The sequence below is a fragment of the Schistocerca piceifrons genome, chromosome X (assembly GCF_021461385.2).
Source record: "Schistocerca piceifrons isolate TAMUIC-IGC-003096 chromosome X, iqSchPice1.1, whole genome shotgun sequence".
NCBI lineage: Eukaryota > Metazoa > Arthropoda > Insecta > Orthoptera > Acrididae > Schistocerca > Schistocerca piceifrons.
Genome location: NC_060149.1, coordinates 204,991,516 through 205,279,873, shown reverse-complemented (window position 1 = coordinate 205,279,873; position 288,358 = coordinate 204,991,516). Strand labels below are relative to the sequence as shown.

The 288,358-nt window shown below is 42.3% G+C and overlaps 1 protein-coding gene across 1 annotated transcript; it reads right to left on the bottom strand.

The window, feature by feature from the left end:
• Positions 1 to 48,539: 48,539 nt before the first annotated feature.
• Positions 48,540 to 272,279, bottom strand: LOC124721863 (mothers against decapentaplegic homolog 3-like). The gene is made up of 7 exons (XM_047246999.1): positions 271,728 to 272,279; positions 135,412 to 135,605; positions 109,079 to 109,339; positions 102,742 to 102,900; positions 93,102 to 93,326; positions 86,554 to 86,698; positions 48,540 to 51,557 (listed from the first exon to the last, which is right to left on the bottom strand). The coding sequence occupies exons 1-7, from the start codon at positions 271,922 to 271,924 to the stop codon at positions 51,434 to 51,436; spliced, it is 1,305 nt and encodes a 434-aa protein (XP_047102955.1). The 5' UTR covers positions 271,925 to 272,279; the 3' UTR covers positions 48,540 to 51,433.
• Between the last annotated feature and the right edge of the window lie 16,079 nt (positions 272,280 to 288,358).

Sequence of the window (288,358 nt, the reverse complement as noted above, 5' to 3'; positions counted from 1 at the left end):
CAGTGACATATTTAAAGACGAACTAGGTTGTGCTGCGAACTTTGCCGCTCATATTACGTTAAAAGATAATGCTCAGCCTCGATTTTGTCGTGCTCGTCCAGTGCCTCACGCCCTCCGGGCACCTGTAGAAGATGAACTTCGTCGTTGGCAAAACAACGGTGTTATTCAACCCGTTTCAGCGAGCCAGTGGGCTTCTCCCTTAGTTATTATAAAGAAACCGTCTGGCAAGTTACGTTTGTGTGCTGATTTTAAGTCGACAGTTAATCCTCAGACTGTCATTGATTCTTTTCCTTTGCCTAGACCGGACGAGCTGATGGATAAGTTAGGGGAAGCTCGTTTCTTTTCCAAAATTGATCTCCGTGAAGCATATTTGCAATTGCCCCTCGACGAGCAATCACAACAGTATTTTGTCATAAACACGTCGTTGGGGTTGTTCCGTTTTCTGCGTTTGCCTTTTGGTTGTGCGTCAGCTTCAGCTGTTTTTCAGCGTTTTTTGTCACAACTTCTGACTAATGTGCCATCGTGTTGCAACTATTTAGACGATATTGTTGTGTCCGGTCGGACGCCTGCTGAACATTTCCGTAATTTGGAGTGTTTGTTTCAAGTGTTGTCTCAGGCAGGCCTACGTTGCAACATCGATAAATGTTCATTCTTCCTTACGGAGTTGGAGTATCTGGGACATGTTATTAATGGTCAAGGCATTCATCCCTCCCAGTCACATTTAGCAGCTATTCGTGATTTGCCCGCCCCTCGCAATCTGCAGGAATTGCAAGCAGTTCTTGGCAAATTGACATATTATATTAGGTTTATACCTAATGCATCACAGATTGCTGCACCGTTGCATCCTCTCCGCCGTAAGAATGTTCCGTTTGTGTGGTCAGCTGATTGCCAATCAGCCTTTCAGCAGCTTAAAGAGGCTTTATTGAATGATCGTTGTCTGGTCCATTACGACCCTAACAAGCCTCTGGTGTTAGCTTGTGATGCCTCTTCTTTCGGCCTCGGTGCTGTGTTGTCTCACCGAGTCGGTAACACCAAACGTCCTATTGCGTTCGCATCTAAATTGCTAAACAAAGCTCAGTGTAATTGTGGTGTCACCGCCAGACACCACACTTGCTAGGTGGTAGTTTAAATCGGCCGCGGTCCATGTAGTACATGTCGGACCCGCGTGTCGCCACTGTGATCGCAGACCTAGCGCCACCACCAAGGCAGGTCTCGTGATACGAGAGTGGACTCGACCCCCAGTTGTACGAGAACCTAGCTATCGCCCAGTTGTACGCGAACCTAGCTATCGCCCAGTTGTACGAGAACCAAGCTACCGCCCAGTTGTACGCGAACCTAGCTATCGCCCAGTTGTACGAAGCCTTTCTCTCTCATTAGCCGAGAGACAGAATAGCCATCAGAAGTTAATGGCTACGAACTAACAAGGAGCCATTTGTATCAGTGCCTATAGCGTACGAGTATTCAAGAGAGATGTATTCCAAGGAATCAATAAAAGTTAAGTAAAAAGCATCTACATACTTTTCTTCTTATTCATTCATAAGTTCTCATGTTCCAGACTTCACGCCCGTCTGCGTTATGCCGAGCGTGCACTATCGGCCACAGCGTTAGTTTAGCATTCCTTTTCAGCAATCCACATCACGGTGTCGGTCCAGCTACCGACACTACAATTATTGGCGACGAGGGAAAAGGACCTTTTTCTGATTGCTTACATTTATTTCTGATTGCTTACATTTCATTGTGTCATGGCTTCGCCACATTCTCCAGATGTACTGTCCGAATTTTATCGCTTGCAGAATCAGCAGACGCAGGCGTTACTGGATGCCCTTGGACAGCTCGTCCAGGGTCAACGTGCGCTGCACACCGATGCGGCCGCAGCCGCTTCACCGCTACCGCAGCCACAACCTGCCGTTGCACCGCCTTTTAGGCACTACGACCCGAACCACGAGACCTGGCAAGAGTGGTCTCGTCAGTTCGCCTTCCACCTTGCTGCCTACAGAATTCAAGGTAATGAGCGGCAGCCGTTTTTGCTTTCTTGTGTCGGTGTGTCCACATACCGTGTGATAGTGAAATTGTTTCCCCGACGCGACGTAGCAACTCTGTCCTACGAGGAAATTTTGTCTGCATTAGATGCCTATTTCAAAGAAACAGTTAATGTGGTTGCAAAACGGTATACGTTTTTTCGTACAAAACGTACGGCCGGTCAAACTAATAGGGAGTGGGTAGCAACATTGCAAGGACTTACTAGGGACTGTGCCTTTGAATGTGACTGTGGTCTTTCTTATTCAGATACAATGGTGCGTGATGCAATTGCCCAGAACGTTTCTGATGTTCGCATACGGGAGCAAATTTTGAAACTAGTTAATCCCTCCCTTCAACAGGTGATAGACATATTGGATAGACAGGACACACTGGACTGTGCTCAGGAATCTTTTGAATCTTCGTCAGCCGTGTGTAACATTAACCGGCCCGCTGGACGCGCTGCGCGGCCCGGTAACCGGGCCTCGCGCACGGCGACACAGCGACCGCCGCGTGCTAACCCAGGTGTGCCGCGCCAGCACACAAATGCAGTGAAATCATGCCCGCGGTGTGCTACTAGACATTCGCGTGAACATTGCCCGTCACGCCAAGCTATTTGCTTTTTCTGCAATAAGAAAGGACATGTTCAAAGTGTTTGCCAGAAAAAGCTCAGATCAGACAATCACAATCATTCCAGGCCCTTTGCTTCGCGCCGGAATCGAACCAAGGACACTCAGGCTCGTGGACCTTCGCCTATGGACATTCATGTCGTTAATTCCACTTCGTCCAGTGACACTTTCTCTAACAGTGACAGTGATCGTCCCACAAAAACTGTGCGTCGACGTCGCCGGAAATCACGTCAAGTAGCAAGTGATTCTGTACCAGTGTCTGTTCCAATTGCACAAAACAGTCGCTCTTGTCGTCAGCAGGACAATAAACTTTTTGTGGACTTAGACTTTGAAGGCCAAGTGCTACCATTCCAGCTCGATACCGGAGCTGCAGTTTCATTGCTCAATCACGACACATACAAACAACTGGGCGCACCTCCGTTGCGTGCCGCAAATGTTAAGCTAACTACATATTCCGGACAGAAAATTCCTGTGTTAGGACAGTGCAGCCTTCTTGCAACATTCAAGGGACAAACAAAACTTGTGTCATTTTACGTTCTTCGTTCTTCTTCTGCAGTGAACTTATTTGGTCTAGATTTATTTAAGTTGTTTAACATGTCTATTGTAAATCAGGTCCTATCAGTGAATCAGACTGTGCCTACAGACAGTGTTTCTCGGCTGTGTGACGAATTTGCAGACATTTTTGCACCGGGCTTAGGTTGCGCTAAAAACTATGAAGCACATTTAGAACTGAAGGCAAACGCGCAACCGAAATTTTTCAGGGCGCGCAATGTTCCCCACGCATTGCGTGATGAGGTCGCAAGAACGTTACACGATCTCGGATCACAGGGTGTAATTGAACGTGTGCAAGCTTCTCTCTGGGCCTCACCCTTAGTAATTTTGCCAAAACCTTCCGGAAAATTGAGACTTTGCGTGGACTTCAAGGCCACAGTGAATCCACAGCTAGTGACTGCTACTTTTCCTTTGCCCCGCCCGGAAGATCTTTTTGCTAAACTGTGCCCGGGAAAATATTTTTCAAAGTTGGACCTAGCCGATGCGTACTTGCAAATACCGGTGGACGACGAATCCCAGCGCGTATTGGTGGTTAACACGCATCTTGGATTGTACCGCTTCAAAAGACTGCCATTCGGGTGTGCATCCGCCCCTGCCTTGTTTCAGCAATATTTACAAACTATTTGTGCGTCGGTCCCTACTGCAGCAAACTATCTGGACGATATAGTGATCTCCGGACAGACAGAAGAAGATCATCTTGCGAATTTACGAACATTATTTCAGGTCTTGCGGCAAAATGGTCTTCGCTTGAGGAAGGACAAATGTGTGTTTTTTGCTCGTGACTTACCATACCTGGGACATGTCATTAATGCCCAAGGCATACATCCGAGTCCAGAGCACCTCCGTGCCATACAAGACTTGCCGTCCCCTAAAAATCTGAAACAGCTACAGAGTGTGTTGGGTAAAATTAATTATTACCATAAATATGTGCGCAATGCCTCTTCCATTTCAGCTCCGCTTCATCGCTTACGCCGTAAAGGTGTTCCGTTCGTCTGGACGCCGGAATGTGAACGCGCCTTTCGCCAGTTGAAATCGGCGTTGCTTTCTAATACTTGCCTTACGCCATTCGATCCCCAGAAACCCCTTTTGTTGATGGTAGATGCATCGGATTTCGGGATCGGTGCTGTGCTTGCGCACAAAGTTGGCTCCCATGATCGCCCTATTGCCTTTGCGTCCAAATTGCTCTCGTCTGCGCAAAGAAATTATTCACAGATAGAGAAAGAAGCTTTGGCTCTCGTGTTTGGTGTTACTAAGTTCCATGATTTCTTGTATGGTCGTCACTTTACCATCATCACAGACCACAAACCTTTGACATCGCTTTTTCATCCGACCAAGCCTGTACCTCCACGTACAGCGCAGAAATTCATTCGCTGGTCTATTTTCCTCTCGCAGTACCGCTACGATATCTTGTATCGGTCCACTGCTAAGCACGGAAACGCCGATGCGTTGTCCCGTTTGCCTGTTGCTGAGGATAAAGCATTCGATTCTTCCGAACTTGCTTGCATGTTCATTGATTCGGAAACCGATGAAGTGGTCGAATCGTTTCCGATTGATTTTCGTCGTGTCGCTACAGCCACAGCTGCTGACCCCGTCCTTGCTACTGTTTTACGTTTTGTTGCTACGCAATGGCCTTTGTCAAAGTCTCGGATCGAGGATCCGTTGGTTCGCCGATTTTTTGCTCACAAGGACAGACTTTTTGTTCGACGTGGTGTTTTGTTGTTGCGTTCTGATAATGATCAGTCCAGAGTCGTGGTCCCACGTTCGTTACAGTCCTCTGTTTTACGGCTTCTTCATCAAGGACATTGGGGTATAGTGCGAACGAAACAACTTGCTCGTCAGCACTGTACTTGGTTCGGAATCGATGCTGCGATTACGAATATGTGTTCTTCGTGCCCGGCGTGTGCCGAACAACAGTCCGCACCGCCGCGGAAAGTCTTTGCGTGGCCAAAAGCCACTTCCCCTTGGCAACGCTTGCACATTGATTTTGCTGGTCCATTCTGGAATGCTCGATGGTTGGTTCTGGTCGACGCCTTCAGTAATTTTCCTTTTGTTGTCCGGATGTCTTCCACGACGTCCTCCGCCACCATCCAAGCGTTGTCTGCTATTTTTTGCATTGAAGGTCTTCCGCAGACTATTGTTTCCGACAATGGCCCACAATTCATGTCCGCAGAATTTCAGTCATTCTGCCAGGCCAATGGTATTCAACATCTGACATCCGCGCCGTTTTCGCCTCAGTCCAACGGTGCCGCTGAACGATTGGTCCGGACTTTCAAGTCACAGATGTTGAAATTGAAAGAGTCGCATTCTCGGGAGGACGCATTGTTGCTCTTTTTGTCTTCGTATCGTTCTCAGCCCCGAGATGGTCGCTCGCCGGCTGAGTTGCTCCACGGTCGTCCTCATCGCACCTTGATGTCTTTGCTGCATCCGCCGCATCAGGTTCCTGTGCAGCGGCAGACTCCTGCTTTTGCTCCAGGCGACGTTGTATTTTATCGCAACTATCGAGGTTCACGGCGTTGGCTCGCTGGGCGCATTCTTCGCTGCCTCGGCCGCGCGATGTATTTGGTTTTGGGGGCCTCTGGTGAGGTGCGTCGGCATCTCAATCAGCTGCGCCTCTGTCGTCGCTCGGGTTCTGCCGCTCCCCGTCTGCTTTCAGCGACGGTGCCGTCCGGTCAGCGCCCTGGGGACCCATCTACTGGCTCGCCTCATCCCCAGGTGTTACCGACGATGCCTTCCATTTTGCCCCATGGCGACGCGCCGCCGCCGCCGCAGCAGCAGCAGCAGCAGCAGCAGCAGCCGCCGCCGCCGCCGACCGCATTCGACGCTTCGTTGCAGCCGCCAGGCGCCTCCCAGGGTCACGCGCCGCCGATCGCTTCCCGTGACCAGCTGTCCTCCGCCATGGAACGCCCGCCCGCTCCGGACCACATGACGTCATCGCGCGTCGGCTACCCCGACGCAATGGAGGTCGACCCTTCAGTCCCTCCTGTCTCTTTACGGGCGCATACACCGCATGTTGACGTGCACCCTGGACTAGTTTTGCAGGCGTTTCCTAGCTCCCCTCGGACCGGATGGCCGGGTGCGGGTGGCACAGCCTCGCCTGTTGTTAGGCTCCCCACCTCATCGCATACGTCAACATGTGGTCCTCCCCACGGCGGGCGGAAGCCTTATCTCACGACCGTTCGCCGATTTGCGGGGGAGGAATGTGGTGTCACCGCCAGACACCACACTTGCTAGGTGGTAGTTTAAATCGGCCGCGGTCCATGTAGTACATGTCGGACCCGCGTGTCGCCACTGTGATCGCAGACCTAGCGCCACCACCAAGGCAGGTCTCGTGATACGAGAGTGGACTCGACCCCCAGTTGTACGAGAACCTAGCTATCGCCCAGTTGTACGCGAACCTAGCTATCGCCCAGTTGTACGAGAACCAAGCTACCGCCCAGTTGTACGCGAACCTAGCTATCGCCCAGTTGTACGAAGCCTTTCTCTCTCATTAGCCGAGAGACAGAATAGCCATCAGAAGTTAATGGCTACGAACTAACAAGGAGCCATTTGTATCAGTGCCTATAGCGTACGAGTATTCAAGAGAGATGTATTCCAAGGAATCAATAAAAGTTAAGTAAAAAGCATCTACATACTTTTCTTCTTATTCATTCATAAGTTCTCATGTTCCAGACTTCACGCCCGTCTGCGTTATGCCGAGCGTGCACTATCGGCCACAGCGTTAGTTTAGCATTCCTTTTCAGCAATCCACATCACGGTGTCGGTCCAGCTACCGACACTACAGTAATTATAGCCAATTGGACAAGGAAGCGTTGGCTATTGTGTTCGGTATCACAAACTTCCATCACTACCTCTATGGTAGACCATTCTATTTAGTAACAGGTCACAAGCCCCTGACGTCACTGTTTCATCCGTCTAAACCAGTTCCTCAGCGGACAGCTCAGAGACTACAACGTTGGGCTCTTTTGTTATCACAATACCAGTATGAGATACTGTATCGCCCTACAGCTCAGCATGCAAACGCTGACGCGCTTTCTAGATTGCCGATTGCTGCGGATGATGTCTTCGATTCCTCTGACGACTCTTGCCATCAGATTGACGCCGATGAGCATCAATCCCTCCGGGATTTTCCGATTGATTATCGTCAGGTGGCACGTGAGACAGCTACGGATCCTCATCTGAGTTTACTATTACGTTTTGTTCAACGTGGTTGGCCGTCCAAGGCAAAGGACATATCGGATCCTGTGGTTCGTCGCTATTATCCGCAACGTCATCTGTTGTCTGTTTCGCACGGAGTTTTGCTGTTACGCACCGAGAATGACCAGCTTCGTGTAGTGGTTCCCCAAGTGCTCCAATTCAAGGTCCTCGACTTGTTGCATCAAGGTCATTGGGGAGTGGTCCGCACCAAGCAGCTTGCCCGCCATCATTGTACATGGATCGGCATTGATAAGCAGATTACGCAGATGTCTACAGATTGTTCGACGTGTGCCGAACACCAAGCTGCTCCGCCTCAACGCTATTTTGAGTGGGCACGCCCTGCCGGTCCCTGACAGCGAGTACATATTGATTTCGCTGGTCCATATTGGAATTCTCGTTGGTTCATCGTGATAGATGCATTTAGTAATTTTCCGTTTGTTGTGCCCATGTAGTCTACAACGTCTGCACAAACTATACAGGCGTTGACTTCAATTTTTTGTATTGAGGGTCTTCCAGAAGTTTTAGTGTCTGACAATGGTCCACAATTTACCTCTGCTGAATTTGAAAGTTTTTGTTCTGCCAATGGCATTCGCCATGTTCTTACTCCGCCGTTCCACCCTCAATCGAATGGTGCAGCGGAACGTTTTGTACGCACATTCAAGGATCATATGGACCGCCTTCGTGCTACGCACTCTCGTCAGCAGGCCCTCATCACGTTGCTGTCGTCGTACCGGACCACGCCACGCGACGGCCCTTCGCCTGCGGAGCTTCTCCACGGCCGTCGTCATCGCACCCTACTGCGGTTGTTGCACCCCCCGGATCGACCCGCCGCTTCTGAGCATCGCACGCGTTTTCAGCGTAACGACGCCGTTTTTTTTCAGAGTTTATCACGGTCGCCGTCGTTGGGAACGTGGTACCGTGATAAGTGTCCAGGGTCGCGGTTTTTATACTGTTCAAGGTGCTACTGGGGTGCACAGGAGGCATCAGAACCATTTGCGCCACGCTGGCCGCCCGGCTTCTGCCGCTCGTTCTTTGTCCACAGATTTGGTCCGCGGCGGGTTCCAGCCGCGCCTTCCGACTTCGCTGCCGCCCCCAGGGCAGCAGCAGCAGCCGTCGCCGCTACCATGCCGACAGACCGTCCCGTTGATGCCTCCTGCGCAGCTTCATCCGGGAGCGCCCCAGGTGGTCGCTCCGGCGCCTGCGGTCCCTCTTCAGTCGCCACCGCCTTCGGAGCTGATGGACGTCGACCCCTCAGCCGGGCCGCCTTCCCAAGCGGTGGCTGTGCAGCCTGTCCTGCAGCCGCTTTCCTTGGGCACCCCCAAGGAGTCTGACACCGCAGCGCCTTGTCCGGCGCCCACTCAGCAGCTATCGACGCAGCGTCAGGAGACGCTGCCTCTCTTCGTGGGTCCCGACGCCCCGTCGCGTCCAGTACCAGAAGCTGCGCCCGTGGTCACAGGCGTGCACCCTGACCTCGGTTTTCAGTCGGTGTTTCCCGAGCCCCGCGCAGCCAATGCTGGGGTTCGGACCGGGGACTGCCACCGACAACAGTCTCCGCCCCGGTCTCTTCTGCTACGCCTGCGGCCAGACCCCTCCCCCGCCGTCGACGCTCGCCACGTCATTACTCAACGACGGTGCGGCGATTTGGGGGGAGGAGTGTTATATCCTAGCCAGTAATGCCACCCGAGCCCGCTGCCAAAAGGTTGGCAGCATCAAAGTCCGGACGCCGTCCGCATAAGCAGCGCCAGCGAGACAGGAAATCGCCGCAAGCCTGCGCGCGCCACCGCTGGCTTCTGGTTTCTTAAGCGCTGGAGTCGCGAGCGCTAGGACAGTTCTGTATTCGCCGCTCAGTTGTATACTCGCCACCGAATTGTGTACTTGCTAGTCAGTTGTGTGTTCATCGCAGCAGAGTAGTTGTTTGTCGTCAGCCGACGCTGACCTAGCCGCTCCGACTCGAACTAGACATCTCTGTAGACACGGAGTTCACTACTGTGTTTCTGTATCTTCGTTAATAAAGATAAGTACCGACTTTTATTTAATCAGAGTGTTTGGGTTTTCATCTTTCTGTTCACTGTTCCAGCGGACCGGTCGGCCCGCTATTAAAAGTGTGGCGGTGACTTCGTAAGCCGTTTCTACAGCGAATTGTTTGTCGCTACGAACGCCGCCACAAAACGATCCACCTCCAGCGTAGGCAAACGGAATTCACAGTACTCCCCCCGAATAACTCAGAGTGTGACCATCCAAGAATTCCTAACAGCTCACCAAATCCGACACCTCAAACTACAGATGCCTTTATGAACAAGATCATATTATATATACACACGCTGCAGAGACCGCTTTAAAGTTTGATCACCCATACTCTAAGCGAATGAGAAGCTGCCTCTGGCCCTTGTTCAAACAGTGTTTTCTAACACGCTATTGCACACTGCCGAGCATTTCCTCTTTCTGCCACGACTTCGAAGTCAGTGTCTGATTCTAAACAGACATTAACACGAACTGATGCACGGCCTCTCACAGGAAACTATAACTTGCACCTTGTAAATCATATTCTTACAGTCGATAGCATAACATTGAATGATTTTTAATAAAGGACAGCCACAACACAGGAAACTAGAAGAGCCTGGTGGCGTTGTAGCGACTTCCCTCGAAAGTGATTGACCACCTCTACATTTAAACTCATATGTCGCAGTGACCGAATAGTTTATAACTCTGCGTTCCATTTCTAGCGATTGGTCATTTTTGTACACAAGTACGAGATCACCGTTTTCTGTGCTAGCAACCCCGGAAGTTGCGTTCCATCAACCAAAAGTTGTCCCCCCACTCAAGCAAGCATTGTCAGTCAATCATTATGTCGTACCCAATGCACAGATGCGATGGATAAGACACCACCGATCTACTGTAATATTACCCATCACAGCTGATATCGCGAAAAATTTTACGGTAAGTCCAACACTAGCCAATCATGTGACAGCTTGTTTTCTTAATTTCAGTATCATAGCTAAACCATAGATCCTTTACTTTGCAAGTATCATTGCGAACATTCATAGATGACTGCTCAGCACGTCCATTCACACTTAATTCTCGTCCGCAGCTCGTGGTCGTGCGGTAGCGTTCTCGCTTCCCACGCCCGGGTTCCCGGGTTCGATTCCCGGCGGGGTCAGGGAATTTCTCTGCCTCGTGATGACTGGGTGTTGTGTGCTGTTCTTAGGTTAGTTAGGTTTATGTAGTTCTAAGTTCTAGGGAAGTGATGACCATAGATGTTAAGTCCCATAGTGCTCAGAGCCATTTGAACCATTTGAACTTAATTCTCGAACACATAAAGACGATCAAATTATACCAGGCAACGCTATACATATTTCTAAGACCTCGCGCATAGTACTCGATCAATCTCTCTGCGTATGGTGGTCACAGAGCTATCTCGCCCTCTTACATTAAAAGCCCATCCTCACCTTCGCATTGACCAACCTATCCCGCAACATCCCTACCCAATTATTCCTCAACCGAGCAGACGAATACAGCTACACTCCACCTTTCTTGACTGAATAGAGCTTTCCTAGTCCAAACCCCTCCAACTGCACCACATTCCTCTAAATGTAACCAAGTCTTGGAGCTTAGCACACCATATCGATCTATAGTAACAGATCTCAAAGTGCCTTAATTTAATAGCATACACTTAAGAAGAACAAGAACGGAGCGATATTTATCCACAACGTAGTTCGACACATTTTTAAGTAAATCATCCAATCTATCATGTGTAAAGTATTGTTCTAGAGTCCATGATCGGTGCATCGAAGGTTCCGGTAGGAGAGAAAGAGAGAGAGAGAGAGAGAGAGAACATAAACACACACACACACACACACACACCTAAGACTAGAACGTTCAGCACTTAAAAACGGGTGATAACCTTAGATAGCTTACTTTTCCGTCCTGTCAGATATATATCCTTCTCCCCGGTCACCCTACGCTGAGCTATCTCTACCCCAATCGTAAAACTTTTCCTTTCTATGATACGAGCCCAATATAGCCAGATCGCGAGTAAGAAATAATACTATTACTCCATCAGGTCTATATAAAAATGATGGTTACTAGGAGCTGGTACATCCTACAAGCAAACAGATACGTATAACAGCAGCGTCCAACATGTGAAAATTACAAGTCATCCCATCACCAACTCTGTAAACACCCGTCTGTCGGGAAGTGTGTACACAATGATTACAGTCCCTCACAAATACCCACAGCTAACTTAGTTATGACGCTGAAGTCTCGATTTTACACCAAGCATGCGACAGGGTGGGGATCGCGTAAATCAGAGTGCGTTTAGAGGAATGTGTCAACTTTGATCACACATGAGATGGAAGTCCTCTGATGACCGACAGGTTCACCGTTAACGATCGCAAGTAGACAGTGCTTTAAACCACATACGGAACACGTAGCCGCATAAGACTAGAACGCAGGCTATATCTCGTGACTAAGGCATCCAAATAGAACACTGGAACCAAAAAATCTACCTTCAGCAACTTGTCCTTCTCTAGAATAAATGAGTCAACGTTTGAATCGTACCTAGTTGCAGCTCTGTCTCAATCGATCATCCCGTACACTGTTATCATTTAACACAGATGTGATTAAGTTTAGACGTGAATGATTCTCTTTCCTCCTGTAAAGCATCAAATACAGTATTCAACTCGCGTGTATCGCTGCTACCTCAGTAGACATACACTATAATACGAACTCAACGAGAAAAAATTGACTACCTTCCTTACTCCGCTCGGTTCGATGTCATCGTTTTCCTGCATTCCTCTTGTTGCCGCATACTTGACTCCATGTACAAATTCCCCCCTGTGAGCCAGAAGATAAGGAAGTACATTCTCATTTTCACCGCATTTCGGTGTATATTAGGCTAGTTTATACCTATGCGCTAATCAGTTTTCGCATTTCTTGCGATTTTATGTCAGATCCATCCATGCGACCATGACATAAGCTATCGTTCTGTGTTCTAAAATTGCCTGTAAATGTAACCAAGGCGTATCCAGTCACCTCCACATTCGGAGAGCGCTTGCTCTGTTTTCTGTATCTCTATGTACACTCTTTGACATAAAACTCCACCGGCAGCCGGCCGCTGCAGAGGCTATGTCAGCGACGATCGCGACATGGGACAAATAAACTGACCAACTCGCTAATTCTCCAAGTCCGGCTATCTGCACAATCTGGCAACACTGTAGACTGCGGCACTGCCTGGAGGAACTCTTGTCTATGGCCTCTGTAACAAAAAACTGAGTGGAAGGATCAACTTCCGAATTTGAACAGGATGTCTCGCGACGTCCGCAACGACCAAACCCAACGATCAATAACGAACAAAATGAATAAAAAAGCGGTAGCGTGCATTGTGTCTGTCTACAATGTTTGTGGATCGAGACCAGCTGGCGCAAAAAAATTTTACAGCCTCTTCTCTCTGAGTGCTGAAGACGTGAATGTAATTGCAGCACAGATTCAGTCAATTTCACCTTCTGACACACCGATAACAAATTTTATCCAGTAACCATTTTGCGGCATATTTCTTGCAGACTGTCCTCTGGGCGCCGTATGCGGCAAAACTCCGGGATCCACTTGCTGGCTACCGGCAGCGGCCGTGGCGACAGGACCGGCGCTGCGCTCCCCCGTTCTATATCGAAGGCGCCTGCTACCATTCATCGCTTTTGATAATTTAAAACGCTTTATTATTATTAAATGTTGCCCCACAGAAAATTTCTACGATTTCCATTCTCGCTCGAAGGCAACGGAGACACGCTCTGGTTAGTAGATGGGTTCTGTATTGCATTAATCGGCAAGAGCTGAGTATGGCCCGAAATTAATTTTATAGACTGGGACGAAATCAAACCACCTCACTACATTCGATGAATTTATAAATGCTTCGTACTTCGCTTCTTTTCCTTTCAAAGTCAATTATTTGTGCAAAATTTGGCCAATATTCGAATGCTTTCGTCAAGCCAGAGTGAGCGTCGGTGGTGTGAAGTGTATTACAAAATGGCTCTGAGCGCTATGGGACTTCACTTCTGAGGTCATCAGTCCCCAAAGTGTATTACAGTTTTTGTTTCATTCCTTATGGTAAGTCTATGCGATAAACTGTGTAAATACCTTGCAATGCATTCTCTGTAGCAATGCAGAAACACTGAACATTTGGAGTTCCATGTATGGATCCAAAAGATATTTAACGTTGATCGGAAGTGATAGTTAAGGTCATCACATTTAAACCAGAAAATTTTTTCGTTTTTGACGTTTCATAGAACAGAAAGGAATTGCTAACGCCGGTGTCATAAAACGTCTACAGTTAAATGCTATTGCAAAAATTTAGAAGAGAGGAACTATATTCATCAACATGTTCACTTCATAAACAACCTCCTGACATGTTAGACGTATATGACGAACAAAGCTCAAATTCGTATCGTTGACAGTCGGTTTGAATCTTTCCAGAAACTATTTTACGGTGAAGCACCTTAGCATTTGCAAAGCAGACATCCATGATATTAACATAATTCGAAATTGTACGAAGATTTATGTGTAAAGGCATTCTTCAGATTACATATAAGGAATTTTTACTAGCAGTTTGCAACTCCATTAATTAAAATGTAAAATATAAGGTTGCGTTCAGCGAGGTTGGAACTGCCATCTCATAAAGCACTAGCACCGCAACACGTAAGGGAACCACTGAGCTAACGACACACTTCCGGCAATAGGCGGACTATAGTCATTGCGATATTGCCTGAGCCTCAAAACGCAACATTAAACACACAAACAGGTGTCACGTATGTGAAGAATGCCGTTCTTAGTGTCCAGAAATTAAATATACTCTCTCAGTGTCTCATCTTACAGTGGATTATATCGTATGAGTCTTCGATTTGAAAAACGAATGCCAAATGAATTTAGCGAGGCAATGCCGGGTTACACCCGGAAGTAAATGCACTATCACTGTGTTGACAAATACTTGCTACGACGCTGCCAATTCTCGGCTGTCTTACGAGGCAGCTCTTTAGCGAAATGCTTGTCGTGATTGTCAGATACGGTTCTTCAGTGGGGAGAAGCGCTCGCACGTTTCTTTGCGGAGTTCTCCCGTGATAGTTTCTGACGTCGCCTTGTGGGCTATGATACATCTGAGGCATTCAATTATCATTAATCCAGAATGATACAAGTTTCAGCTTCTGGCGTGGAAGAAGGCTGTGGCGCCGACACTATATCATTTCAACGTAGGGAAAGCAAAACGGATGATTCAGTGTTTCTCATTCAGCATAAAGCACGTGAGATAGTTTTCCGTAACCTCCATAATCATCTCAAAATACAAACGAAGTAAGAATACATCGAAAGCTTATTTGAATTGAATACAATGTAAGATATCAAACGCTTTGCACATCGATGTCGAATGTGTCCACGGGCAATCTTTTGAAGCCTACATATAGACTGTCATGATTACCACGAGAATGAAGAAATATGTTGGTAGGGATGGAAGCAAGAAGAGATGCAATCAACAAATATTCGATTCCTTATAGCATTCATTTCATTTGAGATTTAAGAAGAGGTAAAGTGGAACATTACTTTCGTTAACACGAAAGATGTTCCGCACATATGGATAATGAGGACGTCTGCGACTTCATACGTTTCTTCCTTGAAATCTGTATGCTCTATTATATACTAAGTAGCCTGATCATTGTTCCCGTAATGTTACCCTCTTGTTTGGCCCCTTAAACGATGAACAGATTCCAAATGCATGTCTCTGCATGAAAGTAGTTGTTCAAACCTTTCCTGCGTTGTTTTTTGTGTTTTTTTGTTTGGAATTCATGAAGCAGACCGCTGGTCTCTCTCCCCCCCCCCCCCCCCCCTCCTCCTCCTCGAGGGTTAGGTCTCAAAACTAAACCGTTTTATTATCCACTGGCATAATTTTTTCAGTCAGCATCAGCACAAGACTATCAAACAAAGCCTTCCATTTACAGTTGCAACACTCTAACCAGCAGCTGACCCAAGGGTAATCCACGGTCATGGTCCGAAATTAGCAGCTCTCTGCTACTGTGGCAAAGCCCGTACTACATTTTCGATTCCGGAGCACCAGTTTATCTGGTAACACTGTGTTAAATCAACAGGAGTAGTTGCAGAGTTGTGCCACCATATCTGTCCTCCTACTATCAACTTTATGTATCTCACTTCTTCTGTAGCGCTGATCACGAGGTGCCGAAGTAAATGAGTGTATTCTGCATGACGTAACATTCAGTATTCCCTTCTTTCATAGACACTCTTCATGTGCATCGATAACAAATAGGGATGTGAAACTCTTGCGAGTGAGAGAATGACAATAATAATGGTAACGAGAATAAGCATATAATGAATGAAGTTTATTGCAATGCAGAACGAGAATGGCTATGAAAATAAAAACCTATAAAAATAGGTTGATCGTTGAGTTGGAACAATTCAAATATCTTCTTAGCATTTTACTACAGAATTTAGTTCTGGAAGTTTGCAGAGAAAAAGGAAAATTCGGTACTTCTCGCTAGTGTAATATAATGTGAACCAGCAACTGCCCTTTCCTTAGATCACGACTGAAGGAGATCCCCAAGTAGCTACCAAGGCACTGCTGCATTCTGTTCCCTGACATTGTTCTGATGACGGTTAATGCAGATAGTTCCGATTATGAAACACAAAACGTATTGCAGGGTAGTTCCTAAGACCGTAATATTAAATTTTCGATGTAGATGGCACATGAACGTGACGACTATCCAGATTACTCGTCAATGTAAAAAGATAATTTTATGGGAATTGAGCATGGTCCCTCGGCACCAATACTGAAAGAGAGTGAATGGCCACAGGTGTGCCAAACACTTTCAAAACGTTTACCAAGTACCAAAAACAGTAGCAATATGAAGAAAGCATTGGACAGACCAGAAAGGCCTCACTGCTATCCACAGCCTGTTTGTGTCAACCCTAGTGGAGCTGCGCTGCCAGACGCCAACCCGATAGCACATTACACCACTGAAGTCTACGAATGAAATGTGTACTTATACTGATCAACTTCAGTGAAATTTGTTATACATGACTAGAATATCAAGTGTTATTATGGATAATAGTCCAACAAATCGGATTCATATGGTGGATTTACAAAGAAAAATGTAATGTGAGACTACTGAAGAAGAAAGGAAACAATGGGAAAATGCGCTGATGTGTCTTTTCATAGGTTTTTATCTTAATAGCTGCCATAGTTAATACATCAATAATAACCTCGTTTATTGCTTCAGTAACTGTTCCGTCTTGTTTGACACCTAGATGATGTAAACAACACAAATTCGTGTCGCTGACAGTTAATTCTAGTCTCTTCAGGGACTTAGTCTTGTTTTGTTGTTGATGTAAATTGGCATTAGCGAAGAATACTACTGCCGAAAATCCTGAGAGGTTTCCAGGACACATATGATACGGAGGGTTATGAACCGTCTCTTAGTTGTGACGTTTAGAGTAGCAGTTGCCGCGTGGTCTAGGGAGACGTGTCACAGATTTCGCGGCCGCTTATGACGGAGGTTCTAATCCTCCCCCGGGCGTGGATGTGTGTGTTTTCCTTAGAATAAGTTAGTTTAACTTAGCGTAAGTAGTTTCTACGTTTAGGAACTGATGACCCTAGAACTTAAAAAAAGCATTAGAACTTAAAAAAAGAGCAGTAGCGGAAGGAATTGATAAGATAAAGCTTTTGCAGAAAAACTGGAACTAATGAAAAAAGATCTATAGTTATATAAATTGAGCACTCTACTGCAGCAGTGCCTTGTTTGCACAACAGTAAATACTGCCCTTACCATTATCGTAGCAGCCGACCGTTGTGACCGAGCGGTTCTAGGCGCTTCAGTCGGGAACCGCGTTGCTGCTACGGTCGAAGGTTCGAATCGTGCCTCGGGCATGGATGAGTGCACTGTCTTTAGCTTAGTTAGGCTTAAGTAGTTCTAAGTCTAGGGGACTGATGATCTCAGATGTTAAGTCCCGTAGTGCTCAGAGCCATAATCGTAGCTGACGTATACAGCTCGCAACGTGAAACACGAGAGTGTGGCCACCTTTCGCATGAAGCGACCATTTTGAACTGAAATACGTTTCCTAACTCAAAACACTCCTCCCGTGATGATTACTCTCAATATGTGATCGAGATGACAAGAAAACATTAAATGGATGTAGGTCTGATCACCTAATCCAAGGTCGCTCGGGCTCGTTTCTGCCAGCCAATTTGACATGGGAAGTGCGTGATGACGGGGCTAGGAATCAGAGAATGAACGTAATTGGTGACGTAGTTTGAGGTTCCTGGTGTCTCAACCTAAAGCCGTTCACCCTGGTGTGCTTTCTGTCAGGAAATATCGTCCTCGAAAAGTGGACAGGATGGTTTTCTTATCCTTTGAAATTGTGAGATAGCCGCATCAGCACGTTTCCGGGATAGTACACAGTTGTTCATGGGTTCGAGATTTGTTTCTCGTATATCTTTTTCCTTATTCCTCCTTTACATTCTATTTTGATATCAGCTGGCCGACCGACGTGGCCGAGCGGTTCTAGGCGCTACAGTCAGGAACCGCGCGACTGCTACGGTCGCAGGTTCGAATCCTGCCTCGGGCATGGATGTGTGTGATGTTCTTAGGTTAGTTAGCTTTAAGTAGTTCTAAGTTCTAGGGGACTGATGACCTCAGCAGTTAAGTCCCATAGTGCTCAGAGCCATTATGGATATCAGCTGGCAACTGCCCGCATTGCCTTGATTAAAAATTATATGACAAAGAAACAAATTGTTTTCATATTTAATATTCCGTAGGCGCATGCAAATATGTGAACTGGGTTACGATTTAAAGATTTTATGATGTTAGTCATAACAGCAATGTTGCATTCACGAATTGTTCCTGAGCAATGAACATTACATGAATATACGTTCTCGTAGTGGTATTTAGTTCTCACTGATATGAAGGGAAGACTTATTTCATTAACATTCCTGAAATCAGCTATTTATCTCAACTGTAGGCGTTTACTCCGAGCGCGGGGCCGCGTAGACACGAGGTGTGAACAGGCGACGTTAGCGGCCACGGTCGCCTTCGGTAAATGCAACACATTGAGCGAACGAGCACGTGTAAAGTCCATAGAGAATATCTCGCTATAAAACAGATTTGTTTCCTCTATATATCCTTGTCAGTGGAAAGATAGAAAAAATAATTGTATAGTGAAGGCTAGCAATCGTTTTCAATAAGCGAAGCAGATTAGCTTTACAACCATGCAGCAGAGTCTAACAGTTCAACACACTGCTGCACTGTATTGATCAACTTGCGCTCCACCTCATCATTACCAGAGTATAGGAGGACGGTATATTCTGAAAAAAGGCCTACCTGCGTGTTATAACTGGCGCCTTAAACTATATTACCATTCAGTCTGTATTCTGATCTCCGTCCCAACACCCTCCCCTTGTCAATGTAGGTTTTTGTCAATAGATATCATAAAAGTATTTTGGAATGTGGAATCCTCCGAATAATTTATAAACCTGTAGCTTAGACTACACAGTCATCGCAGTTGTCGAATTTTTTCACAGTAATGAAATTAAGTATCCATAGTATTAGTCAGAAGTATTTAATTTCTGTGTTAATGGATGATCATTTCTTTACAGAACCATAGACCGACTCATAATAACAGAGCCATCCAGAACTGGTTCCAAGGTCAGCAGAGAATAAAACTTCTTCCTTTCGTGCCAAAATCACCAGATCTCAACCCCATTGAAAATATGTGGGCGGAGGTTACGAGATCGTTACCACCTGGGTCGCCGGCCGCGGTGGTCTCGCGGTTAAGGCGCTCAGTCCGGAACCGCGCGACTGCTACGGTCGCAGGTTCGAATCCTGCCTCGGGCATGGATGTGTGTGATGTCCTTAGGTTGGTTAGGTTTAAGTAGTTCTAAGTTCTAGGGGACTGATGACCACAGATGTTAAGTCCCATAGTGCTCAGAGCCATTTGAACCATTTGAACCACCTGGGTCAAGGAATTCAGAAACTCTGTGGGAAAATATAGAGAATACATGGTGGGAGATAAACGATCATCACAATCTCTCGAGGAATTTAGTCTTATCACTTCCCCGACGCCTTCCAACAATTATAGAAAACGAGGGAGGATGGGTAGGGTACCGAAAGAAAAATAAAAGCCAAACCAGTTGCGAGGTGCTAAAGTGTTCCAGAAACCTACTAAAGCTAAATAGTCCCTGTGTATTCTCATTAAATGTGTCACTGCGTGGTTGTTACACATAGTAACTACTAATTAAATTCTTTACTCAAAGAAATAAATAAACAAATATATGTGCAACGGATAAATGTTTGATTTTGAAAAGTTTACCCCAAATTTGGTACACTGTTAATCATCCGACTGTGTTTAAAGAAAATGCGTAAGTAGCCGGAATTGTAACTGGGCCTGCGTAATAACTCCTCCTCCGTTCTGTAAGCTATTTCCTTTCATTCTGTCTTACTTTTATCTCTCAAAACATAATAACGGTATTGCCAGTAATATACAGGATAAAATTGCCTAACAATTGATCTTGTAACAGCACATATAAGGATACTTCTACTTCCTATGGTCTCTTACGAAGATAACCTTTTTCTCACCCACGGGAAGGAAAGAAGAATAGCCCACAATGCTTGATTCATAACATCACAGCAACACACTATCACTCTTATTACCACTGGGCAAAGCAATGATGGTATCTCCACGCGGACCAGTACTAGAAAAATTCTATAACTTCTTCAATCACTGTCTGATCCCAAAAACACCTCTCATTTATTGACGTGCCTTGACGTTAACAAACTCTCGCGTGGTTGGAAATTTCGCGCGGTCGCGATTCCGAAACTTACGTTCTCTTCATATTCATGCGCGCCACGTTATTGCAACTGAAAAAAAACCTCCACAAGTTACCTAGACTGATTTGCTAATTATAAAAATGGCTCTGAGCACTACGCGACTTAACTTCTGAGGTCATCAGTCGCCTAGAACTTAGAACTAATTAAATCTAACTAACCTAAGGACATCACACATATCCATGCCCGAGGCAGGATTCGAACCTGCGACCGTAGCGGTAGCTCGGTTCCAGACTGTACCGCCTAGAACTGCACGGCCACTCCGGCCGGCTGCTAATTATACCTCGGCACCATTAAATAATATACCATCCAAGACGTCCTCTCCAAAAGGTACTTAAATACACACACAGAACTTTTCACAATACTTACAGTTCGTGTATAGCGTGCATAGCATGGCTATACGAATTACTATTATGCTGTTTCCCCTTTATTTAATTCAGGAAAACGATCTCACTGATTCCTATGTATCTTTCAGATACCGTTGTTCTAAGAATCAGCTTCACACGTAAGTTTCTCCTGACTCATTTCACAAAAGGTGACTTCTTATTTTTTCATACTAAATTAGCAACCTTGCCTTTATCCATGAATTCCAGAAACTCGTCAAATTACAAATTGAAACATGCGCAACGTACAAATGGCTTCTTTGAAAATTAACAGCATTACTTTCTACCATGAATTTCTGTTAGCAGCTCGATTAGTTAAAGCCACGAGATAATATTTTCCTACACTTCCACATCAGATTCTGAAACAAACTAACCAAAATAATGAATTTAAATTGACCATTACTAAAAAGAATTATGGTAAATCAACACTTTCCTACTTATAAACTAATGGTTCTTAGCACTCAGTCATCCACTCTTCATAATTTTCTTCATCAGCCCCGTGTGGCGAGTGCCTGGTCTTTAGGCTATAGTAGTTCGTCACGTGAATCCTATTTGTGTCGCACCTGCTTTACAATTGAATTCTAACACTTTACTATTCACCGAATTACTCAAACGGAATATCAAATTCCGTTAACTTTCTAGTTACTTTTCGCGGTCGTGACATAGTATTCTCACATTCGCCTATCATCTAATGTAGTGAGGTGGTTGAATTCGGGCCGGCCGTTGTGGCCGAGCGGTTCTAGGCGCTTCAGTCTGGGACCGCGCGACCGCTACGGTCGCAGGTTCGAATCGTGCCTCGGGACATGGATGTGTGTGTCGTCCTTAGGTTAGTTAGGTTTAAGTAGTTCTAAGTTCTAGGGGACTGATGACCTCAGATGTTGAGTCCCATAGTGCTCAGAGCCATTTGAACCATTTTGGTTGATTTCGGCCCAGTCTATAAAACTACTTTCGGGTCATACAGATTTCAAAGAGGAAACGTATGAAGACCCAGACTTCCTCATTATCCATAGGTGCGGCATATCTAGCCGATTAATGTAATACAGTACCAATCTACTAATCAGGGCGTCTGTCTCCGTTGCCTTCGAGCGAGAATGGAAATCGCAGAAATTTTCTGTGGAGCAACATTTAATAATAATAAAGCGTTTTAAGTTATCAAAAGCGATGAGTGGTAGCAGGCGCCTTCGATGAAGAACGGAGGAGCGCAGCGCCGCTGCTCTCGCCACGGCCGCTGCCGGTAGCCAGCAAGTGGATCCCGGAGCTTTGCCGCATACGGCGTCCAGAGGAGTCTGCAAGAAATATGCCGCAAAATGGTTACTGGATAAAATTTGTTATCGGTGTGTCAGAAAGTGAAATAGATTGAATCTGTGCTACCATTACATTCACGTCTTCAGCATTCAGAGAGAAGAGGGTATAAAATTTTTTTGCACCAGCTGGTCTCGATCCACAGACATTGTAGACAGAGACAATGCACGCTACCGCTACACCACGGGCGTATATAGTCTACCTTTTGTCCAACATCGGACAAGACGTCCTCCAGGCAGTGCCGCAGTCTACAGTGTTGCCAGATTGTGCAGAAAACCCGACGGAATTAGCGAGTTGGTCAGTTTATTTGTCCCATGTCGCGATCGGCGCGGACTTAGCCTCTGCAGCGGCCGGCCGCCGGTCGAGTTTTATGTCAAAGAGTGTACATGCACACCTCGTGGAAGGCTCCCGGAACCGGCGGTAGAGTAGGGTTAACGTTCGAATGTGGTTCCGCCGCGAGTTTTATCGGGAGCGGTATTCAGATGCGGATCCACAATACGCCGCGCACGGGGCTATGTTTGAAGGTGGATCCGCCTCGCGCAAGATAGGAAGCTGTATTCGAATGCAGATCCACAGTATACAATACCCGAGTTAGCGTTCGAGTGTGGATCTGCTGCGTACTATATATCGGGAGCTGTGTCCGGGAGGCGGATCCAACACACGACGCATCTGTGATAGGGTTCGCGGGTGGACCAAGCACGCGTTACGTCCGGACAAGTATTCTATGCTCGAAGTTTGGTCCACCAGCCAATGGGACCAGGTCCTGGGAGCCATTCGCGAGGTGTGCATGTACATAGGGATACAGAAAACAGAGCAAGCGCTCTCCGAATGTGGAGGTGACTGGATACGCCTTGGTTACATTTACAGGCAATTTTAGAACACAGAACGATAGCTTATGTCATGGTCGCATTGATGGATCTGACATAAAATCGAAAGAAATGCGAAAACTGATTAGCGCATCGGTATAAACTAGCCTAATATACACCTAAATGCGGTGAAAATGAGAACGTACTTGCTTATCTTCTGGTTCACAGGGGGGAATTTATACATGGAGTCAAGTATGCGGCAACAAGAGGAATGTAGGAAAACGATGACATCGAAGCGAGCGGAATAAGGAAGGTAGTCAATTTTTTCTCTTTGAGTTCGTGTTATTGCGTATGTCTACTGAGGTAGCAGCGATACACGCGAGTTGAATACTGTATTTGATGCTTTTCAGGAGGAAAGAGAATCATTCACGTCTAAACTTAATCACATCTGTGTTAAATGATAACAGTGTACGGGATGATCGATTGAGACAGAGCTGCAACTAGGTACGATTCAAACGTTGACTCATTTATTCTAGAGAAGGACAAGTTGCTGAAGGTAGATTTTTTGGTTCCAGTGTTCTATTTGGATGCCTTAGTCACGTGATACAGCCTGCGTTCTAGTCGTATGCGGCTACGTGTTCCGTATGTGGTTTAAAGCACTGTCTACTTGCGATCGTTAACGGTGAACCCGTCGGTCATCAGAGGACTTCCATCTCATGTGTGATCAAAGTTGACACATTCCTCTAAACGCACTTTGATTTACGCGATCCCCACCCTGTCGCATGCTTGGTGTAAAATCGAGACTTCAGCGTCATAACTAAGTTAGCTGTGGGTATTTGTGAGGGTCTGTAATCATTGTGTACACACTTACCCGACAGATGGGTGTTTACAGGGTTGGTGATGGGATGACTTGTAATTTTCACATGTTGGGCGCTGCTGTTATGCGTATCTGTTTGCTTGTAGGATGTACCAGCTCCTAGTAACCATCATTTTTATATAGACCTGATGGAGTAATAGTACAATTTCTGATTCGTGATCGGATGTGATCATTGGACACTAGACGTGTCCGCAGGGCTATATTGGGCTCGTATCATAGAAAGGAAAAGTTTTACGATTGGGGCAGAGATAGCTCAGCGTAGGGGAACCGGGAAGAAGGATGTGTTTCTGACAGGACGGAAAAGTAAGCTATCTAAGGTTATCACCCGATTTTAAGCGCTGAACGTTCTAGTCTTAGGAGTGTGTGTGTGTTTATGTTCTCTCTCTAAAAAATGGTTCAAATAGCTCTGAGAACTATGGGACTTAACATGTGAGGTCATCAGTCCCCTAGAACTCAGAACTACTTAAACCTAACTAACCTAAGGACGTCACACACATCCATGCCCGAGGCAGGATTCATACCTGCGACCGTAGTGGTCGCGCGGTTCCAGACTGAAGCGCCTAGAACCGCTCGGCCACACTGGCTGGCGTTCTCTCTCTCTCTCTCTCTCTCTCTCTCTCTCTCTCTCTCTCTCTTACCGGAACATTCGATGCACCGATCCTGGACTCTAGAACAATACTTTACACATGATAGATTGGAAGATTTGCTCAAAAATGTGTCGAACTACGTTGTGTGTAAATATCACTCCGTTCTCGTTCTTCTTAATTGTATGCTATTAAATTAAGGCACTTTGAGATCTGTTACTATGGACTTGGTTACTTTTCAAGAAATGTGGTGCACTTGGAGGGAAGGGTTAGGACTAGGAAAGCTCTATTCAGTCAAGAGAGGTGGAGTGTAGCTGTATTCGTCTGCTCGGTTGAGGAATAATTAGGTAGGGATGTTGCAGGGTAGGTTGGTCAATGCCAAGGTGAGGATGGTCTTTTAACGTAAGAGGGCGAAATAGCTCTGTGGCCACCATACCTAGAGAGACTGGTATACTTTGATCGTTTTTATGTGTTCGAGAATTGAGTGTGAATGGACGTGCTGAGCAGTCATCTATGAACGTTCACAATGATACTTGCAAAGTAGAGGATGTATGGTTTATCTATGATACTGAAATTAGGAAAACAAGCTGTCACATGATTGGCCAGTGTTGGACTACCTGTAAAATTTTTCACGATATCAGCTATGATGGATAATATTACAGTCGTTCGGTGGTGTCTTATCCATCGCATCTGTGCATTGGGTACGACATAATGATTGACTGACGATGCTTGCTTGAGTTGGGGACAAATTTTGGTTCATCGACCGCAAATTCTAGGGTCGCTAGCACTGAAAACGGTGATCCCGTACTTGTGTGCAAAAATGGCTAATCACTAGAAATGGAATGCAGAGTTATTAACTATTTGGCCACTGCAACATAGAGTTCAAATGTAGAGGTGGTCAATCACTTTCGAGGGAAGTCACCACAACGCCACCAGGCTCTTCTAGTTTCCTTGTGTTGTGGCTGTCCTTTATTTAAAATCATTCAATGTTATGCTATCGACTATAAGAATATGAGTCCAAGGTTCAAGGTATAGTTTCCTGTGAGAGGCCGTGCATCAGTCCGTGTTAATGTCTGTTTAGAATCACACACTGACTTCGAAGTCGCGACAGAAAGACGAAATGTTCGTCAGTGTGCAAAAGCGTGTTAGAAAATACTGTTTGAACAAGGGTCAGAGGTAGCTTCTCATTCGCTTAGAGTATGGGTGATCAAACTTTAAAGCGGTCTCTGCAGCGTCTGTATATTTAATATGATCTTGTTTATATAGGCAGCTGGAGTTTGAGGTGTCTGATGTGGTGAGCTGTTAGGAATTCTTGAATGGTCGCACTCTGAGTTATTCGGGGAGAGTATTGTGAATTCGGTTTGTCCTCGCTGGAGGTGGATCGCATTGGTGCCTTCATGACTTGTAAATATGATGAGCTTTTATAGCTGGTAACTGTTTTTCACTGTTTGATGGTAGAGGATAAAGATGATTGGGTGTTGATGGTCTGTTGTACTTGTATCTAGTTTGGGACGTACTACATTGCGCTCATTTCCGTCGAATGGTCAAAACAAGGTCCTGTTGCAGTAACTGAGGTCGTCCTGTTTCTATACAGGCTGCAGAGAGTAATAGATATGTCTTTCTCCGACTTAAATTGCAGAGATCAGATGGTGAAGATAAATGCATACTCATCTATGCTTAGAAAGGGAGAATGCTTTTTTATTATTAAGTGAGTTGTGGCAGGAGTGAATATGGTTTTATATATGTGAGTGTTAAAGATTTGTGAGTGGAAATTGTCAGCGAAGGATGAATGATGTCGGGTTTGCTGGCTGGGGGAGACAATGTTTACATATCCTGCTGGAGATGCAAGGGGGAGATGGAGATCAGCGCTATTCAGGAGTCCATTTGTGCACTGTATGTCTTTAGACAATGGCTGGAGAACAGGTATAGAGAGAGCCCACTTCAGCATGCTGGTCCTGGGGCTGAGTGGACGGCTGTTTAAATGGACAGATATGTCGCTTTGACATTCCACTGGCGCCGCTCGGACACTCGCCTTGTATGGTGCTATGGGATTAGTTTAAGCATTTAGTACCTGTTTTGGTGGTTATTGGATTAAGAACTGTAATATTGAAGGTCATGTCCTCAGCGCAATTGAGTAAGAGTGTTTACGTATTCGAAGATATGTTTCGCGATTGGTGATGTTAAGTTGATGGCATAATTTAGCTACCACTGTAAAAAATAGCTGTCTGCTGCTGAAAGAAAGAAAGAAAGGAAGGGATGACCTTGCCCCCAGACCTGATGGATGAGTTATTAGATAAGAGCAAGTGATAGTTGTTGAATGATGCTATGTGTTCGGATATAGGAGTCTCTTAACGGCTGGGCGAGATTTTTTTTATGTGGAAATTTATGCAATCTATAGATAGTGATATTCGACCGCTAGTGACAACAGTTAAGAGCAGAAAAATAGGTACAAATCGAGCGCTGGTAGAATGTTGCAGCAATGGTAATAATATTTGATTCAAAGTGGAGGTGGTAAATATGGACTAGGCATTGAATATTGGTGTGAGTGTCGTATGTGCTTGATACTCTGTATAAAAGTTTGACTCTTTAATTGCGTTTGGTATTTCTGGGTGTGTGTAAAATTAATTTTACTGTTGAAAGTGCGAGAAAGATGAGTTGATTGGTGTTTAGATAGAGGCTACGTTTTTAATTCGAAAAGAGGGGATGAGAATGGTAAATTGATTGATGGACATGGTTTGTGGGGTGATATATGAGCATCAAGACAGGGTTGAGGACGTTTGTGTATGTTGATAGTGGGACGGGTGTGAGATTAGGTGTGGTGGGAGGAGTAAATTATATCTTTTTTTTTAAAAAAAAATGTTGTAAAGTAAGAATAATATTGAGAAGGTTTTAGATGGCTGGTCACACGACGAGGCGAGGGCAGGGATGTATAGTTACGTTCAGTTAAAGGGCCGTGTAATTTCGTGTCAGGAGCAATGTGCAGTGTGTCATAGGAGGTAAAGACATGTGCTACTGCTATGATGTGTCTAACGTATGGAGGCTGCCCTTTGGAATTATGCCACGTTGATATAAAGTTGACTTTCACCCGCGTTCAGTGGTTGCGGCTCGGGGTAGTGATGGATTGCGGTCCTGGATGTATGTATGTGTGTACTTTGACAGCTGACGAGTGCGTTGACCGCGCCAACTCACGTTTGCGAAAGCCGAGCAGGGGCTGTGCGAGATCTGAAGTCAGACAGATGGGTGACTTCACGATCCTGTGGGCAGGGTGCGGAGGGGGGGTACCTGCGCATGTCTGCTGAGTTATTTTGCGAGCGGATCTGCAGGCCCTGCTATGCATTATTAGGATAGTTTACAAGTACTGAGCGTATCTACACATCTGTGTGAAGAATTATTTAGTAGCAGTTTGCTATAGTATGTACTGAAACTATGATTGGGTGCGTGTCTGTGGTCTGTGCAACATGGCCCAGTGCACTTCTGGGTGGGTGTTTTGTGGTAGCATGATAGATATACTGTATGGTTAAATAAGTTGTACCAAAAAATAAATAGTGTGTTCTCAATGATTACACGCGCCTGCAGCGCAGATCAGAGTGATTGGTTTTCTGTCACCATCTCGGTTGCATGCGAGTAGTAAATCGTTTCCCGGCCACGTTAATCGTGTGTGTCAGCGAGCTATGGGCTATTCAGACAATAGACGTGAAGGCAGGTCCAGACCTGAGACGCCGGCGGTATACATGAGAAGAACAATGCAGCTTTCACACGTGTCAGAGGAGAGTGCTCTTTCTGGTCGGCTGTCACGACCACTTGGAAGCTAAACTTGGCGGGAGGCTCTAGAACCCACTCCCCCGCCGACCGCCCGCGCGCGCAGCCTGCCTTGGGGTGTAATCTAAGGCGCATAGGCGATATCAATTTCTCCGATGTTAGGCGCGAATGCGACTGTGTTTAGGTCATGTTTGGGGGAGGCCGAGCAAAGACTTTTGGTCGGTTTGGCAGCTGGGGGTGTTTGGGCGCGTCTGTTGCACTATTTTGCGAGTATGTCTGAGCACTGTGCGGTGCTTTATTTGGAGAGTTTAAGAGTACAGAGCTCGTCGGCTGATATTGTGTACTGCATTATTTAAGAGCTGTTTGCTATTGTGTGGTGAAATTAGGAATTGTTTACGTGTTTGTGGCCTGTGTCACATGACCACAGTCGGATCAGTGCGGTGTTTTGTGACAAATATACTCCACGACTAAATAAAGGGGCTCCAAATAAATAGAGTGCAGTCCTTCCTTACTTCCCCGAGCAGCAGACTGCAGTCTGAGCGGTTTTTGCGCAAAATCTGCAGTCTGGTCAGACTGTGAGTGAGTCAACAAATAACTGGACAAATTTATCTGTAGAGGAGTTACAGGTCTGGATTGGAATGAATATCTTGATGGATGTGGTTGTTTTGCCACGTGTAGTGCACTACTGGAGTTCAGAACCTGCCTTACGTCAGCCTTACATATCGAAAACTCTGAGATGCAAAAGTTTCAATAAGATATTTCCCAAATAAATAAAGTACACTCCCTCCTCCTTCCATCAGCCTATGCACTGAAATTATTTCCGAAAATTAGGAGTAGTTTGGCTATTTGGACGTAAATGTTTTGCATTATTTACGAGTGGTTCACATGTCTGTAGGCTGTGCTATGAGTTATTTTTAACTGTTTACAGTTAGCAAGTGTGTGTCTAGAGCAGTATAAATGAGTTATGTAGGAGTGTTTTGCAGGCCTGTATGGTGTGGAACAAGTCGGTGTGATACATATACTCCATTCCTAAATAAATAAATTGGTTCCTCCATCCATGGGCCTAGTGCAGGGTGAGTCCTTTTACCTGAAACGTGTAGGAAGAGGTTGAGTGCTGGTGGCTTAGTTTAGTGGGTGATGAGCTTCGTTTGCAACAATTTTCTTAGGTTGGTGGCGGGAGCACAAGTGAGCTTTGTTTACTGGCAGATTTCAAACTCGGCGCTGGTTCCTAGGAAGAGGTGGCTGTCTGGTCCTCGAAAAGTAGTTGAAATTAGGTAGTTGAACACCTTTGCATATGTATATGAAATTGTAAATTGAATTATTTAATATGATTAAAACTGAAATGGAATTAAGTACTTAGGTAATTGATAGGTTATATGAGCGATGTGGGAGTTAGCATTTTTACAGAAGACTATGTCGGTCGCGTGTATGGAGGGTGTGTGACGTAAATGGAGCGGCAATGCAGCAATTGTGCAGTTGCAGTGCGCGAGAGAGAGAGAGAGAGAGAGAGAGAGAGAGAAAGTCAATTAGTGAGCGTTCTAGTGCCAAACAAATGTGCTGTTATACAGTCATGGCGGATTCCACTGTCGAGCAAACTTTGCCGCCAAAAGCATAGCACTGCGTTCTCGCTCGCACAAGGACACGTGATGGATGGTGAGCGGTCGACATCGACAGGTTTGAACATGCCCAGGAAAACAACTTTGGCGCCAAAAGTGTGGCAGGGAACGGCCGACCATTGTGTGATTCAGCTCTTAGGCAAACAATTTTGGTGGGAAATATGTGGAGGCGACAAATACACGTGGTGAGCGGACAAGGAACTGCTGTGACCTCAAACTCGGCAAGTTCCTGCGTGTCCAGCAAAAACATGTTTACGATGTGGGAGCGATCGCTGGGCTCGCCCCCAGCGTACCGGCAGTCCAGCGCGAGTGGCCGCCACACATGACAGGCGTCGGCAGTGGCTCTGCACACTGGTCGGGAGGGCCAGGGGGTGGCGAGGATTTGAACTAATTCAGTTGGAGCGCGGACGTTGTGGTGACTGCACTGCGATATCAAAGATGTGTGCCGATTGTGTTGGAGAACAAGTGATGACTGTACTGCTTGAAATAAAGTCTTCAGTCCCTTCCCCCCTGCAAAATCAAAGGACGTGACTTAGGTTACTATAAGCGCAGTTTATTATTTGACGCGATTCTGATAGGGTACCAGTGAAAAAAGATAAGTGACGGAGAAGATTTTTGTTATGGATTTAATGGAAATGGTTTTCTCACCGAGAAAATGTGACATCTTGAATAAATAATAAATGATAATAATAAATAGAAGTACAGTTTTCGAGACATTATCATGTTGGAATTTGAATTTGGCGCAATTTTCTAGTGGAGGTAGACCTATAATAATAATAATAATAATAATAATAATAATAATAATAACAATAATAATAATAAACTACAATCAATCTTATAAAATGATAATGAATAATAAGAATAACGACAAGGATGGTTTTGCATGCATTATCCTGTAGGAATTTGAATTTTTTGCGCCTGTTTTTTCTGGAGGCGTAGGTTAGTGGACGTAGCGCAATTGGTCTATTTTCCGCCAAAATTCAAAATTATCACCATTTTTTCTGAAGGTTAGGTTAGTGGACGTAGAACAATTGACCTATTTTCCCACCAAAAGCCGCCATCTTGGTTGACGTCATGCACTGTTGCCAAGTGAACATGCCGCCATCTTGGATGACGTCATCGCCGCCATCTTGAATAAATTTGGCAACAATGCAGCCTGTTGTCGTACATAGGTTGCCCCACTACTGTCAAGCTACCACGAAACAGCAATAAACATCGAAATGGTTCAAATGGCTCTGAGCACTATGGGACTTAACATCTGTGGTCATCAGTCCCCTAGAACTTAGAACTACTTAAACCTAACTAACCTAAGGACATCACTTACATCCATGCCCGAGGCAGGATTCGAACCTGCGACCGTAGCAGTCCCGCGGTTCCGGACTGAGCGCCTAGGACAAACATCAAGAGCGCTACGGGAGACTTATAAGCAGTGACAACAATACACAATATTACATTGGTCAACAGAGATTCAAACACTGATACGGAAACATATGAGCATGAAAAGATCAGTATCACCAGACATTGATACATATATGACATAGAAGCAGTTCACATGACTTCTACAATACTACAGGTGATACACACACAGAGCCTAGAAATAATTTAGCAATAAGAAATAAAACAATGAATTTTCCTATTTGTATAAAGTAAAACAAGTAATTCGTTAGTTCTTTGGTTCATTATTTTCTTACATGTAATAGAGTAATATGTCACCTGTGTGAGATGGAAACTGTTAAACATGTGAACATTATCATATTGTACATAAAAATACAGATGCAACATAATACGATTCAACTACAGAAACAAAAACGCACAACATTGTCTTTAAAGCCCTTCAGCGAGACAAGGCTCGGTGTCACCCTTCAAAGCTGTTCTTCCGCTTATGGCACGAGCAAATGGAGGAAGTAATTGTAGTAACAAATAGTACTGTCATATCTCATAAACAAAACACATAGGGTTAATCTCATGTCATACATACACACAGTAGTAATCGTAGAAGAACAGAATATGCTAATTCAGGTGAGACAGACTTAAAGTGTTTACCGAAGCCCTCCCACTTGAAATAGCAGGGTAAAGGGACCTCTTTTATCATCTAAATCTTTCTTTTCGTTTATTACTTTCTTCTTAGGAATACGGTAAAATTTTTCCTTGCTCAGAATATGCTTTCTATATCAAATGTTTTTAATCGATACTGTAGGTATGTAAAAGACAAAAAATAACAACAACACAGAGAGAAGCTGTAGAAAAAGACGAAGAGTCTGTCTCTGCAGATTGTTACCAGCGTTTAGTAGCAAACGATCCACCATAGTTACCCAGGCAGTGGGTCAATCTATAATGTTAAAAATAAATAAATAAAATAAATATTGAACTACAGAAGGAGTGGAATATTGCGATAGCGGGTATTTATTGAGTTACTGACATCCGAAGTTAACTGCCAAAGGCGTCAAGCGAGCATTTTCTGCTATATTCAGCTGCCCACATCTCCTAATCGAGACGTTGATATGGCCGCATGTATTGTTATTGAAGTAAAGAAAGCACGTACTACACGAACTACAAGTGTCATATTGGGATGGCGGATATTTATCTAGTTAGTGACCTCCGAATTTAGCAGTCGAGACCGCCTAGCGCGTATTTTCTTCCATATTCAGATGCCCACATTTCCTAATCGAACCATTAATCTGGCTTCAGAAGAAGCGTAATATGCTTGTTGCAGCTGGCATCTTACGACGGCAGATATTTACACTCCTGGAAATTAAAATAAGAACACCGTGAATTCATTGTCCCAGGAAGGGGAAACTTTATTGACACATTCCTGGGGTCAGATACATCACATGATCACACTGACAGAACCACAGGCACATAGACACAGGCAACAGAGCATGCACAATGTCGGCACTAGTACAGTGTATATCCACCTTTCGCAGCAATGCAGGCTGCTATTCTCCCATGGAGACGATCGTAGAGATGCTGGATGTAGTCTGTGGAACGGCTTGCCATGCCATTTCCACCTGGCGCCTCAGTTGGACCAGCGTTCGTGCTGGACGTGCAGACCGCGTGAGACGACGCTTCATCCAATCCCAAACATGCTCAATGGGGGACAGATCCGGAGATCTTGCTGGCCAGGGTAGTTGACTTACACCTTCTAGAGCACGTTGGGTGGCACGGGATACATGCGGACGTGCATTGTCCTGTTGGAACAGCAAGTTCCCTTGCCGGTCTAGGAATGGTAGAACGATGGGTTCGATGACGGTTTGGATGTACCGTGCACTATTCAGTGTCCCCTCGACGATCACCAGTGGTGTACGGCCAGTGTAGGAGATCGCTCCCCACACCATGATGCCGGGTGTTGGCCCTGTGTGCCTCGGTCGTATGCAGTCCTGATTGTGGCGCTCACCTGCACGGCGCCAAACACGCATACGACCATCATTGGCACCAAGGCAGAAGCGACTCTCATCGCTGAAGGCGACACGTCTCCATTCGTCCCTCCATTCACGCCTGTCGCGACACCACTGGAGGCGGGCTGCACGATGTTGGGGCGTGAGCGGAAGACGGCCTAACGGTGTGCGGGACCGTAGCCCAGCTTCATGGAGACGGTTGCGAATGGTCCTCGCCGATACCCCAGGAGCAACAGTGTCCCTAATTTGCTGGGAAGTGGCGGTGCGGTCCCCTACGGCACTGCGTAGGATCCTACGGTCTTGGCGTGCATCCGTGCATCGCTGCGGTCCGGTCCCAGGTCGACGGGCACGTGCACCTTCCGCCGACCACTGGCGACAACATCGATGTACTGTGGAGACCTCACGCCCCACGTGTTGAGCAATTCGGCGGTACGTCCACCCGGCCTCCCGCATGCCCACTATACGCCCTCGCTCAAAGTCCGTCAACTGCACATACGGTTCACGTCCACGCTGTCGCGGCATGCTACCAGTGTTAAAGACTGCGATGGAGCTCCGTATGCCACGGCAAACTGGCTGACACTGACGGCGGCGGTGCACAAATGCTGCGCAGCTAGCGCCATTGAACGGCCAACACCGCGGTTCCTGGTGTGTCCGCTGTGCCGTGCGTGTGATCATTGCTTGTACAGCCCTCTCGCAGTGTCCGGAGCAAGTATGGTGGGTCTGACACACCGGTGTCAATGTGTTCTTTTTTCCATTTCCAGGAGTGTATTTATGATATTGCAGTACTTGTGTTGTTCCAAAGTACGAGGGTAATCCCAAAAGTAAGGTGTCCTTTTTTTTTATAAGTATAGAACTCTGTTTGTGTGGCAGTTGGTCACACTGTTATGAAGAGTGCTTCACGCGCTGTGTGTATACATGCGCACACCGCGCTGAGGCGCTCAGTCTTGGCTTGGCAGCCATTGAGAATGGAGCTCTCATTGGATGTTACCGCCGACTGCGTATTGCGAGCAGTTATTCGGTTTTTGAACGCAAAAGGAACTGCGCCAATTGAAATCCATCGCCAGTTGACGGAAGTGTATGGTGAGTCGTGCATGGATGTCAAAAATGTTCGTAAGTGGTGTAGAGAGTTTGCAGCTGGTCGGACCGAAATTCACGACGAACAAAGGAGCGGGAGACCGTCAATTTTTGAGGAGATAGCGTTGAAGGTTGAGCGAAGCATGCGTGAAGATGGGCGGATCACCCGGGATGATCTCTGCACGTTTTCTGAGGTTTCCCGAAGCACCACTCACAGAATTTTAACGGTAACATTGAGCTACCGGAAGGTGTGCACAAGATGGGTGTCATGCATGCTGACTGAGGACCACATGCGGCAACGAGTTGATGCTTCCAGCGCATTTCTTCACCGCCTTGCAGCCGAACAGAACAACTTTCTGGACTCCATTGTCACGGGTGACGAAACCTGGGCATACCACTTTACACCTGTGACCAAGCAACAATCACGCCAGTGACGGCATCCTTCTTCGCCAAAGCCGCGGATATTCAAACAAACACAGTCTGCTGGTAAAGTCATGAAATCCGTTTTTTGGGATCAGAAAGGGGTATTGTTGGTCGACTTTATGCCCACTGGAACCACATTTAACGCTGACAGGTACTGTGAGACTCTGAAAAAACTCAAATGGGCAATTCAGAGCTGGAGAAGAGGAATGTTGAGCAAGGGCGTACACGTTCTCCATGACAACGCTTGCCCACACGTGGCTTGGCAAACCGTTACTCTCCTGCAACAGTTTCAGTGGAACATAATCACCCACCCACCATATAGTCCTGACTTGGCGCCCAGTCACTATCACCTGTTTTCTAGGTTAAAAGAACATTTGGCCGGAAAGCGATTCAGCTCCGACGACGAGGTGAAAGAAGAGGTTCATAACTTTCTGAACAGCATGTCAGCGAGCTGGTATGACATGGGCACACAAAAACTGCCACAGCGCCTACAAAAATTCATTGACAGAAACGGTGATTATGTCGAAAAATACACTACTGACCATTAAAATTGGTACACCACTAAGATGACGTGCCACAGCGCCTACAAAAATTCATCGACAGAAATGGTGATTATGTCGAAAAATACACTACTGGCCATTAAAATTGCTACACCACTAAGATGACGTGCTACAGACGCGAAATTTAACCGACAGGAAGAAGATACTATGATATGCAAATGATTAGCTTTTCAGAGCATTCACACAAGGTTGGCGCCTGTGGCGACACCGACAATGTGCTGACATGAGGAAAGTTTTCAATCGATTTCTCTTACACAAACAGCAGTTGACCGGCGTTGTCTGGTGAAACATAGTTGTGATGCTTCGTGTAAGGAGGAGGAATGCGTATCATAATGTTTCCGACTTTAATAAAGGTCGGACTGTAGCCTATCGCGATTGTGGTTTATCATATCGCGACATTGCTGCTCGCGTTGGTCGAGATCCAATGACTGTTAGCAGAATATGGAATCGGTGGGTTCAGGAGGGTAATACGAAACGCTGAGCTGGATCAAAATGTCTTCATATCACTAGCAGTCGAGATGACAGGCATCTTATCCGCATGGATGTAATGGATCGTGCAGCCATGTCTCGATCCCCGAGTCAACAGATGGGGACGTTTGCAAGACAACAACCATCTGCACGAACAGTTCGATGTCATTTGCAGCAGCATGGACTATCAGCTTGGAGACTATGGCTGCGGTTACCCTTGACGCTGCATCACAGACAGGAGTGCCTGCGATGGTGTACTCAACGACGAACCTGGGTGCACGAATGGCAAAACGTCATTTTTTTGGATGAATCCAGGTTCTGTTTACAGCATCATGACGGTCACATCCATGTTTGGTGACATCCCGTTGAACGCACATTGGAAGCATGTATTCGTCATACTGGCTTATCACCCAGCGTGATGGTATGGGGTGCCATTGGTTACACGTCTCTGTCAACTCTTGTTTGCACTGACGGCACTTTGAACAATGGACGTTACATTTCAGATGTGTTACAACCCGTGGCTCTACCCTTCATTTGATCCCTGCGAAACCCTACATTTCAGGAGGATAAGGCACGACCGCATGTTGCAGGTCCTGTACCGGCCTTTCTGGATACAGAAAATGTTCGACTGCTGCCCTAGCCAGCACATTCTCCAGATCTCTCACCAATTGAAAACGTCTGGTCAATGGTGGCCGAGCAACTGGCTCATCACAATACGCCAGTCACTACTCTTGATGAACTGTGGTATCGTGTTGAAGCTGCATGGTCAGCTTTACCTGTACACGCCATCCAAGCTCTGTTTGACTCAATGGCCAGGTGTATCAAGGCCATTATTACGGCCAGAGGTGGTTGTTCTGGGTGCTGATTCCTCAGGATCTATGCACCCAAATTGCATGAAAATGTAATCACAAGTCAGTTCTAGTATAATATATTTGTCCAATGAATACCCGTTTATCATCTGCATTTCTTCTTGGTGTAGCAATTTTAATGGCCAGTAGTGTAGCTAAATGTCCAAGCTGTAAATTGATGTTAACCATTGTAGAAATAAACAGGTCTATGTACTTATAAAAAAATAGGAGACCTTACTTTTGGGAATACCTTCGTACGATGGAACATTCTTTCGGACAGGCATGTCCAAAGAACAGGCACTGTGGCGACTACAGCCATTAAGAAATACCTGAGGTGTATTTGCAGTTGTGAATATGGACAACCATCAGCTCTGAACGAAATGAAGACTATGAGAGTATGTGCCAGACTGGGCAATCCCAGACTGCCCGCTTGTCATGAGTGATCACTTTAGGCAGTCATGTAAGTTTTTGTTGTTAAGTGTAGTAAAGTGACCAATACCAATGCCGTAAGCTTGGTGGCAGCTACTGTTAGTGAGGCATTTGTAGAAATGATTGTCCTAACCCATGACGTGAGTAGTTTGACGCCTAGTCAGATACTTAGATTATAGGCACGATTTGATCTTTATCAGGATAGAATGAATGACTTGATCAGTGTAGAGAAGCAACAGATTCAAGAGTTATTGGCTTACAGTAAAACTCTTTGAGAGTGGTTTTGGAACAACGATAAACACGGTAACTGATTTGCACCAATAAAGTAATTTGTGGATACATAGTTACGACAGGTGCGAACACTCCTGGATACAATGTTTGCTAAGTTACCGTATCCGCTGCAGGACATGTTGAATCAGTGTGCCAATATGGCGGTAGATTCAGTGGATCATGTAGTCGAATTCCTGTATTTCATGATAGAATTTCAACATAGAGCTCGCACACTGGAGTTAAATGATTTAGATGCCTCGAATTTAATGTTGATGTGGAAACAGTATTACAGAACCGCCTGGACGGCAGCATGGTAGTATTCGCCTTCGAGTGCAGAATGTACCATTATGCCAGCTTTTGGCAATGGTGTAGCGCCCACGGGCGCAGAAGAGATAAAGCAAAAGCCAGTGTGAGCAGCACCTCCGTGGCATGTGGAAGTTTAGCTGCGAACTACGTGGGTACAGTCCAACGCACGCTTGCCCACCGAAGCATTTGTGAGTTTGAACAGACGCCTATCATTTGCTCTGTCCGGCTGCGTCTGCAAATTAAACAGCACCCGGCGAGACGAGAGGTAATTTGCACGTTCGGTGAGACATGCGTCCTTTCTCTGTCCACTATTACGTGATCATACTATGCACTCAATCACTGAGGTGTGAGCATCATCCAGGATCAATAGTCAAGATGTTTGACAAAGTCATGCGACCGCAGTGTGTGAACATTCAGACAATACTTTGCAAGTTTGTTAGTGTGCCAATCTTTGCCAATAAATGAATTATTACCTAATCACATGTTCAACCAACTATAGTCGCCTGAGGCTACACCCTGAACTTAGCGTGTGGGCGCAGTAGTAAAAGCTGGCTCACCACACGATGGACTTGAAAGTGATGAAAGTAACCTCTCTTCCCGCTTCACTGGTGATCCTAATGTCATCTGTAGGCAAACACACGGTTACAGACTCGATTGGTGGATGTGACACGGAACTGTGAGTGGACTCGCAGACAAATGTTTCTGATTTGGCCATATCCATGTGGTTAGAACTTCGACGTTTATTCTTTTTGTGTGTATGTTTTCTTCAATGTGTGTTTTCCCCCGTGTGTGAGAACTTAGGTATTGCATTACGATAGCTATGGAGGAATTCCAAAAGGCAACAGAAGAACTGTTGACATGCGATCGGCTCCTGGAGAGCGAGCTTCAGATAAGGTCCACGTGCATAGACCTGGCCCACCTGGAACCCGTTTGTGACAATTTGCATGCACAAAACACCACCACACTGATGCCACCTGCCAGCACCGGGGCAACAGCTAGCACAGGATGCATGTTGGTTAGGCTGCACCCTTTTTGGTCCTGTGACCTTTTCGTGTACTACAGCCAAGATGGTTTTCTTAAGTAACAACATCACTTGCAAGCTCGCCAAATTCACTTTACACATGTCTATGCAGACATCGTGTGTCCACTTCTTCAGTCCCAAGACAAGCAGTATCTACTGACAATGGTGGACCATTTCACGCCCTGGCCATAGGCAATGCCAATAATGGACACCACCACCAGACCATTGCCACTGCCTTGATTGACACCTGGGTATGCTTTGACTGCCTCAGTCACGTAACAACAGACCACAGGCCCAGTTCGACAGCACGCTGTTTATGCATGTCGTCTGACTGTGTGGCATCTGGCTACATCGAACAAGCAACTACCACCCGCCATCTAACAACATGATCGAAAGGCTCCATCAGATGCTGAAAGCATCACTGACATACCACGCTGTTGCTTGGATGGAGGCATTTTTGCTCATACTTGGCCTGTGAGTAACGTCGAACGACGAGATTGGCGTTTCACCTTCAGACATCATCTATGGTCCATCACTCACCATTCCTGGTAGATTCATAGAGGTGGTGTCACTGCCACATGACACCTTGTCCCCACCACTGATACAGTATTTGTTCGTGTCAACTTTCACTACAGCACGTATGTTATGTTATGCATAGACGTGGTACAGTCACAACTTAGGCCACCCTACTCAGGACTACTCTGCGTGATCACCACTGATGAAAAGACTCTGCAGATCAAATGTAACGGCAAGCTAATTAAAGTCTCCGTTGACCGAGTCAAGCTGGATTACGACTTGACTGCTCCAGCTGCCATTCATTTCTTTGACCTGGCAGAGGACCTGTCACTGAGCGATGCTCCTCGTGCAACTGGTCAGGCAGAGACCACTCCCGTAGCTGCCAATGATGCACAGACGGCACCAGCTGTCACCACAGCACCAAGTGTGCCTCAGCCTACCCCATACTGCCCAGGTGGCCACCTGGACTCTGCCACACGCAGGCATGCTGTCCACCCATACCATAGCACACAGCACACTATGTCATGAGAACTGTGTCTGCTTCAAACGCCTGTGCTATCTCATAATGATATCACACAGTATGATGCAGCCAGCATGCACCCAACCTGCTGTTGAGACACTGACTCTGGTGGGCTGCCTCACCAGCTGCGATCTCACCTCCAGTCGAGTTCCGGCATCATCTCCCATCTCACCAGATGTTTGTCCTTCGCAGCTCCTGCACCCGCTGTCACACCTTTCTGTCTGCTGCATCAGGCATTGAGGCTGCATTGACACCTGCACCAGTCACCGCATTGCCTTCCCATTGAGTTCCAGACACCACACCCCACACCACCGGGCTTGTCCGTTGCAGTTCCCAGAGCTGTGTTTGAGAGATGATCACTCTGCATTCATGAGAGCCTAGACACTCTGTAGTCTCCAAGCCTCCACTGCTGCATGCACTGAGGCCACATCAAGCGCATCATCATTGTTTCGTAATTTTTATTCACATTTAACCAGACTTTGTTCATGTGCCGGTGTCCTCCGGGACGACATCTCTGAATTGCACATTCCCAGCCACACACCACCTAGGACAGCTCCTGGACAGCCCTGCCTGCCGCTGCTGTCGCTAGCAGGCCGTGCGAGAACACATCCACCACGCATCTGGCCTGCTGTGCATGATATCATACACCACCATCCAATCACTGCTGGGTGTCTGCTCTACGGGGGGGGGGGGGGGGGGAGGGGAGACCTGTGTGGCAGCTGTACCACAGATTCCCATGGATGGCAGCATGGCAGTATTCGCCAGTGAGCCCAGATTTTACTGTTAGACCAACTTCTGGTAATGGTGCAGCACCTATGGGCGTGTAAGAGACAAAGTGAAAGCAAGAGCAAGCTGGATCTCCATGCCATGTGGATGTTTACACTGATTGTGGATTCTGCCTGGATCATGTGGAATGAGTACAATGCACGCTCCCCCACTGACATTTTTATGAGTCTGAACAGGTGCTAATCGTTCACTCCGTTCCTTTGCATCTGCAAATTAAACAGCACCCCATGAGATGAGAGGTGATTTGTGCGTTCAGCCGGATACACATCCTTTGCCTCACTGTTATCGTGAGCTGATACTATGCGCTCGGTCACTGAGGAGTGTGCACCCTTCGGGATCAGTGGTTGAGCTATTTACCACAGCCACACGACTATGGCATGTTAACATTCAGACAATACTTTTCAAGTTTGTTAGGGTACCAACCTTTGCCTCTAAATGTATTATTACACAATCACATGTTTAATCAATTAATTTGGCCTGAACATATACCTCAAACTTAGTGTAAGGGCATGGCAGTAAGAGATAGCTCACTGCACGATGGACTTGAAAGCGGTGAAAATAACCCATTTACCATTTCAGTGATAATGGCAAAAAGAGAAGCTCTGCGAAGTAAGGAACCAGAAAAAGAAATGTCGGGTACGGCCTTTCTGCCATACATTCCCAGAGTGACGGACAGAATCGGCCGTATATTGCGCAAACATGGCGTAAAGACGATTTTCAAACCAACAAGGAAGATCAAAGAGTGTCTTAGATCGGCGAAGGAGAAAAGAGACCCACTTGCAATGTCAGGAATATACCGTATACCATGCACATGCGGAAAAGTTTATGTTGGAATGACTGGACGATCCATCAACACCAGGATCAAAGAGCATAAGCGACATTGCAGGTTGGGGCAGGTGGAGAAATCGGCCGTGGCAGAGCACGCACTGAATGAGACAGTGCCAGCCACTCGTGCAGGCGAAACGTCAGAAAAATCATTAGATGAACGTCGGCCGAAGAACCCGAGACAGAAGCCAATAGGCAGTTTGTCAATATTCCATTTATGGATTGTAAGCCCGTATGGTGTTATTTGGAATGGAAAAATCTAAATATTATTTGGAATGCCATAATTTTGCATTAGAAATGCATAACCAAGTCCTCAGCTGTGTGTTGTCTAGGTCACACATAACTGGGTGCATTGCTAGATGCGTGACCAGAATCATGGTTTTCAAGTTTGATGTATGTAATATAAGGGGTTCTCAAAATATTTTGGTGGATGGGTTAAGCCACATGTTTGAACAGAATAAGGATATTGAAACAAAGGACCCAGATAAATAGGAACAGGAGCACACTGCCTGTATTGCTTCGATCCTTACACAGATTCCTAGTTCGTCTCGGGATATCAGTGTTCCAGACCCATGAACCATGCATTTCAGATCTGAAGCAATGGCTACACAAGGGTGATGTGATACAGTGATAGATATCATGAGATAGGGTGGTTTGTTGCAAATTGCAGCGTCATTGCTCCTGATGAGCTGATCCCATTACAATTCAAGTATTTCAATGAATCACCAATGGGAGGCCTCCTGGGGGTGTATAAGACTCAAGAGAAAATTCAACATCAGTTCGTGTGGCCTAGAATGGATAATGAAATTCGGAAAACCGTGATGAACTCTGAAGCTTGCGTCATTAGCAACCCCATGCAGACCAGTAATATAGGCAATTTAGCATCTCAACTGGTAGATATATCATTCCAATGCATGTTCATTGACATAGTAGGCCATTGCAAAGGTCAAAGGCAATAAGGGTCTTGTAAAATAAGGAGACCCCGGTCATGGTGTTGTTAGGCTACTAACAAATCAGTGAAGAATTTAGAGCTCATCTCACCCAGATCAAGCTGGGTGCTAAAAGCTAAATGAGTTGCTTCAGCCTAGTGCTGAAATAATGCGGAGGGGAAGTATGTTCCAGGGTTGGCACTGTGCACAGAGGCTGGCATTACCTTCGCCTCCCTGACTCGTGATATCACTGGTGAGGCAAGTTGTTTATCAGAGATGGCAAAGATGAAGGAGGGATCAGTTATGGAGTGGTTACCGGGAAGCGCTGGTTGTTGATGCTCTAGCATTGGAAGCACGGTCGGCAGCTTGTCAGATGGGTGATACTGGCGCTGTGAGTTACCTGAGTGTATTGCGGCAGTCAATAGTTCAGCAGGTCATAAGAAGGAAGAGCGCGACTGTAGACGATGTGGAATTAGCTGTGCTCTTCCTACTCTCTGTGTTAAAGGTACTGATATTTGTAGCATTCTGAGGAACAATAGTGAGCTATAGCCAGTTCACTGAAGAGTGTTTTGGATGTGTGAAGTTCTGTCAGCATTGCTTTAGGAGTTATTACTTGTTAACTAGTTTTGGAAGTCAAGCTAACTCATGAAACTTCCTGGCAGATTAAAACTGTGTGCCGGACTGAGACTCGAACTTGGGACCTTTGCCTTTCACGGTCAAGTGCTCTACCACTGAGCTATCCAAGCATGACTCATGACCTGTCCTCACAGCTTCAATTCTGCCAGTACCTTGTCTCCTACCTAATTCTGGTCAAGTTAACTCATGTTATCCTAATGCTCAGTATTGCATGTGAAGCTGTATACTGATTGTTATTATTGTAACTAGAAGAACTGAACTTCCTTGATAATACATTTGTCATATCTGCATATTAATAATAGACTGTTACAGCTTACTGGTAATAATGCGTTTGAGTTTGAAGTTGCCATGTACTAAAGATCTAACTCATCTGGGAAGCAGTCTAGCACAGCACAGTTCACAGTTAACCAGGGAAGCTATATCTGGCATGTGCTTCACTACTTTTATGGCTGGTGTAGACCTGTATACAAAAAAAAAAAAAATTAATGTACATCATATGATCATGATATTTTCCAAAGTTGGAATTTCATATGTTGCCGAGGAAAGGTTTTGAACTCTGCCTTAATCTGGTTTTCAACTTATGTGTTTTAAGTTATTGTTGTAACAATGTACAATTATCAGCAATTTGTTTTCTTAGTAAGCTGCCATTACAGATTACTGGCCAGTTTCCTACTTGGAATATAAGGATAATCATGTTCTCCGTTTGTACCAAGTTTGTTGGTGTAACTGAATGAACATTTTGGGGAAGCCATGTTAATGTGAAGTTATTTCCAGATTGATGCCATTGTAACTAGTGATTATAATCTTTAGCTCCTGTTCTCACATAACATTATGTTTCAGAAATCAATTACAACCTGTGTGATGCCATATTACATATGGAATCATAGAGAAATTTGTCACTGGTGGTCGTACTCTGACACTGAGTTGGTAAAACTGAATGTCTCACTAAAGTATTCCTGCTTAATATATCCATACGAGAGATTGTATTTAAGCATGTTTATTTATTTCTGGTACAGCCAGATGCTCTAGCATAGTAATGATTTATTGTGCATCTTATTAATCAAGTTAAATTTAATTGCTCTTAAGATACATGAAAGCTAAAAATTTCTTTTAACTTGTAAATCACGTTTTCCCTTGGTGGGATTGAATCCACAAAACTAATTGTGATACAGAAATTTATGTCAATGCTAAATTTGGGAAGTATTGTAATAAATGATTTGTTAAAGGTGTAACAACCCCAAGCTCAGTCAATCACTCCACCCACTAACCTAATGGTCTAGTTACACTGCTACACAGCTTCTCACATCTTCTAATCAGACAGTTAATATATTTTCACGTTTTCTTACTGAACTAAGGAGAGAGTGTTCCCTTGATGCTACCAGGGGACCACTGCGATGGCGGATTATTTATCGAGTTACTGACCACCAGATTTAGCAGCCAAGGGTGAGAAGAGTGAATTTTTCTACAACATTCAGCTGCCCACTACTCCTAATTGGAAAATTATTCTGGATTTATGCCACCTTATTGAAGTAAGGAGGGAGCCTTCTCTGGGTGCTGCAAGTAGCATAGTGCAACAGCAAATATTTATTTAGTTATTGACCTCCGGGGTTAGCAACCGAAGGTGGTAAGTGCATATATTTGACATATTCAGCTGCAAATCATGCTAATCCTCCAATAACTAATATAAGTATTCAGAACACAGTAGATGGTTAGGAGAAGAAATGTACTGTTTACATTTTATTTTGTTAGAGATGTGGTTTTCTTCAGATGACGACATCAGAAGAGAAGGATCACACAATCTTGTAATGCATACTGTATACATTATTTACTGCACTGCAGTGGAACAAGTGATACAAAGCAAGGCATCATATGTATCTGAATAACAAGGCATTTTAGAACACTAGGACATTGTTATTAAAATTCTGCATAAATGAACTAGTTGCTTTATAAAATTCAAATAGTGATCCAATAAAGAAGTTGGGTTCATATGAAGATGCTGCAAGTTCCTAGTACAATTATACGATACCAAACTGAGATGTAAAGCAGTAGAAAACCTGAACACCTAAACATAGCAAGAACAATTAAAACAAAGCAATTTTAACAATTCCTTTCAAGACAACATGGAAAGAATGTATAAGCATAAAAATTAAACAAAAAAAAAATTGATAATCTTAAATGCAAAGATACAAACTTCAACAGAAAAGGAAAAACTATGCTTAGGTGGTACCTGCTACAAATAACCAATACATTATATTTAACACAGTGTTGCATTTCAAGATAATGAGCCATAGGACATAAAATTTCAAATTGTTATGAGGCATATAAAAGAGTACTTGGAAACCTTACAGTATTCAGACCCAGACGAAATTGTGAATGAATATTTCAAGTCTTTTGCACATAACAAAATCACTGAGTTGAAGCCAGCTCTGTATTATGGAACCGTAATGCCAGAGAGGAATAAGAGGCCATAAAATACAAGGTTCGATCTAAAATGAGAGACTAAGAAAAATCTCAATACCTTATCAACCACTGAAATGAAGAGCACAAAGGCAAATGTGTTGACTGGGACCTACAACCAAAGACTGAATGTTTACAAAAGCAATCCTGTAATAGTAACCTAGAAATGTAAGATGTTCGGAAGTAAAGCACAGAGTGGAATGATACTTCTGAACAAGCCTGGAGGCTTTATTAAGGAGCCTCTCACTATAGGTTCCATGTTTATATGCCTTTGCCCTGTTGCATATATGCTCCAAATGGTATCTGCACCATTAGATTCTTTGTCAGCTGGTATAAATTTGTGCGCATAATTTAACAGAAATTGTTAAACATCACCTGATTTCAAACAGAGTAATATTAACATACTTTAATTTCCTCCCTAACTTATCACTGCTTCCCACCAGCAAACTTGCACCACATTGGTACTTTAAATGGAACATTTGTGTAATCTTTATGTTTTACGATTGTTAACTAATTCATTAGTAAAATGTGTATTTTAAGCAGAGTTGGGGAACTGCTCATTATTGACTAAATAAGTTAGAAAAAAACTGACTGAAAAGCACACCTATTACACAGACAGTCAGATCGAAAGTAGGCCAAGAGTGCACCCAGTCAGTCTCAGTTAGCTACAGCACTTACACTCTTTTTAATAAATATATAAACCGGTTCTAAGTGACGGTATGGCACCATTATGAAAAGTTCAATATTTACACAACTCTGAGAAAATCACTAGATTTAAAAATTCTGAAAGTAACTCTATACAACACCCTGCAAACTGAAGTATATGCTCCTATTTTTCAGAAAAGTATGTTTCTCAAATTCATCCACTGTTTCATTTGCACAATGCTAGTGGAAGAGGGTAATTTACTATTAAGGACCAAACAGAACTGATCCATTTATTTTCAATGGCCCATAAATATCTGAACAAAATTTAGATAATATTCTTCAATGAATTTTTCTAGTTTGATTTCAGTATTTAATGTGACGATGAGCAACTATTTATATGTTTATAAATATGATAAACATCTATAAGAACTCAGTTAGCAGAGACGATTTCATAACATTATACCATGACCATCTACATAATATACGTGATTCTGAAATGAATATCACTATTGTCTAACAATATCTGGTACATAAACGGTCCAGTCATGTTTGATATCAATGTGCATTAACCACTCACAGATGCCAGAGATGCCAGGTGGCAGTACTGACGGTGCGGAGAGGGGAAGGGAATGGGGTACAGAAAACAGTGTAGCTGTTGTCATAATGCAGGAAAGGTCCGATTTATCTGAAGTCTGAAAGGGCATGACCATTTGCTTACAGGTCAAGAGTGAAAGCATTTCTGAAACAGCTACGTTTGTTAAATATTTGTGTGCCACCATGGTTAAAGTTCAAGGCAAAATGGCCCTACCCAAAACTGGCACCGAAGCAACTGTGGTGCACCACGGGCCGTAGATGACGGGGTGAATGATGGCTATGGAGATGTGTTTGGACAAGTAGATGTGCAACTTTGGAGTACCTGACCACTCAGAGGAACCAAGGGGCTACCCACTGTGCCTCCTCAACGATTGTTCAGCAAATGTTGCAACGGGCCTCCGCAGCAGGCGTATGGTTTACGCACCTGTACTGACTGCTGTCCACTGATGACCGAGGCTGGAATTTGCGTGCCAATGCTACAACTGGACATCCAATGACTGGCAACAGATGGCCTTTTCAGATGAATTTTGTTTTATGCTCCACCGGACAGAAGGCCATAAGATCATCAGAAGGGGCCGGAGGAGGGAGCATTATGGTCTGGGGAATGTTCTCATGACATTCCCTGCGTGATCTCATCATTCTCGAAGGCACAATGGGTTGATACAAGTACACATCTATTCTTAAGGACCATGTCCACCCCCTGTGCAATTTTTTTCCCTCAGCATTATGGCATCTACCAGCAAGACAATGCAATGTCACACACAGCTCTCAGTGTACGTATGTGGCTCAGAGAGCACCAGCTGACTTTGCTGTACTCCCCTGGCCACCAAACTCTCTGGATTTAAAGCAAATTGAGAATTTGTGGGACTACCTCAATCAGGCTGTATGTGCCAGAGATCCTCAACTGAGAAACCTTGCACAGCTGAGCACAGTACTGGAGTTGGCATGGCTCCATCCTTGTTGGTACCTTCCAGAATCTCACTGACACTCTTCCTGCATGCCTCACAGTGGTCCACTTTGCAAAAGATGATTATTCAGGCTTTTGACAGGTGGGCACATTAATGTCATTAGACAGTGTAGTTTCATGACTAGGGAAAAGTTATACTGAATTTCATGTCTTATCTTGTACTGACGGATTATAATGAAATAAAAAATTTAGCAAAACTACACAGACATTAGATATCTGCCTTTCTTCTTCCAAAACCCCCTCACACACACACACACACACACACACACACACACACACACACACACACAATACTCACGTGCCTCCACGAGGGCAGAATTTCTTGTAAGTTTGTTTTTGTTAAAAATGGTATGTACTTTTAGTTATAAAAGCACAAGCTGTATTACTTAAGCTTGACTCAAGCCATGATGGAAGTCACTTTTTAAAATTCAATAATAATTTTCCAATGATGAATTAATGTAACGAGAAGTACCCTACAAGGTACATAAAATCATAGTCACTCCACGCACACAGGAATCTTAAGCATTCTTCTGTCAGAAGCCATAAGAATATTTTTTAGCTTGTCTGCCATGTACATCCACAGAAAACCAAAACTCAAGTTCTATCATACTTTCATTTAACCGCAACTATGAAACAACAGAAACAAACACCAGGTATGCACTTTAAAAACTGCAACTGAAATTGGTTTCACCATGAATGGTGCATCACTAATATAACTGACAAGGTTCTGAATTCTGGAAGAAATAAAAATACGTCTCAAATCAGTGCACATACTTTTCACTCCAGAACATACCAGAACACTACGTTAACATGTTTTTCAACTGAGAATCTGCTGGAGCAAAAAGCAAAGATACTTAAGAAATTTGCAAACACCACAATTTTTGGGTCCACTTTTTGAGTGTAATATCACTTATTGATCTTTTCAGTTCTGATATCCTTCTCTGCTGGTTACAGAACTTTTCTTTAATGTGTACCACATGTGGAAAGATCTCTAGGAAATTGAATTAGTTGCTAGGGGGTACTCAAGAAACTCTTCAAATGCCACAGACGAAAATTGTTAACAAAGTAAATGCCTTATAGGTGCAAGAGCATGACCCTTTCCATAATGTATGTAGATTGCATAAACTTAAATTTTTGTTAAATTTCATATAAAAATGATTATGAAGACTACACATAAAAAATAAATGAAAACTGACACTGGGATAGTTACAAGATGTGTCAAATATGTTGATCTACAATATAGAATTTCTGAAATGAGAGCTAACAAAGTGGATACATGAAACTTAGTCAATGCAAAATAGTTGTTTATTTTGCATACCTTATACAACAATTTTAGCCAAATATGGTATACACTTGACAGTCTTATTTGATCAATGCAACTTATGCTTCGTACAAGGACTACACTCAAGATTCAAATTATACACGCAGAATGCAATGAATGAACTGCTACATGTACCTTAAGGGATTTTTAAATATAGTCATGGAAAAAAGGGGTCATATAACAACACAGTATTGAGTCCAGTTCTCTGAGCAGAATACATTCAACTGCAAAATACTTTTTTGTAATATTTCATAATTAGATTCTTTCCCCTACGCTTCAGCTACCATGTCATATTTTAATACCCATTCCAGTGAGAAAGCATTCCAAGGATGGAGGCAGAAATCAGCAAATGGGTACAACATAGCAATGCATTTTACTAGTGTATGTGGGGCTTGGTCTGGGGAAGAGAGGTGCCCATGAAGCGTAAGGAAGTGCTGTACAAGACATAATTTACACCCACACTGACATATGCACTGAAGTCGTGGACAAGGACAAGAAGAGAAGAAATTTTAAGTTGAATCCACGCCACAGGAATGAAATTCCTAGCAATTATGTTAGGGAAAAATGAAGGGGCAGAGAGATTGAGAACTGCAGATGTTAGGAATGAAATGGAGTGCACAAGCCGAATATTAGAATAGAGAAGAGTAGGTTAAAATGGTTCAGACAGGTAAAGGGAATGGGAGTTGGAAGAATATAAAAAATGAATGCTGGAGGCCAGGAGCAAGAGGAATCGACTCAATCGAGACCCAGTTTAAGAAGAAGGAACCTGGATTGGAACAACATTTATACAAGAAAAATGGTGGAAAACCAAGTGAAGTGGAGAAGTACCATAAATGTGTCAACTCAACTTGATGCTGGATACAAGGGAAATGAAGATAAGAGTCTAGTGTAAAAGTGATGCAATCTTCTCAGCACATGTCCAATAGAACTGTTTAGGGCATATGCCATTTCTCCAATCAATTAATAATACTGACTTGAGAAATTATAGATGATGACCGTAAATGACCCTGAAAATATTGGTTTTGGCAAACTGAGAACTCAAACGTAATTTAAGTGGCAGAAAGGGACTTGTATGTACATCTTACCTCAATGCAGAATAGTGTGACTGTTGTTGGTACTTGATAGTGTACTAAAAGGGCCACACTTAAACAGTAATGGAAGACAGAGTATACGACAGACCAGCCACATTTCAGTGAGTTTTGTTCAACTCACAGCAGACTGAAGTTACTTTCAAAATAAGAATTCTACCTGAATCAACAAAAATGGGAGGATAGAAAGGAAATTAAAGTGCTCCACTATTATGTGAATTAAACAGTTGAAATTTAGTGAACAATAAAAAGAAGAAAAAATTGGAGATGGTGAGTAATGAAGAACATGAAACTAAATTTCAGAGCAGAGCACTCAAAAATAATTATGTCCATTTTGTCATTTTTCTTAATGGTAAAGGATGTTGAGAAGTACTGGTTCATCTGTAAGAAGAATAAGAAAAGAAGAAGAAGAAGAAGAAGAAGAAGAAGAAAGTTTTCAATTAAATTGAGAAGGAAAACAGAAAAATAAACATAAAGAAATACAATAAAGTACACACACATGCATCATAAAACTTACAGGATTAACTCCATTTGCCATGAGTAATATTCGCTGGCCCTATTAGAAACACATAAAAGTAGGGATGAGATCATCATCTTTGAGTCTTTGAGAACATAACTAGCTTCTGCTGACTACCTGTCCAACATCTTTCCAAAACTTGTCACACAGTGAGGAAATATCAGCAGAGACGATGTATAAACAACTCTGTAGGAAGCTGCATACTTTTTGTTTACATTTAATTACAGAATACCATTCCATATGACATGCTTCACAACATTTCACAGCAGAAAAACATACTCTTCTTCAAAAATACAGCACCAGTTAGATGTTGAGTACATTCAGAAAAAGCTTATCTGTATTAAAAGTTACACACTTCTTTAAGTATACACTGTACTTGTTTTTCCATTAGGCAGAAGCATACTTGAAATTATTCATACAGTCTCTCAAATTATTCCTAATATACTTATGTCAAATAAATAGCAAAAATGCAGTAAATAAAATTGTGCAATACAGCACAGAACACTTGCCGAGAACAGTGTGTTCAAGGTATGCAATAAACACATGAAGCAATACATTCAGTACTTATCCCTCCAAGAGTTCTATCAAATACTGATAACAAAGTTAGTTACCTTTAATGTCCATATGTATTAAGCTACTTTTACAGCTTCCTGGACAGCTAATGAGTACTTGTAGTATTTGGTATAAATAGGAAGAAGTAGTACAGTCAACCAACATGAGACACTCAAATATAAAAAATAATTGTAACAAAACACAGTGATCTCAAACTCTTAACTCTAAACAAGTAATAATTCCTGAAACAAGCTACATTAAGACACAGCAAAACTTTGCCACTATGAAAAATCAGTCTATCTTTCTATTCTGTTCCATTAACAGTTACACAAGAGTAATGTTTACTATACATGTGCACGAAAGGATAGTATATCTTTGCAGGCTTTAATATAAAATGCCGCACACAAAGATATGAAACAGAGAAATATATATTTACATATTTGCAAAAGCTACGCACAAAACAGTAAAAACAAAAACAAATTGTTATATGCATATTTCCTGAAGCAATCATCACTGACAGATAAATTTGACAACAAAATTGGTTTAGCACCTGATGAGAAACAAAACACTTGAGCCTCAAGTACTAAGGAACACAGACAAGTGAAAAGCACAAACAACTACACAGCTCATATGGTAGGATGCAGCACAGATGCTTAAATCTCAGGCTGTCAATGGGCAGACGGTAGCATCTGTTCCTTTTCAGGACATTGAACTGCACGGTAATCGTGGTGACCCCATCTGTGTCAGCACCCTGTCAAGCCACTGCAGTGGTCCATTCAAATGGAGTTCAATCCAGCACGGTGTTGACGTCACTGTTTGGCGTCTGTCAAAACAGTAATTTTATTCTTAGTAAGTGATACTACTTAAATATGATGTGTGACGATATTGTTAGCATTTCTATGTTTTAAATGTTCTATATATTCTTTACAATGACTCACAATAAATAGTTGCAACAAATGCAAATAGATGCTGAAAAATGTGATGTTCAGCAAGTTTAAGAACAATATTACTGTTTGTGAACAACTGTGACAAAACACACTAATAAAACACTGAAACTTCAATCATAATTAAACTTAAAAGAAATACAGGGAAAAAAGTCATTGCTTTTTCATTGACAACTCATGTGCAATAGATCCTATCATGAAATATAATCTTCTAAAATGGTTAAAATGCCTCAGATTCAAAACGGTATAAAGATTGACAAATTTCATCACTGGGTAATATATCAGTACTGTTCAAAATCAAAATTTTTATTATGGTCTATCATTTGATTAAAAACACAATTATGTATCAGTTTTTAGTTTCCATTACAATAATTTTGAAAATAATTAATGTAGTGCATATTATTTTCAGTATCTTCCATTTTTATAACCACCTCAACATCTACGTCTACACCTTACGATGTGTGGCAGGGGTACTTTTTTACCACAGGCATTTCCTCCACATTCTGTTCCAGTCATCAACAATGTGCAGGAAGAAAGATTGTTGATAAACCTGTGTGTGGTCTTGAATCTCTTTAATTTTGGCTTCTTTCTAAGAGATATACATAGGAGGAGCAATATAATGAATGACTCTTATTGGAACACGCATTCTTGGAATTTTAACAGTCAACTACAGCATGAGGCACAGTGCCCCTCTTGTAGCCTCTGCCACTGCAGTTGCATGAGCATCACTGTGGTGTTTTTGCATTTATTAAATGAACCTATGATGAAACATGCTATCTTATTTGGATCTTCTCTATTTCCTCTATCAATCCCAATTGATAAGAGTCTCAGACAGATAAGTAAAGCTCAAGTATTGGTCAAACAAGGGTCTTGTAAGTCATCTTTGTGCGTGGACAACTTTTCCTGAGGATCCTTCAAAAGAATCACAATTTGTCACCCCCTTTCCTGCAATTTGTTTTACGCTGTTGTTCCACTTTCAATTGCTCCATAAACATGCTCCCAGATATTTAATGCATGTGACTGCTTCCAATGATTGTTCAACAATTTTGTAATGATATTATAATGGATCTTTCCACTATTTATGGACAACTTTATTTTACTCAACTTGTTTTTTATTCAACACAATCACTGTAATATTGTCCCATACCCACGTACTGCATCATTGCATCAATTGTTCAACAATACCAATAATAATAATAATAACACATACATACATACAGCAACTGTGAAGATATGGGCTGGCAAGAAACTCCCAAACTCCAAGATGGCTGGTCCTATCTGTTACCCCCAAGTCACAAAAAAGGTAACAAAACAGACCTGGGTAACTACAGGGAATATCACTCCTGATTTTGTGGACAGAACCGCTCTCGTTGGAATATTAATAGAATTAAGACTCAACTAAAAACTCAGTAGGTTGGTGCAGGGCACCGAGTACAACACCAAATCCAACATAAAAGTCTAGAGAACAATACTCAGATAGCCTGAAACGTGGCAATAAGCTACAATTTGTTTTATGCTGCTGTTCCACTTCCAATTGCTCCATAAACATATTCCCAGATATTTAATGAAAGTTACTGCTGCCCGTAATTGTTCAGCAATTTTTTAATCATATTATAATGGATCTTTCCACTATTTATTAACAATTTTATTTTATTCATCTAGTTTTTTATTCAACAGAATCACTGTAATATTGTCACACACCAACATACTGAGTCATTACATCAAGTGTTCAACAAAACCAATAATAATAATAATAACACATACATACATACATACATACATACATATAGCAACTGTGGAGATATGGTCTGGCAACAAACTCCCAGATGGCTGGTCTTCCCCCAAGTCACAAAAAAGGAAGCAAAACAGACCCAGGTAACTACAGGGAATATTGCTCTTGGTTTTGTGGATAGAACCACTCTCGTTGGAATATTAAGAGAACTACGACTCAACTAAAAACTCAATAGGTTGGTGCAGGGCACCCAGTACAACACCAAATCCAAGATAAAAGTTTAGAGAACAATTCTCAGAGAGCTTGAAACGTGGCAATGTGCTGTGCACGAATTACCACGCTTCAGATAAGCAATAGTTTTAAGAACTTAATTCAATAGCTAAGAATGAGGTGGCTTCAGAAAGAAAACTGGTTGTTGTACGGGCAATGAAGCTAAAGTTCTAGCCTTTTTTAACTAAGTGAGTGCCAATTAGAAGGCAGTGGAATGGAACACAAATGGATGGCCACAGCAGAGGTAGTGTGCCGAATGGTTATGATAAGTGCCAAGTCAGGCGCTGTAGGCCAACACAGTGACTTGCAAGAATGTGAAGGAGGAATGACACAAAAAAGCTATGGGTCACTTAGAAATATGACACAGCATTCACAGGTGGACACCCCTTGGCGATGGAGAAGGTGGACTGTTCCAGCCAGAGGCTGCTGAACGGTAAAAAAAAAAAAAAAAAAGTTCATTTGAAAAAACTTTAAATTAGTGCAGAGGGTCAGAGTAAAATTTTCAGAAGAATGTAAGTCAAAAGTGTGTATGCGCAGAAAGCAACAGGTAAAGTATATGGTAAAATGTGTCTGTTTTCAGGGAAGAGATGGTGGCTGATGTCACAAGCAGTTTAGTGGGGGAGAAGGGCACACAACACTCCACTGTTGAGGCCTAGCTGTTCGACCAGGGAGCAGTACGGATGGCTGGCAGTTGTGCTCCTGCAAGATTACCAACTAAGCTTTGCTTTTTGGCTAAATCTGAATAAGACCATGACAAAGTAACACTCGCATAGGTGGTGAAGTTATTTTGACTGTGAATGAATGTTTATCTTAATATGTGACAATTACTGAGGCATAGGTGCAAATAGTTAATAGAGCAAAGCTTACTGCATGCAACAACACAACAGTCATTGAACACAATAAGTCAGCTGCTGTGCACACTCCTGCTGTTGCAATTCTATTTTTGTTTTCTGCCGATGACCATTAGGACCAATTGGTTATGATTATGCTTATTTTTATGTGAGGTATCAAGTGTAAGTAAAGACTGAATTTTGTGCCATCCAGTAACACAAGATCCTGGCCTTGTGCATTAAAAGACCCGTGTGGCAGTTGAGTAAATTATATTAACACAACCACAATTAGGATTAGACTGATTGAGACGACAACCAAATGCAATTGGTATCCACAGTGGTCTTAAACCCACTTAGAGAGGCACATCCACCTGACTGCTATCTGGCTGGATTCTGGTGTGCAAACTATGAATTTGCAATTGGTTTGTAATAAATTGTATCAAAGGACTTTGAGGTCAACTTGTTTCTAGAATATAACTGCTTTTATCAGAGCTGCATTGCATTATTTAGTATCACCAGAATTCCTCCCCAAAACCTTAATTCTACGTATTTGCTAAGTCCAGAATCTGCAGGGTGCCGAATAATGTACGAGTGGCTGAAATGCAGATAAGGGCAGGTGAAATTACAAGTCGAGAAAGTGCGGAGGTTGACTGCTGCCACCGGACAGGTAAGTCACAGAGAGAACCTGCCACGCAACCCTGTAAACCTACTGCTCACCATACCAGACAGTGCAAGGGTTCCAGTGCATTATAAGTTAGTGTTTATCATTCTGCACAGGGGATGTTACAAAGTGGTACATCAGCCTAGGGAATGTTACAAGCTTCCCAATCAACAGAGACGTGAGGCAAGGAAACGGTATTTCATTTAACTGTCGCCTGGAAAAAATTGTGACAGAAGATTATGGTTGGAATCAAAGCAGACTACCTAAGGATTCAGTGGCCGACTTTTGCTGATGGACTGGTCTTACTGCCAAACAACATGCAAGAGCCTTTTATGCAAATCCAAGCACTGCATTTAATAGCAGGGAAAACCAGTATCTTGATCAACACTGGAGAGAATGAATTCATTACCAGTATTAAAGACACTCCTAGAAATATCACAGTCAGTGCTGCCAAGCATGGTGAAGGAGATTAAACCATAAAGTACCTTGGACACTGGATTTCAGTGATACGGTAGCTCTTGAACACACGAAAATAAAGCTTCATAAGGCATGCTATGCTTGCAGAAAAATGTATGACTCACAACATCTTATGGTGACCGGATTCTGACAAGACTGGGAACAACTCAAGAACCAGTGAAAACTGACTGACTGGCCGAGGGCATCAACAGAGATTTGTCGAGTGTACACAAGACGGCACAACAAAAGAAAGGCACACAATGGAGATGGTACAGTGGAATATCACGTCCAATGAGTACACCAAGATTGAAAACCCAAGATGTAGCGAATTCAGAACCAAGAATGATGTGCAGCGAGATCAATACAAGAGCGTGGTGAAATAATGACACCAACTTGACTGCTGTGCTGCTGGCTTTAGAGAGCAGCCACAAGTGGTGACACACCGGCAAGACAGGCATGGCTCTGTAGCCAGTGCTGCAATGGGTGCACCAGCATTCTCAGGTTGTAACAGTGCAGTCTCGTGGCTGTCATCGAGGTCTGTGCTTTCTGGCAGGCTCTCGGACTATCTGGGCTGGTATACCAAACATCTACTGAAGAATATAAAAATAAGACACTAAAACATAACAGTCACACCATCAGTGCTATGCAGTACAGTGTCTATCTGTAAGCAAGAAGACCTCCAATAAGAATCCTTGAATTACAGGAAAGGAAATTTCTGTGAAAGATAGTGGAACCAAGGATATTGCAAGATGGGAAATGATGATGCAAACCAATCATGAACTCTACTAACACCAAGAAAACATCACTGTTGCCATCAGAAGAAGATGACTAGCTTTCTATGGCCACCTATACAGAATGGACCCCCACTGACTGTCTTGACAGATCTTCACAGTAAACAACAAGGGTAAAGCCACTGGATCCCTGTGGATCAAGCAAATAGAGAAAAATGTTGCAGAACTTCATATCAGGCAAGGCACAGTAACTAACTGAGGTGACTATCATGTAGCTGTTGAGAACCTTCATAACATCCCTTAGACAAGTTAATTGGAATGGAACCAGGACATGGTACAAGGAATGCAAGACAGAACTCAGTATGAAAATGAAGGAATACAGGAGCAACAGAAAAACTGAAGGTACTGACCAGGAAACAGCTGCTAAACTTAACCAAGAACACCTGCCAAGTAGCAGATGACAACAGGACAGCAAAAACACAATCACCATAGTCCACAGGTGGACCAAACAAGTTAAAAAAAAAACATGACTGCACAAGACAAATTACAAGCATCTGATGATGATGATGATGATGATGATGATGATTATGTCAACAGCCCACAAGCTTGGATGATTTTTGATTATGTCATTTATATACCTCTCTTATGATTTTACAACAAATTTATAACTATTTATTCATGACATGGACACTTGCACTTAAAAAGACTTACCATATACAAGATGTTTCTGGAAGGTACACATCCAAAAAACTAATATACAATCTAAGACAAATAAACAAAAATGATGCACCATGAAGAAGTTATGCAAATTGGTCAGAGATTGATACTCATACAGGTATCAATGTATCCATTGGCCACCAGAGTTTACAATTTTACATTGATACCTGTATGAATATCAATCTCTGACCGATTTGCATAACTTCTTCAAGGTGCATAATTTTCATTTATTTGTCTTAGAGTGTATATTAGTTTTTTCAATGTGTACCTTCCAGAAACATCTTGTATATGGTAAGTCTTTTTAAGTGCAAGTGTCCATGTCATGAATAAATAGTTATAAATTTGTTGTAAAATCATAAGAGTGGTATATAAATGATGCAGCATCATACAGAGTTTACTGTATGATGCTGCAGCCCAATTTCACCATGAAGCTGCCAAGGATAGTAAACAGGGGACATGTTGATGTCAGGGTGTAAAGTCTTTGAGAATTTTATTCCCTGTACTCAGATGGACAGTAATTATGCCTCACAGACAGGCACATGAAGAATATGTGCAGGTGTCAGCATTTGAGAGAGGATTTGTGGTTGGGCTCAAAGAAGCCGGTTGGAGGAGTTGGAGAATCGCTCAACATTTGAATAGGAGCAATGCCATTATTCGCCGATGTTGGTGGGAATGGGTGAACTGTGGCCAAACACAGTGCCAAGAAGGAAGCTGTTGACCTAGAGAGACGGCAGACCGTGAGGAATGAGGAATCATCAGAGAGGCACCTGGAGCCCTAAATTCACCATTGTCATCAATCTGACATGCAAAAGGTGCTTCAGTGACTACAGTGAATATTATTAGGCCACTCACAGAAAGGGGACCAAGCTCACAGCGTCCCTTGCACCAACTACCACTGACCTCTGTACACAAACAAACTTGTCTGCAGTGGTGTCTGACACATCAGGACTAGACCCTCACTGACCGAATTAAAATTTTCTTCAGTGATGTATCCTGCCTAGAACTGAACCCCAATGACCAGCGAAGACATGTCTGGAGATGCCCCAGATAGCAGTCACTTGCCATACAGCCTGAAAACCAGGAGTTATGGCCTGGAGAGCCATTTCATTTCATAGTAGGACCCTTCTGGTTGTCGTCTGCAGCCCTTACGGCACAGTGGTATGTTGACGATATTCTAGGCCCATTTTGTTAACCTTCAAGGCAAGCCATCCTGTGCTTACATTTCAGCAAGATAATGCCTGCTCACCCAAAGCGAGAGTTTCTACTGCTTGCCCTCATGCTTGCCAAACCCTACCTTGGCCAACAACTTTGTTGGATCTCTCCCCAACAGAGAGATTTTGGAACATTATGGGCAGGGCCCTCCAACCAGCTCAGTATTCTAATGATCCAATGTGACAATTGAACAGAATTTGGAATTCGGCACGATATCCCTCAGGAGAACATCCAACAACTCTATCAGTCAATGCCAATCTTAATAACTGTTTGCAAAAGGTCCACAGATGGACCAATGCATTATGGACTTGCTCAATTTGTGAAGCTCTTTCTCTTGAATAAATCATCCAATTTTTCTGAAATTGTAATCATTTGTTTGTCTGCACTTGTACATCACGTCTACTAATTTCTGTCCAATTCAGGTAACTCCTCCTCAGCACATTTTTTTTTTTTTTTTTTTGTCTTTGACTGTATTTATAAAACAGACTTTTTTTTCCTGTCTTTCACGTGGAAATTGATACATTAGATAGATGAGTGGAAGGATGATAATAATAACTAGTTGTAAATCAGCATCTTAGCAGCAGATGATGTTAGTGCATGCTTACTGTACATTTTCAGCATTCTTTATCATAAAAACACACAGAAATAATGTTAAATATAGTTAATTTGCTTAATAATCATTTGAATTTTGTGGACTTTTATAGCACTAGCAATATGGTGTTTTGATTTTTCCCCATTCTACTGACATGGTGAAATGTTGACAACATCCCTGGATGCAGTATTAACTTCACTGAGCTAAGGTGGAGCAGGGAATCAACTACGTTCGTGATTGAGGAGACCATCCTAAAGTGTTTTAACAGTAGAATTGAAAATATGTTGCTTCCAAACACGTCCAGCACTTGATCGCTATGCAACTTTCCTCAGCATGAAAGGCATTAGTTCCCCAAGTTTCTATAGTGAGTATAGCTATCAGATGAAGCCCAGCACTCTCAATTTGGGACCATACTATCATCTCAGCTGACTACTGAATGAGGTGGCACTAAGGTTAACAAACTGGACTTGAATTAAGATGATGCAAAGTTTACAGAGATGTGGCAGCAGCATCTGATTCTGCAACAAGAACAGCATATTCAGAGAGAGTTTGAGACACTACAGAAACAGCAGATGGGTCAGCTGAAGTGTGTAGCAGAACAGAACAATGTTCCACCTACAGCACTAACACTGTTCATACTTATGTTGTCAGCATCAGTGTTTCCAGAGTTTGATGATTCAAAAATAACTTAGAACACATGGCTCCACTAATTTATGGTGTACTGCAAGGATAATAGCATTTCTGATACTCATGTACAATCTGCTTTGTTACTGTCTTCTAGTAGTTCCATTTCTGAGTTGGTTCACGAATTATGCGCACTAGTAGAACTTATTAGCTTGTCATTTGACATCTTGTTAGATTGTTTGTTCACTCATTTCGAGATGCAAATTCATGTAGTTGCTATTACACTACATTTCAACCAGTGTCGTAAGAATGTGGACTGGTTGTATAAATTCCGTTTGGCCAACCAACAGGATATTAGCTGACAGTGGAAATTTCTGCAATCTTTAATTTGCAATACAGTTGTGCATCTAGTTCCTGAGCAGAAGGTTTGGAGCTAATGCTTTTGGCAAGCTGAAACAGAACAAGCTAGAACTATCCCACCTACAATTGTTGCACTCTTATTAATAATTAATGTTTTACCTCATTTTTCATTTTGAGTCTAGTTATACATCTACAGCTAAGTACAGACTCCATAAGCCACAGCATGGTGCATGGCAGAGGGTATCGTCTACTACTAGTACTACGTCACTTCCATTCCTGTTCCATTCACAAACAAAGCAGGAAAAACAACTGTTTACATGCCTCCATATGACTCTAATTTATATTATCTGATCTTTGTGGTCCTATATACATTGGCGGCAGTAGAATCATTCTGCAGCCAGTTTCAAATGTTGGTTCTCTAAATTTTTGCAGTTGTTTACTACAAAAAGAACGTCATATTTCCTCCTATTTGAGTTCACATGTATTAATTGAACCAACGCATCATACATATGTAGTGTATCATGCAAATTCATTATTCAGATGATAACTTAATAGAAAGATTATAGTGGTGTATTTATTTTTTATGGAAACAGCATTAACAGTAATGAATAACTGAAATTCTCATGTTGTTGTTGTTGTTGTTGTGGTCATCAGTCCTGAGACTGGTTTGATGCAGCTCTCCATGCTACTTTATCCTGTGCAAGCTTCTTCATCTCCCAGTACCTACTGCAACCTACATCCTTCTGAATCTGCTTAGTGTATTCATCTCTTGGTCTCCCTCTACGATTTTTACCCTCCATGCTGCCCTCCAATACTAAACTGGTGATCCCTTGATGCCTCAGAACATGTCCTACCAACCAATCCCTTCTTCTAGTCAAGTTGTGCCACAAACTTCTCTTCTCCCCAATGCTATTCAATACTTCCTCATTAGTTATGTGATCTACCCATCTAATCTTCAGCATTCTTCTGTAGCACCACATTTCGAAAACTTCTATTCTCTTCTTGTCCAAACTATTTATCGTCCATGTTTCACTTCCATACATGGCTACATTCCATACAAATACTTTCAGAAACGACTTCCTGACGCTTAAACCTATACTCGATGTTAACAAATTTCTCTTCTTCAGAAATGTTTTCCTTGCCATTGCCAGTCTACATTTTATATCCTCTCTACTTCGACCATCATCAGTTATTTTGCTCCCCAAATAGCAAAACTCCTTTACTACTTTAAGTGTCTCATTTCCTAATCTAATTCCCTCAGCATCACCCGGCATAATTCGACTACATTCCATTATACTTGTTTTGCTTTTGTTGATGTTCATCTTATATCCTCCTTTCAAGACACTGTCCATTCCGTTCAACTGCTCTTCCAAATCCTTTGCGGTCTCCGACAGAATTACAATGTCATCAGTGAACCACAAAGTTTTTATTTCTTCTCCCTGGATTTTAATACCTACTCCAAATTTTTCTTTTGTTTCCTTTACTGCTTGCTCAATATACAGATTGAATAACATCGTGGAGAGCCTACAACCCTGTCTCACTCCCTTCCCAACCACTGCTTCCCTTTCATGTCCCTTGACTCTTATAGCCGCCATCTGGTTTCTGTACAAATTGTAAATAGCTTTTCGCTCCCTGTATTTTACCCCTGCCACCTTCAGAATTTGAAGGAGAGTATTCCAGTCAACATTGTCAAAAGCTTTCTCTAAGTCTACAAATTCTAGAAAAGTAGGTTTGCCTTTCCTTAATCTAGCTTCCAAGATAAGTCGTAGGGTCAGTATTGCCTCACATGTTCCCATATCTCTACGGAATCCAAACTGATCTTCACTGAGATCGGCTTCTACTCGTTTTTCCATTCGTCTGTAAAGAATTCGCGTTAGTATTTTGCAGCTATGACTTATTATACTGATAGTTCGGTAATTTTCACATCTGTCAACACCTGCTTTCTTTGGGATTGGAATTATTATATTCTTCTTGAAGTCTGAGGGTATTTCGCCTGTCTCATACATCTTGCTCACCAGATGGTAGAGTTTTGTCAGGACTGGCTCTCCCAAGGCTGTCAGTAGTTCTAATGGAATGTTGTCTACTCCCGGGGCCTTGTTTCGGCTTACGTCTTTCAGTGCTCTGTCAAACTCTTCACGCAGTATCATATCTCCCATTTCATCTTCATCTACATCCTCTTCCATTTCTATAATATTGTCCTCAAGTACATCACCCTTGTATAGACCCTCTATATACTCCTTCCACTTTTCTGCTTTCCCTTCTTTGGTTAGAACTGGGTTTCCATCTGAGCTCTTGATATTATACAAGTGGTTCTCTTTCCTCCAAAGGTCTCTTATTTTCCTGTAGGCAGTATCTTTAATGGTGTTTAATGGTAGATTTTCACTGAGCTAATTAGCATTTTTGAGATTATTGGCACTTATCATTTATCATTAGGCAGCCAGGAATCCAGACTTCACAGTGATACATTTTAATTTTCAGGAAACTAACTAGTTTAAAAGATTATTAGAATTAAAGTTTAGCCAGGAATCCAGACTTCACAGTGATACATTTTAATTTTCAGGAAACTAACTAGTTTAAAAGATTATTAGAATTAAAGTTTAGACACTCCTAAAATTACTGTTGTCTTTTGTGCCATTATATCCATTTAATTCCCAAGTTTATCATTATACTTTTGTTGCCTTTGTTAATAAATTAAGCCACTAATTAAAAATTTGCATAATTTATCATAATTTCAAATATGGAAACCAAACTTGTAAACAGGTAATTTCTAGTATAGACATACAAAATATTTCCATAACCTTTTGTATTTTTCTAACTACTCATTACGAGAATCAAATTATTGTAGTAAAGTTCATGCTAGAATATGACCATACTAACATCATTGGGTTGGTATCCACAATTGTGTAGTAAAGTTGGTGCCTAGAAAGTGCTCATTTAACCTTTCAATGCATCTTTGTGCTCTATCAGATCAAGGTAAGTAGTGAAAGATATAAAAGTCCATCTGCCATCATATATGGAACAATTAACATTTGTGTGTTGTTTAGCTTGTTAATGAAGTGGCTGTGTGAAACTACTGCACCTACAATTTGGTTGTTGTGAGTACGATCAGACTCCAATTCGTAAGTGTTTTGATTTGTGTCACACAGGATATACACTGAAGCGCCAAAGAAACTGGTATAGGCATGCTTATTCGATGAGACAAGCATTTCCGAGGTAGCGATGAAGTGCGGATTTTCCTGTATGACCATTTCACAAGTGTACCGTGAATATCAGGAATCTGGTAAAACATCAAATCTCTGACATTGCTGTTGCTGGAAAAAGATCCTGCAAGAATGAGACCAATGACGACTGAAAAGAATTGTTCAGCATGACAGAAGTGCAACCCTTCCACAAATTGCTGCAGATTTCAATGCTGGACCATCAACAACTGTCGGGTGTGAATCTGTCAATGAAACATCATCGATATGGGCTTTTGAAGCCGAAGGCCCAGTCATGTGCCCTTGATGACTGCACGAAACAAAGCTTTACGCCTCGTCTGGGCCCGTCAACATCGACACATGACTGTTGATGACTGGAAGCATGTTGCGTGATCGGACAAGTCTCGTTTCAAATTGTATCAAGTGGATGGACGTGTACGGGTATTTAAGCAACCTCACGAATCCATGGACCCTACATGTCAGCTGGAGTCTGTTCAAGCTGGTGGAGGTTCTGTAGTGGTATGGGGCATGTGCAGCTGAAATGATATGGGACACTTGATATATCTAGATACGACTGACAGGTGACACCTGTCTGATCACCTGCATACATTCATGTCCATTGTGCATTCCGGGGGATTTTGGCAATTCCAGCAGGACAATGCAACACGACACACGTCCAGAATTGCTACAGGGTGGGTCCAGGAACACTTTTTCGAGTTTAGACACTTCTGCTGGAATCCAAACTCCCCAGACATGAACATAAACAAGCATATCTGGGATGCCTTGAACGTCCTGTTCACAAGAGATCTTACGGATTTATGGACAGCCCTGCAGCATTCATGGTGTCAATTCCCTCCAGCACTACCTCGGACATTAGGAGAGTCCATGCTACGTTGTGTTGCGGCACTTCTGCATGCTCGCTCGTGGGGGCCCTACACTATATTAGGCAGATGTACCAGTTTCTTTGGCTCTTCAGTATAACTACTGACTAAAACTGAATGGTGCTGAACTGTCTGTCCTTCTGTAAACTGTGATTTTATGAAAGGAGGAAGTTCATGACAAGAGTCACTGAATGTGTGGGGTAGCCTGATTTTTGTGCTATGTTAACACCAAAATTAGGAAGCAGGTCACTGTGCAACTGATGAGTTTAAAGTTAACACATGCATGACCATGTGAAACTAAAAACAGTGATGTTGCATCTGTTATATTTTAAAAAACACATACAAAGTTTTCATCGTGAAGATGACAAATTAGAGGCAATACCAAGACGATGAGGCTCAACGATATTAATACTAATCACAAAGTCCGATCTTAATTTAAGCTAGGTTCTTCACATAGATAAGTCATTTGAAATTGCTTTTGTGACACATGAATTCAACACTGACTCATCAGTAGCTCAATGTGCACCCAACAGACTTATATATGGCAAATGTGTGTCCTACACACTGTTAAATGACCCTTAGGTAGGCATCCGTGGAGTGTGCGATGAGATGTCAAGATGACAGTAGATCTGTTCAATCAATTTCTTTATTCCAGACCTCAGCCGTAGGACATCAGGAACAGCTTGGTGGAGGTGTCCAGTTGCCTCTCATGCAAAACAGGCGACATGTGGCACTGCTGACAGCGCAAAAACCATTGCTGAGCATGGCATCATTAGAATGCTGCTGTCAGTGACATCTGCGACTGTCATGACACCGTGGTGGTGCAGCTGACGATGGCTGTGAATTCCTCCAACATGCAGGCGGCTCCCTTGTGACTCAGGGGAGGCTTCCCTGTCTCGTGGTCAAATAGTGGACCCCGTGCTGCATCCTGGGATGTCATTCCAGTGCCACATGGTGTATAGGCCATGATACTAAGACAAGACATGAATTATCTAGTAAATGAATGGCTGGGTACATATACTCTCCAGACTACGTTTGTTTAGGGCTTAATGCACATACTCTTGAACACTTCCATAGCGGTGGCACGTGAGGAAAGGCTTTCTGTCCTTCCACTAGCATACTGCAGCACTGACTGTTGCTATACTGCGCCAAGTTGGCTCTGCTTTGCAATGCCAATCAGCCATGTTTTGCTTTGCAACACAAGACACTCTCACCTGCCTGTGACTGTCTCCATTGCAACTCACTTCCACTCTGATGTCATGGTGTAATGTTTTGGATTATAAACGAAATGTGAAACTTTTGTTTTTCTGTGTATAGAATTAGCTGCAAGCCATCCAATGAACTTTCAGATGACGTGATGTACACTGAGGAAAACGGCAACAGAAAAGGCACAGAAAATATGCTGCAAAGAATGACAACAATGCTAAAAAACATGCCATAACATTTAAAGAACCCACTGATGATGACGGTATTTGTCACTGAAACTAGTTTGGCGATAAATAAGTAAACAAATAAAAAAGTGTTTTGCATCAAGGCCAACTCACAATTCCCATATTATTGTTTTTCTATGCAAACACAGACCAAATGGAAGATTTCCAACAATAAAGTTATTGAATCCGTTAATGATGCATCAACTTCATGTTAGTCTCTAAGTTCATGACAGCTCCCTCCTTTGGTGTCCCTTGAGGTTAGTTAAAGCTAAATGGAAGATAACTGAGGGCAGCCAACCCAAGTGAAGTAACTTATATGATTGGTAGCAGAAAGTCTATTAATTTCCTGTAGGTTTTTCCCCATACTTTATTTGTGAGGTGTAAACCATGTTGGAAATAATGTTCTCTTGGGGAAGTTAACGATGTTGCATAGGTTATTAGGGTATCCCCCTTCTTTAGTTGATTAGGTTAAAGGTTTGAACAAGTTATTCAAGTTAATATTGATGTATCTCTTTTGTTTACATCTGTTATCATTCTATAAGCCTAGAAATCCTTATGCGATATGAACTAGAGCCCCTATGTCTGTTTATTGTGAAAGGTTATATGGGTATTGCTTCCGTAATTGTGGTTACGCTATTGCTGCATCTGCCCCTTCAAGTGCTAATACCACTACAGTTCCCACAAGAACTGGCAGAGATTGCCTGTACATAAACTTCCATCCAACCAGTGAACATGTATGTTAATATTACCTTGTGAACTACGTGTGAAAAGTGAGATGGTACCTTGCTCTTTTGTCCATTATAATTATCCGGGCTGTTATGCCGTGGTCGGTTGATGAATTCTGTGTCGATTCCCAACGTTTCATCTCCAACTGCGGGAGACATCTTCAAGGGGGTCCGTAGCTCAATGGAAGGTCCAACACACCCACTGGCTCGCTACTGACAGTCAGTCAGTAGCGAGCCAGTGGGTGTGTTGGACCTTCCATTGAGCTACGGACCCCCTTGAAGATGTCTCCCGCAGTCGGAGATGAAACGTTGGGAATCGACACAGAATTCATCAACCGACCACGGCATAACAGCCCGGATAATTATAATGGACGTGATATTTCCGGTTACATTTTAGTACCTTGCTCTTTTGCATTTGAAAGATTATTATATTTGTTCCATAGAGAAAATACCACCCTAGCTCTTTAACCTGATAACCGGCCAGCTAGTGAGTGTTGAGAAGTTTGTTCTTGCCCGTGGTAAACCAAGAGATACAGGAACAGTTTTGCAATGACACGCTACTGATGAGGCACAATGTACATTCACCTGGTCTGAGAGTGCAACCATGGTGGGCGTTTGTAATTACATGCCACCACAGTCAATTTTTAAGGCCTCCCCTTTTATTCCTTAGCCTACCACTGTATCTTTTGCTTCTATTCTATTTTTCCTTTTCTGTAACAGAGCAAAAAATTGACAACATCATTCCGACAGTACCAGTTCTATCTCTCTATCCTAGTCTACACAATGAGGTATCACTTCTCCCTTGCCACAGCATTCACCTAACTATTCTCCGAGGACCTATGAGATCAGTAGGTATGATCATCATCTTAAACAACTAGCTAGATAGGTGGTCAGTGTTACATTGCATAACATTAGAGAGAAAACCTCTACCTTCCAGTCCACACTAAGGTTTGCCATGAACTAATCTAAACATCACGACTCAGAGCTGTTTCTATCGGTCACTGTCACTGACCGCCCTCCCAGTCAAGTATGTGAAGGTCACTCTGATATGTTACTCCTTGAAAACTGTGACCACATACCATTTTCACTTTTACCATTAACTCTCCTCCAGAGTGTGCACCTAGCACAATGTGAATAGCGACCACAGAGACCCCTCAGTTGTTTGGGGCATTTATTTGATTTTCATCTTCGTCCCCTGAGCTGTCGCGGTACCTTTCCTCTATATACAGGTACACACACATCTCACATGAATTATGAGTGCACTACTGCCTCAATCGGATGCCATGGCTCCATACACAACAATGCAAACACCTATGTTAACAACGCAGTAAATGTTCTCTTGGTTCTGCACCTTTTTCTGCCCAAATAACAAGTGCTCGTTGTTCTATCTACACCTACATTTATACCCCACAAGCCACACAACAGTGTGTGGCGGAGGGCACTTTACGTGCCACTGTCATTACCTCTCTTTCCTGTTCCACTTGCGTATGGTTCGTGGGAAGAACGACTGCTGGAAAGCCTCCGTGCGCACTCGGATCTCTCTAATTTTACATTCGTGATCTCTTCGGGAGGAGTAAGTAGGGGGAAGCAATATATTCGATACCTCATCCAGAAACGCACCCTCTCGAAACCTGGACAGCAAGCTACACCGCGATGCAGAGCGCCTCTCTTGCAGAGTCTGCCACTTGAGTTTGCTAAACATCTCCGTAATGCTATCACGCTTACCAAATAACCCTGTGACAAAATGCGCCGCTCTTCTTCGGATCTTCTCTATCTCCTCCGTCAACCCGAGCTGGTACGGATCCCACACTGATGAGCAATACTCAAGTGTAGGTCGAACGAGTGTTTTGTAAGCCACCTCTTTTGTTGATGGACTACATTTTCCAAGGACTCTCCCAATGAATCTCAACCTGGTACCCGCCTTACCAACAATTAATTTTATATGATCATTCCACTTCAAATCGTTCCGCACGCCTACTCCTAGGTCATTACTGTCAAAGCTATACTGGTTATTAGTGTGGAAACCCCTCCCTACTGTTTATCAATCACACTTCCTCCACCAACATATTCTCTCACCATATACTTATTTGTCCTATGCCCTACTGAGTACTCGACTGTTTCATGTTATCCTGCACAACAGGATGAACATCATTGTTTCCACATCTTCCGTAATATAAAGCCACAGTGCTTGGCTGAGTTAATATCCACTTGTACCCAACACTGGGTCAAAACTCCAGTCTCTTTGATAACACAACTTTTCCAGTCACTTTGATAACTGCCACTTTTCCAGTCACTGCCTTCCTCTTCCTGTAAGCTCATTATTTTACTGCTGCCTAGCACATGCAATAATGCTCTGCCTGTCTCTGCTCCTATGCCCCGGGAAACACTCACTTAATTGTTGGCTATAACCACTATTACTCTACATTATACAATCTATGTATCGCATGTTGTGAACGCAATCATTTTTACACCAGTGTCACACTACACCTGTTACAAGTCTACATCAGGCACTGTCCTTTATTGTCAGTTTGCACTGTGTTCTTCACCTCGTGCAAGGGTCGACCCCTACCCCTCGACACGTGACTCTAGAACTTCTTCAGCTTGATTGCTACTTGGGCTGTCGGCAAGACTGACGTGATCATGTCACTTTATACAAGTTACACAAGGCTAACCACTTGCATATGACTTAACAAATACCAACGTAATGTTTCCTGCCATCACTACGTACAGTTTTACCCATCTTGCAAATCGTGAAAATTATCTACAATACCGCCTTTGTGTCCCTGGATTTGTTACATTACATTAAAACCATCAAGCCTAGGTAGATACTCCCTGGAATGCCTGGTGCTCTACCTCACACGTTAGTGGACACAACGATAAATGCAGGAAAGTAATATGGGACGGACCTTCTACAATGGCCCACGATCTACTTCATGGTCTAAATGCACTACTGTCACTATCTGAAGTGCCCTTCCACAAATTCTCTGTTCAGGACAGTTTCACTGTCGCCATCTCCATACAATTATGTGAGAAATTGCTTATTTTTTAGAATTTTCAGGCACTTACAAACCATATTTTCGTAAGTTACCAGTTCAAGTATTTTGGAGACATAACTTATTCCACAGGAAATCAGTGTTTGTGGTTCACTGGTCTGCCAAAGAATACATCACTCCTGAATTTCATCGTATATCAACACAAATAAATGTGCATTTTTGAGAATTATCAGAAGCTACCATTGACCTTTTCATAATCTACGAGCAATTAGTAGGCAATTGGAGCTTGTGATTTGGTTACTGTAGCAGATATTCAAACTAACATATTGTGTTACATCTAGTTTTCCCTTAAAGAGGAGTAGCCCTCTATATAATCTGAATTTATTGTAAATTAACCAAGTTTTCGAGTTCACTAACAACTATAATTAACCTCAAAACGTTTTAGGCAACTAGTAATTTTTACCACAGGTTTTTATGTTGCTTTAATAGATATCTCGTTTTGTGTATTTGCTTCAATTCTTACAGGAAATTAGCAATTTTTTTTTCTCAACAGATGATCAGCAGGCTTAATTTAAAGGTATTTGTTCACTGCCTTGTAATAGATTGCACCAGCCAAAATGCAGCCCCACTGTGAATGGCGTTCTTGAACAAAGGACGAGTTGGTTGATGTTCGTAAGCAGCTGGAAATCGCCCTAGCTACTGTCAAAGAATAGGCAACTACTGTGAATCGGTGTGTTGCACGAGCTTCCGAGAGTCATGTACCTGTGATACTGGTACCACAGGTACCTCAAGTACTATTCTCTCCTGTGGATCCTGTCTCCACTGCAGGGAGTACAGGATCTGTCATCATTCGTCCACTTCACCGTAAGTGGTGTTTCAATGGTAGATCTGGGCATCCTGTACAGGGTGGACGGGGACCAGGAAGGACTCAGGGTGATCTACCTATCCCCTTAACCAATAAGAGTGAGGTGCTGTCTTTCACTGAAACTGAAACTGAGCCAGTGGGACTTACTTCATCTGTTTTGCGGGAACTTGTTTTGTCCAGGAGGCAAACGCAAAATGGTTGGGGTCTAATAACTGTCGGCAGTTCAAACATATGCCGAATGAATGTACCCCTTAGGGAAGTTGTGGCAAGGAAGAGGAAAGGACATCAGCTGCACTCAAATGTGTATGTCTGGGGACCTCATTCAACATAACAGAGAGGCTATTCCAGCAACCCTTAGGAACCAACTGCAGATTTTGCTGCATGTTGGCACAAATGATGCCTGTTATCTGGATTCTGAGGTCATACTTGGGTCATTCCAGAGACTGGCAGAGAAGGTTGGGAAGACCAGCCTGCAGTTTCAACAAAGCTCACAATTTGTTTCATTGTCCCCAGAACTGATTGTGGCCCTTTGATTCTGAGTCGAGTAGAAAGACTGAACCAGAGACCTTGAAGGTTCTGTGACAACCTAGGCTGCAACTTCCTAGAACTGCGCCCTAGGGTTGAGAACTGTAGGGCCTCTCTAAATGAATCGGGTGTGCACTACACATTAGAGTACACATAGGGCTTTTAGATTAGGTGACTCTCCATCCAATCCAGATTATGATAGCTGTAGGAAACCCAAAAGTATCAGTGTAAGATTGAAAGAAATGCCTCCCACATGTGAGAGTATTAAAATCCTATTGCTAAAATGCTGAAGCATTTGCAACAAAGTGCCAGAGTTTGAAGTGTTCATGAAAAACAGTGAAGCTCACATAATACTAGGTACAAAAGGCTGGTCGATACCTGAAATTGACAGCAGTGAGATTTTTGGAAGAATTTAAGCACACATCATGAGGACAGGCAAATGGGAAATGGAGGTGGTGCATCTGTATCAGTAGACAAGAAACTCAAATCCCCTGAGATAGAAATTGAAGCTGCATGTGAGATTGTTTGGGTAAGACTCAGTGTGAAGTGCGGGCATAAAATGGTAACCGAATCGTATCGCCCACCAGACTCATCTCCTGATGTAATTGAAAACCTTAGAGAAAACCTAAAATTGCTTGTACATAAGTTCCCCAATCATACCGTAATCATCATTGGACACTCTAAACATCCAACAATTAATTGAGAAAATTAGTTTTGTTAATGGTGGGAGTGACAAGACATCCCGTTTAACATTACTAACTGCCTTCTCAGGAAAGTACCTAGAACAAATTGTTAGGAACCTCACTCCTGATGGAAATATATTGGATTTAATGGGAACAAATAGACCTGACCTCTCTGAGGATGTCAACATTGAAATTAGAATCAGTGACCTAGATCTGACTGAGGCAACAATGATTATCAAAGTACAAAGGACAAATAAAACAAGCAGAAAGATATATATGTTTAGTAAACTAGATAACAAATCAGTGGTGTCATATCTCAATGAGAAACTCTAAACATTCAGCACAGGGCAGGAGAACATAGAGTAACTATGGCTCAAGTTCAAAAGAATAGTTGACCGTGCACTGGACAGATATGTACCCAGTAGAACAGTTGATAATGAGAGGTAACATCCATGATATAGTCGCTGTTACAAAATTTCTAAAGAAACAGATTACGGCATAATAAGTGTAAAAGGAAGTGTAGGGCCATTCTCGTTGTAGGCACCAAAGTCAGTGTCCAGCCCTAGTGAACGAGACAAAAACTGAAATGCTTAACTCCATTTCTCAAATATTCCTTTACAAAGGAAAACCCAAGAGAACTGCCCCAATTTAATCCAGTTGTACCACTGAAAACATGAACAAAGTAATTATTAGTGTCAGTGGTCTTGAGCAACAACTGAAAACATTGAAATTGAACAAAGCTCCAGAACATGATGGAATACCCATCAGATTCCATACTGAATTTGCGGCTGAGTTAACCCCTCTTCTAACTACAATCTATCATAGATCCCTCGAACAAAAAACTGTGCCCAGTTCTTGGAAAAAAGCACAGGTTAGACCTATCTACAAGAAGGGCAGTAGAAGTGATCCACAAAACTACCATCCAATATCCCCGACATCGATTTATTGTAGAATCTTAGAACATATTCTGAGCTCAAACATAATGACTTATCTTGAACAGAATGACCTCCTCAATGCCAACCAGTGTGGATTCCGAAAACATTAGTCATGTGAAACCCAATTCACACTTTTCTCAATTTATATACTGAAAGCTCTGAATGAAGGCAGTCAGGCAGATGCAGTATTTCTTGATTTCTGAACAGCATTTGACTCAGTACCACAACCACACAACTGTCAACAATATGATCATATGGTATACCAAGTGAAATTTGTGGCTTGACTGAAGACATTTTGGTAGGGAGGACGCAGTGTGTTACCTCGGATGAAGAGTCATCGTCAGATATGGAAGTAATTTCAGGTGTGCCCCAGAAAGTGTGTTGGGACCCTTGCTATTCATGGTGTATGGGGTGGGGCAAATAAAAGTGGCCTGGACAACAGGGTTCCAGGGTACAAAGAAACACAGCCATCGGGCTCATTTGCTAGGACTCAGAAGCATTTACTGGTGAACTACAGCTACATTTTCTGGTGCGTGGGGATGTTTCAGAATGTTTTCCAACTTCTTCAAAATAGAGCTTGTGTGACACCATTTTTGAACTAAGCATTGCATGGTTCTCTTTGCTGCCGCTTTCAAACCATTAAATTTCTCAGCAAACATCTTACCACACCATTTCCACTACTTTGCTGTCACATAACTTTCCACAATGAGCACCTGTTGCTCTACTGTGAGTATCATCATCCCCTTTGCATTGCTCCAATACTGACACAGCCCGTAGTATGGATCACTTGGTTGGCATACATGTGGTGTGCATGTCACTGGGGTGTGGTTATATGCATGCATACATTCATGTCCAATTTTATCCACTCATCTGGGTCACTTGTATTTGTCTCACCCTGTACATTAATGACCTCACAGACAATATTAATAGTAACCTCAGACTTTTTGCAGATGATGTAGTTGTCTATAATGAAGAACTATCTGAAAGAAGGTGCATAAATATTCAGTCATATCTTGATAAGGTTTCAAAGTGGTGCAAAGATTGGCAACTTGCTTTAAATGTTCAGAAATGTAAAACTGTGCACTTCACAAAATCAAAAAACGCAGCATCCTATGACGATAATATCAATGAGTCACTGGTGGTATAGGTCAACTCATACAAATACCTGTATGTAACACTTTGTAGGGGTATGAAATGGAATGATCACAGAGACTAAGTCATGGGTAAAGCATGGGGTAGACCTCCTTCCTACTAAGGAGATTTTTTACAAATCACTCATGCGACTGGTTCTAGAATACTGCTCAAGTGTGTGCAACCTGTACCAAATAGGACTAACAGGGGATATTCAACGTATACAGAGAAGGGAAGCACAAATAGTCACAGGTTTGTTTGATCTGTGGGAGAGGGTCACAGAGATACAGAAGGAATTGAACTGCAAGACTCTTGAAGACAGGTGTAAACTATCCCGAGAAAGTCGATTAACAAAGTTTCAAGAACTGGTTTTAAATGATGACTCTCAGAATATATTACAATCCCCTATGTATTGCTCATATAGGGCTCGTGAGGACATGATTAGAACAATTACTGCATGCATAGAGGCATTCAAACAATATTCTTCCCATGTTCCATATGTGAATGAAACTGGAAAAAACCCTAATAACTGGTACAATAGAATGTACCCTCTGTCCTACAGCTCAAGGTGGTTTGCAGAGTATAGATGTAGATGTAGATATTATGCTACAGTTCTCATGTCACCTCACAGTGCCAGAGTAGAGTCAAGCTTAACAGGATCTTCTTTCTCCACTAATTTTTCCAAGCCCACATTCCTGGCAATGTTGTGCCACAACAGTGAATAGGAACTGCATGAATCTTGTTAATTCATTCATGTGTGTCACTCAATAGATGATAATATACTGCCGCTACAGGCCCCCACGCTTTGGCCCCTTCTGGTGCCAGAATATTAACCTTATTGATTTCTGTGGTGACCTCTTTACAGAAACATTACTTTTTACACGTACAGCACACTACACACTCTTCTCCAGTGAATTAAAAGCACACTGGAAGCCAAACTACTTCTGCTCTTCTCCTGCCACATCATAATCTCCCTGTAAATTCTATTTTTTTATATTTCTGTGCCTATCATTGTACTAATACCTTTTCAATACGGTGTTCTCTCAGAGGTTCTCTTCATCCGATTTAGACAGTGCTCAAGAGATCAGCTTCCACATCATTTTCTGTTGTGAATATCTGTTTCCAGTTTGTCATGTGATGGATAACATGATGGGGTGAGCAATACGTGGGCTAACTCAGCTGAGGTGAGGTAAGCTCAAGCAGGTTATCAAGACTGTTACCTTAGTGTGCCTTCAGATACTCATAATTTCAACTTTCAATTTGTTCGTCATGTTCATAAAGTCTTATACTCAATTATGTCCCCTTACACCAACATTAACACACACATTTTCGTCAATGTATGTGAATTACAAATGATAGAGCTCAGCAATCAGTCATCTTTTTTGCAGGTTTTATTTGGCAAATGTAGATTTTGGCTAGTGCCTAGCCATTATCGATGCTTACAAATACAAGTAGTACATGGTCAGGCATTACTAAAAAAGTTACAACTTGTGGTATAACCTATACAGCCTCGTAAAAAAATTCAAATTTGCATGGGAATGGGAATAACATAAAATAAACAAAAGTAAAATCATTTACGTTGCTGTCCGCCTTATTTCCAATTTTAACAGTAAACATACAAAATACAAAAAAATTCCAGATTCACTCCTTGTGAGTCAATTGTTTTGTTATTCTTTAAATCACATATGTAAATGTCAGATTGCTTAAACTTTTTAAAAAAATACTTACAAGGCACAAGAAGGCACATACTATATGCTGCAACAATTATAATTGATTTAATTTAAATATTTATATCTTTTGTACTATTTTTCTCTTTATTTAATCATCATGACAGGTATTTTGTTTCTCTTATTTACTGAATAGTTCACAGATGGCACCAAATGTCAGCAAGACAGATAGTTGGTGTGATCTGGCACTCTGTTACAGATGTAGAGTGTACATGTCTCTTTGTCACTTCAAACAGATTTTAATTATAGATACAATAAAACCAATGTACTGAATTGCTGTTATTAACAATGTACATGCATCTAAACTAACGTACCATGGAAAAAGTTATGTAAGTTCAATGTTATAACCATTGTACTTGTACGGTATTATGTTAATGGCTGCTACATATTTACAAGATGGCAGAGCTAATTCATCCACCCTGGGTCAAACCCTTCACTCTTTTCCAGTAACAAGGTTTCAAACAGTTCCAAGAACTGCATGTTTTTCATAATGACCTGATCATTAATCAGGTTGCAGTTGACATTTTTGTGATGACGAAAGAACTCCAGCTCTTCGAGGAGCTTCTTTCTCTTCTAATGATGAGGTCATTGTGAAAACTACACAGTTCTCAGAATCGTTTGAAAACTTGTTGCTGGGAATCAGGGGGAATGAATTAGCTCCTGCCGTCCTGACAATAGGTAGCAGACATTAACATAATACTATACAAGAACGATGGTTATAACATTGAACATACATAACTTTCTCCATGGTACGTTAGTTTAGACGCATGTACATTGTTAATAACAGCAATTCAGAACATTGGTTTTATTGTATCTATAATTAAAATCTGTCTGAAGTGACTCTCTACATCTGTAACAGAATGCCAAATCACACCAACTATCCATCTTGCTGACATTTGGAGCCATCTATGAACTATTCAGTAAATAAGAGGAACAACATACCCGTCACAATCATTAAATAAAGAGAAAAATAGTACAAAAGATACAAACATTTAAATCAAATCAATAGCATTTGCCTCCTTGTGCCTTGTAAATATTTTTTAAAAAAGTTTTACCAATCTGACATCACATGCATGTTTTAAAGCATAACAAAACAAGTGACTGGAATTTTTTTTATATTTTCTATGTTTACTGTTAAAATTGGAAATAAGTCTGGCAGCAAATGTAAATAATTTTACTTGTACTTTATTTTATGTTATTCCCATGCAAATTTGAATTTTTGCTAGAGACCATAACTGCTTCCCTTTGAGTGCTATATATTACATAGTTCATATCGAGGGCACCATACAGCGAATCAATGTATTCTCCACAAAGTCTACCTTCATTATACAGTAGTCTTGAAAGAACTGTGACAGATGCCTGAACAACAGGGAACTGACGTGCACTGACACTATGAAATAGTGGTATGTAATGTAATGTAATGTAATGTATATGCCGTACAGTTTACACCACGAGTTGTAACTTTTATAGTATCACCTGACCATGTACTTTTTGTATTTTTTAACACTGAGAGGCATTAGCCGGAATCTAGATTTGCCAAACAAAACCTGCAAAAAAGGATGACTGATTGCTATGGTCTATCATTTGTAAATCATATAACAGTCACTGAGTGCACCTGTGTTCCTAATGGAAGGTAACCTAATTTATGTGTACTTTGAACAAGTTCCATGAACCCACATGAACCACCTTCTATGTGCATAATTTTGACACTCCTCCACAATACCAGTAATTCTGGTGGTCTGTTTCCAAAGTCAAGACTTAACTGGATCACAGTATCCTGTTGCAATACCACTGCGCAAGTGCTGACTCTTACAGACCAAATGCCTATCCGGTGTGACAATGCTCCCTCTGCTATGCTGACTTGTTTCTTCTCCTATAAAGTCTTTGTGATGTTGTGCCAATCTGCTGTGTTGTGTGTGTTCTGTTTACAACTGGAGGACCATTATTAAAGAATACTTGGTACCCCAGATCAGGCAGATGCCAATTGGTGGAATGAGGCCTCACATTGCGCTACCTCATCTACTATCGAAAACTGTGACACCCTCATCTGTCAATGTGAGGGACTTACACACAGGGGACAACTTCCTCGCTACCACTAAGAAGGTCTGCAGTGTAGCCTCTGAGTTTGCACAACAATAAGAGAAGGCTAGGAACCCTCTGAGCTAGCACAATAAAGGAAGATTAGGAACCTAGTTCAGCATGATTTACTGGTCAATCGTAAACAAAGAACTAACTTGACTGCTACTTTAGAAATAATAATGACATTGCAAATTTTATCATATAGCATCTATGCAACGCAATTACACATCAGTATGCTACACGCCATAGTACAACCGGGGTACCAGCAGTCCAAATCTGCCACCAGCTGAGTCCTCCTTGAGTGTCCTAATAAATATTTCCATTTTACCTACCCACACCCACACAAATAGTTTACCCTATGAGAGAGGCCAGTTTACTACACTATTACGCTACCCCTAAGGTACAATTATCTCGTCTCTCTGACGCTACAAATGCACAAATTTGTTTAACTGTTAGCTACGCAAATTGTGAATTTGAGTGCTATCGCCTCCACCGATTTCATGTAGCCTGGACTGCAGTGCGCAAACATGTCAGGTGGCAACCAAGCGATTTTAGTTGTCAGTAAAGATTGTCAGTCTTACATGGCCACGCAATTCAGTGAGTTACAATAATGTACACACGCGAATGTTTACTCATACCCATCTCTAATATCACGCAGTAGCATCCCCTGAGTGTGAAATGCCTCTATTCCTACTGGCTACACCACCTCCTGCACTCACACAATCCAGGGTTTCTGCCTGTCGGCAACAGCCTCTTGTACACTGTGGCACACCCAACTACAATAGCTCTCCTCTGCTATGATCCTACACAACAGTTCTGACTGTGAGTTAATGACACCTAGTGTCAAATTACAAGCTCATTTATCATATGTGCAAAATGCCAGTACTAAATCCTTCTTACTGTATCTACCAGAATTACCCACTGTGCTACCACGACCTGACAGCTGGCCTTCACTGCCCAGTCAATTGAATACCCACCTAATTTGATCAATCAATAAGCTAATGGCTTGTAAGAAGGGTCACGTCACTATTGATTGTGCTGCCTCCCATATGGCTAGTGGCATATGAAAGAATATGTAAATGACATGGTTATACTGAGTACCTTCTCTGTTCCCTTTGCCTTGTTCCTATAGGGAATAGCCACATGGTTTGGGTATAAAAAAAGGATACTGCAAACGACTAAAGTCGCCCACACCTGTCATCACCAAGTGGCAACCACCCGGCGAATATTGCACCTAACCTGTGCCGTGATAGCACAAAGAATATGTCACTGTATATGCGTGGCTCTCCCCTACTTTTAAGTCTTAAAAATACAGCATTCATGGCTGCTCTCTCAATTGTAACTTAATATATTGTGATTTGAGACACCACTTTTCCTAAAATCAATTTGTAATAAAAATAGGGTAGCTCAATACGCCACTTACACTGCTGGCATTGTTCACGATAATGTGTAATTTAGATGAAGAATGATTCATCTGTGATATCTGTTCAGGTAATAGTAATTACATTAAAATTCACTAATATTTTTACATCTCATTATGATCCTATTTTATTGTTAGGCAGCCAATGAAATTAGTTACTAGTACGTATAGTGACCCCATAGAAATATTATTGAAATAATTCCATCCCAATTCCACTGCTAAAATATACCCCTGAGCCTCAACTAATGTGCTCCTTCGACAGAGTGTTACAGTTTTACCTGTCACGGAACTGTGAGGCTTGGCTGCCATGCCTGCCTCCCACACCTGCCAGCTTCACTGTCACTGGCTAAGCCAGTACTCCGTCACTGCACAGGGCATCCTTGCCATGCCCCTACACTGCTGCATCACCACAGCCGCATGAGCTACAGGGCTGCCATTGTAAACCTCAACCTGAACTACAGTCGCAACCATCCTCTACATGATTACTGTCATTCTTACTAACGTTTTACACTCCATTTGAATTACTTCTGTTACGAACCATGAAATTTCCACTTTTAACTTTCTTACCAAATTAGGTTCCATTAGATATTATCCATCTTAAAGGGGCCACTTTAAAAATGTTTAGGACCAGATACTCTGCTCCTGTGGTAGAGGGTGGAACGTACAAGGTGGACAAGCATAATAGGCATAAAACCGATTTATTTCTTTAAATTTTTGTTCATGGATACATTGTAAAGTTTTTTCTAAGCTACACCAACACTTGGGCTTGCTGATACCAGATATTAGCTGGATGCCAGCCATTTCAAGCTCTGTTCACATGATGGAAGTGCTGACACTGTGAGACAACAAACTGCACTGGGAGAAGCCAATCGCAGGAATGGAATTTGTCTCGTGGGGGCTGGGAGTGGGCTGAGGAATGTGAGCAATTGAAGCTCAATCACCCTCTTATCAGCCAGCTTTTGGACTGTTATGACTTACCTTCTGCTCCTTGCTGCCCATGAGACCTCCATTTTGTACAAGAGATTTCAGACTTCATTTCTGTATCCCTTAGAGACAGGCAATAAATTCTGCCATGATTCAGTTTCAGTAGTGAGTTCTGGCATTTCTAATTCCACACCCTGCAACCATCTCCTAAATGCTGGCTGCCCATCAGACATTTAGGGCTATTCCTTTCGAAATAATAAAGTTTATTTACTTTTCTCCCATCTGTCTCATTTTCACTTGACTGCCTCTTATTTATTTAAAATACTTCCCATAAATGATAAATATGAGATTATAAACAATTGCTGGTGGTTGGATCTGAGCTGATGACCACAGCATGCAAGCCAGCAATGTTAACCACCAAGCAGACTGCATGTACTATGGCTTGTGACCATCCCCCATCCCCTAGTGCATAGTTTCACCTTCAGCATCATGTGTGGATGGTTGTTAACCCTCTACACACACAAAATAAGCAGATCATTGGCCACATTGGAAGTTTGAATCTCTTTGAATCTTCTTCCTGAAGTTTCTGTATGATGATTCTGGAATACAATTAGTATCTCGCTTTCTGAAATTGGGCTTTGATTCAGAAGTATATGTGATTGTGTGTTGCTGTTTCAGACTTTCTGGCTTTCTGCATATATATAGATTTGAGCTCACGTTACTTGCAGTCAATATGTTCCTTTCTACTTTGGTTTTGGCCACTTACGCAGTGTAAATTTCTGTTTCCACATGGTATGAGGCTTACGGCTGAGATCTGTCTAATGTGTGCCAGGCTACAACACAAAATATAATTTGATTTGAGATGCAGCAGGTTTCCTTTCATATTTTTAAATAACATGTTTCACTTAATGTACGGCATGGATTGCGTGATTCTTTCATGTTTTGCTCAAGTGAAGGCAAAAATATTACATGTTGCTTGACTACAGAAGTAAATAGAGGCTGCCACAAACATTCTTGCTAAAATTGGAATCCCTCAAAGGAAATTGGAAGAATGAATGCAAATTTGGAAGATATGTCCTATAATGTATCAGCAGTAAGTGATTCAGATTGCAGAGAGATGGTGTACATGTAGGCCCAACAGTGTCCTCACTTGGGTTAGCGGCAGATTAGCTTCACACAAATCTCATTCAGTGAAGAGCCATTAAATGAAGTGGAAATATAAACACACAAACCAATGACTCATTTAGATCACAACCTTATCGCCTACTGCTTCGCACGCATAGACTGTACGGCTTACAAACATTTTTTTTGTTTTATTTAATGGAATTTTTATGTTGTTTGCAAATTGCCTCACCTTCTAAACCTTTCACACTAATTAAGGCCATAGAAGCATGATCTTTTCCCAATGTACTTCTGGCCGAAACGTGATTCTGGTAGCTGCAGTCCAAGGTTTACTTTAATCGTGTCTTTTGTATTCTTGCAGTGATTTTTCCATGCCAACTTTCATTCCCTAACACATATTTCTTTATATGTAGCCAAGAAACGAAATGTAAATTTTCACAGATTTAGCTCTGAAAATGCTTAATAGGGAAATAATTTCATAAAAGTTTTCATTCCCTATTTCTCTCCCTTAGGGTGCTGAATTTCCAAAAACACTGACACACACATCTATTTTTATTTCTAAGTGAGGTGTCAAACACCAACTTTATAGTGGTATCTTTAAAAATGTTTTAGTAGTTCTTTCAAAAACACTTTTACCTACTATTTCACCCTATTAGTGGTTGAATTTTGTTTTGTTTTGTGATAACTACCAACTGGCAACACTCAGGTGAATTCTGACCACTCAGTTGTTTTCTCCATGTTTTGTTTGTGAGGGATCCGCAATCAAAATGGGTCTAAATGTTTCCAATCACGAGTTACCATGGAATGAAACTAACCACTCTGCCACAGAAATTATCAGGGAAAACTTTGCCTGAGAAGTAACAAAACAAATAGGAAGTTTTTTCACACATTTCATAAGTATTTGTACGATTTCTATGCCGTAATAAAACAACAGTAAAAATTTCATTGCTGTAACAGTAGCAAATGTTGAGAAAGGGAACACTTTGTTGAGAAAGGGAACATTTTAGTCAGAAAAACAGAACCTTTTAGTTCTGAAACTCTTTGCCTTTACAAATGTCTGCTTGTGTCTGTATATGTGCGGATGGATGTGTGTGTGTGTGTGTGTGTGTGTGTGTGTGTGTGTGTGTGTGTGTGTATACCTGTCCTTTTTTCCCCCTAAGGTAAGTCTTTCCACTCCCGGGATTGTAATGACTCCTTACCCTCTCCCTTAAAACCCACATCCTTTCGTCTTTCCCTCTCTTTCCCTCTTTCCTGATGAAGCAGCCGTGGGTTGCGAAAGCTTGAATTTTGTGTGTGTGTTTTGTGTTTATTTGTGTGTCTATCAACATACCAATGCTTTCGTTTGGTAAGTTACATCATCTTTGTTTTTAGATATATTTTTCCCACATGGAATGTTTCCCTCTATTATATTCGAACCTTTTAGTTCGGTTTACAAAACGGTAAAACATTCCATCTCCCATGATATTAGAGCTGCAACAGTGAAATTTCAACTGAAAACCCGTAATTAGGATGTCTAATAACATCATGTAAAACACTGACCGAAATGCTGTTACTTTAGGGGCACATGCATATTCAACGAAATTTAGGCCTGTCCTTAAATTTTCTGCAACTGCCCCAAATGCAAAGAAGCGGAAACTACTTGCAGATGAAAGTAGTATACTTAAAATCAACAAATTGACTTATTGTTTTTCATGTTCAACTGTATCAAGGAAAACCTAGTGGTCACACAAAACCTATTTATTTGGTTTCGTTAAGATATTTGATCCTGTTCCAAGCACTCTTTCTCTTCCTCTTCTATTTCTCTGACATGTGTCCTTAATGGTTCAAATGGCTCTGAGCACTATGGGACTTAACATCTGTGGTCATCAGTCCCCTAGAACTTAGAACTACTTAAACCTAACTAACCTAAGGACATCACACACATCCATGCCCGAGGCAGGATTCGAACCTGCGACCGTAGATGTGTCCTTAATGTTTTTTTTAAATGTTTTTCAAAATATCACTTAAAATGCCATGCAATATAAGTTTGTTAAAAAAGTATACTATCTAATTATATTTTTTCAGGTTTTTACCAACAGGAGAATCTTACCCACCCATAGTATTTTCCTTCTGAATCTCTACACAATACGTCAGATGATCTGCAGAAGTACTGTCTGCATTTGTCTACAAACTGTCTTCTATTTATTTCCCAGTTACTTGAACAGAAAAACTTTTGGATGAAGCAAAGGAATTTTCAGCCAAATGGTAGTTTTCCAACTGTGACAGTGCTAGAAGAGAACACCCTTGTACTTGTGATGCTTCAAATCTAAAGACATTGATGTTGAGAGATTAACTCAGAGAATATTACTTTGTGTGTGTCTCATTGCAGTTTTCTTTGGCTAGACATCATGCAGCACACTAGGTAGAGCACCTCAGTCACATGGCTTTCGTCGCAGCACTGGTGAGCAGGCAGCTCATTTTGCTGGGGGGGGGGTATCTCTCACTGCTATAAGCCACTTTCACACCCTGGATGACGCACCTTTAGGGGTTGAATGTCCAACAACACAAACACGTATTCCTTCATTTACAACAAAGAAGTCGGAAACCAATTTTCATAGATGTAGCTTCCAAAAATTTTTGTAGTTTTTTTAACAATGATTTATATTAAAAAAAACTTGTTACCCACTATTTCATCCTCATAGGGGTTAAATTGCCAAAAACACTTGTTTCTTTAGTGTTCAGCCAGTGCTCACATTCAATTCAACATAAACTTTCTCTTTTTATGTCAGTTTGTTGAGGGTATTGAACCTGGATAGCTTTAGTTATTTTTCAAATTTGTTTAGAAAGTAAGTATTTCTACATTCAGTTCACATTTATCTCATATTTAAACAATGACAGGAGAGAACAGACACTCTGTCACCTACAAGATCTAAACTACACACTTTGCTGATTAAGTGACAATTTAAAATATCACTTCTGTGACCTGAACTGCAGCACTGACCTACATTTTAGTCATGTACCAAAAATTTGAAACAAGTAACTCCTGCAATTGATGGTTTTAACAGCTTTTCCAATGTAAAAATTAGCCCTTGAAAACTATGAGTGGTGATAACTTAGAAACTATTACATGACAGAAATCTATTAAATGTATCTTTAATAACGTCTTGGCCTTTCAAAGTGAAACATGTTTGGTTTAAAACAAAATAAAAATTCCGTTGTAAAAGATGGATAACATTTGTTTTTATCTACTTGCCAAACATAAATGAAGAAGTAGCTGAACAAGAATGGCTGCAAATATCACCAATATCAAAACTATAGTATTAATATGGCACACTTTGATTGAGTTTTTTTTTGTATATATAATGCAAATACCTACATAATAAACTGAATGATGCCATGTTGTCAGTAAGACATGTGGTTGGCTTTCATTCCTTAGAAAGGCACTGGAAACAGATTGGCTATTTTCTCTTTTCCTTGGTGTCTCAAACATGAAATACAATAAAAAACAACTGTGATTCCGGACATCAGGTTAAAAGTATATTCATAAAGCCAGTACTGAAACAATACTCTTACAAGAAATGTAAACATTCATATGAACTGTTTCCCTTCAGCCTGAAGACAGGCTTACATTTTCTCCTGATATATGGATACACTCAAAGGAATAGCTCATTTCTATCCTGTGCAAACAGATTTTCTATGTCTCCAAAAAGGTAATCAAATGGGTTTGGATCTTGGTGTCTAATAACACTCATCTAACTATGTCAGAACAAGTATTAACATGGGAGACATGAACCACATTTTCATCCAAATATAAAAAAATCATCTAATGATTCTGGTAACTTCTGCTGCAGGAATATTACATGATTTGCATGGCCATGCAGGACAAGTTCCATGTAAATTGTTAGCAATAATTGCACACCAAATAGCTGTTAGAAGTTGTATGTGATGGTTCTGTTGTTCTGTGAAATCAAGATTTCCTATTAATCAAGTACAAAGCTATACATTTAGAAAAAAAAATTGTGTGAAAAAATAGTTTTTTGTCAAAGAAAAGGATGAATTTCCAGGAATAAATTATCATCTAACAGTGAAAGTTGGAACCATCCACTTGTCCTTACCATTCTTGACAGTAATATATATTTTGTTAATTTGATTTAGTTGTATGAATATCTCATGCATTGCACAACTGTTACACAAATTAGCTACTTCCTCATTGAAGCAAGAGACTCTTAATGTTTTATTATTCTCAGTGTAATTTACCAATAATTACTGATGCTTATAGCCTAACTGATTTACCTAGAAATGATTTTTATGAGTAAATCTCCATAATTTGAGTACTTTTACAAACATGTGGAAATGGAATTTGCAGTGAATTAACAGGCTGTTTAGACTAAAATAATATGTCTCATCTGAAAGCCGTTCATATTTTCCACATGCTATTCAAGAGTGAAACAACTGAGAAATAGTCTTAATGTGGTTCGATGGACACTCCGCCAAACACTTTGAGTGTGAATTGTACAGTAGTCATGTAATTGTAGATGTAGATGTACAACAGTGTTGTCCCTTTACGCAAAAGTTTCAAAGCCATATTTTACTTTTACAGTTTATACAATGACAAGCCATTACAGTAAATACTTAAGATGGTAAAAAATTGTTAAAAATAGTTTAATTGCAGATTAACTACTGGAAAGCACAGTACAAAATAAAAAGAAAAGGAAAAATAGTCATTCCTCTGGAATCGTGTCACAGAAATGATAAGATTACCCATATATTGCGAAATATATAAACCGCGATGAAATGTTAAATTTCCACCATCCTGAATCCTGAATGCCAATAGCAGACTTGCACACACTACCCAAGAGAAATTTTGGATATACTGATTTATTTTTAATGTCTCTGGATTGTTAACTGGTCCAGTCATCTTGATTTAGTTTTTTTCCAAATCTCTCTAACATAATGATAAGTGATTTCTGGCAACAGCCCAAGGCCATCATCTGCCCCATTCCATGCCCATTGTTTGTCATTTGAAATTCAGAAGTTACTGTTGTTGTCAATGTTGCTATTGCCGGAATCTTCCTCAGTCCAAAGACTGGTTTGATGCAGTTCTCCACACTTCCAGGTACCATATTCACAATTCCTTGATGGCTAAGCTCCCTTCTTCTCGACAAGCTGTGATGCAAATTTCTTTTTTTTCCTATCTGATCCAGTAGCTTCTCATTAGTTATTCAATCTACCCCTGTATTCACATCTTACTTACTTTCCTTGTGTTGATTTACTCAATTTAAATATATTTCATTAATGTAATTTCATGCTTCACAATTGCGTGATTAATTTACAGCACTCCTATGGAACAACAATGTAAAATAAACTTTAAAAAAGAAACTATTTATGCAGCAAAGTAGCTCAACCGTGCGTAGACATTGAGGCTGAATCCAGGATTTTAGACGCTGGTATCCCACTAAAATTTCGAAAGCAGAAGTTAACCAGAAATGCACCTACCGACAGATTCAGTTTACGCTAATACACAAGTCAGGAATAAAAAGCTCCCATTTCCCAGAGTAACAATGCCTTCCAACTACAAAATGTGAGCTCGAGGGATGAGGGCATAATTCTTGCTGACATATCCCATAACACCAGCAAAGTCTCAACACATATGACAGAGTTCACAAATAAACAACATATAACACTGGCATTTCTACTGCGTGACTAGGCAAGATATTCACAATATATATATAACACTTAAAGGTTTTACTTTACAAACATTATTAGCAAATTATCTTCCTTGCTGGGGCTTTCTCAGTCTTACATGACTTCACAACTTGCAATATTAACTATCAAAATCTAAGAGAATAATGGAGTTGCACTTCCTACAGTGGGGGGTCTGCAAATTAAATGTGACAGATTTAAGGATTTGCTAATCATTTCTTTTATCAATGAGTGATGCAATATATTATCAAAATAAAGTTGCCTCATCACTGACTTCTGCAAGCAACTGTCACAGCTATTATATCACCACCATTTCTACACATTTACCAGAATTACGAACAACTTAATGTGGATCTGTGAAAAGAACAAACCTGTATTCTGCTCCCCATCCTTTGACAAAACTCATGCGTATAGTGCACATTCGAGTCAGTTGGTAAACTGCCTCAAAGCCCTGGCTCACTGACTGGGAAAGAAGTGCCGCAAATTCTTGATTATTGAAGATCTTCAAGTTGCAACCTAAAAAACACACACATCATTTGTAACTTATTTAATATTGAGAAATAGCAATAGTTCAAGTTCAACCATACAAACTGCTCTCTCTATTCACAATCGCCAAATAAGAGCCATGTCACTTATGGGGATAGTCAAAGTTTCAATTATCACCTCAAAAATATAAAGGCAGACAGTCAATTTTTTATTTGCTTGCAGAGACATATCAAAATGCCTGTGTCACAGCAGCGTAGAATGCTGACAGCGGATAAGGTGGAGACTGACAGCACCCTTTTGTTTAGCTACAGTACTGTGGCATACGGATTTCAATGCAGATATGTACCAGCAAACTAATCAGTAGCATTACTTTCTTGACAAACAATAAACAAAAATCTCTAAATAGCATCTTTCATTAGGAAATTACTCTATACAATAAATTTCCCAAAAAGAGAACTAAAACAAACTCATTTAAACAGTCAGTTAAAGCATAGCTCTTTAATAATACATACTATGCATTGAGGCATTTTGTAGATTACAAGATGTAGGGATCAGTCCATACAGAACGTTTCACGTACGACACAAACACATGCCTGCAGTTCATATACCTCAGCTCTCATGCTATCGCCATCAGATGAGGTGGCTCTCACATTGGCAGCAGCCCGAGTCTATGTATTGCTCCTAGTTCTGTTTATACGTAAGCACAATCTAATCTTGCATCCAATTCCTCTACTTCTTTATGTCCTCAAAAGAAATGAGTTCATCTATGGAAAACCTCGATCTGGCACCAAATGTTCATCTGGTGGTGACTAGTAGGACATATGCAGACCTGGAGCTGTTTTGCAAGGCTAATGGCTGCACGGCTAACCTTGTACTTGTAACAAATAAGCACAATGTAATGTTTCCTGCTGATAACTAGACAGAGCCTGTGATGTCGCCTCTCCTGCTTGTCCAGTGGTTGCCTCTGTCACAATCAGGGTACATACGGAAGGGACAGAAGGTGGTGTCAGTAGTAGGCAGTTTGAATCCTAGGTGGTTTGTGGCCTTCTTAGGGAAATAATGTCAGAAGAGGAAACAAATCGAATATACACCCACTGGGTATCCTGGGAGAAACTGAAAATACAACTGCCTCAAACGACAAGTCCAATAATCCATATGCGAAAGCAATAGTCTAGGCCGTCTAGTTAAAAACAGCCTATCTTTTTGAGAGAGCCACCAGTGGGAGGATTACTGGAACAATGGTCACCAAAGGCATAATGTCTTCGTTGATCCATTAAGGGTTAGTTTAGAACTGGAAAATGTTGAAAAATTGTGATTAAAGTTGAAAGACGTTATAAACTGCAGTCTGGATGGGTGTGTCAAAGTAAAGTAATAGAAGACAGCAAAGACCCATCTGGGCTAAATGGTATCATACACAGACTGTTGCTAAAACAGAAATTACTAGACTACCGCCCCAAGGGAGATTGCAGGATTGCTGGCAGAGAAAAATTAATAGCAACTCAGGCACCTGCAAGAAGGGTTATACCTGAAGCATACAAAATTTTCAGTCAGATCCCGGCAAAAAATTTATCAGAAAACACTAGGATGTTCTGGGCATTTCCATTCAGTCTTTTATGGTTCCATCTGATGTCGGAAATTGAAAACAGCAGACAGGAACTACGAATTTTAAATTGTATGTTTATAAATGTATTCACTCAAGAGGATACCACTGTACCCATGTCTGATCACCACCAAACCCTCACATGAGCAATATTGATATCAGCACCACAGGTACTGAAAAACAATTTAAACTATTCAAGCACACAAAGCAACAGGCGCTGAAAGAATTTCAGCTACGTTTTACATTGAAGACACCATGGAATTAGCTCATTTCCTAGCTCATATTTATCAAGGATCACTCGCACGGCGAATAGGTCCATGTGATTTGAAACCTACATAGGTTATTCTTGTTTGCAGAAGGGGTAATAAATCAAATACACAGAAATATACACCAAAACTTCTAACATCTATCTGTTACAGGATCCTGGAGCATATTCTAAGCTCACACATTATGATGTTCTTGGAGGAAAATAAGCTTCTTTCAAACACTCAGCACAAATTCAGAAAAAACGTCACTAATGTGAAAAAATCTTGCTTTATTCACACGCATCTTGCAAACAAGAGACGCAGAACAACAGGTAGACTGCATCTTCCCAGATTTCTGCTGTTCATCAACAATGAGCTACATCATCAACTACTAATTGAGATACGAGTGTACAGAATATCTTCACAAATATGTGATCACCTGGAGGAACTCAGTTTATTATACTGGACAGTGAATGTTCACCAGAAACAGAAGTAATATAGGGTGTGCCCAGAGAAAGCATAATAGGACCTGTATTATTCTCAATACACATACATAATACACTCCTGGAAATGGAAAAAAGAACACATTGACACCGGTGTGTCAGACCCACCATACTTGCTCCGGACACTGCGAGAGGGCTGTACAAGCAATGATCACACGCACGGCACAGCGGACACACCAGGAACCGCGGTGTTGGCCGTCGAATGGCGCTAGCTGCGCAGCATTTGTGCACCGCCGCCGTCAGTCTCAGCCAGTTTGCTGTGGCATACGGAGCTCCATCGCAATCTTTAACACTAGTAGCATGCCGCAACAGCGTGGAGATGAACCGTATGTGCAGTTGACGGACTTTGAGCGAGGGCGTATAGTGGGCATGCGGGAGGCCGTGTGGACGTACCGCCGAATTGCTCAACACGTGGGGCGTGAGGTCTCCACAGTACATCGATGTTGTCGCCAGTGGTCGGTGGGAGGTGCACGTGCCCGTCGACCTGGGACCGGACCGCAGCGACGCATGGATGCACGCCAAGACCGTAGGATCCTACGCAGTGCCGTAGGGGACCGCACCGCCACTTCCCAGCAAATTAGGGACACTGTTGCTCCTGGGGTATCGGCGAGGAGCATTCGCAACCGTCTCCATGAAGCTGGGCTACGGTCCTGCACACCGTTAGGCCGTCTTCCGCTCACGCCCCAACATCGTGCAGCCCGCCTCCAGTGGTGTCGCGACAGGCGTGAATGGAGGGACGAATGGAGACGTGTCGTCTTCAGCGATGAGAGTCGCTTCTGCCTTGGTGCCAATGATGGTCGTATGCGTGTTTGGCGCCGTGCAGGTGAGCGCCACAATCAGGACTGCATACGACCGAGGCACACAGGGCCAACACACGGCATCATGGTGTGGGGAGCGATCTCCTACACTGGCCGTACACCACTGGTGATCGTCGAGGGGACACTGAATAGTGCACGGTACATCCAAACCGTCATCGAACCCATCGTTCTACCATTCCTAGACCGGCAAGGGAACTTGCTGTTCCAACAGGACAATGCACATCCGCATGTATCCCGTGCCACCCAACGTGCTCTAGAAGGTGTAAGTCAACTACCCTGGCCAGCAAGATCTCCGGATCTGTCCCCCATTGAGCATGTTTGGGACTGGATGAAGCGTCGTCTCACGCGGTCTGCACGTCCAGCACGAACGCTGGTCCAACTGAGGCGCCAGGTGGAAATGGCTTGGCAAGCTGTTCCACAGGACTACATCCAGCATCTCTACGATCGTCTCCATGGGAGAATAGCAGCCTGCATTGCTGCGAAAGGTGGATATACACTGTACTAGTGCCGACATTGTGCATGCACTGTTGCCTGTGTCTATGTGCCTGTGGTTCTGTCAGTGTGATCATGTGATGTATCTGACCCCAGGAATGTGTCAATAAAGTTTCCCCTTCCTGGGACAATGAATTAACGGTGTTCTTATTTCAATTTCCTGGAGTGTATATAACATAGCATTATGATTGGTGTAAGAGCCTTCACTGACAATGCTCTTGATTACAGGACAGTACCATCATTGGATGACTGCAAAGAATTGTAAAAAGACATTGGTCAAAATTTTTGCTTGGTGTAATGAATGGCAGCTGTTCCAACTAATGCCTGTAACAAAGTGAATGAACAGTACAGTATCTGAATACAAGATTAATGGTGACAGCCTTGAGCACGTCACATTGTATGAATATTTATGGCAATACTAAAAAGCAATATAAAATGGGACAATCATGTAAAATCAATATTAGGGCATCCGAATGGAAGACTTAGATTTGTTGGAAGGGTTCTGGGCAAGTGCGGTGCATCTGTAATGGAAATCATATAGAAGATGACAGTGTGACTAATTTTAGAATATCATTCCAGTATTTGGGGTCCTTACCAGATAGGCACAACATCCAATACTGAATGAACTCTGGGACTTGTTGCTACAAACATAACAGCTCAGAATACCCCATACAAATGTGTAACAGAAATGGTCAGAGAAAAGTGGGGATGCTTTGAAGTAAGACTATGTAGTTCTAACAGAATGTTGTTTGGTAAATTTAGAGAACTCGTATTCAAATATGACTGGGACTCATTTACTGCCACCAACATACATCTCACCTAGGGATCATGAGAAATAGATAATAGAGACTATGGTGTGTACAGAGGCATTTAGACATTCATTTTTTCCTCATTCAATATGTGAAAGGAATAGGAAATAAAACTGATAATATGGGTATGATGTACCCACTGCCATGCTCTGTTCAGTGGCTTGCAGAGCATTTATGTTGATGTAAATGTGCAAAAATGTTTTGTTACTGTAGTCTGGTATGCTGTATTAAAAACTGAAATATTATGCAACACTGTATGAAAATTTACCGAGTTCAAATAACAATACACAATATGCATTTTGATATTATTCATGCAGACAAAATAACTTCTTACACAAGAAATAAGTCTTTAAAACATTATAATGCCTTTCTGTCTTGTTTACTTAAGATGTACTTCATTCAAGTGTTGTTTATAAGGATGATGACATTACTCTAACATCTTATCAAGGAAACAGTGAGAAAAATTTGCTTATTCTTAGTTTGATGCACTCCAGTGTAACGATGAAGCTACAGACATGAATACTCCATAAACAGATGATTTTTTTAACACCACCAAATTTGGCATACGTGAATTATATCAAATGCCATAAAATATGGTGCTAGAGCCATGATGAGGCACTGGTCAGTACTTACTCCTATAACATTCTGCATCTGGCTACAATCAATGCTCACCCACTGTACAAATTTATAACTGATCTATCAGCAGTACTAAATATTTCACCTCCTGTAACACAGTACTTTGACTTCTAAGAGGTGTAAATCCAACTTGGTATCTGCTGTGGTCTGCCCGTGACATAGTAACTACTGTATTAGTCCAAGCTTGACTTACGTTAAGAAAATCTCATATACTAGATCCTGCTCTTCACACTTCAATGCTCGGCACTATTAAAACCTGTGTATGACATCACAAAAATAATTACGCTCCATGTTCACAATCACATTTCCGACTCATAGGATAACGGTTTAACTAGCAATCTTCGGCACATGATTCTTCCTGTGTGTGTTTCTTTGAAGTTCTTAGTGAACAAATAATATTCTTGGATGGCTTCAACTAAGTTTCTATCTGAGCAGAGAGACCATGATACTATTTCAAATAACAATTTTATTATGTCGGCAAGAACCCCTCCAACCAATCCCACTTCTTTACATAACACACAATTCTATGTGGCTGGTTTTGCATTCGTGCTCAGTTGTTCTGCTTCCCATGATTGACTTTATCACTGATGATGTTATGGCATGAAATTCCATCTTCAAATCCTTAAAGAGAAATTTAGATGGATTTATCATATCAAATGTTGAGGAAAATACAAAATTTTTTAACTCTCAAATACACAAAATTATATATAACACTAAAAATAGATATTACTAGCCTCTTACATTCCCTGGTTACAAAGAGGCAAGATAATTTTAGTGCAAACAAAGACCACTTTAGTATGATAGAAAGATAGTGAAAATAATACTGCCAATGTAAATCACCACCACCACCACCACCACCACCACAATCACAATATTGCTACATTAATATCAAATTTACATATTTGCTACCAACAAAACTTACAGATATATACTGGTACTATACACACAACATAGTTTGCTATGGAGTAGAGATATTGGTAGAAGCTGACCAGTATCAACTAGTTTCTTCTCAGTGCCAGACTTACCAACAATACTGTTTGCAACAACACTTTAAAACAAGATTTCACTTTCACCTATACAGAATCATTTCAATGACATTTACCTCTATGTGTCACCTCTGTTTTCATAGAAATGATGATGCACTTTGTTTCATATGCTACTGCCCTGTGAGAAGCAGACATCATTTACACCCACCTCTGGTGTCTAATGTGTCATGTGCCACATTACACTGTGTGTACAGTAACACATACAAAGACAATAATAATAATTTTAACATTTCTGTGAATACAGATATAATTACTTTAGTATAAATATGCTTTACAATTCATACCTGGTGGGATTTTGCATACAGTAGCTGGGTGCCAACCATAGCGCTGATTGCAATTTGGCGACTGCACGAAGATTGAAGAATCACTCAGACATTCAGCAAATACCTCTCCTCCAATGTAATAAAGTCGCACACCCTTGCCAATGTGGCGACGTGTCTGCTCCACCACAGTGTTCCGATTCACATTTGAAAGCAAACCAAGGCAAAATCGCTCCGAATTGCTGGGATCTGCGGAAAGGAAAAAACCCAGAATGTACAACACATACAGCAAAAACCAAATTTTGACACATAAAATTAAATGAATTTAACTTCCATTAGGAATGTGGAATGCACTCAATGACTGTGATATGACTTTAAAAATGATGGAGAGCAGAAATCAGTCGTCCTTTCCTTTTAAGCTTTATTAAAGCACATCTAGATTTCAACTAGTAACTAGCCATTATCAATACAATCTTTCAAAGTTTTAACATGTGCACTAGTACATCAATCCCCTGTTGATTGACATACTAGGGCATGTATTAAAACTTTGAAAGACTGCACTGCTAATGGCTAGTTACTAGCCAAAATCTAGATGTGCTTTAATAAAGCCTGAAAGGAAAGGATGACTGATTGCTGTACTCCATCATTTTGAAATAAAATTAAAGCTAAAAAGAAATTATTTAGTTTACATTTTCATATAATTTGGGGTTAAACTTTCTGGTCTAAAACAGATTCTATGCAACTTTTTCCTGCCATAACTGGTTTTTAAATTTGTTCACAAATTGATCAAAAATTAAAATAAGTTTGTTAGTTTTTCCATAGCCACATAAAAGCTCAAGCATCTATATCTGTAATGAGTGAGTCACTATAAAGGCGAATTTCACAAGGTGTAACCCTTGTCTGTGACAACAATGGGCCAATCTGACACGTGCCATCTGTCTGCGAGTACACAGTTTGAGTTTGGACTGTAACACAGTTGATGCAGCTCCTGTCACAGCAGCATACCAACAAGCAGTGCCACAATGGTGCAATTGAGATTCTGAATGTAGTGTTGCCATGAGAAGTGTAGCCACAGAAATAAGAAGGAGTGACAATGAGTCACTTGTCGCATGTAACGCTTTGTGAGTTACTCTTGCATCAACAGTGCCTTTATTATGACTTAAGTTATCCAAATTTAGCTTTAATGCAGTTCAGGAAAATTGGAATTGCGACGTTGCCAACAACTGACCATGGCAAATCAGCAGTCAACCACTGAAGAGATGTTGCATGCCCAAGCAGCATCTTTGGGTGTCAATCACGAAGAAGCAATAAGCCACGTCTCCCATAATTAAGAGGTGCCACTGCTTCTACATCACACTCTTCAAATACCACTGCATGGGACATGGGTGGCCAGTTGTGTTTTGTCTACAACTTGTGCCTACAGTTTGGTCCTGAGGGCAGTCACGTGTCAACATTCTACTTCCGCCTCTAGAGGACAGTGTCATCATACTTTTATTCAGTCGAGTCTAGTTCAGCATTAAAATGTATGATGTATTGAGTGCTATCAATGGACACATATTCATTGTAGCAATAGTAAACATTGCAGACTTTTAGTTTAACACAGCTGTCTCTTGTGTACCTGAATAGCAAGTCATTTAATAGGATAAATAATTCCACTAGTTTTCACACAGCCAAAGCAGTGCAGAGCTAAAGGTAGGTGTATTCTTTGAGTCAATAAAGTGTTATGTGATTTGACTGTTCATTACCTAACTGTTTCATTTGTTCACTTATATCTGTATTCAAAGCAGAACACAACAGGAATGAGTTATACTGGCAAAAAATACAGTAAACTTAAAGAAAGATAACACACACATCCTATTTTTGAGCTGGTGAGCCTCAAGCAGTTGCAGGTGTAGACAGGGTACAACAAACTTTCAGCAGCAAATTGAAAAGTAAGAATGTAGGGAAATCAGTAAAGAGAAAGAAAGTGTTGTTGTTAGGTAGTTCACATGGAAGAGGTGTTGGCTAACTTTTGCACGATGAATTAGGATCAGAATACCATGTCACCAATTTTTTTTTAAACCTAGTGCTGGTCTGGAGCAGGTGACAGAGGATTTAGGATCACTTTGCAAAGATTTCAGTAAGGAAGACACCGTGGTTATAGTGAGTGGGCCAGATAATAGTATTGACAGAGATCCTGGGTACAGTATAGAGTGTGACCTGGCAAAGATTGCATCAGTATCAAAGCATACTAGTGTTGAGTTTGTATCTGTTCTTGGGCACCATGACTGACCTCATTTGAACTCTTCTGTCAAGAGAGTTAATTTGGAGTTGGAACAGCTGCTTATGTCAGGTGCAGGGTGATGTGGTTCCTGTTGATTCTCTCAATAGGTGGGATTATACTAGGCATGGCCTTCACCTCAACAGAAAATGGAAGGTTAAACTGGCTGGGAAAATAGAAGGAAAGTTAAAGGCGGGAGGCACTGTCATGAATGATAAAATACCAGTGGTTATAGGGTTCAGAAAAGACCCTTTTTTAGGGTAAGGAGGACAGAAATAAACCAAATTTTAAGAGAGGTTAGGACTGAGACAAACATTCAGTTTGAGAAAGAAACCAAAAAACATAATTCTAGCTTATTACATCAGCATAAACAGCTATTGGTTAATAATTTTCAAGTCAGCAGGTATTTCCACTCTACCCAATTTTAACTCAGTCAATGTGAAATGTCAGCTATCTTTACTGTATCAAAATATGCGAGGAGTGAGAAATAAAATTAATCAATTAATTATCTGCATAGATGAATTAGAGTCTTCAAACCTAGCTGACATAATCTGCCTCTCTGAACATCATGTGACCACTGGTATAGAACGTTTAAGTATTACAGGGTTTAGGTTAACATCTCACTTTTGTCGAGCAGAAATGGAGAAAGGAGGAGTTGCCACATTCACCAAGAACTGTCGTAAATTTAAGAACACAGACATTCATAAATTTTGCTTAGAACAGCATATGGAAGCATGTGCAACAGAAGTAGAATTTCACAAAAAATCCTTCATAATATTAAGTGTATATCGAGCACCTGCAGGCAACTTTAATCTGTCTGTAAACCACCTTGAAGCTGTACTGGCCCATTTAACAACCAAAAACAAAGAAATAGTGGTTGCTGGTGATTTCAATGTAGATTTCCTTAAAGACTCTCCCAATAAGAACTTATTTGAGTTAGTAACACTATCATTCAACTTAATTCCCAGTGTAAGGTTCCCCACTAGGGTAGCCAATTGCTCACAAACAGCCATTGATAATATTTTTATAGAAAAGTCCAATGAACAAAATTATATTACAAAAGCAATAGTCAGTGGCCTCTCAGACCACGACATGTCGTTCCTTCTGTTAAATGTTAATACTGAACAGGATATAAAATGTGTTAAATCTGAGCTCAAGAGGGTAATTAATAAGCCAAAAATTGATTATTTTAGGACACTCCTCAGAGACATTCACTGGACTGATGTTTACAGAGCTCATGGCATGAATGAAAAATATAATACTTTTTGTAATAAAGTGCTTACCTTATTTGAACACTCTTTTCCCCCAAAACTAACCAAGGTTAGAGCAAAGTCTACAAAGAAGCCATGGATCACTCAAGGAATAGAGATATCTTGTAAAACAAAAAGAATACTGCATCTGTCAATCCGAAACAGTTCTGATGTTGATGCTATAGCACATTACAAGAAATACTGCAAAATATTAAAGACTGTAATACGAACATCAAAGCAAATATATTACAAGGAAAAGATAGTCATATCAGATAACAAAATAAAGAAATACGGGATATAGTGAAGGAGGAGACCGATAGAACCAGCCATGAAGAGGGACAAATAGCATTGAGAGTAAATGATACATTGGTGACATAAGTGTATAATGTTGCAGAACTTTTCAACAAACATTTTATAACTGTTACTGAAAAGATGGGGTTGTCAGGTGCTGTAGATGCTGCTACAGAATACCTCAGACCAGACATTTCAAGTAACTTCCATAATATGAATTTGACCCTCACTATCCCAGCAGAAATAATGTCCATCATAAAATCTTTAAAATCAAAAACTTCTAGTGGGTATGATGAAATATCAACAAAGTTAATTAAAGAATGTGGTTCTGAGTTGAGTAACATATTAAGCTATCTGTGTAACCAGTCATTTATCAGTGGAATATTTCCTGAATGGTTGAAATATGCTGAAGTTAAGCCACTGTTTCAGAAGGGAGATAAAGAAATAGCATCAAATTTCCGTCCAATTTCACTTTTGCCAGCACTCTCAAAAATTTTAGAAAAAGTAATGTACAATCGGCTTTATAACGACCTTATCTGAAATAACATACTGTCACAGTTGCAGTTCAGATTTGTAAAGGGTTCTGATATTGAGAAGGCTATCTACACTTACAGTGAAAATGTGCTTAATTCATTAGAGAAAAAATTGCAGGCAACTGGTATATTTTGTGATCTGTCAAAGGCATTTGACTGTGTAAATCACAATATCCTTTAAAGTAAATTAGAATATTATAGTGCAACAGGAAATACTGCAGAATGGTTCAAATCTTGTATCTCTGGCAGGAAACAAAGGGTGTTATTAGGAAACAGACATGTATTAAGCTATCAGGCATCATCCAACTGGGAACTAATTACATGTGGGGTCTCACAAGGTTCCATTTTAGGGCCCTTACTTTTTCTTGTGTATATCAATGACCTTTCATCAGTAACATTATCAGATGCCAAGTTCGTTTTGTTTGCCGATGATACAAACATTGCAATAAATAGCAAATCAAGTGTAGTCCTAGAAAGATCAGCTAGTAAAACATTTGTGGACATTAATCACTGGTTCCTAGCCAATTCTGTCACTAAACTTTGAAAAAACACACTACATGCAGTTCAGAACTTGTAAGGGGTGTCCCATGAGTATATGCCTAACATACAATGACAAGCAGATAGAAGAAGTGGACAGTGTTAAATTCTTCGGATTACAGCTTGATAATAAATTCAACTGGGAGGAGCACACCACAGAACTGCTGAAGTGTCTTAACAAATCCCTATTTGTAATGCGAATTGTGTCAGACAAAGGGGATATAAAAATGAAAAAGCTGGCATCCTATGCTTACTTTCATTCCATAATGTCATGTGGGATTATTTTTTGGGGTAATTCATCAAGCCAAGCTAAAGTTTTCCGGGCACAAAAACGTGCAGTAAGAGTTATATGTGGTGTGAACTCAAGAACATCCTGCAGAAGCCTGCTTAGGGAACTAGGGATATTAACTACTGCTTCCCAATATATTTCTCCTTAATGAAATTTGTCATTAAATATATATCACTTTTTCAAACCAACAGCTCAATTCACGGAATCAATACTAGAAATAAGAATAATCTTCACAAGGATTTCAAGTCACTTAATCTTGTACAAAAAGGTGTGCATCATTCAGGAACACACATTTTCATTAACTTGCCAGCAGTCATAAAAAGCTTAACAACCAATGAAATTCAGTTTAAGAGAAGCCTAAAGGATTTATCGGTGGCCAACTCCTCCTACTCAATTGACGAATTTCTCAGTAGGACCAACTGATTTGTGTGTGTGTGTGTGTGTAAGTACAATATAACTTCTGCACCATTTCAGTGCAGTAATGTGTTCATTGTAAGTAAGTATTGTAGCAGTTCTATTACATGTTTATTACCTCATAAATTAAAAAAAAAACTTTTTTTATTTTAAATTCAGTGCATCAGTGTTTGTAAAATGATTCTTTCATGTAGTATTCATATAAAAAAATGATGATCATTCCACTTGGACCTGTGGAAGGTACATTAGCTTATTTGTTTCAGTTGTAAATATTTGTCATGTATTATTGTTTTTCTGACATGTTCCACATCCTGGAGGGCCTCCTCACTATGGGTGAATTGGAATGAAAGTAAATCTAATCTAATCTAGTCTATTTCACAGTATTGTTTTGTTTGTGACAGTATAAAATGGAAAAGACAAGTATTTTATGAAATTAACTTGCTAAGTAAAACAAGATAGTTAAACTTTCAAATTTGAATAACTGTTTTCAATTATCATAGATAGTACTTGTTTATATTTAAACTACTTCAAGGTTCCTATGTCTATTACTGTGAAGCTGTCAATGGTGTCAGGGTTAATGGGTTACAGGATTCCCTCGAAATTGCAGCAGAAGTGTCAACTTCTTGTCCTCAGACTTCTTACCTTTTCTGTTTTCTACACAGAAGAAGCAGAGGCGAATTTTGAGTAACACCTACATTGCTCTTTTGATTATTTTACCAAAATATAACACAGTTTGTGCAACTTTACCTTACTGACATGCTATTACAGTCGCAATTTCACTGGGATACTGAAAAAGAGTGTTTATTAAAACAGCTCATTGTTGGTATGAAATTCCACATGAAATTTATTCATTTATGTTGTTGCATACCAACACAAATTCTCTTTTCACCAGCTGTTGATTGCCCTTAACATTACATTACTCAAGTGAAAAAACTACAGTTACTTCTGTATTTCTGTAGATTACAAAGGTTTGCACATTAACCATAATGCAAAATACGTGCCACTTTGTATGTTGTTATTTGCCAAAAACTCGCTTCGATATCTTGAACTACCCTTTGAAATACAATGGATGTTGTGGATAGTTCATTCCTGCTATATTGTGGTGAGTGTACATGGGACTGGGTGCATTATTTGCAATGCATTTTCTCAAAACTGGAGATATATATCTGTCTCCTATCAAGATAATAACAATATGTTGGATATGTTTCATACATAGCAATGTATGACAAGCATGCACCAAACATAAACTCATGGTGATTCCTATTTACCATTGTAAACTATTTCAATTTTGCACTGTGTGTTTCTGTCATGTGGGGCTATAAAATGCAAAAGAATAAATTAAAACAAACGGGAAAAAAACATTGTTTGAGGAAATTTGCAAAGCAGGTACCATGTGCACGCTGCCATTCTCCCTATGTAGTAATATGGACACAGTGTAGTAATTCGGAGACATTGGTGCTGCCTTGGTAGTGGGGCTCACGTCACAGTACAGCTGAGGGACAGCTGCCAGGCAGATATCACCACAGTTGCAGGTCACAGCCACACCTTGGGAAATGCACATTGAAGTGCATGGTAGAGTCCTTTTTATTGCACCATACAATGTTTCTTCACAGTAAGAGTAACTGCTTATATGGCTCTACGAAAAATATTTTTCAACTAAATTCATCTTCATCACTTCTACAGAAACAATACCTGAAGGACCTGAAGGACATTCATATATATTCATGAGATATTAGGAGTCATTCTTGAAATTTCTGCCAGATAAGATTTTTCAGCTTTTCTCTTACATACTCTCACCAGTCAAATAAGCCTGCCAACACTCTTACAGTCCTCCTCTGTGTAAGCTTGATGTCTACTGTTCGTTTGCACTCATATGCATCCTAGATACTTGGAGTATTACAATAGTCAGGCATTTTCAATCATGGTACACTAATAATGTAATCTGTCCTATGTGTGATGACGTTGCAATTGCCAACTCAGCTATTTATTATAGCACGTTATATATTTGTTTACACTTCACAGTCTTTCAAACATACTTAAAGACACGTCAAACTTGTAATTGTGTGTCATCATCAATGAATTACAAATAATTCACTTCCGACGCACAATGCACATCTGCAAATGACTTCCGGTGCACAAAACATATGCCTACTATGTTTATGAATACTTACACAAAAGAAATCATTGTCATAACGGACCCTAATTGGCAATTCTGAGTAGTGTAGTTGTTCCTTGACAACAATATCAGAAAGTTGTACTTAGTAAATCAACCAATGTCATTTGGAGACATTATTCTGACTAGGGAGAAATCACATATGGGGGTTCCCGAAGTTTCAGTCTTAGGTCCACTATTGTTCCTCATATATGTAAACAATCTTCTGTCTAACGTACAACAAGCACAATTAATTCTTTTTGCAGATGAAATTAGAATTGTAATCAGTCCAAGCATATATACAGAAACACAAGAAACAGTAAACAATGTTCTCAAAAATATCATTGCCTGGTTTTCTGAAAATGGTCTCACACTCCATTTTAAAAAGAGATAACATATTCAGTTCCGCACATCTAGAGGTACTACATCAACGATAAGTGTAACACACGGTGAGGAAATAATAAATAGGCTGTAAACTTCAAAATTCGTAAGTGTTCCTATTGATGAGGATTTAAACTGGAGAAGGCACATTTTGGAACTCCTAAAACAACTTAGTTCAGCCAAATTTGCACTAAGAACCACTGCAAATCTTGGCAAAAGATAAATCAGTAAGTTGACATGTTTTACATATTTCCAGTTAATAATGTCATATGGAATAATGTTCTGGCATAACACATCTTTAAGAAAGAGAGTTTTCATTGCTCAAAAATGTGCTGTTAAGAGTAATATGTGGTGCACACCCATGATTATTTTGTAGACATCTGTTTAAGCAGTTGGGAATTCTAACTACTACTTCCTTCACAGTATATTTATTCCCTCATGAAGTTTGATGCAAATAATCCACTGCAAAAAAAAGATGTGCATAATTACAATACCAGAAGGAAAAATCACATTTATTACGCCACATTAAGGCTGCTTTTAGCATAAAAAGGGTTGCACAATGCTGCAACAAAAATTTTTGATACCTTACCCAGTGATATAAAATGTCTGACAGATACCAAAGTAAAATTTTAAAAAAGCTAAAAATGTTTCACCTTGCAACTCCTCCTATTCTGTAGAAGAATTTCTATTGCTGTAATGTGTAAAAGGTGGTGGGAGAGGGAGGGAGAGAGAGAGAGAGAGAGAGAGAGAGAGGGAGAGAGAGAGAGAGAGAGAGAGAGAGAGAGTTAATAATTCCTACCCCTCTATAAATGTTCAGCATGTAGTCATATTTAAAAATGATATGTTTGTAAAATGATTCATTCCAAATCATTACAACTCATCATGCAACTGATCGATGGAATATAAAATTAACTATCCAAAGGATAGGCTTGATCTTGTGCATTGGTCATGTTGCACTGACAATAGGCACTCGTTTTACATGACAACATTTCTGACAGAACCTTCTTCTGTAGGTAGGCATATGACAAACTACAGTCCTTCACACTATTTAATATTTTCTACTACTTGTTTATTGTCATTAAATATTACATTGCCTGATACATGCAACTCAGAGCAGAAAAGTAACGTTTTTATAGACCACAAATCATAAATAATTCTCAGAACTTAACATAATTACACATTTTGCCAAAAGTAAAAGAAGCAATAAATGGAAGAAAAAAATTGCAGAAGAAACTGAAGATTTAAACCTAAAGCTTTGGATTTGTAGTCTTGATACTTGGACACACTTAGTCATGGAGTTATTGTTGAAGTGAAAATCTGAGTCACAATAAATTATCTCTGCGATAAGCAGGGGTTAAAATTATATTTCTGTCATGATTACTAAATTTGAACTTCTGCAAAATATAAACACACACAGCTGAAAAACTGAGTCTGTAAAATTAATATACTGTTCATTCAAAACATATCCCTTAACAAATTTCCATGTAGGCAGCCACAAGCAAAGTGTACGGCTATAGACTCACACATTTTCATCTGAGAAAAAGTGTTCACACTCACCTGTGAAACCATCAACTGTAATGGATGGCTGAGATGCATGGAAAGTCTCACCAACACGAGTGTTCAATTCATAGTAACTTATGGAGCACCAGAATGCTGGCTCGCAATACATCACAGGCTGTGCATCAACAGGAGGGGTGGGCGAGAGACGTGGTAAACCTAAAAACATTAATTTCCATAGGGGCTATTAAGCTTAAAAATTAAATGTCTCTAACAAAGTAATGAGAGTGAACACAAAAGATACAGCAGTCACAAAAGAACATACTTCACATGAACTAAAGGAAGCCACTCAACAAAAGGTACTGAGATGTCAATAGGTGCACATAAAAGAAAGAAAACATGCTAGCTTTGCAGCTATCCTTTGATGAGCTAGAGTAAAACAAATAATCAACAAACACAAAAACAAAAACACACACACACACACACACACACACACACACACACACACACACACACACACACACACCCTACTGGTGTGACCAACAGTGGCAATGCTGTTTTTTTGGCAGGTGAACTGCTTGCGGCAGTAGTAGTGTTGGATGGGGTTTGTAGAGGGACAGGGAGGTAGGAGGTAAATGGACAGGGGGTAAGTAGCTAGAGGCTTATCACGGCATTTTCCTACCCCTCTTAAAGAGGTGTTCCATTGCCCACCCAATCTACAGAACATCCTAATCCATCCCTAAGCCACTTCCATTCCCATCCCCTTGCCACAGGAATCATATCTCTACAGCAGATCAAGTTGCAAGACCCGCTCTATCCAGCCACCAGGCACCTTCTACTCCAGTCCTGTCAGACGCTTATTCTACCCCACCAGGGGCCGGGCCACCTGTGAAAGCAGCCATGTCATGCTTGCACGCAGACAGCTGCCACCACCCTTCACAGAGGAATGGGGTACTTAAAACTCTAGTACATAGGGCGCGCACTATCTCTGACGCAGAGAGTCTACCCCAGGAATTGGACCATCTGAGAACTGTATTTCGAAAAAATGGGTACTCAGAATGGCAGATTCAATGTGCTCTCCACCCAACCACTACAGCACAACCTGTTGAGATGGATGAAATCACGAGGGAGGAGGTAGGCACTGCGTTTATTCCATACACAGACGCACTCTTTGGGAAAATCGCCCACATTCTGAAGAAACACCAGGTCGGAACTGTGTTTTGTCCTCCGAATAAAACTCGTGCACTGGTGGGGAGCGCCAAAGATGACCTCGGTTTGAGGAAGGCCGGTGTGTACCAGATTCCGTGTCAATGTGGCAAGCCGTACATTGGTCAGACGATGCGTACCGTCGAGGATCGATGCCGTGAACACCAGAGGCACACTCGACTGATGTATCCGAGCAAGTCGGCAGTCGCTGAACATTGTTTGTCGGAAAATCACGCTATGGAGTATGACCGCACGAGGATTCTGGTACAGACGTTGAGATACTGGGACAGCGTTGTTAGAGAGGCCATCGAAATTTGCACCAATGACGACCTCATAAACCGTGACTGTGGCTATAATCTTAGCAAGGCTTGGGAACCAGCAACTGGGTTAATCAAGAGTAAATCGAGCAAACGTATAGTTGTGACGACCACGGCGGACGGAGCCATCACTCCGACGTCATCTCAGACGCCGTCGCAATCTGTTGCACCACGCGACCGTGGCGCGGGGCGCGGACGGTGGAGGGAGCACGCCGCGGGCGGAGGGTATTTAAATCGGCCGCCGCCGCGACCGAACCCAGTTCCCCTTGAGCAGCCATAGCGTACGGATCTCCGTGCCGGCACATTCACAGGAGCTCAGTCCGTCAGTTCACCTGATGATGGTGACATGTATGATCACCGAAATATTGTGCCCGTTGGACACTATAGACTGGCAGTACACCCGTGGATATTTTGATTATCAGAAATATAGATGTGACCTCTTTTGATCATAACAGTCAGTTGTTGTGCTTCTACAACTAACAATTATGAGACTATACTGAATAATGTTGAAGAATAATTGTAATATACGAATGTGCCTTTTTTTTAATAATGAAAATAGTTCTAGCAGAACTAATGTGGGTTTGCAAATCTAGAATCCCAATATTTTATGGAAGGAATGGTTAGTATTACGCTTTTAATGTAGCTTTGAATTTCGGAAAATTAACATTTTTTATCCTATGGAAATGTATTGTTTTTACACTAACACAATAAACTCCATCTACTACCACAGACAAGAGCTATAGAGTCCATATGAGCACCATTCAATAGTAAATGTAAAGATTATACACACATCAAAAAAAGTTTTCCATCACCCTGATATGACATGCAGGTACTGATCATAAGGTCACCACTGACATTGTTTGTTGGCGTATACATACTTACCACGAGCACTATCTATGGGAGAAACAATACATGCTAATTGATTGCAGCATTTCAGTTGAAAGAAAGGCAACAGTGGGAATGCATTAGAGACGTCTGCAGAATAATAGCATGAGCATCAATTGTGCAGCAAAGGACAATCGTGACCAACAATTGGGCCCATATCGTCACATTACACACAGAAGGCTTGTCAACCAGGGAAGTTGCTGGACATGTATGCAGGAGTCAAAGTAATGAGGTGCAGATGTGGAACTGGTTCCAATTGACAGGTAGTGTCGAGGACTTACACCGCACAGGCTGTCCACATTTGACAGGTGCACAGGATGACGTACTGCTTACTTTTGAGTCAAAGGAACCCTGTGCTGAATGTTCCAGACCTGAATTCTGGCATTTGAAAAGCCTACAAGACATCTCATATTGGGTCAAATTGTTAGGAGATGATTGTGTCACAGGAATCTCCACCACCGACAACAGTGGCAACCGCCACACCATACACTACAACAACATGGGCTCTGTTACAGATAGGCAAGAAATCGTGCATAATGGACACCCTAGGACTGGCATCAGGCATTGTTACGGATGAACCTCCAATATGTCTGTACTGCGATAATTACAGATGACATACTGGAAACAACTCGGTAATATCAACCACCTCCGACAATGCATCTCACATGTGAAGATGGTGGTGGTGGACTGATGTTCTGGCACGGCATATGTGGGGCCACCATACACCTCTTGTGTTGCTGACGGCAATCTAGCTGCTCTATGATACAAGGATGGGATCTTGCAACCAATAGTGAGACCATATAGCCAACATTTTGGAGACCGTTTGGTCTTTATGGACTCAGGTGCTCATTGTGTTGGTCTCGTGAACATGTTCCTTCAGCATGCTACGATCACTAGACTGGAATGGCTTGTCTGGTCCATAGATATGAACCAAATTGAACATGTATGGGATTGACTGAAACAAGCTGTTTTGGGACTACTGAAGAGCGGGACAATTCGGATCAGGGCTGAGAGCTGGGGAAGGAAATAAGCCGTGTCCTTTCAAAGGAACAATCCCAGTATTTGCCAGAAGCGATTTAGGGAAATCACAGAAAACCTGAATCAAGACGACCAGATGCAGGTTTGAACTGTTCTCCTCCTGAATGCGAATCCAGTGTGCTAACCACTGCACCACCTCAATTGGCTACCAATGTAGGCAAGAAACAGGAGCAGGCCCAGCACTAAACCTTGGATGATGCTGTGTTTGATTTTCCTGCCTTAGGAGCTCAGTTTTGTTCGTGTGGAGTAATCTATAAATGTGACCCTATGTTTTCTGTTACGGATATGTTATTATAGTCAGGTAAATGCCATAATGCACTACACGTCAACTGACCCTAATTAAATGTCACACATAAAAAAGGTAAAGAGCTGCCATAAAGAAAAATGTGCAATCTGAGGCTTCTTGCATATTTTATTCCAAGCTGTGCTCCGAGAACCCTTGAAACACAGAGGCTACATATGATACCTAATGCAGTACATATAGCTGAGGATAAAATTAAAATTAATTAGACATAGGAAGTTGTGACACTAATACAGATGTGCCACCCCTTTTTTTGCCAGTAGTGTGTATGGTAAATATAATTTGATTATTTTTTCTGTAGATCTTACACTGTCATACATAAATTGAAAATGGAATATGTTTATTAATCAAAGCAAATAATGTGATGCCTATGTAAATAATTTTTGTAATATAATATAATTTGTACTGGGTCAATACCAATAAAAGTCTTTGGTGAAATGTCGTATCATAAAAACGAACATTAACAGTCGCAACTGCAAGAAACTTCTTTTTTATGAGGTTACCATTTTCAGTCCGTTAAGACCATCTTCAGACTTACAACCACGATGGTAGATGGTGGCCACCATCAGGGTCTGTAGATGGTCTAAAACAGACCAAAACCGGTGACTTCATAAAAAAGGAAGTTTCTTGCAGTTGTGACTCTCCATGTTCATTTTTATGTAATAAGAAAACCACCGTACTCCAAGCAAAATGTTGTAAAAAATTATTAAATGTCGTATCATTTGTGAAAGAGTGAAGTTATAACAGCTAGCACCGTCTCTCAACACAGTGTGTTACGTCAGAGCGAGTGTGCAGCACAACTACTGCAGAGTGAGACACGAGGGTGAGTGGACATGTGAGCAGTACATATTGTGGAAAATTAGGCCTATGCAAGGCCACGTTGTTAATTGTGAGGCACAAAGGCATAATAAGTGTGGGCAGATTCATGAGGGTCTATGAACATAAAGATCCTGCCCCATAATTGGTCGTAGTTGATCAAAGCGTGCCCGTGTTATATGGAGCAACACGAGTACTGTCAATGACAGTCAAGACAGTGCCTCAATGGAATTATAAGTTCATATTAGTTTCATTCACATTTTAAACATTGTGAGGCATTACACAGTGACTATGAGTGAACTTTTAGTTCAATAATGTGTGATAATTGTCAAAACTTTAGATTCTCAATCTACTTATTATCCCATGACATTGTCACCTTAATAGGGTCCAAATCCTTTCCTATTATCAATTATTCTAGAGTAATTGTTTAAAGCTAAAGGGACATTTGTAAGAAACAACAATAACACCAGTTTTGTTTCTTGTTGAAAGTATTACGGAGATTAATTATTACAGATGCTGAGCAATTATTAAATATGCCTTAATAAGTTAATTCTTCTGTTCAATAATAATTAGAGGCAAAGTTAATTCTTGCAATCCACATTAGGAGTGAAATAAATTCAATTAACTTCAATTAAAGTAGTCCAGAGCAATTAAAGATTCAAGTAAATGGGTATATTCATTTTGCACACTTCATTTTGTATTGACTGTCAAACCATTATTTTGTGTTGATTTGATTTGTATTTCACTGTTGCAATTGTGTTGAAGCTTAACTGTGGTTTATACATGAAAGTGAATTCTAAATCAGGTGAGATAGGAAACCCAAAATGAAATTCTTGTGCAAATTACACGAGTTCTGTGTATGTGAGTAGTTGCTATTGTCAGTTTACATAATTATTACTAAAACAAAAATGGCATTCACTACTCAGTACTTTTCAGTACTGAGTGTTCATTACTTATGCCAATTTATCACTTGAGATTTTACTGGCAATTGAAAACCACTGTTTGCATTTCCCATTATTACTTTGCACCATTTTGTGCTGTTGGAACTGTGTGTGTATCTTCTGTTGACACATGCTTGGCTAAATAGATACTGTTGTTCTAATTGTCATTTAGGTGGTGAACAGATTGTCCAGTAGAACTGGCAGTTGTTTAATTACTTCTAAATTATTTCATTTAAGTTTTGTTGTGTAATATTCAAATTTCATGATACTCCTTTTTGTTTTGTACTTTAGTGTATGTGACTTGCATTTTTTAAGTATTTTAATCACATTTCAGGTAAGCAGGAAGGAAGTGAAGTAACTTGCTTGTAAGGGTAGCTTGTTGTCCACTTCTCCCCTAACTGCTAACTGTCTTTGGAAATAATTGCTTTATAAGAATTTCTTACACTGTTGATAAATTTGCATTAACTGATTAGTAAGAGGGAGATTAAAAGTATCTTACATCAGAACTTTGTATCCACCCGAAAGCCAACAGAACTCTATTAGAGAGAGAGAAAGAGAGAGAGAGAGAGAGAGAGAGAGAGAGAGAGAGAGAGTGTGTGTGTGTGTGTGTGTGTGTGTGTGTGTGTAGGGGAGATGGATGGGGGGGTGGTGCACGTGTGTGTGTGTGTGTGTGTGTGTGTGTGTAGGGGAGGTGGATGGGGGGTGGCGCTTTGTGCACTGTGAAAAAGTATGCAAGTTCATAAGCTGTGTTACCAAATTTATGTTCTTTTTTATGTGTATTAACAGCTCAATGCTCTCACTGTACTGTGAGATGTTAAGTTTGCTCATTTAATTGTTTGTGAGCAATATAACAGATAAGACATATGAAAAAACACTTATTTGTAAATACTCACTCATATTATCACTTCGGTCAATATTGTCACCATCCTCGGACATGTAGCCAGGTGGTGGTGTTTCAGTTGCTGGTAGAGTTGGTGTAGCGGGCAGACCAGGATGTGACGGTGGAGGTGATGGTGTGAACGATGTATTCTCGGGTACTGATGAACACATCTCACCATGGTCATTTTCTGGACTAGTTACCGACAGTGGTGTAGAAACTGAAAATAATTCATCTGGTGGTGTCGGATGACGTGGTACCAAGATAGCTGGTAGTGCTAAAAAGAGATAATTAGTTATGATTTACTCACAATGCTACTTTAAAAAGAATATTATTGCTATGTGATGATTCCACAATGAATTGTGTAGTGCTACAAGAAAATTAGTCTTAAACAACTGTTATTCATGTCTTACTTATTGTGTCATTTTGTTCTTAGAAAAAAGATTATAACATCATCAAACTATCTACATTTCATATTGACAGTACCATGTCCAATGAATATAGCAAGAAGTCCAGAAGCTGTAATTTCTGCAAATAGTGACACTGGACATGCATCAATCAGTTCAATAAAAATTAGTGTGCAACACATTATTCTCAGGAATCAAATTTTATCACACTCAAACTGAAAGCATTTCTGAATACAAACACCTTATTAATACATGATCAATAAGTTCTGATCAGAAGCATAACAAAATAATAATTTACATCATAATGTGTTTTATTTCAACCAAAACTATGGTAATATTCATAGAGTATGTGTTACAACTGAACTGTACTTGTTTTCAGCATGGTAACTGACTTTCTACATAGTGTCATAAGTTTTTTTTCATGTGTAACGACCAGTCACAGTGATGAACAATACACTGTTACCTCAAGAGAGAAAGGGTTTGAGTGCCTGTATAAAGTAAACTCATATGCACACAATAAATTGCAGTTATTCCACTCCCTTCCAAAGAAATCTTAGCTGTCATAGGAAGACTGAAGAAATGTAGCAAGGCAAATTTTAATCATGAATGGCCAATTCTATTGTTTATCTCTTTTTCTAAGCCACTGGAGACCTAAGAATCTCTTAACAGAGGCAAGGTGACTGGATCAAATGGAATACCTGTACAATTCTACATTCTACATACATATTCTGCAAGTCACTATATGGCACATGGCAGAGGGTACCTTATACCATTAATGGTCATTACCTTTCCTGTTCCACTCGCAAATGGAGCAACGGAAAAATAACTTTCTATATGCTTCCATATGAACCCTAATTCCTTTCATCTTCCCTACGTGGTCCCTACACAAGATGTATATTGGTGGCAGTAGAAACGTTTTGCCATCACTTCTAAATGCTGGTTCTTAAACTTTTCTAAACATCAATGACAGAAAACAGTCCTTTGATTTGTATTTTTATCAGAATATAGTCATAATGTAATTCTTAGATAGGACTTCTTGTACGCATAACAAGTAGTCATAGACAGTGAAAGACCAGACTGACTAAGCTATTTCAACAAGCACATATAATACAGATTGCTCTGGGTGGTTGCTTGTTGTTGAAGACATTGTTACCCTGCCATCATCAGTGAGGCGAGTTCCTGTCATCAATCCGGGTGCTCAGTTTAACTATGATGCATTTGTCAATGCCCAAAAGCTACTTAGGCTCAAAAAAGATTGGGGTGATCAAGGAAAACTTTGGATCATTATTTGTCATGAACAGACAACTCTACCCTAAAGGTATGAGTGTAGGACCAGCTGAACCAGTCTAGGACAGTCAGCTAAATGCCATCGATATATAATCATGTTCTGGTACCACTATACACAATGCAGTGAAGGAAGCTACTATCGAACTGCCAATAGCATCTGGCCTGACTGAGGAAGAACTGAAGCAAGTGTTAGCCATTCTGCGCCCATTTTCGAATGCTTTCAAATCCAGAGTGGAGAAAACACACACCAAGTGACCCAGGGTAAGCAACCATATCAGTAATGGAGATCATCTGCTGATTAGCCAGTGTTCACACAGAATGTTGCCAGCTGAACTACAGGTAATCTTTCATAAAGCAGAGAAGATGCTGCAAGATGACATTATTGAACCTTCAAAGAGTCCTCGGTCCTCTGCTGGGATCCTCGTGAAGGATAAGAATGGCACATGACATTTCTGTTTCAACTGCTGACGACTGAACAAAATCATGAAAAAGGTATCTACTGCTGGCCGTACAGCAATGGCATCCTAGACTGCTCGAAAGGAGTAAAGTATTTCTCAGCTACGGACTTATGTTTGCAGTTATGCTATTTAGACTACGGACAACCTGCTGAGACACCTTAAATGGATGATGTCTTTGCTCTGGATGATACAGTCACTTTTTTTCCAGACATTTCAAGAAGATCTAAGCTGCTAGACAACCGTGTCGATGTGCATTCAAGACTGCAGGTCTCGAGTTCAATCCAAAGTTTTATGCCGCTATATGCTAGCAAGCAGTTAGGATCGGTAGCAATCCCCGTGCCATAAATTACAGATAGTCACTTAGCACATGAATGTAGGTGCAAGCAGGAGCCATACTGTACCAGACGAGACACAGAATACGGTGATTCACGTTGTGAAGCTCGGTGGAAAACGCACAACTTCGTTTATTAATATTAACTGTTTAAATGTTAGTGTACGACTCCAACTAGACAGTCGACATTATCCACACTGACAGCTTCTTAATCACGATTTCAATAACTTTGAGATAAAACTCACTTTTTTTATTAGAATTTTATTTCATAGAATCGCTGTGAAGGTGGTACAAAACACTAAAGCTAGCTTAGTAGGCAATTTAGAATGAACTTCCAAGATGTTTACATAGACAGTCTTTGACTAGTATTCGGGCTGCCAAAATGTAGCATCTCTGTGAGGTAATATTATATTTTTTTCAAATCGAGTCAGCATTAGGAAACGTTTAACTGGCAGCCTTTGTGTAGTTTTTGGGGCTGGAGGGGACACGGACCTAGACGACAGCCGCCAGGTGAGTGGTCGGCAACTAGCAGACAGTGGTCCAGAAAATTGGACAGCCAACAATATTTTTAAAGTGTATTCAAGAAAATTATTTAAAAAATTAATTTTTTGTAGATAACAATACATTTGCGTGCCACCCTTACCACTTTTAATAGTATTTTACAAGTAACTGAGTGACTCATTTGGTTTGAGTTGTTAATGGTTAGCAGGTATATTAAATACACAGTCGCTATGCTGTGTAGCACAGGAGGGTGCCCTGGAGAGCACGCTGGCCGGCTGTAACAGTCTGTTGCGTTGATTCACACAAAAGTTCTGCACACCTGATGGCAATACAAGAATTTTATTTATTGAAATATGAAATTTTATAAATCGATTTATGACTCTGGTAACCTCAAAGGCCTCTTTTAATTGGAGCAGGCATATTCATTTTAACGCTACTTGAACGAAAGCTCAACGCTGCTTTATGAAACTTCGATGTGAAATGATAAATCTTTCGGGTAGGTGTACAGGGCCGCAGCGACCTGTGACACGGAAGGGGCTTCTTTCTGGTGCACTGGTAAGTGCTTTGTGCCGGGTGTCTGTATCTTTATGAAGAACAAATATAAATAAAATAGAAAAATGTTGTCGCTACTCCATCAAGAATCATTGCAACCATGTATGGAGCTGTCATTAATTTGTCTTGTAATAACAAGAAGCTTATAATTTTTCTTTGCATCGATTTCTTTTTTCTTTCCTTTTCTTTTTACATTACATTACATGATAGGCCTGGAGTTGTTCCAAGTTTGCCTCATACGCAATGAAACTGCTGCCTGTGTTAGACGCGTCAATTTAAAGCAACATTAGCCAACATACCATCAACAATTCCATAAAATTTTCCTCTGAGTAGCGAAGCTCATCAAAAAAATCTCTAGGCACATATTCCTTCTCATAAAAAGAGCATGACCTTACAAAATCGATCTATGAGCGGGCAAGCAAAAATCTGCCGAAAAAGTGTTGCATGTGTGTTAGGCGCTTAATAAGCAGCAGAAGCCATTTTATGACACTGCAATAGAAAAATAAATAAATAAATAAATAAATAAATAAATAAATGTTGGAAATGGCTCTGGCACTTTTTGAAGACAAAAAAGGATGTTGTTGACACAAGAATCCAAACTGCATGTATATAAAAGTCTACTCTCCATCAGCTTTGCAAGAATTTTCCTTACTATGCTGGCGTGTGCTGGCACCAGCACACCATGCGGCACAGAGATTACGAGAGTATCAATAGAGGCCAACAACAAGTCTCGCTGGAAATGTGCTGCCAAGGCCCTCTCAGCCACCAGTATTTAGGATCGTTGCCATGGCCCAGAGGGTCAGTTAGTATAGCCAGTTAGTTAGAGCCTGTTACGCCAGTTAGTTCGAGTCAGTACACTGTGGAGTTCCGGCATGTCACTGAGATGGAGCTGCAGACTTAGCCTCTAGCACAGAGACAGGCAGCACATAGCGACCTTATAGTGAACATAGTGGACTTCTACTTAAACAGCATTAAGGCTACGTGGACTATGCAGAAGAGAGCTTGTACCACAGCACATGGAAACCTAAGTAGCTCTTTCTTTATGAATATAGAACCAGTTATTAATTGTGTGCAGTTTGTGTTATAGAACGAGGATACCAGCCACCAACTAACATCCTCTCCTTGCTTCCCATGGTCCAGCTCTACAGAAACAACAAGGTGACATAAAAGTGGCTAAAGAGAATACAACACATACAGTTAACACATGAAAGTTAGGAAGAAGTCTATACAGAAATAGAAGTGAATAGGAAATTCTCCATTTCATGTCTGAGTTTAAACTAAAATTTGAAGAAACATTCCCCAAAGCATTAATTCCTATTGGAACACCCACCAAAAAAATGGTTCAAATGGCTCTGAGCACTATGGGACTTAACATCTGAGGTCATCAGTCGCCTAGAACTTAGAACTACTTAAACCTAACTAACCTAAGGACATCACACACATCCATGACCGAGGCAGGATTCGAACCTGCGACTGTAGCAGTCAGGCGGTTCCAGACTGAAGCGCTTACAGCCGCTCGGCCACACTGGCTGGCTACACCCACCAAAAATAAATGGATTAGTAAAGGAATTAAAAAACTGCTCAAACTTGTAAATACCTAAACTCCATTAAAAAGGACAATAGCGATCCAGATTTTTTGCACTACTACAAAAACTACAAACGAATCTACAGGAAGGTACTCAATACTGCAAAAAAAAAAAAAAAAAAAAAAAAAAAAAAAAAAAAAAAAAAAAAAAAAAACCAGCCAATAATTGGTTGATAAATTTCCCCAATAATGAAAGTAAAGCTACATGGGCTGTAGTGAAACAAGAAACAGGAACTGTGAAGCAGAGGTGTACAAACACACAAATCAAGAACAAGGAAACCAAGCAAGTAACCCGAAAGAACTAGCAAATGATGTGAATACCTACTTTAGCAGCATTGCAACAAAGTTAGAGAAAAATTTTGCAAAAGTGTTAATCAACCAACACAGTAGCATTTAGCTAACTTGATGGTATTGCTTCCAGCTACTGACAAGGAAGAATGGAATGTTGTAAGGCAATTAAAGAACCAAACCTCTGCAGGTTTACATGAAATTCCAGTGCATGTGCTGAAAAAAATGCATAAAAGGTACAAACCTCCACTAACAGAAATCATAAATGAATCCTTAAAAACTGGTTCCTTCCCTGACTATCTGAGGCATGCAAAAATTTTTACAGTTCACAAGAAAGGTGGTGTAGAAAACACTGAGAACTACAGACCAACAGCCCTACTGTCATCCTTTTCCAAAGTGATAGAGACAATAATGAAAAACAGGTTTATGAGCTACTTAAGCAAATTCAAATTCCTTTGTAACGACCAGTATGGTTTCAGGCCTCGCAGAGGCACAGAATCCACAATAGCACAATTCACAAATACAGTTTTAGAAGCACTAGATGAGAACAGTTATGTAACTGGCCTTTTCCAAGACCTGTCTAAAGCATTTGATACAGTTGATGATCAGAAAATGTTGCACAAGTTAGAGGTAGTGTTACTCAAACATCGATAGTTGACACATCCTATTATCAACAGTATTTTTAAAAGTTATTGATGTATTGATTAACTATCGATTGTTTTGGGCAGGTATTTCAAATGAAAAATAGCTTTCTAACAATTTTATTGCTTAAAATACAATACTACTAGATATGCATATTTTGTTGTATAAAAAGTACGGTATTTAAATTCTTGTCCTTTAGTCTGTTGTTTAAAATACAACTATGTAAGATATATGTAAGGTGTTTAAATTCTTCTCCTTTAGTCTATTGCGTTTTTAAGTAATTGTTTATCTTGCCTTGGAGAAAACCCTCTATGCAGGAACTGAAGTCGCTGGACACCACAAAAATTTACAGGCCATTACACGGAACATAATGTTAGATTTTGCACAATATTCTAATACACAAGCATACTTGTCTATTACAGGTTTTTCAAAATATTGATGTAGGTCCATTATGGAATCACTGACTGGTGTAACGATATCGACGTTATGCTGTTGCTAATTTGGGGGAAAAAAAAAATTATGAACATCCGATTTTAAACTGTTGGACTGTCAGTAGACATATTAGCATTGCTCATGGATGTTTCTGTTTCACGTATTGTTCTTGGTGTTGATCCACAAGGCTTCCTCCTTCATTAGCTGTCAAGGTGCTCGTGTAAGAGGTATAATGACCCCCCTGAGATTGTTGTTGCTACGTCAAAAGGTTCCCGAAGATCTATTATCTGTGAGGGTAGGCAGTGCATTTGAACTTTCATTGATCGTAATCTTAACTCTTCTTTTGAATGTGCGGCATGAGCTGTTCCATCGAGTCGGCGCCTCTTGTATCAGTCTCAGTTATTGATTGATTGCTGTTTTTCGAATACTGCGCAGTTTGTCACTGGCTAGTGTAAAGTTATGAAAGAAAGTCACAGTAGCTTTTGTTCTCAATAAAAGTTTGGAAAATGTTTCTGCTTTGAAACAGTCTTGTACTGTTAAGTTGATGCAGTGGGCAAAACAAGGTGAATGTTGAATCCTTAAAATTTAGGCAGCGTTGTCTGCAACCACTACCACTGTCTTATCATGGATATTATATTCTAGAAAGATTTGATTGATGACCTGAAAAAAATGTAATGTTAAAGTAACCTGCCAGTATGTCTGAAATTTTGCATAATATTATCAAAAAAAAAAATTTTTTTTTTTCCTTCAGTGTCTTGTTATACGACAAATTACTTTTCTACATAAAAATGTAATTCTCATAGAAATTGCGTCAATATATTACTTGTCGATGTTATGTTGAGCTTCAGTGTCTTAGAATCAAGGGGAATGCGGGAAGAGGAAGCAGAAGAAGAGGGTCATCATAAGGAATAGGGATGCGAGAGGGGAATTGTTTACTGGTCTGCCACACAATGCTGTTACCTTAGATGTGCATACTTGCTGACGAACTGCAGTAGATATGGTATAAACTGCACATGGGAATAACAAGATTGAAACTGTGTTGAAGAGATAAAGGGTGGCTTCTTCACTCATTATGTTTTTTCTCAGTTGAGTTGACACTAAGTACAAAACGAAAGGGCCATCACTCTACTGCAGTGCTACAGCTGCTACATCGCTGAGATCGGCAGCACTTGTGATTTTACTGCACTCAACATAAAGTGTGTAGCTTGTAGAAGTACTGTTGGGTGTTTTGCCTTTCACTGGGGGAAGTGCACGGAGCGGTATAAAGAGCACAATACGGTATTAACGAAGGATAAGGAAAGGTGCGGCAAGAGACAGCAGTGCTGGCACCTTCGCCCATCATACCGATTCCTATAATATACCAGCGCTGCTCAAAGTTTGCACTTGACACAACCTGATAGTGTTTCGTCGGCTTCACTGTAGCAGTGATACAAAAGCTTCCATTACACAATAACTGAGAATTTTCCATTACCACTGGAAAGTTCTGATTCAGTTAGTAAGGCCTATATTTACAACTTGCTGTAGTTAGTCCTTTTTGGCAAATATATGCATTAATACCGACGCTGTTTTATAAGTACCGAAAGTTTTAATTCTGTTCTGATTTGCTAACACAATTGAAGAAGTCCATATAAATCACCACAAAAGCAAGTTGTTTATATACTCGGAAGACAACTGTAACGCCAATGCCAGCTGATTTTGCTATGATGCATTAAGTTTGGTTCAAGTGCTGTTGGGATTTGTGTTAGTTTCTCACATATTAGTATGCTATCGCACAAACTATCAAGTGAAAACTTCAGGCGCGGAAGTAACAATGTTTTGAGAAAGCACATTATAGAGACATCTATGTTCAAATGTGTTGCTTATTTGTAGTAATGAATAAGAAAATATATTAAGCCTGTTGTAATGCAATTATTCACTGATTTGTTAAGGTTGGCAGTGTCCATAAACAGAACACAAATGGCATGACGGCTTCAGATTTCTATCGACAAGAGGGGTGAGGGGGAATGGGGGTGGGGAGGGGAGTGGTGAAACTGCCAAGAATTGACTAACACCGACATGTACCGATCACAAGAATGAAACGAAACTCAGCATGGCATTGACGAGCTAAAAAAGAACCATATTTAAAATGTTAGTTACATGTGCATAGGTTCTGTGTTGTGATGACCTGCAGTTTTTGATACTTTTAATATGGGTGAAACTAATTTTTCACCTTTAATCAAGTGGCAAGTCTATGTCAGCATGCTTTCATTCATGTTGCTTTTCCACATGTCCATTGTAAAAGTAAAAAAATTACATTTTCTGAGGGCTTTCTCTAATTTATTTTTTATCTCTTCCTATAGTTTTGAGACCAGTAAATATTTAAATGTGGTTTTATCTGGCAACTCATATCTGCTATCTAAGGCATAAACAATTTTTTTCAAACTTTGATGGTCGGAAGTTACATACGGTAGCATACCGATAGCAATCATTTTTTAATAAAGACATTCTTTTTTTACTTTTGAACTGGCATCATACAACTGTGTTCTGTTAAAATAGTTTTTTATGGAGCTTCTCGATTCTTTTGGTTGCACCTTTTGCACTTGATCTAGCTCACAAGTTGATCCCTCACCTTTCAATTCTATTACTAATTCGTGGTTCCTAGTTTTTCACCACACTTTCTTTTTAGTGGTCTCTTAAATTATTGCTATTACCTGATAATGTTCATAATCTTTAACGCAGAAATAATGCTTTACAACCTGACTATTATCCCCCACTTTCTTGAAAAAATTCCACACAGATGTTTGATTTTTATGGTTCATTTTCAAAACAACAACAAAAACTTATTTATGTGTGTCTTACACGAACAAAATAATCTTGGAAGGACGGAATTCCTCAGCCAATAGATACTATCGGTGGTGTGCAAAAAAGTACTGATCGCTTTATGTCAGCACCATACTGAAAACTTCTTCGCTATTGTGCTGTTTGTCTCACGGCTGCTAGTGCCAGCAATACAACAGTTGTGGCACTAGTGTTGTGTGATGAATAATCCTGTTGTTGTGTGGCGCTTAAATAATGAAATAAAGTGACAAAGAAGCCATTGTTGGTACACTGAGGTCACATCCTATGATACCTGTGGAGCCAGAAGCTTTAGAGGTAGAATTACTCCCCGTGAGGCTCAAAAATTTACTAACCAGGTTGCAGAATGATGTAAACTCGAAGAAATGAAAAAGAAAATAATAATGGTGAGCTTATTCACCTGCTGCACAAGTTTCAAGCAAGGGGTTACAACATTAACGGGCAAGAGCTTAAGAAATATCTACAGGAGTTGAAGTTTTGCAAAAACATTCCTGGACACTCACAGTCAACTCTTGGCAAGAAGAGATTAGGTTTGTCTCACATCCACCGAAACATTCACATTTCTCCTGAATTACTTATGAATATACACTCCAATGCTGTGAAAGCAGACAGCATGTAAATACAACTGTATATTTTAATGATTATGTCCAGCAACCATACAAGTAAAATACTTGACACTCAACAGGTTGTGCTTTTACTTTATTCAGTTTTGCGGGAGCTGGTATATTCTTGAAGGAACATGCACCGCTAATCGACCACAACATGTGCAACCAACATATGAATGATATTTGTGCTTCTGCAAAAGCAGAAGTGACGGAAGGGCATTAGGACTGTGTCAGTGTTTGGTGTTTTCGAATCACTTTACACATGAACAATGTACAACTGAAAACACTTGTAAGCACAATGAGGACACAGAAACAGAAAGTGTGATTAATTAATAACGACAATAAATGTATTTATTTTAAAATGCGTTATACAGTACAATCAGAAACACTTAACAAATCTTTAAAATGTCATTTTTTTCGCTAATAACTGCACTGTATTACAAATAAGCAAGTTCACACATTTGAAGATTAAAATCAGTATAATGTACATTCACAAATCTATGTTATTTAAGTGTGTAATTTTTACCATAATCATCTGATTGGTATGAGATACGCACAACCATGAGTTGTCACCACTGAAAGACACATAAGAAAATTCCTTCTTTCACCACCCCTCCCCCACAGTGACTAATCTATTAACCACTTAGTTTATAAACAACTTAGACTGGCTAAGGTGCCAGCATATTTGTTGTTGGTTAAATACCTCCACACAATCCACTTTCAGTCAGCACTCCATGGAGGTAATAGCAACCAACAATTTTTCAGGCGTCAGTTCAAAAAGAATTACATTGTAAATGATATGAATACCGAAAGTTAAACCAGATTACTGATAGAAACGATAGTGCAGATACTATCGATTGATCAATAGTTTATCAATGATTAAGTAACACTAGTTAGAGGCACTAAGAGTAAGAGGAGTGGTTAGCAAATAGTTTCGTTTATATCTAGAAAACAGAGTACAGTCAGTAGAGATCACACGTCTCCAGTGGATCAAAGTACACTCAGAAACATATATTGGATCCACAACATATCAGTATTGGGGTCCCTCAAGGATGTCCACTGGGCCCAGTATTGTTTCTGGTATATATAAATGATTTCCCACAAAACATCAGCCATGGAGAGAAGATATTGTTTGCTGATGACAGCAACATATTAATCACCAGGAAGACACCAGCACAAATGCTGGAAAATTCTACTGACGTGCTGAGGAATGTCTACAAATGGTTGCAGGAAAACCAAGTAACCCTCAAGATAAAGAAAACAAATACAATATGCTTTAGAATTAATATGAAACAGATTCCCTTAAATTTAAAACTAGATAACTTCTCCATAGATGATGCTCCTACAACAAAATTCTTCGGGTTGCACACTGACAACCAAATGAAGTGGAATGAGCGTGCTATGAAACTCTCGAAAAAGATATCCACAACATGTTATCCACTTATAGTCCTTGCATCCGCGTGCACTGATGACTGTCTGAGAACTGTATACTTTAGTTATGTTCATTCAGTAATCAGTGATGGTATAATTTTCTGGAGAAATAGTGCTCAGAATTTACAAACAGAATTTAAAATGCAAAAGGGAGCAGTAAGAATTTATTGAGAAAAGCAGTAAGTGGGCCCACTGCAGAGAATTTTTCAAAATGTTAGAAATTCTAACTGTACCTTGTGAATTTATATTCCAAACCATAGTGTATATTAAGAAAAATATGGTAAATTATAGTACAAATAGCAGTTTTCATAACTACAGTACAATAACAAGTCACTGTCTTCACCTAGACAGAAAAAATCCACATAAGACTCAAAATAGTTTCTTGTATGAAGGTATAAAACAGTATAATAAACTACTGCAGAAAATGAAAGAAACAGATAACACGTACTGCTTTAGGAAAAATCTTAAAATTGTATTTGCAGGAACACTGTTTTTACACTATAAGTGAATTCCTTAGTAAAAATGATTGCAAATAACTTTTGTCTCATAATGTTTAACAACATGTAACGAAAAACTGTTTAAATATGTGACTGTACACAAACTGACAATGTCCATACATTTTAAAATGTCTATGTTGTTGTTGTGGTCTTCAGTCCTGAGACTGGTTTGATGCAGCTCTCCATGCTACCCTATCCTGTGCAAGCTGCTTCATCTCCCAGTACTTACTGCAACCTACATCCTTCTGAATCTGCTTAGTGTATTCATCTCTTGGTCTCACTAACCAAAACGGCCTTGCTGTGATGGTACTGTGAATGGCTGAAAGCAAGGGGAAACTACGGCCGTAATTTTTCCCCGAGGGCATGCAGCTTTACTGTATGGTTAAATGATGATGGCGTCCTAAAATGTCTAAGGATGGGTAAATAAATAAATTGAATGCAAGATTCTAACTGTGGCTTTCCTGAAAGACATTCTGAAATGTTGAAATTCATTGAAGTACCAAGCTACACAGAAATGGGAAATTAATATGTGATCTGATACAAAGCATGTCTTCTTCCTGTCACAAGCTGAATATCTTTGGTTCAAATGGCTCTGAGCACTATGGGACTCAACTGCTGCGGTCATAAGTCCCCTAGAACTTAGAACTACTTAAACCTAACTAACCTAAGGACATCACACACATCCATGCCCGAGGCAGGATTCGAACCTGCGACCGTAGCGGTCATGCGGTTCCAGACTGTAGCGCCTTTAACCGTTCGGCCACTCCGGGCGGCGAATATCTTTGAAAAAGAAATGTAATTCAAAAGTATTTTCACTTTCCAACAATTCTTGAGTATAAAAATTTTTCTGAAACAGACATTGCAGCATTTTCAAATTTTACGTCTGATCTTAGGAAGGAATTTACAGCAAGATTCCAAGACTTCGCTGAGATAGAGACGTTAATGCGATTCTTAAAATCGCCTTTTGAAGTTTGTCCAACGGCAGAATGGACTGATGTGGCTGTGAAATTGTTCTGCCAATCAAAGCCTTTCCTCCAAATGGACATAATGGACTTGAAGGAAGACATCTCCTTCAAACAATTAAAACTGTGTCCATCGAAGAATTTTGGAGGAAACATTTTCCAGAAAAATAAGGAAATTGCAAAAAATTTACCTGCTATTGTGTTTGTCTCCACATATGCCTGTGAACTTCGTGTTCTCCAGTGTCTGTTGTACATGGTCTACTTACTGTTGAACCAGCCATAGTGCTGCCTTGATCACCAACCTGCTCCCCATGTGAACCTAACTTGAAAAAAGTGCCACAAGACTGCAAATGAATTTTCTCCCATTGATTTCTGAATACAGTTATGCCTACGTATAGTTATTCTCTGAGTGAAAATTAAAATAATACTAGTAAGGAACATGAGTTGCCTTTTTTCTTTTTCTTTTTTTTTGTTTTTTTTGACCTCGATACAAATTTTCAAAAGTACCCGGACCCCATACACAACAGCACAGGGGCCTGAACCTCAGTCGTGTCCCAACCGCTCACTTTGCAATATTGCTACATCTAGGCGCTCTATTTGGTTCAATCTCCAGGCTTGTCATTCTGTCGTGTCATCTTCGTCACTCATTCATCACTTTTGTTGCCTTTCTCTAATTTTCGGTGACTCACTATCAACACCCTTGGTCAGTTGGCCAGTGTATCCCAGTCATATCCAGTTACTATAATTTTTGCTGCCTTTTTAAACTCTTCCACACTCGGTTGATGCAAGTGGGTACGGAACAGCAGCAGAATTGCTTTGAATGGCAACAGAATGAGATGAAGAGGCACATAAAACGATAGTGTTTGTGAGTCATTTGCTACAACCTGCAGACTGTAATTATGGTATTTCAGAATTAGAGGCTTTAGCCATAGTACTCGGTGTGCAGAAGCTCGAACCTTACTTGCTAGGTCACAAAGTGATAATATAAAGTGACAGTCTTAAAAACTTGCAAATTAAGGCACGCGAGACTCACAAGGTGCAGAGAAGTGTTGAACTGTGCAAAGAATCGGGAATTCCTTTAATGGAGAAGGATGAAGTACATACTTTCAACATCGCAGCGCATCAGCAATCGTTGGTTAATATATTAAAAAACTAGAAACCTGCCTCGATTGCGAAAAAAAGCACCTAGTGTTAACATAGGTTTCGGCGTAGATAACTGCACCTTCTTCAGAACAATAAAACCCACAAGTGCCTAAGAAGACCTTTGTCAATGATGAAAAGAACACCATAGCCATATAATTATAAATGAAAAAAAAAAGAAAACACAAACAGTACATATGTAAAAAGTCAAAACCACTACTTAACTTAATGGTGTACGCTCCACCTCACACCGGCCTATGTTCGATGGGCCATGACCCACCATAAACTGCCAAAATTTATGGCGGGTCATGGCCCATCGAACATAGGCCAGTGTGAGGTGGAGCTTACACCATTAAGTAGTGGTTTTGACTTTGTACATATGTACTGTTTGTGTTTTCCTTTCTTTCGTTTATAAATGTATAGCTATGGTGTTCTTTTATTCATTGACGAAGGTCTTCTTAGGCACTTGTGGGTTTTATTGTTCTGAAAAAGGTGTAGTTATCTACGCCGAAACCTAGGTTAACACTAGGTGCTTTTTTCGCAAACGAGGTAGGTTTCTAGTTTTTTAATGTGAAGTACATACCTTTGCTATGCGTAAAGTCGAACAGGAAACTGCCTCGAAGAAAGTCTTTGAGAACTTAAGGAGAGAGCAAAATGATGACGATATACTGAAGCTAATGAAAACTCATTTAGGGGATCCCAGTTATCCTAAGGCAGCCCAGTACTATTGCCTGCACAATGGAATTTTTTTTTCTACAGACAAAAGTTAAATTCAGCAGAACGGATGCTATGTCTCCCTCACATAGCACGTTTCCTATTGCTGTGCCAATGAACTGAACGATGTCACGTAGCACGATTCAGGTGTTGTCATCGATTTTTTGCCTAGAAGGTTTAAATGAAGTAATAGTGTCAGACAACGGCCGTCAGTTCACATCCCATGAGTTTGAAACATTTTGTGAATACAATGGCACACTGCATCTAACTAGTGCACCATTCCATCCACAGTCAAACAGTGAAGCAGAATGTTTTGTCAGAACATTCAAGCAGCAGATGGCCAAACTTCGCTCTGACAACACCAGGAATCAAGCCTTGCAACTGTTTCTTGCCTTGTATCACTCGCACCCACGAGATGGAACATTGCCAGCGGAATTGCTTCACAGCCACCACCATCACACATTGCTCCACCCCCCTCAGCATCCAGCATGACATGAAGGCCACAAGTATCATGTCGTGCTGCACGATATTGTCGTCTACAGGGTTTTTAGTGGCAGCAGACAATGGGCGTGAGGAGAGCTCATCCATCGACTTGGTGCTTGCATATATCTTATTTCAGATTCCAATGGTTTGCAGTGCCACCATCAAAATCAACTTCGCCTGTGTCATGTACACGATGGTCTTTCAGTCTCTTTTCCCCCCCCCAGATTCACGGGTCCAGAGGACACTGTGGCCACAGCAGCCGCCAGACGGTGTTATCACAACATCACAGGACAACCCCATGGAGATGGGGCCTCTGCCTCCACTCGCCCTACCGATGGAGCTGGACCCGCCCACACCGCAGCAGTCGCCACCCTCTTCATCTGGTTCATGGCAGCAAGAGGTGGATGTGTGCCCCCCTGCTCATTTTCTGGGGGGCGTTTTCGCCAGAGTGCAGGCTGGATGGCGGGGTACGGCTGGAAGCTTAGATGGCGGGGTACGGCCAGAAGCTGGACGTCCTCTGCAACCAAAACTTCTGGTCCATCAGAGTGTCCATGATCCTGCATGCCCCGCCACAGTCGCACTCCATACGTGATCATGCTCCATCGCTTTGGGGGGGGGGGGGGGGAGGGGGGGAGTAATGTTCTGGCGTAACCACAAGCGCCGGAATGAAGATGCAGAATGCAAGAGCAGAGAAGGCAGTGAGGAAACGGCAGCCGATGGTGCACGGAATTGGACTGCACCGCGCCAAGAGTGACACCTGGAAGAAGGGAATATAAACGACACTACTGCTAGCCTCAGCTGCTCGGATCAGCACTGGATTGTGGACATTAGTCATCAGTGACGTGTGTCAACTTGCCTGAACATTTCACATATCAAGGACTGTAAATTATATTGTATGTCGCCCCTCGTTTGCGATTACTACTTGTAAATCTTCAAAGTTAAGTATTGTCAATTTCTTTATAGACATAAAACTACTAATGTTATTTTTTTGAATTGTTGTATAGCATTCCAAGACTGTAACACCCCGTAGGCACCCTATTATGGATGAGTGGGCAACACCCCACGTATAAAGTTTGCCTGAAATCGGTCCTGTGGTTTCGAGGAGATGTGGATTATACATATGCACATCAGTTTTTAGAATATCTGTGGATATCTTGATGTTCTTTACGTAGGAGATTTTGCACTGTTATTTGCAACAGGCAGAAGATGTGTTTTGTTGGTGTTGCACATTTACTCGATTTTGACCTAGATAAACTCATGCTGCAGTGTTCATCTTCGGCAAGCAAGTGTAGAAGTTGGCACGGAAACAGTCAAGTAAAAAATCCATGAAACTAACAAGTTTATTTAAAGCAGACTTTGGAATTTGCCATTGCACGTGACGAGGTATGCAAGATTCATAAACTGATTCAAAATTCTAGATTCACATTTTTTACTGTTTGCATCTCTTCCGCATAATCTTTCACAGACTGTATTGTGATATATAGTGAAATTTAAAAAAATTGTGAGTGATGCAATAAACCCTTACTGTTTGTTATCATCAACTGTAGAATTAATCTTCTTTGTGTTCCTTTAAAATTTTTGAGAACAGTGTGTTTATCCTCATTCAAAACAATCATTCTCTAATTTCATAACATAATTACATGAGAAATAGGTTTATTTTTTAGAATTTTCAGATGTTTACAAAACTACTTTTTCATAAGTTATCCGTACAAGTGTTTTGGATAACTCATATCGTAGCACGTCAGCATTTGTAGTTCACAATTACTGCCAAAGAATAGATCTCAAATTTCACTGTATATTAACACAAATAAATGTGCATTTTTGAGAATTTTCAGAAGTTACTGTTGGCCTGTGCAAATCCTAATTTTTAGTAAATCAGCATTTGTGATTTAGTCACTGTAGCAGATATTGTAACAAACATATTGTGTTACATCTAGTTTTCTCTTAAAGAGGAGAACATATTATCTACATTTATTGCAAATTAACTCTATTTTTTACTTTGCTAACAATTAAAGTAAACCTCAGAAGATTTTACGAAACTAGTAACTTTTACCAAAGGTTTTTCTGTTGCCTCAATAGAAATCTGATTTTGTGTATTTGCTTCAAGCCTTATGGTGAATTATTAATTTTTAATCAGCAAGCTTAGTTTAAAGTTATTTTTTCACTGTTATGTATACATCGCACCTGCCAAAATCCAGCCCCACTGTGTACATTGTTCTAGGACTTGGTGCGAGTTGGTTGACGTTTGTAAGTAACTGGAAATCACAATGACTACTGTCAAAACATTGTTGGCTGCTGAGAATTGATGTGTTCGAAGAGTTCACGAGAATCATATATCTGTGGTATGGTACCAAAGGTACCTCGAGTACTATCCTCTGCTGTGGATTCTGCTCCTCTGCAGGAACTACGGAATCTGTCATTACTTGCCCACTTGACTGCGAGTGGTGTTTCAATGGTAGATCTAAGTGTCCTGTACAGTGTGGACAGAGACCATGGAGGACTCAGTGTTATTATGATCCCCCCAATGAACACCAATGACCAAGTTGGAGGTGCTGTCTTTCACTGAAACTGAGCCAGTGGGACTCACTTCCAACTGTTTTGGGAAACCTGATTTGTCCAGCGTCAAGAGGTGGCAAACGCAAAAGGGTAGGGATCTATTAATCATCAGCAGTTCAAATGTATGGCAAATGATGGCACCCTTTAGGGAAATGGCAGCAAGAGACAGGAAAAGGCACCACTTGCATTCAGTGTGGATGCCTGGGAGCCTCATTCAACATGTTGAAGAGGCTATTCCAGCAACAATTGAGGAAATATGGTGCAACCAACTGCAGATTGTTGTGCACATCAGAACAAATTATGCCTGTCGTGTGGGCTACAAGGTCATACTTGGGTCATTCCAGTGACTGACAGGGAAGGTTGAGAAGGCCAGCCTCACGCTTGGAGTTTCAATGAGGCTCACAATTTGCAGCACTGTCCCCAGAACTGATTGTGGCCCCTTGGTTCAGAGTTAACTGGAAGGACAATCAGAGACTTTGAAGGTTCTGTGACAAGTTAAGCTGTGACTGCCTGGACTTGCACCATAGGGTTGAGAATTGTAGGGTCCCCACAAATAGATCAAATGTGCACTACGGACCAGAGGCTGCTACTCAGGTTGCTGACTTCATGCGGGGTACACACAGGGCTTTTATATTAGGTGACTCTCCATCCAATCCAGATTATGATAGCTGTAGGAAACCTAGAAGTATCAGTGTAAGATCGAAAGAAATGCCTCCCACAGCTTAGAGTATTAAGATCCTAGTGGTCAACTATTGAAGTATTCACAACAAAGTCCCAAAGTTCAAAGTGCTCCTGAAAAGCAGTGAAGCTCACATTATACTTGGTACAGAAAGCTGGTTGAAACCTAAAACTGATAGCAGTGAGAATTTTGGGGAAAATTTAAGTGTATATTGAAGGAATATGCTAATGGGAAATGGAGATGGTGTATTTGTCACAGCAGACAAGAAACTCAAATCCAACATGATAGAAATTGAAGTTACATGTGAGACTGTTTGGATAAGACTCAGTATGAAGTGTGGGCATAAAATGGTTACTGAATACTTCTACTGTCTACCAGAATCATCTTCTGACATAACCGGAAACTTTAGAGAAAACTTCAGTTCACTTGTAGGTAAGTTCCCCAGTCATACTGTAATCATCATTGGAGACTTTAATCATCCATCAATCATATGGAGAAATTACAGTTTTGTTAGTGCTGGATGTGATAAGACATCTGTGAAACATTACTAAATGCCCTCTCTGAAAGCAACCTAGAACAGATAGTTCAAAACCCCACTCATGATGGAAATATATTAAATCTAATGACAACAAACAGACCTGACCTCTTTGAGGGTGGGCATATTGAAGCTGACCATGAACAGTCGTAGCACAAAGGGCAACTAAAATGAGGATAAAGATTTATATGTTTGGTAAACTAGATAAAGAAGCAGTAATATCATATCTCAATGAGAAATTTGAAACTTTTAGCTCAGAACAGAAGCAAGTAGCGGAATTATACATAAAATTTAAAAGAACAGTTGACCATTCACTTGATAGTTATGGACCCTACATGGTATAGAGTCACTTACAGAAACTCCCAAAGAAATAGACTACTCAATAATAGATGCAAGGTAAGGTAAAAAGCAGTATACAGAGACATGGTGAATGAAAAGCATTTGTTTATCAAGAGAGCAATGCATGAGGTTTTCAGTGATGACCACAGCTGAATATTGTCTAATGATCTTTCACAAAACCCAAAGAAATTCTGGTTGTATGCAAAGGCAGTTAGTGGCAACAAAATTAACATTGAGTCACTAAACAGGTGAGACAGGAACTAAAATTGAGGGCAGCAAAGCAAAAGCGGAAATGAAGTACTCATCATCATCATCATCATCATCATCATTTATTGCCTTATCGGGCCTTTAAGGCCTACAGCAAGAAGAACAAAAGGAAAAGTAAAGACAAAAAGACTTACAAAAGTACTCTATACAGTAGTAAAAGTTACATATGTACATTACAGCTTAAAGAAAAAACGAAAAAATAAACAGGGCATTCAATCAAAGGTTTAAAAGGCAAGAGGGATACATTACAGAAACAAAAAAAACAAAAAAAACACACACGCAGTGTCTGTCAATTACACGAGAGGAGGGAGCTGTTGCAGATGGCAGTCCATCTCATCCGGTCGTTGGCGTCCTCCTCCACGGCTGCTGGTTCCACTTCTTTCAGGATCGTTGTTATCCTATCCTTCCATCGAGTTCTTGGGCGTCCTCTAGGGCGTTTTCCTGTGGGTTGAGAGTGGAGGACTCTGTTTGGAAGGGATCCGTCTGCCCGTAGGATGTGGCCAAACCATTGGAGTCTCTTCTGCGCCAATATTCGTCCAATGTGTGGCTTTCCATACCGCTGGTATAAATCTTCTTTTTTTCTTCGTTCCCATTTACCTTCCATGGCATTGTAGATGGGTCCATATATCTTCCGAAGTACCTTCCTTTCAAATGCACATATTGCTTCTTCTGCTGTTGCTGATGTTGCCCAAGTTTCACAGCCGTATAAAAGTACTGGTCTCACCAGTGTCGTGTATAGGTGGATCTTGTTCTTCTGCGATATCAGCCGAGATCTGAAAAGATTGTTCAGGCTAAAGAACATGCGATTAGCATTTGTTATACGTTGCTGTACTTCTTTCGTTACTTCACTTCTATTTGTTAGTATGGAGCCCAGGTACTTGAACTCTTCAACTCGTTCGAAGGTATGCCTGTCGACATCAATGGAAGGAGGGAGATCTCGGCGGCGTGATACAACAAGATATTTAGTTTTTTCCTCGTTCACCACCAGCCCAATTTTCTCTGCATTGTGGAGGAATCGGGAAGTATCCCTGCGTACTTGCTCTAGAGTGTCGCCAAGGATCACAACATCATCAGCAAATGCCAAGATTGTGTCTGCTCCCACCATCTCCATCTCTCTGGTTCGACAAGTGTCACGGCTTACTTTTTCCAGGGCCAAATTGAATAATATTGGCGCCAATGGATCTCCTTGTCTCAATCCATTTTGTATACTGAATGATGGTGATAGTTGATTACCAAACCGCACTTGGGCCGTAGACTGAGAGTAGCAAGCAGCAATTAAGCGGATGTATTTTGATGGGATGCCAAGTTCCTCTAACGTTTCCCATAACGTGGCGCGGTCAATGCTGTCATAAGCTTGTCGAAAATCGATGAAGATGAGGTGTAGATCCTTATTGAATTCGTAGAATTTTTCTATCAACTGCCTCAGAGTAAATATGTGATCAATTGTCGATCGTCCAGCAACGAACCCACATTGATAGGTCCCTACAATTCCTTCAGCCAGTGGTTTCATGCGGTTTAGTATCAGTGTTGTAAAAACTTTGTAGCCAATTTCAAGTAACGAAATCCCTCGGTAGTTGGATACATGAGTAGCATCTCCCTTCTTGAATATGGGACATATGATTGTTCCCTTCCATTCCTCAGGAATAACTTCTGCTTCCCAGATGGTAGAAATTAATCGTTTCAAAGCACCCACCAGTGTTTCCCCTCCCAAGCGAAGCATCTCAGCTGTGATACCACTACCTCCTGGAGCCTTGTTGTTCTTGAGTGCTTTTAGGGCAACACTGATTTCTTCCTCAGATGGTTCAGGGACTTCAACTCTGTCAAAACGGGCATCCGTCTGTGTTGTCCCTACTGGTGGGTTGTCGGGATTCAATAGGTTTTCAAAATGTTTTTTAAATAGGGTTGCTTGCTCTTCTGGCGGTACAACTTCACCCGTCTCATTCGTTAGGACCAATGTACGTTGTCTGTATGCGCCTCTGGCGAATCTTGAGGCCTGGAAAAACGAGCGTGACGACTTTGCTTCTTCGACTGCAATCAACAGACTTTTGTGGTGGTCCCGTTTCTTCTTTCTCATGAGTTGGTCCGTGTTACGCCTCGCTTCGTAGTAAGCTACCCTTGCTTCTTCCGAGAGTTGCTGTAGCCATTTTATCCTCTTCGCTGATCTAATCTCAACAGATTCTCGACATTGTTCATCGAACCAAGGTTTACTTCTTCGTTTTGCATCGCAAACTAGTTCTTCATTTGCACTTTCTAACACTGCATTCCTCAGCAGCATCCATGCGTTCTCCACACTGGTAGGGTTCTCTGTTATTGTGAGATGTTCTGCAATTTTTTCTTGATAGCGCTGTCTCACTTCTACATCTTTCAACTTATTCTTGTCGAAGCGGACCATCATTTCAGAATTTCTTCTCCACATGGTTGAAAGTTTCAGACGTAGTTTGACTACCACTAAGAAATGGTCTGAATTCATATCTGCCCCGCGAAAGGATCTTACATGCTCGACACTACAATGATGTCTTCGGTCAACAAGAACGTGATCGATCTGGTTCATCGTACTTCCATCTGGGGATATCCAGGTTACTTTATGCACTGCTTTGCGGGGGAAGTATGTGCTTCTAACGATCATTCTCCTTGTATCGGCAAGGTTAATTAATTTGATACCATTCTCGTTGCTTGTTTCATGGATACTATCAGGCCCTATCGTTGGACGATACTGCACTTCTCTTCCCACTTGGGCATTGAAGTCTCCCATTATCAACTGAATTGAGTGTCTTGGGAGTTTGTCTACTACATTCTCTAGTTCTAGATAGAAGTTATTCTTTGTTTCTTCATCGGCATCCTCTGATGGGGCATGACAGTTGACTAGGCAGATCTTATATGGTTTAGCGTGTAAAATCATCCAACAGATTCGGTCGTTTACAGGAGACCATTTGTTGACAGCCGATATCATTTTATTGTGTACAGCAAAACCAACTCCAGAAGTCCAGGCTGGGCTTAGCTCATTGCTGTTAAAGAGCGTGTGAGTATCTCCAATCTTCATAACACCCTGAGGAAGTCTTGTTTCTTGAATTGCTGCCACTATGCATTGATATTTACTCAGTTCTCCTCCAAGTTGTTTCATTCCCCCCGTCATGATTGACCTTACATTCCATGTTCCAATTCTAAATCCAGAAAATCCATTTACGTATCCAGTTTCGTCACCATTTTGATCCGTCCAGTTTTTCCTTTTGTCTTTTTCTTTAACCAGAATCTTTTTTTTACAGAGGATGGGGGGTTGGCCCATCCTCTAACCCTCCTCCTTTCTCATCCGGGCTTGGGACCGGCAATGAAGTACTCGGTTTTCAAATGTTCCTTTACCAAGAAAAACCTACGAGTTTTACCTAAATTTAATTCTTGTACCACTAAAAAGCTGAGTGAAATAGACATTAATGTCAGTGGTGTTGAGAAATAGCAAAATTGTTAAAACTGAACAAAGCCCCAGTGCCTGATGGAATCCTTATTAGATTTTACACTGAATTTGCAACAGAGACAGCCCCTCTTTTAAGTATAATCTATTATAGCACTCTCGAGCAAAAAACCATGCCCAGGGATTAGAAGAGAGCACAGATCACACTTGTATACAAAAAGGGTAGCAGAAGCGATCACAAAACTACTGTCCAATATTGGGTTGACACCAATTTGTTGTAAAATTTTAGAACATATTCAGATCTTAAACATTATGAAGTATCTTTAACAGAAAGACTTCCTCCATTTCAAACAGCATTGATTTCAAAAACATTGATATTGTGAAGCCCAACTCACACTTTTCTCACATGACATATTGAAAGCTTTGGATCCAAGCAGACAGATAGATGCAGTATTTTTTGATTTCCAAAAAGCATCTGATCCAGTACCACACCTAGCTTACTGTCAAAAGTATGGTCTTATGGGGTATCAAATTAAATTAGTGACTGGATTGAGGACTATTTTGTAGGGAGGACACAGAGTGTTATCTTGGGCAGTCATCGTCAGGTGTAGAAGTAACTGCAGGTGTGCCCCAGGGAAGTGTTTTGGGACGCTAGCTGTACATGTTGTATACCACTGACCTCGCGGACAATATTAATAGTAAGCTCAGAAATTTTGCAGATGATGGAGTTATCTATTATGAAATACTGTCTGAAAGAAACTGCATAAATATTCAGTCAGATCTCGATAAGATTTCAGAATCGTGTAAAGAGTGGCAATTTGCTTTAAATGTTCAGAAATGTAAAATTGTGCATTTAAAAAAAATGAATAAAAAATAAGTTAATCTGTGATTATAATATCGATGAGTCACAGTTGGAACTGCCCAACTCATACAAGTACCTGGGTGTAACAAACACTGTGTACAGATATGAAATGGAATGATCACAAGCCTAAAGCAAGTGGTAGACTTAGGGTTATTGGTGCAATCAGTCTAAAATGGAGATAGCTTACAAATCACTCGTGCAACCCAAACTACAATATTGGTCAAGTGTGTGGAACCTGTAACCAAATAGGGCTAACAGGGGATACTGAACATATACAGAGAAGGTCAGCAAGTATGGTCAAAGGTTTGTTTGACCTGTGTGAGAGTGTCACAGAGATGCTGAAGAAATTGAACTCACAGACTCTTGAAGATAGATGTAGGCCATACCGAGGAAGTCAACTAACTAAGTTTCATGAGTCAGCTTTGAATGATGAATCTAGGAATATACTGCAACCCACTACATATTGCTCACATAGTGATGGTTATGACAAGATTAGAGTAATTACAGCATGCACTGAGGCTTTTAAACAAGCATTCTTTTAATGCTCCATATGTGAATGAAATGGAAAGAAACCCTAGTAACTGGTACAATGGGGTGTGCTCTGTGCCATGCACTTCACAGTGGTTTGCAGAGTATCCATGTAGATGTCGATAGTTGTACTACAAGCATAATACAACAGCATGAAGATGATCTGTATAATACACTTAATTGAAATTGTATGTTATATGTGCATGGTATGTGTTTATGTTACATTTTGATGTTTCATACTAGTTAGAAATATGTTTGACAAAATATTTGTGTGTGTAACTGCACTGGCTTTCATTTATCTTTCTGCTTACACTATTGCTAATATATTTATGAGGCACTTGATGATAAGAGGAGGTCCTAAAATGGGCCATGGAATTAAATAAATATGTACATGATGCAGCTGAGATGGTTTCAATGAAACTTTGATCTCCTTGTAGATATAACAGCCATAGAGCTCTAGAATTAACATGCACAAAATTATGCAAAAAAATCTGCGTCTACATCTATATGGATACTCTGTAAATCACACTTAAGTGCCTTGCAGAAAGTTCATCGAACCACCTTCACAATAAGTCTCTATTATTTCACTCTTGAACAGTGTGCAGAAAAAATGAACACCTATATCTTTCCATGTGAGCTCTTATTTTCCTTATTTTATTATGAGCCTGATCAGTGTTTCCTTAGTCAAAGGCCTTTTAATATTGCAAACAATATTTTGTGACAAGTTTGTGAAGTTAGGAAAACAGGCCAGTACACAGAAGTGAAGCTGTGGTGATGGGTCATGAGACATTCATGGATGGCTCAGCCACTTAGAACACTGCCCGTGATATCAAGGTTCTGGCTTCAAGTCCTGTTTTTAACTTCATTATTAAGGGAGTGATTTATCAACTTACAAGTGTACAAGGAGGTACCTAAAAAAAGCTGTAATAAGATTGCCATGGGTGGAGCTTGTGTAGTACACATTTCTGCCACTAGGCGTATACAGCACAACTCATTGCCAGTTCAGTGCCGCCTCTGTTGTCAACTTGGCTTTTTCTGTTTGTCTGCAGTGATTGTTTTTGCTAGCACTATTTTGTTGTTGTTTCATTCTTTATGATTTCAAGTTTAAGTGAACAACATGCATCTGTGAAATTTTGTTTTTTACTCAGCAAAAATGCTGCTGAAACTGTTTTAATATTGAAAACAGTTTAACAAGATGATCCTAAATACTCTCAAGTGTACAAGTGGTTTGCTTGATTTAGAAAAGGTAAAGTGTCGACTTACGAAAAACCTTGTTCTGGATGTCCAACAAGAGCGTAGTTCATTCAGAGTTTGTTCACCCGGATCAGATAATGATTCAAACCTTTTATTTGTGAGTTTTAAGAAGATTGCGCACCAGTGTTCATCAAAAAAGACCTAATTAGTGGTAGACAGGAGACTGGTTCTTCCACCACGACAACGCACCTGCACACACAGCCATCTCTGTTTGACAGTTTTTGGCTAAAAATGGCATGGCTCCACTGCCCCACACACCTTACTTACCTGACCTGACTCCATTTGATTTTTTTTCTTATTTACACACATGAAAAGGGGCATGAAAGGACACCGATTTGATAACATTGAAGAAGTAACGAAAAAAATGAGGGAGGAGCTGTCAGCCACATGACGACAGAAAATGTTTCCAACAGTGGAAGCACCGGTGGGACAAATATATTAGTTGTAAAGGAGAATATTTTGAAGGGAATAGGGTTGTTTTGTAAACATTTTGAAAATAGATAGCTTTTAAAAAACAATTCCAGTTTTTTGAGTAGCCCCCTCATATAAAGAAATACCCTTAACATATTTTTGTACGGGAAAGTTCAGTTTTACTTGACTTTGTAACACAGAGAACGGAATATGAATGGTATCTGATCACTGAGTTTCAGTTTGTTACCAACTTCTAGAGAATGTTGATAGAACTACCTGTAACGACTATCTTTGTGTACATTACTCCATTAGACTAAAATGTTTAAAAATTCTTTTACAGTGTTAAAATAAGTTTACATTACCTGGTGACTCCACTCGCTGATAGTGATAAGGATTAACACAGACCTCATCACGTTTTAAGTTGAAGGCATATTCACACGATTCAATTGCTCTGAGCTCATGATGCGACTGTAACTCCGGCCAGCGCCACAGTCGGCAATAGATAACGTGAGGTAAACCTTTTCTATGTGATACTTGCAGTCTTCCATCCAATGACCTACAACAGTTTCAAAATTACGATATCAATCACTGCATTCCATAAATAAATGAGTATAAATGCAAATTTGCAGAAAAAATACTAAAGAACTTTATCTTCACAGTTTACTATAACGGCATCACATCTGAAACAGTGTATGAATGGCAGGTAACTATTTACCACAGCCCAGTTCTCAAGTTTATCTACATTCTAGGTCCTCATGAAGGTAACTGAAATTGAAAACTTAATAGGAGTTTCATATCATAGCATCTTCTAAGTTTTGAACCTAAATTTGAAGACTGAAGCAACTGCCACTAATTGTTACATATATAATGCAGGATCTAGTAGTTGGGCACCTGGATGTGTATTTCACAGGGGGAGAATATAATTCACATATCTTTTTTTTATCATTTTATTTCGTGGATGACTACTACTCATTAACTTTTGCAATTGCCAGTTTTTGTTGTGTTCTACCACCATCATCAAGTCTACAAATAAGAAAACAAAATCAACTACATATAATAATGCAGGAGGAAAATATTAAAAGTGCCCTACCAACATTGCAACAAAAGAAGCATTGTAACACAGAGGCACATACATTGTCATAAGCCTCTTCTCCATACATTACAATCTTCAATTTTTCGCATCCAAGTTGGTCCAGTTTGTTTCGCTGTTATCAGTCCATCTTCAGTTGGGTTGTCCTCTAGGTGTTTTCTTATTTCAAGAAGTCCACCACGCAATCATCTTTGTCCATTTCCATTGTTCCGTCTCACTGAATGCCCTGCCCACCTCAATTTGTGTTTCGTAATGATCACTATCATGTTCTAAACTTCTGTATTTTCTTTCATCCATTTTTAACCCTCTTCTTGTTATGCTCAACATGTATCTATCCATTGCTTGTTGGGAAACACCCAAATTTTTTAACTTTCTGTGCATTTAATGTTGTGTTTCATTTCTGGCAGTTAGTACTGGCAGTATACACTTTCAGTTCAAACCACATTTGTAATTTACTTGTAAATACCACATTCAGTTTCACAAATTAACTTCGAGTCATTTTTACCTTCATGCTTACTCCTTCAAATGTCCATTCGTTTGTTGTTTTCCTAAGCACTGAAATCTGTCAATTGTTTCTATAGTTTTATTATTAGCTCACACTGTTTTCCTATGAGCATACTGATCTTACATTATTTTAGTCATACTGTAATTAATCGTCAGGCCTAGTGTTCTGCCTGCTCTGCTCTGTTCCACAACCCTTTGCTCAAGTACTTCTGGATCCACAGAAAGCAAAACACTGTCATCTGGGAACTGGTGGTGGTTCAAAAAACATTTGTTTATGCATGTTCCTTCTTCATCCCAGTTTAATGATTTGAAGATCCCTTCAGAGGTTTCAGAAAATAGCCTTGTTTAACTCCTTTCTTATTTCCAAAATTTTCACTTTCTTGATGTAATCAGATGGAATTTGATGCCTTGTTGTACATATTCTTCAGCACACTGATGAAGCTAGATTTTATTCCTTGGTACTATAGGATTTCCAGAAGAGACTAACACCGTCAAACAGTCTCACAGTACATAACACTGCTTCTTTCTGCAACTCCTTTGACAACCTGCAACCAGTAGACAGTAGACATACACTTCCAAAGCCAGCTTCTCCTCGTGCCTGGTTAATATTCAAAGTTAATACTATAAGGATTTTTGTAAAAGTCTTGTATACTGCTAACAAAAGATGAAAGGGCATGTAGTTCCTCACATCTTCCATGTTGCCATTTTGCAGATTAGAAATTCATCTATCTGGTATCATTATCTTATACTCATTCTGTGAATAATTGTGGGAGTTCTGCTTCCATTCTGGAGCTAGTAAGTTTGTTCCTCATTGCATCAGTAACAAGTAGAACACTCACTGTAATACTAGCATATGTCAAAGACTATGCCCAATCTTATCATATACTACACTTCTAAGTCATAGTGAGGTATTTCCTACAGTTGACAATCTTGTGCAAAGATTTTTAATTTTTATATCTTATTTTATTAAACATTCATTTCATATAACCTGGCTCACAGGCATTTGTGTTCCAATCTTATTTAAAATTTGAAGCTCTTCCTGAATTTCTAAATGTTGTGACAGAAGATGCAGGAGCCTATGCAGCACTAAGTAGAAGTAAATGTAGCTCAATGGATGACTGGACCTTGCAATTACAACAACATTCTTGCATGTGTGTTTTCGCAAGTCTTGGACACATATTTCCCACCCTTCCTGAAATCATAAGCTCCAGGAAGATAACTGTTTTTTCCTACTAGAGTAATGCGGTGAATAATATTCTTGAGTAGGATGTATTCATTTTCTGCACTAGTGAAATAACTCCTCAGTCTCCTTGAAGCAATATGATGAACTCGTCTATATATCACTTATAATACATTAATTTTCACTTACTTCTTCAAAGAATCTTGTTTCTAATCAATTGATACAATTTTTGCCATCATAACTAATAATTTTCCTCCTGCAATAGATGTGAAGTAATTATACACCAACAGGAAATCGAGCATAGCCATATGTTGAAGGGCTTTGCAATTTGATATTCACCTAGGAATTACATTTTTTTCTTATTGCCTTGATAGCCTCCTTTAGTGAATACTAGTGTACATGGTATTGGTTTTCTATGTTTAGTGAGATTAAGGTGGCATTGTTAGGGATTTCAATGTTTTTATTTTCATATGCAAAGCTGGCACTATTTTTAATGTTTAAATATATTAGATGTGTGAAGCATTCAACCAGTTTTTCCTTCCTTAAATTCAGTGCCTAATTTTATGCTGTTCACAACTGCTCTGATGAATTTATCATCCTTGTGCACTTTTACTTGTGCCCGAAAATTTCTCTCTGTTGGGAATACAGAAAGTTGGAATTACCCATTTTCTTCTTTGACTCACTGTGGAATTATCTGTAGTCCTTTTTAAACTTTACAAAACATTTTTGAATAATCATGTTGCAAATATGTTCCTCCTCATAAATAACTAAAACTGCAGTACCATCCTTAACAGCTTTGTTTAAAAAGGAGTTACTCCACATTTTAGTTTAGCCACTGGTTATAAAGTTTTGCTTTCCCATACAGAGTGTCACAAAAAGGTACGGACAAACTTTCAGGAAACATTCCTCCCACACAAAGAAAGAAAATATGTTATGTGGACATGTGTCCGGAAACGCTTACTTTCCATGTTAGAGCTCATTTTATTACTTGTCTTCAAATCACATTAATCATGGAATGGAAAAACACAGCAACAGAACGTACCACCATGACTTCAAACACTTTGTTACAGGAAATGTTCAAAATGTCCTCGGTTAGCGAGGATACATGCATCCACTCTCCGTCGCATGGAATCCCTGATGCGCTCATGCAGCCCTGGAGAATGGCGTATGTTATCACAGCCGTCCACAATATGAGCACGAGGAGTCTCTGCATTTGGTACCGGGGTTGCGTGGACAAGAGCTTTCAAATGCCCCCATAAATGAAAGTCAAGAGGGTTGAGGTCAGGAGAGCGTGGAGGCCATGGAATTGGTCCGCCTCTATCAATCCATCAGTCACCGAATCTGTTGTTGAGAAGCGTACGAACACTTCGACTGAAATGTGCTGGAGCTCCATCGTGCATGAACCATATGTTGTGTCGTACTTGTAAAGGCACATGTTCTAGCAGCACAGGTAGAGTATCCCGTATGAAATCATGATAACGTGCTCCATTGAGCGTAGGTGGAAGAACATGGAGCCCAATCAAGACATCACCAACAATTCCTGCCCAAACGTACACAGAAAATCTGTGTTGATGACGTGATTGCACAATTGCGTGCAGATTCTCGTCAGCCCACACATGTTGATTGTGAAAATTTACAATTTGATCACGTTGGAATGAAGCCTCATCCGTAAAGAGAACATTTGCACTGAAATGAGGATTGACACACTGTTGGATCAACCATTCGCAGAAGTGTACCCATGGAGGCCAATCAGCTGCTGATACTGCCTGCACACGCTGTACATGGTACGGAAACAACTGGTTCTCCCGTAGCACTCTCCATACAGTGACGTGGTCAACGTTACCTTGTACAGCAGCAACGCTGACATTAGGGTTATCGTCGACTGCATGAAGAATTGCCTCGTCCATTGCAGGTGTCCTCGTCGTTCTAGGTCTTCCGCAGTCGCGAGTCATAGGCCGGAATGTTCCGTGCTCCCTAAGACCCCGATCAATTGCTTCGAACGTCTTCCTGTCGGGACACCTTCGTTCTGGAAATCTGTCACGATACAAACGTACCGCACCACGGCTATTGCCCCTTGCTAATCCATACATCAAATGGGCATCTGCCAACTCTGCATTTGTAAACATTGCACTGACTGCAAAACCACGTTTGTGATGAACACTAACCTGTTGATGCTACGTACTGATGTGCTTGATGCTAGTACTGTAGAGCAATGAATCGCATGTCAACACAAGCACCGAAGTCAACATTACCTTCCTCCAATTGGGCCAACTGGCAGTGAAACGAGGAAGTACAGTACATACTGACGAAACTAAAATGAGCTCTAACATGGAAATTAAGCGTTTCCGGACACATGTCCACATAACATCTTTTCTTTATTTGTGTGTGAGGAATGTTTCCTGAAAGTTTGGCCGTACCTTTTTGTAACACCCTGTATAAGGTAGTAATTACTTTGACAACCCACACACAATGAAAATATTTTAGAATCTGTAGCCACAGACAGGCTGGATCTTTTCAACAGTGTCAGAACAGAGACAGTGATTAGTAATCGTGATCTCATCATATAGTGACAATGGTTACTAAAGTTAATAAATTCATCAAGAAGGACAGGAGAGTTTTTATGCTGGAAAGAGCAGATAAGCAGTTGTTAGCACCCTACTTAGACAATGAATGGACATCATTTGGTTCCAATATGATGGACACAGAATAATTATGAGCAAAGTTTAAACTGAATGAAAATTGCGATTGCAGAAGTATGTGCCAAGTAAGTGGATTATGACAGAAAAGAGCCACCATGGTTTAATAACCACATTCCGGAAACACTGAGGAAACAGTGATTGTTGCATTCCCGGTTAAAAAACAATGCATGAATATCGACAGATAAGAGTCACAAGATGTTTGTTTGCATACAAAAAAGACTGACAGCTGGAGCACACAACAACTTCCACCATCATATGTCTGTGAAAGATCTTGCCACAAACCTTAGAGAATTAAGATCGTATGTAAATTTGCTAAGTGGGTCAAGGGCTTCTATTTAGTCACTTGCCACCTATGCTGGTGAGACAGTAGATGACAGCAAAAGGAAAGCTGAAATATTAAATTTCGTGTTTAAAAAAATCATTCACACTGGAGGATTGTACAGACATCAAATCATTGACTGTTGCACAGACTCCTGTATGGAAGCCATAGTAATGGGAAGCCCTGGTATTGAAAAGCAACTAAAAGAGTTGAAAACAAATTACTTCTCAGGTCCAGATGGAATCTAAATTAGCTTTTACAAAGAGTACTCACTGCCACTGGCCCCGTACTTAGCTTACATTTATCATGAATCTTTCACTTAGCGCAAAGTCCCAAGTGACTGGAAAAAATCACAGGCGACTTCCATAAATAAGAAGAGTAAAAGAAAAAAATTGTAAAATTACAGACCAATATAACGCTGATATGCTGCAGAATTACTGAGCATATTTCAAGTTCAAATATAATAAACTTCTTTGAGAGAGGAAAACATCTGTAGACAAATCAACATGAATTTAAAAAGCATCACTCAGGTAAAACTCAGTTTGCCCTTTTCTGACATGACATCCTGGGAACGGTGGATGAAAGGCAACAGGCAGACTCCATATTCCTACATTTCCAGAAAGTGTTCGACACTGTGCCCAATGACAGACTGTTAACACAGGTCCCAGCATGTGGAATAGGTTCTTGATATGCGAGTGGTTCGAAGACTTCTTGAGTAATAGAACCCAGTTCATTATGTCAGATGGCGAATGTTCATTAACAGGCAAGGTTGGCTGGTTGGTTGGTTGGTTTTAAAGAGACCAAATTACGAGGTCATCCTACATGTATTGAACAAGAAATAATCCTTAGAGGAAGGATACAAACGCCAACGGAAGCCAGACTGTAACCCAGATACAATAAAACAGAGAGAAAATCAAGGAGAAGTAAGAGGGGAGTGAGAGAGGCAGGTAAGGTGGGTGAGCTGCGCTGCCCAGAATGCATACGGAGGCAAGACAAATCATTAAAAATGGCAAACTTAAAAGAATAAGGAAAACAAAAAGATGGAAAGGGTAGGGGCAAGGCCAGATCACTGAGCAAGGGCTTGCATGAGACACCTGGGTCAGAGCACGCAAGGAGTGCCCCTCCAACCCTTCAGGTGGTCAATGAGGTCATAGTAGCTTACAGAGACAAGTAAAAACGATTTTTTGTGGTTGAAATGTAAAATCCAGTCGGCTGCATTGGCATTGTCTGCTAGCACCAGAGATAGCACGCCAGGAAGGTTGAACTATCATTGCAACACAGCCAAATCTGGGCAGCCTAGTAGGATGTGGGTCACCGTCAGATGGGCACCAATTGGCAGGTTAGGTAGACCATCATGTCAGAGAATGTGGCCATAAGTCAGCATAGAGGGGGCAATGCGTAGCTGACAAACAACAGTGGATTCCCTGCTAGAAGCGCAAAGGGAAGATTGCCACGTGGTCGTGGCCGCCTTTACTGCCATCAGTTTGTTTGACAGTCCACAATGGACCATTGTGAGTTCCATACCTACAACAATTGATGGTGTAGAGTCAAGCAAAGGTCCAGTTCCGAGACCCCTATTTCCAAAATCATCACTATGGTAGTCAACTTTGCCAAGTGGTTGGCATGTTCATTTCCTGAGATCCCAACATGTCCAGGGTTCCAAACAAACACAACTGGCCAGCCATCTTGATGGAGGTCAGAAAGAAGATCCTGGGTAGTCGTGACTAATGGGTGACAAGGGTAGCACTGGTCTATAGCCTGAATGGCGCTCAGGGAGTTGCAGCAGACTAGAAGCAGGTTGCCAGAGAAAGAACAAGCATGGCTGATGGCTCATTTGATGGCCACCAATTCAGCTGCATCCATCTGGCAGGGAGCGTAGTTCACAGCACCTTGTCTGTATGTATGCAAAACCGGTATATCCATTGACTGTTGAACTGTCAGTATATACCACTGCCGAAACCAGAAATGCATCAAAGACAGCCAGGAACAGGTGGCAAAACACCATGGGGTCAACTGAATCGTTCAGTTCAAAGGATAAACTGAGACAGAACTGAGGTCAGGGTACATGCCGTAGGGTCATAAGGGATTGCTCCCTGACAACAGGCAACAGTGGGGGAAGTTCATGTTCAGAGCACAGACACTAGTCCAACCGCACCTGTGACCCCAGTTCTGGGTCTCTGTTGTGGGAGGTGGATCTCCCTAATAGGAAAAAGGATGTGGTCATTTGGATGCTTTGGGAAGCTGCAAACTTGTGCAGCATAACTGAGTAGCTGTTGTTGGCACCTGATCCTTAGTGGAGGCTATTCGCAGGACTAGTCTGAAAGGCTCCTGTTGCAAGTCGGACCCCACAGTGATGTATCGGGTCCAGTGACCATAGTGCTAAGGGCTACGCCAAACCATATGCCAGACATCCATAATCAAGGGGGGGGGGGGATAGGATCAGGGCTTTGTAAAGGAACGTAAGGGTAGTGTGGTCTGCACCCCAGCTGGTGTTACTGAGGCTGTGAAAGCATATTAAGGTGTAGCCCGCACCTTTGCTGAAGTTGGTGAAGATGGGGAAGGCATGTCAAGTGGGCATCGAAGACCAGTCCCAAAAAGCAATAAGTCTCCACCACACTGAGTAACTGACCATCAAGGTAAAGTTCTGGTTGTGGATGAACAGTACAACAGCAACAGAAGTGTATGACGTGAGTCTTGGCAGCTGAAAATGGAAAGAAGTGGGTGAGGGCCCATGACTGAGCCTTTCGAATGGCACCCTGTGGTTGGTGTTCAGCAACATCCTCACTACAGGAGCAATAGTGAAAGCAAAAATCGTTGGCATACAAGGAGGGTGATACTGAATACCCCACAGCTGCTAGACTGTTGAAGGCCACTAGAAAGAGCAGGGACACTCAATATACAGCTGTGTGGGATCCAATTCTCTTGCATATGGGGTTGGGAAACACCAACTTGAACCTGAAAAGTATGGTGCAACAAGACGCTCTGGACAAAAGTCGGAATCGGGCCTCTGTGATCCCACTCATACAAGGTAGTTAAGATGTGGTGTCGCTATGTGATGTTGTTAGCCTTTTGCAAGTTGAAGAAGATAGCAATAAGGTGTTGATGTCGGTCAAAAGCTGTCTGGATAGCAGATTCCAGGAAAATCATATTAACAGCAGTGGAACAGCTTTGGCGAAAACTTCTCTGGGATGGATCCAGAAAGCCCTGAGACTGAAGGAGCCAACACAGCTGCCAGCTCACCATGCACTGAAGCAACTTCCAGAGAACATTTGTAAGGCTAACTGGCCAATAGCTGTCCATCTCTAGGGGATGCTTACCTGGTTTCAGTACCAGGACAATAATGATGTTCTCGCCACTGAGATGGGAACTCGCCCTTGCTCCTGATATGGTTAAAGATGGTAATGAGATGATGCTGACAATCCACTGACAGATGTTTGAGCATTTGGTTATGGATAAAGTCTGGCCCTGGGGCTGTATCAGGTCAAAGGGCTAGGGCACTGAAGAATTTACACTCACTGAATGGAGCCTTATAGGCCTCCAGGTGGCAAGTAGAGACAGATAAGTGCAACTGCTCCACCTGCTGGGTAAGGACATGAAAGGTAGGATGACAGTTCTCAGATGCAGAAGCTAGAGCATAATGCGGATCGAAAAGTTCCGTTATGGCGTCTGGGTCAGCGAAAACAGCACCTTTCAAGGAAATACCAAGTACACCTGCTGAGGACAGATATCCACAGAGGCATGTGATCTTCACCCAAACCTGCAAAGGCTGTGTACATGGTCCAATGGTTAAAACATACCGTTCCCAGCATTCTTACTTCCATCGTTTTATTAAGTGACACAATTGAGCATGAAGCTGTTTCAAGGCAATAAGGCACTAGACGGATGGATGCCACCTATGGTGTTGAAGAGCTCACCAGAGATCTCTAATAGCCTCAGCAATTTCCGAGGTCCATCCCGGTACTATCCTGATGGGAAGATCCCGAAGAATAGAGGATCGGTATGTTGGCTCCTGATAGAATGGTTGCTGTTGCAATCTGGACAGCCATGTCAATGCCTCAATGTAGTGGGGAGCTAGGAATGACAGTGGAGGTGAAAGCATCCCAGTCAGCATTGTGGAGAGCCCATCTGGGTGTGTGCCCAGGGGAGTGAAACTGAAGAAGGGACTGAAAGATCATGAAGTGGTCACTACCACACAGGTCATTGTGGACCCTCCAGTGGATGGATGGGAGAAGACCAGGGCTGCAAATGGAAAGATCAATAGCCGAGTAAGTTACACGTGCCACAATGAAGTGTGTGGAGGCACCAGTATTCAAGAGACAAAGGTCAAAATCTACCAGTAAGTTCTGATGATGTTACCGCAGCCAGTGATCATGGTTCCACCCCACAAAGGGTTATGGCCATTGAAGTCGCCCAGGAAAAATGGAGGGAGCTGAGAATCACTGCAGACAATGCACTGAGACACTCCACCATCAGGAGGGACGGCAAGATCATGAAATGCCCTTGCCAGAACAGCCACAGCCTCCAAAGTTGTATGAAGAGGCACAAGTTCGCTATATACAGAGTTCAGAACACAGGTGCAAACTCCACCTGACACCCTATCACAATCGACACAATTCTTAAAATATGAATATTGTGAATATTCTCACACCCGTACCTGAGATTCTGGACATCCACACAGCACAGACGTCTGCTAGGGTCACCATACTGTAACAGCTCAGCTGCAGTGGCAGATCGTACAGCTACCACAGCACAGACAAGAGGGCTTGTGAGTCCAGATGTGTCAACACGAACTGTTGCAAAATGGTTATTAGCAGTGGGACTATGGGCATGCACATCTCTAGCCCGTCTTCCACTCGCCCCACAGACTCTACGTGCACAGATCGACAGGGGATGTCAGAGGATCACTTGGAAGATGGAAAGGCATGCTGTGGTCCCAAAATACTTATTGTAGTCATGACACACTGTCACCTATTTCACGATAATACAAAATGAACTGCCCTTATTTGGACTTTTTAGATATCCTCCATCAATCCTGTCTGGTAAGGCTCACACGGCACAGCAGTACTCTAGCAGAGAACAGACAAGCGTAGTGTAGGCACTCTTTTTAGTAGACCTGTTGCATCTTTTAAGCGTTCTTCCAATGTAACGCAGTCTTCTGTATGCTTTTCCCGCAACGCTATCTATGTGACCGTTCCATTTAAGTTGCTTGTAATTGTAATTCTTAGGTATTTAGTTTAGATTTGTGTGATTTATCGTGTATCCAAAATTTAAAGTATTCCTCTTAGTATTCATGTGGATGGCCTCACACTTTTTATCATTTAAGGTCAACTGGCACTTTTCGCACAATACAGATATCTTGTCTAAATCATTTTGTAATTGGTTTTGATCTTCTGATGACTTTACAGAAGGTAAATGACAGCATTATCTGCAAACAATCTAAGGAGGCTGCTCAGATTGCTGTTCCTAATCTCTATAAATGATGTGGGAGACAGAGTGCTTATAACAGTTCCTTGGTGAACGCCAAATATCAATTCTATTTTACTCAATGACTTCCTGTCAATTACTATGGACTGTGGCCTTTCTGACAGGAAATTACGAATCCAGTCGCACAAACTGAGACGATATTCCATAGGCACGTAATCCGATTAGAAGTCTCTTGTGAGGAATGGTATCGAAAGCCTCTTGAAAATCTAGAAATATAGAATCAATTTGTGATCCTCTGTCGACAGCACTCATTACTTCGTGAGAATAAGGAACTATTTGTGTTTCATAAGAACAATATTTTCTGAATTCGTACTGACTGTGTGACAACGAATCGTTTTCATCGTGGTAATTCATAATGTTCGAACAGAGTGTATGTTCCAAAATCCAACAGCAAATCGACGTCAGTAATATGGATCTGTCTTTCATCGGATTACTCCTATTTGCTTTCTTGAGTATTGGTGTGACCTGTGCAACTTTTAAGTCCTTAGGTACAGACCTTTCGTTGAACGAGCGTTCGTATATGTTGTTGAAGTAACTGGTATACGATCTGGACCGGAGGACCTGCCTTTATTAAGCGATTTAAGCCGCTTTGCTAAGAATATCTACTTTAAGTTGTCATGTTGACAGGAGTTCTTGATTTGAATTCTAGAATATTTACTTCGTCATCTTTGGAGACAGAATTTCGGAAAACCGTATTTAGTAACTCCGCTGTCACTGGTAACATTACGACCGCTGTTGCGCATTGAGGGTATTTACACTGCAGAGCCAAAGAAACTGGTACAACTGCCTAAAATCGTGTAGGGCTCCCGCGGGCACGCAGAAGTGCCGCAACACGACGTGGCATGGACTCGACTAATGTCTGAAGTAGTGCAGGACACTATGAATCATAGAGGGCTATCCATAAATCCGTAAGAGTACGAGGGGGTGCAGATCTCTTCTGAATAGCACGTTGCAGGGCATTCCGGTTATGATCAATAATGTGCATATCTGGCGAGTTTGGTGGCCAGCGGAAGTGTTTAAACACAGAAGAGTGTTCCTGGAGCCACTCTGTAGCAATTCTGGACGTGTAGAGTGTCACACTGTCCTGTTGGAATTGCCAAAGTACGTCGGAATGCACAATGAACAGTAGCTGATCAGACAGGATACTTACGCACGTGTCACCTGTCAGAGTCGTATCTAGACGTATGAGGAGTCCCATATCACACCAATAACACACGCCCCACACAATTACAGAGCCTACACCAGCTTTAACAGCCTCGTGCTGACATGCAGGGTCCACGGATTCATGAGCTTGTCTCCATACCCGTACACGTCCATCTGCTCGATAAATTTGAAACGAGACTCATCTGACAGGCAACATGTTTCCAGTCATCAACAGTCCAATATCGGTGATGAATGGCCCAGGCGAGACGTAAAACTGTGTCGTGCAGTCATCAACGGTACACAAACGGGCCTTCGGCTCCAAAAGCACACATCGATGATGTTTTTATTTATTTCTTTTACTTACACGTCAAGTTCCGTAGGACCAAACTGAGGAGCAAATCCCTCAGGACATGGAACGTCTCAGTACATGAAATTACAACATAAAAGAAATAACAGATAAAAATAAAATTATTACGAACCCGAAAAAAAACGCAATCAACAATACAACAAGAATCAGCTTACTTTTTTCAAGGAACTCCTCGACAGAATAGGAGGAGTGACCTATGAGGAAACTTCAGTTTCGATTAAAAGCGCGTGGATTACTGCTAAGATTTTTGAATTCGAGTGGTAGCTTATTGAAAATGGATGCAGCACTATACTGCACACCTTTTCGCACAAGAGTTAAGGAAGTCCAATCCAAATGCAGGTTTGATTTCTGCCGAGTATTAACTGAGTGAAAGCTGCTAATTCTTGGGAATAAGCTAATATTGCTAACAAGAAATGACAGTAAGGAATATATATATTGAGAGGCCAATGTCAAAATACCCAGACTCGTGAACTGGGGTCAACCACGGGTTCGTAAACTTATAACACTTATTGCCCGAACCGCAAGTTTCTGAGCCAAAAATATCCTTTCAGAATGGGAAGAGTTACCCCAAAACATAATACCATACGACATAAGCGAATGAAAATAAGCAAAGTAGACCAATTTTCTTGTCTAACGATCACCATCACCCACTTCAGATAACGTTCGAAGAGTAAAAATTGCAGCATTAAGTCTTTGAACAAGATCGTGGACGTGGGCTTTCCACGACAGTTTACTATCTATATGAACACCTAGAAATTTGAACTGTTCAGTTTCTCTGATCATATCCCCATTCTGTGAAATTAAAACGTCAGGTTTTCTTGCACTGTCTGTTAGAAACTGTAAAAACGGAGTCCTACTGTGATTTAGCGTTAGTTTATTTTCTACAAGCCATGGACTTAAGTCATGTACTGCACTATTTCAATCCGAGCCAATGTCGTACACAACATCCTTTACTACCAAGCTAATACTGTCATCAGCAAACAGAAATATTTTAGAGTTACCCGTAATACTAAGAGGACATATCATTTATGCAAATAAGGAAAAGGCGTGGCCCCAACACTGATCCCTGGGGCGCCCCCCCCCCCCCACTTGACTGTACCCCACACAGACCTCACGTCACAGCCATTCTCTACTTCGTGAATAATGACCTTTTGCTGTCTGTTGCTAAAGTAAGAGGTGAACCAATTGTTAGCTACTCCCCTTATTCCGTAATGGTCCAACGCCTATCGTTCGAAACCTTTTGTTTAAGCCAACCAGTACCTCACAAAGAAAACAGGATATAGCATTTTCAGTTGTTAAGCAACTTCTAAAGGCGAACTGTACATTTGGTAGCAAAGCGTGTGATATAAAAGGATCAATTATCCTTACATACACAACCATTTCAATAACTTTAGCAAACACTGATGGCATTGAAATAGGTCTAAAATTGTCTACATTATCCCTTTGTCCCTTTTTATAAAGCGGCTTTACTATTGAGTACTTTAATCATTCCGGAAACTGACCATTCCTAAAGGAAAAATTACAAATATGGGTAAATACAGGGCTAACATGTGCAGCACAGTACTTTAATATTCTGCTAGGCACTCCATCATATCCATGAGAGTCCGTAGTCTTCAGTGATTTAATTATTGACTCAATCTCCCCCTTGTCTGTATCACAGAGGGTATTTCAGACATCAATCTCGGAAAGGCATTTGCCAAGAAAGTTATAAGATTCCCTGTTGAAAATAAATTTTTATTTAATTCACCAGCAATGCTCAGAAAAAGATTGTTAAATACTGTACATATATCTGATTTATCAGCAACAAAAACATTTTTACTATGAATTGATTTTATATCGCCGACCTTGTGCTGCTGACCAGACACTTCCTTCACAACTGACCATATGCTTTTAATTTTATCCTGTGAATTAGCAATTCTACTTTGCATACCACATACTCTTTGCCTTCCTAATAACATTTTTGAGCGCCTTGCAATACTGTTTGTAATGGGCTACTGTAGCTTGATTGTGACTACTTCTAACATTTTGATATAATTCCTTCTTTGTTCTACATGATACCCTTATCCCACAAGCAAGGCACCCGAGCTACCTAAACTACAAGTCACATTTGTTCGAGTACAAAAGCCTTTTAGTGTTAAAATTTGTGCGTCATGGTCTGAAAGGCCATTTATCCTTTTACTAACAGAATGCCCATCTAGTAATGAAGAATGAATAAAAATACTGTCTATGGCTGGGCTACTGTTCCCCTGCACCCTAGCTGGAAAAAACACAATCTACATCAAATCATATGAATTTAGGAGATCTACCAAAATCCTTTTTCTTGCACCATCGTACACAAAATATATATTGAAGTCACCACATATAACTAATTTCTGGTACTTGCTACAAAGTGTATCAGGAGCCCTCTCTAGCTTGAGCAGAAATGCTCTGAAGTCAGAGTTACAGGACCTATAAACAATAACAATTAGAAGTTAAGTTTCAGTAATTTCAACTGCCCCTGCACAACATTCAAATATCTGTTCAGTGCAGTGCCGTGAAACGTATTTGGACTCAAATGGAATACTGTTTTTACATACATAGTCACTCCCCGACCCCACAAGGAACTCCTTGAAAAATAGCCAGCTAATCTGCAGCTCTAACACCAACTACTACAGGAATTTTTCCATGAGTGATCCCACCACCACCCACTACACTGTCACCTATAAGCTTTGCCAGCTCCCCCTTCCCATACCTATTGAGGTGCAGGCCATGACTAGTGAAACCCAAACTACTTATAGACCAAACTGGACCACTGAAATGTGACCCACGCCCTCTGCCATCAGTGCCCTCCCTAGCCCCAAGTTAACAGGCCTAGCAGCCGTATTAAGATGACGCCGATCATGATGCTGAAACAGTTGCACGAAATACACATTAGTGCCACCAGTTTGAGTAGCTATCTGTACCAGGAAACCGCATACATCATATTCCCTGTCCCTATCAAGACTGTTCCCTGCTCCAACCACTATCACTACCTGAACCTCCTTTGTAAAATTCCTGCATCTCCCCTATGCTGTCAGTCATCTGATCCAACCCTGCACTAGGCTCCACAATGCTAGTGACCTGGTACTTACTCCTCAACACTTCCTGTAACTGCTAGCCCACATTTCCACCATGCGAACAGCCTAGCAGCAGAACCTTCTTCTTTTTGTTTGACTTTGTAACTATCCTAGGCCTCCTAACAGCTGTGGTCTGCTGCATGTTCCCTACATCTGCAACTAGAAAAGGCTCCTCTCCACTCAACTGCCCTCCACTAGTTCCGCGCTGAACTGTCACGAGTTGCAACTAATTTTAAACGCACTATAGTTCGGCAGAAACGGAGGCTGTCCCTTAAGAAGGCGTCACGAAAATTTTTTCTGCTTTTTTTTTAAACATAAGTCTTGCTTTTATTTTTGGTGAGTTTGTATGCTACGGTATTCAGTCTCGCTGCAACTACCTTTTAGTCACTAATTCCGGCATCCGTCACAATACTCCCAATTTTCTCGGGATTATTTATTGCTACGAGGTAGAGTATGTTTTTGCAACCACTTACACTTCGAGTGGGCTCCTGAACTAACTGTTCAAGATAATTTTCGGAAAACCATTAAGTACGATTTTGGACGTAGTTTTATGCTTACCACCGACTTTAAATATATATTTTCACCAACATATCGAGGGTACCCCCCCCCCCCCATGAACCATGGACCTTGCCGTTGGTGGGGAAGCTTGCATGCCTCAGCGATACAGATAGCCGTACCGTAGGTGCAACCACAACGGAGGGGTATCTGTTGAGAGGCCAGACAAACGTGTGGTTCCTGAAGAGGGGCAGCAGCCTTTTCAGTAGTTGCAAGGGCAACAGTCTGGATGATTGACTGATCTGGCCTTGTAACAATAACCAAAACAGCCTTGCTGTGCTGGTACTGCGAACGGCTGAAAGCTAGGGGAAACTACAGCCGTAATTTTTCCCGAGGGCATGCAGCTTTACTGTATGATTACATGATGATGGCGTCCTCTTGGGTAAAATATTCCGGAGGTAAAATAGTCCCCCAATCGGATCTCCGGGCGGGGACTACTCAAGAGGATGTCGTTATCAGGAGAAAGAAAACTGGCGTTCTACGGATCGGAGCGTGGAATGTCAGATCCCTTAATCGGGCAGGTAGGTTAGAAAATTTAAAAAGGGAAATGGATAGGTTGAAGTTAGATATAGTGGGAATTAGTGAAGTTCGGTGGCAGGAGGAACAAGACTTCTGGTCAGGTGACTACAGGGTTATAAACACAAAATCAAATAGGGGTAATGCAGGAGTAGGTTTAATAATGAATAGGAAAATAGGAATGCGGGTAAGCTACTACAAACAGCATAGTGAACGCATTATTGTGGCAAAGATAGATACGAAGCCCACGCCTACTACAGTAGTACAAGTTTATATGCCAACTAGCTCTGCAGATGACGAAGAAATTGAAGAAATGTATGATGAAATAAAAGAAATTATTCAGATAGTGAAGGGAGACGAAAATTTAATAGTCATGGGTGACTGGAATTCAAGTGTAGGAAAAGGGAGAGAAGGAAACGTAGTAGGTGAATATGGATTGGGGGACAGAAATGAAAGAGGAAGCCGCCTGGTCGAATTTTGCACAGAGCACAACATAATCATAACAAACACTTGGTTTAAGAATCATGAAAGAAGGTTGTATACGTGGAAGAACCCTGGAGATACTAAAAGGTATCAGATAGATTATATAATGGTAAGACAGAGATTTAGGAACCAGGTTTTAAATTGTAAGACATTTCCAGGGGCAGATGTGGACTCTGACCACAATCTATTGGTTATGACCTGTAGATTAAAACTGAAGAAACTGCAAAAAGGTGGGAATTTAAGGAGATGGGATTTGGATAAACTAAAAGAACCAGAGGTTGTACAGAGATTCAGGGAGAGCATAAGGGAGCAATTGACAGGAATGGGGGAAATAAATACAGTAGAAGAAGAATGGGTAGCTTTGAGGGATGAAGTAGTGAAGGCAGCAGAGGATCAAGTAGGTAAAAAGACGAGGGCTAGTAGAAATCCTTGGGTAACAGAAGAAATATTGAATTTAATTGACGAAAGGAGAAAATATAAAAATGCAGTAAGTGAAACAGGCAAAAAGGAATACAAACGTCTCAAAAATGAGATCGACAGGAAGTGCAAAATGGCTAAGCAGGGATGGCTAGAGGACAAATGTAAGGATGTAGAGGCCTATCTCACTAGGGGTAAGATAGATACCGCCTACAGGAAAATTAAAGAGACCTTTGGAGATAAGAGAACGACTTGTATGAATATCAAGAGCTCAGATGGAAACCCAGTTCTAAGCAAAGAAGGGAAAGCAGAAAGGTGGAAGGAGTATATAGAGGGTCTATACAAGGGCGATGTACTTGAGGACAATATTATGGAAATGGAAGAGGATGTAGATGAAGATGAAATGGGAGATATGATACTGCGTGAAGAGTTTGACAGAGCACTGAAAGACCTGAGTCGAAACAAGGCCCCCGGAGTAGACAATATTCCATTGGAACTACTGACGGCCGTGGGAGAGCCAGTCCTGACAAAACTCTACCATCTGGTGAGCAAGATGTATGAAACAGGCGAAATACCCTCAGACTTCAAGAAGAATATAATAATTCCAATCCCAAAGAAAGCAGGTGTTGACAGATGTGAAAATTACCGAACTATCAGCTTAATAAGTCACAGCTGCAAAATACTAACACGAATTCTTTACAGACGAATGGAAAAACTAGTAGAAGCCAACCTCGGGGAAGATCAGTTTGGATTCCGTAGAAACACTGGAACACGTGAGGCAATACTGACCTTACGACTTATCTTAGAAGAAAGATTAAGGAAAGGCAAACCTACGTTTCTAGCATTTGTAGACTTGGAGAAAGCTTTTGACAATATTGACTGGAATACTCTCTTTCAAATTCTAAAGGTGGCAGGGGTAAAATACAGGGAGCGAAAGGCTATTTACAATTTGTACAGAAACCAGATGGCAGTTATAAGAGTCGAGGGACATGAAAGGGAAGCAGTGGTTGGGAAGGGAGTAAGACAGGGTTGTAGCCTCTCCCCGATGTTGTTCAATCTGTATATTGAGCAAGCAGTAAAGGAAACAAAAGAAAAATTCGGAGTAGGTATTAAAATTCATGGAGAAGAAATAAAAACTTTGAGGTTCGCCGATGACATTGTAATTCTGTCAGAGACAGCAAAGGACTTGGAAGAGCAGTTGAATGGAATGGACAGTGTCTTGAAAGAAGGATATAAGATGAACATCAACAAAAGCAAAACAAGGATAATGGAATGTAGTCTAATTAAGTCGGGTGATGCTGAGGGAATTAGATTAGGAAATGAGGCACTTAAAGTAGTAAAGGAGTTTTGCTATTTGGGGAGCAAAATAACTGATGATGGTCGAAGTAGAGAGGATATAAAATGTAGGCTGGCAATGGCAAGGAAAACGTTTCTGAAGAAGGGAAATTTGTTAACATCCAGTATTGATTTAAGTGTCAGGAAGTCATTTCTGAAAGTATTCGTATGGAGTGTAGCCATGTATGGGAGTGAAACATGGACGATAAATAGTTTGGACAAGAAGAGAATAGAAGCTTTCGAAATGTGGTGCTACAGAAGAATGCTGAAGATTAGATGGGTAGATCACATAACTAATGAGGAAGTATTGAATAGGATTGGGGAGAAGAGAAGTTTGTGGCACAACTTGACCAGAAGAAGGGATCGGTTGGTAGGACATGTTCTGAGGCATCAAGGGATCACCAATTTAGTATTGGAGGGCAGCGTGGAGGGTAAAAATCGTAGAGGGAGACCAAGAGATGAATACACTAAGCAGATTCAGAAGGATGTAGGTTGCAGTAGGTACTAGGAGATGAAAAAGCTTGCACAGGATAGAGTAGCATGGAGAGCTGCATCAAACCAGTCTCAGGACTGAAGACCACAACAACAACAACATCGAGGGTACATTGATGGTTGGTTGGTTGTTTGAGGTTAAAGGGACCAAACAGCAAGGTCATCAGTCCCTTGTTTCAAATAGACTCCATTCTGCTAACGGGACATCTCAGTATAGTCAGAAAAATAAAACGGATAAAGGGGAAACGTAAAAGGGCAGTCACGATGTCATTAGTAAAAACAAATGAGGGAAGTTGGCAAGAGAACGAACCCAACACTATGCTGAAACAGCATAGGCAAGACCACCTGTGACTTAAAAGGTACAACTGCTAGAATGCAGAAAGTACGTATGGGAATAGAAAAACTAACCAAGCCTTAAAAAGAAGGGGTAAAAACAGAGTAAAAGGGAAAGAAAAGAGGATTCCGGTCAGGGAGGTGAATCGGGAATCTCTGAACACTGCCTACAGTGGGAGACACCCAAACACTCACCGCCCTGCCCCAACACCAGAGGGAGATTAAAAACTTTAAAACTGAGAATAAAAACCACTCTCCCGGAGGAAACCTAGAACCAGAGAGACCATCCGGGAATCGTCAGCCAACATCAAAGGTAAAGTGTGGGGGAGTCTGTACTTAGCACGCAGAGCCAAAAGAAGGGGGCATTCAACCAAAATGTGGGCCACTGACTGGAAGGCTCCACAACCACATAGCGGGGGTGGCTCATCACGCAAAAGGAAACCATGGGTCAGCCTGGTATGGCCAATGCGGAGACGACACAGTGTGGTCGAGTCCTTGCGGGAGAGGCTAAAGGAAGAACGCCATGGGCCTGTATTCACCTTAATGGCACGAAGTTTATTAGACAGTGGAGTAGCCTCCCAAGAATTGGCCCATGACTGTGCAAAGTGGGATTTGATGTGAAGCCGTAAATCCGCTGCAGGAGGGGTTACGGAAAACGGGGGGTAAGTAACTGCTCCCCCAGCCAAACGATCAGCGAGCTCATTACCCGGGATACCCACATGGCCCGGGACCCATAAGAAGTCAATGGAACAAGCAGCACGGTGAAGATCAGCGAGATGGTCATGGATGGCAGAGACCAAGGGATGGCGCGAAAAACACCGGTCAATAGCAAGAAGGCCACTCATCGAGTCCGTACATAACAAAACGCGGTTGTGTTGGGATTGTTTAATAAAGGTAAGGGCCCGGGAAATTGCCATCAATTCCGCAGTAAACACCCCACATGTAGGTGGCAGCAGATGATTTTCCGTTCCAACAGAGGACGTGAAGGCATACCCAACATGATCAGCAGATTTAGAGCCATCAGTGTAAAAAATAACAGCATCCCGAAACTCCCATAAAATTTGGCGGAAAAAGGTACGGAACACCACCGGGGGGATGGAATCTTTCGGTCCGCGGCGGAGATCCATCCGAAGTCGAGGCCGAGGAACTAACCAAGGAGGGGTGGAGGGGAGGGAGCGAGGAAGACAGGACAAAGAAGGAAGCCGAAAATCACGGGTAAGAGACGCAAGGCGCAGCCCAACCGGTAAACCCGCCCGAGGGCGGGAGTCAGGCGGGCGACGTCCATGGTCTGGGAATAGGATAGAATAGGAAGGATGAGCGGGAGAAGAACGGATAGTAAGGGCATAAGACACCAGAAGCTGGGACCGCCGAACAGAAAGGGGGGGGATCCCAGCTTCAACCAGGAGACTATCAACAGGGCTAGTAGGGAAGGCACCGGTGGCCAAACGGATACCACGATGGTGGACTGGATCCAGCACGTGCAGCGTGGAAGGAGCAGCTGAACCATAAACTTGACAACCATAGTCCAAACGTGACAGAACTAGAGCACGATAAAGACGGAGGAGGAGGGAACGGTCCGCACCCCAGGAGGAGTGGGCAAGGAAGCGAAGGACATTGAGTTTACGGAAACATCCTACCTTCAGGAGTCTGATATGGGGCAGCCAAGTGAGCTTGTTGTCGAAAAGAAGACCTAGGAAACGAAACTGTGGAACCACAGGCAATCTTTGTGCAGCGAGATAGAGCTCTGGATCAGGGTGGACCGTAGTACGGCGACAGAAGTGGACCACCCGCGATTTTAAAGGAGAGAATTGAAACCCGTGGGAGAGGGTCCATGCAGAGGCACGCCGTATAGCCACCTGGAGCTGCCGTTCTGCAGATGCCATCGAGGAGGAACTAACCCAAATGCAGAAATCATCCACATACAGGGCAGGGGCGACCAAGGGACCGACAGAGGCCACAAGTCCATCGATAGCAATGAGGAAAAGAAGGACACTCAAGACAGAACCCTGTGGGATGCCCGTCTCCTGGGTCCGTGGAGAACTAAAAGCAGTACCAACTCGAACTCTGAATGACCGATGGATCAGGAACTGGCGGATAAAAATCGGGAGTGGGCCCCGAAGACCCCACTGATGAAGGGTTAGTAAGATGTGATGGCGCCAGGCCGTGTCATAGGCCTTGCGAAGGTCAAAAAACACTGCAACCAAATGGCGGCGCTGGGAAAAAGCCTGCCGAACTGCGGATTCCAAGCGAAGCAAATGATCGATTGGAGATCGTCCCTCTCGAAAGCCACACTGGTAAGGGGACAATAGATCCCGAGATTCGAGGACCCAAGTGAGCCGACGGGCTACCAGCCGTTCAAGTAACTTACAACCAACATTGGTCAAACTAATTGGCCGATAGCTGTCAACAGATAGGGGGTTCTGACCAGGCTTAAGGACAGGAACCACAATGCTATCCCTCCACTGAGAAGGGAAGTCACCCTGGAGCCAGATACGGTTAAACACCCGAAGAAGATGGTGCCGTTGTGGAGCACTGAGATGTTGAAGCAGCTGGTTATGAATGGAATCTGGGCCAGGAGCCGTATCACGAGAAGCAGATAGAGCAGAAAGAAATTCCCATTCAGTGAAAGGTTCGTTGTAAGATTCTGACTCACAAGTGGTGAAACATAAGGTGACAGCTTCAGCCTGCTGTTTTTGATGAATGAAAGCAGCTGGATAGGAGGCCGACGCTGATGCCACTGCAAAATGGGTCGCAAGATGTTCCGCAAGAACTAATGGGGCCGTACAAATGCCATCTGGGAGGTGAAGGCCTGGGAGGGTGGACTGCCGATGGCAACCTTGGAGAGAGCGAAGTGTAGCCCATACCCGTGACAGAGGGACAGTGGAACCAAGGGAAGAAACGAATCGTTCCCAACATATCCGCTTGCTCTGTTTGATTAAATAACGGGCTTTAGCGCGAAGGCGCTTAAAGGTAGAAAGGCTGGCTACAGATGGGTGCCTCTTAAAGTGTTGCAAAGCTCGACGGCGATCACGGATGGCAATGGCAATGGCCGTACTCCACCACGGGACTTGCCGACGACGAAATTGCCCAGATGAGCGCGGGACAGCAAGGTTAGCAGCGCGAACAATCGCGTCAGACACGTCACGTAGGACGTCATCAATACAACCCGACAAAGAGGGAGAAAACTCGACCTGTGCAGTATATAGAGGCCAATCGGCGCGGTGGAAAGACCAACGAGGTAACCTCTCCATCGGGGAGCGGGAAGGGAGCGTGATAATCAACGGGAAATGGTCACTATCACAAAGGTCGTCGTGTGGCGACCAGTGTAATGAAGGGAGGAGAGAGGGAGAAGAAAGAGAAAGATCAATGGCAGAAAAGGTACCATGACCAGCACTGAAATGAGTAGGGGAGCCATCATTAAGAAGGCACAGGTCGTGGTCTGCAATAAATTGGTCGATAAGAAGACCTCTTCTAGATGGAAAGGCACTGCCCCACAAAGGATGATGAGCATTAAAATCCCCAAGGAGGAGGAAGGGAGGAGGAAGTTGCTGAAGAAGGGTGGTTAAGGCAGCAGGTGTAAGAGTCCTGTCAGGAGGGAGATAAAGATTGCATACTGTGACTGCAGAGTCTAAGTGGACCCTAACAGCAACTGCTTCCAATGTAGTTTGGAGAGGAATCCACGTGCTAGCAATGTCTGTACGGACCAACGTACAAACGCCACCAGAAGCCCGCAAGGGTCCGACCCGATTTCGACAGAAAACACGGAACCCACGGAGGGTCGGTGAGTGAGCATCAGTAAAATGAGATTCCTGGAGAACCACACAAGCTGCTGAGTAGGACGAAAGAAGGGATTTCAATTCCGGAAGGTGACGATAGTAGCCATTACAATTCCATTGGAGAACCACAGAACGATGGTTTAAATGAGGGCTGAACACGCTAAATCCAGTCATACCGCCGGGTCCCCACCCGTCACCGACAAGGAGGGGGCGACATCCATAAACGACAGGTCAGAATCCGGTTGTGAAGCCGGGGAAGGGACCTCCGGTGACACCAGAGGCTCTTTGTCCCGGGACTTATGTTTCTTCTTCTTTTCAGGCTGAGTTCGAGGAGGGCTGTGTGGCATAATGGAGCCAGCTGCAGCAAGATCAGGAACAGAAAGTGACCGGGCGACCTGGGGGCCGATAGACCGCGGCTCTCGCGGTCGCCGCGCTGCAGCAGACCTTTGACCTGGAAGGTGCCGGGAAGGGGCATCCCGGGAGAGGCGCCCTTGACCGGCAGACGCCGAAGGAGTGGGACACTTCTCCGGCTGGGGAGGGGGAGCGGCGCCCAGGGGAGAAGGTATGGGAGCCGCAGGGGAGGGGGGAAGGAGAGGGGTCCGGGATGGGGGTAAGGAAGGGGGAGGAAGGGATGAAGATGTAACCAAGGCGTAACTAGATGTCATGGACACAGGGTGCAATCGTGCATATTTCTTACGGGCCTCTGTGTAGCTTAAACGATCAAGAGACTTATACTCCTGTATCTTTTTTTCTTTCTTATAGACTGGGCAATCTGCTGAACGTGGAGAATGACTACCATGACAATTTACACATACAGGAGGGGGAACACAGGGACTCCCCTCATGGAGTGGACGTCCACAGTCACCACAGAGAGGGTCCTGGGTACAGCGAGAAGACATGTGGCCAAAACGCAAGCACTTAAAACACCGCATAGGAGGTGGGATGTACGGCTTCACATCACAGCGATAGACCATAATCTTAACTTTCTCAGGAAGGGTATCCCCTTCAAAGGCCAGGATAAAGGCACCAGTATCAATACGATTATCTTTAGGACCCTTCTGAACACGCCGAACAAAGTGAACACCCCGCCGTCCGAGATTGTCCCGAAGTTCCTCATCAGTTTGAAGGATGAGGTCTCTGTGAAAAATCACACCTTGTACCATATTTAGAGACTGGTGAGGGGTAATGGACACGGGAATTGTGCCAAGATGGGTACAGGCACGAAGGGCCGCAGATTGGGCAGCCGAAGCAGTTTTTATCAGTAACGAACCCGACCGCATCTTGCTCAGGGAGTCCACTTCGCCGAACTTGTCTTCAATGTGTTCCACAAAGAATAAAGGTTTGACACTGGTGAAAGTATCTCCATCAGTCCTGGTGCAAACTAGATAACGGGGGAAAGGTTTTGCCCCTAGACGACGGGCCTGACCCTCCTCCCAGGGGGTAGCCACGGAAGGGAAGGCCGAAGGGGCAAGAGAAGCAGCACTTGAGGAATCAGTACCACGCAGAGAGACGGCCGCAGAAGAGCGGCCAGAGGTTTGGACCCTTATGCGTTTCATCTGCATAGCGTCCGCCCTGATACCACCCACTCCGATCAGGGGCTCTCCTCACGGGCGCCACCCAGCCACAGCAAGGGCCGTCTGGCACGGCGGCCATTGCCGGGAGTTCCGATGCTCCAGGATGACGAGCAACCACTCCAAGGCATGCATGAGGAGGTCACAGCTCAGGTATCAGAAGTGTGATCCCTGTGTGTTCAGGGGGCTCAACCAAAAGGGTACATAGCGACCCCACCACACGGGCTGGCTACCGTGCTGGCTATGCACCCTAGCATCAGACAACGACGTAGAAGAAAGGTGGAATATACTAGGAGGGCACACGTCGGAGACACTAGGTAAGGTGCTCTTCCCCAAATGGCTCACACTACGGAAGAGAAATTTTGGAATGGAGGTCAAACCCCAGAGGGGGACCAAGGAATGCCAAAAGGAGGAGATGATTACGCAACAAAGCCAGAGTGTAAAACCAACAGAACCAGGAGGATAGCGGGGGCCAACATAAGCAAGGACACCAATAGAGGGGGAGGAGAGGGCGAGGGAAAGGGGTATGGAGGGGAAAGGAGGGGAAGGGAAAGGAAATGCAGCCCGGGAGAGAAAGAAGGCTGCAATGGCTCGGGGCCCCGTGCTCGCCACGCACGTATCCACAAAAGAGTTGTGGACCCCCTGGGGGGAGGGTACATTGAAGTCACTACGAGGTATGCATGCGACAGCACGGTTACTGATATGTTCCAAAACGCCGTGCTTACAAACTGAATCTTACGGTGCTCATACCTCGGGTTCTATTAGTAATAAAAATGTAAGGTCAAGTGTCTTGGATAGCCCTTGGGCTGGGGACGATTTGTATACCCAATAGAATGATCGTCTTAGTGTCACTATCCTACGATACAGGATATTACACACTTTCTTTTGCTTAGGCAAATGGAGAAAATCGGTTGGTTCTTTTTCCACTCGCGGTGGTCTAGAGTGGACTTGATGCGACTTACAGAGGCACCATTCATTTGTGGCCTATTCCTCGGAAAATCCAAAAAAGGTTTTTTTTTCTGTATTTTCGCCGTCACCAGCCAACCGAAACCCAGCCGAAGATTCCAAGATGGCTATGCATAGCAAATGGCTGAAATTTTTACAATTTATACCTAAGATACCGCTCTCTACTTACTTTGAAAATTTTCTCGGTATCTTTATCTCTTTCCCAGATACAGAGGTTCAAACTTACCCTACTTGTACATGCAAAATACGGTGTGAGTCGAAAACGTAGTTTATAATGTGACGTAGCATCGAGTCATATGATGTAGAGTGTGTCTGTTACTACCAGAAGCTTCTGCGAATTCCACATTGTAGTAATGAAGGGCACGTAAAATTTCTGTGCACGTAAAGTCCGGTCTGAGGTGTAAAATTAGTTTTGCGTTATTTCAATTTCACATATGGTACCCGCTGCCTCATTCTACCTTCCTGAGCACCTTTAAAAATTTTCGCAAAAATATTGGCACGCGAACATATTTGCGTTTTTTTTTTTAAATCTATATCTACATACATACTCCGCTAGCCACCAAGCGGTGTGTGGCGGAGGGCACAATTCGCTCCAAAGTCATAACCCCCTCCCAACCACTGTTCCACTCGCGGATCGCGCGAGGGAAAAACGACTGTCTGAACGCGTCAGTACGAGCTCTAATTTCCCTTATCTTTGAATGGTAATCATTGCGCGATTTGAAAGTTGGTGGTAATAATATACGCTCTACATCCTCGGCGAAGATCCGATTTCAGAATTTAGTGAGCAGCCCCTTCCGTTTAGCGCGTCGTCGATCTGCAAGCGTTTCCCACTTCAAACTTTCTATGAGATTTGTAACACTCTCGCGATGGTTAAATGTACCAGTCACGAATCTTGCAGCTCTTCTTTGGACCTTCTCAATCTCTTTAATCAGACCCAACCTGTAAGGGTCCCATACAGATGAACAATACTCTAAGACTGGACGAACTAACATATTGTAAGCAATTTCCTTTGTTGAAGGACTGCATCGCTTCAGGATTCTACCAACAAACCGCAATCTAGAGTTTGCCTTACCCATTACTTGTGTAATCTGATCATTCCATTTGAGATCATTGCGAATAGTCACACCCAGATACTTGACGGATGTTACCACTTCCGAAGACTGGGCATTTATTTTGTACTCTTACATTAATGGGGATTTTCGCCTTGTCATACGCAGTAGGTTACACTTACTAATATTAAGAGATAACTGCCAGTAATTACACCACGCATTTATTTTCTGCATATCCTCATTGATTTGTTCTCAACTTTCGTGTGATACTACTTTCCTGTAGACTACAGCATCATCGATTAACAGTCTCATACCGCTGTCAGTACCATCAACCAGATCGTTTATGCAAATCGTAAAAAGCAACGGACCTATTACGCTGCCCTGGGGCACACCAGAAGTTCCACTTGTTTCTGATGAAGTCACCCCGTTCAGGACGACATACTGCTCCCTGTCTGTTAGAAAACTTTCTATCCAACCGCATGTCATCGGATAGACCGTAAGCGCCAGTGCGGAACTAAGTCGAACGCCTTTCGAAAGTCGAAAAATATGGCATCACTCTGGGAGCCGGTATCTAGAACCTGTTGTATATCATGCACAAAGAGGGCCAGCTGTGTTTCGCATACCGCTGTTTCCTAAATCCATGCTGGTTTCTGCAGATGAGCTTATCAGAGTCTAGAAAGGTCATTATGTCTGAACACAAAATATGTTCCATGATTCTACAACAAATCGACGTCAGTGCAATTGGCCGGTAATTATTTGCATCCGATTTTCTACCCTTTTTATAGGTTGCTATGACCTAGGCCTTCTTCCAGTCCCGTGGAACTTTCCGCTGTTCCAATGCTCTCTGATAGATGATGGATAAGAATGGTGCTATATTTGTAGCATAGTCAACATATAATCTTACGGGGATACAATCTGGGCCAGATGCCTTCCTGGCGTCTAAGGATCTTAACTGTTTTACAATCCCAGATACACTAAACATTATATCAGCCATCCTTGCGTTTGTTCGATAATTGAAAAGGGGAATGGTGCTGCCCTCTACCGTAAACGAGTTTTTGAAAGCTGGGATTAGAATTTCTGCCTTCTGTTTATCATCACCAGTTACATTACCCGTACTGTCAGCAAGAGAAGGTATTGAATTATTTGTAGCGTTCATAGATTTTACGTACGACCAAAATTTTTTGTGGTTATTTTTAGAATCTGCAGATAAAATATTGCTTTCAAATTCGTTAAAAGAATCTCTCATTGACCTTTCGACAGCTGCTTTCATTTCGCTAATTTCTGATTGTCAGTGGGGCAGTGACTACGTTTAAAATGACTGTGCAAAATTCTCTGTTTTCTTAGCAACTTCCTAATATGTTTGTTGAACCAAAGTGGATCCTTTCCCTCCCCTGCATTTTTGCTAGGCACATTTCTCTACCACGTGGTGGACGATACCTTTAAAATTACGACCAAAGATGCTCAATATCCTTGTGTCCCGTGGTCAATGCTTGGAGCTGACTATCAAGATATTCATTAATGACGCATTTATTTGCTTTCCCAAACAAGAAAACTCTACGCAGTTTTTTTTTTTTTTTTTGCAACTTCCACTGTTCCACTGACATAGAAGCCACAACGACATTATGGTCGCTAATACCTTCATCTAGATTAACTTCCTCAACAAAACCAGGTCTGTTTGTCGCCAAGATATCTAATATGTTCCCATATCGAGTTGGTTTTCTAACCAATTGCTCAAGGTTGTATGTTGAGAGTGCTCCTAGAATAACTTCACACGAATCTTTGCTTCTGCCCCCCTATGATAAAGTGTAATTTTCCCAGTCAATGGATGTCAGATTAAAGTCTCCACCTATAACTAATGGATAATTTGGATATTTATTTCCTATGTACTCAAGACTTTCCCTGAAACGTTCTGATACGTTTGTTGCGGATGCCGGTGGTCTATAAAAACATCCTAATACAACGGTCAATCTTTGTCTGATTGGCAGCTTTATCCAGACGATTTCACAGTCCGGCCCAGTACCGATCTCAACTGCGTCCAAACAGCTTTTAACTGCAAAGAGCTGTTGAGACAGTGGCAGTGGGATAGAGAAGGAGAAGTAATAAGTATTGGAAGATAGTAAACAGGGTTGTGGCACAGGAAGAGGGAAGGAGACAGGCAGTGTGTGAGAAACAGAGGGACAGAGTGGCAGACGTGAGAGATCAGTGCTAGGAAAAGTGTGATGGAGACCGTGGCAGTGGGAGGAATAAAGTCAAGGAGAAAGTGGATGTGGGCGAGCGCCAGTGATAATGGGAGACAGAGTCTATGACAAATGAAAGCGAGCAAGAGAGAGTGACAGTGACAAGATACACAAGCAGTGGGAAGGAATGAACGGGACTGTAGCAGTAAGAGAACGCCAGAGGGGAAACAGTTACAGAGAGAGGAAACAGCAGTAGCAAGACAGAACGAAAGCGACAGCGGTCGTGAGACAAATTACAGTGCCGGTCGGTGAGCCAAAAAGAGATAATGACAATGAATTGGTGTACATGAGTGAGTGAGATTGGGCAATTGGGAGTGAACGGGCACGAGAGACTTACAGCGATGGACTAGTGAGTGTGAGCAAGTTGCAATTAGGGCAGCTTGGGGTAGTGGGAGGTGACTTGCATGTTAAAAAGAGCGCGAATATGTTCGCATGCCAATAATTTTGCGAAAAGCTTTGAAGGTGCTGAGGAAAGCAGAAAAAGGCAGGAGGTACCCTGAGAAAGAGCAACATATCCGCCTTCTTTGTGCTCCGACACAAGCATTTTTCCGCTGGTAATTGTATGAGTGGGTATCTATCTGAAAAAGACACTCTAGTCTTCTTTGAACTATTCAGCAACTCTATCATCTGAGTCGGGAGGTTGGTAAAAGACACCAGTAATTAATTTAATTCGGTTGTCAAGTATGACCTCCACCCCTACTGACTCACAGGAACTATCTCAATTTTGCTACAAGATAGACTACTTCTAATAGCAACAAACACGTCACCACCAACTGTATCTAAGCTATCCCTTTTTTCTGAATACCATATGGCCTTCTGTAAAAATTTCGGCTGCTGCCAGCTTTCAGTACCAATATATACAAGCATCAAAAAAAGTTATTCATCACCCCGGTTCCCAGAACTCCTGAAGATAGACGTTGACTGTGGATATTGTATCACAGACACAGTCCCTTTCACTGTTCAGAAATGTCACTAAACCCGCCCAAACAACCAAGCATGAGCAGCGCCTATTAAACGGAGGGGGTCCGACACCCGATCAGTTCCAGTCATTCCACCAGGAAGGAGGTAACCGGCTCTTGTTGTCTATAGTTCAACCATGCCTAGACGGTCAATGCCGCAGTTCGATGGCGTACGCATAGTTACTTTGTGCCAGGAAGGCCTCTCAACAAGGGAAGTGTCCAGGCGTATCGGAGTGAACCAAAGCGATGTTGTTCGGACATGGAGGAGATACAGAGAGACAGGAACTGTCCATGACATGCCTCGCTCAGGCCGCCCAAAGGTTACTACTGCACTGGCTGCCCGATACCTACGGATTATGGCTCGGAGGAACCCTGACAGCAACTCCACCATGTTGAATAATGCTTTTCGCGCAGCCACAGAACGTCGTGTTACGACTCAAACTGTGCGCAAAAGGCTGCATGATGCGCAACTTCACTCCCGACGTCCATCTTTCCAACCACGACAAAATGCAGCACGGCACAGATGGGCCCAACAACATGCCGAATGGACCGCTCAGGATTGGCATCACGTTATCTTCACCGATGAGTGTCGCACAGGCCTTCAACCAGACAATCGTCGGAGACGTGTTTGGAAGCAATCCGGTCAGGCTGAACGCCTTAGACACACTGTCCAGCGAGTGCAGCAAGGTGGAGGTTCCCTGCTGTTTTGGGATGGCATTATGTGGGGCCGACCTACGCCGCTGGTGGTCATGGACTGTACGATACGTGAATGCCATCATCAGACCGAAAGTGCAACCATATCGGCAGCATATTGGCGAGACATTCGTCTTCATGGACGACAATTTGCGCCCCCATCGTGCCCATCTTGTGAATGACTTCCTTCAGGATAACGACATCGCTCGACTACAGAGGCTAGCCTGTTCTCCTGACATGAACCCCATCGAACATGCCTGGGATGGACTGAAAGGGCTGTTCATGGACGACGTGACCCACCAACCACTCTAAGGGATCTAAGCCGAATCGTCGTTGAGGAGTAGGACAATCTGGACCAACAGCGCTTTGATGAACTTGTGGCTAGTATGTCACGACGAATACAGGCATGCATCAAAGCAAGAGCACATGCTGCTGGGTATTAGAGGTACCGGTGTGTACAGCAATCTGGACATGCCTCGCTCAGGCCGCCCAAAGGTTACTACTGCACTGGCTGCCCGCTACCTACGGATTATGGCTCGGAGGAACCCTGATAGGCCTCGCTGTATGGTGGTACAACATGGACTGTGTGGTTTTCATGAGCATTAAAAAGGGCGGAAATGATGCTTATGTTGATCTCTATTCCAATTTTCAGTAAAGGTTCCGGAATTCTCGGAACCGGGGTGATGCAAAACTTTTTTTGATGTGTGTTCTATGTGACCAAAAGTATCCCGACACCTGGCTGAAAATGACTTACAAGTTAATGGCGCCCTCCATCGGTAATGCTGGAATTCGATATGGTGTTGGCCCACCCTTTGCCTTGATGACAGCTTCCACTCCCGCAGGCATACGTTCAGTTAGGTGCTGGAAGGTTTCTTGGGGAATGGCAGCCCATTCTCCACGGAGTGCTGCACGGAGGATAGGTATCGATGTCAGTCAGTGAGACCTGGCACGAAGTCGGCGTTCCAAAACATCCGTAAGATGTTCTATAGGATGCAGGTCAGGACTCTGTGCAGACCAGTCCACTACAGGGATATTGTTATCGTGTAACCACTCCGCCACAGGCCGTTCATTATGAACAGGTGCTCGATCGTGTTGAAAAATGCAATCGCCATGCCCAAATTACTCTTCAACAGTGGGAAGCAACAAGGTGCTTAAAACATCAATGTAGGTTTGTGCTGTGATAGTGCCTCGCAAAACAAGAGTTGCAAGCCCCCTCCAAGAAAAACACGACCACACAATTAGGCTGCGTTCACACTGCCGGCCAGGCCGGGCCGGGATGACGCGTACTGGGTCGGCTCGTGCCTAGCCAGCTCAGGCCGACGTGTAGTGCATTCACATTGCGCGCCGCGCCGAGCCGGGACGGCGAAATGAGGGAAAAGCCACTTCTCCGATTTTCATGTTTTAAAAATTCTTAGCGGTATATAAGACTTCGCCACATCGTTTTATGAACTTATTTTTTCCTTAAAAGCGTTACTTACGTCGTGAAAAAAGAAAAAGTCTACTTTTCGTTTCGCGTGATTTCTTAGTTTCGTAACGCTTCCCAACCGATTTTGAAGAAAGTATGCGGCTAAAAAATCTGATTTTTGTACACGTGGTAGTGTAACATCTTAGCTTCGTATTGAATCATTTATCTTTCCATATTTCTTAGCAGTCATCGTGAAATGATGCTATTTGTCAACGTTATGCACTTGATTTACAAATCTTGTAGCGAAAAAGTAGCGGGTAGCTTACTGTTAGATCCGTTTTAGACCATACATTGTTGGGAATGAAATGTAGCTAAAAGTACCAAAAAGTTTTTGAAATGATAATGATACTGATATCTGTCTCTGGTCACAAGTAATGCGAGCTATTCAGTGGCGTCAGTGCCGCGTCCGCAACTAAAATATGATGTAAAACTAATCACAAAAACAAACTGGAGATTTGTGATACGTTTACTGCAGAAACTGAAGCGCAATTCTGTAGTCTCGTTGTCTACTTTGACAGAAAAAATAATGAAGAGTTAATGAAGCTACTGTAGATCGACACAGATGTGCGTTTCATTGTTCACCGTTTTTTTTTTTTTGTTTTTATTTTCCCTCCTTGGCGGGCTGCGCTGCACTGTCAAGGTAATCCCCACTCTTTGGCTAAATGGCTGTTAGCTGCCGGAGGCCAAATAAATAAATTTAAAAAAATCCCTACCCTTCGATAGCTGACAAGCAAGTCAGTAGAAAACGCAGCTGCAGTCAACAGTTGCTCGCCTTTAGCTAGTCTGTGCTGCCTTGTAGAACAATGTCTTCCCCCTTTTATTGGTATTGTTTTGACTCTGCAGTAACTCGTCGAGTTTTGAAGTACAGATGAACTAGGAGGTTATGGATTCATCCCATAAATAGCGACAGACATTTAGGAGAGTTTTTTCTTTACATGAAGAACTTAAAAACTATCCTGAAAATTTTTATTCATATAACAGAATGAATCATAATACATTTCAGTATGTGCTGCAGAACATTCAAGACAAAATTTCGAAACAGAACATAAATTTTCGCAGAAGTATAACAGCAGAAGAAACATTGTGTATAACGATAAGGTAAGATTCGTTAGTACACACTTTTTGGTTTGCAGTAGAACTTCGTACAGCATTCACCACCCCAAATAATTGTAGTCATGCTTTTGTATTTTAAATTTCACAAACGCTACCTCTGAGGGGAAGAGAGTTTATGGGACTCCTGAGAATCATTAGGAAGTAATTAGCTTCGTCATTTTGGGTAATGTCTTGCTGTGCCTTCAACGAAGAATCGCAGAAATACTCCTTCAGAATGTTCCAACGTTTTCCTTCTTTTTTCTTCGTGATGCAGCGCTTGGCAGTGGTGATGGTCCATCAAGTGGAGCCACTGATGACCTCACAAAATTCTTTTCATTACCTTGTAAGATAGACAGATTGATGGGCGAAGAGTTTTGAGATAATGCCCTTTGACTCAGTGGTTCTATTTCCACTGATAAGGAACTGTGCATAGCTCTTGGAACTTAGGAAAATCATATGACAGAACAAAGCCCGAGTGGAATTGCATTTTAATATGCTATTCCCTGGATCACATGACCTTATTTTGTCAAGTTACACAAGTAATTCTCTGTAACTGTTTCTCAGGTCTTTGCATTTCGATTTCATTATTTTAATTGAAAGAATATAGAAGGGTGCAAGAAAATGTCTCTTTAATTATTTATTGTTGTATAACTGTGAAATGACATGGACTAAGTAAATATCTACTGTGCAAACAAAACTGTAAAAACTTCGCCCAACACCACACTTGAGTAACACATTTTACGATTTTTTTTTCTCATGTATCTGTCCACTGGCATCTCCTTTCATGCACTAGCATCGTCATTCCGATTAGGAGTGTCCACCGTATTAGTGGTAGTGAAAGACGTTTGTATGGCCATATGGGAGTCACTTGCTCCCATTCATTTACCAACGCCAACTGTTTCTCGATTTAAAGAAATTGCTAGTGAAATGCATACGAGGTGGGGATATCCAAACTGTGTTGGATGTATAGACGGGAATCACATACGTGTCCAATGTCCGAAAACTTTCTGGCAGCATGTTTCACAATTACAAACAGTATTATTCGATTGTACTCCAAGCAGTTGCTGATGCAAATTTGCAGGCGTGTTTAAAGAAAGTATGTTATATAAGAAACTTACAAATGGGGAGCTGCTATTACCGCCACCAACAAGACTTGAAGGAATGTGTCAGGAACTACAGTACGTCATTTTGGGAGATGAAGCTTACCCCTTAATAGAGAATTTGATGACACCTTTCCTCGCAGAAATTTGGACAACGAGAAGATTCTATACAATGATATGCATTCCGGAGCAAGAAAAGTTGTTGAATGTGCATTTGGTATAATGACCAATAAATGGGGACTACTGAGGTAGGAAACTGAAACATCCATTTACGTAGCTGATCACATAGTCGAGTGCATTTGTCTGCTTCATAATATTGTCATTGACAGAGAAGGATGCAATGTTGAAGCTGAAAAATTTTGTATCAATGCTGATATGCAGACAGCTGGTGCCACATTCAACAGAAATTCCACATTACTTTCGAAAACTGTCAGGAACACTTTTGTTGAATATTTCGTTAAAAATGCAACTTAAAATAATTAAAAACCTTTCAAAAATAAATTTTGGAATTGAAAGTACTTAGCTATTTACTGTATTTTTGTGTATCTCATTTCATTGTAAATAAAACAAATAAAATTATAAAGGAAAATAATTTATATTTGTGTGTACTGTCTGAAACACACTCCTTGGTTACTTCGTTCCATAATCTGGAAACTGCATCATTACTGTCATACTAGCCGAATTTCTGATACCAAATTGATGGACACAAGTGAATGTCATGTATATGTTATTCTGCATTCATTAAAGTAAGAACATCGCAAAAAGATGTCACAGACAACAGCTTACAGTAACGTGCCATAGCGTGACTTTACAATGCATTGTCATCTGGTAGGGACACATTTCCGTCCCTCAGTGACACTCGTATCTGTCTCCGTTTACAAGTAAATGCGAACTATTCAGTGGCGGCAATACCGCGATCGCTGGCAAGCTATTGTTGTAAATGCATGTAAATACGGTAGATTAAATAAATGAAATAAAAGTAATTTCGCGTGTATCATTATAATAAACGTAATTTTTCCTCATTGATTGTGAAATGTGAGGTAACATCTTAAAACAAAAGACGTGTGCAGTCACACTTGTGATGCAAGCAGAAGGGAGACGTGTGATGCGTGTACTGCAGAAGCTGTAGTGGTGCTCCACAGGCTCGCGCCTGCGGTCGGCTCGCGCCGGCAATATTAAACACTCGGGATGTCGCCGGCTCGGCTCCGGGAGGCTCACGCCGTGTCGGCGCGGCCCGGCCGCCGGTGTGAACACCGCAATTCAAAACCATGTGTTTGATATCAAAGCGGGCGGCGGCGAGGCCCGGCCAGGCTCGGCTCGGCCCGGCCGGCAGTGTGAACGCAGCCTACACAACCGCCTCCGAATTTTACTGTTGGCACTACACACGCTGGCAGATGACGCTGACCGGGCATTCGCCATACCCACACCCTGTCATCGGATCGCCACATTGTGTACCGTGATTCATCACTCCACACAACGTTTTTCCACTGTTCAATCGTCCACTGTTTACGCTCCTTACACCAAGCGAGGCGTCTTTTGGCGTTTACCCGTGTGATTTGTGGCTGATGAGCAGATGCTCGACCATGAAATCCAAGTTTTCTCACGTCTCGCATAAATTAGGCTGCGTTCACAATGCCGGCCGGGCCGGGCCGGGCCGGGCTGACGCGTACTGGCTCGGCTCGTGCCTAGCCAGCTCAGGCCGACGTGTAGTGCATTCACACTGCGCGCCGCGCCGAGCCGGGACGGCGAAATGGGGGAAAATCCACTTCTCCGATTTTCATGTTCTAAAAATTCTTAGCGGTATATAAGACTGCGCCACATCGTTTTATGAACTCATTTTTTCCTTAAAAGCGTTACTTACGTCGTGAAAAAAGAAAAAGTCTACTTTTCGTTTCGCGTGATTTCTTAGTTTCGTAACGCTTCCCAACCGATTTTGAAGAAAGTATGCGGCTAAAAAATCTGATTTTTGTACACGTGCTAGTGTAACATCTTAGCTTCGTATTGAATGATTTATCTTTTCATATTTCTTAACAGTCATTGTGAAATGATGCTATTTGTCAACGTTGTGCACTTGATTTACAAATCTTGTAGTGAAAAAGTTATGTAGCGGGTAGCTTACTGTTAGATCCGTTTTAGACCATACATTGTTGCGAATGAAATGTAGCTAAAAGTACCAAAAAGTTTTTGAAATGATAATGACACTGATATCTGTCTCTGGTCGCAAGTAATGAGAGATATTCAGTGGCGTCAGTGCCGCGTTCGCAAGCCACGGAGTTCGAGCGGTTACAGCTTGGTTTAATGTAGTCATATAATGCAGGACAGAAAAAAACTAATTACCAGTGATCAGTGGTGTAAAACTAATCACAAAAACAAACTGGAGATTTGTGATACGTTTACTGCAGAAACTGAAGCGCAATTCTGTAGTCTCGTTGTCTACTTTGACAGAAAAAATAATGGCGAGTTAATGAAACTACTGTACATCGACATAGATGTGCGTTTCATTGTTCTTCATTGTTTTTTTTTTCTTCCTTGGCGGGCTGCGCTGCACTGTCAAGGTAATCCCCACTCTTTGGCTAAATGGATGTCAGCTGCCGGAGACCTAATAAATAAATTTTAAAAAATCCCCACCCTTCGACAGCTGACAAGCAAGTCAGTAGAAAACGCAGCTGCAGCCAACAGCTGCTCGCCTTTAGCTAGTCTGTGCTGTCGTGTAGAACAATGTCTTCACTCTTTTATTGGTATTGTTTTGAATCTGCTGTAACTCGTCGAGTTTTGAAGTACAGAAGAACTAGGAGGTTATGGATTCATACCATAAATAGCGACAGACATTTAGGAGAGTTTTTTTCTTTACATGAAGAACTTAAAAACTATTCTGAAAAATTTTATTCATATTACAGAATGAATCATAATACATTTTAGTATGTGCTGCAGAACATTCAAGACAAAATTTCGAAACAGAACACAAATTTGAATATAAATACGGTAGATTAAATAAATGAAATAAAAGTAATTTCTCATGTATCATTATAATAAACGTAATTTTTCCTCACTGATTGTGAAATGTGAGGTAACATCTTAAAATAAAAGACGTGTGCAATCACACTTGTGATGAAAGCAGAAGGGAGACGTGTGATGCGTATACTGCAGGAGCAGTAGTGCTGCGCCACAGGCTCCTGCCTGCGGTCGGCTCGCGCCGGCAATATTAAACATTCGAGATGTCGCCGGCTCGGCTCCGGGAGGCGTACGCCGTGTCGGCGCGGCCCGGCCGCCAGTGTGAACATCGCAATTCAAAACCATGTGTTTGATATCAAAGCGGGCGGCGGCCCGGCCAGGCTCGGCCGGCAGTGTGAACGCAGCCTAGGCTGCGTTCACACTGCCGGCCGGGCCGAGCCGGGCTGACGCGTACTGGCTCGGCTCGTGCCTAGCCAGCTCAGGCCGACGAGTAGTGCATTCACATTGCGCGCCGCGCCGCGCCGGCGAAATGGGGGAAAATCCACTTCTCCGATTTTCATGTTTTAAAAATTCTTAGCGGTATATAAGACTTCGACACATCGTTTTATGAACTTATTTTTTCCTTAAAAGCGTTACTTACGTCGTGAAAAAAGAAAAAGTCTACTTTTCGTTTCGCGTGATTTCTTAGTTTCGTAACGCTTCCCAACCGATTTTGAAGAAAGTATGCGGCTAAAGAATCTGATTTTTGTACACGTGGTAGTGCAACATCTTAGCTTCGTATTGAATCATTTATCTTTCCATATTTCGTAACAGTCATTGTGAAATGATGCTATTTGTCAACGTTGTGCACTTGATTTACAAATCTTGTAGTGAAAAAGTTATGTAGCGGGTAGCTTACTGTTAGATCCGTTTTAGACCATACATTGTTGGGAATGAAATGTAGCTAAAAGTACCAAAAAGTTTTTGAAATGGTAATGATACTGATATCTGTCTCTGGTCACAAGTAATGCGAGCTATTCAGTGGCGTCAGTGCCGCGTCCGCAAGCCACGGAGTTCGCGCGGTTACAGCTTGGTTTAGTGTAGTCATATAATGCAGGATAGAAAAAAACTAATTACTAGTGATCAGCGCAGACCTGGTGTCGGTCCCTCGTATTATTTTAATGGTCTCATTGTCTAGATAGATCCAAATGTATAAGAATTTTTCCCTCGGCTACTGGACAATCATCTGCTATGCTTTTATAATTGGCCACACGTTGCATCACAAAAGACAAACAATTATTTGTCATCAACATCCTACAATTAGTATGATGTACATTTCGTATTTCGAACTAAAAGATAACTGAAGGGCAGTTCTGTAGTCTCGTTGTCTACTTTGACAGAAAAAATAATGGAGAGTTAATGAAACTGCTGTAGATCCGCACACATGTGCGTTTCATTGTTCTTCATTGTATTTTTTCTTCCTTGGCGGGCTGCGCTGCACTGTCAAGGTAATCCCCACTCTTTGGCTAAATGGCTGGCCGGAGGCCAAATAAATAAATTTAAAAAGATCCCCACCCTTCGACAGCTGACAAGCAAGTCAGTAGAAAACGCAGCTGCAGTCAACAGTTGCTCGCCTTTAGCTAGTCTGTGCTGTCGTGTAGAACAATGTCTTCACTCTTTTATTGGTATTGTTTTGACTCTGCAGTAACTCGTCGAGTTTTGAAGTGCAGAAGAACTAGGACGTTATGGATTCATCCCATAAATAGCGACAGACATTTAGGAGAGTTTTTTCTTTATATGAAGAACTTAAAAACTATCCTGAAAAATTTTATTCAAATTACAGAATGAATCATAATACATTTCAGTATGTGCTGCAGAACATTCAAGACAAAATTTCCAAAGAGAACACAAATTTTCGCAGAAGTATAACAGCAGAAGAAAAATTGTGTATAACGATAAGGTAAGATTCGTTAGTACACACTTTTTGGTTTGCAGTAGAACTTTGTACAGCATTCGCTACCTCCAGTTAATTGTAGTCATGCTTTTGTATTTTAAATTTCACAAACGCTTACCTCTGAGGGGAAGAGAGTTTATGGGACTTCTGAGAATCATTAGGAAGTAATTAGCTTCGTCATTTTGGGTAATGTCTTGCTGTGCCTTCAACGAGGAATCACAGAAATACTCCTTCAGAATTTTCCAACTTTTTTTCTTCTTTTTTCTTCATGATGCAGCGCTTGGCAGTGGTGATGGTTCATCATGTGGAGCCACTGATGACCTCACAGAATTCTTTTCATTACCTTGTAAGATAGACGGATTGATAGGCGAAGAGTTTTGAGATAATGCCCTATGACTCAGTGGTTCTATTTCCACTGATAAGGAACTGCCACAGCATGACTTTACAATGCATTATCATCTGGTAGGCACACATTTCCGTACCTCAGTGACACTCATATCTGTCTCCGTTTACAAGTAAATGCGAACTATTCAGTGGCGGCAATGCCGCGATCGCTGGCAAGGTATTGTTGTAAATGCATGTAAATACGGTAGATTAAATAAATGAAATAAAAGTAATTTCGCATGTATCATTATAATAAACGTAATTTTTCCTCACTGATTGTGAAATGTGAGGTAACATTTTAAAATAAAAGACGTGTGCAGTCACACTTGTGAAGAAAGCAGAAGGGAGACGTGTGATGCGTGTACTGCAGAAGCTGTAGTGCTGCTCCACAGGCTCGCGCCTGCGGTCGGCTCGCGCCGGCAATATTAAACACTCGGAACGTTCACACTGCCGGCCGGGCCGAGCCGAGCCTGGCCGGGCCGCCGCCCGCTTCGATATCAAACACATGGTTTTGAATTGCGGTGTTCACACTGGCGGCCGGGCCGCGCCGACACGGCGTGAGCCTCCCGGAGCCGAGCCGACGACATTCCGAGTGTTTAATATTGCCGGCGCGAGCCGACCCCAGGCGCGAGCCTGTGGAGCAGCACTACAGCTTCTGCAGTACACGCATCACACGTCTACCTTCTCCTTTCTTCACAAGTGTGACTGCACACGTCTTTTATTTTAAGATGTTACCTCACATTTCACAATCAGTGAGGAAAAATTACGTTTATTATGATGATACATGCGAAATTACTTTTATTTCATTTATTTAATCTACCGTATTTACATGCATTTACAACAATAGCTTGCCAGCAATCGCGGCATTGCCGCCACTGAATAGTTCGCATTTACTTGTAAACGGAGACAGATATGAGTGTCACTGAGGGACGGAAATGTGTCCCTACCAGATGATAATGCATTGTAAAGACATGCTGTGGCAGTTCCTTATCAGTGGAGATAGAACCACTGAGTCAAAGGGCATTATCTCAAAACTCTTCGCCCATCAATCTGTCTATCTTACAAGGTAATGAAAAGAATTCTGTGAGGTCATCAGTGGCTCCACATGATGAACCATCACCACTGCCAAGCGCTGCATCATGAAGAAAAAAGAAGAAAAAAGTTGGAAAATACTGAAGGAGTATTTCTGCGATTCTTCGTTGAAGGCACAGCAAGACATTACCCAAAATGACGAAGCTAATTACTTCCTAATGATTCTCAGGAGCCCCATAAACTCTCTTCCCCTCAGAGGTTAGCGTTTGTGAAATTTAAAATACAAAAGCATGACTACAATTAACTGGAGGTAGCGAATGCTGTACAAAGTTCTACTGCAAACCAAAAAGTGTGTACTAACGAATCTTACCTTATCGTTATACACAATTTTTCTTCTGCTGTTATACTTCTGCGAAAATTTGTGTTCTGTTTAGAAATTTTGTCTTGAATGTTCTGCAGCACATACTGAAATGTATTATGATTCATTCTGTTATATGAATAAAAATTTTCAGGATAGTTTTTAAGTTCTTCATGTAAAGAAAAAACTCTCCTAAATGTCTGTCGCTATTTATGGGATGAATCCATAACCTCCTAGTTCTTCTGTACTTCAAAACTCGACGAGTTACAGCAGATTCAAAACAATACCAATAAAAGAGTGAAGACATTGTTCTATACGACAGCACAGACTAGGTAAAGGCGAGCAACTGTTGACTGCAGCTGCGTTTTCTACTGACTTGCTTGTCAGCTGTCGAAGGGTGGAGATCTTTTTAAATTTATTTATTTGGCCTCCCGCCAGCCATTTAGCCAAAGAGTGGGGATTACCTTGACAGTGCAGCGCAGCCCGCCAAGGAAGGAAAAAAAAAAAACAATGAAGAACAATGAAACGCACATCTGTGCCGATCTGCAGTAGTTTCATTAACTCTCCATTATTTTTTCTGTCAAAGTAGACAACGAGACTACAGAATTGCGCTTCAGTTATCTTTTAGTTCGAAATACGAAATGTACATCATACTAATTGTAGGATGTTGATGACAAATAATTGTCTTTTGTGATGCAACATGTGGCCAATTATAAAAACATAGCAGATGATTGTCCAGTAGCCGAGGGAAAAATTCTTATACGTTTGGATTTATCTAGAGAATGAGACCATTAAAATAATAAGAGGGACCGGCACTAGGTCTGCGCTGATCACTAGTAATTATATGACTACACTAAACCAAGCTGTAACCGCGCGAACTCCGTGGCTTGCGGACGGGGCACTGACGCCACTGAATAGCTCGCATTACTTGAGACCAGAGACAGATATCAGTATCACTATCATTTCAAAAACTTTTTGGTACTTTTAGCTACATTTCATTCCCAACAATGTATGGTCTAAAACGGATCTAACAGTAAGCTAACCGCTACATAACTTTTTCACTACAAGATTTGTGAATCAAGTGCGCAACGTTGACAAATAGCATCATTTCACAATGACTGTTAAGAAATATGGAAAGATAAATGATTCAATACGAAGCTAAGATGTTGCACTACCACGTGTACAAAAATCAGATTCTTTAGCAGCATACTTTCTTCAAAATCGGTTGGGAAGCGTTACGAAACTAAGAAATCACGCGAAACGAAAAGTAGACTTTTTCTTTTTTCACGACGTAAGTAACGATTTTAAGGAAAAAATAAGTTCATAAAACGAAGTGGCGAAGTCTTATATACCGCTAAGAATTTTTAAAACATGAAAATCGGAGAAGTGGATTTTCCCCCATTTCGCCGTCCCGGCTCGGCGCGGCGCGCAATGTGAATGCACTACCCGTCGGCACGAGCCGAGCCAGCACGCGTCAGCCCGGCTCGGCCCGGCCAGCAGTGTGAACGCAGCCAACTGTCATAGTACTCGCAGTGGATCCTGAAGCAGTTTGGAATTCCTGTGTGATGGTCTGGATAAATGTCTGCCTATTACACATTATGACCCTCTTCAACTGTCGGCGGTCTCTGTCAGTCAACAGACGAGGTCGGCCTGTACGCTTTTGTGCTGTATGTGTCCCTTCACGTTTCCACTTCACTATCACATCGGAAACAGTGGACCTAGTGATGTTTAGGAGTGTGGAAATCTCGCGTACAGATGTATGACACAAGTGACACCCAATCACCTGACCACGTTCGAAGTCTGAGTTCCGTGGAGCGCCCCATTCTGCTCTCTCACGATGTCTAATAACTACTGAGGTCGCTGATATGAAGTACCTGGCAGTAGTGGCAGCACAATGCACCTAACATGAAAAAAGTATGTTTTAGGGGGTGTCCGGACAATTTTGATCACATAGTGTAACTATTTGCGCTTCAGTGCTTTCTATTAGCACCTGGAGCTTGGTTATTTCACAACACAGCTACAAAAATTTACTACTATAGTAACTATGGTTCTTAGGTCAACCCTATTAAGCAGGACCCGATACTCCTCCACCCTATGGCGCAAGTCGCGGAATCTGCAGCCTAGACGGTCGCAGACGCGTGTGAGTCAGGCACTCCACTCAGCTCCGTACCGAAGGCCTAATTGGTCCTGTCGACGATGCTACAGATGGTAAGCTCTGCCTTCATCTTGCAAGTCCTCACTAACTCAGCTACCCGTCTGAAACCAAGGAGTATCTCTTTCAATTCAAAGCTTTTTTTTTGTTTTGGTTTTAGGGCGCAAAACTGCTATGGTCATTAGCGCCCAGCCCGTGACTTAGGAAACAGTAAAAAACGACAGTGGAAACCAGCAGCAATGGGAACGAAAGTCATAAAATTGGAGAAACTAAAAGCAGAAGGAAGGCTTAAAAATCCACTACAGAAAGGGGTTGGTTGACCCTAAAAAAAGCTTCAAATGACTGACGTCATTTCACTGGCACTAATAAACTTGAGAACGTGGTCGGCTGAGCGCGTGTCATCTGCTAAAATCGACGATATATCAGACGATAGCTGTAGACCGGAGCGTAACGGATTAAAATAGGGGGCACTCAATTAAAAGGTGTCTTACCGTCCACAGCTGAGAGCAGTGGGGACAGAGTGGGGGAGGATCGCCGCTTAAAAGATGTCGATGGCTAAAAAGACAGTGCCCTATCCGGAATCTAGTTAAAATTACCTCCTCCCGACGACGCGTTCGGGAGGAAGAGGTCCAAGCACAAGGAAGAGCTTTCACGTTCCGCAATTTATTATGGGGAAGTGTCGACCAATGCGCGTGCCATAAATGAACAACACGACGACACAAAACGCTCCGTAGATCGGCGAAGGGAATCGATTGAATAGCTGGCCGAAGAAGAGAGACTGCAGCCTTGGCTGCAATATCGGCCGCCTCATTTCCACAGATACCAACGTGTCCCGGGAGCCAGAGGAACGCCACCGAGACGCCCCCCAGGTGGAGCAAGTGCAGACAGTCCTGAATCCGGTGGACCAGAGGGTGCACAGGATAAAGAGCTTGGAGACTGAGGAGAGAGCTGAGAGAATCTGAGCAGATAACGTACTGTATCCGCTGATGGCGGCGGATGTAGTGGACAGCCTGGAGAACAGCGTAAAGCTCCGCAGTATTTGGTGTGTCGCCAACAATATAGGCACTCCCTACACCTAACGATGTTTTCGAGCCGTCGGTGTAAATAAATGTGGCGTCCGTCATTTGTGCACATTGAGCAGCAAATGCCCGACGATAAACAAGTGAAGGGGTACCATCCTTGGGAAATCGACAAAGGTCACGGAGCAGGCAGATCCGGGGACGGAGCCAAGGCGGTGCTGTACCCCAAGTTGTCAAGAAGGTTTTAGGAAAGCGGAAGGAAAGAGGATGGAGCAGTTGACGGAAGCGGACTCCCGGTGGTAGTAGGGAGGAGGGGCGGCCTGCATACCCTACATCAAAGGAGGCGTCGGAAAAAAGGTCATGGGCTGGATTAGCAGGCATGGAAGACAGATGGCTAGCATAACGACTCATAAGGACTGCTCGCCGATTGGACAGCGGAGGTTCAGCAGTCTCAGCATAAAGGCTTTCCACAGGGCTGGTGTAAAAAGCTCCAGACACTAAACGTAATCCACGGTGGTGGATAGAGTCGAGACGCCGAAGAATAGACGGCCGAGCAGAGGAATAGACTATGCTTCCATAGTCCAATTTCGAGCGCACTAAGGCGCGATAGAGGCGGAGAAGGACCACTCGGTCCGCTCCCCAGGAGGTACCATTCAGGACACGGGGGGTGTTAAGGGATCGCAGACAGCGAGCCGAAAGATAGGAAACGTGGGAGGACCAGCACAGTTTTCTGTCAAACTTAAGGCCCAAGAATATAGCGACGTTTGAAAACGGAAGGTTGACAGGACCTAGATGTAAGGAGGGCGGAAGAAACTCCTTACGTCGCCAAAAATTAACACAAACGGTCTTACTGGGAGAAAAACGGAAGCCGGTTTCGATGCTCCAAGAGTGGAGACGATCGAGACATCCTTGAAGACGTCGTTCAAGAAGGCTGGTCCGTTGAGAGCTGTAGTAGATCGCAAAATCGTCCACAAAGAGGGAGCCCGAGACATAAGGAAGGAGACAACTCATAATTGGATTGATGGCAATGGCAAACAGTACAACACTCAGCACGGAGCCCTGGGGTACCCCGTTTTCTTGGGAGAAAGTACGGGAGAGAGCAGTGTTCACCCGCACCCTAAATGTGCGCTCTGCCATAAATTCGCGAAGAAAAAGGGGCAGCCGACCTCGAAAGCCCCAAGAGAACAGTGTGCGGAGGATGCCTGTCCTCCAGCAGGTATCGTATGCTCTCTCCAGATCAAAAAATATTTCTACTGTTTGGCGTTTCCGGAGAAAATTGTTCATGATATAAGTGGAGAGAGCAACAAGATGGTCAACTGCAGAACGATGCTTTCGGAATCCGCATTGGGCAGGTGTTAAAAGACTGCGGGATTCCAGCCACCACGCTAAACGGTAATTCACCATACGCTCCAAAACCTTACAGACACTACTCGTGAGAGAAATGGGGCGATAGCTAGAGGGGAGATGTTTGTCCTTTCCAGGTTTCGGAACAGGAACGACGATAGCTTCCCGCCATCGTCTGGGAAAAGTACTGTCGGTCCAAATTCGATTATAAAGGCGAAGGAGGTAACGCAGACTATGGGTTGATAAATGCAGCAACATTTGGACGTGGATACCATCCGGTCCTGTGGCGGAGGAGCGAGAAGAAGAGAGTGCATGTTGGAATTCCCGCATGGAGAAAACAGTATTGTAGCTTTCGCGATTTTGAGAGGAGAAAGCAAGAGGTCGCACTTCCGCTGCACGTTTCTTCGGGAGAAACGCTGGCGGGTAATTTGAAGAGCTCGAAATCTCAGCAAAGTGCTGACCCAACGAGTTAGAAATTGCGACGGGGTCCACTAATGTGTCATGCGCCACAGTGAGCCCAGAGACCGGGGAGAAACTAGGCGCGCCTGAGAACCGTCGAAGCCGACTCCAAACTTCCGAGGAGGGAGTGAAGGTGTTAAATAAGCTAATAAAGAATTTCCAGCTTGCCTTCTTGCTATCGCGGATGACACGACGGCATCGCGCTCGGAACTGCTTATAGCGGATACAGTTGGCCAAAGTAGGATGGTGGCGGAAAACGCGGAGAGCACGTCGCCGCTCACGTATTGCATCACGGCATGCCTCGTTCCACCAAGGAACTGGGGGGCGCCGGGGCAATTCGGAGGTGCGTGGTATTGAATGTTCCGCAGCTGCAAGAATAACGTCGGTAATATGTGTGACCTCATGACGGTCATCGAATGTCGCTAGAGACGAAAAAAGTGTCCAATCAGCTTGGGCAAACTTCCAGCGTCGCGGGCGCATGTACGGCAGTTGAGGCTGCAGTCTAAGGACACATGGAAAGTGGTCACTCGAGTGTGTATCATCAAGGGCGAACCATTCGAAGCGCCGAGCTAGCGGAACAGTACCGACCGCAAGGTCCAAATGAGATAAATTTGTCGTGGAGGCAGACAAAAATGTAGGGACCCCAGTGTTGAGGCAAACTAGATCCGCTTGGTGGAAGACGTCTAGCAATAGTGAGCCACGTGAACAAGAATGTGGAGATCCCCAAAGCGGGTGGTGGGCATTGAAGTCCCCAACCAGCAAATAGGGGGGTGGAAGCTGACCAAGAAGATGAAGGAGATCAGCTCGTGCCATTGGTGTGGACGATGGAATGTATACAGTACAAAGAGAAAAGGTATATCCAGAAAGGGAAAGACGGACAGCGACTGCTTGGAAGGAAATGTTTAAGGGGATTGGGTGATAATGGAGAGTATCATGGAGAAGAATCATGAGTCCTCCATGGGCTGGAGTGCCTTCAACAGAGGGGAGATCAAATCGGACGGACTGAAAATGAGGGAGAACAAAGCGGTCATGGGGACGCAGCTTTGTTTCCTGAAGACAGAAGATGACCAGCGAGTAGGATCGTAAGAGGATCGACAATTCATCCCGATTGGCTCGAATACCGCGGATATTCCAGTGGATAATGGACATAGGGTGAACAGAAAATGGAGGAATGTGACCAAGGTCGCTGCCAACTCAACGACTGCTCAGAGCTTGCGACCGACAGCATGGAATGGCATTCAGCCAAAGGCAGAAGATCCTGATCCATAGGTTGGTCAGGAGCAGCTCCTGCCACCAGCGATCGGCCGGTTGATCGGCCGCCAGCAGTGCGCCTCGGCGACACAGAAGACGGCCGAGGGCGATTTCCGCCAGGTGGTGCTGTAGATGGGACACGCCTTGGCGGAGAAGGAGAGGAACTGGGTTTCTTTGTAGCCTTCCTGGAAGTATGATGTTTAGATGAAGGAGGAACCGATGGTTGGGAAGTTGCGGTACGTAAAAACTCTTCACGAGTATGCTCTTTTTTCGAAATCTTGGTGTCTGACTTTTGGGCTCGAGATTTAGCAGAACCCGACGAAGGGTGAGCCAGAGAGTGGGCAGGCGAAAGTGGTGAGGTTGAACGGGCGATCTTTGCGCTGGCCGATCTGACGACCGTGGCACTAAAGGTGAGGTCGCAAGTCTGCGTGGCCGCCTCCTTTGTTGGCCGAGGAGAAGCAAGGACAGTGCTGTATTTTCCTGTCTGAGGCACGGTGGGCTGTCGACTGGCGAATAATTTTCGAGCAGCAAAGGTCGACACCTTTTCCTTCACTCTAATTTCCTGGATGAGCTTTTCGTCCTTAAAAACGGGGCAATCTCGAGAGGAAGCAGCGTGGTCACCCATACAGTTGATGCAGCGAGGGGATGGAGGTGGACAAGCACCCTCATGGGCATCCTTGCCACACGTAACACATTTGGCCGGATTGGAAAAGGACTGGCTGGTGTGATTGAACCGCTGACACCGATAGCAACGCGTAGGGTTTGGGACGTAAGGGAGAACGGAAATTATCTCATAGCCTGCTTTGATTTTCGATGGGAGTTGAACTTTGTCAAATGTCAAGAAGACAGTGCGGGTTGGAATGATGTTCGTGTCAACCCTCTTCATAACGCTATGAACAGCCGTTACGCCCTAGTCAGACAGGTAGTGCTGAATTTCTTCGTCAGACAATCCATCGAGGGAGGGTGTATAAACGACTCCACGCGAGGAATTTAAAGTGCGGTGCGCTTCAACCCGGACAGGGAAGGTGTGTAGTAGTGAGGTACGCAGCAATTTTTGTGCCTGGAGGGCACTGACTGTTTCTAACAACAGGGTGCCATTCCGTAAACTGGAACAAGACTTTACAGGACCTGCAATTGCGTCGACACCTTTCTGAATAATGAAAGGGTTGACCGTGGAGAAGTCGTGACCTTCGTCAGACCGAGAAACAACAAGGAACTGTGGCAACGATGGAAGAACTGTCTGTGGCTGAGACTCAGTGAACTTTCGCTTGTGAGCAGACATAGTGGAAGGTGAGGAAACCATTGCGGAAGAATCCCCCATGACTACCGGCGTCTCCGATGGCGCGCTCCTCCCTTGTGGGGGCCCTCTCTGAGGGCACTCCCGCCTTAGGTGATTGTTCACACCTCAGGTCACACCTCCCGACAAACGGACGGAGGGACCAATCGGCACTTTCGGAAGGTATCAGCTCGGGTAATCACCCCTCCCTGGGCCTGGCCGTTACCAGGGGGTAAGTACGTGTCGTATCTGTCTACCCGGGGCGGGGAATTACGCGTTACCCCGTCACAGGCTACGCATGGAAGTGCGTGGGTCGGCCTTCAGACACGCACAGGGAGGAAAAAAGAGAAAGGGAAAGGAAAGAAGAGGGGTCTCAAACGCCGCAGCGGAGAAAAGGGCAAAGAGAAGAGGGAAGGAAAAGAGAAGGACAGAGGAAGGACGAAGATTTGCAAGTATAGAAAGCAAGGAATTTGTAACAATTTCGAGCGTCCGTCTCCGGACGTAGGCACAAACCATACTCCCAGAGGGGGAGAAAGGGAAGGAAAGAGCCAGAGGTGAGGGGGGGGGGGGGGGCGAAGATGGGGGACAGGGAAGGATGCGGAAAGGGAGGGTATGCAGCCCGGAAAGGAAGGAGGGCCACATTAGCTCGGGGTCCCGTGCTCGCTACGCACGTATCCACAAAAGAGTTGTGGACCCCCTGGGGGGGGGGCAATTCAAAGCTGCACACATCTTTAGTACCGGTAACGAACTACAGCTGGCTGTACCCTGTGCTCTTTATGGCATCTGGAAGAATTCGTTGCACAACTTTGGTGACTCCCCCTGATATGCACACAGAGCGCACACTGTACTTCTTCGCCTCCTTGGTAGCCATATGCCTAAAGAGCCTCATTACACGCATAATATTGGAGCTCCACACTACCAATCATCCCACCCTCTATGACTGCAGGCTAAGAGGCTTCCTCTAAAACGGGAAAAGCAATTTCATTTGGGTCAGGATCTTTAATCTTTATCAGCCACAGATAATGTCTTAATGAGAGTTAGAGAGATGAGGGGGGTGGGGGGGGGGGAGGGGGTGCACTGCTGGCGGTAGCGTTGCTGATTGGCTGAGAGCTCGCGAGAACGGAAACGACACAGAGTTTTGCACTATCCCCATCACGTTGGTCCCAGCTCTAATCAAGCGACCAATGAAAGGTCAGAACGGGAAAGCGCTATGTTTCAACAGCGTGCATGCAAACTCCACATTGGAAATAGCTCATTTTTGTTGACCATCTAAAGCACTGCTGCTTCTTTGAAAATTTGCCTACTTATGTACGAAAAATGTTTTCTCTGAAAGTTCAGTGTCTTTTTCGTATTGTTTTATACAGTGAAATCAGATGAACCTGAGCGCGTAGGGAGTGAAATTTGCAGCTTCTAGAATGGTTTCTACCAGAAATGTTTGGTTTACTTTACACTGCACTGGTAGAAACAAGCCCAATATCGTGAATGCTAATCAAATGGACACCAAATATACAACATGAAGTGCAGCTATTTCCTACAGGGTGTAAATGCATGTCAGCCTTTTTTTTGTGGTTTTAGGGCGCACAACTACAGTGGTCATTAGCGCCAGACTAAATTATGAATGCACTGCGAGACACAATGTTAAAACACCAATTAAAAAGGACAACACTATAAAAGGCACATTAACAGGCAAGGAATTAAAAGAAAACAGCAAAATCAAATGTCCTTAGACAGTTTTGTCAAGTGGATAAACGAAGAACGCGAGCAGCTGCTCCTGGGTCATCCGCTAAAATTTCATCCAGAGTACATGGCAGGCAAAGATCAATGTGCAGCGTATTAAAATTCGGACAGGACGTTAAAATGTGGCGTACCGTCAGCAATTGCCCTCATGGGCAGAACGGCGCCGGCGCAGCCGTCAGCAGATGGCGGTGGCTGAACCGGCAGTGTCCAATCCGTAACCGGGCCAAAACGATCTCCTCCCGCCGAAAAGGGCGTGAAGAGGTCGTCCAAGCCGTGGGGAGAGGTTTCAAGGCCCGAAGCTTGTTTTCAGTAAGTGTAGACCAACCGGCATGCCACAGCGATAAAATGCGCTGACAAATGACCCTGCTAAAATCAGATGAAAGCACACAACAAGAAGCTGTCCGAAGCTGGAGGACCGCAGCCTTGGCCGCGGCATCTGCAGCTTCGTTCCCAGGGATACCGACATGGCCAGGAACCCACATAAAGGTAACCGGAGAACCGTCGTCCGCCAGCTGTTGAAGAGAGCGTTGGATCCGGTGCACGAAAGGGTGAACCGGATATGGATCACTGAGGCTCTGGATGGCGCTCAGATAATCAGAGCAGATGACATAAGCAGAATGTCGGTGGCGGCGGATGTAAAGAACAGCCTGATAGAGGGCAAATAGCTCAGCTGTGAAGACCGAACAATGGCCATGGAGCCGGTATTTGAAACTGTGTGCCCCGAAAATAAAAGAACACCCGACACCGTCATTGGTCTTAGAGCCATCTGTATAAATGAAGATCGTATTAATGAACTTCGAACGAAGTTCGACAAACCACGAGCGGTATACCGAAGCTGGGGTAACCTCCTTTGGGAGCGGGCTGAGGTCAAGGTGAACGCGAGCCTGAGCCTGGCGTTTGACTCTCGCCCACTCTAAAGGTTGCAGGGAGTGGATAATCAAGTTGCTGAAGGAGGCGACGAAAGCGAACTCCTGGGGTAGCAGGGCAGATACATACAACCCGTATTGACGGTCGAGAGAGTTGTCAAATAAGGAACGATAAGACGGGTGGTCGGGCATTGATAATAGCAGACAGGCATACCGACAAAGCAGTATATCGCGCCGGTAAGTGAGTGGCAATTCACCGGCTTCAGCATGAAGACTCTTGATGGGACTAGTATAGAACGCTCCGATCGCAAGATGTAACCTCCGATGTTTTATAGAGTTGAGGCGGCGTAAGATGGACGTTCGTGCAGAGGAGTATACAAAGCTCCCAAAACCCAGCTTTGAGCGGACGATCGACAGATATAGGCGAAGTAGGGCGGTTCGATACGCTCCCCACGACGTACCGCTGAGAACACGGAGGACATTTAGGGAACGGGTACAACGGGCAGCCAAATATGACACATGTGGAGACCAGCTAAGTTTCCTGTCAAATGTAAGACCTAAAAATTTTGTTGTCTCCACGAATGGGAGAGCAACGGGACCGAGATGTAAGGACGGTGGGAGAAACTCTTTGTAGCGCCAGAAGTTAATACAGACCGTCTTCTCGGCAGAAAAACGGAAGCCATTGGCGACACTCCAGGAGTAAAGACGGTCAACACAAGGCTGAAGACAGCGCTCCTGGAAACATGTACGCTGCGCGCTGCAGTAGATGGTAAAATTGTCCACGAAATGGGAGCCTGATACATCAGCGGGGAGGCAATCCATTACTGGATTGATCGCTATGGCGAAGAGGGGGACGCTCAAAACTGAGCCCTGTGGCACCCCATTCTCCAGGCGAAAGGCGTCAGACAGGACAGAACCCACACGTACCCTGAACTTGCGATCCATTAAAAATGCACGAATAAAAAAGAGGGAGGCGACCGCGAAGGCCCCATGTATGCATGGTGCGGAGAATGCTCGCCCTCCAACAGGTGTCGTAAGCCTTCTCCAAATCAAAGAACACAGTCACTGTCTGGCGCTTCCGCAAGAAGTTATTCATAATGAAGGTCGACAAGATAACCAGATGGTCAACAGCAGAGCGGCGCCTACGAAATCCACATTGTACATTGGTAAGTAGGCGTCGAGATTCGAGCAGCCAAACCAAACGAGAGTTAACCATTCATTCCATCACCTAACAGACACAGCTGGTAAGGCAAATGGGTCGATAACTGGAAGGCAAGTGCTTGTCCTTGCCCGGCTTAGGAATCGGGACAACAACAGATTCGCGCCAGCATGTGGGGAACATGACCCTCAATCCACATGCGATTATAAGTACGAAGAAGAAAACCGCAGGAGAAAGGTTTTTTAGCATCTGAATATGAATAGAATCAGGCCCCAAAGCGGAGGACCGTGACCGGGCAAGTGCACTTTCGAGTTCCCGCATGGTGAATGAGGCATTATAACTTTCATGAATCGAGGAGCAGACGTTAGGTGGCCTTGCCTCCTCTGCCTGTTTTCGGGGGATGAAGGCAGGGTGGTAATGAGCGGAGCTCGAAACCTCTGCGAAAAATCGGCCGAAGGCATTGGAGACGTCCTCAGGGGCCACAAGGACGTCATTCGCGACCGTCAAGCCAGAAACTGGTGAGTGGATCTTAGTGCCAGATAGCCGGCGCAGGCTACCCCAGACAACAGAAGAAGGAGTAAAACTGTTGATGGAGCTTGTGAAAGCAGCCCAGCTGGCTTTCTTGCTGTCTCTAATAAAACTACGACACTGCGCACGTAATCGTTTATAATTAATACAATTCGCCATCGTAGGGTGGCGTTTAAAGGTGCGTAAAGCACGTCGACGAGCACGTATAGCGTCTCTACATGCTGGGGTCCACCAGGGGACCGGTACGCGATGTGGAGAAGAAGTAGTATGAGGGATGGAATATTCAGCAGCAGTGGGAATGACTTCCGTGAGGTGTGCGACCTGACTATCGCAGCTTGCGAAGTTTTGATCCTGAAATGTCGCCCTGGAAGAGCCCCCAGTCTGCTTTGGAGATGTTCCAACTAGTTGAGCATGGAGATGGGGTATGATGCAGGAGATGGATAACACAAGGGAAGTGGTCGCTCGAATACGTATCAGAAAGAGCATACCACTCAAATCGACGTGCAAGTTGGGTAGTACATATAGAGACGTCTAAATGGGAATAGGTGTGAGTTGTGTCCGAAAGAAAAGTAGGGGCGCCAGTATTGATGCAGACAAGATTGAGGTGGTTGAAAAGGTCTACTAACAGGGAGCCTCTCGGGCAGGATGCTGGAGAGCCCCAAAGGGGATGGTGGGCATTGAAGTCTCCAGTCAACAAAAATGGTGCAGGTAGCTGAGCAATAATGTGCATCCTGTCTGCCCTAGTAACGGCAGACGACGATGGAGTGTAAACAGTACAAATGGAAAATGTGAAACTGGGGAGAGTAATTCGGACGGCAACTGCCTGCAGATCGGTGTGCAATGTGATGGGATCATAGTAGATATCATCCCGGACAAGCAACATAACCCCTCCATGACCCGGAATACCTGCCACAGGGGGTAGGTCAAAACGCACAGAGGTATAGTGTGCCAAGTCAATACGATCGCATGGGCGTAGCTTCGTTTCCTGGAGAGCTACTACGAGCGGACAGTGCAAGCGTAGCAGCAACTTTAAGTCCTCTCGGTTGGAGCGAATGCCGCGAACATTCCAATGAAGAAGTGCCATCGTGAGAAGAAAAAGAAAAAGGAGAAGCAAGAAGGGGTCACCTCGAAGGCCGCTGAGGGCCTGGCTTCGAGCGAGCACCGCTGCCGCTATCAATAGGCGGAGAGTCATTGTCCATTTTTTAATAGGTTCATCGGTCACCATGTTAAGATGGTCGGGAGGGGGAGCTTCCTCCGCTGGTGAACGGCCAGATGTTCGGCTACCAGCGGTGCGGCCAGGCGAAACGGATGACGGCCTGGGGCGGCAACCGCTGGGTGGCGCAGGAAAAGAAACGCGCCGTGGCGGAGAACTTTCCTTCCTATGAGCCTCCTTGGAAGGTCGTTTAGTCGAAGTACTGGTCTATGGCTGGGAGGTCGGGGTACATAAGAAGTCTTCACGGGACGGTTCCTTCTTGAAGGCCCGTGCATCTGACTTCTGGGTCTTAGTCTTGGCAGAAGCTGATGAAGGTACTGGTGTCTTAGGAGTGACGGGAGGAAGAGGAGACGTTGACCGGGTGATCTTGGCACTGGCCGAACGGACGACCGTAGCGCTAAAGGTCAGATCGCATGTCTGCGTCGATACCTCCCTGGTAGGCCGAGGAGAGGCGAGGACGGTACTGTATTTCCCCGCTGGGAGTAGCGTGGGCTTCCTATTAGCAAAAAGCTTGCGAGCAGCCGAGGTGGACACTTTCTCTTTGACCCGAATTTCAAGTATACAACGTTCATCCTTGTAGATGGGACAGTCGCGAGAGGACGCTGCATGGTCACCCTGACAGTTCACGCGACGAGGAGACGGAGGTGGACAGTCACCCTCATGGGGGTCCCTGCCACAAGTGACGCATTTAGCCGCATTAGAACAAGACTGGCGGGTGTGGCTAAAACGCTGACACTGGTAGCAGCGCGTAGGTGTCGGGACATAGGGGTGAACAGAAATAACCTCGTAGCCCGCTTTGATGTACGACGGCAGCTGAACACTATCAAAGGTCAAGAAAAGTGTCCGGGTCGGTACAAGGTCATTGTCGACCTTTTTCATGACCCTATGGACAGCCGTCACGCCCTGCTCAGCGAGGAAAGACTGAATCTCCTCGTCAGTCAATTCGTCGAGTGATCTAGTAGATACCACACCACGCGACGAATTCAAAGTGCGGTGAGCCTCCACCCGGACAGGGAACGTGTACAGGAGTGTGGCCCGAAGGAGTTTTTGTGCCTGAAAGGCGCTCTCAGTTTCCAACAACAAGGTACCGTTACGCATCCTTGTACAAGACTTGACAGGTCCGGCTATGGCATCTACGCCCTTCGGAATAACGAAATGGTTGACGGATGAAAAATCCTTTCCGTCCTCAGATCTAGAAACTACGAGGAACTTTGGGGCAGGCGGTAGTACTTTTGTCACTGGTGGCTGGTCAAGTTTCCGTTTTTGGGCAGAAGTCGAGAGAGAGAAGAAGAGAAATCCATTGCGGATGAATCCCCCATGATTGCCAGCGTCTCCGATGGCGCGCTCATTCCTTATGGGGACCCTCTCAGAGGGCGCTCCCGCCTTAGGTGAACGTTTACATCTCAGGTCACACCTCCCGAGAAACGGACGGAGGGACCAATCGGCATGGTCGGAAGGTGTCAGCTCGGGCAATCACCAACCCCGGGCCTGGTCTTTACTAGGGGTACGCACGGGCCCTACTTGTCTACCCCGTCACCGGCTAGGCGTGCGAACGCGTGGGTCGGCCTTCAGGCACGCACAGGGAGGAAAGAAGAATAGGAAAAAAAGGGAGAGAGGGAGAGAAAGGACAGACTGTCTCAAACGCCGAGGCGGAGACCATAGGGTGGAGAAGAAGGCAAGGTAACAAGTAAGGAACACAGTGAGAGAGGGAGAAGGACACAGAAAGGAAACAAAGGAAGGAAGGAAGGAAGGAAGGAAGGAAGGAAGAAACCAGAATAATCGAAAAACCAAAATGACAACAAATGTAAGTCATTGAACCGTCTGTCTCCGGACGCAGGCGCCTCTTACGACAGGCAGGAATACCTTGGGCCTATTCTTACCCCGGACCCGCAGGGGGAGCCGGCCGCGGTGGACGAGCGGTTCTAGGCGCTACAATCTGGAACCGCGCGATCGCTACGGTCGCAGGTTCAAATCCTGCCTCGGGCATGGGTGTGCGTGACCTTCTTAGGTTAGTTAGGTTTAAGTAGTTCTAAGTTCTAGGGGACTGATGACCTCAGAAGTGCTCAGAGCCATTTGATTCTTTTGTAAATGCATAGCACTATATGGAAAACTTGTATTTTCGTCTTCATGTTTGATACAGTATTCACACATGGTGTATCTGTCGTACGTCGACGCATTTGTTATATCAAACCTTTTCACATTTTGATTTAGATGTCTGGTTAAAAAATTATTCTGTTATCAAATGCAGGCTTTAGTCACGTAAACTGGACCTCCTAAAGTTGCTTGAACTGAAACCCCTTATTTTTTACGTTTAAACTGCCCCTGTATTACTACACACATTTATTCTCTTGCTGATTCCAAAAGGGTAACAGTTAGGGTTGATCTAAGAAAGTGGAGTCTGCCTAAAATGACTATAGCTATTGATGTAGTTCAAAAGAGGTGAGTTGGAAGAAGGCTAGTGAGCAGTTTAATGTTGCAAAAACAACTCATATGAGGGTGTCCTACAAGAAGTATAGTACACGTGAAGAAGCAGAAAAAACAAAAGAGCCAGACCAACACTTTTGGGTAAAGGTCTAGAAGAGGAGCTGGTTTAGTACAGTACTGTCTGGCTATGGAAGCATCTTCCTTCACGCTTACTCGCAATGACTTGTGAAGTACGGCTAGAGAGAAATAACACTGAACACCCTTTAAAAGACGAAATTGTTGGTGAAATGTGGGTAGTTCTTGAACGGCATAAAGCCAAACTGTCAGAAATAAATTCTGCAGGAATATCTTATAGCGGGACTCTTTGGTTAAGCGAAGAAAACACGCAGCAAATCTATAACTTCTTGGTAGATGTTATATTATACCTACTTTGCAACTAGATGATGTTTCTTTCGATTTAATAGGTCTTCAAATTTTGCTTGGTGCTATTCTGATTTAGGCAGCTATTTTTGGAATTAGCTAATTGCAAAATTTTTAAAAATGTTTTTCACAGTAACTTTTCGTTTATCTCCTACTGCAAAAATGTAAATGGTGCATAACATTACAAAGTAAACATTACATGCTTTTGAAATATAATTTTTTGCTCTTTCTAATTGTCAAGTAAAAACGAAATAGATGTCCGCTTTTAGGCACTTTCCTCTCAAAATGTCATTGCTGCTTGTTTACCCACAGCTATTTAAGATGTAGTCTTAGGTTCCTCCCTAACCACACCCACGAAAATCGCGACATAATCGAAAGACAATCAAATATTTGTGACAAGTAAGAATACAAATACCATTGCTAGTTTCAGAATCCATTACAATCGCAGAGATGGAAAAAAATAAGAAGTTGGATACAACGAGCCTTTGACCATTCACACGCTAAAACGATGCCTTTAACCACACTCAACGTTGAGCATAAGAGAAAAAGTTATTGTTCATGTTGGAGTCTCCTGATGACTTAGTGCGCATGCGTCGTTAACTGACATTTAATTATATGAAATCCTACCAACGGTAATATGTTTGTGATAAATCTCCAATGGGCCAAAAACTACTTTTAGTAAGAAAACGAAAATAAACCTGCACACGAGGAAGGTGTATACACGGACAAAGAAAAAATTTCCGGATTTCCCCGTTAAAAATACCGTTACTCACACTTTTTCCATGTTAAATGAGAGTAGATTTTCCCTCGGAATTGTAAAATTTATCAATCCCTTGAATGGTTTTGCCGGCCGGAGTGGCCGAGCGGTTAAAGGAGCTACAGTCTGGAACCGCACGACCGCTACGGTCGCAGGTTCGAATCCTGCCTCGGGCATGGATGTGTGTGATGTCCTTAGGTTAGTTAGGTTTAAGTAGTTCTAAGTTCTAGGGGACTTATGACCACAGCAGATGTCCTTAGGTTAGTTAGGTTTAAGTAGTTCTAAGTTCTAGGGGACTTATGACCACAGCAGTTGAGTACCATAGTGCTCAGAGCCATTTGAACCATTTTTTTTTTTTTTTTTTGAATGGTTATGTTTTAATACACGGGCATAGACTTTCCCGGCACTTTAGAAAGCGAAACTCAGGGGAAAAAACATGTTTCGGAAAGATCTTTGAGGGGCAGCAACATGTACGCTGCATATTTTCGTATTACGAAAGCATAAATTCGAATTCCACCAAACACCGCATGTTACTTTCCGAACCATTGAAACCGACATTGCGATGCGCTTTTGTACGCCAGTCATAGCTCATGTCACGTGATCTCGCCAGCCGATGACAGCGGATATTCAGATTACAAAATGGTTCAAAAGGCTCTGAGCACTATGGGACTCAACTGCTGAGGTTATTAGTCCCCTAGAACTTAGAACTAGTTAAACCTAGCTAACCTAAGGATATCACAAACATCCATGCCCGAGGCAGGATTCGAACCTGCGACCGTAGCGGTCTTGCGGTTCCAGACTGCTGCGCCTTTAACCCCACGGCCACTTTGGCCGGCTCAGATTACAAGACACGTGATGTACTCAGCCAATAGCAACATCATTGTTAAGTAGTGCGAATGCACAAACAGGAAAAGCTAATGTTTTAAATTAATATACGTAGTGTTGCTTCCACATACTGCAAGAGACGGTAAGCTTTCATATATAATGTTGATCTTTTTTGCGTGTGTTACACTTTAGGATATATCACACAAATGTGCCAGCAAAACTTTTAGCCGAGTCCAGTAACTTTTCCTCGAAGTTTTCCACAAATAAATTAGTTACCAGAGAGGAGAGAGGGCATCCCGTAGTACTGCATTAATTTGCTCATAATAACGACATAGATGTCTGATCTTCTGGGTTCGAAATTCCTCTAAATGGCTCGTCACCAAAGAGTTGATTTTTAAATGAGAGTCAAACGCTCTGGGGTTTAAGAAGTTCATTGTACGTTGTCGCACATAGTTCAACTTGTGTAAAAGGAAATTTGCTCTTAAAGTGACGCTTTTCAAACCAACATTCGCTATATTTTCCCGCGACATGTTAGAAAAGGGTTCGTTCCAGTAGTTGCCAGAGAACGCCAAATAACTGGCCCCACTGCGCTTGCACAGCTACGATGACATAGGAAGCCCGTATATTTGTACGTGTAAAACATTAAAAGATCTTAAATGATGTCATAAAAGAAACAAGACCTCAGAAGAGACTCCAAAAGCATCGGAATTTTGTGAACCATACTAAAATGTGCACATTTAAATTGCATACTAAAAGTGCACATTCGTATGTCCAGATTCCCAATGAAGTAGGCCTCGACCTGATTTTAAGCTTTTCGGTGTGGTTTTCGGGATGTAAATTTTCTTGGAGTAACGGTACTGCATTGTCTAATGTTTGGTTCTTTATTATGGCATAATGCCATACGTGCTAGAAGATGAAAACGTGCACTTTAAATGTAGCGAGCAGTTGAAACTAGCCAATAGTGTGGAATTAAACACTTCGTTTCAAATGCATTGACTGCCCCAGCGGGAAAGATTAATAAAAGCCAAATTTCTTTAGCAACCCCACAAAAATAACCTTATTGTTCTGCAAGGCGATTAATGCTTAACTGTCAGAAAGGCGCTTCAGTCTGGAGCCGCGCGACCGCTACGGTCGCAGGTTCGAATCCTGCCTCGGGAATGGATGTGTGTGATGTCTTTAGGTTGGTTAGGTTTAAGTAGTTCTAAGTTCTAGGGGACTGATGACGTCAGATGTTAAGTCCCGTAGTGCTCAGAGCTATTTTTTGTCAGAAAGGTATAAGTAAAATAAAATCTGAAACTAATAACTTATCTTAGCCTTCTGTAATTATGTGAGTGTATTTTAATTCACTCAATACCTCCCGGCCACAGAAATCCGCTTTGTTTTCATTTTACGAGACAGCAGTAAACGAAGAGGAAACAGCAAAATCACTAAATGTAAACACTGGTCACGTGGAGACTATACACTTCCCCACTATAACTCACTCTGCACTGCGCATCAGCTCCGGATCTACGATATTTCCGCTCCTGGGCAACCCCTCCCCCCCCCCCCCCCCCCCGCGCTCCTCCATTGAGCGTTTGGAATAGGATGCCAAAAATAAAAAATAAAAAAAATCAAATACTCAAACATATGTTCATTTGTAGCGCACATAGCTAAAGAGTTTGATACATAAAACATATGTGCTCGAGGAAATGTAAGGCTTGTTATTTGGTCTTACGTATGCCAAAGTGCAGTGCCACGCCTTTTCACACAGTATTCTTCTATCGCACGTTACCGTATTTCGCTCTGTGAAATTGGATGCCATCAAACTATATTCAGGACGGTGGAAATTAAAACGTCCTGTGGTGCCTCTCCTGCTCCCAGTCGGCCGCTTTGAAATCCTGCACCTCTTAAAAAAAACTCGCAATTAATTGTTGATGGGATTATTTTTAATCGGTAGAACAAGAGCTCAGAAAATTTGCGCTCTTTATTGACTATTAGACAATAACTTTCTCTTTTGCTTGATATAAAACTAAACATAGGATACATATAACCAGTAAACACAGGAGACAAGCAAGACAGAACACATTTCTTCAATCCTTATCTCCTAGCATTTTTTCTCTCTAATCTTGCTACAGCTTTACATGGTGTGTTTTCCTTTCTGAGAAAGAATCTATTACCTCAACAAAGTTCGTCAAACGTTTTGCTACAAGAAAAATCGAATTGTCGTTGTCTAATACTGCAAAAGCTGTTAATACAAATAGTACTGAAGACTGGTGTGGTTTCTCAAACTGATTACGTCTATTTTGTCACTGTCTGCTAATAAAACAAAATAGGCTTTCTAATATTGCAGCAATTGTAACACACATCAAATAAACCAGGCTGTTTTGGCACAAATGGTCATTTTTATAACACAACAGAATATAATTCACGAAGTACCAATATCAAATGCCTATTAAGCCTACTACAAGGAAAAGGCTTTATGTTAGTTTCACATTTCATTTCATTCATACGCTCCAGTTTCTCAAGCATGAGATCGAAACCTAGTAGTACGAAATTTTTATATAAATTTGGAATCGTCTTATCTTCCATAATTTGTGTGATGTCCCTGTTCCTTCTCTTTCCTCATTCTAACAAACAATCTCGTCATCACTATTTCCGGAACTATTCTTGCCACTGTCAAAACTTATTTGCCGGTTAACTTCACTAACCCTGTCAGATCATCGGTTTAGTTATCGCGCGATTATTCTCCGGTTAGGCGTTTTTACATTTTTGTACAACGCGTCTTCCGCGCTACTTCCAGAATAGAACTTAAGCGACTGTTAACCGGGGACTGTGCAACTGGCCCTTATTACTGTAGCGATCTGACTAAAAATTTTCTGTCAAAATTTCATTTTCTTGAATACACCACGGAGACAATACGTAATCTTTCTTACCTGTTACTGCTGTTAGTTGTTTATTTCCACTCTTCGCAAACCCAATCAACCACATAATCAGACAGCGATTGGCATTCAACCGTTCGGCTTTACTCCGCTCAGCTCGTATAGCCCCATCCCCTTTTACCAGAGGGAAAGTTTATTTCTAGACACGACGAGGATTCATCTGAGACAGACATCACGCACACTATGTACGCATTCAAAAATCAACTTATGATTCAGTCAGAAATCAGCTTAGAATGTGTTCAAAAACCAACAGGGATACGTTTCAAAATAATATGAGTAATCTATAGTCCAACGTGCGCTGGATACTAGGGGTTTTGTGAAATAGTTTTTTTTCCTCAAGAATATCTTCTGCCGCAAGAAAGAGCCACTGGCTCCAAAAGCTTGCATAAGTATAACCTCCTTTTATGTTTGTGTTCTCCTGACGCTGCTTGTTGAACAGTTTTTATCTGTCCAATTACATTATATTGTACTAAACTGATTATTTTTGTTGTTATATTAGCCCATGGGACTGGACGAATTACTCACGACTTCCTTGAAATTTTGTTTTCTTGAATTAGGGGTCTTCAGAGGGTGCCTACTTCACTACAATTTAGAAACAACCTTATGTTATTGTGTGTGGCCCAGTACTTAACAGAAGTATCCAAATCTACTTATGAAAAGAGTAAAGGATTTTATCTGACACAATACTTAGAACACCCAGGACGCAAAACATCTGCATCTTGCATAAATCCATACATATGAAAACTTCCAAACTGTTGGAATGAGCAGGACAACGGATCAGTTGGTGAACTAAACTGCATGGAGAGCAATGCACTCTTTAATACTGCTGGATACATTATAGGAAGAGTCGTGAAATATGACAAAACTTGTGAGAAGTATTTTACTGATTTAGTTTCTAGAGAAAGACAGTCTCTCATCACTGCACTTTCGTTAATTTGAAATAGTATAAGAAGGGCTAAGATAGCCTTCTGTCTGCTTCCAACACGTTTTCAGTTTTTTTTTTTTTTGTACACATGGAACTGTTATTCAGAAAACTGTTCCCTGTCCCTGATGGTGAAAAACAGTTCAACTGTTTTAGTTTTGTAATCAATAATGTGATCAAGTGTTATGTTACTGAATTCATTTCAGTACCTAAAATAATAACAATATTTTTTTAGATTGTTACTCATTACATAATTCAGTGAAAAGACAGCAAGTGTTAGTTATGGTCTCACTCCTCCCATTTGGCTTAGAATAAGTATAGGGGAGAGTGTTGTACCTTGCACCAGGTCCACTTCGGTTGATTAAGTGTAGTTCTGCCATCTGGTGTGATGTAAATGAACTATTGCCATGAAGTTAACTATTATGTATACTTTTTGCTCACCAGTTCATTTGTAATCTTTGAAGAGCAAACTACACTCGTTTATTTTAATTGTCAATTTTCTTGGTGCGAAAGTATTTTTCTACCTCCTCGTATTTAGTGAACTGAGAGAACAAAAGAAGACCTTTCGAGACGATAATCATCCAGGTAAGTAGTGAATATTATCATATTTTCAATTAAGTGTGTAACATTACTCTAAGCTATAACCTTGAAGTACGGATTATTATTTATTGATGAACTACTGGTTGTTGTACCTTGGGCTACACCACCTCTTGTACCTTGGTCCATGGGCCAAATACAACATGACATTTTAAACATTTTTGTTTATTTTATTTGTAGGAAAATGCCGAGAAGTAAAACACGGATAAAGTGGATAGTGATACGCTCTCTGAAGCTGTAATGGATGTTTAATCCAATAAAACTATGGTTAGATCTGCAGCAAAGCAATATGGACTTTAAGAACTACCTTGACTAGACTTTTATTAACTATGAAGGTAATGAAGAAGACATTTGTAGACGTATCCAGTAACGATGTGAAAAGAGTGTTTTTCGGACAAACAAGGAATGGAACATATTTCATGCAAGCAACAGGACTGAAACAGTGACTAACAAAAGGGAAGGCATTGGAATTGCTTATGAATATGCTGTAGTCAATTATGTAAGTGTTCCAGATGCATGGGACAAAAACAAATCCGTAGGTTTAATGTGATTTAGAGGCTTGTGAAAGCGTTTTCCTTCCCTTTTGTTACGAAAACCGGAAGCAACAAGCTTGTCCCGAGCTACGGCCTTTAATTTCGCAAATGTTTCTGAATTTTATAAGCATTTGGAAACTTATGTCTAGGACTCATTCTCCATGAAGCAAAATTCATAATCTTCGTGACACTGAAAAGTCAACTCTCCATATTGCATCAAAAGTTATGTGTGAGACAGGCACCAAGCAGATTGGTAGCATCACTTCTGGAGGAACATGGGAGTGGATATTAAGATGACAGTTGCTGTCAATGCGATAGGAAATCATGTTGCACCGATACTAATATTCCCACGTGTGCACTTTACGGACCACATGTTATTCGAAGCCCCAGCTGGAACTACCGGACGAGCAAATCCATCAGGGAGGTCAAATGAAGAACTCTAATTTTTTTTTAAACCAATTCATATCGTGTGAGAAGCCAACTGCCACAGAACCAGTTTTACTGATCCTGGACAAACACGAGACTCGCATTTCTTTGAAGACAATTGATATACGCAAGGCCAGTGGGGTAGTTTTTTTAACACTGCGACCACTTGACTGTACAGTGTTTGCACCATATAAACCTTTCTACAATACTGTCATAAATGAGTGGAGGTTGACTAATCTTGGAAACCAGCATCAATTCACGGTACTGTTGGAAAGGCATTTAGGAAAGTGTTCACCAAGGAAAATATTGAAAAAGAGCTTTAAGGTTGCTATAATTCATCCAATAGATGAGAATATTTTTGGTGCCTTTGAATTCTTACCTGCAAGTATTACCAAGAGACTTTATAATTCTGATGAACCAAAGAAAAACGAAGAAGCTGCCCACACTGCAGTCTCTCAGGTAACATCAGAAGATAATCATTTATCTCCCGAAATATTGCTTCCATATCCCAAAGCACAGGGCCACGGAAAAAACTGGCAGACGAAGAGCTGGAAAATACTAGAATCCTAACGGATACACCAGAGCGAAATCAAATTGAAAACAAGAAAAAACGCAAGAAAAAGAATAAAGCCTCAGTCACATGTCGTCTGGAATTTCCAGACCTATCCTCAGAAGAAGGAAACTGTGAAATAAATTTGAATGATACAAATGATGGTCTGGAAACTGTAACAACACAGTCCCTCGAAATAGAAATTGATTATGATGATTTTGAAAATGGAACAGAACTGAAAGGAGATTATGCTGTGACCTATCTTTCCGGAAAAAAGAGCATTTCATGCTGTGTCTCGAGACTCTTAAGTCAATGGTGATGACTATGAAGTTCAGTACCTAAATAAAATTGGGAAAACCAATAAATTCTCTACGCTACGTACGGAAACCTACAGTCTACCTATGGAAGATGATGTACTGAAGTCTCCACTGTTGGAACATCTCGGAGGCAAAGATCATGGTTGTATTACCCTATTGATTTCAACACAATGTACGCATAAAAGAGTGGTATAATGTATTCCACTACATACTAATTAAATGTATGGTGTTGATCTAACGAAAGACCGTATTTTTGTGTTTTATTTCAAAATATATTTTATTGGGCCAAGGTACAACACATAGTTGTACCTCGGGCCACTTTGCAGGCTGCTTCTGAGAGTGTTGTATCAACTTACAAACTTATAATAAATCTGTTTTCAGAACATTAACTTATTCAGACGGAAGCATATATTAATCTCCAATACTGAACAAGTCCAATAATTGAACAAATTAGGTTATAGAAAACAAAAATAAAAATTTGGCTCGACGTACAACAACGTCGCCTAAACCTTGTTTCCTTCTGTATGTAAGTAACAAAAGTTCAACAACACTGACATGACACCAGTGAACCCCACATTCCATGGCTGACAGATAATATCCAATTAATGAAACACACTGCAAAACTGGATATTAATACATTGTTTAAAAATTTTGCTTCCCCTGTAATCCTGAAGTTATTTGGATTAAGCAGTTCTGTTAAGCTCCTGGCATGTTGTGGGTGTTTGTAGCTGATGATTCTCTGATGCCATCTGAAGGAGTGGGGTCTGAAGCTATTGTCAGACTCAGTAGGTACTGCTGTACAGAGAGTGAATTAAAAGCGTGATTTGCAATATTCACTTGCCGATGTGCATTTGAAACTTAATTTGTAAAGTAAGGTGTAGCCCATGGGGGCAATAAGTTGTATTATATGGATACAGTATGAAGGCAGGCAGGACCACTTCATCAAATACCTGTTGACAGATACAAGCAGGTTATGCAAGTAAGCGTTCTCCATCGGTTAATTACTATTTGTAAAGCATGTATGTTGTTGTACACCAAATTCGCAGAGGTCAGAATGTTTTTGTATAGTTTGCAATTGGTACCGTAACTTTTTAGCGTTCTGTAGTAATTACAAGGAACTCTTCCAGTCTTGACATGTCCGTATACCACATGCATTTTACTCACTGGTTGCAACTGTTAGAAAGCTCAGGTTGTCTTCATTATAGATATTTACAGTGCTTACAACGGAAAAAATACGGAAACATCTTCACTATGATAAAAGTAAATGAATACAGCTATACACCTGAGGTGACAGAGTCTAGAGGGAGAGTACCAACTTCGTGATCCCAGGGTCGCGAGTTCAAATCCGGTGGACTACAACTAATTTTTCTTTCTTTTTGATAATTATTTTCCAGATTTTTAATAGTTCATGATTTTGGTTTCTGACATATCATGCTATATGATATGATTTAGCATGTCTACGGAACCCTAAGTCTATGCGCAGCAGACTGTGAGTCGCATTTGGCTGTATATTGTTGGCTATCACACACCGACAAATCGTTACCGTATGTAACATGAAAAAAAGGGGGACTAGGTTCTCGACTCGTTATCTCGTTTGTCTATATAATGTGGATATTCAGTTACCTGTTTTGAATTACTTTCTGCTGTTTCAGTAGAGAAAGTATTGACATTTTCCCGGTTTTCTGTGGTACAGCTTTCTTGAAAGTACGTACAGAATTACGTTTTTGGCAGTTCTCACGGTAAGAAAATGTTATATCTACATCTGCATGATTACTGTGCAATTCAAATTAAGTGCGAGGTAGAGGGTTCATCGAACCACCTTCAAGCTATTTCTCTACGGTTCCACTCTCTAACAGCACGCGGGAAAAACGAGCACATACCTTTCTGCGCGAGCTCTGATTTCTCTCATTTTATGAGAGATTTTATGATCATTTCTAGCTATGTAGGGGGGAGCCAACAGAATATTTTCGCATTCGGAGGAGAAAATTGGTGATTGAAATTTGACGAGAAGATTGTGCGGCAACGAAAAACGCCTATGCTTTAACGACTGACACCCTAATTCACGCATCATGTCCACTGCACTGTCTCCTCTATTTCGCGATAATACAAAACGAGATGCTCCTCGTTGAAGTTTTTCGATGTCATCCGTCAGTCCCACCAGAAGTGGATCCCACACCGCACAGCAATACTCAAGAAGAGGGCGCACAAGTATGGTGTACACAGTCTCTTTAGTCGATCTGTTGCATTTTATAAGTGTTCTACCAATAAATCGCAGCCTTTGGTTTGCTTTACCCACAACATTATCTATGTGATTGTTCCAATTTAAATTATTCGTAATTGTAATCTCTCTTAAGTTGAATTCTGAGCCTTCAGATTTGTGTGATTTATTGTGTGACCGAAATTTAGCGAGTTTCTTTTAGCTCTCATGCGGATAACTTCACACTTTTCATTATTTAGAGTCAATTGCCACTTTTTGCACCATACAGATGTCTTGTCTAAGTCATTTTGCAGTTAGTTTTGATCATCTGCAAACAATCTAAGAGGGCTTCTCAGATTGTTTCCTACGTCGTTTTGTAGATCATGAACAGCAGAGGGCCTACAACAATTCCTTGGGGAACGCCAGATATTACTTCTGTTTTTCTCGATGACTTTCGGTCGATTACTACGAAGTGCGACCTACCTCACAGGAACTCACGAATCCAGCCATCCAGTCGCACAGTTGAGGCGATACTCTATAGACACGATATTTGATTAGAAGACGCTTATGAGGAACGGTGTCGAAAGCCTTCTGGAAATATAAATATACGGAATCAATTTGACAACCCCTGTCGATAGCACTCATTATTTCGTAAGAACGTGGTGCTAGTTGTGTTTCACAAGAACAATTTTTCCTGAATCCGTGCTATTAGTCAATAAATCGTTTGATTCGGGATAATTCATTACGTTCGAACACAGAGTATGTTCCGGAACCCTACACTCGAATTCTAGAATATTTACTTCGTCCTCTTTGATGAACGAGTATTGGAAAACCACGTTTAGTAACTCTGCTTTAGTGGTACTGTAATCAGTGACATAACCATTGTTATCGAGCAGTGAAGGTAGTGATCGCGTCTTGCCGTAACCAGAATCCCTTTGAATTTTCTGCCAGATTTCGAGACACAGTTTCGTTGTGGAAACTCGTAAAAGCATCTCGCATTGAAGATCGAGCTAAATTTCGAGTTTCTGTACAATTTCGTCGATCTTGTGGATTTTGCGTTCTTTTAAATCTGGCATGATTTTTTCGTTGCTTCTGCAAGTGTTCTGACCAGTTTAGTGTACCAGAGACGATCAGTATCATCGCTTATTACTTTATGTGGTGTATATATATATCTCTCTCAACTGTGACCGACACAATTTCTCTGAATTCAAACCACATCTGGTCTATGCTCACATAGTCAGATCGAAAGGAGTCGAAACTGTCTCTTAAATAGGTGTATAGCGTATTTTTAACTTTTTTTTTAAAAACAGACGTACTTTGCGTTTATTTTGGGTCGTTTTTGATGTTAACGTGCCGCGCGGGATTAGCCGAGCGTCCGCCCTAGCGCGCGCGCGCGTGTGTGTGTGTGTGTGTGTGTGTGTGTGTGTGTGTCCTTAGGACAATTTAGGTTACGTAGTGTGTAAGCTTAGGGACTGATGGCCTTAGCAGTTAAGTCCTGTAAGATTTCACACACATTTGAACTTTTTTTTATGTTAACGTATTCAGTCTCGCTTCAGCTGTCTTGGGGTCACCAACCCCTGTAGCCGTCATGATGCTCTCTATCTGTTCAGAATTATTTGTTCCTAATACGTCAAGTATGTTTTTCGCAACCATTTACACTTCGAGTCGCCTCCTGAACTAATTGTTCGAAATAATTTTCTGAGAAAGCATTCAGTACAATTTCAGACGAAGTTTTATGCCTACCGCCGACTTTAAACATGTATTTTTCCCAGCAGATTGAAGTCACCACCAACCAAAATTATATGACCGGGGTACCTATTTGAAATGAGACTCAAATTTTCTTTGAACTGTTCAGCAACTGCTTCATCTGAGTCAGAGGGTCGGTAAAACGAACCAATTCTTAATTTATTCTGGTTGTAAAGTATAACATCTATCGATATTAACTGACAGAAACTATCTACTTCAATTTCACTACAAGGTAAACTACTTCTGACAGCAATAAACACTCCACCACAGACTGTATTTAATCTGTCCTTTCTGAACACGATTAGGTCCTTTGAAAAAATTTCGGTCGAACTTACATCCGGCTATAGCCAGCTTTCTGTACTTGAGCTTCAGTGCTTCCCCACCACAGCTACGACAATTTACAACAATATCAATTTTTGGTATCTCTACCTTATGGTGTTTGCCCTGCGCCCTTTTAGACTGACATCCTTTCTATAGTATCCCGAGACACTCGGCGTAAAGTGGGAAAGAAAAACGCCTAGTCCCTTCCACGCAGCTTCCCACTACCCGTGTAGCCGCTTCATGTGTGTAGTAGACTCCTGGGACCCTATTCTACATCGTTCACACCCATCAGTGCAGTAAGTTAGTCTCGATAGTGACATTATTTTCGGTTCTTTATCCGAATATCCTACTCAGTAAGCTTCTGAGACTTGTTACCGAACAGTCCTCCCGCCAATTTTTCGACAACTCTACCGAGAGGTTTTGGATTTCGGTATGGCCCTGCCTATCGGTTTGCTGTGGTTTACTTACACCTATAAGTTGTTATTTTAAACATATTGAGCGGTTTTAGCTTTGGATTTAACGATATGAATGATTACAAGTTAAAAAAAAGTTTTCGGTCAATATTCTCTCAAAATACCTGTTATTTTTATGCAATTAGAGTTTAAAGACCATTAAATATCAACATACCGGCTTTGCTTACGTATATTACATGAGTGTTAGCTGAAATAACTAGTGACTTTGAGTACCCTTTTCCGCAAATAGTTTACGTCTTAATTATCGAAACGCGTTTAAAACTTTTAAGTAACAATCCAAAGGAATTTTGTGAAGTCTGATAGAGGAAACTTCCAAAATTTCGTGCATTTACGGCTTACGCCCGTATCATTCGGCAACGAAGTCAGCCTGCGTCTAATTGCTATGGCAAAGGGCGTAGGTTCGTATACCGCTAGATGCGAAATCCCCCCCCCCCTCTCGTGTTTGCAACACATTCTGAGACTTCGTTAATAGTCAAAGTTAAGCATTTTTCTGAAATATTCGTTGTGATTTACACGTAAGAGCGCGCTTTCTCAGTAACGAGTATCTCCGATTTGGTGACTTCCATATGTTTAAGAAATGAAAGATGAAATTACTGCGCGTGAAACAACTGACAGTGGCATTTAAACCACTTCTTGTCACAAAAATTCACCCTATTTATTTGTTTGTTTTTTCGGAATACGTAGCGCTTTCCGAGAGTGTGGTCAGACAGAAATCTTAGAGCACAACGTAAATTACTGCGAATGAAACTAGCAGCAATGTTCTTTAGCTTTTTACAAGTGTTTATCTGCGATCGAATCCTTAACAACAGTAGAGAGAGATGAAAGGTTCCGCCGCAATATTTTCAGACTAACACCATATATGAAACATTTTGATTCATCAGATGCATGTTATAAACTGCAACGAACTTCTATAGCTGCATTCGCCACATCCTATCGAAAATGCGATTTTTTAAATTTTGTTTTTATGAACCAAATCTTTGATGCATCATATAAGGAAGTAGGCTACTTCATCATTTGGATCTCTAGGAGCGAGCCACAACCACATTATATGCATCTTCTTATTCTTTGACACTCTCTTAAACAATTTTTCGGGTTCGTAGAGATGTGTTCTGTCTATGCAACTAATTGAAGGCAGTTTATTCACATACGTGTTTCGCTGCAACTAATTGAAGGCAGTTTATTCACATACGTGTTTCGCTTCTTTTATTTGTTAAGCATCATCATGAATAAAGGAAGAGAAACGCGTACGGCCATAAACAAACTGGCTTCAATTAGTTGCATAGACGGAACGTACCTCCATGAATTTTGAAGCAACTAAGGAACGACGGAAAATAGAAAAAATGACGAATTTTTCGGGTGTTTCTATAGATGTATTTATACAATGTGGTAGTACACTCCATTCCTAAACATATTCCAAAACGTAAAAACCAAAACAAGACGTCGACGTGAATGACAATAAAATGATATAGTGTAACATTTACGACAGTTTCCAGAACACAGTCAGTAATCCATCGTTATCATACATTCATGGAAGCCTGTGGTCAGCGAAATTTGAACAGTATTACGTACTCTAACCACACTTTTCGGTACAGTGACGAATGGTAATGTCCGTGTCGGCTGCTAGCCGCTTCGAGTACGTGCCGCTGTGGCGCTTGGTTGGCGCGAGGAGAACTGATAACAGCGTTTCGGTTCGCTAGGACCGTTCGGCATCGCTTTCGAAATGCTTACTGAATAATGTTAGGGCTCTGTTTCGAAAACAAGACCGTTCGGTGCGCTCGCGTACCGAAACGATCGGCAAAATGGCGGAAAGATACAGAAGACGGTCCCTGGTCTACGAAGCGGAAACCGGAAATCCGCCATCCAATCGCGCAAGTCGAGAAATCTGCGGCCTTCACGGTCGCATAACCGCCTGTGTCTCTGATTCGGACCCTCCACTCGGCTCTGCACCAAAGGACCACAGTCGGTCCTTTTGACGATGCTGCAGATGGTGAGCTCTGCCTTCATCTCCCAAGCAAGACTGGCGGTTATTACCAATTCAGCTATCCCGCCGAAGCCACATAGAATCTATTCTGATCCATAACGACCCACATCGTTCGTACCGACACGAGCCACCACCCACAGCTGGCTGCACCATGTGCTCTTAGTGGCGTCCGGAAGGATTCTTTCCATATCTGGAATGACTCCACCTGGTATAACATCGACACTCACTCAAAATGCATGATGTGGTGATGGAAAGAGATAAGAGTTTACTAACTTCAGTGATGAATATCCAGGCACAAAAATCTGAAATAGCATGAAATTAAAATTTCTTTTTCTTATTCAGCAATTGTCGATGTTTCCAGATCATCGTTAAATACATCTGACATTCGGCACATCTACACACTGCTTCACGACACCCATTTGCTCACAAGTCTATTTAGCCTGCGTAAACACAGACAAATGGCATTTATTTTAAGCAAGTACTGAATATTTAGCTAGAGGATCTTTTGGTCACACACGTCAAACATATACGTCATTTTACTCGTTAGGAGGCTGCATGTCTGTTTACGACGTTACCTAATTGCATGTCCCGCGCGAAGGCTGATGACAGAAACATGCGGCCACTCTCTCTCTCTCTCTAGCTCTCTAGTTTGTCAGATGAACCGGGGAGTAGAGATCAGAAATGCAGGGAGTATGAGTCTAATGTTCGGCTTCCAAGCTTCACAAATCAAGGCGCCGCTGTTACATCACTGCTGACAGGCTTCATTCCTGCTATAGTTCCGCGAGTATGATAGGTCTGAGAATTGTGGCACTGCGGTCGCCTCTTACTCGTCGACCCGTTCCCTCTTACTGAAGCGTGCAGGGGTGTAAGGCTAGTGGTGCCTTCTCGTTAGTATGGAAGAGGAGTGCACGATCTTGCTGTTTAAAGTAACACAGCCAAGGTGAAATGACCGACTGTCGTTATCAGATGGCCATTAACGAAGCAGTGTTTTGTGAGACCGTGGACGGTGCAAGACGAAAATTAATTAATGCAAAATCCACAATTGCAAATGTGTTCCATTAGAGAAGGAGCGCTATCTGGAGTAAGTTTCATGCTTTAGGCCATGCTTCGGACGAAAAACATACAAAGTTCGTCCAGTGCAAACAAAATGGTAGTATTCTTGTTTATTCCACCTTCACCGAGAGAAAACATGTGCTGCGTAAAATGAACACTGGGCACAGAATAACTTCACGGTTATACCCCTGCGATAAAAAAGTGCACTAATTATGTGTTAAATTTAATCGTGGTAGCTTCTGCTAATGGGCTAATAGCGAGTTGTGTGGCTTATCATTCACTTCTGTAATTTGTTTTAATAATTAATCACCATTTGGAGACTGCACTTCATCCTCATGTCATGCTTTCTGGTACTGCCGTTAAAGACTCTAAAGACCTGGAAAGTGTGTGTGTATGTGTTAATGTAATTGTTAGACACTCTCTGAACAGATATTAAATATTAAAATAAATTTACAGCAGTCTTCGAAAAAGTTTCATTTACAAAAATGTGTATATAAAGAGAGTCCGCGGTTATACTTGCAAACTCTCCTTCCCGACCACCTGTACCGCGAAACGTGGCGCGCGTTTGGAAATCGTTTTCTTCATTTTTAGAAGAAGCGTTGTAGCTACTGTTGCGTTCTTTACGACTGAAAAATACAGAATTCGTTTTGCGGGAGTCGAGACTGATGAGATGCACTTTTATTGCTTTCGCTAACCGCGAAAATAGAGGCGCGTCCCAATTTGTTGTAACATTGGAAAAATATTCTTCGGTGTTTAACAGCGATAATAAATTTCCTGGGTCATCCTTTGAGAGGAAGTACAAATACACTCTTTCGGTGTGAAACGGAAACTTCTCGAAACTCGCTGAATTATTCGGAAAGTTCGACGCCGTGATGATGGAGCACCTGTACAGAACAAGGCGAGGGGGAGATGTTCAAAAATGTTCAAATGTGTGTGAAATCTTATAGGACTTAACTGCTAAGGTCATCAGTCCCTAAGCTTACACACTAATTAACCTAAATTATCCTAAGGACAAACACACACACACACACACACACACACACACACACACACACACACACACACACACACACACCCGAGGGAGGACTCGAACCTCCGCCGGGACCAGCCGCACAATTCACGACTGCAGCGCCCCAGACCGCTCGGCTAATCCCGCGCGGCAAGGGGGAGAACAAGGGTTATCATCTCGGAAATGGCACACAGACCGAAATACTTCGTCTTATTGGGTAATCTACAACCGACAACATTTTATTAATGATGAAATCTGAAAGGTATTACAGTATCATTCTGGACTGCACACCAGATATTTCAGAAGCTGAGCAGACAACTATGGTACGCTTTGCACGATTCTAAGGGATATACGATTCCGAATTCGCGAGAGAATTTCCTGGGATTTCTTCAAATGCACGATTCTTGAAGCTCTAATTTGACACACGTCGCACTGAAGTTGTTGGAAGATAAAACAAAAAACCGTTGTTTACTGTGAAAGGTCAAGGGTACGACAGTGGGGTGAACATAAATGGAAAGCTTTCTGATATCCATAAAACAATTATATTTTAGATTTCAACATGAGAGCAATCTACAGCAGATAGGCAAAATAATGTGAACAGTGGTAGTAATGGGATGGTTGTAAATGTGTGACTAGGGCCTCCCGTCGGATAGACCGTTCGCCAGGTGCCCGACCCAGCCGGGAATCGAACCCGGGCCCTTAGGATTAACATATTGTCGCGCAGGCCACTCAGCTCCCGGGGGCGAACATGGGATGGTTTTATTTGATGGTCAACAACGCAGGTAAGGCACGTGTCGCGCTGTATTGTGCGTATTCAGTACGGACTAGGCATCAGAGCAGGTTGTTTGACTAGTGTACACTTCATATTTGTATTCAGAAGCTGAGGTCGACGTAATGAAAAACCTTACAGAACTCCAAAGAGGGCAGATTGTGGGGGCCTGATTAGCTGGAGCAATATTAATCAACACAGCCAACTTACTGAATGTTTCAAGAGCAACTGTTTCAACAGTCATGGCAACCTACACAAGACATGGAAAGACATCATCGTGTCAACGTAATAGTGGGCGCAAATCAAAAATAAATGAAACAGATCGTCGTACGCTAACACGAATTGAGTAAAAACAACACAAAACTACGGCGGCTAAAGTGACTGCAGAGATTAATAGCCATCTTCAAGATCCCATGTCTATCGACACTGTCCGCCAGAACTCCATAAAGCGAATATTCATGGACGAGCTGCTATACCGAAATAATTAGTGACGACAAGCAAAGCAAAGAAGCGTGAAACATGGTGTCAAGGACATAAATCATGGGCGGCTGATCAGTGGAAAAACACACATGATCCGACGAGTCAACGTTTTCGTTTTCCAACATCGGGACGGGTTTACGTCTGGAGAACGCCAAAAGAAGCATACAATCCTGATTGCTTGATTCTAACGATTTAGCATGGAGGTGGAAGTGAGATGGTGTTGGTAGCCATATCATGGTATTCTGCTGGTCCCATCATTACTCTCAAAGACTGTGTTACAGCCAACGATTATGTGAACATTTTAGGTGATCAGGAGCACCCTATGATTCAAATGTTGTTCCCCAACAATGATGCCATAGTTCAGGACGATAATGCACCCATTCAAACAGCCAGGACAGTACAATCGTGGTATGAGAAGCATGCAACTGAACTGCAGCGTCTTCATTGGGCAGTACAGATCGAACCCTTGTGGACGGTATTGGAGCACAGTCTCCGGAGAAGACTTCCGCCTCCTTCGTCACTACAGGAGTCAGAAGAGGTTCTGATCGAAGAGTAGCATAACAATCTACTGAAGACTATACAATCATTATATGAAAGTATTCCAAGAAGAATCGCAGCTGTATTACGGGCAAATGGGGGTCCAACCCCTTATTAATAAAACATTCCCACGTAAGTACAGGTGTTCACATTAGTTTCCCACCCTCTGCACGTGCCGTGTAGCAGTAACTTATTGAATCTTGTTGTAAAAGATTCCGCTATGTCTTCCCAATATGCTGTTTCCATGTTTTTGACATGAAGAGCTTCTACGATTTCTTTTCGTCCTCAGTTCGGCGTTGGGATGTCTGTACAAGTATCTGCCTCCCCTGACTCTGAAGTAGCTGAGCGATACAAGGTGGGAAAGCCCCATCGATGCACTTACTCCCCTGCGGTTTCAAACTGAAGGAGTTTACGTTCACGTATCAGAAGAATTCTATGGCATAACGCTCACGAAGCCACAGCACTTGCGAATCACATAAGGAATTACCCCCTACTTACTTCTTTCATAATCTGGTACGACGCACAGCTTCACATCAGTGTAAGTCCTCCAAAGCTCTGACGTAAATGTTTCTGAGGCCATGGAAATGCTTGAAAGTACGAAAGCATATTTTGACAACTGTAGAAGAAAAGTTTGTGTCTTTCTTGACGGATTCCAAAGAACTGGCAAGAGAATAAGAGCTAGAAGATCTAACGTTACTGCAGATAACTGTTTCCCGGCAGCAAAGCAAGAAATCACGATACTTTACCTACTAAGGAAGGGATGAAACAATAGAGGATCCAACGAAACGCTACGAGACTGAATCCTGCCATTATCTTATTATGGTTATTGTACACATTACTGCTCAAAGAAAATTAACACGTGATTTTAAATTGTGCCATAATTACAATTTTTTTCCGCATAATACATTATCGGTACACAACCGTAAAAAATATTCAATTATGTTAACCGTAAATTCGCATGGTTTATTAAAACTCTTTTTAAGAACTAGATTTGTTTAAATCATATGACTTAACTTTTCAAGTCAAGTTTCTACAGATATCAAAAGATGGGCAGATTCTAACATCACACAAACTTAAAAAAAGAAAACAGGAGGGGCGGCAGTTAGGTCTGTAACACGTATCTGCTTCAAATGGAACTGATGTAAGAAGCACCTCACCTTGCGCCTGCTCAAACTGCTCTCCCCTCCTCTTCTCAAACAACTAATGGGCAAAAATAATAATTAATGTAGAGTAATGAAATTTTGGGAATACATCTGTCTAGGTAACATATTTAAGTCATTAACATTGCAAGATCACTGGTTAGTGTAAGCGCGAGATAAGCCATTGCGACTTTGAAATGCTGGTACATTAATAACCGGTGTAACCACCTGACTGTTGAATACAATCGTGCAAACGTGCATGCATTGTGTTGTACATGTGCCGGATGTCAGTTTGGAGTTCCATGCCTGTTGCAACTGGTCAGTCAAACAGGGACGTTTAATGCTGTTTGTGGATGACGTTGGAGTTGTCCAATGGTGTCCCATATGCGCTCGATTGCACCCTGTTAGAGCAGGCCAAGGCAGCATGTCGACACTCTGAAGAGCATGTTGGGTTACAACAGCGGTATGTGGGCGAGCGTTATCGTGTTGGAAAAATCCTCTGGAATGCTATTCACGAATGGCAGCAGTCGAATCATCAGACTGACAATTTTGCAGTCAGGGTGCGTGCGATAATCACGAGAGTGCTCCAGCTGTCATACGAATTCGCACCCCAAACCCTAACTCGAGGTGTAGGTCCAGTGTGTCTAGCATGCAGACAGGTTGATTGCAGGTCCTAAACTGGCCTCCCCCTAACCAACACACGGCCATCACTGGCACAGCGGCAGAACCAGTTTTCATCAGAGAACACAACAGAACTACACCCGGCCATCCAATGAAATGTCGCTCGACACAAGTTGAAGTCGGAAATGGCGGTAGTTTGGGATCGGTGGAATGCACGCTAAAGGGCGTCTGGATCGGAGCTGTCCTTTAAGTAAACAATTTGTTAACAGTTCGTTGTGTCACTGTGGCACCAACAGCTATTCAAACTGCTGCTGCAAATGCCGTTCGATGCGATGGAGCCATACGCCGAACACGATGGTCTTCCCTCTCGGTAGTGCCACATGAGCGTCCAGAGCCCGGTCTTTTGCAATTGTACACTACTGGCCATTAAAATTGCTACACTAAGAAGAAATGCAGATGATAAACGGGTATTCATTGGACAAATATATTATACTAGATCTGACATGTGATTAAATTTTCACGCAATTTGGGTGCATAGATCCTGAGAAATCAGTACCCAGAACAACCACCTCTGGCCGTAACAACGGCCTTGATAAACCTGGGCATTGAGTTAAACAGAGCTTGGATGGCGTGTACAGGTACAGCTGCCCATGCAGCTTCAACACGATACCACAGTTCATCAAGAGTAGTGACGCGTACTGTGACGAGCCAGTTGCTCGGCCACCATTGACCAGACGTTTTCAGTTGGTGAGAGATCTGGAGAATGTGCTGGCCAGGGCAGCAGTCGAACATTTTCTGTATCCAGAAAGGCCCGTACAGGACCTGCAACATGCGGTCGTGCATTATCCTGCTGAAATATAGGTTTTCGCAGGGAGCGAATGAAGCGTACAGCCACGGGTCGTAACACATCTGAAATGTAACGTCCACTGTTCAAAGTGCCGTCAATGTGAACAAGAGGTGACCGAGACGTGTAACCAATGGCACCCCATACCATCACGCCGGGTGATACGCCAGTATGGCGATGACGAATACACGCTTCCAATGTGTGTTCGCCGCGATGTCGCCAAACACTGATGTGACCAGCATGATGCTATAAACTGAACCTGGATTCACCCGAAATTATGACGTTTTGCCATTTGTGCACCCAGGTTCGTCGTTGAGTACACCATCGCAGGCGTTCCTGTCTGTGATGCAGCGTCAAGGGTAACCGCAGCCATGGCCTCCGAGCTGATAGTCCATGCTGCTGCAAACGTCGTCGAGCTGTTCGTGCAGATGGTTGTTGTCTTGCGAACGTCACCATCTGTTGACTCAGGGATCGAGACGTGGCTGCACAATCCGTTACAGCCATGCGGATAAGATGCCTGTCATCTCGACTGCTAGTGATACGAGGCCGTTGGGATCCAGCACGGCGTTCCGTATTACCCTCCTGAACCCACCGATTCCATATTATGCTAACAGTCATTAGATCTCTACAAACGCGAGCAGCAATGTCGCGATACGATAAACCGCAATAGCGATAGGCTACAATCCGACCTTTATCAAAGTCGGAAACGTGATGGTACGCGTTTGTCCTCCTTACGCGAGGCATCACAACAACGTTTCACCAGGCAACGCCGGTCAACTGCTGTTTGTGTATGAGAAATCGGTTGAAAGCTTTCCTCATGTCAGCACGTTGTAGGTGTCGCCACCGGCGCCAAACTTGTGTGAATGCTCTGGAAAGCTAATCATTTGCGTATCACAGCATCCTCTTCCTGTCGGTTAACTTTCGCGTCTGTAGCACGTCATCTTCGTGGTGTAGCTATTTTAATGGCCAGTAGTGTACATTCCCGTGACCACCGCTGCCACCAATCATGTACCATGGCTCAAAGGCATTCTTGACTAACATCAACTCGCCACGCCCAGTCTCAAAGGTAACTAACGCTCACGACCGTTACAGTATGTATTTAAAGCAAACCTGATTTGCATACTCATAGTGGCACTACTAGCACCATTCTTACTCGATTCGTGCGAAATTTGAATAGACATCTTTCAGATGTAGAAACAGGCCTACCGATTTTCGTTTTGTCGCACAAATCCTTCCTGGAGTTGCGATTTTTTTTTAAGTGTATTTGTGACTACGATGAAATAAACAGCCAAATATTTATTTCATTCTTCGTTTTATAATCGATTTCGGGTTTTTATCGTGGGTATCATAGTGCCTCTCTAAGGCTTATATCGCTGATGCCTCATTAACTGATATTTAATGATAAGAGTGACGTGTTTGAGATAAATGCGCAAGACGCTATTATCTTCAAACGGCATACCACAAGTTATAATGAAAAAGCAGCTAAATATGTGAAAATAAATAGCGCGTCGGCCACATCGAGCCACTTCCGTTTGGAGCAGATGCGTGTTGTATGCTTAACGTCTTCAGTTTATAGCGAGTATACAGAGCTCATTTCTGATCTCTACCAGGGAGGTATTTCGATCTCCCCTGTTTGGGACAATCTCCCACTCGACAACTGGCGAGGAGTCAACCTCAGTGCAGGCAGTAACCGGGTCATTGACAGTAGTGGAATGATCGGGGGATACGTGGGACGTGCTGGACGTCCCTCGGAATCGGATCCCCAAGTCTGGTTTCCCTCAGTGTTGCCCATGATAACGGCCTCAAGCTGCGTGGCCTGGAGACGTGAGCAAAGCGTCACCAACTCAGTCTGCATCCTAACACTGCAATCACAATCTTTATCCGAGATGGCGGAACTCTACACTATAGTTATTAAAACGCTAGACTGTGCGTAGTCAGCGCACGAACATGCAAGGAATTAATAAATTAAACTAGTAGTCACACAGGTAATTGAAAATAAGTCGCTCCCGTTTGGAGCTCGTAAAAATAATTCACAAACGAACGCTGTACTCGACTGTCCTGCTGCAGGAACGGAGGAAACCACCTTACTGTCTAACCGATAATAGATGGCCTTTTAATTACACTTACATTTTTGCAAACATTATTTATTACTGTTATTGCAAATGAAACACATTTATGTTTATGCTAAAACGAAAAAATCAGCTAAAATTTAAACACATCTGTACTGTCATTCTAATTCCCCTTCTGGTGAAACATGTAATCTGTAAATTAATTTCGCACTTCCTTGGCTTTGGTGGCCAATGGCACATTTGTTTAGGCCCATCTGTCTTTGCGCCACTCTCCTTCTGGACACTTGACATCTTCATGTCGGCGTTGAACACACAAAACTGTTAGTTCGAGAGAAACGACCAGGAACTTGCAAGTTCGACAAGTACTTACAGCAGGATGCAAAAAACTGTTTCCACTATATTGCTGAAGTCGACTTGCTGGGTATGTTTCCACGTCAACAACTTGTAGAAGTAGCTTCTGCATGCGACTCGTCTAAGTTTACTTGCTAGTGGACACACACCTTTAAAATTACTCCATTACGGGCACTGGCGAATCTCACGGACGAAAGCCCAATATGCTTACTGGCGAGGCTTCAACAATGACATACAGGCCACTGCGTGCAATTGTTCAGCTTGCGCCCGGCAGCAGGTAACGCCACCCCAATCTCTCGCCTCCTGGCCCAATCCTTGTTGCCCTTGGGACTGCATTCATTTGGACTTTGTGGAGCCTATTTCTGGGCTCAACGTGGCTAACAGTCATGGACGCCTACTCTAAATATCCTTATGTGGATCACAACAGAAAGAACATTAAACACGCCAGTACAATCGAACGGCTTCCTAGAAGTATAGTATCAGAGAATAGGCCCCAATTCACGGCTACGGCTTTCGAACAATTCTGCACACCTGATGGTAGAAAATACCTTTCCAGTTCGCCACTTCACCCATCCTCCAACGGCAAAGTGGAATGTATGGTGCGGATGCTGAATCATCAGGTAATACTAAGTACAGAAAGCTGGTTAAAACAAAAACTGATGGCAGTAAGATTTCTGGGGAAAATATTCAAGCATACATCGAAAAGAAATGCTGATGGTAAATGAGGTAGTATATTTGCGCAATAGACAAGAAACTCAAATGCATCGATGTAGAATGCGCGATTGTCTGGAAAAAAAACCAATATCAAGCATAGATTTATAATCAAATCCTATCGATCACCAGACTCACTACCACATGTAACCAAAAATTTTATAGAAAACTTAAGTTCATTAGTATGGAAGTTCCCTAATATTACTGTCATCACTGGAGGAGACTTTAATCATCCATCAATCAATTGGGAAAATTATAGTTCTGTAGGTAGTGGGCGTGGCAAGACGTCCTGCGAAACATTACTACACGTGTTCTCTGAGAACACCTAAAAGAGATTGTTCGAAAGCCCACTCATGATAGAAATATGACATTCTGCTGGCTAGTCACCTACCATCGGAGTTTAAGAAGGCGAAGATAATTTCTATTTTGAAACCTACAGGAAGAAAGCTACTGCCCATAGCCCTTCTTAGCTGCAGTTACAAGTTATCTGAAAGATTTGAAAGGCATGCCTATAAAATAATAAATAATATTATCCTACAACATGTTACCACGGCATACCTACTGCGAGCAAGTGCTGTCTCTTACAACCTTCATAGAAGCAGAATTGTAAATGAAGCGCAAAACATCAGCAGAATTTTCCGATCTTACTGCTGGCTTCGACAGTACGAGGCGGTAAGATGTAATCTATTAACTTTAAATTATACCCTGCACAATGATAGCGTGACTTGTTAGCAGTATCTTAACTGATCGGAAGTTTCCTGGTAATAACTGGAGGCAACATAAGCAAGGAGAGGAAGCTCAACAATGGATTGCCCAAAGAATCAGTTCCCTAACCATTACTGTTTAACTCGTACATATCTGACCTTCCCGAAACTTCATCGAAAAATTCTGCTATGCCGACAACTTGGTTCCTTCCATGCAACATAAAGAACTGGAGCAGATGTAAGATATGCTGATCAAAGACTTGTCTATGCTGGGAACTAGTTTCAAATTCTGGAGACTCCAACCCAGTGTGAACAAAACATTTTCTTCCATTTGTATAAGCATATGGGAAAGTGAAACTGAAAATAAGTTTCAGAGACGGAGTTCTTCATCATAACTGGCACGCAAAATATCTAGCCATCATTTTGGACCAAATACTGTTCTCCAAGCAACATCATCTGAACCTAGCTCAGAAACTGCAGACTCTTAACAGTATCCTCCGTAAGTTATGTGGATCTACCTGGAGATCCTCAGCAACCACCCTGTGTTCTACAGCCTTGGGTTTGGTACACTCAAGTGTTGAATATGGTGCACCTGTCTGGATGAATAACCATCATACCAAGCTATGTACAGGGTGGTCCACTGATTGCCAGCCGGAGTGGCCGTGCGGTTCTAGCCGCTACAGTCTGGAACCGAGCTACCGTACGGTCGCAGGTTCGAATCCTGCCTCGGGCATGGATGTCTGTGATGTCCTTAGGTTAGTTAGGTTTAATTAGTTCTAAGTTCTAGGCGACTGATGACCTCAGAAGTTAAGTCGCATAATGCTCAGAGCTATTTGAACCATTTGGTCCACTGATCGTGACCGGGTCAAATATCTCACGATATAAGGGTCAAACGAAAAAACTACAAAGAATGAAACTTGTCTAGCTTGAAGGGGTAAAGCAGATGGCGCTATGGTTGGCCCGCTAGATGGCGCTGCCATACGTCAAACGGATATCAACTGCTTTTTTAAAAATAGGAACCCCGATTTTTTATTACATATTCGTGTAGAACGTAAAGAAATATGAATGTTTCAGTTGGACCACTTTTTTCGCTTTGTGATAGATGGCGCTGTAATAGTCACAAACATATGGCTCACGATTTTAGACGAACAGTTGGTAACAGGTAGGTTTTTTAAATTAAAATACAGAACGTAGGTAGGTTCGAACATTTTATTTCGGTTGTTCCAATGTGATCCACGTACCTTCGTGAACTTACCATTTCTGGGAACGCATGCTGTTACAGCGTGATTACTGGTAAATACCACATTAATGCAATAAATGCTCAAAATTATGTCCGTCAACCTCAATGCATTTGGCAATACGTGTAACGACATTCCTCTCAACAGTCAATAGTTCGCCTTCCGTAATGTTCGCACATGCATTGACAATGCGCTGACACATGTTGTCAGGCGTTGTCGGTGGATCACGATAGCAAATATCCTTCAACTTTCCCCACAGAAAGAAATCCGGGGACGTCAGATCCGGTGAACGTGCGGGCCATGGTACGGTGCTTCGACGACTAATCCACCTGTCATTAAATATGCTTCAACCGCACGCGAGCTATGTGCCGAACATCCATCATGTTGGAAGTACATCGCCATTCTGTCATGCAGTGAAACATCTTGTAGTAACATCGGTAGAACATTACGTAGGAAATCAGCATGCGTTGCAACATTTAGATTGTCATCGATAAAATGGGGGCCAATTATCCTTCCTTCCATAACGCCGCACCATACATTAACCCGCCAAGGTCGCTGATGTTCCACTTGTCGCAGCCATCGTGGATTTTCCGTTCTCTTGTTCCCAGTGGCAGAACTGTACACGACGTTCAAAAGTCGTCGCCGTGCAATTCCTGGTGCATAGAAATATGGTACGGGTGCAATCGATGTTGATGTAGCAGTCTCAACACCGACGTTTTTTAGATTCCCGATTCTCGCGCAGTTTGTCTGCTACTGATGTGCGGATTAGCGGCGACAGCAGCTAAAACACCTACTTGGGCATCATCATTTGTTGCAGGTCGTGGTTGACGTTTCACATGTGGCCGAACACTTCCTGTTTCCTTAAATAACTTAACTATCCGGCGAACGGTCCGGACAGTTGGATGTCGTCGTCCAGGTTACCGAGCAGCATACATAGCATACGCCCGTTGGGCATTTTGATCACAATGGCCATACATCAACACGATATCGACCTTTTCCGAAATTGGTAAACGGCCAATTTTAACACGGGTATTGTATCACGAAGCAAATACCGTACGCACTGGCGGAATGTTACGTGATACCACGTACTCATACGTTTGTGACTATTACAGCGCCATCTATTACAAAGCGAAAAAAGGGTCCAACTAAAACATTCATATTTCTTTACATACTGCAAGAATATGTAATAAAAAATGGGGGTTCCTATTTAAAAAACCGCAGCTGATATCCGTTTGACCTATGGCAGCGCCATCTAGCGGGCCAACCATAGCGCCATCTGGTTTCGCCCTTCAAGCTAGACGAGTTTCGTACTTTGTAGTTTTTTCGTTTGATGCTTATTTCGTGAGATATTTGGCCCGGTCACTATCAATGGACCATACTGTATATAAAGATAGTAACTGTTCTCGAAAGCCGGTCGGAGTGGCCGAGCGGTTCTAGGCGCTACAGTCTGGAACCGCGCGACCGATATGGTCGCAGATTCGAATCCTGCCTCGGGCATGGATGTGTGTGATGTCCTTAGGTTAGTTAGGTCTAAGTAGTTCTACGTTCTAGGGGACTGATGACTTCAGATGTCCCATAGTGCTCAGAGCCATTTCAACCATTTTTTCTTTTTTTTGTTCTCGAAAGAACAGGTACCATTGATGACCGTGCAGCTTCCCTAGAATAAATTATAACTAATTGAAATCCTCAGCTGCCGACAGGTGTTTTTATATACCTCGATGGGGACAACTGAAAATGTGTGCCCCTTCCGGGACTCGAACCTGGGATCTCCTGTGTACATGGCAGACGCTCTACCCATCTGAGCCAGCCACCGAGGACACAGATGAATAACGCGACTGCAGGGACTTATCCCTTGCACGCTTCCCATGAGACCCACATTCCCAACTGTCCACAATATACATACATAATGTACGTAATAGATATTTGCCCATCTACTCATTACTCGCGCACACTAAGGTGACGATTTTCGTAAGAGTTCGGGCAACCTGTGCGCATTCGCACAGACGACGGTCAATGGCTGGGTAGCCTTTAACTATATATATCAAGATAGTAACTGTTCTCGAAAGAACAGGTACCCTTGATGACCGTGTAACTTCTCTAGAAGCTGTTTTTTCGAGAACAGTTACTATCTTCATAGATATAGTTAAAGGCTACCCAACCATTGACCTTCGTCTGTGCGAATGCGCACAGGTTGCCCGAACTCTTACGAAAATCGTCACCTTAGTGTGCGCGAGTAATGAGTAGATGGGCAAATATCTATTACGTACATTATGTATGTATATTGTGGACAGTTGGGAATGTGGGTCTCATGGGAAGCGTGCAAGGGATAAGTCCCTGCAGTCGCGTTATTCATCTGTGTCCTCGGTGGCTGGCTCAGATGGGTAGAGCGTCGGCCATGTACACAGGAGATCCCAGGTTCGAGTCCCGGAAGGGGCACACATTTTTAGTTGTCCCCATCGAGGTATATCAACAACACCTGTCGGCAGCTGAAGGTTTCAATTAATTATCATCATACAAAGCTCGTCGACGCCCAACTGAATACTACCACTGCGTGCATAACACGTGGAACTATAAGATCTAGAGCAGTTAATTGGCACCTGCAACCAACGGGTATTGTGCAACCCGATTTGCACATATCTACTGCTCTTGTGAGGGAATTCAACAAGATCTCCAGGTACCCTATTCTACCCATGTATAGGGAGGGACTTTTAAAAAGGACAACCTACTCTGCGTGATGCTTTTGACACGCTTACCAGAGCTTTTAAACCTTTTGAAGAATGGAAAGGTCGGCGAGAAACCGTAACAAATGTGCACCCGCACAATATATTCACACGTGCTAAGCTCCCATGTGGATCTCACCTATCACGTAAGACTTGGGACTGCCCAAATCGCATCCGAACGGGCAATGGCATGTGCAAAGATGCAGTTCACAAGTGGAACATGCTGTCAAATGCAGACTGTGACTGTGGAACCCCATGCCAGACTGCACATCACATCGTCAGTGACTGCTGGATTCAAGCATATCACGATGGTGAAGATTTCCTGCTAGCAACATCAGAGTCTATGGAGTGAAGAACTGGACATTCAGTTGTGAAGCACACATAACCTCATCAAAATATCTCTCTCTCTCTCTCTCTCTCTCTCTCTCTCTCTCTCTCTCTCTCTCTCTCTGTGTGTGTGTGTGTGTGTGTGTGTGTGTGTAGTACAACACCCTTCGTATGGCCCCATTCTCCATTGTTGCCAAATTTATTCAATATGGCGGACCCAAGATGGTGGCGATAGGTATGGCAACGTTGCAATGTCGTCATGGCGGGAAGTTCAAATTTTGGTGGGAAGATAGATCAATTGGGCTACCTCCACTAACATAACCCCTCCCCTCTCCTAGAAAATGGCGGGAAGTTCAAATTTTGTCGGGGAAAAAACGGTTTCTCGCCGACCTTTCCATTCTTCAAAAGGTTTAAAAGTTCTGGTAAGCGTGTCAAAAGCATCACGCAGAGTAGGTTGTCCTTTTTAAAAGTCCCTCCCTATAAAAACCTAAGTCATCCGACCGCCAATTCCTAGGAATTGGTGGGAAAAGGACTCGGCCTGTGCTGGATAGGATGTGCATAAGTCTTTATTCTGCAGGCAGTCTTTATTTAAAGAATTAGAGGCAGTACCTTCATCCAGTGTGTTCACCACGAGGTCCAGAGTCCAACTGACCTAGTACACAGTACCGGCACCAGAGGGCACAGTAGCGTGACCAGAGGGCACCATCGTCCCTCCCATGATGTAAACCAAGATGGTGGTCGGGGGGGGGGGGGGGTGTTGGAGGGGGCTGGACTGGCAGGCCTGTGTTGGGCTGCTGGGGAGAGGAACAAGTGTACTTTATTTATTTTTGGAACAATTTATTTAGAGACGAACTTCACGTAGTTTATTACACTGATACAGAACACTCGCCCTGACGTGCTAGAGGTCACAGTAAATAGTCTTCAGACCGGCAAACTACTCGTAAACTGTCGAAATAATGCAGTACACTGATGTACAGACACGCAAACTACTCATAAATCGCCGAAATAATGCAGTACACTGATGTACAGACACGCAAACTACTCGTAAATCGCCGAAATAATGCAGTACACTGATGTACAGACACGTAAACAACTCGCAAATTGTCGAAAATAATGCATGTATAACGCTCTGCAAACATGCTTGCTAATTGTAAACTGTCGAAATAATGCATTGCACAGCCTACAGACATGTAAACAACTAGTAAATTGCGGTCTAAGGCGCTGCAGTCATGGACTGTACGGCTGGTCCCGGCGGAGGTTCGAGTCTTCCCTCGGGCATGGGTGTGTGTGTTTGTTCTTACGATACTTTAGGTTACGTACTGTGTAAGCTTAGGGACTGATGACCTTAGCAGTTAAGTCCCATAAGATCTCACACATTTTGAATTAGTAAATTGTCAAAATAATCCATGTAAAACGCTCTGCAGACAAGCTCACAACGCATAAACAGCCGAAAATAATGCCGTGCACAAACATTCAGTGCGCGTAAGAAACGCAACATACCAGCGAACTGTTCCAATGCGTGCACATGCTTTGCAGGACCAGCCGGACGTAAGCCAGCCCGGAGCACGAGCCATCGCTCTCACACCGCTGCCGACGGCAGGTGAAAGTCGCGTCTACACTGAGAGTTCTTCGAGTGTTATACTGACATCGTATGTTTATGTAAATAGGCGCCAAGTCACCCTCTGGGCTGCGTGTACATGTTTACTGTTGCTGGCGCGAAACCTCTCTACCTGTGGATACTGACGTCATAGGTCACGCTATAGAAATCTGTTCCAATGCTTTCCAGAATAACATCGACTACTTCTCCCTCGCGATCCTAACGGGACACCCCGTCCATTACTTATCAGTCCCTTCTCGGAATTGGTAAAGTGTCATAGAAATAGTTAACCGTCGCTTTTGTTGTAGGTTTTGTGACATCTCGGGTAGTCTGAATGGAAATTCTTGTCCTAACAGGACCTCTTAACGAAAACAGCCCAGAATAACATCAACTGCTTTCTCCCTTGCGATCCTAACAGTACAGCCTGTCCATTGCTTATCAGCCGCTCCTAAGAATTGGTAAACTTTCACAGAAATAGTTAACCCTCGCTTTTGTTGTAGCTTTCGTGACGCCTCAGCTTATCTGAAAGGAAATTCCTGTCCTAACAGGAACTGTTAACGAAAATAGCCCAGAATAGCACCGATTGCATTCTTCCTGATGGTCCTAACGAGGCATCATGTGCTACCCTTTCCGGAAATCGTAATATCAAGCTTTCAACATACGTCTCAGAAACAGTAAACTTCTCGCCAATAAAAGCCTTCATCATGTACGTGCACGCTTGCGAAAACACAGTTGATCATAAAAGAAGCATTCTTGTTAATTCGAGAGAGAGAGAGAGAGAGAGAGAGAGAGAGAGAGAGAGAGCGTTTCCAGAAATAGTGATGTTCGATAATAGCTTCTGATTGGCTGAACATTCAAATGAAGCTCTCTCATTGGTCACCTTGGTCTATATATAAACCCACAACCAACCTCCATTGTCCCTGGTCCACTGCTGACCGCCTTGGTGTGCGTTCCATCATCTCTGTGTGTGTACTTGTTCTTCTCTCTCAGCAAGATGATGAGAGGTAGCTGCAGCAACGCTTTAGAGTGTAGCAGCAAGAGGCATAGAGTTCTGGAGACATGATTACCAAGTGATTTCTATTCTGAGTATAAATTTTTGTGTGTGTATGTTAAATTCGCCTTATTAATTCCGTCTTCTCGTTATAGTACAACTCCAGGATTTTGTCTTGGAGTGTGAGGAGAAACAGGAGGGGGCTGGACCGTGGCAGACACTCTTAGTCCAGCCTCCTGTGTTGGGTTCACAGTCAGAATTGGCGTGTGAGTATAATTTTCATTGTAATTTGTTCTTGTATAGCAGAGATTCAAAATTTTCTTATTTAATACTTTTCTTTTGTTCCTCTAGCTCACTTGAAGCATATGCAAATTGAGCTGGAGGCAGAGTTGGGGGGCTGAAAACATCTATCTATTGCAGCAGCAGCAACGCTACATGGAACAGCCTCCAGCTGTGGATAACCAGCAACAACACTCACATAATTATAGGAAAAAATATACATGTGTGATCTTTGTGTAATTCGACATGCAAAATAACTAAAATTACGTCTCGTCCTGTTTCAGGAACAGCTCTAGAGGAGTTAAGATTTGTTGGACAGGCCGCTGGAGGCTGCTCAACAGCAGATGCAGGAACAGCCTCCAGTAAATAATGAGATGCCCAAGCAGGACACTTGTAAGCTTAAAAAAAGATTACGTTTGTACGTGTGTCTGGTAGTAGTGTAGAAAGTTTTTTGTGTAACAAATCGGTTTATATATCTTGTTTGTTGATGACTTTTTTGAGGGTGCAGTGGAGTTGGCTGATTACGTTGTAATGCCCTGGGGCCAGAGCGCAAAAGGGTAATTACCCACTCTGCTTATAACCATGTGATCGTCAGAGTTATTTCTTTCACCGTGGCAGCAGCAGTAAGCAATGTACTTAACTATTATTTATTTTCTCTCTTCTTCTACAGCAGCCGCGTCTCAGCAACCTCAACACGATGTGACGCGCCCTGTAAGGCGCGCCTCGCCTATAAGGGCACTGCTACTCGCTGCGCGGGATGCTGCTGCCCCGGTACCCCCGCTCTGGCGTCCGTGGGCCGAGCAACGAACCACCACCACCCCTCAAGTTACCGTGTCAGCTATAAAACAGCATCGGGAGCCATCGCTGCAGCCTGACCCGGTAGCACCGTAACATCCTCCTCCATCGTCGTCGTCATCATCGTATGAGCCATGTTGGAATCGGAGTAAACGTTAGGCATGTGTGCCTCACCGCATACCGATTTGCCCCTCCCCAACACCATCATCAACGGGATGGATTCAAAACAGCATTATATGTGATCCTGTGGCTAGTGGCAGTTCTATCCCCCGTCCTTTAATTGGAGGACATCAGGTCAGCAATACCATACCGCAGTCAGAATACTCGGCGATTGCAGCCGCTTTTGAGGAGCGAAACTCGTTCACGAGGATCGAGAAGCCGGCAGGAGGGTACCGCAACCCTGTTGGTTTTCTAAGGGCGTGCCTTCCTGTCATGGAAACAGAGCTCCTCAAGGTAGTCAACGATCCACGATATCCCGCCATTAAATGCAGTGTGGTGCTTTGCATCGAATTATCGCACTCCCCCAAAGTTGAATCTGGTGTTGAAGAGACAACTCTTCATTATATTTGGGGGGAAAATGGCGTGATAACGTGGAGCACGTCAATCACTAAGTGGTTTCGTAAATCCACCTGGAGTGCTATAGTGGCCCGGTTTTCCAAGATGGAGGTCAGAGGGGCAGGTAAAGCACTCAGCCGAATACTACACCTAGACATCCATACACAGGTCTATGATCCAGTAAATGGAGGGTCAAGCTATATCAAGTGTCCAACAGATAGAGCTGACAAGAGGGCATGCATTAATGTAGAAAATAGAAACGATCAGGCTTGTTTTGTGTGGTCTATCCTGGCTGGCGAAAGAAAGTACGATCGAAGGGACCATCCTGAGCGTCCGACTACATACCATGTAGGTGGTAATATTCGTGGGTCAAGATCCAGGGCATACCTAAATTTGAGGCGCAGAATACCGGCATATCAGTTCATGTTTATGGAGAAGAAAAGCAAGTCCAATGAGCAAGGCAAGCATACTATCGTCGGCCCCCTCCATTTCTAAAAAAAAAAGAGAGCTGCATGTAAACGTGCTGCTCTTCTCTGAAGGTGATAATTATCACTATGTTTGGATCAAAGACATGTCCTGACTCCTTTCCTCCCAACTATCATCTGATCATCGTGTAAAAAAACATATTTGCTTAAAGTGCCTCAATTATTTCTCCTCAGACGAATTATTAGCAGTGCATCTAGCAAACTGTGCTTCCAAGGACCCGCTACATGTTACTATGCCTACAGAGCAACACAATTTCATAAAGTTTAACAATGCTCACCACCAGGAGCGATGCCTGTTTGTAGTGCACGCTGATTTTGAATGCCTCCTTGCTCCTGTGACCTGTTGTGAAGGTGATCCTACAGCTTCACACACCACCTTTACAGAAAAACACATATCATATGGGGCAGCGTACCAAACTGTATCATCATATAATTCCAGTCTTAACCGCTTCAAATCTTATGTCGGGGATCACTACAAATCTTATGTCGGCGATAATCCTGCAGTTTAGCTGCTCACTGAGACATAAAAATTTTCAGGGGAGGTTAATAAGCTTTACGGCAACAATGTGCCCATGACCAAATCCAAGGAGAATGAAGATCTGTATAATAACGCGGTTGATTGTCATATTTGTGGACTGTCGCTAGACAGAAAAGCGGAAAGTTCTGGCAGGACCCCTGTCATCTTATGGGGAAGTTCCGTGGCGCATTTCGCAACGCGCGCAATTTAAAGTATCAGCTACCACGACACATGCCCATTTTATTTTATAATTTAAGTGGGTATGACGCTCACTTTCTAGATGAGCACTTGGCTGATTTCGGTTGGGAGGAAAATCAGGTCAGTGTCCTACCTGAGAGTGTCAAGAAATACATTTCATTCTCCAAATGAATGACGCCAAGAATTACGCTCCACTTCCTTGATACGCTACATTTTATGCAGGTGCCACTCATGAAACTCAACCTCGGGAGGATATGCATATCACTCGAGCTGCATTTCCCGACGAGGAAAAGTTTCAATTTGTGACTAGGAAGAGGGTCTTCCCCATATAAGTATGCAGATAGTATGGGAATCTCAACGAAACCAGGCTACCCCACATAATTGCATTCTCAACTAACCTTACAGGTGATGCCATAATGGATGCAGAGTATCAGCAGGCCGTGAATGTCTGGTGGTAATTCAATACTTCAACTGTAGGAGAGTATGCACGGCAGAAGTGCGCTTGCTTGTGGACGTTTTCGAGAAATTCCAGAGTATATGCATGACCACATATTCTCTGAATCCCGCCTTTTATTATACGGCATCTGGTTTGTCTTGGGACGCAATGCTCAAGAAAATGAAGTGCAGCATTGAATTACTGAGCGATCTGTGGGGGACTTTGTCAATGTGTCCATAGGCACGCGAAGGCAAATAACCCACAGATGGGTGACAGGTTCAACGCATCCCTTGAACTTTGTTGCTGTGGAGATGGCGAAGACTGCAGTAGAGGTTACAAAACCTATTTATGTGGAGATGTGCACACTAAACCTGTCCAAACTCTACATGTACTGCTTTCATTATGAGTTTGCGAAAACTCATTTCGCAGATCCTAAATTACCTTACATGGATACAGACAGCTTCATCTATTTGGTGAAGAACTGCAAACCATATGATGTAATGAGGGGTCACGGTAATGAATTAGACATGTCCTCATACACGGCCGATAATCCTTACGGTATTATTCCACAGAACAAGAAGGTCCCGGTCTTATGAAGGACGAGACGAATGGATTGTCAATTTTGGAATTTGTGGGTCTACGCTCAAAACTGTATACGTATTGCACATTGGAAGGTGCCACCCAGAGGCAGGCTAAGGATGTGTGTCATATGGCAGTGAGAGCCCTCTCTATTGAAGACTACTTGTAGTGTCTGTACAATGGTGTTCAAGGTGCTCTATCGCAGCCACCGCACATGGTACAGCAGACCAGTATTTGATCGAGAGGACACAAGGTGTACACTGTGCTGCAGTCTAAAATCAGTCTGTCGCCTCATGATGATAAAAGGGTCATTTGTAACGATGCGGTTGAAACTCTGCCGTACTCACACTACTCACTTGTAGTGAGAGAAGGGGTGGGGGCTCTGAGTTACTGAGAGAGAGAGAGTCTGCAGAGTAGTAGTATGACCGGATAAGAAGAAAAAGAACAATTTAAAAGTATAAAAAAAAGCAAAAACAGAAGAAAAGTTATACATTGATGTATTTGTTCATACGCAACATTTGTGTAGCCTATATATATATGAGCTCACAGTAAATCAGAATTGTTATTGTAAAAACCTTTGCTATTGGGGACAGTTGAAATTAGATTCTAAGCGTGCGAGGTCCATTAGAATTATTGTAAAAGAAGCTATGCTACTGGGGTTGTGGAATTTAGTTGTAGTAAAGAAAGTGTCTCTGCATTAGTTTTTAGTGTAGATTTATAAACAAAAAATTGCCTACCAGAGTTACTGTTGTAGCGAGTAAGTTAAAAGTATTTCTGCATTGGAATAGCAGAGTCAATTTACACCTCAAGAATACTATATTGTACCTCAAGAATTTTACTGTACCTCAAGAACTATACTGTATTTGTGTGAACTGAATAAACAAAGAAAAAATTATTCACCATACGTCTACGTTGTTGTTGTTATTTACAAAAAGCCCTAACCCCTCTTGCATTATGTATGTATATGTATATAAAGTTAGATATAGTGGGAATTAGTGAAGTTCGGTGGCAGGAGGTTGGTTGGTTGGTTGGTTGGTTGTTTTGGGGAAGGAGACCAGACAGCGTGGTCATCGGTCTCATCGGATTAGGGAAGGATGGGGAAGGAAGTCGGCCATGCCCTTTCAGAGGAACCATCCCGGCATTTGCCTGGAGTGATTTAGGGAAATCACGGAAAACCTAAATCAGGATGGCCGGACACGGGATTGAACCGTCGTCCTCCCGAATGCGATTCCAGTGTCTAACCACTGCGCCACCTCGCTCGGTGTGGCAGGAGGAACAAGACTTCTGGTCAGGTGAATACAGGGTTATAAATACAAAATCAAATAGGGGTAATGCAGGAGTAGGTTTCTTAATGAATAGGAAAATAGGAATGCATGTAAGCTACTACAAACAGCATAGTGAACGCATTATTGTGGCCAAGATAGATACGAAGCCCACGCCTACCACACTAGTACATGTTTACATGCCAACTAGCTCTGCAGATGATGAAGAGATTGACAAAATGTATGATGAGATAAAAGAAATTATTCAGATAGTGAAGGGAGACCAAAATTTAATAGTCATGTGTGACTGGAACTCAATAGTAGGAAAAGGAAGAGAAGGAAACGTAATAGGTGAATATGGAATGGGGTTAAGGAATGAAAGAGGAAGCCACCTTGTAGAATTTTGCACAGAGCATAATTTAATCATAGCTAACACTTGGTTCAAGAATCATAAGCGAAGGTTGTATACATGGAAGAAGCCTGGAGATACTGGAAGGTCTCAGATAGATTATATAATGGTAGAGATTCAGGAACCAGGTTTTAAATTGTAAGACATCTCCAGGGGCAGATGTGGATTCTGACCACAATCTACTGGTTATAAACTGTAGATTAAAACTGAAGAAACTGCAAAAAGATGGGAATTTGAGAAGATGGGAACTGGATAATCTGAAAGAACCAGAGGTTGTAGACAGCTTCAGAGAGAGAATAAGGGAACAACTGACAAGAATGGGGGAAAGAAATACAGTAGAAGAAGAATGGGTAGCTTTGAGAGATGATATAGTAGATGATATAGTAAAGGTAGCAGAGGATCAAGTAGGTAAACAGATGAGGGCTAATAGAAATAGTGAATTTAATTGATGAAAGGAGAAAATATAAAAATGCAGTAAATAAAGCAGGCAGAAAGGAATGCAAACGTCTCAAAAATGAGATCGACAGGAAGTGCAAAATGGCTAAGCAGGGATGGCTAGAGGACAAATGTAAGGATGTAGAGGCGCATGTCACTCGTGGTAAGATAGATACTGCCTACAGGAAAATTAAAGAGACCTTTGGAGAAAAGAGAACCACTTGCATGAATATCAAGAGCTCAGAAGATGGAAACCCAGATCTAAGCAAAGAAGGGAAATCAGAAAGGTGGAAGGAGTATATAGAGGGTCTACACAAGGGCGATGTTCTTGAGGACAATATTATGGAAATGAAAGAGAATGTAGATGAAGATGAAATAAGAGACATGATACTGTGTGAAGAGTTCGACAGAGCACTGAACGACCTAAGTCGAAACAAGGCCCCGGGAGTAGACAATATTCCATTAGAACTAATGACAGCCTTGGGAGAGCCAGGCCTAACAAAACCATCTAGTGAGCAAGATGTATGAGACAGGCGAAATACCCTCAAACTCCAAGAAGAATATAATAATTCCAATCCCAAAGAAATCAGGTGTTGACAGATGTGAAAATTACCAAACTATCAGTTTAATAAGTCACAGCTGCAAAATACTAAAACAAATTCTTTACAGACTAATGGAAAAACTAGTAGACGCTGACCTCGGGGAAGATCAGTTTGGATTCCGTAGAAATGTTGGAACAAGTGAGGCAATACTGACCCTACGACTTATCTTAGAAAATAGATTAATGAAAGGCAAACCTTTGTTTCTAGCATTTGTAGACTTAGAGAAAGCTTTTGACAATGTTGACTGGAATACTCTCTTTCAAATTCTGAAGGTGGCAGGGGTAAAATAGAGGCAGCGAAAGGCTATTTACAATTTGTACAGAAACCAGATGGCAGTTATAAGAGTCGTGGGGTATGAAAGGGAAGCAATGGTTAGGAAGGGAGTGAGACAGGGTTGTAGCCTATCCCCGATGTTATTCTATCTGTACAATGAGCAAGCAGTAAAGGAAACAAAAGAAAAATTCAGAGTAGGAATTAAAATCCATGGAGAAGAAATAAAAACTTTGAGGTTCACCGATGACATTGTAATTCTGTCAGAGACAGCAAAGGACCTGGAAGAGCAGCTGAACGGAATGGACAGTGTCTTGAAAGGAGGATATAAGATGAACATCAACAAAAGCAAAACGAGGATAATTGAATGTAGTCTAATTAAATCACGTGATGCTGCCAGAATTAGATTAAAAAATGAGGCGCTTAAAGTAGTAAATGAGTTTTGCTATTTGGGGAGAAAAATAACTGATGATGGTCGAAGTAAAGATGATATAAAATGTAGACTGGCAACGGCAAGGAAAGCGTTTCTGAAGAAGAGAAATTTGTTAACATCGAGTATAAATTTAAGTGTCAGGAAGTAATTTCTGAAAGTATTTGTATGAAGTGTAGCCGTGTATGGAAGTGAAAAGTGGATGATAAAGAGTTTAGACAAGCAGAGAATAGGAGCTTGCAAAATGTGGTGCTACAGAATAATGCTGAAGATTAGATGGGTAGATCATATAACCAATGAGGAGGTATTGAATAGAATTGGAGAGAAGACAAATCTGTGGCACAACTTGACTAGAAGAAGGGATCAGTTGGTAGGGCATATTCTGAGACATCAAGGGATCATGCATTTAGTATTGGAGGGCAGTGTGGAGGGTAAAAATCGTAGAGGGAGACCAAGAGATGAATACACTGAGCAGATTCAGAAGGATGTAGGTTGCAGTAGGTACTGGGAGATGAAGATTGCACAGGATAGAGTAGCATGGAGAGCTGCATCAAACCAGTCTCTGGACTGAAGACCACAACCCCCCCCCCCCCCCCCCTCACACATGTATATAAAGGCTGTGCATGTCTCAAATGACATTAGTTTTGCTGAAAATGAATGCTATTTTGGAAGTGAAGTTTAAGATGGAAGGTAACAGAATATATAGAATGGTTGCAGGGAATTACGCCTATCATGCAGCACAAATTGGGTTATGGGAGCAGGAGGCATTTGATCGTGTCCACTTCCAAAGATATATAGCAGACATGTCTAAAATTATATGTCTTGTGCTTGAAGAAAACCACAGACATAGCATGTGGTTAAGACTGTACACTAGTGAAGTGAGAACAGGGTTGAAAAATTCATTTATTTCTTATTCAGCTTAAAAGTAATTTTAAATTTTTATAAGCAGACACAGCAACACTATTTTCAAACATCTTTTTCGTGATTGAATAATTTAAGTGCCGTCACCATATCTTTATAGGGTATGCCAGGATCTTCCCAATGAATTCCATGGTAGAAATGTGTTAACCAATTTACACTCTTCCATGTCTTAGCACACTTCACATACTTGAAAGGCCTCATTGATGCTAGGTTTCCTGAGAATGTCTCTATTATACCCACTTCTTGTGTGTACGCTACGAATGCAACATCTTTCAATATGAACTGTCTACTCTCACCATCATAGAAACCCTGCACGTCTGCAATGATGTTCAAGCCTTGAGATGCCATTGTGAAATGATCCAGGTATGATGCAGCACCTGTTCGTTTATAAAGCTCACTGTACAACACTGGTGAGCAGGCAGTAGTTGAACACACTGTCATGTAGAACTAAAGCATGCACGGCAGTGTGCTTTGGGAAATTTGTCAAAGATTCAAATTCAATTCTCACATCTATAGGCCCAGACTTAATCATCTCATTCTGTTTCAAGCAGTCTATTATGATGATCGGTGAATGCTCCACGAACTTCTGTGGACTGAGCAGACACCCTCCTCCCTCAACTTCAGCAATTTCATAGTAAGAAGCAGGAAACCTTGCATACATGCCATATGGGTAGAAGTCTGAATTCACATAGACTTTGGCATTAGTTATCTTGCAATTGTTGAACACTGTGGAATGATTTGCTATATTTCTGATTCTATCACTCTGAAATGAAAGTATGATGAATCTAGGTGTCTCTAGCTGTGGGGAGGTTTCAATAGCCATGTTTGTCTGCTAGCAGTCAGTAACATTAGGTACTCGAAAACCTCCCACAAGCAAAATGTCAGTGACAGAAATGTAACAGAATTCGGACTTTTAAAAGCTTGAAACGTTCCTCATCTGATACATTGATGTGGGGCATTCTCCATATTATCTTGCTAATTGTGATCACATTCTCTTCTTGAGCTCCTTTAATGTACGAGTTCCTGTTTAGTATTCATAATAATCCGTCTCATGTCCTCAAAATAGCCCATAAGCATTTTTAGACGTACACATGCAGTAAATCACTTGTACTCTGCAACTGTTCTATCCTCCTGATCGTCAATGAACCACCACACATTTTCTTAACTATGCAAATCTGCGGGTGATGCAGAGACATATGTTTTCAGGATTGATGTTATGCAGACATTGTGTTTACAGTCAATTTCACATCCACTGAGTTCATAGCTTATCTCTTGGAATAGGAATGCTAAAGCTTTACGCATTAGCTTGGATTCCACTGTATCGCTGCCGTCGGTTTTCTTGAATGACCCCTCTAGATATATGAAACTCTTGCATCTAAACATCAGTGCGTCTTGGTGATGGATGACTATGCTAATTTCATCATTCTTTTTAAATGTGGTTGAAGCATAAGGTTTATGAGAGAAGTATTCCTGACATATAATTCTCTCATCATACTCTACTGGAATGGTTATATTGAGTGAGACATCATTCCAAGGTTCCAAGCTAACTGATTTAAGAAACTCGTAGTTTGCACGTGTTATCACTTTGGGGTTCAGTACCGAAGTGATGTGCAGTGGATTGCGTGCACTTGTTTTATACCATACGCCCATCCTGCCTTAGATGTAATCGCATAATTATTTCCTCACCGCGAAAGTCAACAAGCTGATTACTCTGGTCCACAATACGCAGCTCCAAATAGTCCAATAACCGAGCTGTCACTGGAAAGTATATTGCACTGGCAGGGGTCTCAAGAATCTTATACCCCGTTGCAACTGAGGAGAAGAATCCGTAAATAATATGAATCAGACTATTATTGAGATAGGAGTTCGTTGCAATGTTACACTTGACTCGAATTGTGCTGACGGAAAATATGTTCACAGTCTTATCTGACTGGTACAATTTACTTGGATCCTCCTTCAAAACCTGCCCTTTTGTGAAACCCAATAAACGCTCTATTTAACCTTTCTGGTTAAAGTCAGTTGTTGCATTTACAGTCCTTATTTCAGCATCTGAACCTGAACTGATGAAGGAATGTTTAAACCTCATGCTGCTGCTTCTTTGTAAATTTCAAGAGAAACATGATGCATAGATGTTTACAGGGGTACGTATTAAAGTCCTGATAACACCGATAGTCATAGAACACAAGTGTTGTGTTAGGTGAAGTATCGTTGTAATTCTTCTGGTGGTTGCAGGTCACCAAATGAGTCGAAATAGTAGATGGTTTCCGCATTATCCATAACATATGATACCCAGTGGGTGCTGGGGCTTCCAGCAACATCTAAATTCACAATGTCACATTCACCTGTTTTCAGCATAATTTTCAGTACTGTATCCTGCAAAAACACACCACAGACTGTTGAATTTGTTTCTAACACACTTAAGATCAGTATTTGTGAGTGGTCGATCTGGTAGGACCGCAAATGGACTTTTTTAAATGTATGAATAGACCGAGCCATTCCCTATACAGTTTCAATAATAGTCCTCTTCCGATGGCTGCGGCTTCCGTCATATGGTTATGCCTTCTTGCCTCTTCTAACTGCGCTTGGTAGTTTTGCACATTCTTAACCATTCACGTAACAGCTGCAGCAGCACCAGCGAGAGACCCTACCGTCGAGAGCATGGAGAGGGCTGGGATGAGAAATGGAAGAAAACTGCCAGATGTCATGGTTATTGGTAGAACTCGAGGTGCTTTAACCGATCCTCCTCTTCTTCTTCCCCTTCTTAAGTGCGTTTTTAGCTGCATACATCGCTGTCAGGATACAGTTCTTCAAACAGCTCTGCTTCCCGCCCTTGTCCTCCTCCTTGTTTAGTGCAAAACGTCCAGAATTCATAACTCGCTTGAAATTCATCACTCCTACACCCAACTTAATGTTTCCTTGCACGGTTTTATCAACTGCAAATGCTGCGATGCGCTGGTCTATACCAATATCCTTTCTTGTCTGTATCGCCTTAGCCTTATCAGCTAAAATCCTATCTGCAATGTGACGATTTGATACATCTTTATTTGCGGCGTATACAATGTGATGTTCCATACACGCTTCGTCGAGCAGATTAACCCCCTTATCACGTTGTGCCAAGTGTTTCTGAAGCTGTGTCCCAAGTCCACAGGAGTTATACCCAGGGATGTGTAATTCCACTGGCAGTTTGTCTAGAATACCACCATCTCCTCTAATGCTTCTCCTAGTACGCATGTTATGCTACTACAGTGGTTGTGGACTGTGTGCCCCTATTATGTAGCAAATCGTTAGCGTCAATCCAACTGTTTTGTGCAGCAGGAAAACCAAGCCATTTGACTAGTGCTTTATTTCCCTGGCGTCTTATGACACTCTCCACAAGAAACACAACCGGTTCTGAGCTTTTCTGCAACTCCTAAGTGTAGAAGCAGCCTGCAATTTCTTCACTTTTACTATCCTTCAATGTACAAGTTCTAGGATTCGTTCTTTGCACCTTTGAAACTGTAAATATCTGTGTTGAACAGTTCAGTAGGTATGAATTCTCAAATGCCGTCTTGTGTTTTGAGATAGTTACCAAATCACCTACATTAAATTTCTGTCTGCGTGGATCCAGCATTTTAATGCAATAGTACATCGTATCCATGAGTCCATTATCACAAACGTCGATTGGTCTCATTTTTATTGTGGTATGTTTGGTTCGATTACACTGAGCAATTATTTCTGAGAGGATATCTGTCCATTTGTATGAGCTGCGAAAGTTAAAACACACCCACATTCAACCTTTTATTGTTCTGTTCAGATGCTGCACGATACTTGCCTTCAGGCGAGTGAATGTTGAATAGTGATGTATTCCATACCGGTGCATCACGGTCTTGAAATACCTATTGTAAAACTCCCTGCTGTGATCGGTTTGGAGGTTGTCTAGGCATCGATTCATCCCTGTCTGTAGCAAACGCTCAAAAACATCTGCGACATTTCTACCCGTTTTTGTTTTAACAGGTAATGCCCACGCAAATTTGAAGTATCTATCAATAACCATTAAAATATATTTGAATCCATTATTCTCATGTGAATATACCCTCATACCTACAAGATCAGCTTGCCATAAGGCATCCAAACCTTTAATCATAACATGGCTACGAAGGTATGTTTTACATTCTGGTTTGTGCAGTTCTCTCAAACTACTGTCTCCATACTCTCTCTCTAAGATCAGAGATGATTGAAACAGCCTCATTCAAATGAGCTGTATTACCTGCAGAAGCTGATGCCATGAGCACCCATAGTCTATTTATTAGCTTGTTGGTGTCGTCATAATATATATACTGCAGGATTCGACTGTTCACTGCTTTATGCTCAATGTGAATACCATCACCGCTGCTGCTGTTGCTGTTTTCGCCATCAAGTATTGGTTTTACAATGGTTTTATATTTCTTGTTGCTCAGGCTTTTCCCGATCTTATGTAGATCAGTCGTGTGCAGTATTTAACGGTACATTTCCCTATCATTAACTGAATAATTTAGAGGTTTTTTGGTAGGTCTTAAGAAAATAAGATTCATTAAGCTAGGTGTGAAACTACCTATCACCCATCTGTATTGTGTAATATGTGCGGTCTTCCCCTGTTAATGCCCAGTGTTCTACCTATCTGACCGGGAGAGTGACGGATAATGAATTTGTCAAAGGCAACACCATTGTTATAGCATGTTTTTCTTTTTGCTGAGAGCTGTCTGAGAGACTCAGTAACTGGCTTAAACGTCTCTCTTAGTGTTTGCTGTCTATTCATATGCCCCAACCTCATGTTCATCCCTGGTAACTGAGTGGTCAGCACGACAATGTCAATCCTAAGGGGCCAGGTTCGATTCCTGGCTGCGTCAGAGATTTTCTCCGCTCAGGGACTGGGTGTTATGTTGTCCATAATCATCATCATTTCATCCTCATCGACACGCAAGTTGCCGAAGTGGCGTCAAATCTAAAGAATTGCACCTGGCGAACGGTCTAACCGACAGGAGGCCCTACTCACATGACATTTTTGTTTCCCTCAGCAACCATAATTGCTCACAAACTGCTCTCCGTGCTTAAATCACTTTCTGCTTCGTTGACATCTTGGTGTATACTAGTCAGACATCTCCGCAGCATGAGGATTTACATATCCACTCTTCTTCTTCATCCTCTTACTATGTGCCTGCTCCCCCTTCTCAACAACAAGGAACTCTGCATCTATTTTCCCCTCAATAGCCTTGACCTTTCCAGCTAAGTCGACTATTTTCTTACTGACTTCATTAACTAACTCATTTAATGCATTCACCATTCTCAGAAGAGTCTGCTAATACGTCCCTAGTTCCCTGAGCATACCTCCAACTTTATGCACAATAGCCCGAATTTTCGCATCCACGTACAGGCAAATGTTCTGTCTGTGTATACCCATCATCTCGGGTTATGAGCTAGAAATGCGCGCTAATTTGTCCACAGTGAAGAGTATATTGATGTACTAACCTCTCTTACTGTGCTATATATGCAGAAACTCTTGAAAGTTTTGCCTGTACCTACCATCACTCAGTTTTCTTGTTTTATCAATAACGAGAAACCCATACTGTGAATGATTCCAGCAATCAGCACATATCTTTACAAAATAATTGAATGACATGTCAGTTCTGACGTGTGACTGGTAAATGTGTTTTAAATTCAGATTGTCTTGTTTGAAGGCTATAATGAGGTTTGCATTATCCCTAACCAACTGTTTCAGGACTCTGGAAAATGTTTGGTTTAGATAAAATACGTAAGCACCCATATGATGACCAAAATGGAAATATTTTCGAATCTGGTCATGCTTTTCCACAGCAACTTCGTAAAATATGAAGACAGTGTTTGGCTTTACTTTTTCAGGTGGGGGGATATCACCGCTTTCACTGAATGTCGTGTATGTAACACCATCTACACCACACAATATCTCCTGTAATAGCTGATACTTGGGTTGAAACAGCATTTTTGAGAATACACAAACGTGTTCAAATCAGACTCCATCTACATGTGTAAGCAGGGTCAAAAGGACATTAGTCTTTCCACAATTGGATGGACTTACAATAATTGCTCATATATTATCAGGAAGGAGAATTCCTTTCTTCTTCTTTCTAAAGTCTTCTTTTGCATCTTCACAGGACCAGTCACCGACAACAAAGCCCTTGTGATGAGGATGTTTCACCCACCCTGCCACGATACTAAATATGCCAGGTACTGACAATTAATTGGCAGACATAGAAAGATACATTTGAAGGGATGGTAATAGTATTTGTAGCCACTATAGCTCCATCACTCAACTGACTGAGCTATATTGGCTACACAGAGAAATCATATTTTACCCACGAAGAGTAACTTCATCATTCATTTTGTGAATAACTGGTGTAACATTGAAAAAATAAGGATATTAATAAGCACAATACTTTGACTATAATGAGAGAGATATGGAATAAAACACAAACACGGTTTGAGATTGCATATACATACATTATTTATTTAACTATCATGCATAGGATGCAGTATTTCAAGAAAATCATCAGACTCTTTCTTTATCTTCTTCTTTGCACCTGAACAGTATTTCCAAACAAAGTTTTTGACATGCAATAAATTCCGCACGTATCTCCCTCAAGCCAATGGGTGCCTCACAGTACTCAGGTTTTTTCACACGTATATTTAATCTGTTGCTCTTTCGATTCAGAGTTCATGTGCAAACAAAGGCACTGCTTCAAACCATCAACATGTACACTATGCACACACAGGTAGTTTACATCATCATTGTATGCAGAGTCTATGCTCGGCAACCAACGGTTCAACCTCTCCAAAGCAAGCTGTAGCACAGTATCCAGATCGTATAACTTCATAACTGAGGTGAGCCTTAGATAATCAAAGTTGTCACCCAATTTCACAGTCATCATACACTACTGTAATAGTGTCACACCAGTAAGGCGAATGTCTTGGAGAGAACGGGTAGGATAATGCTCTGTAGTCATCTGCTGATTGATGCAGCGCTCTGCACGACATATTTCGTCCCAGTAGAACTCTGGAATGAGCACTTTAACACCCTTCAATGCATTTTCAATTTCTATTCTTGCATGCAAGCCCCAGACCTGATGTGCTTCTATAGCAACGTTTACACATTTTGTTCCACTGGGAGTTAAATTGTGTGTGGAACTGAAAAACATGGGTACACTCGATGCCTCCTTATCCACAGCATCTGCACTCTGTGGCTGCACTAGCACAGGGATGTTCTGCTGGGATGGGTCATATGTTGGTGACCAGTACTGTCCTCCATCTTGCTGTTGTTTAGGACCACCAGCAGCATTTGATGTGTTGGGAGCAAATCATCACACAAATTGATGTGTGGGAAAGACAACCACAGTTCCTTATCCTGCTCCAGCAAGTGGGCTATGTGCGCTACAGGATCCCACATTGTCGTTACAGGTTGAGACACGCTGGAGTTTGCTGCTGCCGCAGGTCCAGATGTCGGTGCAGTTCTTGACAACATGGCAGCTGAGGTTGCTACAGGTCTGGACGCGGCAGAGATTGGCATGTTGGCTCTCGACCCTGCAGGCTTGGACGCGTCGACGGCAATTGCTGAACAAAGATGAGGAAGCATTACATATGAACCAAGATGCGAAAATAACCAATAATAATAATAATAGTAGTAATAATAATGCTAACCTCTGAGAAAGATGTGATATGTGATACTTACTTTTCTGTTTCTTCCTGTTCTGCATGGCTGTGTTGAATTGCAACTGCTGTTGACGCTTCATGGTTATTCTTCTTCTTCTTCTTCTTCTTCTTCTACTGCTGCTGCTGCTGCTGCTGCTGGCTAGCTGGCTGAGCAAGACTGAGGTCCCAGAGATGCTAACATTACCAGATACTGCCATCCTACTGGCTGAAGTCCAAAACGTGAATGGATTGAGGGTTCCTATTGGTTCCTGCCATTTCCCCCACCCCAGACCGCAATCTTGGATTATGTCACGGGAGGGATGACAGCACACTCTGATGGTAGTACTGTGTTCTTGGTCAGCTGGACTCTGGACCCCACGGTGAACACACTGGACGGAGGTACTGCCTCAAATGGTTTAAATAAAGACTGTTTAAATAAAGACTTATGTCCATCCTATCCAGTAGAGGCTGAGTCCTTTTCCCACCAATTCCTATGAAGAGGTGGTGGTCAGATGACTTAGGTTAGTGGAGGTAGCCTAAGTGACCTATTTTCCTGCCATTTGCTTAGATTTGCAGAGGTAGCCATAGCATGTTGCATTGTCCTGATAGAATTTGAACTTCCCACCATTTTCTGGGGGAGGGGAGGGGGTTAGGTTAGTGGAGGTAGCTCAATTGACCTATCTTCCCGCCTAAATTTGAACTTCTCGCCATGACATCATTGGTGACAATGGAGAGTGGAGCCATACGAAGGTTGTTCTACAACTTGTGTGTGCATGTGTGGGGAGGGGGGGGGAGGTTGCGCAGTTTTGTTGATAATTTTGTGTAGTAGAACATACTAAAAAAAAAAAAAAAATTAGATATAATAGCAACAAACAGATCTGATCTCTTTGAGGACGTCCACACCACATAGAAACAGTATGTGACCACGACAATTGTAGCAACAATGATTACCAAAGTACAAAGAGCAATTAAAACAAGTAGAAAGATTTATAAGTTCCGCAGGCTAGATAACGAGGCAGTACTGTTGTATCTCCACAGGAAACTTAAAAACATTTAGGTCTGGAGAGCAGCATGTAGAACTGTGACTTAGATTTAGAAGAATAGTTGACAGTGCACTTGATAGAGAAACATGAGGTAGAGCAGTTCATAATGGAAAGGGCCTTCCTGGATGGACAGTCACCGTAAAGAAAGATAGTCTATGGCACAATATGTGTAAAACAGAGCATAGGGCTATAGATATGGAGATGCTGAATGAAATGCCTTTGGCTGACAAGAGGGTAATGCATGAAACTTTCAGTAACTACCATAGCAGAGTATTACTGAATGACCTCTCAAAAAACCCAAAGAATTCTTGTCATATGTTTAGAATGTTACTTGTATCAAAGTTAGTTTGCAGAAATTCATGAACGAAACAGTAACTGAAATTGGGGGTAGTAAAGCAAAAGCAAAAATATTTAACAATGTAGGCGTACTGAACCCAAGTTAATTCTCGCACCACTGCAATGATAACCGATATAGATATTAGTATCAGTAATGTTGTGAAAAAGCTGAAATTGCTAAAATTGAACTAAGCTTCACGGTGCGATGGACTCCCTTTCACATTCTACACTGAATTTGTGGCTGAACTAGCTCCTCTTTTAACCATAATCTACCATTGATCCCTTGAACACAATACCATGCCTAGTTGTTAGAAGAAAGTACAGGTCACACTCGCCTACAAGAAGGGTTGCGGAAGTGATTCACAAAATTACCATCAAATATCCTTAACATCCATTTGTTGTAGATTCTTTGAATATATTTTGAGCCCAAATGTAATGAGTGATATAGAACAAAATGACCTCCCCATGCCAACTAGCATGAATTCTAAAAACCTTGATCACGTGAAACTCAACTCGCAGCCTTTTCGTATGACAACCCAAAATCCATGTATCAGGCAGTTAGATAGACGCAGTATTTCTTGACTTCCGAAAAGCATTTGACTTAATACCACACTTATGGTTCAAATGGCTCCGAGCTCTATGGGACTTAACATCTGAGGTCATCAGTCCCCTAGAACTTAGAACTACTTAAACCTAACTAACCTAAGGACATCACACAAAAACATGCCCGAGACAGGATTCGAACCTGCGACCGTAGCGGTCGCACGGTTCCAGACTGAAGTGCCTAGAAGCGCTTGGCCACACTGGCCGGCAATACCACACTTATGATTATTATCAAATGTACAATCGTATAGGGTAAACTTTGAACACTAGAGAATTTCCCTTGTTGCAGAGTGTTCTAACACATCACTTTGCTAAGGCGATGAAGAGAAAAAACATTTTAAATCTAGCAACATTTGCAAAGAACAACCCAACATCCTTTATGTTTTTACTACAAGCTTTCTCAGTAACGAAATTTATTTGGTACCTAACGGTGATGTACTTGGCATATGCCTAAGTACTCTGCATCAGAGACTGTACACCACAATTGTCACTCATTACTGGGGTGCCACTGTATGCGAGAGCAACAAGTTTTTCTTGAACACTAAAAGGTTTCAACTTCTTTTTAGACCCTCACTAAATCCACATGCTGTGCTATCGGTAACATTTTCAAAGGAAAGGAGGTAAAGTTTACGAATTGGACCCCCCTTGCATTTTTCTATATGGTGTGGACGTAAACATTAAGCTTTGGTACCAGTCAATTTGTTACCATAACCATATTTTATGCTTTCACATTCACTGGCTTTACCAAATCACAACCACATTGTCACCTTCAACCTAAATTAGACCTCTGGCTCCACTTCAGATCAGTCTATCATCACAACCCAGATTTCGGGTGGGGGGGGGGAATCCAGTACATAACTTTAGCCAGAGGGGAATCTTACAACAGGTTTCTTTTCCGCAATATGCCACAGTATAAAGACACATTGACTTTCACAAGTAATATCTGTTGTTTCGCCTGCCTGTACAGAAACAAAAGTGACAGCGTTAATGTTTTTAATCAGTTCTTTAATGTAAACTTGATACATTCGTTTTGTATAATGTGTGATCTGTATTTACAGACAGAAGTACTAGAACTGTTTTTGTAGTCAGCTAACACACTGTCCTAGAAGAGTTATCAAATCTAAGAAATTACCAAGGTTTGCCGACTCCTGTTTTTCATTGAGAGCCCTCACGAGTTTCACAAAACATTAAGCAATCTACCATTCTGTTCAACATGTGTCCGTTCTTCGTAGCTAACTCGATTATATTTCTGAATTGACATTTTATATTCTGAATCAATCTGAGCACTAATGTTAATGATGCCAAACACACTTATTTACAAACATTTTCTAAACATAGTCCATTTTTCTCACATTTCTTAATTCGTTCACTTAAATGCTTTAAATTCTTACAGCCAGCTGCTGTCCATAAATCTTCTCCACCAAATAACACTCAATAGAAACAAAATAACTTTTGTTTCTCTTCACAGACTGTTAACCACAGCTTTTTGCCGAAACATGTATTGCAAAAAGTTCTGTTCTTCCCATCAAGTTGAGACATAATGAAATATTTTGGCTGATGAGAGCCTACCTGCTTGATTTCTAGTTTCTCTTTCATACTCAATAAATTAATGGGTGTTTTTAGTAAAAAAATCTATTTCATTCATTTTAAAATCACATTAAGAATACTTGAGTACAACCACACTGCTCCAGAATACGGAACACTACTAAGAGGTAAACTCGTTTGCTGTTTGCGACATTTCCCATTGATTAATGGCAGTTGGAGGCGAAAGCAGTGCAGTAAGGCATGTGACAGCAGCTAAAGGTAGGTACTACGGACCCAAGCTGTCTGGCCCCAAACATTCTGTATGGTTGTGGACAGGTGTGCAAGGGCGGAAGAATGGGAATGCAACACAGAAAGCAGGATTCGCTGGGCTGTGGTGAAAGAGGGGTATGCGTGTGCTGGTCCTGAGAGTCCGGAGCTGAGCTATGGAGAGAAGTGAGGTGAGGATGAAGGTATTAGAGAAAATGAGCTTTAATGTAGGAAATTTCACTATATGTTAGGGTGAACTCCAAATTGCATTTCCTTCAAACTATGTTTTTTAACATTTATGTACCTGTTTCCCAGAATCTGCAAAGAATAGAATTATAAAATTTTGTACACTTATTTCTATGAAGCCAGGAAATGTTATTTCAACAGTAAATTTTGAAATTCTGAGCATATGGTGAGATATGGGACAAAGAGCTTGGAATTTTGCAAGTATTTTATATTACGCTTATCGAATTACAACTTTAAAATATTAGAATTCACCTATTTGATACATTCAAAAAACCTCAAGAGAGGAGCTTACTGTATGCAAAGAGATAAAAAAGAGAAAATTTTGTACAAATCTCTCTAATAGTTTTTGAGAAAAATGTACATATATTTTTTTTTAAATACCATTTTTAAATTTCATAAAAAGTTACATATATTTAACTTGAGGAACTTAACAGTGAACGTTTTAATTTCATGTAAAGTACAAACTAAGTATAAGTTCAAGGATTCTGCAGCAAACTGACGTCAGGGATACTGGTCTGTAATTTTGAGGATCTGTTCTTTTTCCCTTCTTATACACAGGAGTCAACTGCACTTTTTTGCATTGCTAGGGACTTTGCGCTGGGCGAGAGATTTGTGATAAATGCAAGGTATGTAAGGGGACAACACTGTAGAGTTCTCTTTCGAAAACCAAATTGGAAATCCATCCAGACCTGGTGACTTATTTGTTTTCAAACTCCTTCAATTGTTTCTCTATACCAGCGATGCTTATTACTATGTTGTCCATGTGGAAGCCTGTTCGATGGTCATACGGTACGTTTGTACGACTCTCCTGTGTGAATGATTTCTCAAACATAAAATTGAAAACTTTGGCTTTCATTGTTATGCCATGGTTGGATGGATTTCACATTAAAACACAATGTGTTGTGGTCGTAGCTACTTTGAGTGTCCAATTCACACACTGGCTCGCTACTGACTGCAGCAAAATTCTGTCTACGTGTGCTCCTGCACAGTTGTGTAACATCATATGCTTTGAATACCCCTGCGCAATTGGCCATTATTGGTTGCAGTCATCCACTGTTGCTACCACCCCAGGATGGGAGAGTAGTACACATAATCTTCAGCACCAGGATCCAGATGTATATTCAGTTTCATGCCCTCTTCCTTCTTATTAAACTTTCTGGGATGTTTAACAATCTCTATAGCATCTCTTTATGGCTTTTCATGGTACTGCTTATGGCTGCCAGTACCTAAGTCCTATCAAAATGAATGTGGTGGTCTCCTGGATGCAAAGCATGTTCCACAACAGCTGATCTGTCAAATCTTCCCCCATCTCAAGTTGCCCTTGTGCTCTTCTACTCGTTTTTTGACCATTCTTTTTATAGTACCCAGACACCTCCCTACAATTGCAAGGAATCTTATAAATTCCTACATTTTTCAGCAGTTTGCGAGCATCCTTGGATAATTTTAGGTGGTCCTGTATCTTTCGGGTGAGTCTGTAGACTACCCCGATGAAGAAGATGTGTACTAGTCTTCCATCACAGGTGGTAGCAATAGTGGACAACAGCAACTGACAACAGCTAATTGTGCTCGGGTATTCAAAGCACGTGACGTCACACCACTGCATGGGAGCACCCGTAAAACAGAATTTTGCTGCAGTCAGTAGTGAGCCAGGGTGTGAACTTGACACTTGAAGCTACACTCACCCCTTAAAAATGTCCTCTGGAGATTGGAAGGAAATGGGCTTTAACGTGAAAGCCATCCGACCGTGGCATAATAGCATGGATTATTTTATTAATTGTGACATTTCCAACTCTGAAAGTTTACTTTTTACAATTCAATATAGTTTATCATGGACAGTACAAAAGTAGTGGGCCGCCAACATAGTCCTGATGTAAATTATAAAAGATGTCTCACCGTCCATGGTTGAGAGTAGTGGGGACAAAGTGAGGGAGGATCGCCACTTAAAAGATGTCGATAGCTACAAAAGCAGTGCCCTACCCCTAGTTAAAATTACCTCATCCCTACGACAAGGCTGGAAGGAAGAAGTCCACGCACAGGGAAGAGATTTGACATCAGGTAATTTATTATCGGGAAGTGCTGACTAATGTGTGCACCTTTAAGGAGCAACACGATGACATAAAATGCTCTGTAGATCGACAAAGGGAACTATGCAAACAGCGGGCCGAAGAAGAGAGACTGCAGCCTTGGCCGCTATATCTACTGCCTCGTTTCCGCGGATACCAACGTGCCCTGGGATCCTGAGGAATGCCATAGAGACACCCCCAAAGTCAAGCAAGTGGAGGCAGTCCTGAATCCGGTGGACCAGATGGTGGACGGAATAAAGAGCTTAGAGGTTGAGAAGCGAGCTGAGTGAATCCGAGTATATAATATACTGTATCCACTTATGGCAACAGATGTGTTGGACAACCTGGAGAACAGCGTAAAGCTCCACAGTAAAAACCGGGTCAGGAAGCCGAAATCTAATAGGGGTGTCGCCAACAATAAAGGCACTCCCAACACCAAATGTGGTCTTTGATCCATCAGTGCAAATAAATGTGCCATCCTCCATTTGTGCACATAGAGCAACAAATGCCCATCGATAAACTATAGGAGAGGTACTAACCTTGCAAAGCTGACAGTGCTCATGGAGAACACAAGTCTGGGGGCGAAGCCAAGGTGGTGCCATATCCCAATTTGTCAAGAAAGTTTTGGGAAATTGGAAGGAAGTGGAACGTAGCAGATGACGGAAGCAGACTCCTGGTGGTAGTAGAGAGGAAGGGTGGCCTGCAAACCCTAAATCCTAGGAGGCGTTGACAAAAAATGCATAGGTCAGATGAGATGTAAGACAGATGACTAGCGTAACAACTCAGTAGGACAGCTCACCGATTGGACAGCAGAGGTTTAGCAGTCTCAGCGTAAAGTCTCTCCACAGGGCTGGTGCAAAAGCTCCAGATGCTAAACGCAATCCATGGTCGTGGACAGAGTTGAGACACCAAAGAATCGACAGCCATGCAGAGGAGTAAATTATGCTTCCATAGTCCAATTCGAGTGCACTAACACGTGATATAGGGGGATAAGGACCACTCAGCCCACTTCCCAGCAGTTACCAGTCTGAACACAGAGGGTGTGCAGGGGTTGCAGACAGCGAGGCGAAAGATATGAAACGTGGGAAGACCAGCACAGTTTTCTGTCAAACTTAAGTCCCAAGAATTTGCCAATGCCTACAAATGGAAGATCGACAGGGCCTAGATGTAGGGAAGCCAGAGGAAACTCCATAGGACCCCAAATATTTACACAGATGGTTTTACTGGGAGAAAACCAGAAGCCGGTTTTGATGCTCCATGAGTGGAGGCGATTGAGACATCCTTGGAGACTTCGTTCGAGAAGGCTGGTCCGTTGAGAGCTTTAGTGGATCGCAAAATCATCGACAAAGAGGGACCCGAGACATCGGGAAGGAGACAATCCATAATTGGATTTATGGCTATGGCAAACAGTACAACACTCAGCACGGAGCCGTAGGGCACCCCATTTTCTTCGGAGAAAGTATGGGAGAGGGCAGTTTTCACCCGCACCTTAAATGTGTGCTCTGTCATAAATTCACGAATGAAAAAGGGTAGCCAACCTTGAAAGCCTCAAGAGAACAGTGTGCGGAGAATGCCTGTCCTCCAACAGGTTCCGTATGCCCTCTCCATATCTAAAAATATTGCTACCGTTTGGCATTTCCTGAGAAAATTGTTCACGATATAAGTGGAGAGAGCAACACGATGGTCACCTGCAAAACACTGCTTTCAGAAACCGCATTGGGCAGGTGTTAAAAGGTTTCGAGACTCCAACCACCAGCCTAAACGGCAATTTACCATACACTCCAAAATCTTACATACTCTACTGGTATGAGAGATGAGGCGATAGCTAGAGGGGAGATGTTTGTCCTTTCCAGGTTTCGGAAAAGGAATGATGATAGCTTTCCGCAATGTTCTGGGAAAGACACTGTCGGTTCAAATTCGATTATAAAGGCGAAGGACGGTCCTGCGGCGGAAGAGCGTGATGAAGAGAGTGTGTGTTGGAGTTCCCGCATAGAGAAAATGGTATTACAGCTTTCGCGATTTTGAGAGGAGAAAGCAAGAGGTCACACTTCCGCTGCTCATTTCTTCAGGAGAAAAGCTGGCGGGTAATTTGAAGAGCTCAAAATCTCAGCAAAGTGTTGACCCTATGAGTTAGAAATTGTGACCGAGACCATTAAGGTATCTCGCGTGACAGTTAGCCCAGAGATCAGGGAGAAATTACACATGCTGGATAACCATCAAATTTGATTCCGAACTACAGATCAGGGAGTGAAGGTGTTAAAGGAGCTGGTAAAAAAATCCCAGTTTGCCTTCTTGCTATTGCAGCTGATGCGAAGGAATTGTGCATGTAACTGCTTATAGCGGATACAGTTATCCAACTTAAGATGGTGGTGGAAAATGCGAAGAACACATCTTCATTCACGTATTGCGTCAGGGCATGCCTTGTTCCACCAAGGAACTGGGGGGCGCCAGGGCGAAGGGGAGGTACAAGGTATTGGATGTTCTGCGGCTGTAAGAATAACTTCCATAACATGAGTGACCTGATCGTCGATAAAAAAATGGAAATGTCGTGTGGCTAGGGCCTCCCGTCGGGTAGACCGTTCGCCTGGTGCAGGTCTTTCGATTTGACGCCACTTCGGCGACCTGCGCGTCGATGGGGATGAAATGATGATGATGCTAAGACATTGACGGTCATCGAATGTTGCTAGAGAGGAGATAAATGCCCAATCAGCTTGGGAAAACTTCCAGCGTCTCGGACGCATGTATGGCAGTTGTGGCTGTAATCTAAGGACATATGGAAAATGGTCACTTGAGTGTGTATCACCAAGAGTGAACCATTCAAAGTGCCAAGATAGCTGAACAGTACCGACCGAAAGATGCAAATGAGAGAAGGTTGACATGGAGACAGACAAAAAGGTAGGTTCCCCAGTGTTGAGGCAAACAAGATCCACTTGGAAGAGGTCAATCAAGAGGGAGCATCGGGGACAAGGATGTGGAGATCCCCAAAGCAGATGTTGGGCATTGAAGTCCCCAACCAGCAAATAGGGAGGGTGGGAGCTGACCAAGGAGATGAGGGAGATCGACTCTTGCCATTGGTGTGGATGATGGAATGTATATGGTACAAAGACAGAAGGTGTATCCAGAAAGGGAAAGATATACAGTGACAGCTTGGAAGGAACTGTTTAAGGGGATTGGGTGATAATGGATAGTATCAGGGAGAAGAATTATAAGACCCCATGTGCTGGAGTGCCATAAACAGAGGGGAGATCAAACCAGGCCAAATGGAAATGAGAGAAGACAAAGTGATCATGGGGATGTAGCTTTGTTTCCTGAAGAAAGAAGATGGGTGTGGAGTAGGATCGTAAGAGGATTGACAATTCATTCCAACTGGAGCAAATTCCCCAGATATTCCAATGGATAACTGACATAGGGTGGACAGAAAAAGGATGGTTGTCATCAACTCAACGACCGCTGAGAGCCGGCGGCCGATGGCATGGAATGGCATTCAGCCAAAGGCAGAAGATCTTGATCCACAGAATGTTCGGGGGCTGCTCCTGCACCAATGATTGGCCGGTTGATCGGCTGCCAGCAGTGCGTCTTGGTGACATGGAAGACAGCCAAGGGCGGCTGCCACTGGGTGGCACTGTAGATGAGACATGCCATGGCGGAGAGGGAGAGGAACTTTGTTTCTTATGAATCTTCTTGCAAGCAGGACATTGAGAAGAGGGAGGAGTCTATGGTTGTGAGGTCGGGGTACATAAAAAAACTTTGCAAGTATGCTCTTTTTCGGAAGTCCGGGCATCTGATTTTGGGGCCTGTGATTTAGCAGGAGCCAATGAACGTTGAGCCTTTGAGTGAGCGGGTGATAGTGTGGAGGTTGAATGGGTGAGCTTTAGGATGGCTGATCTGATGACCATGGTGTTAACGGTGAGATCGCAAGTCTGCGTGGCTACCTCCTTAGTAGGCCGAGGAGAGGCAAGGACAGTGCTATATTTACCTGCTGGGAGCACGGAGGGCTTTCTACTGGCAAGCAGCTAAGGTAGACACCTTTTCCTTCACTCGGATTTCCTGAATAATTCGTTCATACTTGAAAATAGGGCAATCTCTAGAGGAAGCAGCATAGTCGCCCACACAGTTGATGCGACAAGGGGATGGAGGTGGACAATCACCCTCACAGAAATCCCTGCCACATGTAAAGCATTTGGCCATATTGGAACACGACTGGCTGGTATCATTAAACCGTGACAATGACAGCAACTTATAGGGTTTGGGATGTAAGGGTGAACTGAAATGATCTAATATCCCACTTTAATGTTCGATGGATGTTGAACACTGTCAAACGTCAAGAAGAAAGTAGGGGTTGGTACCAAGTTCTTGTCAACCCTTTTCAGGACTTGATGTACAGCGATTACGCCCTGGTCAGACAGGTAATTTTGAATATCCTCGTTGGATAATCCATCAAGTGATCATGTATAAACCACCCCTAATGATGAATTTAAAGTACAGTGTGCTTCCACCCGGACAGGTGTTTAGTAGTGTAGTTCGAAGCAATTTATGTGCCTGGAGGGCACTGACTGTTTCTAACAACAAGGTACAATTTCGTAACCAGGAACAAGACTTTACAGGACCTGCAATTGTGTCGACACTTTTCTGAATAATGAAAGGGTTGACTGTGGAGAAGTCTTGACCTTCGTCAGACTGAGAAACAACAAGCAACTTTGGCAATGATGGAAAATTTGTCCGTGGCTGAGACTCATCTGGCTTTCTCTTGTGGGTAGAAGTTGTAGAAGTAGAGGAAACCATTGCGAAAGTATCCCACATGATTACCGGCATCTCCAACAGTGTGCTCCTACCTAGTGAGGGCCCTCTCTGTGGGTACTCCTGCCACAGGTGATTGTCCACACCTCAGGTCACACATCCTGAGAAATGGACAGAGGGATCAGTCACCAAGTTCGGAAGGTACCATCTCGGGTAATCACCCCTCCCTGGGCCTGGCCTTTACCAGGGGTATGTACATGTCTTACTTGTCTACCCAGAGCTGGTAATTACTCGTTACCCCGTCACTGGCTACACGTGGGAGTGCTTGGGTCCACCTTCAGACACGCACAGGGAGGAAAGAAAGAGAAAAGGAAGAACAAAGAAAAGGAAACAAGAGGAAAGGTCTCAAATGCCACAGCGGAGAAGAAGGCACAGAGAAGAATAAAGGAAAGGAGAAGGACAAAGTGGGGACAGACTTTCCAGCATAGAGAGCAAATAAGAGAAACTACATCTTACAGTCATAATCATAGGTAGGTTGGTTGGTTGGTTTAAAGGAGGGGGGGGGGGGGGGGGGGGGGGACCGAACTGCGAGGTCACTGGTCCTTTGTTCGCGGTAAAATAATTGCACAAGGGAAAGAAGAAAAGAAAGGAGACGTACAACACAATAACAGGAGAATGGAGGAACCAGAAGAATGACGGAAGGACAACCATGCTACTATGGACGAAACAGGAAAAGAAAACCACAGAGAGAAGCAAGAAACAGGTAGAAAGGATAAAAACAAGAGAGCAGATGACCATGGCTGACCGACCACGAGAATAAAAAGGAAAAGCCAGCCACTCTGCGACACATTAAAACATCCAACCTAAAAGCATTAGAGTGGAGAACACAAAGGGACAAAGGACATGTGCGAAAACTTATATAGAATGATAAAACCCACCATCACGTATAAAACATAAAACTAAATTAGCCAATGAGGTGTTATCAGCTAAAATTTATGGCAACGAGTCAGCATGGCGCAGGAGGTAGGCGTGTGTCACCCAAGCATGGCCAATGAGGAGCCGACAGAGAACCACAGAATCCCTACGAGAGGCACACGTTGAGGTCTTCCACACATTCTTAGTCTCCTTAATGGCACGCAGTTTGTTGTGCGTATTGAGGTTATGCCATTCTATCTCCCAAAGCCGCAAAACCTTGCAGCATAGTACTGAACGCAAGTCAGTTGCAGAGAAGCTAATCTCCATAAGCGGTTTCCGTGTAGCCTGTCAGCAAGTTTCTTGTCTGGGATTCCAACGTGACCTGGGGTCCAGACAAACACCATTGAACGACTGGACCATTCCAGGGTATAGATGGACTCCTGGGTGGTCGCTACCAAAGTGTGATGAGGGTAGCACTGGTTGACAGCTTGTAGGCTGCTCAAGGAGTCGGTACACAGAAGAAACGACTCCCCAGGGCATGAACGGATGTGCTCAAGAGCATGAGATATAACCACCAGCTTAGCAGTGAAAACACTGCAGCCATCGAGCAAGGACTGCTGTTCAATATGTCCACCATGGACATACACGAAGCCAACGTGATCATCAGACATCGAGCCATTGGTGTAAACCACTTCATGTCAAGAATCAAGAGGAAGTGGAAGCGGAGAGCTGCGGGGTTAACCGAGTCCTTAGTGCCATGTGAAAGGTCCAGAGGAAGCTGCGGCCTAGGTGCACACCATGGAGGTGTACGTGAATGGACCTCAAGTATACGTGGTAAAGGCAAAGAGACTAGTTTGGAAAGAAGGGATCGGACACAAACTGCAATTGGAAGCCCTGACCTGGGCCGCCGATGCGGGAGATGAACTGCCGTGGGTGAGAAAAGGAGACGGTAATTCGGATGCGTAGGAGACCTATGAACATGTGCAATGCAAATGGCCAGCAGTTCTGTATGCCTAACCTGCAATGGAGGGACTCCAGCCACCACCAGGACGCTGGTCACCGGACTCGTCCTAAAAGCTCCTGTCGCTAGGCGAATGCCACAGTGGTGCACTGGGTCGAGTAAATGCAACGCTGAGGGCACCACCGAACCATAAACCACACTCCCATAGTCAAGGCAGCATTGAACAAGGGCTCTGTAGAGCTGCACCAGTGTAGAGCGATCTGCAGCCAAGTTGGTGTTACTCAGGCAGTGGAGGGCACTGACGTGCTGCCAGCACTTCCGCTTAAGCTGACAAAGATGAGGAAGCCAAGTCAATCAGGTGTTGAAAACCAGTCCTAAGAATCGATATGTCTCCACTACAGTGAGTGGATCATCAATAAGGTAAAGTTCTGGTTCTGGATGAACGGTGCGATGCCGACACAAATGCATGACACACAACTTCGCGGCTGAAAACTGGAAACCATGGGCTAGAGCCCATGACTGCGCCTTTTAGATGGCTCTCTGTAGGCACTGCTCAGCAACACCAGTACTGGTCGAGCAGTACAAAATGCAGAAGTTGTCTGCATATGGAGAAGGGGAGACGGACGGCCCTACAGCTGCTGCTAGACCTAGACCATTAATGGCCACTAAAAATAGAGATACACTCAATACAGAGCCCTGCGGGACCCCATTCTCCTGTATATGGGGGGGGGGGGGGGGGGGGGGGGGGGGAACTATGGGAGGCACCAACTTGGACATGGAAAGTACGAAGCCACAGGAAAGTTTGGACAAAAATCAGGAGCGGGCCTCAGAGTCGCCACTTGTATAATGTGGCAAGGATATGACATTGCCAGGTCATGTCATACGCTTTTCGTAAATCAAAAAAGACGGCAACCAGGTGTTGGAGTCTGGAAAAGGCTTTCGGATGGCAGACTCGAGGGACACAAGATTATCAGTGGTAGAGCGATCCTGGCGGAAGCCGCCCTGACATGGAGCCAGTAGGCCATGTGACTCCAGGAACAAACCCAACCACCAACACACTATATGCTCCAGCAGCTTACAAAGAATGTTGGTGAGGCTGATGGGATGATAGCTATCCACATCAAGTGGGTTTTTACCTGGTTTGAGCACTGGAATGATGGCGCTCTCCTGCGATTGCGACGAAAGACGCCATCGCACCAGATGCGGTTGAAGACGACAAGGAGATGTCACTTGTGGGCAGATGAGAGGTATTTAATCATCTGACTCTGGATCCGATCTTGTCCAAGATCTGTTTCGTGGCAATGTGCAGGGGCACTGAGGAGCTCCCACTCTGTAAATGGGGCATTAAAGGATTCACTATGGAGTGTAGTGAGCGAGAGGACTTTCCATTCCAGCCGAGTGCGAAAGGCTGGGGGGTAATTCTCCGATGTTGAGGCTCGAGCATAGTGGTCAGCAAAGTGCTTGGCAATCGCGATTGTGTCTGTAGAAAACATGCCATTTGTGTTAACACCAGGAACACCTGTCGGGTCTGGTACCCAAAAACACATTTGATCCTTGCCCAACACTACTGTTTCCGTCGTTTGACAAGTTGGCGAACACGGGCACAGAGCCGCTTAAAGACTATGAGGTGCTCCAGGGAAGGGTGCCGCTTATGCTGCTGTAGAGCTCGCCGATGCTCCTTAATTGCCTACGCAACTTCCAGTAACCACAAAGGGACTGCCTAACTCCGGGAGCACCCTAAAGAGCAAGGGATCGCATTTTCTGTCACAGAAAGGATTGTTGTAGTCACCTGCTCAACCATCACATCAATGTTCCCTTGTGGGGGAGATTCAACAGTGACAGCAGAGGTGAAAGTTTCCCAGTCCGCCTTGTTTAAAGCCCATCTGCGCAGGTGTCCGTGTGCCTGATGCCAGGGCAGTGACAGGAAGATGAGGATATGGTCACCACCACACAGGTCATCACGTGCTCTCCAGTGGATAGATGGGAGAAGTTCTGGGCTGCAAATTGATAAATCAATGGCCGAGTAACTTCCATGAGCCACACTGAAATGTGTTGCGGCCCCAGTATTTAAAAAGCAGAGGTCGAACTGAGACAGTAAAGTTTCAACATCTCTGCCTCAGCCAGTAAGCACGGTGCCACCCCACAAAGGGTTATGGGCATTAAAATCTCCCAAAAGTAGGAAAGGTTTAGGGAGTTCATCAATCAGTGCAGTTAATACATTCAGGGGTACTGCACCATCTGGAGGAAGATATACAATGCAGACAGTTACTTCCTGTGTCATTCTTATTCTGACAGCCACAGCTTCAAGAGTGGTTTGAAGAGGCGGTGGAAAAAACCGCCGCAATTCCACTGGAGGATTATGTGACAGTGAGACTGGGAAGGCATGAAACACTAAATGAGGCAGTTTACGCCTCAGGGTCACCTGCTGCCACCGACTTATTGCCTGAGCAGTCTATATCCATTGTGTCTGAGGGTCCGGCGAGATTTAGGTCCTCAGTGGACGCCAGAATCTCCACCTCATTCCCAGACGCGGAGCTTGCAGGTAGCAGTGGTGTGGGTGCCACCGCAATTCCCTTGGTCTTTGGGATCATCTTTTTGGATTTCTCTCACTGCTCCTTGGGTTTCCTTGGCTGGGACGACTTCACTGATTCAGTCTCCAGGACTGAGGATGAGAGTGAAGCCATACAACCAGCTGCTTTTTGGGCTCTTCAGCCCCTGGTGGGTGTCATCTTTCCCACTAGCAGAAACCTTGGAAGGGAGGGACCCAAGGCCCCCCTCCGGCTCAGAAGTGGGGACTGATATCCCTGATGGTTGGGGCGGTGTTGCTCCAGAACTAGGTGGTGCAGGAATAACAGGGAGGGAAGTGCCCCCTACCATCAAGAGGGAAGGTGTAGTCTTCTGGTTCTGAGAGGCGACAGGAATGCAAGGAACTGATGGGGCTACAATTGTTCTCGAGCGGTGGCGTAAGAGAAGGTCAAAGCCACAGGATGTAGGTGCAAAAATTTCCTCTTAGCCTCAGTGTAGGTCAGTTGGTTCAGGTTCTTTCTGGAGAATCCTGCAGTCTGGCGAGCAAGATGAACGATGCTCTCCGCAGTTGACACAGGTGGGAGGTGAGGCACTTGCAGTATTGGGATGTGATGGACATCTACATTCTCGACATGTGACGCTGGGAGTACAGCGGGAAGACATATGGCCAACTTCCAGCACTTAAAGCACCGCACTGGGGGAGGGATATATGGATTGACATAACAGCAGTAGACCATGAACTAGACCTTCTCGGACAATGTGTCACCCTCAAAGGCCAAGATGAAGGTACCGGTGGCAACCTGATTATCCCTTGGAATCCGATGGGCACGCTGCACGAAATGAACACCTCACCACTCGAAATTGGTGCACAGCTCGTTGTCAGACTGCAAAAGAAGGTCCCAGTGGAACATAATACAATGGACCATATTTAAGCTCTTATGGGGCGTGATGGTAACAGAAACATTCCCCAACTTGTCATAAGCGAGTAATGCCCGTGACTGGGCAGGGGAAGCTGTTTTTATCAAAACTGATGCAGAGCGCATTTTGGACAAGCACTCCATCTCCCCTAACTTGTCCTCCAAATGCTCCACAAAAAATTGATGCTTCGTGGACATGAAAGATTTCCATCAACTCTCGTGCATAAAAGGTACCAGGGTGAATAAGCTTCACTGCCATGCTTAGCCTGGCATTGCTCCCATGGTGTGGCTAGGGAGGGGAACGATTTGGGGTCATATTTCTTAGCAATGAAGTTAGACTTTGCCCGTTTAGAGACTGCTAGTGGCAGACCACCAGAAAGAGATGACGTACTACACTTTATAGCGTGTCATCCACCCTGATGCTACCCACTCTGGCCAGGGGCCCTCCAACGGGCACCACTCAGCCTCAGCAAAGGCTACCTAGCAGGATGGCCATTGCCAGGAGTCCCGATGCCCCAGGGCGATGGGCAACTACTCCGTGGCATACCTAGGGAGTTAGTGGCGCAGGCATCAGCAGAGCGATCCCTGTGATGTCAGGGGGCTACAACCAACAGGGTAAATGGCAGCCCCACTGCAATGGACTGGCTACCAAGCTGGATGTGAGGTGCTAAGAAGTACATGGTGATCGTCAGCGCAGAAAGCGACACTGCATAGTGCATGGTGGAAAAAGCACACAGGAAGGTGTCCTCGCCCAAGAGATGGAGAATGAGTGGGACTGCAATGTGACGAAGAGAAAGTGGGCTAAAGATCTCAATGCACAATGGACATGATGCACCATGTAAGGCGACCTTCCCCAGTTGGCTTGCTCTTCAGGAAAATTTAGAAGGGTGGAGGTCAAACCCAACAGGGGACCATCACTTAAAGGCCAAAACTTGCGAGACTCCTTTTAGCCGCCTCTTATGACAGGCAGGAATACCTCGGGCGTTTTGTAACACACGGACCTGCAAAGGGATAGGGGCGGGGGGGGGGGGGGGGGAAGGGCAGGGGGAGGGAGGAGGAAGAGATTAGTGTTTAACGTCCTGTCGACAACGAGGTCATTAGAGACGGAGCGCAAGCTCGGGTGAGGGAAGAATGGGGAAGGAAATCAGCCGTGCCCTTTCAAAGGAACCATCCCGGCATTTGCCTGAAGCGATTTAGGGAAATCACGGAAAACCTAAATCAGGATGACCGGAGACGGGATTGAACCGTCGTCCTCCCGAATGCGAGTCCAGTGTGCTAACCACTGCGCCACCTCGCTCGGTTTACAGGGGGAGGGATAGGGAGGGATGTGGAAAAGGAAGGCACGCAGCCTGGAAAGGAAAGAGAGCGGCACTAGTTCAGGGTCCTGTGTTCATCACACACATACCCACAAAAGAGTTGTGAACCCCTGGGAAGGATCTATTTGATGCATACATTAATCAGTTTTTCATTATATTTATTTATATTCTTTTTTATTTCAGAAAAATGTATAATTTCCATTACGGCAGAGAGAAGCTTAGACCCTAATGTTTGGATAAAGTGGCCAGAGGAATATGATACAGGAGAACAACTTCTCAACTGTGATAACAACATTAGTGACTGTGATAGCGAAAATCTACTATTAGAAAATCATAGCTCTCAGACAGAATAGGGGCAAGTGAATGATAAGAGAAAGGTGAGGATACTGATTTAAAGGAATTCATAGGAATTGAAGGAACCACTAATTGGAGTAAAAAAATCTGAAAATGCGATCACATAATATAATAAGTTACTTACCAAGACTGAAAGACAAAGCTAAAGACGTTAAAACAAAAATAACATACACTGTAACTATTTGTTGATGATGGAATAATCAATATTCAGAAAATGAAGAATAACTTCTCCAGACACACAAATGCTACTCTGACACTTGAAATTGAAATTATCGCCCTGATTCAATTCATTTTTCTTACCGGTTCTTGCTGTTTTAGCAGTACAAGTGCTAAAACGTGTGGGATAACTCCAAAGGATGTGGAATAGAAGTTTGCTACTTAACAATGAGGGAAAAGCGATCTCGTTTTCTGATGTGATGTCTCTTCTTTGGTGACTACAGCACAAGACAGACAGCAGACGGAAGAAAATCAGATACTCTGGCTCTAATTTGTAAATTATGGAACAATTTATAAAGAATTTTCAGCACAATTTCACACCAAGGGAATGCCTCACAGTTGATGAACAATGCTTTCTTTTAGGGAGAAGTGTTCCTTCTGGCAGCTTATTCCAAGCAAACCTCCCAAATACAACGTAAAAGTAACCGCACTTATAGATTGTAAAACAATTAAACAATAGAATAAATAATAATAATAGAAAAACAATTAAATTTGCTCAAAAGAGTAAAGGCCACTGGACTTGATGGGATACCAGTTCGATTTTACACAGAGTACGCGATGGAACTTGCCCCCCTTCTTGCAACGGTGTACCGCAGGTCTCTAGAAGAGCGTAGCATTCCAAAGGATTGGAAAAGGACACAGGTAATCCCCGTTTTCAAGAAGGGACGTCGAACAGATGTGGAGAACTATAGACCACTATCTCTAACGTTGATCAGTTGTAGAATTTTGGAACACATATGTTCAAGTATAATGACTTTTCTGGATACTAGAAATCTACTCTGTAGGAATCAACATGGGTTTCGAAAAAGACGATCGTGTGAAACCCAGCTCGCGCTATTCGTCCACGAGACCCAGAGGGCCATAGACAGGGGTTCCCAGGTAGATGCCGTGTTTCTCGACTTCAACAAGGCATTCGATACAGTTCCCCACAGTCGTTTAATGAAAAAAGTAAGAGCATATGGACTATCAGACCAACTGTGTGATTGGATTGAAGAGTTCCTAGATAACAGAACGCAGCATGTCATTCTCAATGGAGAGAAGTCTTCCAAAGTAAGAGTGTCGTAGGACCGTTGCTATTCACAATATACATAAATGACCTTGTGGATAACATCGGAAGTTCAGTGAGGCTTTTTGTGGATGATGCTGTAGTGTATCGAGAGGTTGTAACAATTGAACATTGTACTGAAATGCAGGAGGATCTGCAACGAATTGACGCATGGTGCAGGGAGTGGCAACTGAATCTCAATGTGGACAAGTGTAATGTGCTGCGAATACATGGAAAGAAAGATCCTTTATCATTTAGCTACAATATAGCAGGTCAGCAACTGGAAGCAGTTAATTGCATAAATTATCTGGGAGTAGGCATTAGGAGTGATTTAAAATGGAATGATCATATAAAGTTGATCGTCGGTAAAGCAGATGCCAGACTGAGATTCATTGGAAGAATCCTAAGGAAATGCAATCCGAAACGCCCACTGCTTGAATATTTCTCACCAGTGTGGAATCCGTACCATATATGGTTGATAGATGAGATAGAGAAGATCCAACGGAGAGCAGCACGCTTCGTTACAGGATCATTTAGTAATCGCAAAAGCGTTACGGAGATGATACATAAACTCCAGTGGAAGACTCTGCAGGAGAGACGCTCAGTAGCTTGGTTGAAGTTTCGAGAACATACCTTCACCAAGGAGTCAAGCAGTATATTGCTCCCTCCTACGTACATCTCTTGAAGAGACCATGAGGATAAAATCAGAGAGATTAGAGCCCACACAGAGGCATACCAACAATCTTTCTTTCCACGAACAATACGAGACTGGAATAGAAGGGAGAACCGATAGAGGTACTCAAAGTACCCTCCCCCACACGCCGTCAGGTGGCTTGCGGAGTTTGGATGTAGATGTAGATGTAAAATGACGTACTCAATCAATTTTGAGTGTATTGTGGAAAACAGGAATCTGGACGTAATTTAGTCAGCAATGCCACAAAAGATGATGTCCTTCACCCTGAAAAACCAATTTATGGCTCTAATAGGAATATTACTAGTGATAACTGGTTTTCCAGCATTCTTCGGGTGAAAGCATTATTTGGAAAAATATATACAGGGTAAAGCAAAATTCATGCACCTAGGCTTCGCAGTGCGACTTCTCACATGCCAGCGATAAAAAAATCTCGCTCATAAAATTTCATCTGGCAGGTACATCCGGCAGAAAAAGGACGTTAAAGAGTGGCAATCTGGCAACACTATAACCACATGTAGGGTAACTACCTCTGCCCACAGATGTTAGTACTGCTGTACAATTGGTGCAGTGGACAGAGTTTTGGATTAGCATGCTGGAAGTCAATGGCTCGATCCTGGGTTGAGGCATATGTTTTTTATTTGGTAAATGTAGTCCAGGTGTTACGGTATCTGGCATCTTAATTGTCAACAGTGATTGCAGTGGGTCCTCTAGAAAACATTTTCACTTCCTACAATCGTAGAAATGGAAGATTGGTCAGCTTTGAAAGAAGACCTTTCCACGTCGTGGGCATAAACTTATTCACACCACTTCATCTACTATATAGATGCGAAACCTGTTTTCTTTGTACCCTCCTTCAATTGCCCCATAGATTAGTACCAACTATTATTATTCTTGCCTCGTTCAGGTCCATTATGTTTTGCTAGGGCCTTACGTTACCAGTGGGACTTGCAACATGCTTTGCGAATAATGTCCAAATTCTGTTATTGTTTGTGTGTGTTATCACCATGGTCCCTCTAATTACGCCTTTCAGCACTGAGTCAGGTAACTGCATGTTGTTTAGTATGTATCTCAATGGATTATGATTATTGTTTTTATTATTCTATTGATGGGATTGTGGAAACATCCTGTCTGTTACCATTAGGGAAATAGTGTAATTCAAAACCGAACATTTCACAGTTAGCGGTGTCGGGATGAATCATTCGAACAATATCTGTCAGAGGGGTAAAGCGCATTAAGTGGAACAGCACACAGAACTGACAGCGTGTTTATACTGTATTCGCTGTGCACCAGACAGGGACTAGTTGCGAGCAGAGTAACACGTTCATGACAGAATCCAATGGTTCCAACAACAACAGGAAGCCAACGATGACTACGTGAACACCGTAATTTGGTTGGATGAAGCATTCACTCACGAGGGTGTCTTCAATATGCACAACGCCCACCACTGGTGTGTCGTTAACTCTCACAACGTCACCTGCGACCGTGAATATCACATTCGCTTTGCTATCAACATCTGGGCCGTAATATTGGGCGACTGGTGTCAGGGCCCCTACATGTTGCCTGACCGGTTGACTGCACAAAGATATCCTGCATTTTTCTAAAACTATCAGCCCAATGGGCTGGAAGATATTCCACTACACATTCAGCAGAGGACACAGTTCCAACACGATGGTGCACCTCCGCACTCTGTAATTAATGTGCAACAGTATTTGGACAGAACATTTCCAGAGAAATTGCTTGGACATGGAGGTCCAGTTTCATGGCTACCATGTTCACCTGACCTAAATCCCCTGGATTTCTTCCCGTGGGGACACCTGAAGGAGCACATGTACTCTACTCTGCCGACGACTGTGGAGGAATTGGTAGCACGTGTTTGTGCTGCTCTTGTTACTTTGCAGCTTTGCTGCAAAAGGTCTAGAGCTGTATGATCTGGCAGATTGTGCAATGTTTGAAAGTGCAGGGAGGTCGCTTTGAGCATCTGTTGTTCTGAGGACAACGTATTCTGTTGTGAAGGTCATACTGTCATTCAAATGGGACATTATTATTGTCACTCACTGCTAATGTGCGACATCTGAGCGCTCACATTACATGTAGTATAAATGACAAGTAGATGGTGTGTTATTGTACTGTGCTGTCTGTCTTTAGCATCTCGAAATTGATATTGTTTTTGTAGTTCTCCTGTCCTATGACAGGTCATTTGTTTCAACTGTCTATTTCTTATTTGTCTAACCAAGAATTTGTTACATCCAGCATTACAGAATGTTGTAAATGAAGAATACATGTTACCTAAGAAACAGTGTACATTACAGTCTGAAATGTCAGAATGAAATTAGCAAATTAAAAAATGCAGTGTAACCCGGGATCGAACCCTAGACCTCCTGCATGCCAACCTAAAACTTTATCCACTGTGCCAATTGTACAGCACAACTAATTCCTGCTGACAGAGGTAGTTACCATACATGTGGGTAGAGGTAGTTACCATACATGTGGGTACAGTGTTGCCAGATTGCCACTCTTTAACATACTTTTTCTGCCAGATATACTCACCACACAAAATTTTGTGAGAGAAATTTTGTTATTGCTAAATAAATAAATGTCATGTGACTAGGGCCTCCCATCGGGTAGACCGTTCGCCAGAAGCAAATATTTCGATTTGACGCCACTTCGGCTACTTGCTCATCGATGGGGATGAAATGATGATGATGATTAGGGCAACACAACAGCCAGTCCCTAAGCGGAGAAAATCTCCAACCCAGCCAGGAATCGAACCTGGGCCATTAGGATTGACATCCTGTCACGCTGTCCACTTAGCTACCGGGGGCGGACTTTTTATAGCTGGTATCGGAGGTGTCGTGCTGTGATGTCCAAGTGCGCGAATTTTGCTTCACCCTGTATATAAGAGGGAACTGCCAAAAGATTTCCTCCAAAATAAAAACAAACTACTGAACACTTCAGTTTTTGGTCTTCAAAAAAGTAAGACTACATAAACCCAAAAGAAGAACAAATCCTTTCAGCTTCATTTTCACATGCGGGAATAGTGCAAAGTTACAGAGACCAAGTTCTGGACTGTAAGGAGGGTGGTCAAGAAGTTTCATTCCTTTACCCTACAAATATTTGGTGTACACTTTGGCGTGGTGAGCTGAAGCGTCATCACGATGAAGGAACCAAGTGTCCATTCTTGACTTCAGTCGCAGGTTCTTCAAAGATTGGATGACTTTGGGCAGGCACTGCTCAGTGTACCACTCAGCTGTGACTGTGTTCTGTGTGTCCAAAACAACATGTTCCTTAATTCCGTTCAATTTGAAAAAAACCAGTTATCATTTTCTTCTTTACTGATCATGATTTTCTGGCAGTTATTGGCTGTGTTGTCACCTTCAAAGTCCCAAGCTTTTTTTTTTAGTCTTAGTCAGCACATCATAATAGTACAGCCAAGTCTCGTCACCTGTCATGATGTTTTACACATACTGAAGAGTGTCCTCTAGAAAACTTCTTTAACATCCCTCGGCACCAAGTCACATGTCAGCACCCAGAGACAACAAAGTTTCTTTACTTGCAAATGATCACAGAATAGAACAAATTGCTAGTGCATTTAGTCCTAAGGTATCCTCCATCTGCTTAGAGGTCACTTGCCTGTGTTCATCTAGCATTTTCCTCACAGCATCAACATATTCCTCTGTAACTGATGATTGTGGCCTTCCTGTCCTCTCGGCATCCTCCAGAGTGAAAGTTCCTCTTTGGAATTCTGTGTACCACATGAATATAGTTGTACAATATGGAAACACATCACCGAGTGCAAGTGTCATTTCTTCAAAGCACTGGTCTACGTTCAGACCGTGCGCAAAGTTGTACCGCTAAACTGCACGAATCTCACATCGTGACGACGATGCCATAAAAAGCACTTCATACCAACCCTACTAGTGAACGACTGCGCTTACAGACTTGGCACAGCAGCTACAATGCAAGTATGAAATATTCTCTGAGCACAACAGCAATTAGCTTCCTGTGACTTATAATTGCATCCTATTGCTAAACTTTCCTAGTACCCTTTGTATTTATGGGAATTGTATAAACACCCTGATATCCCCCCTCCCTCTCACTGTCCATCTCCTCTTCTTCCCCCTTTCACCATCCATCTCCTCACATCTCTCTCTCTCTCTCTGAGCTTGAGCCTTGTTTACTGTTACTGCATGTGAAACCTTGATTGGGAAATAATGAACTCATTTAAAATGAATGGGTAAATTGGTAGGGATTATTAACCCTCCAGTGGTCGTGCCTAAAAAGTTACATGATAGGTCATGTCCGTGACAATAGTCATCCATTGAGTTTTTCCAATGTTATATGACTACAATCTATTATCTTTATATTGTTGTACTACTGCCATAATATGTAATTAAAAAAAAGCAAATTATATCTTAAAATGCTTCACTGTTAAACAAATATTAATCTTAGTTTGTATAAAAATGAGTACAGATATGAAACATAAAATATTAGTAAAACATAAATTTGATGATATACCAGTTGAATTTTACAAAATTAATAAATGAAAATACAATCTCTTGAAACAGTCATTCCACACATTGAAACAATGAGCTTAGCATATCCACTTTAGACAGTTTGAGCAACACCTCCTTGTATTTTTGCTTTTCACTTGACCACAGAACTGGCATCTTCCCCTAAAACCTACAGGCCAGTGTTCAGGTTGACTGAATTTTAGTACACCTGTCTCGAGTATACGGGTACCGCTTTTCCTAATTTCAACTGTGACCTTAAAATGTTTGATGTGCCTTTGAATCTGGGATGAAACCAGCTCTCATCGAAATGATTGTGTAAAATTATCTCGTTTGAATGTTTTATAGCCACTATTCATTAAGTATATGCACAATGCATCTTATCCCAGACAAGTTCAGAAGACCAAAGAAAATAACAGCATACCATCTCCATCACCAAAGAATAGTGTACACAGTGCTGTTCCACTAGACCATCACCAACTTTTGTCTGGTTGTAAAAAGTGGCTATTTTGGGTTTCCTTATATCTCCAGTAGATGCATCAATTGAATCATCCTTGACCATTGAAGATATCAAAATCACGGATTTGTCCTTTAAAACAATGGAAAACCCAGGATGGAAGGTAACAGTATTGTGAAAAGGGAAGTTGCCACTCACCAAATAGCGGAGATGCTGAGTCACAAATAGGTGCAAAAAAAAAAAAAAAAAAAAAAAAAGACTGTCACAAATATAGCTTTCAGTGGTTTCAGACGATGGAGAGGTGTATTCAACGTGGCAGAAATTACTTCGAAAAAATTAAATACGTAAAGTTGTATTGCAAAACTTCCCTGATACCCTTTGTATTTAGTAATCGTGATGCATTGCTGGGTTCATTATTATAAAGTACTGTTCAAATCTCCTGTCTTGTTGACTGATTGAGAGACCTATCTTGAGGCTGAAAAGATGATATTTGGGGAAGTTCTCTTATTAAGTCTGCACTACGTAGCCAGGTACAAGTACCGTAAGCACATGTGGAGATGTACAATGAGAAGGTGAAGGGAACTATAGTGCAATCTTAGATAAAAGCAACATAAGTGAACAATATGTAGAGACTGCTGTGTTCCATCATGTTCTATGTAGTATATATGCATTAATGTAACAAAAATGGCTGTCAAAACACTACAAGTACAACATTTTCCATTTACAAAACAACAGAAATATAACCTAATTTAACACAACAGTTGCAGATAACACAGTGTACGTAGAATGAAGTCTATGTTATTATGTTGGCGGAGGCAGATATGGGTATACCACAATAATTCCACACATTACAAATGCTCAGGACGTACACAATGCGAGAGTCTACATAATTCTAAGAGATTGTCAAAAAATTTATTTATTAACACAAGGCGCAGATACCTGTTAAGTGAAAAATATATGGAGAGGTTATATAATATTAATTTACAGTACTGATCTAATCTTCCGTCTTATCGTAAAAAAAGTAAAACCATTGAGGGACCTATTCTGAACTTAATAAGATCCCATCTGAGAAAGTTGTGTTATGAAGTATGCTCTTTGTAGCTTGATGTCTATGTTAATACCTTGTAATCGAAGTATAATAATATGTGGTCCATTATCCATACGATACTATTCACTCTTAATGTCTGTTCTTTCAGACATGCACACACATTGGTGGCCATCTGCAGCTGTAGTAATATTACGGAATTTAGCTGCAATTGCAAATAATTTTGACATCACCTGTATCAGGCATGCAGATAATTCCTTTTGGTGATACACAAAAAATTGTGCTGGCACAAATGTTCATGTCCAAGGAATGATTTCCACACTTAATACAGCTGATATCAAAAATATTCACAATTGGGAAGAAATTTTGTACTATTCACTCTGTTATACTGCACAATGAAATGGTGTACAGTGTATATACATACTGTAACTACAATTATTGAGTGGTGTGTATTCAAAACTGTTTAGTATATACCGTGACTGTGGTTTATTTCCACTACTTTACTCAATTTTATCTTACCATTTGGAATTGTAAACATGACTATGACAAAGCATTTCGCTCTATTAACTGATGTAGACACTGGTTTCTATTACATGGCATGCACTCTTACAACTATTTTGGAACAATTAATTTTATCTGTTCTTCATTTTATGAACACTGGTCTGTAGCCTTCTGCATAACTATGTTTCATTCAGTCGGTATATTAGTTCTGTAAATATTAGCAGTTCCTGTTTACTGTAATGTAATCATGTATCTTGACACGCTGCTAACAAATGATCAGGGAAGTGAATATTACATTCAAATGTTCTACTTTTTTATGTTATACTTTTTGACACATTCCACACCCACAAGAATGATCTCATTTATGGGTCTACAGAATGAGAACTGAATGTAATCTAATTTCTCTTCAGATCTGAAGATGGCCCTACAACTGGCTGAAACCAGTAATCTATCCTTCCTTGTGATCCTGGAAAAGAAAAGGTTTTCCAAAAGAAGACCACAACACTATATTTAAGAACTTACTCATCAAAGAATTTTACAAATTTGTGACCTAAAGTACCATAATTAACAGAAACACTGCTACTCTATTAAAAACAAGTTTATTTTCTTAATATGTTATTCAGCTGTTTTTCAAGTAATGTAACGACTTCCCACCTCCAAAGCTGATGTCGTGAATACACACTCATGCCGTGGCACTCAACTCTGATGTATGCCAGTGAGAATCCTAGTGGTGGAAATTTTCACTGCCAGTGTTTGGCCAGCAATGGAGGAGGGACAGTGCGTAAGGTTCTCAACAAAAATTCTCTGTGTCACTGTCCAGGATATCATCTACATCTACATACACACTCCACAATCCGCTGTCTGGTGCATGGTAGAAGGTATTTTGTACCACCACCAGTCATTTCCTTTCCTGTTCCGCTCGCAAATGGAGGGAAGGAAAAACCATTGTCTATATGCCTCCATATGAGCGCCAATTTCTCTTACATTTGGGGTCTTTACATTGGCGGCAGTAGAAATGTTATGCAGTCAGCTTCAATGTCAGTTATCTAAATTTTCTGAATAGTGCCTCACAACACAAGCATCATCGTCCCTGCTTCCATGTGATTTTACAAAGCATTGATCGAATCTACAAGTAACAAATCTAGCAGCACCCCTCTTAATTGCTTTAATGCGTTCCTTTAATGCAACCTAGTGTGGATTCCGCACACTAGAGCAGTACCTGAGAATTGGTAGCACTAGCGTTCTATACGTGGTCCTTATGTAGATGAGCTGCACTTTCCTAAAATTCTCTCAATAAACTGAAGTCAACCATTCACTTTCCCTACAACTGTCCTGGTATGCCCATTCCCGTTCCTATGCCCAGATATTTAATCGACATGACTGTGTCATGCAGCACACAGAATTTATTTGTATTAACATACACTTCCCTACATTTAGAGCACACTGCCATTCTTCACTGCTAGTAGTGTGGACTTAAACAAGATGTATTTTCTAAGGTTAGGTTGAATTTGGTGTGAACCATTTTAAACTTTATCAGTTATTGTCTTTGGTAGAATGTTGTTGTTGTTGTTGTTGTTGGCATAGTCTTCAGTCCTAAGACTGTTCTGATGTGGCTCTCCACATCACTAATCTCTCCTGTGCAAGTCTCTTCATTTCGTGCACCTGCTGCAGCATACATCGATTTGCAACTGCTTGCTGTATTCAAGCTTCGGATTCCATCTACTTTTTTTTAACTCCATCCTGTCTTCTAGTGACAAACTGGTGATCCCTTGATGCCTCAGGATGTTCTATGAATAATCCCCTTCCTTCAGTCAAGCTGTGCCATAAATTTCTTTTCTTTCCAAGTTGATTCAATATGTCCTCATTAGTTATCCAGTCTTGCAGTAGAAAAGAAACATAAAACAAACACCTCATGTTGTTGTTGTTTTGGCAGTGGTGGTAATACAGATACAACGATCGTAATTGTTGGAGAACACAGTTTCTTTGACAACATACTGACAAAGATCAAAAGGTTACAGTTGGTAGCTTGAATTTTTATCGTAATTTGATGTGGCAAGGAAATGGAGGCCATTTTACATATACATCAGTGTTTTCACTTCTATTTCTACATTCTTATTTACCTCTGTTAGGGAATTGAAAATTGACCATCTGCTCGTACCTGACAAGAATTCAAAGAAGGGGTTATCAGCAGCTGTGGTTTTTGTAAACAATCATTGTAATGTAGCATGAATAATCTATGGAGGAAACAGAAAAATCTGATTGCAGAGTGAACAGTGTCACAGATCTCATGATTTACAATTCAGCATGGAACTGATACAGAACTCCACGAAAAGACAGGTGCAGATAAAAAGTGTTTCCTTACATTTGACTATGGCTGACCCTATCGATTGCTCTAGATCTATCCTAATATAGAAACACTGAAGTTCAAAATAGGTACAAGGATCTAAGCTTTGAAGGATAATTCCAATTTAGAGGCACAAAAATTCAGTAGACAAAGCACTGTGTGAAACTCCTAACAATGTTACAATTTCTGTGTAAAATCACAATCGAACTAATATGCAACATAAGTTTAGTTTCATATCACTCGCTAACCATCACATTGTGCAGACAATACCACAACTGACAGAATCTTGCATAGGTTATGACACAGCTCAATAGACAGATCAGGCTTTTAAAAACAGTTAATTGTGATTTTTTATTAATTGTATTAGAGCCAATCCACAAGAAATGAACATGATTGGCAACACCCAAAGAGAAAAGAAATTCTTGTCAACGGCATTGTTTGGCAACACCCAAAGAGAAAAGAAATTCTCGTTAACAGTATTGTTTGACAAGGTTGTCCACCTCGTAACAAATATAGTGTGCCCAGTCTGTGATAAGCTATTGTTGATTTTCTAGGAATACAGATCTGAGTCACTTACAATTAAACAAAGAGAACATTCTTATTTATAAACACATATTAATATAGTAGTCTACTTTTCAAACAGTTTTAAAAATCCCCCAAGCATTCCTATATGTAGTTGTCTCAACTTCTCTCACCAACTTAACTTGTTTCACCATTCATCATTTAGAGATCCTACAGAAAAACATCAATTGCCACTTTTATAACAGAAGAAGCAAAAGTTGGTTATAGAGCTTCCCACTCAATAACAAAATTATCAGAAAAAAAACCAAGCAGATATCAAATCATATAACTATATCCAAAAAGACCTGATTTCCATTAGATCAACGAAAGAAATGAATGTTGCATCGAAAAATACTTTATTTATACCATTGCTTGCTAGGTCCCAGATTTTTCAATAGACTTCTGAAAGCTGCTCATTCTGTTCCCTCCAGTACATTTAAAATTATTTTTGCAGTGGTTTACGAAGAAAGCATACTACTCGCTAAAAGTGTATGAGAAATCACATTTAAGTGACAAAGTTCTGACTAATTACTGTTGTAGTAAGTTGTAACAAATAGTTGGTTAAAAAGTTTCTGCATACATAATTGTCACATTATCAGTAGTAATGTGTCACTGATGTCAATATTATGAAATTTTACATGCCTTATGTCTCTTAGCATTATATGTAAACATTTACACCGATATCATGTAAAATGTTCAAAGATGAATAAACTCTATAAAAAATTTCTAGAAACAAAGTTCCAATGCTTTAAATTCATATAATTTGTTTGTGTATATGTAACTTAAGCATAGCTATTTAGGGTCTGCATGCTGTAGCCCACAAACCAGAATTCATATGACTACAAACATTTTAATTTTTTAGATATTACAAATTGTAACTTTGTTATGTTTGTTCATTTTGTAAATAGCTGATCTCTCCCTGATATTTATGATTATTTTGCAATGATACATCTTCCACATCCCATACAAACTGTACAAAAATGTACTGATATACTCAATAGGATGAATAAATAATCAATCAATTCAAAAACTCCACACTGAAATTGACATAGATGAGCAATAATGGGACTCTTTACTGGACCAATTTATTTTAGTCTTACACTTTGAAATGTCTTCCAGGTTACAGGACCACATTTACGGAAAACATCAAAGCCACAAATGCCCCCTTTTATAAAATAAATTGCAATATCTCTCAGTTTTTAAACAACAAATAATATGAAATTCACTAACACAAAACATTTAGAAATAAATAGAGTAATATAGCAGCATGCCAGTATAACAAGATTTGTGATGCATAACACTTGTATGAAAAAACTCAATTCCGGTTTATGAATTTATGGAACCTTTGTTGCATCTGTACTATAAACACTTCATTACGATGCACAAGACACAAAGGTCCTACACTATTATACAGTAGATATTCCTTCATCCTTCCAAACATGGAAAATCTGTCTTAATAAAGATATTGTTCAAGCTTAAACAAACAATTTTTGTTGTGTTACCACAGTTTTGATTATTTATTTGATTTTAAGAAGCACAATAACAGAACAAATTTCTTATTGATCACTATATCCCTTTCCGATACCAATGCAGTACATGTAGGTGACACAATTAATGTATAAAGCATGAATATTTCTTTTTGGAGCCTCTCTAAACACAGTGTTTAATGTAATCAATGAAACATGCTATCTTCCATTTCAAAATAACACAACATATGATCAGTTTTTAGTATCTCATATCAGATTTTTAAACCAAAATTCAAAACCTTCATTAGTACATTATGCTTACCAAATTTCTAGCATACATCCTATGACACTTCCCTCATGGTAATTACAATCCGTTTGTGACAATTGTACATGTGTTTGAATGATACAATAGACAGTTTACTCAAATACATACACGTTATACTATCTTTATGGATGGCATGCTCTTCTGTTCTTTACTTGGATCTATTAATATACAAGGATATTTTCGGTAGTAGAGTTATTGAGTACAATTGTCAAAGAACATTTTAGAGAGATCTTTGTTACAGCATGATAATATAGTGCACAAGTTCCAAGTAGTAACACTAATATAAACTGTATTGTGTTCAACTGCAAGATAAAACAAAATGAATAATTTATTTTTTTTCTTTTACAATGTCGTCCAAACAACGAGTTTTATGAGCGTAAGGGTGGAGAGGGCTTACAGCACCCACTGAATTTTGTAAATACACTTCACAGTCCACAAATAATATGGACCTTTAAAGTAGTCTGAGAGGCAGATAGCTTAGAGATTTACTATCTACAAGCGATCAAATAGTACCTTCAAAGAGGCGACGAAGGAGTTAAAAAGTCACGTTTTACTTCAGAAAGATTGTTTGCCATTTATAAACAAATGACGAGAAAAGTACCGAAAACAGAAAATTTCTCAATTGCGTCACGAATGCTGAAGACTTCACAAGCTATATGTCGTTTGTAAGTCATATTCTGTAACTGAAACTTTCTCGGCTACACTTACCTAGGGATGGTGATGCATCTGGTATTGATGTCTTGTGTTGTAATTGCTTTCTCGAGTTCTTCCAATCCTCCTGTCTTTTTCAGTTTCTTCACTAAACTTTTCACTGCTTTCTCGCTCCACTTATCCTCGCCTTCCCCTTTCTTCCACCCTAATAATCTTTTCACAATTGGAGGTGTAAACGGGAGCATAGACGTCATAGTCACACTCGGTCCTGGTGTCAGAATTCCAAACTTGTGTTTCTAATCAACACCGCGGAACAAATGTCATCAGGCATATCCTGCATTCACGTTATTTTATGAAACATTTTTGCATAAAATAAATGCATTACTGTCACACAAACTAAATTCGACAAGTGATTTATTTATAGTGCGTAAGAGATACAACAAAAACGACTTGTGAACGCGACCGTCGAAAAAAAAGAAGAAAAAAAAACAACAGTCTTTCGCAGCACTGGTTCTTTTTCCAGCAACACGCATCCACCTTCTCAACACACGAAAATATACACTACAGCCTACACCTTCTACCTTAGCTTACTAACAGACGATTGGCAGCAAAACATACAGCCAACATTGACAAACTGAAATTGGCCCTAATTGTTTTTGCATAAACACGAACTTTCACTGTGACAAACAGTACGGTACTTCGGTTATATGATCCATATTTAAAAATACATTGTGATTAAAGTTCCTCGTAAAGAAAGAAGTTTTCACATACAGATTTAGAAATGCGTTATGGGTCATGTTATACACCTTGAGAGACGTACGATAAATCATTGTTGCCTCGCTTTGCGGTTATCGCGATCCATTGGCTACGAAAACAAGACCCACTTAGTAGCTATGAAACGTTATCAAAAATATACGGTTGAATGTTGTGAATAATTCTTCACTGAACAGCTCCAAAACTGGTTAACTCTCGGAGCAGTATCCGCAAAGGATAGTTTAAGTACACAACTGTAGCTTCGGCTACACCCTAAGTAAAGGATATGAATACTAAGATCTATCTGTGTTTTAGTCTTATTCTCTTATGTGCATACGCAGACAGGTATAGAGGACTTCTGATGCCGACGGAGAAAAAAATATCCTCCCCCACCCCCCATCCGACTAGAAATACAGGTATTTCTTAAAGTGTGCCTAACATTCGAACATATTTTTTGTTTGTGCAATATTTAACCACCACTACCATTAACTATAAAGTTAGATTATGAGAAACCTGTACTACAATAAAAAGAAGACTGTGATCATCTGTTCTTCTTTCTTATAAACATACAGTCAGTGAGAAATAAACTGTATGAACTTGAACTAGTTTTAGAAGACTTGCTCTGTGATATTCTGTGCCTAAATGACCACTGACTTAAAGCACATGGATCCATGATGTACACTCCTGTTGGCTTTAAAATTTTAACTGCTTGTTTTAGATCAGTTATGGAAAATGGAGGAGTGTCAATACTAATGAAAAGTGATCTCAAACATACAGTTAAGATAATAGACCTCAAGGATTTTGTGCATGAAGGAGAAATTGAAATTGCTGCTGTTCACTTCCCCAAAAGCAAGATTGTTGTAGTACCTATGTACTGTGTCCCCAAAACTGGTGCCAATGTTATTGCCAAACATGTAGATAATCTCTTTATGTACTTCCTTAGATATAAGAATCATAAAATTTTAATATTTGGTGACATTAATATAGATGTGATGGTGCGAAATTCTAAAAGTAGATTACTGCTAGATACCCTCAAGTCATACAGTTACAATTGCCTTAACTATAAGCCTACCAGGCAGAACGCCTGGCCCGGCAGAGTGGCCGAGCGCTTTTAGGGGCTACAGTCTGGAACCGCGCGACCGCTACAGTCGCAGGTTCGAATGCTGCCTTGGGCATGGATGTGTGTGATGTCCTTAGGTTAGTTAGGTTTGAGTAGTTCTAAGTTCTAGGGGACTGATGACCTCAGAAGTTAAGTCCCATAGTGCTCAGAGCCAGAACGCCTGTATAGATAATTTTATATCAAACATTGACAAAGATGATGTAGTCTTAAATGTTGTTAAAACAGTGCCCTCCAACCGTTTTTTGAATCTTCATAAAGTTGATGGAGTTCAAAACAAATCACGCTCGACCAATAGAACCCCAGACAGTTAAACCATTCCAAACCTGTCGTCTTAGTCAAAGAGAGCGCAGTGGAAATTGGAAAGCTGTCTCAATTCCTAAAATTTCCTTATGAAGTTGATGCATCGCAAGAATGGACTGATGTGGCTGCTAAGTTGTTCAGCATTTCAAAGTCTTCAGTTCAAGTGGAGATAATTGACTTGCAAGAAGATATTTCTTTGCAAATGTATGAAACTGTATCCACTGGAGAATATTGGCGTAAACATGTTTCTGAAAAATATGAAAATTGTAAGAAAGTAGCTATGAATCTGGCCACTATGTTTGGTTCGACATATATATGCGAATCGTCGTTCTTGAAAATGAATTTTTCGAAGAACACATATCGGTGAAGGTTGACGGATGACCACCTCCAAGACATACTTCGCAATTTGCTGTACTCCTCATACATCAAACTTTAAAAAACTGGCTCAAGAGCATCGATGTAATTTCTCACATTGAATATATTACAATATTAACTGAGAACTACTTGTTTTACTTGGTTTACCCTTTTTTTGGAAACTAACTCGACTTGAAAACACAATAAAGAACAGTACCTTTTAATTATTAGTTTTTTCTGGACCTCCATAAAAAATTTTACGCCGAATCTGTACCTCACTGAAAACTACTTGCCAACCCCTGATATAGGTGTTTGTTCTTTCTGCACACTATGCAAGATTGGAATAATAGAGAGTTGTGAAGGTGGTTCGATGAACCCTCTGCCAGACACTTCAATGCGATTTGCAGAGTAACCATGTAGATGTAGGTGTAGATGATTGCTTATTAATCCTTTTTATGATACAACTGAATTTATGAATATAAAATCACAGTTTGAGTTCCAGGAGTTTTGCTCTAATGAGAATGCCATTTATACTTTCTCTTCCTAGATTTTACAAGCATTAAATAATAAAATAGTGTCAGCTGGTATTTTCTGCGACTTCTCTAAGACATTTGACTGTGTGAATCACAGTATTCTCCCAGATAAGTAGACGTTTTATGCAACTGATGGTCCAGCAAACCAATTGATAATGTCATATCTAACCAAAAGAAAGCAGAAAGTTGTACTTAGTAATTCAAGCAATATAGTTCAGGGACATAATTCTGACTAGGGAGAAATCACATATGAGGTTCCCCAAGGCTCAATTTTAGATCCACTACTGTTCCTCATATATTAAATAATCTTCAGTCTAGTATACAAGAAGCAGAAGTAGTTCTTTTTGCAAATGACACTCGTATTTTAATCAATCCTAGCATACATACAGAAACAGAAGCAATGGTAAACAAAGTTCTCAGAAATATCATTGACTGGTTTTCTGAAAATGGTCTCACTCTCAATTATAAAAAGACACAAAATATTCAGTTCTATACATCTACAGGCACTACACCAATGACAAGTGTAACACATGGTGAGGAGTTAATAAATAGGGTGGAAACTTAAAAATACTTTGGGTCCATATCTATGAGAATTTAAAATTGGAAAAACACATTTTGGAACTCCTAAAACAACTTAGTTAAGCCACCATTGCGCTTAGATTCATTGTAAATCTTGGGGAGAGGCAAATCAGTAAGTTTTATTGAATAGGTGCATTTTTCGTTTATTTTTGGAAGACTTGGGTGTTACAATATTCAATCTCGCTACGACAAACCTGTCTTCATGAGAATTTAAAATTTGAAAAACACAGTTTGGAACTCCTAAAACAACTTAGTTAAGCCACCATTGCGCTTAGATTAATTGTAAATCTTGGGGAGAGACAAATCAGTAAGTTTTATTGAATAGGTGCATTTTTCGTTTATTTTTGGAAGACTTGGGTGCTACAATATTCAATCTCGCTACGACAAACCTGTGTTCACTAATCCCTGTATCCGTTTTGATGCTCGTTATTAACTCAGGATTATTTGTTGCTACGAGATCAAGTGTCTTTTCACAAACATTTACTATTCGTGTGGGCTAATGAACTAACTGCTCGAAATAATTTTCAGAGAACGCATTTAGCACAATTTCGGATGAAGTTTTATGTGTACCACCAGAATTAAACATGTATTTTCGCCAGAATATCGAGGGTGAATTAAAGTCACCACCAACTACAATACAATGGCTCGGGTATGAGTTTGAAATCAAACTCAAGTTTCTTTTGAACCTTTCAGCAACTGTAACATCTGAATTGGAAGGTCGGTAAAAGGATCCAATCATTATTTTATTCTGGTTGCCAACAACGATCTCTGCCCATACTAACTCACAGGAGCTATCTACTTCAATTACGCGACAAGATAAACTACTTCTAACAGCAACAAACACGCCACCACCAACCGTGTTTAGCCTCTCCTTTCGGAACACCGTTAGGTTCTACGTAAAAATTTCGGCTGAGCTTATCTCCGGCTTCAGTAAGCTTACAGTGCCTATAATGATTTGAACATCAGTGCTTTCTATTAGCTCTTGTAGCTCTGGTACTTTCACAACACAGCTATGACAATTTACAACTGTTATACCGATGGTTATAAACACAAAATCAAATAGGGGTAATGCAGGAGTAGGTTTAATAATGAATAGGAAAATAGGAATGCGGGTAAGCTATTACAAACAGCATAGTGAACGCATTATTGTGGCCAAGATATATACGAAGCCCACACCTACTACAGTAGTACAAGTTTATATGCCAACTAGCTCTGCAGATGACGAAGAAATTGAAGAAATGTATGATGAAATAAAAGAAATTATTCAGATTGTGAAGGGAGACGAAAATTTAATAGTCATGGGTGACTGGAATTCGAGTGTAGGAAAAGGGAGAGAAGGAAACATAGTAGGTGAATATGGATTGGGGGACAGAAATGAAAGAGGAAGCCGCCTGGTAGAATTTTGCACAGAGCACAACATAATCATAACTAACACTTGGTTTAAGAATCATGAAAGAAGGTTGTATACATGGAAGAACCCTGGAGATACTAAAAGGTATCAGATAGATTATATAATGGTAAGACAGAGATTTAGGAACCAGGTTTTAAATTGTAAGACATTTCCAGGGGCAGATGTGGACTCTGACCACAGTCTATTGGTTATGACCTGTAGATTAAAACTGAAGAAACTGCAAAAAGGTGGGAATTTAAGGAGATGGGACCTGGATAAACTAAAAGAACCAGAGGTTGTACAGAGATTCAGGGAGAGCATAAGGGAGCAATTGACAGGAATGGGGGAAATAAATACAGTAGAAGAAGAATGGGTAGCTTTGAGGGATGAAGTAGTGAAGGCAGCAGAGGATCAAGTAGGTAAAAAGACGAGGGCTAGTAGAAATCCTTGGGTAACAGAAGAAATATTGAATTTAATTGATGAAAGGAGAAAATATAAAAATGCAGTAAGTGAAACAGGCAAAAAGGAATACAAACGTCTCAAAAATGAGATCGACAGGAAGTGCAAAATGGCTAAGCAGGGATGGCTAGAGGACAAATGTAAGGATGTAGAGGCCTATCTCACTAGGGGTAAGATAGATACCGCCTACAGGAAAATTAAAGAGACCTTTGGAGATAAGAGAACGACTTGTATGAATATCAAGAGCTCAGATGGAAACCCAGTTCTAAGCAAAGAAGGGAAAGCAGAAAGGTGGAAGGAGTATATAGAGGGTCTATACAAGGGCGATGTACTTGAGGACAATATTATGGAAATGGAAGAGGATGTAGATGAAGATGAAATGGGAGATATGATACTGCGTGAAGAGTTTGACAGAGCACTGAAAGACCTGAGTCGAAACAAGGCCCCCGGAGTAGACAATATTCCATTGGAACTACTGACGGCCGTGGGAGAGCCAGTCCTGACAAAACTCTACCATCTGGTGAGCAAGATGTATGAAACAGGCGAAATACCCTCAGACTTCAAGAAGAATATAATAATTCCAATCCCAAAGAAAGCAGGTGTTGACAGATGTGAAAATTACCGAACTATCAGCTTAATAAGTCACAGCTGCAAAATACTAACACGAATTCTTTACAGACGAATGGAAAAACTAGTAGAAGCCAACCTCGGGGACGATCAGTTTGGATTCCGTAGAAACACTGGAACACGTGAGGCAATACTGACCTTACGACTTATCTTAGGAGAAAGATTAAGGAAAGGCAAACCTACGTTTCTAGCATTTGTAGACTTAGAGAAGGCTTTTGACAATGTTGACTGGAATACTCTCTTTCAAATTCTAAAGGTGGCAGGGGTAAAATACAGGGAGCGAAAGGCTATTTACAATTTGTACAGAAACCAGATGGCAGTTATAAGAGTCGAGGGACATGAAAGGGAAGCAGTGGTTGGGAAGGGAGTAAGACAGGGTTGTAGCCTCTCCCCGATGTTGTTCAATCTGTATATTGAGCAAGCAGTAAAGGAAACAAAAGAAAAATTCGGAGTAGGTATTAAAATTCATGGAGAAGAAATAAAAACTTTGAGGTTCGCCGATGACATTGTAATTCTGTCAGAGACAGCAAAGGACTTGGAAGAGCAGTTGAATGGAATGGACAGTGTCTTGAAAGGAGGATATAAGATGAACATCAACAAAAGCAAAACAAGGATAATGGAATGTAGTCTAATTAAGTCGGGTGATGCTGAGGGAATTGGATTAGGAAATGAGGCACTTAAAGTAGTAAAGGAGTTTTGCTATTTGGGGAGCAAAATAACTGATGATGGTCGAAGTAGAGAGGATATAAAATGTAGGCTGGCAATGGCAAGGAAAGCGTTTCTGAAGAAGAGAAATTTGTTAACATCCAGTATTGATTTAAGTGTCAGGAAGTCATTTCTGAAAGTATTCGTATGGAGTGTAGCCATGTATGGAAGTGAAACATGGACGATAAATAGTTTGGACAAGAAGAGAATAGAAGCTTTCGAAATGTGGTGCTACAGAAGAATGCTGAAGATTAGATGGGTAGATCACATAACTAATGAGGAAGTATTGAATAGGATTGGGGAGAAGAGAAGTTTGTGGCACAACTTGACTAGAAGAAGGGATCGGTTGGTAGGACATGTTCTGAGGCATCAAGGGATCACCAATTTAGTATTGGAGGGCAGCGTGGAGGGTAAAAATCGTAGGGGGAGACCAAGAGATGAATACACTAAGCAGATTCAGAAGGATGTAGGTTGCAGTAGGTACTGGGAGATGAAAAAGCTTGCGCAGGATAGAGTAGCATGGAGAGCTGCTTCAAACCAGTCTCAGGACTGAAGACCACAAGAACAACATACCGATGGTTCCTGTATCTACGTTCTTCCTGTGTTTGGCCTGCACACTTTGTGACTGAAGCCCACCTTGTGTTTTCCCGAGGCCCTCTAACCTAGAAAAAACGCCCAGTCCACGTCACACAGCCCCTGCTGTCCCTGTAGCCGCTTCATTCGTATAGTGGACACCTGACCTGTTCAGCGGAACCCGAAACCCAACCACCCTTTTAGGAATATGCAGCCTACACAGTGTTGCAGAACCGTCTGAGCTTCTGATTCAGACGCTCCACTCGGATCTGTACCAGAGGTCCACAATCGGTCCTGTCGACTATGCTGCAAATGATCAGCTCTGCTTTCAACTTGCAAGCAAGACTGGCAGCCTTTAATACTTCTGTTAGCCACTCGAAACCGGATAGAATCTCTTCCGATCCAAAGTGAAAAATATCATTGGTACCAACATGATCAACCACCTGAGTTGGCTGCACCCTGTGCTCTTCATGGCATCTGGGAGGACCCGTTCATCTGGAATGACTCCACACAGTATGCACACGGAGTGCACATTGGTTTTCTTCCCCATATTGGCAGCCATGTCCCTAAGGGGCCCCATAACACACCTAACGTTGGAGCTCCCAATTATCAATAATCCCACCCTCTGTGATTGTCCGGATCTTGCAGGCTGAGAGGTTTCCTCTGAAACAGGACAGGCGACAGCATCTGGCTCAGTGACAGTGTCAGCCACAGACAGCACCTGGAACCTATTTGTCAGACAAACAGGGAAGGCCTTATGCGCGGCTGCCTGGGAAGTCTTTCGACACCTGCTATGACCCTGGGCGACCTCCCACTCGACCACAGGTGAGGGTTGAACCTCAGTGCAAGCTGTAACTGGGCTGGCCACTGGTAAGGACCGATCAGAGGACTCAGACATGCTGGACGTCTGTTGGATCCCCACAGCTGGCCCACAACAGTGGTGCCTATCCACTACAGCCTGAAGCTGTGCAACCAAAGCCATCACAGCCTGCAGTTGAGAGCGAAGTGTCACCAATTCGGCTCGCATCCGCACACAACAGTCACAGTCTCTGTCCATACTAAACACCGTGGAAAACTAAACTAGGCAGATAAACAGACTATCGGCACGTGCTGCTCAACTCTTCTGTAAATCCTGATGAAAACGCAGGAACTGTGTCTAATAAATTAGATTAATACGCAGAGATTCAAAAAACTAACTACCGAAGCACTCAGGTGAACCTAATAAGTCGTCCCTGATTAGGAACTTTTAATGTCACAAAATCGGTTTACTTTCCGATGCAAACGAAAACGCGAGAACTGTGGCTATTAGATATTAAATAAACACCAGGAACTCAAGAAACTAAACTATGAAAGCACACAGATGATATTATAAAATTCACTAATGCTTAGGAACTCGTAAAAGTCACAAAATCGGTTACTTCCCTGTTGCTGCTACTGCGGCTGGCTACTGTTTCCTGACTGACTGGCTGTTTAACACGTTTAATGACTTACTTCTGAAGCTAGTTAGTTGAGCTGACTGAGCGGAAAATGGAAATTTATGAAATATTCTTAAGCTATTGATTAGATTGGAATTTCATGTTCTTGCCAGCCTGTGCCAAGTGTAATATTTCTGGCTTATTCAGCCATCATATTAGGCTCCAGGAAGCTATTCCCAGGGCAGTGGAGATGCAAGAAGCATAGAGATGACGCAATGTGGGATGAGGTACCGGTGAGAGATGTTAGATTCGGTACCATTCCCGTGAGAAAGACCGCCTGCATGATGCTGCTGCTCTGTGATTGGCCGCTGTGTTCGGCAGTAGAGCGTCAAAACGTTAAACTTTAGTTGCTATTATTAATTAAACCTGTCATCCAAATTACTTCATTTTTGTAAATACAGATCTCTCAATAGCCAGCTCTCAATCAGTCATTTCAAAATTATTAAAATCAAAGTAATACTGAAACAAAAGACTGACGATATTACTACCGATGCACTTCGGTGGCGTTCGGGTCACGCCTTGCTGGCTTGGTGCGCGAAGTGTCTCGGGCAGTCCAGCTCTCCAATTCTGACCGTTCCAGTAGACAGACATGTTGTCTGTTATAGCAGTATTTGTTTCATGCAATTTTATTTACTACAGTTCCGACCGTCGCTAGGTACAGACATGTTGTCTGTAATAGTAGTATTTGATTCATGTAATTTTATTCTCCAGTTCTGACGGTTCCAGTAGACAGACATGTTGTCTGTGGCATGATGTATTTCATGTTATTTTAGCCAGATATAATGACTTTGGAAAGATATGTTCAGTATGTTGTGATCAATAATAGTTTCTCGTGTCTATATCAATAAAAACGCGAGTGGCATCCCAAATGAGTTATAGTTTACTCGTAGCAGCAGTTCCTTGCGAAGTTAATTTCAGCCTCAAGAAAAAGAATCCACGACCTGCGTGCTGTTTTCTGCGCTGCGGACATTATCATCATAAAGACATCATGTTAGTGAAGTGTACAAGAACTTATGTATTCCACACAGGGCAGTGGAAACAACTAGGCACCTGACGTGTACTGCATGCACAGTACAAATGTGCTCAGTGACAAGTCATCTGCAGTAATGCAGAGGAAGTAAAGAAGGATGAAAGTATTAACACTATCTCACTTTTATTCCTTTTTTCTTGCCGTACAAGGTGAATCTAATTTTATTTTGCATCGAGTGTTATGGTGGTGCATGTTTTTCACCATTTCGAATTTCGCTATATCGTTTTTTACATACAGTGCTGAGACGTAGATATGGAGATTGATCTCTGTTAATATTTTGAGCTTTATGAAAAGTGGCCAGCAGGGCTCTAATCTATCAGCATTGCTCATTGCCTATACCACCTTCTTTTAAATTTCGCTGACGTGAGGAGAATATCCTTATATCGGCAGTCCATACTCTATATGTGACTGAAATAGTCCAAAATAAATAACTTTCAAATATTATTTTGTTACTACGCCTCTCAGTTTCCACATTAAATAAGTAACTCGAGATAGTTGTACACAGGTATGGTTTATGTGGGTTCTCCAAGTTAACTTTGAGTCTACATCAATTCTAAGAATTTCAACACCTTTCATCTCTACCTCTTTTGACAATCCTAACATAATCATCTGGTTGTTATCACAAATCAGGAAACTACATACCCCCCATGACCCACATAGAGGCATGATATTTGTTGGCAGCAAAACATGTGTCCTCTGGGCACAGAAACATTCGCGTTTCGATCACATCCAGTGGGACTCGAATGTAGCCGGCAGCCGTTTGCTCCACAAATCGCATATCATGTGAAGAGCCGCAGGGCACACGGTGGTCATTAGTATCAAGTTGTCGGCAGAGGAGACAAAGATGACAATCTGACAAACTGATGTTGTGCAGTCGCTGTTTCGTGGCAAGTTTCCTGTTGACTGTGTGGTACCACATTACTCACACACCCACAGGGAGGAAGGGCTGGTGGATGGTACTCCACACTACAGGGCAACAAAAGGGAGGATATTTGATCTCCAGAACCTTACAGGGAACACGGGACAATAGTAGGCTGTAAAAATCCTTCTTTCTGGGTGGACACTTGTCTGGGAGCCTGGTATGTGCATAACTGTTATCTACAAAAAAGGCCAAAAAGTGATAAAGGGGAGGTGTGATGTTGCCAACAGACACTGGTTGTGACGCAGGCGCAAGTAAGAGAACCTCAAGCGTACTGAGTGTTAGGGACGTGCCCCATCTAGCCCATTGTTTCCTCATAGTACTCATACAAGGCCACATCTCGCATCCAGACGTCGATGAGTCCGAGGTCACCATCCCATGCAGTGTAAGAGTATTATAACGAACTTTAAACATGGAACCAGACATAAGATAATAGCCCCAGCTTGCGCCTAATCACCGCTGGTAAAGAGAGCACTTGGGGTGCAGTGGAGAAATTTTGATGCCACTTAACGATTAAGGATCTCAGTGCACTAAAGTGTGTCCTGGTGATGCAGGAGTTTCTGCTGGTCGTTGTTGCAGGTGATGTGTAACAGGCAAAACAGAAATTCGTCACAGCTGTGTATGTGATACGGGGGTAAAGATAATGCCCTGGTAATGGAATGTTGTCACGAGTGGCAGGGGTGCCACTTCACCTTCCTGGAGGCCTGGTCAGATGTACATAGCAGAAGATTTGGCCACGTTAATGGGACTGACTGCAGCAACCCTGTAATATGTAATCAATTCGAGGACTGCTAGTATCTTGGAGCCAGAGAGGATGATGAGGAGAAGGTCGTTAGCATATACCCGGCAGCGAAAGTTGGGATGGTGAATGGTGAGTCCGGAAACAACGGTCGACGGGCCCTCAACGAGGGGCTCCATGGCAATAGTATCCAGGAGGGTAGAGAGGGGAAACCTTTGCCAAATTGAGTGGCTGATGGGTACTGAACCTGCCAAATGTCTATTGACCTGGACTCGTGCACTGGCACCACTGCAAAGGTGCTGGAGGATCTCGATGAACGGAGGTGGGATGCCTATGCGGGCTGCCATCAAAAATAGAGAACAGTGGCGTACTTTATGGAAGGCACTATAGAAATCTGTAGCGACGACAACTGCACGGAGTCTGCAAGTCGCCGTCATCGCAATTAAGTCGCAGTATTCGCCTATGGCAGTCTGTATGTCAACCTGTCCCCCAGACGTCGTTTGCTCCAGGGAGAGGACGCGAGGAAGTATCGTCCAGAGACACATTGTCAGTGAGTGGGTGAAGATGTATCTGCATTGAGTAGGGTGAGCGTTTGTGATTATCGAACATGGGCTGGTTTATGGACTGGAATGATGATGCCTCAACAAAAGCAGATGGGATTGCTTGGTCAGATGGCATCAGTTCTTCTAACATAGTCATCCATGAGATTGCTGTGAGCCACCAGAAAGCTCAGTAAAACTCAGTCCATAAGCCTCCAGTGCCGTGTAATCTGTTCACTACAGTCTTATCGATTTCTTCGTCGACATCATCTCATGTGACCACTACTGTTAAACTATTCGGAGCACGTGACGTAATGCAGGATGGAGCCATCTGCACTGGCGTCAGTATCTTCTTCCCTGTAAATACGCAGGTAGTGTGCACTGAACGCGCTAACAATCTCATTATGTTTGGCCACGTGCTGATCGCGAGGCATGACCAGAGTGTCAATGAGGTGTCTACGACGTCGTTTGTCGGACACTACATGATACATAAATGGAATTTCCAATCCTGCCTGGTCATTGAGTCACATCCATATCACCATCTCCTGTAATTTGCAGTGTGCCAGAGCAATTATTCTCGTCTTAGTTCTGTGCGGTTCCATCTGCTTGTCTGGGGTTGGCGGCTAGGTGTCCAGATCTCAGAGGATCGAACAGTAGAAGTTCAGGGTGTTGTAACGCCATTTGCCCACGTCCTTTGCGTATCTCATCAGTGCCCTCCGGATCGCCGTTAGTTGGGAAGGCATCGTCTGCCCAAGGTGCAGTGATTTTCTGGTGACAAGTCAGGTCGGGCAGGTGAGAGGTATTCAGTTTACACAGCCCACGGCTGCACCATAGAGGCTGGGCCGGAAGCAGAGCCATGCAGATCTAAGGGCAATGGTCGGAAAAAGCCAGCGGTTGGCGTTTGGAGTCTCTGAAACATATCCTGTTTAGACGGCTTGCAGAATGGCTTGTAAGAAAAGTATGGCCATAAAAGTCGCCATGTTGCACTTCATCTACATCTACATCTACATTGACAATCAGCAAGCCACCTTACGGTGCGTGGCGGAGGGTACCCTGTACCACTACTAATCATTTCCTTTCCTGTTCCATTCGAAAAACTGTTGTCTATATGCCTCCATATGAGCACTAATTTCTCGAATCTTATCTTCATGGCCCTTATGTGCAATATATGTTGGAGGCAGCTGAATCGTGAGGCAGTCAGCTTCAAATGCCGGTTCTCTAAATTTGCCCAATAGTGTTTCTCCAAAAGAATGTCGCCCTCACTCCTGTGATACCCATCGGAGTTCCTGAAGCATCTCTATAACACTTACGTGTTGTTCCAACCTACCGGTAACAAATCCAGCAGCCTGCCTCTGATTTGCTTCAGTGTCTCTCTTCAATCCAACCTGATGCAGATCCCAAACACTCGAGCCATACTCAAGAACAGATCGCACCATCATCCTAAATGTGGTCTCCATTACAGGTGAACCACTCTCTCCTAAAATTCTCTCAATAAACCGAAGTCGACTATTCGCCTTTCCTATCGCAGTTCTCACAAGCTCCTTTCATTTCATACTGCTTTGCAACATTATGGCCAGACTGACCCTGTAGCTTCTCAAAGATGATAGTTTAAGGAAAGTTAAACCAACATTTATAGCCTTTGTAGACTTAGAGAAAGCTTTTGACAATGTTGACTGGAACACTTTCTTTCACATTATAGAGGTGGCAGGGGTAAAATACAGACAGTGAACGGCTATTTTCAGTTTGTACTGAAATCAGATGGCAGTTATAAGAATCGATGGTCATGAAAGGGAAGCAGTGGTTGACAAGGGAGTGAGACAGGGTTGTAGCCTATCCCCGATGTTATTCAATCTGTATGTACATCTACATCTACGTGTATACTCTGCTATTCACAGTAAAGTGCATGGCGGAGGGTTCAATGAACCCCTTCAAGCTGTCTCTCTACCGTTCCACTCTCGAACGGCGCGCTGGAAAAATGAGCACTTAAATTTTTCTGTGCGAGCCCTGATTTCTCTTATTTTATTGTGATGATCATTTATCCCTATGTAGATGGGTGCCAACAGAATGTTTTCGCAATCGGAGGAGAAATTTGGTGATTAAAATTTCATGAGAAGATCCTGTCGCAACGAAAACCGCCTTTTTCTTAATGATTGCCACTTGAATTCAAGTATCATGACTGTGGGACTATCTTCCCTATTTCGTGATAATACAAAACGGGCCGCTCTTGTTTGTACTTTTTCGATGTCATCCGTCATTCCCACCTGATGCGGATCCCACACCACAGAGCAATACTCCAGAATAGGGAGGCCAAGCGTAGCGTGGTGTAAGCAGTCTCTTTAGTAGACCTGTTGCACCTTCTAAGTGTTCTGCCAATGAATCGCAGCCTGGCCTGTCAGCTGGTACAGCTAGCCTGCAGTGACGTGGCCAGCTGCAGTTCACACGTATAAGTGGACGAGCAGAGGAGCAATACAGCTTCGAATGTCATTTAATTTTTAAGCAGGATGAAATAATACACTGCAGATCTCCCACTATACGCTCCTTAGACGACTAGACGAAACCCGCAACACGTTATTTTTTTTAGCTAACCTAGTATTGTAATTAAAAACAAGAATGATGAAAATTCATCTGCATAAGCTATGTGCAGCGTAAGAGAGAACTGAAGGATTTCACCATATAGGTAACTATTGAAGCCACTGAAGGCATTACTTACAGTCAGTCGTCTGGTGATCTCTTAGCCCCTTCCTTATCCGAATCCGAGAAATACATGTCAGTTCTGGAAGTGCAACCTGCTACGTTGATAACGAGCCTATCAACAACAGAATCCACGAAGCCAACCAGGCGCAGCGTTTTCTCTTTTTCTTTTATGACGAGCCGTTCTATATCTCGCCAGCGTTCGGCAGTGGCGCGTGGAAAAAATGAGTGCGTTAGGCTAAATTTACACTGCCCGCGATGCGATGCGATGCCGAGCCGAGCGGAGCGATGAGGCGCTGAAATCGCGTGACAATAGGCAGGCTTGGTTTAACAGTGGCAACAGAGCGGTGCCCGTTTAGACAGCAGGCTGGGCCGAGCGATGTGATGTGGTGCGATGCGATATGCGATGACTCCACTGTAGTCGCAACCGAGTTTGCGTTTCGCGCGAGTGTTTGGAGCGGTTGCTTGTTTGCGCTTGCGTCTGGAGTAATTGCTTGTTTGCGATGGACATCAATGGCCGCCACACAATTCAGAAAATTCCAGTTGGCATACATGTGTTTTGCAGCGGTTTGAAGCAGTGGTATAGAGGAGAAGGCAGGAGTACAGGGCTCAGAATTTCACATATTGTGGCGCACGTTTCATGCACACATTGTGCGACTGTAGTTAGACCCATCCGAAACGACTGTGACAGTGCATGGAAAGACATCCCAATCGACAAATATCTGAAAAAGAATGAAATGAGCGTAATTGAAGGATGTGTAGGATCTCCGTAGGATTTGCAGTTAATGTGCTAAGGACAAAAAATGTATTAAGTATACAGTGTACTCAATTATTTACGCATATTTTCACGTCTATATTTTCAGGCAAGGTACTGAAGAATAAATGGAAGAACCTACGTGACACTTTTCGCTCTGAACTCAAAAAAACTCGTGCTGAACGAGAAACAAAAGTTGAAGCTAATTGAGCAAGAAATGTCGAAATCAGAAACGCAAGATGACAGCTATCATTTTGTAGTGAATTTGCTGCCAGCAATGCGAAAACTATCACCAGCAGCTCAGTTGAGAGCCGGGATAAAAATTCAGCAGGTTCTTTTGGAAGAATTGGAACAATCAATCACTTCCACTGCACATTCGTTGATGTCACCCTATGCACCTGAAAATCCAGTTGAAATCGTAATTGCTGGAAATCCGCAAAATGAAATAGTCATTTCTGAAATTCAACCTGATGACATTGTTATTTCAAGCCACCAAGATTCTGAAAACTTTGATACTTAAGTGAGTGAACTGTGATGTATTTTACTTCTCATTATCAAAGCTACGTTAAAATTTATTAAAAGAAAGTTTGAATGTATAACAATTTGTAAAATTTTCATAATAAAATGATTGCTGTAAACTTAATATTGTGTACTTACCTGATGGTGATCATAACTTTCTCTTCAGGGGTAATAGCCATTCTGAAATTTGTGTTTTGCTTTTGTAATCTATTTGAAACAGACGACACTATATAATCAAATGTCTCTGTACTCATTCTGAAATAATTCCAACATTTATCCTCATCTTTTCTCAAGTCACTGTACAAATGATGAAATTCTCCTAAAGCCCTCCTCTCCTTGTTGATTTCATACACCCATTCACGACTGCGTTGAATTCTCAGAGCACTGTTTTCTAATAAAAAAGAATTCACTGGGTCGAGGAAAAACGACATCGTGCCGAGACTGCTCAATTGCTGGCCAGATCGCGCGCGCTGTATCGTGTGCAATGTGAACGCTCCATCGCATTGCATCGCTTTGGCCATTATGCCTCGCATCGCGTCGCGTCGCGTCGCATCGCATCACATGCAGTGTAAACGTACACTTGGTTCCACTGTGCCCGACAGCTTAACAGTCTTTGTTACTTCTCGGAC

What these genes read in the sequence shown, in the direction of transcription:
- LOC124721863 (XM_047246999.1), bottom strand. Translation starts at nt 271,924, where the DNA reads ATGACGTCTATGCTCCCGTTTACACCTCCAATTGTGAAAAGATTATTA. An exon ending in AGATGCATCACCATCCCTAG is followed by an intron (nt 135,606 to 271,727) that starts GTAAGTGTAGCC and finishes AAACTGTTGTAG; the next exon opens with GTCATTGGATGGAAGACTGC. An exon ending in TGACCGAAGTGATAATATGA is followed by an intron (nt 102,901 to 109,078) that starts GTGAGTATTTAC and finishes TAATGTTTTTAG; the next exon opens with GTTTACCACGTCTCTCGCCC.